This window comes from Triplophysa dalaica, chromosome 21, assembly GCF_015846415.1.
Source record: "Triplophysa dalaica isolate WHDGS20190420 chromosome 21, ASM1584641v1, whole genome shotgun sequence".
NCBI lineage: Eukaryota > Metazoa > Chordata > Actinopteri > Cypriniformes > Nemacheilidae > Triplophysa > Triplophysa dalaica.
The window spans coordinates 19470233-19758590 of NC_079562.1; the positions used below are offsets into that span (position 1 = coordinate 19470233).

The window sequence follows — 288358 nt, forward strand, 5'->3', positions numbered from 1 at the left end:
AAGTTAACTTAAATTTCTACATTTTAAACCGGTATAATATGACATAACTGTTAAGTTTATCATGTTTGCTTTAGTATACTGAGTTTATGGACAGTGTACACCAAAGTACACCAAATATTCTCTAAATTTGGTTGTAAGAAAAGCGCTATTAGTGTTTGTAAGGGAAAATAATTATTAAATGACATTTTTAGAAGGCAAATCTTTAAAAAACCTGGTTTTGATTCCATCAGTTTATCCCCATATGTTCAATTTACCCACTGACTCAACTTATCTTTATCATGCGGCAAAGTGAGCCACATTTTTAAAAGCATGTGTGACCCTGGATCACAAAAGAAGTCTTAAGTAGGTCGGAAACATTTTCAGTAAAATATAAAAATACATTGTATGGGTCAAAATTATACATTTTTCTTTAATGCCATAAATCATTAGGATATTAAGTAAAGATCATGTTCCATAAGGTTATTTTGTAAATTTCCTACCTTAAATATATAAAAACTTTATTTTTGTGAGTGGATGTCCTGCCACAGTGCCCCTCATTAACAACTTCGAAGGCAATTTTCTCAATATTTAGATTTTTTTGGACTGTCAGATTCCTGAGTTTTAAATGGTTGTATCTCAGCCAGACATTGTCCTATTCTAACAACTCAATAGAAAGCTTCATTATTCAGCCTTCATATTATGTAAAAATCTAAATTTCGAAAAATTGACTCATAAGACTGATTTTGTAGTCCTGGGTCACATATGTCATAGATGTGTTGTGATAATTTAGATCTATAGGAAACATTCTGAAATAAGATACTTAAATACTTTTATTGCTTGTGTCTCATTTTATTTTATATCTCTTTTTTTTTTTTTTTTTTTTTGTCTTACCAAAGAACCTCAGGAAACATCCCATTTTACAGACTCGCCACCAAACACTGCACCACAATTCAAGTAGTTGAAACGTGTATAATCTTGACATAGGTACAAAATGACCATAAAAAAGATCATAGTTTAACTAACTGTCGTCCGGCCACATGTTGTGCGTCCCTGAAAGTTGACTGTACAGCCAGCAAGTCAACAGTCCAGCGATCACAGAGTGCATGAATTCAGGAATGTTTGGAAAGCATTGGAGACGGACAGAACATGCTCCACTCGAACCAGAAACTCTACTTTGTTAGAGGATACCAAGAAACAACTACATATATCGTCTGTAGCAGAATTTTCCCCCATCCTGTATGCTTGAGATAGATTTTGGCATAAATGACCACGAGGAAAGAGTTCAAGTGGAGGTGATGGTGGTAGTGGAGATCAAAGGACAATCATTTTACTAGCACATCTTCATTTTATGAACTTGCTTTATATACTTTACTTGAAGAATGCCTTTTAAATTGTTTATTAAAATAGTTGTCAGAATACTTTACCAACCTTGTCAATAGTGACAGGTCTAACTTCTTATCATTATGAAGGGCTCTCAGACCATAACGCGCTTTCAATAGGTTTTGCTTCCAGACAGATGTTCGAACATGATCTCTGATTTCTTCCCAGGGGATCTGCAAGCCTCGTCCATTTTGCCGGATGAAGCTGATGCTGTGTCTGTTGAATCTGTAGTCATGGTAGAACAAGCAGCTGATGAAGTCACTGTAGCAAGTAATGAGCTGGCGGTGGCAGCCGGCACAGAAGCAGAAGTGAATGCTGTTGGTGCTCAGGAGGAGGAGCCAACAGTTGCTGCAGTCGCAGCTGAAGCTGCTGCTCCACTCATCACAGCTGAACCTGTGACAGAATTCAGTGTTTCTGAGGCTTCCACCTTAGTTTCAGCTGCCGAGGGAGATGAGGTTATAATCAATCTGAGTGCAACTCTTCTCCCAGAATCCCCCGCTGCTGCTACTGCTGCTACTGTTGCTGCCGCCGCTGTGATGGAGACCATGACACCTGTGAACGTTCTTAGCACTGATGCTGTAATGTCACTAATTCCTGCTGCAGATTTCACAGACATCATCAGCGAAGCTACCGCTGAAACCAATGAAGCGACTCAAGCCACTGACAGTAAAGCAACTTCATTTAGACCTCCAGAGCTTGATAAATGCTTGGAATGAATTAATGAACGGTGGAATACCTGACATTTTTTCATGTGTTTTAGGTCGTGTATCCGAAGCCACTGTAAGTGAGACAGTCACTGATCCCACACAGGCCGCGCTAGTCATTGCAAAGCGTCAGGCACCAGAATTCGCAGAAGACACATGTTTAATTTATCGCTACGGCTCTTTCTCCACAACTATTGATGTTGTCCGTAAGTATTTCAATCTCACTGATGCTTGAAACGTCTGAATAGGAATTACTTTTAATTTGTGTTAAAACTCTGTGATAAAGCTGAATAAATAAACACAAACTCAAATAATTCTTTCATGCATATTATATTCTTAGACACAGCCATTAATGATTTTTTGAATACAGACAGAAATTGAGCTACTCTTGAAAAAAATGGTGCTTCAAAATGATCTTTGATGCCATAGAAGAACCTTCTGGTTACATAAAGGACCTTTAACATCTGAAGAACCTTTCTGTTTAAAAAAAGGTTCTTTGTGGTGAAAAAAAGTTCTTCAGATTATAAAAAGTAAGAAAGAGATGGTTCTTTCAGAACCTTTGACTGAATGGTTCTGTTTGGAACAAAAAATGGAACGGTTATACTTTATTTTACAGTACGTGTACCTACAGTGTACATACAGTAAATGACCCAGTTCTTTCTTAGGGTAGTACATAGTGACAAGATGGGATAAGGTTTACTACCTAGTTATGACCCAGTAATAATGTTTACTATAACAGGTACACAGTATGTACATGGGAAACAGGACTGTAAAATAAAGTGCAACCAATGACTCTTCTATGGCATCGCACCTTTATTTTGAAGAGTGTACAAACCATTAGAATAACAAATATGTTATCATAAGTGAAAAACAATCTGTTTGCTCAGCTCAAACTGATTTTGCCAAGTAAGAGATGTCCCTGGGACAACATCTTGCTGACAAAACCTATACCCCCCTAACCCCACAGTTACCCGGAAATCAGAGGGAAATGAAACGTGAATAACTTTAGTGTACAAGCCCCAAAGCATAGTTGAAAGCTTAAACTTCACATGAACTGTAAACTCAAATCTGATTGGTTGATTAAAATGTTGTTCCAGAGACATCTCTCGCTTGGCAAAATCAGGAGAGTCATTGATAGTCCCTTTGCTTTGTGTAGAATACTGCCCGAGATTTCATTCATGACTATTTAACGTAACAAATGGCATATGTTTCTTTCTCTCATTCAGAGAGAATAGAGAGCGTTGAGATTGTGGAGGTGAATAATGTGGTCACCACCGAGTTGGAGCAGAATGCTGTGGATCTCACAGTCACATGTCAAGGAAGGTAAATATTCACATTCAAGAATGTGCCTGAACGTTTGCTTTATCCGACAACACCGATATCATCTTATACTGTATACAGCAGGGCTATTCAATTAAAGTTCCAAGAGGTCTGGTCTTCATAATTTCTTCCAAACAGAGGTCCGGAAAATATGTTTTTTGAAAATAAAAATGTAGTCAATTTAGTCCAGTTGGATATAGGCTACTGTATAAAAGATATGATTTTTTTATCACGCCATTTATATATATTTTGATATCAACCGTTTGTATGTATTGTAGGCTCTGTAGCTTTATGGGAATGCCCTCTTAATAGAAGTCTGATAATTCATATTTTCTAAATAAATAAAAGACTGACAACATACAAACAGCATACGTAATGTAACAATTAAAATGTTCTCATCATAAACAGAAAACAAAGTTACTTCCTAAATTAGCCTTTCCATATTAGAACTACTTCTATCTTTAAATCATTTCCCAATTAGACCGTTGTTCATCACAAAATGTGACCCTGCTTTTGAAAACCCAGCAATTTTTTTTTTTACAGTTTTCTACATAAAATCATACAGAATATTCTTTGAAAATTTAACAACAATAACTTAAAAATTAACTGCATAATGCCGGTTTAAAGATTGAAAATAATGCTTGAAATTAATAGTTGATGCTTGTTATCTAATAATTCATTAGATTATGAGTCTTTAGCCTGGGTTTTCACAGGGTCACAAATGATTACATGGTGATCAATAATGCTGAAGCTAAATGTAAATAAAAACGTCATGGTTCATAAAAGGTTGAAGACCTATAACAAACAGTAGGTAAACAGACTGACAGATACAAATAATTTAATATTGCTGCATTTTGTTTACTGTTGTGTGTCCGGGAGAAGCAGCGCGCACAGAGCGGAAAGGGTTCAAATGAAGCGTGTTTGGCATTAGTTAAAGTGATTAGTGGCAAAATATAAATTTCATAAATGTTCCTGAGAGCGCGTGTGATGTGATCCTCCATTGTGTAGACATGCGGCTCAATTTAAACAACCAAAATATTCAAATGGTTTAAATGGTTTATCAGCCTATGTCTTGTGGTCTGGATGAAACAAGCAAAGGTCCGGATCCGGTCCGCCTATTGAGGATGACTGGTATACAGCCTCTGCTTCACTTGTCAGACACAACTATGAACAAACAATCTCAGTGCAGTGGACTAAAAGGAGTTCCGTTCATTGTTTTGTAATTCGAGATTGTTTCTGTAGCACCGTTTTACAGTTTCTATTATTGTAATGGAGCTTCAATCAGACAGTTAAAATAATATATATTGTATGTATTGTATTGTATTACATGGATGTCTTGCGGAATCACACCATCTGCATTGATTCACTGTTCGAAGATGATTTAATATTATACAAAGTGTATTTTATTTCTCTGCAGTCTACCCAATCAAGTGTGCACTGTGGTGTCTGACGCCGACTGCATCAGCCCTGTACAGACAATATGTACTGCTGTGACTCCAACACCTGAGTGTCAGATGGTGTTACGGCAGTTTTTTAATGACTCTGGCACCTTCTGTATTAATGTATCTCTGACCAATGATGTCAGCCTGGCTGTAACTAGTGCAAAGGTCAGCGTAAATGTAGGTGAGTAACCCAGTTCTGAAGTATGGTGTCTCGATGTCAATTATCATAACCAAAAGATTTGTAAGATATTATTGTGACGTCTGTTGATTTATTTTTTAAATAGTGCTATCAAGTCATCCTTAATTATTTTGTGTTGTCTAGCATGCAGCCCAAAATACAAATGTAGGAAGCCTGAAATCAAACCTTTACTTCTTTTGTGACTGTAGGCACAAGCTCATCAAGACAGACTGCTGGAGCGGCCCTGGGGCTTCTGCTGTTTATTTGTGCTGTGGGGGCAGTTGCTTTCACATACAAGTAAGATAAATACCAATACACTTATACTCAACATTTGTTTATTTCTACTGAATAATTCTCAATGACCTTTAATAATATACGGTATCATAAATATATTCTACAGGCGGTCAGTGAGAGCATATTACAGGAGCGGCAACAAGAGCTCAGTGTCTTTAATGCTGTGGAATCTTGTGAGCAGACCGTCCGTCGGAGAGAGCCGTCCGCTGCTTCATGGACGAGTGGTGTAAGAATAAAATATGAGAACATGAAAAAAGTCTCACATACTGTATTACATTCTTCATATTATTTAAATGGAGTATTATTTGTGAAACATTTATTTTAGTCTTAAACTTGTCTTAAACCCTGTACGGGAAACCACCCCTGGTGTATATGTTGTGTATTTTTGTTGCTTGTTCTCTCAGTGGCTGTGATTTCTGTGAGTTGTAATATTCTGCTTATAACTGTTTAATAATACTGAATTATATTAAAATACTACTGTATGGCTTTGAGAGGTTGTATGATGGAACTGCATAAGCAACTCATTTTACCAAATGAAAATTAATAAAATCCAAACTCCTTCTATTTACTTAATGCATGTCCTTGATCTTTTTGTGAATGATAAGGGTCCGAGCAGAGCCCTATTCTCGTTGAGTTATTTCTCTCAAAAGTGGCAATCTGTACATTTTTTAAACAAAAATGAACTTAAACCAAACCAATTATTGAGGACGTACATGAATGAACAGCTTTTAAAACTTTGTCATTACCCTTGCTGGATTCACCACGGAAAGCTTGTAATAATTGTTTGTAATATTCCTTGTCGGGTAGTGTTTCTCTGGAAATCCTTATTTAGTGTCTTTCGTCTATACGTCATTTTGTTACATTCGTGAACGGAACAAAGAGGATCCATCTGCTAGCCCCCCTGTGGATGCTGCGGCTGACGGGTAGCATTGTATACAGAAATAATTTTTTGGAAACTTACTATTATTTATAGCGACGTTAACTACTTTCACTTTTAATCGGCAAGCAGTGTTGACATCTGGGGTTTCGTGAGTTGTGAAAACCAAGAAAGTACGAACTGATGAGTTTACAAAGAAAAAGGGAATGTGATAGGATTTAGAATTAGAAACAATAATTAGTATTACAAATCTAGACTAGATCATTTTAATGCACTGTTAGGTTGTTGCCCTGCTGGCTTAATACAAAAACTCCAACTGGTCCAAAACGCAGCAGCTGAAGTTCTTAGACATGCAAAAAAAATATGAGCATAAAATAGCCCGGTTCATTCAACCTTGCACTGGTTACCTATAAAGCATCGCATTACCTTTAAGATCTTGCTTATTACCTATAAAGCCCTACATGGTATTACAGTTCCTCACGTGCATTACGCTCTCAGGCATCCTGTCAGTTGGTAATACCTAGAATTTCAAAATCAAGTCCAGGTGCTAGATCCTTTTCCTATCTAGTGCCTTAAATTTGGAATAGTCTTCCCTGCACTGTCCGGGAGGCAGACACACTCTGTCAGTTTAAATCTAGACTAAAAACACATCTTTTTAATCTGATACTAAACTGATAAAATCCAACTATGAGATATGGCTTGTAGATCTTATAGATCTAAACTTTGAGTCCAGTTTCACTAGATCTCTCTCCGTCAGGAACAAATTACACCTGGAGATATCAACTCCGTTGTGAGTCAATCCTTTAACCCAAACAACAGGGAGATATAGAGCTGAAAGGAAGAACAGCAGGCAGGAGATGAAGTGATGGTAAATAGACAGACAAATGATTTATTGAATAATCTTAGTTGTGCGTTGATGCTCAGTCAAGCTCTGCCAAACTTTGTCTGACTAGAAACAGATTCAATATGTGTTTTTAACCATTCAAGATTACAGTATCAAAACATTGTCTCATGACATTATTATGAACCTTGAGATGGAGACCAACGGATACTCATATCAGCATAAGACACAATACAACTCCCAATGAGGTTAAACAACAGGAAAGTAAGGAGCAAATAATATGAATAGAAGCGAATAATAAAATAAAGGAATGAATACATATGATGAATATTGTAATAAATGGGATAAATGAAATAGAATAATAAAATGAAATAAACAAGAAACAAGTGTATGTTTCTATCCAGATATATCAATACACTACACTTCCATAATATAAATCCTCTGATGGTTTAGGCTGGATTAGTTAGATCAACCGGAACCAGAAACACTTCCAACAACAACTGATGATAAATACCATGCACTGTGCTGTGTTTTAACTTTTCTGTTTTCCTGTTTGCCCCTGTAAAGCTGCTTTGAAACAATACACATTGTGAAAAGCGCTATATAAATAAACTTGAATTTAATCGATGTACATGTTGCATCAAAGAGTGAAAAATAATTATCTTCTCTCAGCCAGTCTTGTCTCATTGTTCCAAGGTTACCACAGCGAGCAGGATTCAGTTCATGTCTAGACCTGATGGAAGAGCGGAGAATGGGAATCGGCGACCTGACACTGTCATGGCAGACATGGGGAGACTTAAGTTCGGGGCAAAAACAAGGCTTTATTGACAGGTAAACAACTCCACCACAGTCCGGTAAATAACACACCACAGACGACCCCCTGCGGGCCACGGGGAAGAATCTGTAGAGAACTGGGTCCGGGGAGGCAGCTTGACCCGGAGCTCGCTCTGCGAGAGAATCTGTAGAGAACTGTTTCCGGGGAGGAAGCTCGACCGGGAGTTCGCTAGGCGAGAGAATCTGTAGTGCCTGGTAACGGGTGGAATCCAGGAGCAATGGTGGAGCCTGGTGAAGCAGGAGATCGCAGTCCGGAACGCCAACGGGATCTGTTGTAGGTGTAGCGGGAAATGTTACATGGCAGGGCAGCAAGAAAAACAGAGAACTAGGATAGTTGTCTCAAAGAGCTAAGGCTAGGACGTGACAAGGCTAAGGCTAAGGCTAAGGACGTCTAGTACACGCTAGATCGTAGGCAGTCTGAGCTGGCAAAAACATGCAACGGTCAGACAAGGAACGAGGGAAAACAGAGGGGTTATAAAGGTAATTCTAAGGGGAGGTAATAGAAGGCAGGTGAATGTGATAATAACAAACAAGTCACCGGTGAGGGGAAAGCCCTGACGGAGAAAACGCGAGGGCGTGGTAAATGACGTAGACACCGACCGTGTGCTAGCCGCTAAACACGGATCGCACGTGCTCGACAAAACAAACATAACACCTCCCACGCCAGACAACACAAAGAGAAGAACGGGATCATGACAGACACGACTTCACTGCAAAATTATAAGTGCTATAAGATTATTAATGATAATCTTAAATCTATAATTTACTTTATTAGTAAGGTAATTAGTATTAGTAGTAAGTTTATTTTTTTTTAATAATAAATAAATTTGATTATTTGTTTATTACTTTTTGTGCAAGCACTGTCGAGCTTGTGCAGAGGCATCAGCTTTTGCCTGAGGGGAACTGGAATCCCCTGGTTGGGACTGGCTTCTCCTGATTTTTTTTCTCGATTGGAGTTTTGGGTTCCTCGCCACCATTTGCATACTGTTTTGAACTATTTGCCTGGCCAGGGGGCTGCTTTAGAATTAGAATTTTAAAGTTTTACATAATTAATATTGCATATAGGAATTTATAGTCTGTTTAATATTTGACCTGTGTTTCTCTCTCCTTTATCTTTAATGTGTGCTTTCACTTTGCCTGCATGTCGGTGTGTCCCTCCGTGTGTCTATGTCTATGTGTGTTAGTATGTGTGCATATTGTGTGTGGTATGCGGGTATGTTCTATCTTCTGTGTTTTCACCTTTTTCTTGTTTTTACAGGTCTTTAATTGATTTGCTAATAGTCAATATGTCTCATGTACATCTGCTTTGTAACAATGAAAAGAGTTGAGTAATATTGGCGAGGAATTTCAAAGGTGGTGCGAACTCCGTGATCCGAAAGGATGTAAAATGGATGCAGACATGCCTTTATTCTTTCTGAATATATCAGGTAAGACATTTCAATATTTCAATAGACAGCACAAAAAAAGTAGCGCACAGACGGGTACAGTTTAATCGGTTGTTCTTTCTCTCTTTGTAATGTTCATTATGATAAATGTAACTTAAGCCCTATTTGCACAGGATAAGTATTATCTGGGGATCTGCTGTGATCTAGAAATGACCTCCCCACATCTGTATTTCATTTGGCGCACTCGCACGGTATAAGTGAAGCCTGTGATTTTTCTTAAAATGAGTAATTCTTTTCCGAGAAATGATGAAAAGGCTTTGCGTATAATTTATGTTAATATTGAATCGTGTAAAACGACATATGACCATACCTGTCAGCATTTGGCAGGAATGAATTTGACCCAGCACCCGAAATAATATCAAAATATATTAAAAACATAAACACAGCCTCCGTTTGCTCTAATTGGGTCTGTTTATGTTCTTACAGTTGTGTTCAAAATTATTCAACCCCCACTTAAATTGATTGTTTTGGTCGGTTTGACATTGATTATGATCATTCAGTCATCCTACTTACAATTAAATCAAAGAGTCACGTGTAGGTCAGACAAATATAACATAACATTTATAATGAAATAACCACAAATGTCTTTTCTGAGCTCACATCATTATCAGTTGTATTCAACCCCCAAGGGGAGCTAGGGATGTTTTTGTAACAGTAAGGCTACTTCCTGTTTGCTGAGAGAGCGTGGTTTGAGACAGAGCTCCGTTAAACTTTTTCTAAATATATCATTAATTCCTGTTATTTCTTAATATTTATGTTCTAAATTGATAACTCACAGAGGGTTAAACCTATCCTTAAGTGTATCACATACCAAATATCGTCATATAACGCACAGATAAATTTGTTTTGTACGACCATTCGCTATTAGCACTCAGGCTGTTAGCATTCCCACTCTTTAGTCTCTGAATATTGCCTCTACTGCTTAACTCACTGTTCTCATAATGACATCACTAATGGCTAATGATTCAGATATGTGTTTAACGTTACCTTTGAGTGCAGATGATGAATCTTTCTTCGCACTTCAGTCAGAACTGGAAGCATTGGAGAAGCAGATCCACGATCTACTCGAGAGGCAAACACGTCTGCGAGAATGTAAAACAGCGCTGGAAACATCCCGGGCTGACGCTCGCAAAGCTGCGGTAAGTGTTTGACGTGATTGTAATACTCCTATCACTTCTACTCCACGTGTTTCTATGCACAGATCCCAGGCTTCAAGAGCACGACTAGCCGAAATGAACTTCACTCCTGCACCTGCACACACACTGCGAGAGGCGAAATCCAGGACCGGAGCGATGAACTCTCCCCCACCGCCGCCACCGGTCTTCGAGATTTCTACGAGAAATCGCTATGCAGCCCTCTGCGAGACGAAATCCAACGCTGTGGTCATCGGAGACTCAATCGTCCGGAACGTACGCGCCTCCTTCAATGAAGGTAAGGTGCGCACTCACTGTTTTCCTGGCGCCCGTGTTCTCGATGTCTCTTCGCAGGTAACTGCGATTCTGAAGGAGGATGCAAGAGTGGGAGCCGTAGTTCTGCACGCGGGGGCGAATGATGTGAGAATGCGGCAGTCGGAGATCCTGAAGAGGGATTTCAGGAGCCTGGTCGATACTGTTCGCAACGCATCGCCCACGGCGAGGATCATCGTATCAGGGCCGCTTCCTACTTACCGACGAGGGAACGAAAAGTTCAGTAGACTATTCACGCTTAATAATTGGTTAAAGTCATGGTGTATTGAACAGAAGCTGCTCTTTGTAAATAATTTTGATCTGTTCTGGGAGCGACCAAGGCTCTTCCGCCCCGACGGGCTGCACCCCAGGAGCATTGGAGCGGAAATTCTGTCTGACAACATCTCAAAGACGCTACGCACCATTTGATGCGTAACTGCTTTCAAATGCATAGAGACTGTGTCTGTCCCCCGAATAATACAACCAAATAATAATTTATTTAAAAGTATGAGAAAAAATCTTATCATGATTAAACCAGAAGACAATATATTTAATGACCAAAACCAACGCCTAAGGTTTGGGCTACTTAATATTAGATCACTAAATCCAAAGGCAGTTATTGTAAATGAAATGATCACAGACAACAGTTTTGATATACTATACCTTACTGAAACCTGGCTTAAGCCATTTCGGTCTAAATGAGTCTACTCCACCAAGTTACGGTTATAATTATGAGCCACGTCCGGTTGGTTGAGGTGGTGGTGTCGCAACAATCTTTAGAGACTTTCTCACCGTAAGTCAGAGAACAATGCATACATTTAAATCATTTGAAGTGCTTGCGTTGAACATAACTGTTCCAAATAAAAGTGAAAAACCATTGGTCTCTCTTACATTGGTTACTGTGTATAGACCCCCTGGGCCTTACACTAATTTTCTGATAGAGTTCGCAGACTTCTTATCGGATCTATTGGCTAACGTCGATAAAGTACTGATTGTTGGAGATTTTAATATCCACGTAGATATTGCTAACGATCCATTAGCTGTGGCGTTTAAAGAACTACTAGACTCTTGTGGTGTAACACAATACATCAATAGTCCTACTCATCGCCTTAATCATACCCTAGACTTGATTATATCTCACGGAGCCGATCTAACCAATGTCGATATTATACCTCAAAGCGACGATGTTTCCGATCACCATCTTATAACATGTACACTGCGCACTGCAGAAATCAGTTGTATATCTCGTTATCGACAGGGTAGAACAATCACCTCAACTACTAAAGATAGTTTCGTAAAGAACTTGCCAGATCTGACTCCTCTAATAACCTTTCCAACTAATATAGAATCGCTCGATGACATGATCAGCAACATGGGCACTATTTTCTCTAATACATTGGTCGCACCTATGAAGTCAAAAAGGATAAATGAAAAGATCATAGCACCATGGTATAATAACACCACTCGCGCCTTAAAAAGAGAAACGCGTAAACTGGAGCGCAAATGGAAACAAACCCAATTAGAGGTCTTTAAAATTGCATGGAAAGAGAGTGCAAGCTGTTACAAAAGGGCACTAAAAGTGGCAAAAGCCGAGCACTTACGTAACCTCATAGAAAATAACAAAAACAATCCAAGGTTTTTATTTAGTACAATTGCTAAACTAACAAACAAACAGACTCCACCTGACCTGGGTATTCCGCCGCACCTTAGTAGCAATGAATTCATGAAGTTTTTTACTGAGAAAATCGAAATAATACGAGACAACATAGCTAAAACCAAACCTCCAAGTGTGTCGGAAGAATTAGTTTCAACCGTCACCCAAAAAGAAAAGCTAGAGTGTTTTTCTCCTATAAATCAGGAAGATTTAATTAAAATAATTGCAACATCCAAACCGACGACATGCTTATTAGACCACATTCCGACTACTTTATTAAAAGAGTTACTACCTGCTGTAATTGAGCCCATTTGTAACATAATCAACTCGTCAATTAATCTAGGACATGTCCCAGGGCCCTTTAAGATGGCTGTAATCAAGCCTCTCATCAAAAAAACCAAACTTAGACCCCAATGAACTTGTAAGCTATAGACCAATTTCAAATCTACCGTACTTGTCTAAAATACTAGAAAAAGTAGTGTCAACTCAACTGTGTACCTTCCTACAAAATAATGACATGAACGAAAAGTTTCAGTCTGGCTTTAAACCGCATCACAGCACTGAAACTGCGCTCGTTAGAATTACAAATGACCTCCTTATTGCTTCAGATAAAGGTAACATCTCACTCTTAGTCCTGCTTGACCTTAGTGCTGCCTTCGATACTGTAGACCATAAAATACTACTAGATCGTTTACACAGTTATATCGGTATTCAGGGACAGGCACTACAATGGTTCAGATCTTACTTAACAGACCGATATCAATACGTCCATTTAAATGGGAAATCATCAAATCTTACGCAAGTAAATTACGGATTACCTCAGGGATCGGTTTTAGGACCCTTGCTTTTCTCCATATACATGCTGCCCCTCTGCAACATTATTAGAAAACATGGAATTAGCTTCCACTGTTATGCAGATGATACTCAGCTATATATCTCATCAAGACCAGATGATTCCTTTAAGCTATCCAAACTGGCAGAGTGCATCGAGGACATAAAACATTGGATGACTAGTAATTTCCTCCTTTTAAACTCTAGCAAAACAGAAATATTACTCCAGAACAGAATATCTCCGACTACAGCCTGCAAATTGAAAGCTGCACTGTTACTCCAACAAATACAGTTAAAGACCTAGGCGTTATATTAGACGGCAACCTGTCATTTAAAAATCACATCTCAAATATCACAAAAACAGCCTTCTTCCACCTTAGAAATGTTGCCAAATTAGGAAATGGTTTATGTGTTGCAGACGCAGAAAAGCTTATTCATGCATTTGTGACCTCACGGCTTGACTATTGTAATGCTCTACTTAGTGGTTGTCCTGTATCATCGATAATCAAACTACAGTTAGTTCAGAATGCAGCTGCCAGAGTTCTTACTAGGTCAAGAAAATACGATCACATAACCCCAGTTTTATCATCGCTTCACTAGCTACCCATTAAGTATCCTATTGATTTTAAAATTCTTTTAATTACTTACAAAGCCCTGAACGGTTTAGCACCTACTTACTTAACCAAGCTTTTATCACGTTACAACCCATCACGCTCTCTAAGATCTCAAAACTTAGGACGTTTGATAACCCCTAGAATAACAAAATCCACCAAAGGGGGGCAAGCTTTCTCATACGTAGCACCTAAACTCTGGAATAGCCTTCCTGATACTATTCGAGGGTCAGACACACTCTCCCAATTTAAATCTAGATTAAAGACACATCTTTTCAGCCAAGCCTTCACATAATGCATAGTTAATGAACAGCAGCTACGCTAATTATTCTCTTTATTCTCTTTCCGCCTCTGCCTCGGGATGCCCATCCCGAGGTAGGAAGAAGTTCCACCGTGTCCAGACGACTGACAGATGCCCATCCCCAATTTGAGATTACGCCAGATACAGCTGCAGACTGACTGACCATCCCAGCTCCATCTAAGGCAATTCCACCACCAGCCAAGAGAAATATGACCATCAGACCATCCCAGCTCAGACCACTACATCCCCAACCAAGAGCAAAGACGGACTATTTGTCTTATTAATGCTGAAGTTACAATATTTGGTATTAAATGCTAAACTTAAATCACATGTCAGCAGTTTGAGTGCAGCTATGACACGTCAGAGGGGATCTGGCCCTCCCGGTTGAGCCTGGTTTCTCCCAAGGTTTTTTCCTCCATTAATCAATCATTGGAGTTTGGGTTCCTCGCCACAGCAGGGCAGTGCTGGCCTGCTCACCGGGAGACTGCATTCATTTATTTATTTATTTATTTAGAAATTAGATATTATTTATTAGAATGATCTTACTCGTTGTATAAACACCATGCACTGTGCTGTGTTCTAACTTATCTGTTTTTTCCTGTTTGCCCCTGTAAAGCTGCTTTGAAACAATACACATTGTGAAAAGCGCTATATAAATAAACTTGAATTGAATTGAATTGAAAGTGACATTCAATCTTAGTACTTATTACAACATCCTTTTACAGTTATAACAGCTTTTAAACGTGAAGCATAGCTTGACACAAGTGTCTTGCAGCGATCTACGGGTATCTTCGCCCATTTATCATGGGCAAAAGCCTGCAGTTCAGTCACATTCTTAGGCTTGCGCACTGCAACTGCTTTCTTTAAGTCCCACCAGAGGTTCTCAATCGGATTTAAGTCAGGTGACTGCGATGGCCACTTCAAAATGTTCCAGCCTTTAATCTGCAACCATGCTCTAGTGGACTTGGAGGTATGCTTGGGATCATTGTCCTGTTGAAAGGTCCAACGTCTTCCAAGCCTCAGGTTTGTGACGGACTGCATCACATTGTCATCCAATATCTCCTGGTACTGAAGAGAATTCATGGTACCTTGCACACGCTGAAGCTTCCCAGTACCTGCAGAAGCAAAACAGCCCCAAAGCATGATTGACCCCCCGCCATGCTTCACAGTAGGCAAGGTGTTCTTTTCTTCATAGGCCTTGTTCTTCCTCCTCCAAACATAGCGTTGATCCATGGGCCCAAACAGTTCTAATTTTGTTTCATCAGTCCACAGAACACTATCCCAAAACTTCTGTGGTTTGTCCACATGACTTTTGGCATACTGCAGTCGACTCTTCTTATTCTTTGGAGACAGCAAGGGGGTGCGCCTGGGAGTTCTTGCATGGAGGCCTTCATTACGCAGGGTGCGCCGTATTGTCTGAGCAGAAACTTCAGTACCCACATCTGACAAATCTTTTCTCAGTTCCTCAGCAGTCACACGGGGACTTTTCTCCACTCTACGCTTCAGGTAGCGCACAGCAGTTGAAGTCAGCATCTTCTTTCTGCCACGACCAGGTAGCGTTTCAACAGTGCCCTTTGCCTTGAATTTGCGAATGATGCTTCCTATGGTGTCTCTTGGTATGTTTAACATCTTTGCAATCTTCTTATAGCCATTACCCTTCCTGTGAAGAGTAATCACCTGTTCTCTTGTCTTCCTGGACCATTCTCTTGACCTCACCATGTTTGTAACCACACCAGTAAATGTCTTGAAGGAGCTGAGTATCACAGTCATTTTAAAGCTGCCTAATTGGTGCTTATTAGGCTTTTTTGCTGCTCCCTGATATCCACAGGTGTTTTCAATACCTGATTGAAAACACTTCATTGAACCTCTGTTCTTCAGAGTGGTAGTCTTTAAGGGGTTGAATAATTATGTCAATGAAGAATTCACAAAAAAAACATTTACTTCTGTATTACAAAACTAATTGATGTCATTTTAGTTGCATATGGTTCCTTAAGAAGTCCTTGTAGGATTTCATTCTGAATACAATTACAAATGTACACTAAATTCCCTAAAACCATTTACAGCATTGGGGGTTGAATAATTTTGAACACAACTGTATCTGTTTCTTGTTGTATCTTCTGCCATGTTAACTGTTATGTTTATCATGCGCTACTGATGTACAGTGAAGATCCTCACCGGTGCACTGTCACAGGCCACACGTGACACACGACTCTAAAAATCAGACTCATCCGCACAGTTGAGCTGTGCCCAATCACAACTCACTTAAAGAAAATAACTCTGCACATCACTTGCAGTAGCAATTACAAAATGAGGGGGAAACAAAGATGCCATTCTTTCTAGTATTTTATTTTATTTTTAAGTGCCCTTTTTTATGTCCTCCAGCCCCTGCCCACGATTGCAAAATAACTTTATTATTTTATCTTGTATTTTCACTCACTTAACCACAGCTATTTCACTGCATTACATTCTCCTTCTCTACTTTCCTTTCCTGACACAACTGTCCTCTCGAGCACCCTCTAGCTTCACTACACAGAACACAACAACCTTTACTTTCCCTTTGCTCCTCCTCTTGAAACTTCTCTCTGTTCTACTTACCTCTACTTCCGGCTTTGCTACTGATCGGACGCATTTACTTGCGCTCCTTGTGCTTCTGCTTTTATGCTTTATCTTATTTAAACACCAGCAGTTCAGTACAGTGCTCAGACTAAACAATTAGGCACTAAAACCAAAGACTGGGAAATACTTCAAGACTTTCGCTAAGCAACCGGGATTTCTTACTGCGGACGATTGAAACTCTTCAGAATAACTCCATTGCCAACTCTCAAACTGGTGTGAAAATGCCTTATTTTGGATCAACAACCACCTGCTGCTCAAACTGCCACAAACTTCTACAAAAGATTACAGTTCTCGAAACAAAGCTACTCACAATATTGCCGTCCCTGCAAGAACACACAGCTCTTACTCGCCATGGACCCCCTCAGAATGTAGCCGGTGAATTCTGTGAACCCAGCACTTCTCATCAGATTATAGTTAGCTCAGACAAACCTGTACAGATGCAAAGGTAGCTGAGGACACAAACCTTTTGGCAGAAAAAGGGCGCAAGACCTAAAGCTTGTAATATCAGACTGTCAAGAGTTTCACAAATTGCCACATTAGCTTCATCTACCCCAGATATGACTATGACTTGACTAGACAATGTTGGTACTCTGCCACCCCCTGTACAACTTGAAAATAGATTTGAGGCACTAATGAATATGGGTGAAGAATCCCCAAACGTAGTCAGGCAAATATCAAAAGTGGACACTGCAGTTGGCAGACGCTCAGTGTCAAACAGGCACCGGCACTCTGCTCAACAAGCAGCCGAGCCAAATACTCTGATAGTGGGGGACTCTATTATCAGAAACATTCGTAGCATGGCTATACGTACAAACTATTTCCCTCAAGCAATGATTGCTGATGTAAGCAAGGAACTCTCAAACATCCTGACACAGCATAAGTCTGTAAATCGAATTGTCATACATGTGGGGAAAAATGATACTCGAAAAGAACAGTCAGAGCTCCTAAAAAGGGATTTTAATGAACTCTTTGAATTGCTTGGAAAGCTAAAAGTACAGGCATTCATCAGTGGACCTCTCCCAGCTTGGGAAACAAATATGTTCTCTCGGCTACTCAGTCTGAACATATGGCTGCAAAAAAACCTGCAACATGAGAGGACTGAACTTCATTGACAACTTTAATCTCTTTTGGAGTCAAAGACAACTTTTTACAACAGATGGCCTCCACCCAAACAAACTTGGTTCAAGAGTGCTAAAGGACAATATCCTCTTCTCTCTCTTTCACCCATCAGTAGAGTATGCCACTCCACTCCAAAATGGCACAAATACAACTGGCCATAGTGACCCACCTCAGCAGTTGGATGGACATTTGGATAACACCACTCAAGCTGTACCCGCCTAGTGACATCACATCAGTTGGACGATGACGAGGACTCGACACCCAAGGATGTTTCTGTGCTTCAGTCTTCAGAAACACCAGACTCGCATCCCCTCTCACTACACACTCTCTCCCTCTCTACTACGTCATCTCTTTTGAGCTTCTCAGAGAAAATTGAGGAACTAGTGTTTGCTGGAACAAAACTATCCCACTCTATTGTCGCGAGTCCTCACGTTTCAACTAAAAAGCGACGGGCCCCACAACCACCAAAGCCTCTGAGTCAATCTGGCCAACCTGTTCCCTCTGTAAGAGCTCTCCGGCCTCTGCCACAACGCCAGGGATCACACAAACCCCCATCTGCTGGAGATGGACTAAACAAGACTGCAAAGAGCACTGGTAACTGATATGAATTGGGTCCCTGCTATGATAACAGCAACAATCTCAAGTATTTACAGAATAAGTGGGAACCTTTCCAGTCGTATGGCACAGCTATCTAATCTAATACCTTTTAGACGTCACTCTGAGAATGACAGGGGTAAAAAACTAAAAACATTTACTATTCAATTAGCACTTTTAAACATCCGTTCACTAAAAAACAAATCCTTTTTGGTAAATGACCTCATCACCAGTAATAAACTGGACTTTTTAAAGATCACTTTGACTGCAAACAAGTTTTACTTGGTGACTACCTGTCCTTTGAATACTTGATTATTGCTTTAAAAGGTGCACCACGCATTCTCTTTACAATTATTTACAGACCTCCCAAATACTCCCCAGTCTTTGTTGATGATTTTTCAGAACTGCTATCAGCTTTAAATGAGATATCATTTCCGACACAGTAATTGATGTGAAGATAGGAAGCACGTTGGTTAAAGCATTGATCGATTCTGGTTCAAGTCTGAATGTTTGAGAAGGTTGAATATGCTTTAGTACGGCAAGTTGACAGTATGTTGCATATATGGTGATGAAAAAGAGTACCCGAAAGGTGAATGAAATTAGAGGCCAAGCCTACACTTTGATGGTCGGTGTTGTCGACAAGGCACCTTATCCGGTGATACTGGGCAGAGATGTACATGTGTTAGTGGATTTGTTACAAAATGAGAAGGATGTCGCTGAGGCGATGGTTGTAACTCGAGCAGAGGCACAGCAGGAAGAGGGCAATAAGCAATATTTGCAAAACTTACCGTGTAATGTGTCAAAAGACTGAAAGTCTAAGAGGTAAAGACGTTATGATAAAATGGTAGGTACACAAGTAATTGAAATTTTACACAAACCGGTCCCGGATGATCTCGAACGAATTCCACATGATACTGTAAAGTTGCAAAGGCAAGATTAAACCCTTAAACCACTGTTTGTGAAAGCTATTTCTCAATTTTTGTAAATCATGCCCAGAATGTCAGATGGTTAAACCATCTATAAAGAGTGACAGAGTACCCTTAGTAAGTTTACCTATTATTGACATACCCTTTTCTCACATTGTAATGAATATTGTAGGAAATGAGTAGATCTGGTAATAGGTATATTTTGGTCGTTGCTGATTATGCCATTCGTTACCCTGAAGTTTTTCCTCTCCGAAACATTAAGACAAGACGGGTTGTGAATGCATTGATTCAACTGTTCTCTAGAGTAGGTTTGCCGTGGGAAGTAATTACGGACCAAGGGACAAACTTTACAAAAAATGCAAAAGTTAAAAATGCTATCGATGCCATTGCTCCAGTAAAGGTCAAGGCGATAACTGGCAGGCGTAAAGCACCCTGGAGAAACACACCAGCAGTACAAAACATGAATAGAACATGCAGAAAAGCTGAGCGTATGTGGCGAAAAACCAAACTTGAAGTTCACTATAACATCTATAAAGACAGTCTGCATGCATTCAATGTTGACTTAGGCAAAGCTAGACAGATTTTTTTCTCGAACATTATAAACTGCAAAATAAATAACACTCGCACCCTTTTTGCAACTGTAGAGAGACTAACAAATCCCCCTAGTCAAGTTCCAAGGGAAATGCTGTCTGATGACAAATGCAATGAGTTTGAAACATTTTTCCTTCAAAAGATCAGTAATATCAGAATGGAAATCAGCAAAGCTCCATGCGGCAGTTAGGTCAGTCTGACTTCAGTGCATCAGAAATTACTAACTTTGTCTGAATTGCAGACAATTGATCTCAAAACCCTGGAGGAAACGGTACAGCATCTTAAGGCGTCAACTTGCAGCCTTGACACACTTCCCACATCCTTTTTCAAAAGAGTGTTTAACTGTTTGGGAGCAGATCTCCTAAAAATAGTTAATACCTCACTGCTCTCAGGAACTTTCCCAGAGTCCCTTAAAAATGCAGTTGTCAAACCTCTTCTAAAAAAGGGCTATCTAGACAAAATCTTTACTGTCTAACTACAGACCAATATCAAATCTTCCTTTTATAGGCAAGATCATTGAAAAGGTTGTCTTCAATCAGTTGACCAAATTTTTGAACTCAAATGGCTACCTGGACAATTATCAGTCTGGTTTACGTCAGCATCATAGCACAGAGACAGTGCTGATAAAGATAATTAATGATATTCGATTGAATTCTGATTCAGGCAAAATATCAGTTCTGGTTTTACTAGATTTCAGTGCTGCTTTTGACACGGTAGATCACACTATACTCCTACATAGGCTGGAAAACTGGGTTGGGCTTTCTGGGTTGGTACTTAAATGGTTTGGGTCATACCTTAAAGGGAGAGGTACTATGTGACCATAGGCAACCATAAATCTGACTGGACACCCATGACTTGTGGTGTTTCTCAGGGCTCAATTCTTGCTCCGCTCCTCTTCAATTTGTATATGCTCCCACTTGGCCAAATAATGAAAAAGTACCAAATTGCCTACCACAGCTATGCAGATGACACACAGATCTACCTAGCCCTCTCACCCAATGACTACAGGCCTATGTACTCTCTTTGCCAATGCATTGATGAAATTAACAGCTGGATCTGTCAAAACTTCCTTCAGTTAAATAAAACAAAAACTGAAGTCATTGTTTTGGGTGACAAGGATGAAACATTCATACATTATTTGAGGTGACACTGTTGCAGTGTAAGTTAATTGTATTATTTTTCAATTTTCTCTATGAGGATGAGCAGTTTGCACAAAACCAGGACATTTCTCCAGAGTCAAGAGCCATTTATTTGTTATTTACACAATTACCACTGAATACATGTGACAATGCTCAAAATAATATTACAGAACTATGCACAATTTAGTGTACAATACAACATTTTAAATAACACATGTTTCTGTTGAGCAGAAAACATTACTATTTTTATTTTATTTGATCATTTTTGAAAACAGGAAAGCTCTAAATCAAAAGGGTAAACAGCTTAAAACAGCTTTTTTAACACAATTTTTTAAAGTAGAATAGCCCTGGAAATCAGTTTAAAAATATTCTAAGTAAGGTGATTCTGAACCTCGATCAATTGGTAAAGCACAAGGTCAAAGGTAGGTTACTGGGTTAATGCACGTACAGTATGTATTGTTGCTTCAGTTAGAATTGTCTGAAATGTAATTATTACAAATTAACTTTAACCTTGATACATGATATAATCAACAGTATAATGTGCTTCATTACATCACTATATGCATCCGCTGCATGGTGTCCAGTGTCTCTCAGCAAAACTCTGAATTGGTCTTGGTTCACCAAACTTGATGGAATACACAGAAGCAAAATTGTGGAAAAGATGTGTAGAACCCAACAACCAGCAATTTCTTCATCAATGAGACAAAATAATACTTAATCTTCTGATATAAATCCATCTTTTTCCTTGCCCAAAACTTTATTGGTTGTTTAAAAAAAATAGTTGCTGACTTCTGATTTAATGACTATATTAACACATACTGTAAATCCAAATTATCTTGTGCTTCCTTAAGCTGTATAATGCCTCTGCTGCGTGCTGTCCTGTGTCTCACGCAGCTTTGCCTCTGTAATAATGTTCTTAAAGAGGTGGAAGAAAGGAGGCGGGGTCGGCACGACTGGGAGACAAGATTTGTATTTTATTACAACAAAACGTTCCACGGCGCTAGACAGCTTTTATGCTGGCTGGCAGCTTTTATGCTTTCTCCTCACCAATCACTGTAATGAGACACAGGTGATCTTAATCTTCAGTTGATCTACTGACTCACCGTCTTTCCGGTGTCTCTCCTCCCCGGTGCAGACGTCACTAAACCATGCCCCCCTGCAGCCTCCCCCCTACTCCGGGAGAGAAGTCGGCCGCTGCCATCTGAGACCCCGGTCTGTGGATCACCTGAAATTTGAAGGTTTGTATCCCCAGATACCACTGGATGATCCACGCGTGGGTATCTTTCATGCGGTGGAGCCACTGGTGGGGAGCGTGGTCCGAATGGACAATAATTCGCGCCTCAGGAGATAGTTAAGGAGGGTAAGGATGGCCCACCTGATCGCCAGGCACTCCTTCTCAATGGTGCTGTACCTCATCTCTCTCCTAGAGAGCTTCCGACTGAGGCACCAGCCGTTCTTCACCCTCCGTCCCCTGGGACAAAACCGCCCCCACGCCTCGATCCGACGCATCCGTCTGCAACGAAAAGGGAAGAGAAAAATCAGGGGAGTGCAATAACGGCCCGCCACAGAGAGCAGCCTTCACCTGGGTAAAAGCCTGCTGGCAAGGCTTCGTCCATTGGACGATATCCGGTACCTCCTTTCTAGTGAGGTCAGTCAGCGGGCTGATGAGGACCGAATAATTAGGTAGTATCCCGCCAGCCCCAGGAACTGCCTCACCTCCTTTTTGGTCTTGGGCCTCGGTGCGGTCGCAACTGCTGCCATCTTATCAATTTGGGGATGCACCTGCCCGTGACCCAAGTGGAAGCCCAGATACCTTACCTCCACACGCCCAATTGTACATTTTTTCGGGTTAGCCGTCAGCCCGGCCCCTCTCAGTGAACTGAGGACCGCCCTCAGATGGTGCATATGCCGCTCCCAGTCATTTGGTAATGGCATAATATCGTGCAGGTATGCCGCCGCATACCCAGCATGTGGTAGCAGCAGGCGGTCTGTGAGATGCTGAAAGGTGGCCGGAGCCAACGGAAGTGTGTTAAACTGGTGTAATCGAAACGGCGTGGTGAAGGCTGTTTTTTCTTTGGATAGTGGAGATAAGGGAATCTTCTATAGTCCACGCAGAACCGAACAGAGCTGTCGGTTTTAGGAACCAATACTATCGGGCTCGCCCAATCGCTATGGGACTCTTCTATTACCCCCATCTCTAGCGTCGCCTTTAATTCTTCCTGAACCACCTTTTTCTTGTGTTCAGGTAATCTATAGGGCCGGCTACGAACGACCACGTCCGGCTTGGTCTCAATATGGTGCCCAAAGAGGTTAGTGCCACCCGGTAGGGGCGAGAACACATCCGCAAAAGCTGCTTGCAACTTGGCTACATCGTTGAGCTGGGAGGGTGAGAGGTGATCCCCGTGGCCAGAGCGAGAGATTGTACTGGGTTGTTCGCTTCTGGCCCGAGATTCTCCTCTCTACTCACTACCGTTGCCAGCATCAACGGGTTCACCTCAATCTATTTTTTAAGGAGTTTGATGTGATACACTTGATGTGCTCCGCTCCTAACTGACCGCACTACCTCATAATTGAGATCGCTTATTCGCCGTGTGACCTCAAAGGGCCCTTGCCACTTTAGGAATTAACTTAGAGCTCGAGCTGCGGAGTAATACAAGCACTTTATCTCCGGGAGCAAATTTGCGTAACCTGGTACCCCTATTATACTGTCGGCTCTGCCTGTCCTGGGCCTGTAGCTAATTCTCCATCAAGAGCCGCCCCAGTGCATCGAGTTTTGCTCTCAGGTCCAGGACATACTGAATTAGATTTTTGCTATCTGAGGGTCCGTCCTCCCAAGTCTCCTTTAGGACGTCCAACACCCCACGGGGCTGACGTCCATAAAGTAACTCAAAGGGGGAAAACACCGTGGAGGCTTGGGGGACCTCTCGTACCTCCAATAACAGGGGTTCCAGCCATCGGTCCCAATTTTGGCGTCTTCGTGCAGAAACTTACGGATCATTGCCTTCAAAGTGCGATTAAAGCGTTCAACCAACCCGTCTGTCTGTGGGTGGTAGATACTGGTACGAACTGCTTTAATGCCCAATAACCTGTATAGTTCACGGAGAGTCCGTGACATGAACGCAGTGCAGAACCTCCTTCGGGATTCCCACGTGGGAGATGATTCGAAACAGGGTGTCCGCAACACTCTTGCCGGAAATGCTGCGGAGAGCCACTGCTTCTGGATATCGTACCGCATAGTCTACTACGACCAATGCGAAACAATGCCCTCGTGTCGACAGCTCTAATGGCCCCGATCAGGTCCATACCAATTCTCTAGAAGGGGACCTGAACCAACGGAAGGGGGCACAATGGTGCTTTTGGGGTGGCCGGGTGGGTTTACCAACTGACATTCAGAACAAGACACGCACCATCTGCGCACGTTCTCGTGAATACCCGGCCAAAAAAAACGGCCCATTAGGCGGCTTAACGTTGCCGTTTGCCCCAAGTGACCAGCCATTGGATTACAGTGATCAGGCTGGAAAAGCATTTCCCGACGGCTCCTTGGGACAACTAACTGGGTTGTATCTTTCTTTGATTGAGTGTCTTGGGTCACTCGATACCACCTGTCTTTTTAAAATGGCAAAATACGGATATACGAGCGGCTGTGCAGGGTGGAGAGGCTGTCCGTCGATGGTTCGAACCTGGTCAAACACATGTTTGAGCGAGTCATCGTGGTACTGCTCCAAGGCAAAATCATCGCACCGAGAGAGATGTTGCCTCTCTACGGCACTCTGTTCCCCTGAGTCAGTTACCCGTGGTTACGGCTCAGCTTCTCCCGCCTGCACAACTGCCCCCCTCCATCACATTTGATCCCCAAGAGAAACATTCGCATATAATTTCCCCAATAACACAGAGAACATCGGCCAATTCGTCCCCAAAATTAGCGGATGTTTGAGAGGCAGGTTGACCGCCACCTCCACTCTATGCTTTTGACCCCGAAATTGTATAGGCGCCGTCACTAAGGGATAGTTCACCACATCCCTGTGCACACACCGCACCTTGACCATGCGTTGATGGATTGAGGTCTGGTTACAACCGGAATCCACCAAGGCCTTTATACTCACAGGTATCTGATAACAGGCCGGCTGACTCGAGGGCAACCTGGGGGTCGTTGGGGATCCGGATCATTGTACCGACCTCCATCACCAGACAGCGGTCGATCGTGTGACCCAGCTCCCCGCTCCGCCAACAGGTTGGCCCAGGTTTTTACGCCGCCCTAGCTGCAGGAAGTAGGCCAACGGATTGGTGAGGAGAGGCAGGAAAAACAGGAGGGGGTGTCTGGGTCCCCTACAGAACGATCGTCCGGCTCCGGCTGCTTCCCAAGTTCACGGAGCGGGCTTGGGCCCAAAGCTCTGCTGGGACTTGGGAAAGAGTACAAGCCGAGAGAGAGAGGGTGTAGATATAGAAGGGGGCAGAGAGAGAGATGGTCGGGGTATGCCGACCCTGGGGCACGCCACCATGTACTCCTCAGCCAACTGGATGGCCTCCGTCAGCGACGTCGGTCGGTGGCACTGGATCCACGGTGCGATCTTCTGCGGAAGCTGCACCAGGAACTGTTCCAGTGTCACTCGGTCGATGATGGATCTTCATGTCGCCTCTGTCGGCCATCAGCCACTTGCGGCAGGCATCCCGGAGCTGCTGAGCCATAGCAAAGGGTTGACAAGCTTCCCCCAGCTCCAAGAAGCGGGACCGCTGCCGCTGCTGCTTAGGGCTTAGGCCGACCCTCTGGAGGATCGCTTTCTTGAGGTCTACGTAGATCAGGAGGTTCGGGACTGACAACTGCTGGGCGGCCAGCTGGGCTTCCCCCGTCAGCAGGGGGATCAACCGTGTCGACCAAACGTCCTTTAGCCAGCACGAAATCTCTGCAGAGCTCTTGAACAGCTCTAAAATGCCTACGAGTTGTCCTGAGGGCCCATCTTGTGCAGTGGCATGCAGATCGATGGGGAGCCAGCCGATGTTTCCCTGTTGATCCCCCCCTGATTAAGCCAGCTCCGGAACGACTCCTTGATGGTGCTGCCTTTGAAGACCTGCGAGCGACTGGATGATTCACGCAAATGGCGTGGTCGGGACATGGCGGCGGCACTTGCTACTTTCTCCCAGGTTTCATCACCACTGTAATAATGTTTATAAAGAGGTGGAAGAAAGGAGACGGGGTCGGCGCGACTGGGAGACAAGATTTGTATTTATTACAACAAAACGTTGCGCCACGGCGCTAGACAGCTTTCAATACTCAAATTAAATGTCTCTCGGCTTTTCCGGAACTCGGTCCGTAAGAATCCACTTTCCCGGAACTCGGTCCGTAAGAATCCACTTTCCCAGAACTCAGCCCGTAAGAATCCACTCTTCCTGTTTCCAGTCAGCTGCCACGTCTCCCAGTCGGTCTCTCTCAGCTTCTGCTTTGAGGCTGGCAGCCTTTATGCTGTCTCCTCACCAATCAGTGTAATGAGATGCAGATGATCTTTATCTGCACTTGACCTACTTACAGTAGGTCTTACTTTAGTGCAGACGTCACTAAACCACGCCCCCCTTGCCACAGCCACGTATATTAAACCCTGGACAGCTCGAAAGATGCCAACGTCATTCGTATTTGTGATATACATATTTATATGAAATGTGTTCGGTTGCACATAGAAAAGGCCAGTCTAGGATCTGCCCTAGACTGTTTACTGTAATATGGGTGTAACAATATCTCACTGGACGATAATACCTTGGTATGAAGTTCACAGTATAGTATTTAAAATGACAAAAGATGACTTGGAAACGTGCCATAAGGATTTTCTTTATCCTCTAATCTCAACTGCTGCTTAGAGTTATGAGTTATAGTTCAGTGGTAAGAGCATGGCGCTAACAACACCAAGGTCGTGGGTTCTATCCCAGGGGATTGCACATACATAATAACAAATGTATAGGATAATGCAATGTAAGTCGCTTTGAATAAAAGTGTCTGCCAGATGCTTAAATGTAATTTAGATGGAGATGGGTCAAATGACCTAAAAATCCCTTTTATAAAATAAAAGAATTACACCAGATGGACCTTTACTGTCATGTGTCCACAATGATATTGAGACAATTTTGCTATTGCAATAACACGATATCGATACTATTGTTGCCTACTGTTTAATGGGAGAAAATGAAATGTACTTTAAGAATCTGTACTGTAATAGCAGCGGAGGACTTTTATTGTGTTTGTTCACAGAACAGAGGGACATTAGACATCTCATGGTGCTCCTTGGCTGGCCAATCAGTGGAAGGGGGCATTTAATACCTCTCACATGTAGAAAAACGAGTATTCAAACTTTTAATTCTTATTTTACCTGTGAAAATGAAAAATTATATACGTACATAAAGTGATGGATATTTTAGTAATGCAAAGATTTTTTTGACTGAGGAAAGGAATTTTCACTTTAACTGTGAACAACAACATGACAAGAGTTTTTTGTCTCTTTGTCTACAATGGTCTAATTTCAAATATTTCTAGATGCAAGATCAAAACGTATTTTTTTTTGTGAAAAATAACATTTCAGTCAAGCGACCCTAAACATCTGACCAGTAGTGTATGTTTTTATTTGACATACATAATCATTTTAAAGAAAGCTACTAAGCTAAAAAAAATTGTTTGACAACTTATTATTTACAAATCAGTCTCTAAAAAAATATAGAACACACAACACATATGCAGTGCACATGTGGTGTAATAGACAAATAAATCATAACATGGAAAGACCTAACTCATCTTTGTATACTTTATTATTTAATGTTTGAGGCAGGTTGGTGCTATTTTTTGCCAAATCTTTGCGGCACAGCCATGCTCCAGATCTGACCGGGAACTGTCTCCCAGTCCCGAGACTGTATCTCTGCTGACAGACCGCTCCGAGCACCACGACCGAACCTGAGCACAAAAGGAATAACATAACAAAATCAATTGTCATTTTGTTTCATTTATCAATCTTTTCACATAATCTGTGTAAATAATCTGAATAAGCAGTGGATCATTGTCTGCAGTCTTCTGTGTATACTGGGCATCACAGAAATTGACTCTACTGGTTCCAGCAAAGGCATATTGCTTCAGGTTTTCGGCTCCTGTGAAACTAAATTGGGCCTTAAACTATGCTCTTGGTTTGTATACACACCGTTGAGGCTGGTGAAGCACTGAAGGGTTGCGTTCATATCTCTGAGAAACGTGTAGGAAAGCTTGTAGCACCTCTAACAGAAGACGATCTTCCAATAAATGTTCCAGCTGCCCTTCAGTGACCTGTTACACAGATTTTCTGTTTAACTTTATAATCCTCTGGGGTTAAAAAGGGTTGATACACTCAAACAAAACCACAACCGAAATATCAATTCATGTCGAAAAACAAACACACCATTGGCCTCAGAACCTGGTATTGGTCTCTACCGTAGCGAAACTTCTTGTAAGATCCAGAAAAAAGGCAACAATAATACTGGGTATTTCTTCTTTCTTTTACATTTTTTTTAAGAATTACAAATACCCAAAAGCAAGATGTTTCTTACCACTGGCCCCCGACTTTCTACTATGTTGTCGTCTGAGTCTTCATGTGATTCCAGAAGGTGTTTGCTGTTCTCTAGGAGTGCTTCTTTTGGGATGGAATGGCTCATATCAGTCATCACCAGCAACACACCCAGTAGCGTGAACCACACACCTGAATCCATTACTTACAAACAGTCAGAAACCAGAGTATTGGCAAGTGAAATGTCTGCTGCTGTGTCTCTTGTAGAACCTTTATATAGTCATCAGCGTATAACCCCAGAGAAAGACATGAGTGATGAACATTTATAGGGGGGATGTGTGGATGAGTCCAGTCTGTGTTGCTGGGGATTTGGTAATGGCTGATTTACGATTCCCACAGGAGCCCATGAAGGCACATTAACACAGCTATTCCTAATAACAGATGCACAAACATTATTTTAAATAGTGTACTAATGACAGGTGTGACAAATACGCACTTAACTAAAACTAATCTTTACAATGCAGAACGTACAAATTTTATGTGCAAGGCAAATACACACTTAAACTATACATACGCAGTATGTACGCTTTTAGTAGTGTTACAAAGGACAATAAAACGCATTTGAACCAATTATAATTTTACATTTGTCCGTAATAGATGCCGAGTGGAACTTGCTTGGTTTGAAGCGATTGTGTGTTAGACAGAATATTTTTCAGTTGTTGTTACAGTTGTTACAGAGTTGAAGGGATGCTTTAAAGTAGGTTTATTGTGTACATAAAATGCTAAAGTTTATTTTGCCAGCCACTACTCGGGCTACAACACACACAGTAGGATAGTGTCCGACAGAACACACGTGAACTCATGCGTTACTCTTCAGACACATCCTGTCTTTTAGAGCTCACCAGTGGATGAAAGCCAACCTCATATTTACTCAGTTTTCACTTTTACCGTTTCGCCTCAGTATATCCGTGTTTTTCCTGATACTGTGTCAGCCAATTTTACAGTTGTTTTCAAAGTCTGCTGTCTGTGTTTGGGTTTTGTCCAGAAAACATGACATTTTGCCTTTTTAATAGACCATAATAGAACACATCACACTCTAACTTTGAAACAAAACACTGTCCACAAACATATCTATACAATCTGTATCCATCTATGAGCACACAATAGACACAGACATTAAAGGAATAGTTCACCCAAAGATGGTTCAGATTGACTTGACTATAGTAACTTTATTCCTACAATGGAAAGGATATTTTTGGGGATGAGAATTCTTTACAACATAGCAATGATATTGAAATGAACCTTGGCTTTCTTTATTTTGACCTCACTTTCAAAATACTTTGGGTTTCTCTGATGATTCGTCCCTGTAATAAGATATCCTGATTTGAATAATGGTATCAAAACTACATTAAGACTTGATCTACACCATCTGATGTTGTGCCGATAATATTAAGAGTTTTGAAAATGTGTTCACTGTAATGTGAATTCCCATCACTGGGGATGATGTAAACACATGTCTATTAGTTGCCATGACAGCTAATAGGATTAAGGGCCATTCACATAATAACAACAATAACTATAACTTTAAAAATTAAGTTTAAAAAAATCGCCATTTAGAAGTAACTGGGTTTACATCTTAACTATAACGATAAAGATACAGAGAACGATATTGTTGAGGTCCCTTCCAGAACAATTTTGACGAACAATAAAACATTCAGTCAAACAGTCTCTGGTAGATCTCTAATGTTTGCATATTGTTAATCTCGACATGTGTTTTAGACGCTTTTTAGACGTGGCACTGCAGATGTAGGAGATGTGGACCGGTTGAAACCTGTTCGTCTAGTGCATGTTTACAGAGAAAATCAGTGGGAAGGTAGCACCGCAGGATGGAAAATCCCGTTGTCTATGAATGGCATGCACGCACATACTTTGTGCATGTATTAGGGTGTTCTGTACAGTAATGAAAACAGCTCACACCCCAACAAATGTGCACTCACACAAATGCTCCCAACTATATTTTGAGGTCGCACTGGTTAAATTTAGGGAGCATTTGCAACTAAAATGGTCGCAATTTCTAACCCATCACTCCATCATGACTATAAAAAGAGCTAACCATGTTTTTGGTAGTGGAACTGTGGTCATACAAATCTGCCAAAAAAACATGGTTTCTACACCTACACTATGATAAAATCATGGTTGATTTCCTTGAGGGCTTTAAAACCTACCATAGAACACTACAGTATATAATACTGTAATATATAGTATGCTGCAGTTTACTTTGCTGCAATATACTATATTATTGTTTCATTTGGTCACACTCATATCTTGCCTGTCATTTTGTCAAAGAGTTTACCTGTGGCCTAAAGCACCACCCTGTGCTCGACTGCGTGTCTGAAGCAAGACACGCCCCCTCATTACCATATGGACACAGAAATGTAAAAATAAATAAATGTAGAAATAAATAAATATGAAAATAAATAAAAATCCAAATACATATATACTAGCATAAATGCATCAAATAAATACAAAAATGTAAAAAGTAATAATAAATGTTTAAGAAAATAAATCATATATGTTGAAATATCAAAATTTTCATTATTTTTTGTTAATTTTAGAAAATCAATGTCTTTATTTATTTTAGCTTTTTTACATTTCTTCATGGATTTATTTTTGTATTTATTCATTTTTAATTTTGGCAGGATTGGGCTTCCATATTTTGAACAATGCACATTGTGAAAAGCAGTATATAAATAAAATGGAATGGAATCAATTTGAATTTCTGTTACTAAAAGTGTACACATGTTTACATCTTGCTAATTTTCTGTCTAGAAAGTACTAACAAGCACATTTTGAAGAAGAAAAACACACTGTAATCTTTAAATAATAATTATAAGGTTATAAGTTATTTTAAGGGGAAAAACAAGGACAAAATGACACAATGATGTAATATATGTTGAATTTAAATTACTATGTAAAGTTTAATAAACACTAGAGCATGTCTAGTATTGCAGATGCATGTCTTATTACATCATTAGGTTAAAGCTGGTGTCTCTTGAGAAGGCAGCTTGTTTTTCTGAGAATGTCCGATGGGTTGATCCATTATGCGTTAAGATAGACTGAAGTTTTATACAAATTTCCCTAGAGTCTTTACTAAGCTGTCCATTTACTCAACACAGAGATGAGTGGCTGCAAGTTTTCAAATTTTTCTTTATCTGTAGGGGCCATTTATTTGCCTTATTTAAAGCCTAATTTTGTCAGTCTTTGTTCTTTATGAGATCTCAGGTGATGCTTGAAGGTCTGGGTGTGGCTAATGGTCGGCAGATTGAGGCCTCCGGAAACACCAAAACAGTTGAAACAAATGTGCCAACAGTTAACATGGCAGAAGATACAACACGAAACATATAAGAACATATACAGACCCAATTAGAGCAAACGGAGGCTGTGTTTATGTTTTGATGTTTTGATATTATTTCGGGTGCTGGGTCAAATTCATGCCTGCCAAATGCTGACAGGTATGGTCATATGTCGTTATACACGATTCAATATTAACATAAATTATACGCAAAGCCTTTTCATCATCAGGGATGGGCATAAATACATGTAAAAGTATTTAAAATACAAATACAAAATACTGTGTGGAAAAGTGTATTTAAATACAAATACAAAATACTGTGTGGAAAAATTTATTTAAATACAAATACAGTATTTTGTATTTTGAAAATACACAAAATACATGTGAAATTGGTGATTCAGTGCAGGTACCCCTATTAGGCTGAAATCTATTTGGGGCTGTTCTAAATGCCAAAAAGCATGATGTGTTTAACTGCTAAGAAACTTTCGTTTTCATTTTATTTACTGCTTCCCTTGGAATTTGGCACAATTTGGCATAGAATTTGGCATTATTCACCCAAAGGTTTTTTTTCTACTAAAAGCTAAAGATTTTGTGTGGTGTATCATTCATCAGTGTCATCACAGATGCACACAATCAATACACTAAACTGATGGAAATTATTTTGTTTAATACAATCGTTAATTAAAAGAAAATAATGCATTTAAAAATGTATAAGACAGTTTTTTTCAATTTAGTGTGTTTAATGTTATCATATATTGATATGTTTTGTTGTAATGTCACAATTTGAATTTAACTGTGTTTTACTGAGGGTTTAAGAAGTGTACTCAAAACCTTTTTCACATAATGACCTAAAAATGACCCAAAACCTATAAACCTACCTAATCAATTTATACGTGAAGAAATCCATTAATCACGAGAAGAGTGTTTCAAAAATTATTCGGCAAGCAAATGACTTCCTCTCATCGCTCCTTTTTGATGACTTGAAGAAGAATTTATCAGAGTCGCCCCCTGTCGTTTCACAGACTTATACAACAGAGAGCACGTCAAGAATAAAAGCCTCGTCGGTTTAATGAGGAGTGCGCGCAGTAAACAGTTTCGCGGCGTATCTATGTGAATTGTGAAAGTATAAACAAGGCTTCAACTGCACAAAGCAACAATAGAAAGCGGCAACTGTGCGCTTATTACAACGCTTACCGCGTTACACGTGACACTCCGTCTCGGAGAGCGTGCACAAAAAAAACTGCCAACGTGCAAAGTGAGAATTTGAATTTCCTTTCGCGGCAGTTATAATAACAAATCACAATTACTCATTCACACTTGTTTCTTTTTCCACTCTCATCTCCCAATTATTCCTGCCCACTAAAAGGTGCACATATATATTTACTTACCCCAATAGCTCTATAAACTATTTAAAAAAAGTTAAATCAATTTATATAATCGCTACGAATCTACGACATGTTGATGTTGTCATAACATCACCCATACCTAACACGCAGTAGCGTTAATATTGTAAACACAAATAAAATTGACCATGAAATCCTCACATTATTCCAGAGAAGACGCAGATCCAATGCTGGGTTGTAGCTACAGCTGAAGCTCACGTGCATGAATGTTGGGGCTGAGGAAGGGCGTGTCTGGCCTGAATTATGTTGGTTGATGCACGAAAACACCCTGATAAAAAGGTTGACTGGCTCAAGTATTTTGAGTATTTTTAAAATACAAAAATACTCATCTTAAATGTATTTAAATACAAATTACATTAGATTTTTCCAAAGGCTTTAAAATACAAAATACTATTTTGTATTTCAAATACGTATTTTAAATACATGTATTTTAAATACTGCCCATCCCTGGTCATCATTTCCCGGAAAAGAATTACTCATTTAAAGTAAAATCACAGGCTTCACTTATACCGTGCGAGTGCGCCACATGAAATACAGATGTGGGGAGGTCATTTCTAGATCACAGCAGGTCCCCAGATAATACTTATCGTGTGCAAAACCTGATATGTTCAGAAAAAATAAAGGCATGTCTGCATCCATTTTACATCCTTTCGGATCACAGAGTTCGCACCACCTTTGAAATGCCTTGCCAATAATACTCAACTTAACTTTATTTATAAAGCGCTTTTTACAATTTTCATTGTTACAAAGCAGCTGTACATGAGACATATTGACTATAAGCAAATCAATTAAAGACCTGTAAAAACAAGAAAAAGGTGAAAACACAGAAGACAGACATACCCGCATACAAACGCTCAACACACACAATATGCACACGTACTAACACACATAGACATAGACACACAGAGGGACACACCGACATGCAGGCAAAGTGAAAGCACACATTAAAGATAAAGGAGAGAGAAACACAGGTCAAATATTAAACAAACTATAAATTCCTATATGCAATATTAATTATGTAAAACTTTAAAATTCTAATTCTAAAGCAGCCCCCCCGGCCAGGCAAATAGTTCAAATCAGTTTGCATACAGTGGCGAAGAACCCAATACTCCAATTGAGGGAAAAAAACTCAGGAGAAGCCAGTCCCAACCAGGGGATTCCAGTTCCCCTCAGGCAAAAGCTGATGCCTCTGCACAAACTCGACAGTGCTTGCAGAACAAAGCTAAATAAAAATGAATTTACTACTAAGTAAATTATAGATTTAAGATTATCATTAATAATATAATAGCACTTACAATTTTGTAGTGAAGTCTGTCAGGTCGCCGCTTCCCATTCTCCACTTTTCCATCAGGTCTAGACATGAACTGAATCCTGCTCGCTGTGGTAACCTTGGAACAATGAGACAAGACTGGCTGAGAGTAGACAACTGTTTTGCACTCTTTGATGCAACATGCACATCAGTTGTTGTTGGAAGTGTTTCTAGTTCCGGTTGATCTAACAAATTGAGCCTAAACCCTCAGAGGATTGATATTATAGAAGTGTAGTGTATGCGAGATTAAAAAGATATGTCTTTAGTCTAATGGGGTCCGGCCGGCTCAGCCCGAAGGAGCGACGTGGGGCCACCCTCCCGTGGACCCACCACCTACAGGAGGGACCGTAAGGGGCCGGTGCAAAGTGGATCGGGTGGTAGTCGAAGGCGGGGGCCTCGACAACCCGATGCCTGGACGAGGAATCTAGCTCTAGGGACATGGAACTGACGGGGAAGGAGCCGGAGATTGTGCGTGAGGTTCAGAGATTCCGACTAGAGATTGTCGGGATCACCTCTACGCACAGCTTGGGCTCTGGAACCACACTCCTCGAGGGAGGATGGACTCTTCACAGCCCTGGAGTTGCCCAGGGTGCGAGGCGGCGGTCTGGTGTGGGTTTGCTTATAGCCCCCCAGCTCAGCCGCCATGTGTTGGAGTTTACCCCGGTGAACGAGAGGGTCGCTTCCCTGCGCCTTCGGTCGGGGATAGGTCTCTCACTGTCGTTTGAGCCTATGGCCCAAATGGCAGTGTAGAGTACCCGGCCTTCTTGGAGACTCTGGGAGGGGTTCTGGAAAGGTCCCCGACTTGGGACTCCGTCGTTCTGCTGGGGGACTTTAACGCCAACGTGGGCAACGACAGTGACACCTGGCTGGCTTGTGGGACTCCCGAGGCTGACAGGTACCGACAGGCCAAGCGGACGGCAGTTGGAGCACCTGGCTGGCTTGTGGGACTCCCGAGGCTGACAGGTACCGACAGGCCAAGCGGACGGCAGCCCGGGTGGTTGGGGAGGCAAAAAGACTATCGGTCGGCCTCGAAGAGATTCTGGCAAACCGTCCGGCGCCTCAGGAGTGGGAAGCAGTGCCCTACCAACGCTGTTTACAGTGGAGGGAGGCAGCTGTTGACCTCTACCCGGGATATCATCGGGCGGTGAAAGGAATACTTTGAGGATCTCCTCCGTCACGTCTTCCATTGAGAAAGCAGAGACCGAGGGCTCGGAGGCGGACTCGCCCATCACCCGGGCGGAAGTCACCAAGGTAGTCAAGAAACTCCTCGGTGGCAGGGCACCGGGGATGGATGAGATCCGCCCTGAGTACCTCAAGTCTCTGGATGTTGTGGGGCTGTCTTGGCTGACACGCCTCTGCAGCATCGTGTGGCGGTGGGGGACAGTGCCCTTGGACTGGCAGACCGGGGTGGTGGTCCCTCTTTTTTAGAAGGGGGACCGTAGGGTGTGCTCCAACTATCCGGGATCACACTTCTCAGCCTCCCCGGGAAATACTATGCCAGGGTACTGGAGAGGAGAATCCGGTCGATGGTAGAACCTCGGATTCAGAAGGAACAGTGTGGTTTCCGTCCCGGTCGTGGAACACTGGAACAGCTCTATACCCTCTCCAGGGTGCTGGAGGGTTCATGGGAGTTTGCCCAACCAATCCACATGTGTTTTGTGGATTTGGAGAAGGCATTTCGACTGAGTCCCTCGCGGCATCTTGTGTAGGGTGCTCCGGGAATATGGGATTCGGGACCCTTTGCTAAGGGCTAAACGGTCCCTGTCTGACCGGACGGGAGCTTGGTTCGCATTGCCGGCAGTAAGTCAGACTTGTTGCCGGTGCATGTTGTACTCCGGCAGGGCTGCCCTTTGTCGCCGGTTGTTCATAATCTTTATGGACAGAATTTCTAGGCGCAGCCAGGGGCCGGAGGCCGTCGGGTTCGGGGACCACACGATTTCATCTCTGCTCTTTGCGGATGATGTCATCGTGCTGGCCCCATCAGACCAGGACCTTCAGCATGCACTGGGACGGTTTGCAGCCGAGTGTGAAGCGGCTGGGATGAGAATCAGCACCTCCAAATCTGAGGCCATGGTTCTCAGTCGGAAAAGGGTGGCTTGCTCACTTCAGGTAGGTGGAGAGTTCCTGCCTCAAGTGGAGGAGTTCAAGTATCTGGGGGTATTGTTCACGAGTGAGGGAAGGATGGAACGGGAGATTGACAGATGGATCGGTGCAGCTTCTGCAGTAATGCAGTCGTTGTACCGGTCTGTCGTGGTGAAGAAGGAGCTGAGCCGCAAGGCGAAGCTCTTGATTTACCGGTCAATCTACGTTCCTACTCTCACCTATGGTAATGAGCTGTGGGTCATGAACGAAAGGACAAGATCCCGGATACAGGCGGCCGAAATGAGCTTTCTCCGCAGGGTGGCCGGGCGATCCCTTAGAGATAGGGTGAGAAGCTCGGTCACTCGGGAGGAGCTCAGAGTAGATCAGCTGCTCCTCCACACCGAGAGGGGCCAGCTAAGGTGGCTCGGGCATCTTTTCCGGATGCCCCCTGTACGCCTTCCCGGGAAGGTGTTCCGGGCATGTCCCACCGGGAGAAGACCCCAGGGAAGACCTAGGGCACGCTGGAGGGACTATGTCTCCCGGCTGGCCTGGGAACGCCTCGGTGTCCCCCCGGAAGAGCTGGAGGAAGTGTCTAGGGAGAGGGAAGTCTGGGCATCCCTGCTTAGTATGCTGCCCCCGCGACCCGGCCCCGGATAAGCGGTAGAAAATGGATGGATGGATGGATGTCTTTAGTCTAGATTTAAACTGACAGAGTGTGTCTGCCTCCCGGACAGTGCAGGGAAGACTATTCCAAAGTTAAGGCACTTGATTTTGAAATTCTAGGTATTACCAACTGACAGGACACCTGAGAGCGTAGTGCACGTAAAGGACTGTAATAAAATAGAACTTTGCTCAAATGCTGCGCAGCTAAACCATGTAGGGCTTTATAATTAAAAAGCAAGATCTTAAAGTTAATGTGATGCTTTATAGGTAACCAGTGCAAGGCTGACAGAACCGAGCTAATATGCTGATACTTTTTTGTACGTGTAAGAACTCGAGCTGCCGCATTTTGGACCAGTTAGAGTTTTTGTAATAAGCCTGCAGGCCACCTAAAAGTGCATTACAGTAATCTAGTCTTGATGTCATGAATGCATGAATTAATTTCTCTGCATCTGACAGTGACAGCATATAACGTAGTTTAGATATATTCTTAAAATGGAAAAATGCAAATTTACAGGTGCAGGCGCCATGGCTCTGAAATGACAGATTACTATCGAATAGAAAAGCAAGATTCTTTGCTGACAATGAGGATTTTAAGGAATATCCATCAATAGTTAAGCAGTATTCTTGGTTGCTACATACGGCAGTTTTCCTATCAATAAGTATCACTTCTGTTTTGTCCGAGTTCAGTAATAAAAGTTGTTACTCATCGAAGTCGTTTTTATATCGACTATGCATTCCATTATTCGATGGAAATGCTTTGTTTCATGAGGCTTCAAGGAAATATAAAATTGAGGATCATCAGGATAACAGTAAAAGCTAACTCTGTGTCACTTTTAGAATATCTCCTAGAGATAGCATGTATAATGTGAAGAGGACTGAGCCCTGTGGTACACCGTACTGGACTTGCAATTTGAGTGACACCTCATTGCTACAAATTGAAAGCGGTCAGATAAATAAGATTTAAACCATTTCAATGCTATTCCCTTAATGCCGCCTTCATTTTCGAGTCTATGAAGGAATGTGCTGTGGTCAATGGTGTCGAATGCAGCACAAAGGTCTAGCAGTACCAATAACGGATACAACCTCGGTCAGATGCAAAAAGCAGATCATTTGTAACTCTGATGAAAGCAGTCTCTATACTGTGATGTGCTCTAAATCCAGATTGGAATTCTTCTTTGATGTCATTCCTTTGGAAGAAGGAACATAATTGAGTTTAAACTACTTTTTCTAGAACTTTAGATATGAAAGGTAGATTCGATATAGGTCTGTAGTTAACTAGTTTTCTAGGGTCGAGTTGGGTTTTTTTGACTACGGGCCTTATAACAGCCAGCTAGTGTCAGTGATGAGTTAATAATAGTAAGAAGAGGATCTATAATTTCTGGGAGCATCTCTTTCAGTATATTTGTAGGTATAGGGTCTAGCATGCATGTCTTATGTAACGTAAATGTAAGAGTGTGCATACATTAATTTGGTTTTATTTGTGTAATGTAGATTGTAATGTAAATAAAAATAACATTTATATGAATATATACTTGGACATTTCAGTACTGTACATATTTGTTTATGTACGTAATGCATTATATGGGCTTGTGCGGTCATCCATATCTTTGTTCTTAGTGTGTACAATTTGTGTGTAGCTAAAATTTTGTTGAATCCAGCTTAAACCTGATAATAAGATATCCTATTATCAAAATGCGATCCATTAATGTAAGCTTGTAGATAAAAACTGATACAGAGAAATTGTCAGGTAAAATGCAAATACAAAAACTATTAAATACGTCAAACAAATGCTTTTGATTTAAAAAGGTTTTCTATTGGAATATTGTAAAGTAAAATATGTGTAAAGTAAAATATTTGAATATTTAAAATGATGAAATGTGATGGTCAATATGAAATTCTCACAATACACAGTAAAAATGCTCACCTCTATTTCAAAAGATGTCCATATTCTTCTCATGTTATCCAGCTTAAACATTTCTCATATTTCTTGTGGTTAACACAACAACTTTGTCTGTGATCCTTGGAAAACTACACAACATTAAACAATAAATCTTAGCTTGTCACAGCTTTCCTTTGGTGTGTTCTGCTGCTAAACTTTGACTTCATCATCAAAAATGTTGCCCTTTCGCTGATCTCCTCTTTCATTTGATTTTGACTGGGAGCTGGGAAAATACATATAGCCTAGTAATAATAATTTGAAAATCACACTCGTAACATAACAATGGGAGGTATGTGAGAAAATAAACATTTATTAAAAAACATCAACATTTAAGTTACTGTCATCAACTTAAGGTAAATTATGTAACAATGTCCGTTTCTTTATAGCAAACCTGCATATCAGAGCCTTAGGAGAGATGTTAACAAATGTGTCTTACCAGGAAATGTGTTGTTGATATCTGGTCAGATTCATACAAATTTGTTGGTTAAAGGTATTTAAGTGCTGAAAATCGTAATACGTAATAAGTGATAAGTTGAAACGTTTCAAAACAGTAAGGAAGGAACGAAGCCTCGTTTTCTAGAAAATCCTGTGACTCAGCCAGTTTGATGCAAGAAAAACTGATTGGAAACCCTGATTTGATACAAAATATTCTATCGGGGTTCGAAGCTTCAAGAAACCTGTTTCATCACTAAAGATAGTTCCAAACATTGCACTGAAGTCCATTCATTTCAGTGTCTCCCAAATGCATTTGCTGTACAGTTGGTAAAATTACTGCATGTTCTTACATTTTAAGGAGATGGCAGTTGAAATTAAATGTTAGAATTAAACACAAAAAATGATCTTACATTCATATGTAATACACTCATATGTACACACTGGGCCTCAATAACCAATCTAACGTAGAAACGTGCGCAGATACGTGAGCAGAAATTGTTATACGACAGGCTTTACGTGTGATTCATCAAACATTCGTATGCCGCCAATCTCATCGTATGAATGATCGTACATTGATAAATGCGGCTGCTGAAATCTGTCGTAATTTACATATCAAGCCCCTATAAATTTAGGGTGTTTACGCCTCGCCCCTAGATTTTGAGACATGTAGAAACGTAATCCTGCCAAAAACAGGAACTTTTCTGATTTAGAAATTAAAGTTTAACTTTGAAAAAACGATTCAAGGGAAGTAAAAGATGGATCGGAAAGAGATTGCTATGGTCAACTGCGTTGGTGAAGTGAACCGAACTCCAGCTGAGTTTTGTATTTTTTTATTGGATATTTATGTTTTGTAAACATGAGCACAAATATTTTTTTTATTATTAGGGTTTTATGGGATAATACTCCCGCCACAAGTATTGCGGGCATATTTAAAAGTATAACTCAACTCAACTCAACTTTATATATATAGCGCTTTTTACAATTTTCATTGTTACAAAGCAGCTGTACATGAGACACATTGAATACAAGTATGAATTGTAAAGCAGCCCCCCCAGCCAGGCAGATAGTGCAAAACAATATGCAAACGGTGGTGAGGAACCCAAAACTCCCATCGAGAAAAAAAACCTCAGGGGAACCCAGGCCCAACCAGGGGATTCCCGTTCCCCTCTGGCAAAAGCTGCTGCCTCTGCACAAGCTCAACAGTGCTTGCACAACAAGGCTTAATAAAAATATAAAAATTAAGGATTAAAGATTATCATTAACAATCTAATAGCATTTGAAATGTTGTAGGAAAAACAAAGTTGTCGCGTCCTTTATCCAGCTCTATCCTCTTAGCACTTGTCAGGTCACCGCTTCCCATTCTCAGCTCTGCCATCAGGTCTGGGCATGAACTGCATCCTGCGGTAACCTTGGAACAAAGATACAAGACTGGCTGAGAGTAGAGTACTATTCTGCACTCTTTGATGCAACAAGTACATCATTTGTTGTTGGATGTGTTCCTGGTTCCGGTTGATCTAAATAATGCAGCCTAAATCCTCTGAGGATTAATATTATGGAGGTGTAGTGTATGCAAGATTAAAAAGATGAGTCTTTAGTCTAGATTTAAACTGACAGAGTGTGTCTGCCTCCCTGACCGTGCAGGGAAGAATATTCCAAAGTTTAGGCGCTAGATAAGAAAAGGATCTACCACCTGCACTTGATTTTGAAACTCTAGGTATTACCAACTGACAGGACCCCTTAGAGCGTAATGTACGTGGAGGTCTGTAATACAATAGAAGTTCATTCAAATACTGCAGCGCTAGACCATGTAGGGCTTTATAGGTAATAAGCAAGATCTTAAAGTTAATGCGATGCTTTATAGGTAACCAGTGCAAGGTTGACAGAACCGGGGTTATATGCTCATACTTTTTTGTACGTGTAAGAACTCGAGCTGCCGCGTTTTGAACCAGTTGCAGTTTTTGTAATAGGCCCGCAGGGCAACCACCTAGAAGTGCATTACAGTAATCTAGTCTTGATGTCATGAATGCATGAATTAATTTCTCTGCATCTGACAGTGACAGCATATGACGTAATTTAGATATATTCTTAAAATGGAAAAATGCAATTTTACAGGTGTTTGCGACATGGCTTTCAAATGAGAGAGTACTGTCGAATACAACGCCAAGATTCTTAGCTGATGACGAGGATTTTATGGAGTATCCGTCAATCGTTAAGCAGTATTCTTGGTTGTTACGCATAGCAGTTTTCGGTCCAGTAAGTAACACTTCTGTTTTGTCCGAGTTTAGTAGTAAAAAATTGTTACTCATCCACATTTTTAAGTCAACTATGCAATCCTTTATTCGATGAAACTGCTGGGTTTCATGAGGCTTCGAGGAAATATAAAGTTGAGTATCATCAGCATAACAGTGAAAGCTAATTCCGTGTCGCTTTATTATATCTCCTAGAGGTAGCATGTATAATGCGAAGAGCAGGGGTCCCAAGACTGAGCCCTGTGGTACACCGTACTGGACTTGTGATTTGCGGGACACCTCATTGTTTATTGCTACAAATTGAAAACGGTCGGATAAATAAGACTTAAACCATTTCAATGCTATTCCGTTAATGCCGACGTAATTTTCGAGTCTATGTAGAAGTATGCTGTGGTCAATGGTGTCAAATGCAGCACTGAGGTCTAGCAGCACCAATAACGAAATACAGCCACGGTCAGACGCTAAAAGCAGATCATTTGTAACTCTGATCAAAGCAGTCTCTGTACTGTGACATGCTCGAAATCCAGACTGGAATTCATCATTAATGTCATTCCTTTGGAGGAAGGTGCATAATTGAGTTGAAACTACTTTTTCCAGAACTTTAGATATAAAAGGTAAATTCGATATAGGCCTGTAATTCCCTAGTTCTTTAGGGTCGAGTTTGGTTTTTTTTAAAAGAGGCCTTATAACAGCCACCTTAAATGCTTTAGGCACGTGTCCTAATGTCAGAGATGAGTTAATAATACTAAGAAGAGGATCTATAACTTCGGGGAGCATTTCTTTCAGTAGTTTTGTAGGTATAGGGTCTAGCATGCATGTTGATGATTTAGATGATCTAATGATTTTAGACAGTTCATCGTGATCTACTGTAGAAAATAATTGCAATTTCTCCTTAGGGGTGCTGTAGTTAGTTTGTTCAGCGGATTTCACTACAGGTTGAATTGTTATAATTTTTTCTCTTATATCTTGGATTTTACTCGTGAAGTAGTTCATAAATTCATCACTGTTATGCTGATAATCAGAATCTGACGTCGATGACGACTTATTTTTTGTTAATTTAGCCACGGTGTTAAATAAGAACCTAGGGTTGTGATGGTTTTCCTCTATTAGTGTTGAAAAGTAGGCGGATCTAGACGTTTTTATTGCATTCCTGTAATTTCGAGTACTATCCTTCCATGCTATACGAAATACCTCTAAATTCGTTTTCTTAAAGTTGCGCTCCATTTTACGGGATGCTTTTTTTAGAGTCTGAGTGTGTTCATTATACCACGGTCTTGGGCTGCTATTTTTAATTTTCTTTAAACGCAGAGGAGCAACTGTGTCTAATATTTCCGAGAAAGTAGAGTTAAAATTTTCAATAGTAGTGTCAAAATTGTCAACGTTATTACTCATGCTAGATATTTTAGACAATTCAGGCAGATTATCGAGAAACGCATCTTTGGTAGTTGAAGTAATCGTTCTACCATATTTGTAACAAGGAGTTTGATTTGCAGCCGTAGGCCATTGAAGCAAACATAATATCAGATAATGATCCGAAATATCTTCACTCTGCTGAACGATTTTAACATCATCCACATTTATACCATAAGAAAGTATTAAATCTAAAGTATGATTACGAAGGTGAGTGGGTCCTGATACATGTTGACTAACGCCCATGGAGTTAAGAGTGTCTTTGAAAGCCAGTCCCAAGGCATCTGTATCATTGTCTACATGGATATTAAAGTCACCGACGACAAGGACTCTATCTGCGGCCAGTACTAGTTCTGATAAGAACCCACCAAAATCTTTGATAAAATCTGTGTGGTGCCCTGGAGGCCTATATACAATAGCTAGAATAAATTTTAAAAATGTTTTGTCCTTAGTATTAGGTGTCGATACGTGAAGTACCATGACTTCAAAAGAATTGTATTTAAAATTAGACTTCTGAGAGGTAATAAAAGAATTCTTGTAAAGTGCAGCGACACCTCCCCCTCTACCTTTTAGACGAGGCTCGTGTTTATAGTAATAATCTTGGGGAACGGATTCATTTAGAGTAATAAAATCATCTGGCTTTAGCCATGTTTCTGTCAAACAAAGCATGTCTATTTTATGATCGGTTATCACATCGTTAACAAAAAGTGCTTTATTTGAGAGAGATCTAATATTAAGCAATCCGAGTCGTAACAGCTGATTATCTGTATTTTGTTCATGTTTGATTTGTTTAACGTTTATTAAATTACTTTCAAGAGGTTTCCGCAATATCTTATGTTTGCTAACCCGTGGGACAGACACAGTCTCTATTTTATGTTGTTTGTAAAAAGGGATTATTACATGTTGTATATTTTGTGTATTCTGTAACGCGAGACGGCAAGCAGACAGTTGGTTAAGCCATTCTGTCTCCTTCCTGACCTGGGCCCTAGGTAGTCAGACTTTAGCATTATTAAGACTGTGTGCCAAATTTCTAGAGAGGAGGGAAACCCCATCCCAGGAGGGATGGAGACCATCTCGTTTCAACCGGTCAGGTCTGCCCTCAAAACTCTTCCAGTTATTTATAAAATCTATATTATTCTGCAGGCACCACTCAGACAACCAGCCATTTAGTGATGATAATCTGCTATAAATCTCATCACCACGGTAAGCAGTAAGGGGGCCAGAGAATATTACAGTGTCTGACATCGTGCTCGCGAGCTCACACACCTCTTTAATATTATCTTTAGTGATCTCCGATTGACGGAGTCTAACATCATTTGTGCCGACATGAATAACAATCTTACTGTATTTACGATTAGCCTTAGCCAGCACATTTAAATTTGACTTGATGTCAGGCGCTCTGGCTCCCGGTAAACATTTGACTATGGTGGCTGGTGTCTTTATATTAACGTTCCGGACAATAGAATCACCGATCACTAGGGCACTTTCAGCAGGTTTCTCAGTCGGTGCGTCACTGAGTGGGGCAAACCTGTTCGAGACTTTAATCGGAACGGTTGAGTGATGTTTTGTCCTGCGACTATGCCGTCTCACCGTCACAAAGTTTCCCAGCTGCAGGGGATTTTCAACCGGAACCGAGCTGTGTGCGCTAACATTGCTCGCATCCGAAGTGTTTTCTACGGTCCTAACACTCAAATCCATATCCTCAAATAAAGATTGGATGCGAGACTCTAATTCTAAGATCTTCTCCGTCAGCCTAACTACTTCCCTGCATTTATCACATGTAAAACCCTCGCCGCTGACAGAGAAGGCTAAGCTAAACATATGACATGAGGTGCAAGTAACAACAATAGGAATAGAAGCCATAACTCACCGGTATGAAGTGCAATCCTAACTTACCAAGGTTGCAGTAGGAGTAAAATCTTTCCGTGACGGGTGGAGCTGTCACCGTACCTGTCACTCCTGCCTCGCGACCTGCCACTGTTTTACGTGCCTGCCTCGCGACCTGCCACTGTTTTACGTGCCTGCCTCGCGACCTGCCACTGTTTTACGTGCCTGCCTCGCGACCTGACAATCTTTTAAGTGCCTGCCAATGTAATATGGTGCAGTTTAGCGACCCGTTCTCCCCGCAATGGTATGAACCACGCATCCAGTCAGCTAATAAGCGTCGCGTCTGCCTCAAATTAGCGTCACGTCTGCCACAAGATCTCTCGTGTGCCTGAAACTCAGACAGATGCGGACGAGAGGAAACAAACAAGGCAACCATGCTTTTATTTACTTGTTTGTTTACTTTATTTCGCCAGTTTTACTACTAATAGAGCACGCGTCGCGTCTGCCTCAACTTAGCGTTGCGCCTGCCTCAACTTAGCGTCACGCCCGCCACAAGATCTCTCTCTGTTAAACTGCCTGAAACTCCGACCGATGCGGACGAGAGCAAACAAACAGTGCAACCATGCTTTTATTTACTTGTTTTTTTTACTTTATTCCGCCAGTTTTACAACAAATGGAGCACGCGTCGCGTCTGCCTCAACTTAGCGTCGCGTCTGCCACAAGATCTCTCGCTGTTAAACTGCCTTAATCTCAGACAGATGCAGAGTTTTTGTACAATTTTCTTTAAGTACAGTATTAGTTTGGTGAGTTGATAGGATTTATATAGCCTCAAAAATCCCAAAATGTTTGTAATTCAACAACATTGAAACAACATTAGCTATTGTGTTTATTATTGTTATTATATGTCAACCTTCAAATAATATATCAAGAATACTTTGCTAACCATGGTCTATCCACCTTTTCTTTATCTTGTTTTTAAAAACATTCTGTAATTTATTGTCATAGTGTCAGTAGAAAAAATAAATAAAAAATTAAGGTTTATTTTGATAACAACACTCAATAAATATTGTATTTTTTTATAAAATTCTGAAAATATAATTTTCCCTCAGATAAGAAATTAAAGCCACACTGAAATTTAAGCTGATATCACAAATAGAATTAAGTGTCTGTGATACATTTCGTTGCTGTATTATTAAATCATTTATACCCTAGTACAGGGGTTTTCAAACTTTTCATGCCAAGGACCCCAAAATATGTTTAACCTTTCGCAAGGGACCCCGTTTCTAAAATAGATATCCATGTTTTCTATAAAGAAGCATTTCAACTTTTATACAAATAAGTATAACAACCCTGATAGCACACATACATCTGGCTTACGTCTATTTGACGTCTGCATTTACATCTTACAGACATTATGATTTAGAATGGATGTAAATCTGCTCTTTCTAAGATGTTTAGCAGATGTTTTTACTCAGCAAATCTCAAGATCTTTAGCAGACGTACTACAGACATTGAGACGTCTCTGAGACGTATTGCAGATGAGCAAACTACATATTGCAGATGTCTGTAAGATGTAAATGCAGACGTCAAATAGACATAAGCCAGATGGATTGTGCTATCTGGGAAATAGTAAGTGTGATATTATAAGGACAACATATTGAAAAAGTTAAAGTTCAATAATCTTCAGTATAGAGTTTTACAACTTTTGCTGACTTTGGTTTCTCAAAGAAGTTCTGGGGACCCCTTAAACCATTCTTGAGACCTCTTGGGGGTCCACGGACCCTAGTTTGATAAACCCTGGCCTAGAACATGCATAGACTAATTTACAAATGTACAAATCAGTGCCACTAAATCATTATTATTGCAGAAATTTACATATGAATAATAAATGAAGAGTTCATTTGCAAAAACACTGTTCTTAAAATCTCTCTTTTTAATCATGATTTTTAATGTTATCATGTTTTTATTGTACTTAACTGTTTTAGTGGGCTATATTTCAATTGTATAAATTAGAATACACACTAAAAAAGTAAAATCATGCATGATTTTTTAAAATGTATCAATTTGTAAAAACAAATTAAAGCATCATATTGACAAAATAATAATTATAATAATAAAAATGAATAATATAATATAATATAACAACGAGACTACACCAACAATTTGAACTTGACTGTTTTTATTTTGACACTTAAAGATGCACAGATGAGACGCGTCGCGTGCTCCATTAGTAGTAAAACTGGCTGAATAAAGTAAACAAACAAGTAAATAAAAGCATGGTTGCACTGTTTGTTTGCTCTCGTCCGCATCGGTCGGAGTTTCAGGCAGTTTAACAGAGAGAGATCTTGTGGCGGGCGTGACGCTAAGTTGAGGCAGGCGCAACGCTAAGTTGAGGCAGACGCGACGCGTGCTCTATTAGTAGTAAAACTGGCGAAATAAAGTAAACAAACAAGTAAATAAAAGCATGGTTGCACTGTTTGTTTGCTCTCGTCCGCATCGGTCGGAGTTTCAGGCAGTTTAACAGAGAGAGATCTTGTGGCGGGCGTGACGCTAAGTTGAGGCAGGCGCGACGCTAAGTTCAGGCAGGCGCGACGCTAAGTTGTGGCAGACGTGACGCGTGCTCTATTAGTAGTAAAACTGGCGAAATAAAGTAAACAAACAAGTAAATAAAAGCATGGTTGCCTTGTTTGTTTCCTCTCGTCCGCATCTGTCTGAGTTTCAGGCACACGAGAGATCTTGTGGCAGACGTGACGCTAAGTTTAGGCAGACGCAACGCTTATTAGCTGACTGGACGCGCAGTTCATACCATTGCGGGGAGAACGGGTCGCATAACTGGAAAATATAACTGTGACGGGTCGCTAAACTGCACCATTATACAGTGTCAGGTCGCGAGGCAGGCACGTAAAACAGTGGCAGGTCGCGAGGCAGGCACGTAAAACAGTGGCAGGTCGCGAGGCAGGAGTGACAGGTCCGGTGACAGCTCCACCTGTCACGGAAAGATTTTACTCCTACTGCACACGCAACTGCAGATCCATGCGCAACCGTGCAAAAAATAAGAACTGCCACTAGATGGCAGGCTTATGGAAACCATAGGTGCTGGTCCTATCATTAGAATATCATCAAAAAGTTGATGCATTTCACTATTTCCATTCAAAAAGTGAAACTTGTAAATTATATGAATTCATTGCACGCAGACTGATATATTTCAAATGTTTATTTATTTTAATTGTGATGATTATAACTGTCAACTAATGAAAATCCCAAATTGATAAGGCATTTTAATTTAAAAGACAAAGCATTTTCTCCTAAAGTAAGTAGATGCAGTTATTAAAGTTACAGTGCAGTAGATTTCTGTGCTGTGATGCTGACGGAAACCAGACTGATAATTGTCCAGATTGCCATTTGAGTTTAGGAATTTGTTCAGCTGATTGAAGACAACCTTTTCAATGATCGTGCCTACGAAGGAAGATTTGTTGGTAGACAGTAAGTTTTTGTCTAGATTGCTCTTATTTTAGTAAAGGCTTGACAACTGCAGTTTTTAAGGACTCTGGGAAAGTTCCTGAGAGAAATAACGTATTTACTATTTTTAAAAGATCTGCTTCTAAACAGTTAAACATTTTTTTGAAGAAGGATCCGGGGAGTGTGTCCAGGTTGCATGTTGAGGACTTAAGATGCGTTACTGTTTTCTCCAAAGTTTTCTGATCAATTGTCTGAAATTCAGATAATGTTGCCAATTTCTTAGATTGTTGTAATTAAGTCAGACTGACCTGAGTGCCATGTAGGGCTTTGCTGACTGCCATTCTGAAATTATTTATCTTCTCAAGGAAAAAAGTTGCAAACTTGTCATCAGAAAGCATTTAGAAGGGGACTTGACTTGGGGGTTTGTTAGTCTCTCTACAGTAGCAAAAAGCCTATGACTGTTGTTGCAGTCAATATAAATAAGTCTGTCTAGCTTTGCCTAATTCGATTTTAAAGGCATGCAGGCTGTCTTTATAGATTTTATAGTGAACTTCAAGTTTGGTTTAGTAAACTTCAAATTTTGTTTTTCGCCAAATATGTTCAGCAATATTGTTATGTGTTTTTACTTTGTTTTTGAACAGCCATTGGTCTACAGTGTTGAAAGGACTACATTAAATGTAAAACAGGTTGGCATGTGGAACTCCGTATGTGTGATTAAGCTGCTTCTGCATACAAACAACCTGTTTCTTTATTTTTTTTAATAAATCTCAACTTTGACCCTTCATCTGTGAAAGCTAAATGTTTTAAATGTGATATTTTTCTATAGATATATTTTGTAAATACGCCAATGATAGAAATATTATATATATATGGTGATCAAAATTATGTATATATTATACATTAAACTAACAAAATTTCTCAGTCACTGAACGTTTTACTAAAGGCTATTGGCACCCTTTGTAAATATGAGCAAAAGCGGCTATATATAAATAAGTCTGCATTGTTTCTCGTTTTGAACTTTTAGGAAAAAATATACAAAATTCAAACATTTCAAATAATTTAAACAATTTGAAGTGAGGCGATTGTCTCAGCACACCAAGGTGACTAGAAACATTATGTTGTCCAGTCATGACTTCTTGTTGCACAACATCAGGGCAAAAATGTTAAAGTTTTAGGGTTGGTTTTCCGGAAAGAAATTAGAATAGACTAAAATAAATAAAATAACTGTCCAAACTGAAAAAACTTATGCTGAACATATTTGGCGAAAAACAAAACTTGAAGTTTACTAAACAAAACTTGAAGTTCACTTTAAAATCTATAAAGACAGCCTGTATGCCTTTAATATTGAATTAGGCAAAGCTAGACAGACTTATTTCTATTGACTGCAACAACAGACTAACAAACCCCCAAGTCAAGTCCCCTTCTAAATGCTTTCTGATGACAAGTTTGCAACTTTTTTCCTTGAGAAGATAAATAATTTCAGAATGGCAGTCAGCAAAGCCCTACATGGCACTCAGGTCAGTCTGACTTAATTACAACAATCTAAGAAATTGGCAACATTATCTGAATTTCAGACAATTGATCAGAAAACTTTGGAGAAAACAGTAACGCATCTTAAGTCCTCAACATGCAACCTGGACACACTCCCCGCATCCTTTTTCAAAAAAATGTTTAACTGTTTAGAAGCAGATCTTTTAAAAATAGTAAATACGTTATTTCTCTCAGGAACTTTCCCAGAGTCCCTAAAAACTGCAGTTGTCAAGCCTTTACTAAAATAAGAGCAATCTAGACAAAAACTTACTGTCTACCAACAAATCTTCCTTCGTAGGCACGATCATTGAAAAGGTTGTCTTCAATCAGCTGAACAAATTCCTAAACTCAAATGGCAATCTGGACAATTATCAGTCTGGTTTCCGTCAGCATCACAGCACAGAAATCTACTGCACTGTAACTTTAATAACTGCATCTACTTACTTTAGGAGAAAATGCTTTGTCTTTTAAATTAAAATGCCTTATCAATTTGGGATTTTCATTAGTTGACAGTTATAATCATCACAATTAAAATAAATAAACATTTGAAATATATCAGTCTGCGTGCAATGAATTCATATAATTTACAAGTTTCACTTTTTGAATGGAAATAGTGAAATGCATCAACTTTTTGATGATATTCTAATAATAGGACCAGCACCTATGGTTTCCATAAGCCTGCCATCTAGTGGCAGTTCTTATTTTTTGCACGGTTGCGCATGGATCTGCAGTTGCGTGTGTGTCGATTGTCAATGCAAAACCGCGTAAAGAAAGTCTCAAAATCCACATGAACCGAACAGGATGTATGAACGCGCGTCACAGGATCCACAAACGCGCACATTCTTATTGACATGCACAAATTAAGATGAATGAATACGAGAGAGAACATCCTTATTCACAAATATACCTCTGTTTGTACAAACCCGTGCAGATTCATTTAATTACGAATTTTGCCGATACGAAATTAAAGACATTTGTATTTGGATAATAACACACGAGAGTCGGTTTATATGGAAGCATATGTGGTGCAAAATTCAATTTGCAATGCAATATTCAAAATGGCAATGTATTTCTGTATTTAAATTTACATTTTCCATTACTCCACATGTGCAAAGTTTGGTGCAGAAGGAAAATGAATGCTCTACTTAGTGGTTGTCCTGTATCATCGATAATCAAACTACAGTTAGTTCAGAATGCAGCTGCCAGAGTTCTTACCAGGTCAAGAAAATACGATCACATAACCCCAGTTTTATCATCGCTTCACTGGCTACCCAGTAAGTATCGTATTGATTTTAAAATTCTTTTAATTACTTACAAAGCCCTGAATGGTTTAGACCCTACTTACTTAACCGAGCTTTTATCACGTTACAACCCATCACGCTCTCTAAGATCTCAAAACTTAGGACTTTTGACAACACTTAGAATAACAAAATCCACCAAAGGGGGACGAGCTTTCTCATACGTAGCACCTAAACTCTGGAATAGCCTTCCTGATACTATTCGAGGGTCAGACACACTCTCCCAATTAAAAATCTAGATTAAAGACACATCTTTTCAGCCAAGCTTTCACTTAATGCATAGTTAATGAACAGCAGCTACGCTAATTATTCTCTTTATTCTCTTTCCGCCTCTGCCTCGGGATGCCCATCCCGAGGTAGGAAGAAGTTCCACCATGTCCAGACGACTGACAGATGCCCATCCCCAATTTGAGACTTCGCCAGCTACAGCTGCAGCCTGACTGACCATCCCAGCTCCATCTAAGGCAATTCCACCACCAGCCAAGAGAAATATGACCATCGGACCATCCCAGCTCAGACCACTACATCCCCAACCAAGAGCAAAGACTGATTATTTGTCTTATTAATGCTGAAGTTACAATATTTGGTATTAAATGCTAAACTAAAATCACATGTCACCAGTTTGAGTGCAGCTATGACACGTCAGAGGGGATCTGGCCCTCCCGGTTGAGCCTGGTTGCTCCCAAGGTTTTTTTCTCCATTAATCAATCATTGGAGTTTGGGTTCCTCGCCACAGCAGGGCAGTGTTGGCCTGCTCACCGGGAGACTGCATTCATTCATTTATTTATTTATTTAGAAATGAGATGTTATTTATTAGAATGAACTTACTCGTTGTATAAATACCATGCACTGTGCTGTTTTAACTTTTCTGTTTTTCCTGTTTGCCCCTGTAAAGCTGCTTTGAAACAATACACATTGTGAAAAGCGCTATATAAATAAACTTGAATTGAATTGAATATAATGAACCATCATATGCGAACCATCAGTGTGAAACTTGACACTGTATTAAACAGGCAGACTAATGCAATTATGTTATCTAAGAGGATCTTATGAAGGACAGTTTTTGAAATGGTTGAAATGGTTTTGAAAAGATTAAACTAAGAATTTATATGAGACAATTAATGATTGTTTATGAAGCTATGTATTCACAGTATCACAGACGAGGACCTCGAAAGAATAAGGAAGCCACATGACCATGAGTTCCTGAGTCAGCTTTACCAACAATCGACTTCACAATTGTCGAGTTGACACCACCAGACTGACACATGCTATGGGGAACTATTCAAATATGAAAGACAGTTGACCACTCTAATTCAGGATGAATCTTATACAGTAAATGGATACATTTCACAGTGAGTCAATTTGATCTCACTAATTATGTGATAAAGGCTTTGTTTAATATTGGGATGTCATGATTCACGTTAGGACTTTTTAATCAAATCCTAAAATAAAATATTTTTCTGACCTGATCCTATCCTTTCATAGACCTAGGATTTTATTTTTAATAATACATTCAGTAATTAATCCGAAGTCCCAGTTTTTTAGGGAGCCGTCAGCTGAGCGCTCTGAGAAATGTTTTACATTTGTGTTGAAAAAAGGGAGTGTTATTCAGTGCAGCCCAAGTGTCCAACTATTGATGAACTCATCTTTGGGCACTGGTGTGGTTCCAAACTGCTTTAAGCATGCGGCTGTTCAGCCTTTGCTGCGTTAATAACTTTGGCCTGGACCAAGTTAACTTTTCTCTCAAAATTTTTACAAAGTCATGTTGTCACAATTAACCACGTTTTAAATACAGCTTATTTATTAGAACCATTTAAAATCTGAATTCACTGCTTTTCATAGCACAGAATCCACTTTGTTGAGAGTCTTCAATGTAGTTTTGCGCAATAGAATGGGATTTGACATTGGTGGACTGCAGAGCCCATTGTCACTAAATGTTTAGGGCCGTTTGATTATTTAAACAATAAATTTAAACAATAAATAACAATAAAGAAGTTTTATACACTGTTCTTTATTTTTGTTATTGATAAACTATTGCTGTCTACAGCAAGATCAGTTTTCTTAGAAATACATGAGAATATGCAATTAGCCACTCAGTATTTCCATATGATCTATTTTGGGAGCGACCAAGGCTTTTCCGCCCCGACCGCCGGCACCACAGCAGCATTGGAGCGGAAATTCTGTCTGACAACATCTCAAAGACGCTACGCACCATTTGACTATTAAGTACAAACTTTAACGATAGTCTGTGTTCCTCTCACTCAACTGTTAAGAATGTTACTGTTAAGTATGTTACTGCTTCCAAATGCATAGAGACTGTGACTGTCCCCCGAATAATACAACCAAATAATAATTTATATAAAAGTCAGATAAAAAACCTTATTGTGATTAAACCAAAAGACAATATATTTAATGAGCAAAACCAGCACCTAAAGTTTGGGCTACTTAATATTAGATCATTAAATCCAGAGGCAGTTATTGTAAAGGAAATGATAACAGACAACAGTTTTGATATACTATACCTTACTGAAACCTGGCTTAAGACAAATGATTATTTTGGTCTAAATAAGTCAACTCCACCAAGCTACGGTTATATGCATGAGCACGTCCGGTCGGTCGAGGGGGTGGTGTCAAAACAATCTTTAGAGACTTTCTCACCGTAAGTCAGAGAACAAAGCATACATTTAAATCATTTGAAGTGCTTGCGTTGAACATAACAGTTCCAAACAAAAGTAAAAAAAATCATTGGTCTCTCTTACATTGGTTACTGTGTATAGACCCCCTGGGCCTTTCACTAATATTCTGATAGAGTTTGCAGACTTCTTATCGGACCTATTGGTTAATGTCGATAAAGTACTGATTGTCGGAGATTTTAATAATCACTTAGATAGTGCTAACGATCAATTAGCAGTGCCGTTTAAAGAGCTACTAGACTCTTTTGGTGTAACACAATACATCAATAGACCTACTCATCGACTTAATCATACAATAACTCAACTCAACTCAACTCAACTTTATTTATATAGCGCTTTTTACAATTTTCATTGTTACAAAGCAGCTGTACATGAGACACATTTAATACAAGTATGAATTCTAAAGCAGCCCCCCCGGCCAGGCAGATAGTGCAAAACAATATGCAAACGGTGGTGAGGAACCCAAAACTCCCATCGAGAAAAAAAACCTCAGGGGAACCCAGGCCCAACCAGGGGATTCCAGTTCCCCTCTGGCAAAAGCTGCTGCCTCTGCACAAGCTCATCAGTGCTTGCACAACAAGGCTTAATAAAAATATAAAAATTAAAGATTATCATTAACAATCTAATAGCATTTGAAATGTTGTAGAAAAAAACAAAGTTGTCGCGTCCTTTATCCAGCTCTATCCTCTTAGCACTTGTCAGGTCACCGCTTCCCATTCTCAGCTCTGCCATCAGGTCTGGGCATGAACTGCATCCTGCGGTAACCTTGGAACAAAGAGACAAGACTGGCTGAGAGTAGAGTACTGTTCTGCACTCTTTGATGCAACAAGTACATCATTTGTTGTTGGATGTGTTCCTGGTTCCGGTTGATCTAAATAATGCAGCCTAAATCCTCTGAGGATTAATATTATGGAGGTGTAGTGTATGCAAGATTAAAAAGATGAGTCTTTAGTCTAGATTTAAACTGACAGAGTGTGTCTGCCTCCCGGACCGTGCAGGGAAGAATATTCCAAAGTTTAGGCGCTAGATAAGAAAAGGATCTACCACCTGCACTTGATTTTGAAATTCTAGGTATTACCAACTGACAGGACCCCTTAGAACGTAATGTACGTGGTGGTCTGTAATACAATAGAAGTTCATTCAAATACTGCGGCGCTAGACCATGTAGGGCTTTATAGGTAATAAGCAAGATCTTAAAGTTAATGCGATGCTTTATAGGTAACCAGTGCAAGGTTGACAGAACCGGGGTTATATGCTCATACTTTTTTGTACGTGTAAGAACTCGAGCTGCCGCGTTTTGAACCAGTTGCAGTTTTTGTAATAGGCCCGCAGGGCAACCACCTAGAAGTGCATTACAGTAATCTAGTCTTGATGTCATGAATGCATGAATTAATTTCTCTGCATCTGACAGTGACAGCATATGACGTAATTTAGATATATTCTTAAGATGGAAAAATGCAATTTTACAGGTGTTTGCGACATGGCTTTCAAATGAGAGAGTACTGTCAAATACAACGCCAAGATTCTTAGCTGATGACGAGGATTTTATGGAGCATCCGTCAATCGTTAAGCAGTATTCTTGGTTGTTACGCATAGCAGTTTTCGGTCCAGTAAGTAACACTTCTGTTTTGTCCGAGTTTAGTAGTAAAAAATTGTTACTCATCCACATTTTTAAGTCAACTATGCAATCCTTTATTCGATGAAACTGCTGGGTTTCATGAGGCATCGAGGAAATATAAAGTTGAGTATCATCAGCATAACAGTGAAAGCTAATTCCGTGTCGCTTTATTATATCTCCTAGAGGTAGCATGTATAATGCGAAGAGCAGGGGTCCCAAGACTGAGCCCTGTGGTACACCGTACTGGACTTGTGATTTGCGGGACACCTCATTGTTTATTGCTACAAATTGAAAACGGTCGGATAAATAAGACTTAAACCATTTCAATGCTATTCCGTTAATGCCGACGTAATTTTCGAGTCTATGTAGAAGTATGCTGTGGTCAATGGTGTCAAATGCAGCACTGAGGTCTAGCAGCACCAATAACGAAATACAGCCACGGTCAGACGCTAAAAGCAGATCATTTGTAACTCTGATCAAAGCAGTCTCTGTACTGTGACATGCTCGAAATCCAGACTGGAATTCATCATTAATGTCATTCCTTTGGAGGAAGGAGCATAATTGAGTTGAAACTACTTTTTCCAGAACTTTAGATATAAAAGGTAAATTCGATATAGGCCTGTAATTCCCTAGTTCTTTGGGGTCGAGTTTGGTTTTTTTTAAAAGAGGCCTTATAACAGCCACCTTAAATGCTTTAGGCACATGTCCTAATGTCAGAGATGAGTTAATAATACTAAGAAGAGGATCTATAATTTCGGGGAGCATTTCTTTCAGTAGTTTTGTAGGTATAGGGTCTAGCATGCATGTTGATGATTTAGATGATTTAATGATTTTAGACAGTTCATCGTGATCTACTGTAGAAAATAATTGCAATTTCTCCTTAGGGGTGCTGTAGTTAGTTTGTTCAGCGGATTTCACTACAGGTTGCATTGTTATAATTTTTTCTCTTATATCTTGGATTTTACTTGTGAAGTAGTTCATAAATTCATCACTGTTATGCTGATAATCAGAATCTGACGTCGATGACGACTTATTTTTTGTTAATTTAGCCACGGTGTTAAATAAGAACCTAGGGTTGTGATGGTTTTCCTCTATTAGTGTTGAAAAGTAGGCGGATCTAGACGTTTTTATTGCATTCCTGTAATTTCGAGTACTATCCTTCCATGCTATACGAAATACCTCTAAATTCGTTTTCTTAAAGTTGCGCTCCATTTTACGGGATGCTTTTTTTAGAGTCTGAGTGTGTTCATTATACCACGGTGTTGGGCTGCTATTTTTAATTTTCTTTAAACGCAGAGGAGCAACTGTGTCTAATATTTCCGAGAAAGTAGAGTTAAAATTTTCAATAGTAGTGTCAAAATCGTCAACGTTATTACTCATGCTGGATATTTTAGACAATTCAGGCAGATTATCGAGAAACGCATCTTTGGTAGTTGAAGTGATCGTTCTACCATATTTGTAACAAGGAGTTTGATTTGCAGCCGTAGGCCATTGAAGCAAACATAATATCAGATAATGATCCGAAGTATCTTCACTCTGCTGAACGATTTTAACATCGTCCACATTTATACCATAAGAAAGTATTAAATCTAAAGTATGATTACGAAGGTGAGTGGGTCCTGACACATGTTGACTAACGCCCATGGAGTTAAGAGTGTCTTTGAAAGCCAGTCCCAAGGCATCTGTATCATTGTCTACATGGATATTAAAGTCACCGACGACAAGGACTCTATCTGCGGCCAGTACTAGTTCTGATAAGAACCCACCAAAATCTTTAATAAAATCTGTGTGGTGCCCTGGAGGCCTATATACAATAGCTAGAATAAATTTTAAAAATGTTTTGTCCTTAGTATTAGGTGTCGATACGTGAAGTACCATGACTTCGAAAGAACTGTACTTAAAATTAGACTTCTGAGAGGTAATAAAAGAATTCTTGTAAAGTGCAGCGACACCTCCCCCTCTACCTTTTAGACGAGGCTCATGTTTATAGTAATAATCATGGGGAACGGATTCATTTAGAGTAATAAAATCATCTGGCTTTAGCCATGTTTCTGTCAAACAAAGCATGTCTATTTTATGATCGGTTATCAAATCGTTAACAAAAAGTGCTTTATTTGAGAGAGATCTAATATTAAGCAATCCGAGTCGTAACAGCTGATTATCTGTATTTTGTTCATGTTTGATTTGTTTAACGTTTATTAAACTACTTTCAAGAGGTTTACGCAATATCTTATGTTTGCTAATCCGGGGGACAGACACAGTCTCTATTTTATGTTGTTTGTAAAAAGGGATTATTACATGTTGTATATTTTGTGTATTCTGTAACGCGAGACGGCAAGCAGACAGTTGGTTAAGCCATTCTGTCTCCTTCCTGACCTGGGCCCTAGGTAGTCAGACTTTAGCATTATTAAGACTGTGTGCCAAATTTCTAGAGAGGAGGGAAACCCCATCCCAGGAGGGATGGAGACCATCTCGTTTCAACAGGTCAGGTCTGCCCTCAAAACTCTTCCAGTTATTTATAAAATCTATATTATTCTGCAGGCACCACTCAGACAACCAGCCATTTAGTGATGATAATCTGCTATAAATCTCATCACCACGGTAAGCAGTAAGGGGGCCAGAGAATATTACAGTGTCTGACATCGTTTTTGCGAGCTCACACACCTCTTTAATATTATCTTTAGTGATCTCCGATTGACGGAGTCTAACATCATTTGTGCCGACATGAATAACAATCTTACTGTATTTACGATTAGCCTTAGCCAGCACATTTAAATTTGACTTGATGTCAGGCGCTCTGGCTCCCGGTAAACATTTGACTATTGTGGCTGGTGTCTCTATGTTAACGTTCCGGACAATAGAATCACCGATCACTAGGGCACTTTCAGCAGGTTTCTCAGTCGGTGCGTCACTGAGCGGGGCAAACCTGTTCGAGACTTCAATCGGAACGGTTGAGTGATGTTTTGTCCTGCGACTATGCCGTCTCACCGTCACAAAGTTTCCCAGCTGCAGGGGATTTTCAACCGGAACCGAGCTGTGTGCGCTAACATTGCTCGCATCCGAAGTGTTTTCTACGGTTCTTACACTCTTACTATCCTCAAATAAAGATTGGATGCGAGACTCTAATTCTAAGATCTTCTCCGTCAGCCTAACTACTTCCCTGCATTTATCGCATGTAAACCCTCGCCGCTGACAGAGAAGGCTAAACTAAACATATGACATGAGGTGCAAGTAACAACAATAGGAATAGAAGCCATAACTCACCGGGTATGAAGTGCAATCCTAACTTACCAAGGTTGCTTGATGAGTCTTAGTATATACACTTAAAAAGAGAAACAGTTAGCACACAAGACAAATAGGGGGAGATGATATTCCACAATGTAAACAGAAGGCAAGCTAACACGCTAATATGCTAGCGGCGTTACGTTTCAATGAATATAGGTTTAAAATATAAAGTTATAAATAATTCGGCAACGACAGTGATATGTAACGATAGTAAAATACACTAATAATAAGACCAAGAACAAATGTGAGGTGAAGCAAGTGTCAGAGGATACAAACTAGCCGCCGGCAGCGATGCAATCAGGAACCGGAAACCGTGCCCTAGTGCCACGCGCGTGCAGGTAGTGAACTGAGGGAAGTTCTCTAAACTCAATAAATTTGAATATATCTCACGGAGCCGATCTAACCAATATCGATATTATACCTCAAAGCGACGATGTTTCCGATCACCATCTTATAACATGTGCACAGCAGAAATCAGTTGTATATCTCGTTATCGACAAGGTAGAACAATCACCTCAACTACTAAAGATAGTTTCGTAAAGAACTTGCCAGATCTGACTCCTTTAATAACCTTGTCAACAAATATAGAATCGCTCGACGACATGACCAGCAACATGGGCACTGTTTTCTCTAATACATTAGAAGCGGTCGCACCTATGAAGTCAAAAAAGATAAATGAAAAGATCATAGCACCATGGTACAATAGCACCACTCGGGCCCTATAGAGAGAAACCCGTAAACTGGAGCGCAAATGGAAACAAACCAAATTAGAGGTCTTTAAAATTGCATGGAAAGAGAGTGCAAGCTGTTTCAAAAAGGCACTAAAAGCAGCAAAAGCTGAGCACTTCCGTAACCTCATAGAAAATAACAAAAACAATCCAAGGTTTTTATTAAATACAATTGCTAAACTAACAAACAAACAAACTTCACATGACCTGGCTATTCTGCCGCATCTTGGTAGCAATGAATTCATAAAGTTTTTTTACTGAGAAAATCGGAAAAATACGAGACAACATAGCTAAAACCAAACCTCCAAGTGTGTCTGTAGAATTAGTATCGTGCATCACCCAAAAAGAAAAGCTACAGTGTTTTTCTCCTACAAGTCAGGAAGATTTAAATAAAATTATTGCAACGTCCAAACCGACAACAATGCTTTTTAGACCCCTCTCCGACTATATTAAAAGAGTTACTACCTGTTCCAATTGAGCCCATTTATAACATTATCAACTCGTCAATTAATCTAGGACATGTCCCAGGACCCTTTAAGATGGCTGTAAAGAAGCCTCTTATCAAAAAAACAAACTTAGACCCCAATGAACTTGGAAGCTATAGACCGATTTCAAAACTGCCATACTTGTCTAAAATACTAGAAAATGTAGTGTCCACTTAGTTGTGTTCTTTCCTACGAAATGATGACATGCACGAAAAGTTTCAGTCTGGCTTTAGACCGCATCACAGCACTGAAACTGTGCTCGTTAGAATTACAAATGACCTCCTTATTGCATCAGATAAAGGTAACATCTCACTCTTAGTTAGTAGACCATAAAATACTATTAGATCGTTTACACAATTATACCGGTATTCATGGACAGGCACTTACAATGGTTCAGATCTTAACAGACAGATATCAATATGTCCAATTAAATGGGAAATCGTCAAATCTCAAGCAAGTAAATTATGGATTACCTCAGGGATCCGTTTTTGGACCCTTGCTTTTCTCCATATACATACTGCCCCTTGGCAACATTATTAGAAAACATGGAATTAGCTTCCACTGTTATTTTATTTTATTTATTTATTTTGTGGAGAACAAGAAACGAGGAGACAAGAGACGAAAATGCGTCGAGTCAGTTTAATATCCACTTTAATATTCCTCGCGCCGAACAGCGAGTGAGTTCAAAACAACCACACACGTAAAAACCGGAACAACACTAACTGACTACTCCCTCCCTTAAAGGTACAGTACCCTGGTGAATGTCTCATAATAAACATAATACTTGTGGTTCGCCACACAGGCCCCCCCAGAATTCACCCTTAATAAAACATAGGACTCTATACATGATAACAAAACAGGAAACAGATTTGACAGTTTTTAGGAAAGTCAACGTACAGTGGGGCGAATAAGGCGGCCATAACGGCTTCGCTTAACAGGAGAAGGGCGAAGGGCCAGGGGCAGGGCAGGGGCCGAGGCTGCCGAAGGGGGGCGCCCTCGCCGTGGAGGCTGGGCCAGCTGAAGTGGTGCACCAATATCAAGATGAGCAGGCTTGAGACGGTCTATCGCCACCCGCTCAGGCCTGCCCCCCATATCCACAACGAAGTTCTCAGACCCCCCCACCAGGACACGGAAGGGTCCATCGTAGGGGGGCTGCAGCGGGGTACGATGGCCATCGTGGCGGATGAAAACATAATTGGCCGACAGTAAATCCTAAGGCACGTAGGACTTTGGGAGGCCATGGTGAGATGTGGGAATGGGAACAAAAGCATCAGCAATGTCCCGGGCCCCAGTACGATGAGAGGCCACCGACCACCGGGCCGCGGCATCAGGAAGAAATTCCCCCGGAACGCGCAAAGGCTGTCCGCACACAAGCTCGGCCGATGAGGCTTGAAGATCTTCTTTTGGCGCAGAGCGAAGGCCAAGCATGACCCATGGGAGGCGGTCAGCCCAGTCGCAGCTCGTAAGGCTGGCCCTTAGCGCGGCCTTCATGTCGAGATGAAACCGCTCACAAAGTCGATTGCTCTGTGGGTTATAGGCCGTGGTACGGTGGACCTTCACCCCCAGGACCTCGGCGACCGCAGTCCAAAGCTCCGATGTGAACTGTGGACCTCGGTCCGAGGAGAGGTCGGATGGTGTGCCAAAACGGGCCACCCAAGCCATAATGAATGCCCGGGCCACATCAGCTGAAGTAATTGAAGACAGGGGAACCACTTCAGGCCATCTGGTGGTCCTGTCCACCATGGTGAGGAGGTAGGTGTAACCACGGGAGGGGGGAAGTGGGCCCACCAGATCCACATTCACATGATCAAAACGTCTCTCTGGCACTTTGAACGGTGCCAAAGGGGCCTTGGTATGCCGGGTCACCTTTGCTCGCTGGCACGCCACACAGGCAGCCGCCCAGGCCCTGACGTCCCTCCGCAGGCCTGGCCAGACAAACTTGGCCCCCACCAGCTTTGTAGAGGCCTTCACCCCTGGGTGGGAAAGGCTGTGGATGGCGTCAAAAACCTTACGCCTCCAGCCAGCAGGTACCATAGGGCGCGGTTGTCCAGTGGAGACATCGCAGAGGAATGTAGCGTTGGCCGTTTCAAAAACCACATCCTCCATGAGCAACGCCGTAGGGGCCGTCCTGTAGGCTTGCACCTCAGCGTCCGTGGTCTGATCCACAGCCATCGTAGCGTAGTCAAGGCCTAAATGGACGGACCCAGCAACAGCCCGGGAAAGGCAGTCTGCAACGAAATTGTCTTTACCGGCCACATGCTGAATGTCAGTGGTAAATTCGGAGATGGCAGAGAGCTGACGCTGCTGTCAACCAGACCATGGTTCTGAAGACTTCGCCATTGCTAACGTCAGCGGTTTGTGGTCAACGAAAGCAGTGAAAAGCCGGCCCTCTAACAAGAAACGGAAATGACGGGTGGCGAGGAAAAGACCCAGGAGCTCCCTGTCAAAGGTGCTGTATTTCCTCTCGTTGTCACGGAGCTTCCTGCTGAAAAAGACCAGCGGCTGCCAGGGTCCACCCACCCACTGTTCACACACAGCCCCCACGGCGTAATCAGAAGCGTCCGAAGTAAGAGCAACAGGGGCGGTCGGAGACGGGTGCGCCAGCAGAGCAGCGTTGGCCAGCGCGGTTTTGGCAGCATCAAGGCATGAGTCATCTCTGGGGACCAATCCAACACGTCCGTATAAGGGTCGCATGAGTTGAGCCGCATGGGGAAGGAAACGGTTGTAGAAGTTCACCATACCCAGAAACTCCTGCAAGGACTTCACAGTCCGTGGGCGTGGGAAACTGGCGATGGTGTCCACCTTGGCAGGGAGGGGAACGGCCCCTTGCGGGGTGACGTGGTGGCCGAGGAAAGTAATGGATGACCGGCCAAACTCACACTTAGCCGGGTTGAGGATGAGACCATGCTCATTGAGTCGGCCGAATAGCTGCCTGAGATGCGTCAGGTGGGCGTCTGCGGACGCGCTGGCCACGAGAATGTCGTCCAAGTAAACAAATAAGAATGGCATATCCCTCAACACAGAGTCCATGAGGCGCTGAAACGTCTGCGCTGCGCCCTTGAGGCCGAAAGGCATCCGAAGGAATTCAAAAAGGCCAAAGGGTGTGATGACTGCTGTCTTTGGGACATCCTGTGGATGGACAGGCACCTGGTGGTAACCGCGCACAAGGTCCACCTTGGAAAAGATGGTGGCACCAGCTAGGTGAGCGGAGAAATCCTGTATGTGCGTCCACTGGGTACCGGTCGGGAGTGGTGGCGTTGTTCAGGCGACGGAAATCACCACAGGGAAGCCAACCGCCATCAGCCTTGGTCACCATGTGTAGGGTGGAGGCCCACGGGCTGTTAGAGCGGCGCACGATGCCGAGGTGCTCCATGGTAGCGAACTCCTCCCTGGCGATCGCAAGCTTTGCTGAGTCGAGGCGCCGGGCCCGTGCATAGACTGGGGGGCCAACCGTGGTGATGTAGTGTTCCACGCCATGCTTAGCCACTGCCGATGAAAAAGTGGGCGTGGTGATATCAGGGAACTCAGATAGCAGGTGTTGATACAAGTCCCCGGTAGCAAGTGTGTTCGACAGACAAAGCGCCCCCACCCCTCCAAGCGTACAGGGGTATGAAGCAAAAGACAGGGCGTCGATTAGGCGGCAGTTTGTAACATCCACCAACAGACTGTAAGCGCAAAGGAAATCTGCCCCCAGGAGTGACGTAGACACGGCGGCCATTACAAAATCCCAGCCATCCACATACCTTGTACCATAGGTACGAATGGGTGTGCCGTTTGCAGCGTCCATCGGGGGGCCGTGCCCGCCAACCATAGTGTCCACAGCTGTCGCCGGCAGGATGCTGCGTTGAGCCCCAGAATCAACCAGCAGCCGCCGGCCAGACAAGGTGTCAGTGATGAATAACAGCTTGCAGTCACGGCCAGCGCCCATTGCTGTTAATGAGCGCCAGCCCTGGCTTTTCCCTGGGCTCTGAAACTGCAAGGTTGGCGACACTGCTTGGCCTTGGCCCCAAACCTGGAATGGTAATAACACCAACCGTCCTCACGCTGTCGGCGGGCCGTCACGGCAGCTGCAGTGTCCAGGTCATCCTCCGTGGGGCCAAACAGGGCAGCGGCGTGCTGGGGAGGCAACAGTGCATGGACAAACTGCTGCCGGTTGGTGAGAAAAATCCTGTCTGCCTCCACAGCCAGCGCCCGGTAGTCTCTCGAGGAAGGTAGGCTGGAATTGGCCAGCGCGGTGCGCACAGGTACTGGGAGCTGCCGTAGAAAAATGGGGGCAAAAAGGAAAGAAGGATCCGCGGCGCCCAGTACAGCTAGCATCCTCTCCATTAACTCGGACGGCTTGCTGTCGCCAAGGCCGTTCAGAGACAGCAGGCGGTCTGCTTTCTCCAGCTCCGACAGTTCAAAAAGTTTCAAGAGGAATGTTTTGAGTGCGTCGTATTTTCGGTCAACCGGAGGAGCCTCTAACAGCGCCATAGCCCTGGCTGTGGTCGAGGCATCCAGTGCTGCTACCACGTGGAAATATTTCGTAACGTCCTGCGTTATTCCTCTCAGCTGAAACTGAGCCTCGATATGCTGAAACCACGGCCGTGGGTTGTGCTGCCAAAAGTCCGGTAATTTTACGGTGGCGGCACAGGTAGCACCAACGTTAGCAGCGCCGCTAGCAGACGCATTTTCACTACCTTCGTGTTGTGACATAAGTCAGCCGTATCCAACACGCGTCGGGGTCACCAATTGTGGAGAACAAGAAACGAGGAGACAAGAGACGAAAATGCGTCGAGTCAGTTTAATATCCACTTTAATATTCCTCGCGCCGAACAGCGAGTGAGATCAAAACAACCAGACACGTAAAAACCGGAACAACACTAACTGACTCCTCCCTCCCTTAAAGGTACAGTACCCTGGGGAATGTCTCATAATAAACATAATACTTGTGGTTCGCCACAATTTAGTCATTTGGCAGACGCTTTTATCCAAAGCGACTTACAGTGCACTTATTACAGGGACAATCCCCCTGGAGCAACATGGAGTAAAGTGTCTAGCTCAAGGACACACTGGTGGTGTTATGCGGATGATACTCAGTTATACATCATCAAGACCAGATGATTCCTTCAAACTATCCAAACTGGTAGAGTGCATCGAGGAGATAAAACGCTGGTTGACTAGTAATTTCTGTCATGAAACACTAAGGGTGGTGAGGACATGGAGACAGAGGACCCAAGTGCAGACAGGCAAGCCTTTAATAAATAAAAAAAAAAAAAAAAAAACACCCACGAGGGGGTAACAGAACAGGAACAGGAACAGGAACAAAGACTAACTAAACTAACAGGACCAGACTAGTAACACATCACTACAAAATAAACTAGACTCACTGACAAGACAGGAACTCACCCACATGACACAAACAATGAACCAGCACAAGACAAGAGACACAAGGTCAATATATAGGGAACCAAATCAAGAGGGAACAGGTGCAAGGGATAAACTAATTAACATTAACTAGGAAACAGGAGGGCAGGAACAATGACAAGACCGGAGAGAGAGAGTATGGCAACAATTAAGTGCCAAAATAGTCTCTCTCCAACATAAAACAAGAGATCCTGTCTGATTCTGCCTCAAGACCAAGTAATACCTGACATGGTGAGGCGGAATCATGACAATTTCCTTCTTTTAAACTCTAGCAAAATGGAAAATATTAGTTATAGCACCAAAAACACGTAAACAGAATATATCAGATTACAGCCTGCAAATTGAAGGGTGCACTGTTACTCCAACAAATACAGTTAAAGACCTAGGCGTCATATTAGACGGCAACCTGTCATTTAAAAATCACATCTTAAACATAGAAATGTTGCCAAATTACGAAATATTTTATGTGTTGCTGACGCAGAAAAGCTTATTCATGCATTTGTGACATCAAGACTTGACTATTGTAATGCTCTACTTAGTGGTTGTCCTGTATCATCAATAAATAAACTACAGTTCCCCTTCAGTCGGTCTCTCGACGTTGTTGACAGACAGACTGGGATTTGATTCTGAGAACCTATCATCTCCGAGATAAAACTAAAATGCCAATGGGGATTGGCGAATGGCCCGCCCACGCCAGTCTCCGTCCCGTACATACTGGTATAAAAGGAAGATGGCGGCAGTCATTCATCATCCTTTGCTCTTCGGAACCTGATGCTGACGGCTAATAGCTCACGGAATCTTCTCTCTTCAAAACTTCAACTGCTGGATATACGACGCGGAGCAGAAGACCTCACCCCACTGAAAGCGGACTTCCCCATGGCGTTTCGGCAGAGAGCCACAAATCTAAAAGAGAAAAAAGGCGCTTTTCAGGGCCGCTTTTTCCCACAGCTGTGGGCATGTCTCGTAGCTGTGTCCTGGGTTGTGACAGACTCATCCCTGAGTCAGACGGCCATGATACCTGCCTCATGTGTTTGGGGGTCAAACACGCTGAGGCCGGTTTCTCTGAACCCTCATGTTCTGTCTGCGAGAACATGGCGATCAAGGTGTTGCGGTCATGGTTGGCGGCGTTCTTTGTGAGTGCCGCCACCACCCTGTCTGCCTCCCATGCGTCCAGCGCTACGGCCGCGTCAACGCCTTCTGCGAGCGACAAGGGGCTGATTCGGGGGTTCCTATGGATGTTGTTCTGCCAGCTCCGGCTCTGCAGACCACCCATACCACGGTATGCTCACCTGGGTCATCCCCGATGGGCGGCGGTCGACCGTCCCATAGTGGGCAAACTCGAAAAAGGGATGAGGACGAAGTGTCTGTCTATGCATCGGACAGCTACCTTCTGGCATCAGATGCAGAAAACTCCTCCGATATCCCTTCTTCGGTCGGTCGAGGTCAAGAGGAGTTGAGATGTCAGCCATGCTAAACCGAACAGCCCTGAACATTGGGCTGTCGTGCGGTACGCCGCCTTCACCCAAGCGCTCGCGGCTGGATTCTTGGTTTCTGTGGTTGGGGCGCGACCAAAGTCTGCGCTCCGCACAGGTGCATTTTTTCAAGGAGGTGCATTAGGAGTTATCAGAGTCCTGGAACGCGCCCTTCTCGATGCGTTTTAGATTTGGTAGCTCTGTAGCTGTCACTTCCCTGGAGGGCGGGGCGACTAGAGGATACGTCGACATCCCCCATGTGGAGTGTGCTGTCGCGGGACACTTGTGCCCGCAGACGGCGGCCACCTGGAGGGGCCGGCCTAGACTCCCGTCAAAGGCTTGTAAGCTCTCCTCGACACTCGTGTAGAAGGCTTACAATGCCGCTGGAAAGGCCGTTCCGCCCTTCACGCTATGGCGATTCTCCAGGTCTATCAGGCCAAAGCCCTGAGGGACCTGGGGGATGGGAAGCCTGACCCAGCTCGCATGAGCGAGCTCGGCACTGCCACGGATCTGGCGCTCAGGGCAACCAAGATCACAGCACGTGCCTTGGGTCGGTCGATGACCACCATGGTGGCCCAGGAGATACATTTGTGGCTCAACCTTGCACAAATGAGTGACGTCCAGAAGGTCTGCCTTCTAGATGCAACCATTTCGCAAGCTGGGCCGTTTTGTGATACCGTGGAGAACGTGTCACAACAGTTCTCCGCGGTACAGAAACTGATGCAATAAAGCAGATATTGCCTCGCCGCGACGTGGCCACCCATAGGTCGACACGATCGCGTGCACAGCCTGCTTCCCACCAGCCCTGTCCGCCTGCAATGACCACTCCAGTACCAGGACCCTCCCACAGGACGGCCCACCCAAGGGCGCAGAACGTCGCAGAGGAGGACTTCTGTCCCCTGTCAGCAGCCCGCAAAGAAGGCCTCTAACCTGACGGGACGAACCCAGGGAAAACAACATCGGGCCTGACTCCAGCCATTCCAGCGCCAGGTCGGAGAGGGACGCTGCCTGCTGCACATGTTTACCCTTTAAATACACAAAACACTAAGCCAGGTGTAATAAATGAGAACATGACATATAGCAGCATTTTAAGGATGGATGTATGTGCATTTCTTTTTTAATATGGATGTATGTGCATTTCTTTTTAAGCTTTTAAAAGGTTTTGCCACAGTTAAATACTGAAATATGGAGCTTCACATTTAACTGTGGTAGGTCAGAAAAGGATGGACTAACAAAAATAGTTGATGTCATGTGAAACCTGATTGGTTTAAACGGTGATAACAACGTTAGAACAATGTATAAAAGATGGAGTCAGATATGTATACGTCAGACATCTTCAGATGAACTCTGTATGTCTCTCTTTGACTTGTTCGAACAAATTAAAGATTGAAACCCGCGCAAGTGTCTCGCATCGGGCGGAACTCGATACGGAGAGCAAATGAGAACAGTGTACACATGGAGACTGAAATGACATGCTGCCATATAAATAAGATAAAGACCTGATGCTATTTAGTTTCTTTAAAAAAATAAAAAGCTACAGACATTCTGTAGGAAAAGTAATCTTGAACGCTCTTCTCTTGTGATCTGGCGGAATATAGAAAATAAAATGAACTTGACCGTCAAGGGGGTTGCCGTTGGAGTGGCTGGGCGCCCCCCTAAGGTAATGGTAGGGGAAACATTGCAGTAGGCCTATATTAAATTAACCAACCTTACAAATTCAAAACACAATATTGCACCAATAATGTTACATTAACATTTACATTTAGTCCTTTAGCAGACACTTTTATCCAATGCTACTTACAGAGAGTTCAGGGAGCAATAAGTGATATGTCATACAGGAGCAATAATACAATAGGTGCTAATACAAAGTTACTAGTTTCCACAAAAGCTAGACCACTACTGAGAAAAAGAGAGAGGGTTATTTTTTTTCATTTGTCTGTCAAGTATTCACAGAAGAGATAGATTTTAAGAAGTTTTTTAAATGTTGTGAGCAAAGTGGTTGACCGAGTTAGGAAGAATGTTCCACCAGGAAGAAGTTGTGAATCAGAATGAGTGGGAAAGCGATTTATTGCTTATGAGAAGGCAATACGAGACTCCGCTGGTTTGCTGAACACAGGGTTCTTAACAGGGTGTAGGAGTGTAGGAGGGTGTGAAAGTATGGCGGTGCAGATCCAGTGATAGTCCTGTAGTCAAGCATTAGTGTCTTGATTCTGATACGGGCTTCAACCGGTAGCCAGTGGAGAGAGATAAAATGGGGTGTCACATGAGCCATTTTGGGCTGTTTGAAGACAAGGTGTGCTGCTGCGTTCTGAACCAGCTGGAGTGATTTGATAGACCAGCATGGAGAGCGTTGCAGTAGTCCAACCTTGAGATGACCAGGGTCTGGACAAGGAGTTGTGCCGCATGCTCAGTGAAATTGGGGTCTAATCTTTCTAATGTTGAACAAGGAATATCAGATCATTGATGGACAGTTGTTCATCAAATACGACTCCGAACTTCCTGGCTGGTTTGGAAGGAAGTAACAACATCATATATAATATTAAAACACGAAATTGACCGTTTTCGTGAATTAGAAAAACTTTTACAGATTATTTAAAAATTTAATAAAAAGTTTGGTTTCAAATGCTCTCGCAGTACTTTGATGTCATCCGCCAGTCTGATCTTGCAGCGTCGCCGCATCAAGTCGAACAAGCCTAACGGCTATGGTGTATGTGATTTGGGATTTACATATCTTTGCATATCATAAATTTAGTTAATGAGCCATGCCTGGTAGTTCCATCACAGCGAGGGACCAAATCGCCAGCAAAAACCTTTACTCTTTCTGTTCCCCTGTGGTGGATTGAAATGCCAGCCTCCACCAGACCTGCAGCATAGCAGCAACTTTCAATAAACAGCTCAAAACATACCTGTTTCGCAATTATTTGACTAACCAATAACTGTTTAATCCTCCCAGTAGCATGGCCTTGTAAACTAACTGTACTGTTTAGCATGTTGACATTTTTACATGATTAAATGTATACGTGACCCAGGATCACAAAACCAGTCAACGTAGCACAGGAACATTTTTAGTAAAAGACAAAAATACATTGTGTATGTCAAAATTATCGCTTTTTTTCTTTTAGGCCATAAATCATTAGGATATTAAGTATAGATCATGTTCCATGAAGATATTTTGTAAATTTCCTACCTTAAATATATAAAAACTTTATGTTTGTGAGTGGATGGCTTGCCACAGTGCCCCTGATTAACAACTTCAAAGGCAATTTTCTCAATATTTAGATTTTTCTCAGTCAGTTTCCTGAGTTTTAAATGGTTGTATCTCAGCCAGATATTGTCCTATTCTAACATCTCATACATCAATAGAAAGCTTCATTATTCAGCTTTCATATTATGTAAAAATCCAAATTTCGAAAAATTAACCCATAAGACTGGTTTTGTTGTCCAGGGTCACTTAGCAAAAGGAGCAATAAAAACAACATCATCTTCTCTTTATTTGGAGTGATGTTTTGGATGGTGTACCCTTCCCGGAGGGTAATATATCCCGTTTGGAACACACTGTTGTTTCCTTCATTCAGCCTCTTTTGAAGGATGCATGAAGTGTATCCTTTGTCACCTCAAATCACCCACAATTCTTTGCAGTTTGCACACAAATATATTGCACTCTGCTCGTCCAATTTCGTTATGAAATATAAGACAAATATTAGACAAAAAATATAATGCTAAACTTCCCATGACTGAGAGACCACAAACGGTTGATATATGATACATATTAAGCATACTGCAGTAATTAATGTAAAGTTGCAATCCTTTTTTAAAGTGGATAAAGTTGTTAAATTATTATGCATCGCTTTAAGTTAGCGCAACATGAAGTAGAACTAGTCTATTGTGTTTCTGTTCCTGGCCGATGAGTGTCGCTGCAGCGGAATTGACGGGTGAAAACTCTTAAACCGGAAGGAAGCCCATTTGAAAACACACATCTCAAAAGAAAATGGCTGAATTCGTGGAGCTGCAAAAGCTGAAGGTAATATTCCGAGTGAAATTAAGTTTTTTTTCTATTTGCCGCTGTTTGAAACAGTGGATTATCTTGAGCTGTGTGAAGGGAATGTTGATGATGTCATATTTCTAGATTTCACTTGTCACGTGTGAAACTTTTGTGAGCTGTTCCCCTCGGCAACATGTTTCGGTATTAATCACAGCTGCTGCGCTTTATCTTATCTTAGCATGAGCAAAACTGTGTGGAAAGACGGGACGGTTTGCTTCAGAATTACGACCTGATATATTGAGAGCACTGTTGTACACAGTCGCCCATCTTTTGAAATGGTTTCTTATGGCCGACATTATTGTATAAATAGTAATAAATATGTAACAGTACTCGTGGTTTATGAAGGCGCTTAAGTTCATCTGTGTAATGTCTCGTCACGTGTTCTGTTGTTCAGTTGGCTGAACTGAAGCAGGAGTGTGTGGCTCGAGGACTGGATGCTAAAGGAAATAAAGGAGATCTAATAGCGCGGCTGCAGGCTTACCTGGATGAGCAAGGTATGTGTTCGTGCTGTGTATTTACTACTGGCGCATGGGTTTCACGCAATTTTATTTATTTTTCACCGACTTTTATTGCTTAATAGAATCTAGAGGCTCATTTGATCTTAATGCTTTGATTTTTATAATTTACATTGCATGGGGACTTAGAGCAGAGCTGATAAACGTTTATAGAATTTGGTAATCTATGTCATGCGCATTGCACTCTGGGAAGTCGTAGCCATATTTTCGGACACCCTCAGTAGTGTACTATGACGACAACAAAGACAAGTCACAGTGGCCGTTTCTCATTATGTCCTTTTCACATGACGTCACGCATCTTCCGTTCTGCCGAGAAGCAGTGTAGCGTTACTTCCTCAAGTGCCTCAAAATGGACATTACAAGACCCTTTGCACAGCTGCCACAAATAGACTAGATGATGTAAAACATCTTGCGCGCAAATTTTCGCTTATGACAAAATCAAAGCTAGATGAAGAATACAAATTCTTTGTTGAAGAGTACCTGTTTGATCATGAAGGAAAGTGTTTAGTTTTCTTTTTCTGTTCGGTGCTAGGATAAGTACTTGAATACATGTTCTGTCAGTATTTTTATCACTGTTGTTAAATTCCAAGGCGACTGCAAAATGCCACTGATTAAATAATGACATAATATTGCAAGTGGATGTCGACCAATATGTTTTTTTCGGGGCCAATACCGATTATTTCCATGTGAATTAGACTGATAACCGAAATTTTAAACCGATATATATGTATGGTGTAAAAACGTAAATTTATTAAAAAAATTAAGAACACAGGCTCTGAAACATTTGAAATCTTAATCATAACAATTATATTAATAATAACAAAAGAAAGAAGGGAGCACCCAGCAGAATTCTGTGAACATTTTGTAAACCACAAGCAACAAATAATTGTAGTATTTGTATAATTGTATAATTGTAGCAGTTTTAAATGATTATAGAATGTGTAACAATTAGTATGCTCAATTCAGCAACACCAGGTTGTGGTGCAGGAGGCAGAGCTGCAGATCAACATTGGTATATTAGACCATTGCTTTATTTATTGCACCGCACTGTAGGGGTGGGCGATATGGACAAAAAATAATATCTAGATATTTTTGGTGATTTTAACGATACGATAATTACACGATATCCATTAAAAATGTGATTTAAAAAGGCAATTTAAATAGATTTAAAAAAAAGAGTTAATTCATCACTGATGATAATAATGGGCACAATGTAAAATGAAAACATTGCTTATTTATTTTCTTTAACATGTAAGTATTGAAGTAAAAACAATTCAAAGACATACAAAATACTAATTGAACTAGTGTAAGAACATCAAACTCTGAGTAAACATTCAGTTGTACACCTCTGCTGTAATGTAAATTGTGCAGCATACAAGCAAGATGAAATAATAATAATAATGAACAAATAGCATCTGTAAATAAAGTACTCTGATCTGTAACATATTGCACACAACCATGTGTCCTTAGGGCCTTATTGCCTTACCACCTATGGCCTTATTGAACAAATACCTAACTTCAAGTACTGCCCAGTACAAAGATTGCACAAAAATAAAAAGGAAAATCTGCCCAAAAGGTGCACTTCCAAATCAGATTATCTTAAATAATATAATATACATTTGTTAACAAATGACATCAAAGTAAACAAGGTCCACAATTTACAGACAAATAAACTATAGTCACTATTATTAAAGCACACACTGGCATGGACAGATTCTGAAACTTTATAGAACATTATAGGCAACCTGCTCACTGTTCACATGTAGATTTAGTTCAAATTATGAGCCAAGACAAATCCGTCATGATAATACAGAATGTACTCGGGTCTTGTCTTTTAAATGAAAGAGCTTGTTGTGCAGTATTCAGTCGCCGCTTCTGTTTCTCCAGAAATCGGCTTCGCGCATAAGCTACACAAACACAAGAGCGCGAGGCAACATGACGTCATCGTGGAGTGGGCGGTCAGGTAAACAGTTAAGAAACTCCCCTTCCGCGCTCGCGTTCACGTGCCAGGCACGTTCTCGCGTGAATAATTACGAAACAGCTCTCTAGTCACAGATTTCGATGGGTCACAGATTTCGGCACAGCGCCGGTGTTCAACTTGCGGGCGGCCATTCGCTTACCATGCCTGTGAGAGAGATGACGACGTGTATGCGCAGAACAGCAATCACGTGACGCCCTGCTGCAGCCTTTGAATGTGTGGCGTTTTAATGCGTGTTTTTTCGGAGTAATTTAAATACTCGATAATGAGAATTTGCACATCGTTTACACAACAAACTCGATATTATCGCAGACGATATATATCGCCCACCTCTACCGCACTGTATTCTGCCACTTTCTGTGTTTTATTTGTCTTTCCTCATGTAAACCTGCTTGGAAAGAAAAATGCATTGTAAAAACGACTAAATAAAAAAATGAATTGAATGGAATAAATTATATTTATTTATGGAAAAAATATGTTCTAATGACCTAAACATTGCATACAATACTAGAACTATTCAATTACCTTCATAGGTTTATTGTGTATGTTGTTGAAAAGACCGCAAATGTTTTCATGAAGCTATAACATTAAAAGCAAATTTTAGGCACACTTAGTTAGTACGTTAGCCTATTCCTTGAGTGTGTTGTCGGCAAGACAGGCATTTAATCACACCCATGTGTGTCTCTGAACATTTATGTGTATAAATAAGTTGCGAAAAATAACTTGATCTAACGTTTATCGGGAGCAGTGTTCTAGGGTGTAAATATCTAAAATCAATTAAGCTGACACTTCCAGTCCTCAATTATAATTGGTTGATTTACGTTACAAGCTGTTATGAAGTTTTGGGTAAGCAGAGCCCTTGATGTGTTAGCTCTGGAGATGGTAGCACAATTGTATGTCATAATGTGGCTGTTTAAAATACACTTGCCCAAATGAGCAATGAAAAACAATGTCTCTTTATCTGGAATGACTTCATTTTGTGAAGTTCCCTTCAATTGAACAAAAACTGTGCAAGAAATATGTCACATGTATAAGAAAATACACCTTGAACGTGTTATATGTAACTTGACTGTCTGTAAGACCTCTCTCGAGCTCCAAATGCGGCTTTTGTTTTAATCAGTTGTGTTGCTGTTTTTGGTACCTCCGTATTTAAAGAGTAGAGCGACTTGTTCAAGTAGTCCTTTGTTTTCATATCATAGTGGGAGGATTGCGGCATTGACACCAGTTGATAACTCCTCGACTCTTTTCACCTGTCGCTGTCTGCCCTGTGTGTGCGACTGTGGGTGTGATTTTTGTGTGCGCACGAGCCCCAGTTTTGACACACAGACACAGGGCAGTGCTAACAGAGGCAGCGTTTTAAAATGTTTTTATGTATGCAATGCATGTATAAACACAATGCCGATATATTGCATCCCCAAAAACTAGTGAAGTCAAGTTTATATATCGCGCGATAAGTAGAAAAATTGACTATCGCGACAGGCCTAGCTGCATGTGGTCTAGAGCCTCAGAAACACAAACATTAATCAAAAAGTAAAACTTACCTCACATCAAACAGGCTCCTAAAATATACCTACGGTATTTTTGTAAATATAAAATATAATAGTGACATTATACTTCAAAAGTTGAAGTAAAGAAAAACGAAATGAACTAAAACTCAAACACATCATATCATCCCTAAACTGTATACACCCTATCATTGGGTGAAAACGATCGCATCATGCTGTCAATCACTCTCTCTTGAACTGTGTGAACCTTCTCATCTCACAGCAACACATACTGTCTATGACTCACGCTACGGAAAGAGAACAGAAAATGCGGATGAAAGAAATCGAATTAAATAATCCAAGCTTTCATACGCTCATAAAAGTATTTAAAATAACGTAATACAAACTCTCATTTTGTACTGTATGTAAACAGCCAGCAGTGCTGTGCACGCTGTGTCGCTATGAAAGCACATGTGGGTGCGATCTGTGCATAGGACGCTCCGTTCATCCTGTGTATATAATGGGTTGGGCAACGTCTAACATGTCTGCCACGATGCCTGTAGTGAAACATTTTGATGGACGGTGACATCGGGATAAGGGGGATGGTAGGGCTGGGCCGATAAACGATATCATATTGAATCTCAATATTATTTATTTAGATAACAATGATAAGTTATTGCCATTTTGACTCGATAGAGATTAAGCTAACATACAGCAGAAATAAACACAACAATAGTCAGTCAGCGTGCAGCTCTATGCGGACGGGATGTACGGAAGACCGCGGACCCTGCTGATGATGAAAATTACGTCATGCAAGGGAATCACTATGCCGCCCCAACATCGTGATGGTTGTCAGCCATCAGTGATGGATGATATCATCTTGGCCCAACCCTAGTATATAACAGACAAAGAAATAATTTAAAAAAAATGCCCATGCGCGAACAACATCTAACGAATGTTTAAATAAATACTTTTAGCCAAACTAAATGTTGTGCTGTAACGTATTATGAGTATCAATGAATACTTAACAAATTAAATAAAAAGAAAGTGAAACTGAACATGAACTCTGATTCATATACATTGCCAACCTAAACGATATTTAGAGCTCTTTTTTAGTGCGTACTCTTTCTTAGCTTCACGTCCAGAAGCGTCATGACGAATGTCTGCAACAGTACTGTCAGACGCAGGATTTATTACGTCAGTGTCCAAAATTGGTCACTCATTTTCATTTTGGCTATATTACTTGTTTGTCTCATGCAGCGCACAGCTTTTATGGTGGTTGCTCTTCTCATCAAGGTGTTGCTGTAATATGAAAGCTTCTTTGATTTTAAATGCAAGTGATAGTTTATTGTTAGAAATGTATGATCGCATATAGTGCAGACAATTCGGCACAAATTCAGAAATATGTGTAAATACAATGTTCTATGGAGTTACAATTACAGTACACGCACTGAACTCACTGGTAGAGGGCAAGAACAGACAAACACCCAGCACATAGAGAAAGGGTGTGTGGGAAACAACCTTTCATTAAATCATGATAAACTCGATCTGCCAGCTTTTCTGTCAATAACATCTGTGACCGTTGACATTTACGTGGAAAGGCAAGAACATGGAGGAACGCATATTCAAATCATCGCCACATTTATGTAGGAGTGTGGCACTTGCCGTCGAATGCTTCGCTGCACACACCATGAGAGAGAGAGAGAGGTGCTGAGCTACACAACTGCTGTGTGTTTAAACTGTTATCAATAGTTGAAGAAAAATATAAAGGAATCATAAACAATCTATTTGTGGCATCTGGTGGTGTTGAGTGTCGCAGGCCACAAATAATAAATGAATGCATCAGAAACACCGAATCTCCTGAGAACACAACTGCTGTATTTACCCTAAATTTTATAAGAGCTGCACCTGCTAAGAATAAATAAAGTAATATTTGAATCCCTTGTTCATTCAAAGGTGCACATGGACACAGAGGGATCACATAGAGCTATATCATAAAATGACATTTCAAAATTTTCCATTGTGTTGTTTCTAAGCTGGGAAGCAGAAAAATGTGCTTAATTTCAGATCCGTTTTCCACTCTGATATGGCAGTTCATGACACGAAGTATTCTATAGACCTTTTCACGCTTTCGGTTTTTTGACTTCCGCATCATTCGAAGCAGGGTAAACGATGTTCCGGTTACAGCAGTATCCAAATCAAACTAGATCTGGATTAAATGTAAACGAGCCCCCTTTTTAAATTTAAGATCTTAGAGTACATGGCATATGGTTTGTAAGGTCCTACTTTGGTTTATGGAGTGTCAAACAACAACTTTATGTAAATACAATGTGTTAAAACACTATAATGTCGTAATAATAGGCAGTTATTCGTGCCTTACTTCTTGACTGACTCTCAAATGATTCGTTCCGCGATTCATCCGTCTAGGCCCCTCCTACCCACTATCCTTGTGTCATGTAATAAGTCAGATGATGTAGTCTGTTGTGATTGGTCAAACGCGTTCATCGTTTGTCGCAAATGGAACGCCTACCATCATTACAGGAGAACGGTTTACATGTGGTTGGATGTCATTTATATTATATGTGTAGCTAGAGATGGCGGCGATTTTACCGTACCAATTTGATCCCAAGTCTGACGAGGAAGCATCAGAAGACGCCAATCCACAACAAACTCCACCACGACTCGAGCAGGATGTTTGTCAGTGACAAGTGACAACTCTTGTCATAAAAAATCCCAGTGTGACAACATGCATGTTGTGCTTTTGCTCATCAATGAAATAAAAATTCGTTTTTCTTAAAATACTGTTAATACGTTAGTAATACTATTATTTCGTCTTAACTGTGCGTTGTCATGGTACATAGAGCATTTCAGAAAGTCGAAGTTATGAAAAATGATTGTAGTTTCACCCAAATATATCTATATAGGTGCACGTAGAGCTGCACGATTAATGGTTCAAAGATCCTGATCTCGATTCGAACACCCACGCGATCTCATTAATGAAAATCAACGATTCTCGTGTGTCTATTAATTTAGTTAAAAAACCTTCAGTAAAGTTAAAAATGATTGTTATAAGGTATGTAACGACGTCACAAACAGTCTTTTCAAAACACACACTATCATTATTTCTGTGACATGATCACAGAAGTACTGGGATTAAAGCAGAGAGTTGCCAACTCACAAGCATATGACGCTTTTACAAGCTCCTACTCTGCCCAAATTAATCTCACACCAAAAAACAGACCAACGTATAAAGTAAATACAGCCTGACAACAAAACTGTTCTTATGAGTGTCTTTCAGGATTGTGATACATTGTTCTGATTATGCTTCACATCTTAACTGGACATGTTAGTAACGAAACTAACGATTGTAGTTTGTAGCGCGGACAAATCCGAGTGAGCGCTTATATCCGTCATTATGGTAAAACACGCCATCAGAGCGCCTATTACTCTATTAACGCTAATAGAGAAGCTGCGCTATTAGAGCTTTCGTCAAGTTGCCCATCATTTCATGTTTTCAGGTTATTTTAAACTGTTTACAGGTGAGAATTCTGCGTTATGTTTATCAGTAGTGTCTTTCTGTAAAGACCCCTTCAAACGGTCTGTATATATCAGGCAAATGTATAACATAAAAAGTGTCACCTATTGAAATTGTTTCACTGAGACATATTTCCTATACAAGTTACTTCAATGCATTTATAGTTTTAAGGGAGTTAACCTTTTGCATTTAAATTAAAAAAATGAAAAAAACCTTTAGTTTACTTAAGGAATTTGTGGTTAAATATTTCTCACCATAGTTACTGTAGGTTAACCATGAGATATGTAATAATTTTGAAGCAAAGTCCTACATATTACATACCTAAATAAACTAATTTTTCGTCAGAACCTCTAGTAAATTATGTATTACTTTTAGACATCATTCAGAATCGCAATCTCTATTTGAAACAAAAGAATCGGGATCCTCAATTTATCCAGAATCGTGCAGCTCTAGGTGCACGTGTGGCAAATGTGTCAAAATCCAAAGTTAATAGCAAGATAAACAAACTGTAACACCCCAGAAATAACTGTACATGCTAATGTTAGCGTTATAGGCATTCGCTAAACACAATTTCAAGTAATATTTTCGTACCTTATGTTTAAGACAAAAATCAAAAGTCACATGTACAGGTTGGGATTCGGTGGAGCTAACAGGACTCCATTTTTACAAGCAAATAACTTCGGATTTACAACTTGGCAGACAGCTTAATTTCAAACACGGCAACATAACAGACTGGATGAAATGTCATTTTCATGATCTCATGCTACGTACTCTTTAATTTAAAAACACCTCTCAGCTAAGAGTTGGCTCTAGCACTACTGTTTTGGTTTAATCGAAGGATTGGTCATGTATAACGTTCAAATAAACGTTACAGTAAAGGCAGCGAGTTGTGATGGAAAGACATCACCCAATCCCTTCCGTCAGACTCACACTCTCGGTTTCAGAAATTTTCTGTTCTGTTCTCGTAAGTGCTTCTGACATTTTTTCAAAAATATTTCAATCACGTAAACATATTACGCTCTGTTACAAGGGGAGTGAATACTTGTTTATGTATACAGTGTATTAAAATAAACTAAAGGCCATGATTATTCAGAATAATTTGAATCTTATGTGCAGTATTAAAACCGACCCATTAACACATTGGAGAAGGACAATACAGCTGTTTATTAGGGGTGTGTGAAAAAATCGATTCACATTTGAATTGCGATTCAGTCCTCTAGCGATTCTTATAGATTCACCGATTTTTTAAAAAAACTTTTCCAGTTAATATAACGATTGTTGATGTAATCGGGAAAAAAAGGCAGATTTTTTTCATAAAGCAATGCAGTTATTTGTGGGAAAATGTAAATAAATGTATTGGTGAAAAAAAATTCAGTCAGGGGCTACAGTGCTCCTAGTAAAAAGCGCCCTGTACACCCTGTTCCATTTTTAGCGAGGGCAAGTTTTTGGAAATACTCCATATTTTATCAACTCTATGGTAAGAAGGAGCTTGACAAGACGTATGCAATATGGAAGGTTTGTCAAGCAAGTAAACACTAAACGTAAAGACTCGCACCAAACTAGAGCTGCACGATTCTGAATAAATTGAGAATCCCGATTCTTTGGTTTCAAATAGAGATTGCGATTATTTTACGATTCTGAATGATGACTTAAAGAAATACATAATTTACTAGAGGTTCTGACGAAAAATATTTTATCTAGGTATGTAATATGTAGGACTTTGCTTCAAAATTATTAAATATTTCATGGTAAACCTAAAGTAACTATGGTCATTTGGAGACTATGGAGACATTTTTTTACCACAAATTCCATAAGTAAACTAAAGTGTTTTTTCTTTACTTTAAATGCAAAAGTTTAACTGAACTATTTCTCAGTAAAACAAATTCATAATGTGACACTTGCAATTAACTCATTCGCCGCCAGCCTACGACGGCGGTTTTTAACATTTTCACCCAACTTTAATGGCTCACAGTAAATTTTCTGTAAAGAATATATGGACAAACAATATGTCAAATGAAAGAACAGAGTCACAGTTTTTTAACACTCTGTATATGTGGATAGGTTTCTTCAAAAATGCATCACTTTGATAAAACAGCTGAGATAATTAACGTTTTTTGTCAAAGATTCCGCCCAGATTACACTCAGAACAATCATTAAAAACCGCTAAAACATATACGTTCTGGGATTCTGTAATTTTTCCCAGTGGTGTGTAATAGCGCCACCTGCTCTACAACAGTACAAACACTGATTGCCGTAAAAACTCGCCTTTGACGGGGAAGCGTTTTTTTTTTATGACGAGAACTCGTCAATGGCGGTGAAAGAGTTAAAGGTCTTTAGTAAGATTTATACATTTGCCTGATATCTACAGACTGCTTGAAGGGGTCTTTAAAGAAAGACACTACTGATAAACATAACAAAGCAGTATTCAGTTTAAAATAACTTGAAAACATGAAATGCTTTGCAACTTGATGAAGAGTTCTAATAGCGCAGCTTCTTTTTTAGCGTAAATAGAGTAATAAACGGCACACACTCATACGTGTTTTACCATAATGACAGATATAAGCGCGCACTCTGATTTGTCCGCACTACAAACTGCAATCGTTAGTTTCGTTTCAAACATGTAGAGTTGAGATGTGAAGCATAATCAGAACAATGTAAGACACTCATAAGAGCAGTTTTCTTGTCAGGCTGTATTTACTTTATATGTTGGTCTGTTATTTGTTGTGAGATTATTTGGGAGCGTAGAAGCTTGTAAACGCGTCTCGTGAGTTGACAACTCTCTGCTTTAATCCCAGTAACGTTACTTCATCATTGGACACAGAAGTAATAATAGTGTGTGGTTGAAAAGACTGTTTTGATGTCTTCACATACCTTATGATAATAATGGTTTCTCTTCGGCAGCACCAGCACATATTGAAGCATTATGATTTTAGTCCGAGGTGTAATTGAGATCGCGAACTTTTAACGATTAATCGTGCAGTTCTACATCAGACGCCGTCATTACAACAAAATTGAAAAAATCTAAACGTAAATCACATCAAATTTTGAAGAAGAATCGTTATTAAAAATCGAAAAATTTTTATTAAATTTTTTTAATTGAATCGTAACCCCAAGAATCGATTTGAATCGAATTTTCAGGTAACAAAAGATTCCTACTCCTACTGTTTATAAGTATTTTATAATAAGGTCAAATTTAATAATATTGGTTACAGCGCAAGACTTAGTATTTCTTAACCTTGGATAATTTAAAGTTCTGCATTTATAACGTTTTCACAATTTAAGTTTTGAGGAGGAGATGATTCAACTGCATGTATTACAGCAGCGGTTCTCAACCCTGGTCCTCGTGCCCCCCTGCTCTGCATGTTTTTTGTATCTCTCTTGTTTAACACACCTGATTTAAATCTGTAGCTCATTAGAAGAGCGCTCAATGAATGAACCGCGTTCCGATTGACGTGTTCCCTGACCTGTGTTCATTGCTCTCTAATCCATGCACACCGGAAATCGGCAGACGTTAATTTAAGAACACAAATTTGCGCAACACTACTGCCTGCAGCGTCTTCACACAGACAAAACCTACTACGGAAGATTGAAGAGTTATTTAACCGAATCTTGAGATTTGCCCAACATTATGCCCATTTCGAACTGGAATTATGGCAGAATATCTAGTGATGTTTACTTCGCAGGGCTCTTGTGGGCGTATTGAACAAACCTCCGAAGCGGTAGGAGAATCATACAAAATATGCAGAGCGGGGGGGGGGCGCGTGGACCAGGATTGAGAACCGCTGTATTACAGGAAATAGGATAACTGCAGAACACAGTGTAAATAAATACCAAATATATTTTCCTTCAATAGTGATTAATCATCTAATGTCAAGGTTACAATAATGTCTTCAAATCTGATCTGAGGTGAATGACACCGCTAATTGATGATGTGGTTTTACGTTTGCTGTTCTGTGTGTGTAAGTGTGCTGACGAATGATTTCATCCACTATATCATTTGCTCCGGTTAAACGTTATTAAAGTTAGAATAATGGCCAGTGCGAGTCTCTGCAGCAGTTCTTGAGTTTATAGTTTGCGTTTCTGTCTGTATGTATGCTGATCAGTGGTTATATAGAAATAAAAGCCAAATACATTTTAATTCATATAAATTTAGGCTGTTAACATTGAGCAATGAATTAGCAATATATTTGTATTGCAAAGTATTTATTGGACTCTTTAATCTCTTTATTAATCTCTCAATTTTTTATGTCAGCTCTGGTCCTTTAACTCTGACAAATACAACTTTGATTTTAAAAAGTAAATGAATAAGTAAAATTTACATTAGATTATCAATTAGTAAATAATCTAAATATATACCTCATTGTCTAGTCTTGTTCAATTTAACTTTAAATAAAATTTAAAAATGTGGGGCCTTATTGATATTGCATTTTTTCCCAAGTTCCCAATTGTATCGAATGTGGTATAGAATATTGATATGTTGTTAGGGATTGAATCGAGGTTAGAAATTCCAGTATTGTGACAACACTACAATGCTGCTAACATGTAAATGCTGAATCTCATGTATGTCCATTTGTGATTTTGTTACGGAGATATAGAATGGGAGCTGGTGTTTTTGGTAGTTTTACATCATTTTTTTTTCTTTTTCATGTGTGGAAATTATCAGGTAGGCTGTGATTTAAAAGGGAAAATTGCGTGCGGGTGTGGCCTTTTCAGCATTCTGGCAGACGTTCACTTTTAGGAAGGTTTCTACGCACAGTTGTATAAATGAGGCCCCAGAACAGGGTCTAACCCAGAAATAAATGACCCACAACCAACGTTAACTCGTTCTGAAACTTTATTCCACAAATTATCTGCTGGTATTTTGATATTCTGATTTTGAATGCGTTACATCACAGACAACTTTTTCTTTTTGCATATTATTGTATTACAAGGCTTTTTTTGCATGTTTTTGCATTATAACACATGTTTGTTTAGAACATAATAACTGGTTTTCAAAATTTTAGAAGAAGTAAATGAAGAGGAAGTTCTCGGAGAGTTTGGAGAGGTAAGTTATCTTTGATGTTCTCTTTTAAAATTCCAAGATTTTTGCATTGAGTTAATCCCTAGTGAAAATAACACCGAAATGAAAAGAACAACAGTGTCTTATAAAAGATTTTATAATGCACAGATAATGTTTTCTTGATATTTCTTATATTTTCATATTTAAGGAGTCCTTTGCTAAAGAAGAGGAAGCGGTAGCAGAAGCCGCAGTAGATGAAAAGGAAGAGTTTACTGAACCTGAAAAGTAAGTTCAGCTTTACAGTGTTGATCAAAGAATGGGGTACCTTTGGGATACCTTCCAATAAATCAAATACTCCATACATCAGGATTTTTGGTGCCATCAACGTTGTGCACTGATCATGCATACATATATATTGTTCTCCCTGACTCAAACGACTATCGCACTGACATCCATAAGCTCTGTCCAACAGGATGTCCATTCCATTTGGGAGTTTGGAAGTACATGATGAATTTTTAAAAACACCTCCTTGGGAATTTATGCGATGGCCACCAAACATTGTGAACATAATATCAAGTCACTGAAGATGCTAAATTGCAAACAGATTTTGATATCTCAAAGAGTCTTACCATGGCATTAATACATTAATGGTAAAATCAGAGAAACAAGAAGTGTCTCAAAGTGATCAAACGTGAGTCGTATTTTTAGTCACGGCAAACTGTCGGACCAAGTTCTGTATCACAATTTTTTTCATGGATTCTGGCAGTTTCACGGTTGGTCATAGTTTTTCTGCTGACTGTTTTATAGAAAAATGTCCAAAATGTAAATTAAAAAAGTATAAAGTTGTAGCCATTAGGGATGTTTGAGGAAATTTCCTCACCAATTCTTTGAACAAAAAGTATTAGCATTATTGCTAAACAAAACGAAAAGCATATCATTAATGAAAACAAAAAAATGAAAATGTATGCTTATATTAAGTGTAAACTTGAAGTATCAAATGTTCTCATGCACTTCCCTTCATCCTGTCAATGATCGTGCTGTTTAACTCTGTCACGTGACTCGCTGCTCTGTGCTTCGGAGATCATAAATAAATAAACAGGACTAAGGAGCCTATAAACTCACGCCGTGCGGAGCATACTTGTGCCTGACTGTGTCCAAGTACCCCACTCACTTTCTGGATATATCATGAGACTTTTTGCTCAGGCCTTGCGAGATGGGTTATTGTTTATTGTGATTTCAGGGAAACCGAGAAGAAAATGGTGAAGATAAGCCCTCCGGCTCCAGTAAATGAGGTGATGTTATATTTACCTTTAAAAAATTTTATTCAATCAAGCATGAAAACCTACTTTATTGCATGGCAGAAATAATGTGAAGACTCATGTTAGTTTCGGATGTTCATTACAGGTGCTTCAGAAGAGAGCCGATCGCTTCAATCTTGAGCCCACTGCAGACAGCAAGAGGGCTGCCCGTGCCGCAAGGTTATCTCATTTTTTTTTTTTTTTCGGGGGGGATAGTTACAAATGTATGATGTGGGGATTGATTGATTAGGCTTGCCACACATTAGGAGATTTTCCAGTTTTAACCGATTTTAAATCCATGAGAGATCACAGACATTAGGACCTTTTCAACTGATCTTTAGGAGTATAATCCCATTTTAGAGTGACGAGAGATCTCCGATGAACTTGCTTTATCAAACATGACATGGAAAGAGAAAGAAATATGAAGGAGGATTGACATATATCATTATATAAACACTTTTTATTTGTCTTATTGTCTTAAGCCCTGAGGGCAGTCGTGGCCTAATGTTTAGAGAGTCGGACTCGTGACCAGAAGATGGCCAGTTGGATTCTCTGGGTCTGCGGGTTACGACTGTGGTGCCCTTGAGCAAGGCACCTTACCCCTACTTGCTCCACGGCCCACTGCAGCGCGCATTGATAGCTACACACTGCTTCGGCTTTGCGTGTGTTCATGACTCATTGGATGTTTTTTTAATTTGGAAGGTAGTTCTCATAAGGCGGCGCTTTGTTTCTCTCGGTTCACAGTTGTGCTTCAGGTGTGCGATGTAAAGATATTTGAATATATATATATAACTAAACAAAATACATTGATAGTATTTTTTGTGCTTCAGAATCCCTGAACATCTTGAAATGCAGCACTTGATTGACATTTTGCATACAGACGGCAATAAGATAACCAATTTTCTCCCTGTAAATGTTGAAGATATCTTGCGTAACAATGAAAATTGTAAAAAGCGCAATATAAATAAAGTTGAGTTGCGTTCCTATGAGAAAAAATAACCATCCGAATAGGTCTTTAGTTGTACAAATCTATCTTTCTCCACTTTCATGTTTTTTTGTGGCTGCAATGACTTTGGGTGCTCTGGTTTTCCCCCCACAGAACAAAGACATGCAGTTTAGGTTAAGCATTCCAAATTGTCCCTCCCCCAACTTGTGTATAGAACAGTATTTTGTAAAGATTGACTAGTTCTTACCATGAATCTAGCCTTAAATGCTGGAATGATGTTAAGAATAAAACAATACATAAATAAATTGTTACCTTTTGCTGGGGGTGCAAATTGGCCTTAAAATCTTAAGGTGTGTGGACATGATCATGTTTCTATTGTTTGAGCAGAAATGCTGGTGGTGTTCAGAGATGCTAATTGTTGTATTATATGTTTTTTTCTGTTGTATGTTATTAGGTTTGGTTTGCCAGTCCCTGAATCTTCCAAAGGTGAGTTTGCATGTAATCTGTTTATCCAGGTTTTTAGTGGTTGATGATGTTAACCAGAGATGAAATCTGGATCCAGTGGAAACATGATGAAATCACTCTGGCTTAGGGCTGGGCGATACAGCAGAGAAATTTTTAATCAATATAATGAGTCATAGAATTCGATTTTGATAATTATTGTTAACATTTGAATAGCTTTTATGAAGACCAGTAGAAAATGAGGTTTACATTTGACCAGTGTATTATTCACATTTTTCCAATATGAACTATTACTGTTAAGTGCTTTGGTAATCAATAGACTTATTTTACTGTCACCAAGTGCTTTGGTAATCAATAGACTTATTTTACTGTCACTTTAAGAGCTAATGCTTTGTCTGATAGCCGGATACGCATCAACTGTTAACCTCACCTGTAACATTAGCCACTGTGTTTATGTGAACCTGGTTTGTTTTTGGTATAATCTTCTGCATTTTACAGCTAAATAGACGCGAAAGAGCACTTTGTTCTGTACCTGTCTGTGTGCATGCGCGTCGGATGTCACAGCGCGCTTGGATGTCAGAAGAAACAACTGAGTGAAATTGCTTGAAAGTTTAACCAGGCATAACTTTAAAATGCATGAAAATAATTATACATTTTCGTGATGATGAATAACTGCAATGTCTGTGATCGAGATATATTGACGGTATTAAAGTGACAACATAAACAAGTGTTACTGCGCATTCACGCGTTCATGGACTGCCCTTAACTTCAGGTACACATTCACAAACAATCGAGTACATGTAGATTTTTTCTGATAACATGCAAAAGAAACTGAGAAGAAGCGTTACTTGGCTAAACTTATCTCTGCAATATTTTAAATTTGGTCTGCGATACCAAGCTCAACCACTAGATTTCAATGTACCATACGCTTTCTACAAACGTGACCAAAATACAGGAAATATTTGAAGTATTATTAGACGGTGGCCAAACACAGACTTTGTAAAAGTGAAGTTAACTGCAGTCAGAAAATGAACAGAGAGATCATTTGTCATGATACAGAGTTAAGTAGAATGCAAACCTGCAGATTACAAAAAAAAATGCTCGCACAATCTAAGAAAACCTGTTAATGATCCAGTGACTATGACACACATCATTTTTGTTTTATGGCTCATCCTACTATGACTTGAAGTCTGATAATCGCACTGATTATTTGTTTGTTTTTAGGAACTTCAGCCATTCCAAAAATGAATGTAAGTATATTCGTTGCCAGTTTTGCTTTTCATCTTATGTAAAATTGCTGTTAAAAACACCATACTCTGTCAGGTGGATGTTGAGGCCTTAAAGAAGAGAGCAGAACGTTTTGGCATGAATGTCTCGTCTGTTTCTAAAAAGGTATAGTTCTGCTTTGTTACATTCTTCGACTGTTTCATTTACTTTTATTGCTGGTTAGATTGATTATTTATATATAAATATATAGTGACCAATACGACTAGGTCGTAAATTCAGCAAATAAGGAAACAAAGTATTTTCTGCATTTGAGCTGTTTGTTTGGTCATTGAAGTCTGTCGATCATTGTCATACACAAATTTGCTGCTCTTCTAGTATGTGCTTTTTAATTGCATTTGTATTTTATTTCACAGTTTGAGGATGATGAAAAGCTGAAGAAAAGGAAGGAACGGTTTGGCATTATGACTGCAGCTGCTGGAGCAGATGTAGAGGTACCAAAAGGATAAAGATTTTCAGTTTAAACACGTAAATCACTCAATTCGCTGAAGTAACAGGGTTGCTAGATCTTCATAGACAAAATAAGCAAATAAAGACAAGAAAAAAATAAACCTTAAAATGTTAATTGTTTATATATTTTATAAAAATATGCAACAGGCCGTTTATTAAGACCTAAGTGCCGAGGCTTTTTGATCTAACTCCAAACAACAAGCATAAAAGCGCTTATTCACAACAAACATGGCAACACAGCAAAAGATCTCTGTGTGATTTAGCCTTCAGAGCATAAACACATGTCGCTATGGTTACCAGTTTGTCAATCATCACAAATCCAGTAGTGTGTACTATGTGTGGCTAAAGTAATTTTCTAATCGGTGGGCGGGGCTGGAGAAGTAGTGGTTGATATTCTTCTGTGGAAGAGGTGTTCAACCTATCAATGACATCGTGGGTAGATGCAGTCCAGGACCTGCCGTTCGCTGGGCCTGGTGTCAATAACAGTTGAAATTTCAGTAACAAGGGTGTTTTCAGTTCTGACACTTGCAGGCTGTTCGCTTGCAAAAGATTGAAATGATTCCCTCTTATATAACAAAATCTTGGGTTAAAATTGAGGTCTTAATTCATCGGCCCTTTAATCCAACGTTGCCAATTTAGCAACTTCCTCATTTTGCGTCATTCAGACCCCTTTTTCGATTTTTGTTACATAAAAGGTGCATATCATCAAATCTTCCAGCTTCGTGGATAAAAATGAGCATTCATTCAGTTGAAAAATGTCTGGGTTTTCCGGCGCAGGACCACATCTATTCTGTGCAGATGAGTGATATAGAGAAGCAGTGCATTCTGTCGACTGTACTGCACAAAATGGCATTTCCAAGCATCCGCAGCTTTCCACTGCAAGTAGAGGTGATGTGGCATCTCAACAACTGAAGTCAGAGTATTCACTCGTATGAACAAATGGTTCCTAAATGCAAATGTTTTTTTCAGAAAAATGTGACTGCATTGTTTTATTCTAATTATAACAGATTTGTGAATATGAATATACAGTTGAAAGAAAAAGTATGTGAACCCCTGGATATATATATATATATGGACCCCAATCAAAGCAGTGTCCCATCCCGTCACACTGATGGAACTCTCAAAAAAAATCCAAGGTTGGCAGGTCTGCATCAAGATTGGGTGATATTAAATAATCTAAATTAAATCACTCTTTCCTACTTCTTAGTGAACCAAATTATAATGGCTTCAAGTTTCTCTTTGAAAGACTGTTAAGTTAATAAAGGTAATTATAATACACCATTTATCTTAAGTTAGGTGTTCATTAGAATTTCTGGTGCCCTGCTCCAACATCAGACCGGACCGAACCATGCTCACTATATGCTGTGGTATTGTTACATCCCTATTATTAGCATTGTTTCTTTGCCTTTGGCATAGAAGCAGATCCCATGGTAAATTGTCTTTAGGAATCAGATGTTCCAGCAAATGCCTGCTACTCTGCACTGCTTTGTGTTGATTTACTTGAAAGTACATGAAGTACAAACACATGTTTTGGTTTGGTTTGGTACTTCTTTCTGATGTTTTGACTTCATTTTGCGCATGATATCAGTGTTTTTTTGTCTAACCGAATGCAGCAAACCTGGACGTCTTTACTGTGTTGATTTGGGACAAATACGTGTACCTTTATTCCCCTAAAATGTACCCATTTGTTTAGCTGGCATTACTAATTTAGACAGGTGAAGTTAATCCTGATCTATTTCAAATCAAAATCTGCAAATGTTGTTCCGCTCTAAAAATGGTGATTCTTAATATCATTATGATGGCTTGAGCAGTCACTTAAGTGAAATATGTGAAATGTCTGCATGTTTGATATCAATTCTGTCGAGAAAATATCATCCATACACCATGCGTTGAAGTTGGACCAAATAACATCTGAACAAATTCTAGGCAAAAAGTAACCGCTGTACGCTGAATAAAACAATGAAACTGTTCACTGTAGTTTGTTTTAGGTGTATTTAGTCTCTAATACTTGTCATACACAGTTAAATGGAGTGTGGGCATTTTACACAAAATACAGTAATGAATATGAAATTTCTTATGATGCGTTTCACTCATCCTGTATGCTTTTCTCCATTACTTCTGTTTCAGGCTAAGAAGAGAAAACGTGCAGAGCGGTTTGGAAATGTGTGAAAATGGACTTGATCCTTTTTATACTTTTTTATTTAGATTTTTTTTTTTTAATGAAAGTATTTTTGAGGTTCTTGCAATATGCTGTAATTCTGAAGTTTTCCATGTTTCATTAAATATACTCTGTTTCTTTAGTTTGTCACCGCTCTCATTCCTCTGTTGAAATGATGAATTGATTCATGCTTGGAGATCCTAGGGTGGTTATTTTTTACTTACCTGGCCTTGTTTGCCAGACTTTCATTGTTATGGACCTTTTTTAACCTGTAATACCAATAAATTACCAGTTAAAGGCAACAAATTGCCCTTCTAATGACATATGCATGTGAATATATATATATATATTAACAATTAATGTTAATAACAAATAAAATTGATTAATATGTTGACAAATAAGAAAAAACTGGTCAAATATGAATGTTCATATATAACTGGGTTGCAGATGGAGTTAAGCCGGTATATTATCTGTTACTGTGGATATTTGTTTGTCAATTCACACAGCCTAAGCAACATAAAAACTTCCATAACGTATGTGTGTAATGTTATAAGGTTCCTGTAATTGATTATAATATTATAATTGAATATAATAGTAATCATTAGCATATGTTTGCAAAATGTCTAATCCATCCAATAGATCCAACCTGGATTCAACCCGCTTCTGTTCATATTAGGGTTAGGCTTCTTGGCAGGAATTAACGGATTACATTAATAAAGCTCTTCTGACCTACAAAGCAGAGACCGAATAAAATATGAGGATTTTCATGGAGTTTAGTTATTATTGTGCTTTATTGCATATTAGATTTACTGGCAATATTGAATATTAGGATTCCTGGCAATTTAATGTCAGGACATGTTGATAATGGCTCAAGGAGACAGATTGCACCACTAAGTCAAAGCCTCCATAGTCACTAACATTTTGCTTTATTTAATGCAATTTATTTTGATTTGTAATGACAAAAATGATTGTAATATGTAGATGGTGTTAAATTTATATATATATAGACACTTTTAGTAAAAGAAAGAAAACCAACATTTGCTAAAGACTGATGAAAAAGGTTTTCATGCTATTTGGGCTTAAGAAACACATAAAACAATTAGATTTGACATGCATATCTTCAGAAAAAAAATGTATGATGCAAACTAGGTTATGTTTCCTCTAAAACATTTGCAACTGCTTATCACATAGGCTAATTAGAAACATTACATTAATTAAATATTCCCTCTTGCTGAGCGTGTCATGTCTGGTTAGAAATACTACTTGCACCAAATCATGCAAAAACATCATGCAAGTGGTACATTTACATTTAGTCATTTGGCAGACGCTTTTATCCAAAGCGACTTACAGTGCACTTATTACAGGGACAATCCCCCTGGAGCAATGTGTCTTGCTCAAGGACACACTGGTGGTGGATTCTGGGCTGGGATCGAACCAGCAACCTTTGATTTACCAGTTCAGTGGTTTAACCCACTAGACCACCATCTCACTCAAGTGGTAAGCGGTCAAGTTCGAAGACCACAAGTGGGGATAGTCTTCCCAACTTCTTTCAATTTAAAGTATATACAGCTGGTCGCTAGATGATGTCATGCAGGTGAATTCACTTATGTAGATGAATTCACTGCACTGGTACTTCAGTAGGCGAGTCTCAGAATCTACATAAGGTTTGTTCAAGAAGGTACAGGAGTTGGCTTTAGATGACTCAAAAAATGTCTCAAAGGGGGAAGGTCGCCTAACGTAGAAAATTGACTTTTAAATGTTCTTTGACATAACTGTGTGTCAGGAGTGTGTGTACAGAACCACCCTAGAAAGATAAAAATCCACACTCCTTTTTTTAAATCCCCAATAAACCTCAACAGGTCTCTTGAACGAGCTGTTGGCATTCTCTCAGCAAACTGACATCACAATGATTAAGCCCTGCCCATGACTGCTGATGTACTCTCATGTCTCTGCCCTCATCGAGTGTCCACTTTCCGCCATTGTTGTCACACTGGACTACTTACAGTGAGCTACAAGAATGTTCTATACAAAGAAGATGTTATGTTGTTGGATGCAAGACTCATTTACTCTCGACATCTGTGGATTTGTTTTACTTCTCAACGGAATGAGCAGAAGACATCAGGGGTGTATACCAGAAAGCAGGGTTAATTTGCCGTCAGCTAAACCCTGATTACTGGCTTGGTTAACCCAAACCTTGCTTACTCTGGGAATGTCGGTTCCAGAACACGTTTGAAGGGTAAGTTCAATCAACCTCACAAAAGATACCCAGAGTTGACACGCTCACAGAAATAACATGAAGACATTCTCAATGGATCATAGATTTCATTATTAGAAAACATGAAATCATATTAAATTGATATGTTTATAAAAATATAAATCAATTATTTAATTAAATATAAAAATAGTTTAAATAAATTGTTTGTTTCTTAATAATAGTTCTTTAGCAGTCTTGTGTCCTAGTGTTCTCACTCTACGTCAATAACCGTTAAAGTCTGGTTCACTGTCGCTGCTGTAAGTTTTATTTAACCCATCCTTGTTCACAGAACATAAAGAATGCAAGTAACTGAATTAACGTAATTTGGCTTATATGTATTCTAAAAATGTAGATTTGTCAGCTTTACTTAACAAGTGTTTCACTGGTCAACTTACATTGTTGAGTAGAACGCAAAACCCTATACTATTGGACCTATTGTTGAGTTTACTTAATTTAAACAAGTTAATTCAACATGACTGGTTGAGGGGGATTTTCAGTTCCCAGCATTCTTTAAGTAAGAATGCGTTTATGCAGTAAATTTCCAAATTTAGTGTTATTTTAAAGGGGAAATTTCATGAAAAACAGACTTTTTCCATGTTTAAATGCTAAAATCTGGTCTGTTGTGCATCTGTCAACTCAGAAAACGTAAAAAAGACAAATCATTAACTTTTTTTATGTGAGCCTATCAAGCCTTTGAGAAAACGAGCGCTTCAGAAATCACGCTCTTACTGACATAAGTATCCGTTCTTATTATAATATTTACGCCCCTTGTTCTGAACGTGTCCAATCACGCCGCCGCCGTTGTTGTTTTCACATGTGTGAAGTTCCAAAAAGACTTGTTTGTGCTTAATGTTCATTTATCTTTGAGGTTTAAAATAATTTGTTGTATTGTTCAGTTTTAGGGTTGCCATTGTTTATAAGAGTGGAACATATGCTTTATGAGGTTTAAATGCAACCATGCATCATTCAATGTGCTGTGACTGTGCTAATGCCAGGACAGAGATGCCTCTCATCTGAATTGCTCATTGTGTCTTGACTAACATGTAGTAAGTCTGTATATAATTTATGTATGACAACAAAAAAGTACCATTGAGAAGGATACATATTGAGTTAAATTAACTTAAAATTACTGGTACAATGATTTGGATTTAATAAAAAAAAGTTTTGTCAACATTACTAATATTTATTTTCTTTATACAACTAAACTGTTATTTGTTCACATTACTTAATATTTTTGTGTGGAATCACATGACACAGCTTTTTTATGCAATTATTTGAGTGCACATTGAATACATTGTGCGCCAAGGACTGGAATTGAGAAACACTGAAGCGGTCTCTGTCCTCTGGTTTTGACTACGGTTAAAGATAACTCATCAGCAGCAGAAACAAGTTGACAAGAGAAAAATAAAAGCAAAGAGCCTGCAAACTGTATGCTTCAGGACCAAAATGAGTACCATCTACTGTGATTCCTCAAACCAGTCCTGGGTCATAGTCTGACTAACTCCTGGCTCGAGCCTCATGGCCGGCGGAAACGATTGAGGTGCCCTTAAGCAAGGCACCTTACCTCTACTTGCTCCCCGGGCACTGCAGTGATAGCTGCCCACTGTTCCGGGTGAACGTGTGTTCACCACTTGCTGTCTGTGTGTTTACTACTCACTGGATGGGTTAAAAGCAGAGGTCACATTTTCGGGTATGGTTCACCTGACAAATAGGTCACTTTCACTTCGCTTTCCAAGGAGCATCAGATGCCATGTGGCCAAATGCAAGAGAGAGGGAAGACTAGAACCCTCACTACACATTTTGTTGATGTGTTGAATTTATTTGCCTACAGTAAGTAATTATTGTATCACCCTGTATTACAGTGGAACTTTTCCCACTTTTATTCACCTCTGTACTGTAACTTTTTAAGATGAAGTGCTATTGTATATTCACAGAACAGCAGCATTTTTAGCTTTTTACATGTACATTCAAAATGAGAAAAATATGTCTGTAATGCTGCCTGTTGTTAGCTCATTTTGAGACCTATATGAAGTGTTTTGTTTGGTCTGAGTGGGTTTTGGGGATGAGATTATCTATTTGGCCAACATTTACGCATGAAGAGTTTTGAGATGTGGCTAATGCTTGTTAGCAGTTGAAGCTGTAAGTAAGCAAGCAGGAGGTGGAGCAAGAGAGTGATTTGCTCTGTGAATGCGAGTGCAATGTGAACACACACAAAGATTGTGCCGTTCGAGGAAGGCGTACGGTTCAGCTGGGAACATGATCTGAGGACGATGAGTCGCTCATTGATTCGCTATGGAAAAGGAAAGAAACATTTCCAGCTGCTCTCAGATTGATTTACCCTTCACACGGGTGTTTTTGCCAGCTGTCTATGTCACGGTTTTTATTGTCGGAGTCTTCGCTAATAGTTTTGGACTTAAGTCAGTCTGCTGCAAGTGGGGAAAGCTTGGGAATATAAACATTTTCATTCTCAACCTCGGTGTTGCGGATCTACTTTATGTCTTCACCTTGCCTTTCTTGGTTATGTATTACGCCGGGAACAGCAGGTGGATCTTTGGCCAAACCCTCTGCAAAATCACAAGGTTTTGCTTCAATATGAACCTCTACGGCAGTATAGGATTCCTCACCTGCTTGAGTGTATACAGGTACCTCGGCATCGTTCATCCCATGTGGGTGATGGGGAGAATAAACACAAAGATCTCAGTGACGATCTGTGTCCTGGTCTGGATTCTTGTTATTATTCAGATCCTGCCGGACATGTTCTTTGAGAAATCCAAGCCAAACTCCTCAGACTCATGTTACGATACCACCACGGATCAGTGGATTTCTGACTATCTGTCCTACAGTCTGGGATGGACCTTCACTGGGTTTGTTGTCCCACTTTTTATTGTGTTTTGGTGCTATGGTCACATCATCATACTCCTTGCCACCAAGACCAACATGGATACTTTACTAAAGCAGCGGTGCATCCGACTGATCTGTGTTTTAACCCTTTTGTTCACGGTTTGTTTTATCCCCTACCACATCTTCAGAAACCTGAATTTACTGACGAGAATATTAAAGAAGCAGGGCATTTGTGGTGAAAGCTTTGATAATATCTACATTGGGCATCAGGTCAGTAGGGGATTAGCCTGTCTGAACAGCGCCATGAACCCGCTGATTTATGTCATAGGAAACGACGAAGTTTCCATGCGTCTGCACAACTTGAGCAGAAGAGCCAGAAAGAGTTTTACACATCTTACTTCAGCAGTCATTGAGTGCAAACCAAAAGACTATTATTCTGTAGTAAATATTGAAATGCACTGTCAAAACACAGAATAGTATTCTTTATTTAATAAACACTGTAGAGATGTCTGCTTTTATATATTTATATGAAATGTGTGTACCTTACATTTGATGAGAAGTATTGTTTGTATTGTATTGTTAACATGAAGATAGAGTGTATTTTGCCATCAATATCTGCAGACAGGATTTTACCATCTAATTGACATTCATTATATACCATGAACTCAGCGGACGTATGTCCTCCCTCCGCTGCCTAACCCCATTATAGTTTTTTGTTGTTGCAGATGGCCTTGACTTGCTACTGAGGGTTTATCACACAAATGCCTAAATACAATATGTATGAAAAACACTGTCAATAAAAGTGACTGAAAAAAGGATGAAACTTGCACAGCTAGTAACTTTTGGAAAATTGTGAATTGTACACTCTGAACGTTTGGTCCAAAACCTGAAGCAGTATATAAGTGTATGTTATGGGGTAAATAAACTACACTAATGCACATTTGGAGGGTACTGAATCACTGCATGTTCATCCAACCACACCCCAAGTTCAAGCACTTGGCAAAGACCTTAAAGATAAGAACAGATTACAACTGAGTCTCCAGTTACAAAGTCCAATCAAGAGACTGGCTTTACATCATGAAGGACTATAAGTTACCCCAAGAAAAAAGCAATAAAGACATATAAGGTATCAAAGCGTGATGATGTTCACATTCATTTAGTTCATATACTGTAAAAAACAGCTTCATTACAATTTTTATTAAGTTGGCTTTGTGAGTCAATTATAAACAAAATATTGAACTGACTTTAAAAATTCTTTTTTAAGTTCAATTGACTCATAAAGCTAATTTGATCAAACCTAAAAATTTAAATTAATGATTTTTGTACAGTGTATGTCACATCATATTTTAATCTTTCTTTGACCTTACATTCTAATATTATTATATTATTTTCCCCCTATTACCATCATGCAGCAGACACTGTAGAAGGAGAAATTTCATGTCAGATGATCATGTAAATGTGTGCTTCTGCACTCTCAACATAAACCTCATAGCATCTGATCAGAATGCAGATGGCCAATGTGCCTGACTTACTCGTTATTAGTGTGAGCTACATGAAGCCTGATCCCCAGGGCCCAGTTTTTCACAAATTGATACGGATTTGGAAATCCCATGTTTTGCTATCCAGGATCAGCTGATACATTTTACTTTTATGCCAGTTTTTTCAGGAACATTGGATTGGATCATTGTGATCCAAATACCAAATTTCAGGATTACCAAATTATGTTTACCAGAGCCTTAAACGGAACCAACATTGTAGCCAACTGGCTTGGTAAAGAACAACAGGTAGGCAAAACAGAAATACTGTAATAAACAGAAACATTTTACATTCCTTATTTTGTTATTAGACAAAAACAATACTATCCAATAGTCAACAATCATTTACAGGACAGATCCCACCTCTTTCAAACGCTGCCTTTAGGAGATGTATCTCCGTCTGCATTTTTTTCTGTTTCAGTTGGGTAAGCATGATTTGTTCTGTACCCAGTTCAATTGGTACTTTTGCTCTTTCGGTTTCCCGTTTCAGAAGCAACTCATAGCTGTCACCATCCTGGTTTGTAGCTGAGGATCGTCATATGATGTACATATCATCAGTAAACATTGATTTTGTGATCATTCACTTAAAAATAACCTCTCTGATGTTACTTGGTTCGAAAAATCACAACTGAATCCATCCTTCTGATTTGATTTTTTATCAAATAGATCCCAAACTGAGCTTAAAGTTTTGAAAAACTCATAGGGCAGGTTTGATCTAGATCACATGTAAAATCGGATTACATGGTCTGATTTTAGTTCGGAATCCCTCTTATGTTTTTGAAAAACCCATTTCCAAGATTTGATCCAATCTGCGATCCGATATCCTGTGGATTACTTTTGAAAAACTGGGCCCTGGTGCTAATGTTTGGAACATTGCACACAAACTTGTGAAAGATCCCAGGCATTTTGAATGTTCAAGAAGCAGCTGTGTTTTTGGATGGATCAGCTTTGGAAAGAAAACAATGACTTCTTAAACTTAAAAAAGCTTTTGGAGAAATGGAAACATTTCTTTAGAAATACTGTTTTAAAATCACTTTGATTGTCAAGTATTTCAAATAGCTGTACTGGGCTCTTATAAAGTTCCTGAATGAAAGTTGACATTGCTACTGGCAATCCTCGTTAAATTTTAACCTTCTTTGGTCAATAATAAAGAGTAGTAGATAAAGTTATACTCTATAAGGTGTTGGGAAATCAGGGGCCAGGGTCAGTGGCCAGCCTTCTTTAATATTACTCAAGTAATATTAAACAAATCAAATGTTCATTTGAGTATACATACAAAAATAAAATTGTTTCAAAAGAAAAAACAAAGTTTTTGTTTATTGGGATGATAGTTTTATTTTTGTACTTTTAATTTGATATGTTCCAGTGTTGGGGATTAGGCCTACTTTTTAGACAGTGCAGCTTTTTGAGTAGGTAAACTACATTTTTCAGCGTCATGTGACCAAAAGCTACATTCTGATCTTGTGTCAGTGTTGCCAGGTTTGTGGGTTTCAAGCTAGTTTTGAATGGCCAAAGTCCGATTCTTCAACCATTAGGCCAAGACTACCCCCCACTCTGAGATAGGCCTATTCATTTTAACAACAATAACCTGTCTTTATTCTGAAAATTCTATCTTACTTATTTATTTTAGTAATGCATACAGTAGTGAGTGGCTATATGTTGGAGGCTGAGCCTCTCTTTATTGAATACCTAGAATCGCCCCTGAATGTTATTATGATTTGGTGAAGTTGTGTTTATCTTTGACTTATGTCATTTTTGTCGTAATGTTCAATTTTTTTTGCTTTTTGTTGTAAACACTTTTTCAGGTTTTTTGTTGCGTAAAGGATGTTTTTCAATAGAAAAATCACCTATTGCTGGTACATCCTGGCATAGATACAAGAACTTGATGCCTTATTCAAGAGCTCCAGGGTAGGGTTGCACCAGCCATTCGTAGTTCTTATTTAAATGTGACTGTAAGGTCCACACTAAAGGCTTAGTAACTTCTAACTAGTTTGTAACTAAATCTGTATGTTATTCACTTGCACCATTTGGTCTTATGGCAGAATGTAGCCAGAAGTTCGTAAGCTCTCCATAAAGTAATGCGTAGTCGCATAATATGACGTTTACCCTTAATAGTCCAATAGCAGCCTTTAAATTCGTAAGGAAAAGTTGTGTTAAAATGTTGTGAATTTCAAAACATTCTTGATTTAAACTTATCTTACGTCTGATAATAATGGTAGTTTTATATTAAATAGAACACATTCCTGAATAACATATTTCAAATAAGATTAATAAACTAATTCTGATTAAAAACAATACAGCCTAGTTAACGCAATAATAAATGACATGTAATAGGGGTGATTTCATTTTGCTGCAAACCGCCAATGAAATAAAAAATGATTTTATTTTGACGTGCACATCACAGGCAGATACAGTATACACACACAGAGGCGCGGGACGGTTCTTGTTGGAGCCGTCAAAAATTAAATGTCATCACATAAAGTTCTCTTTTTTAAAAGGTAAATGACTGTACATTTACAGTCACTCACCTTTTGCATTTTCATGAATGTTCATGAATGGCGAGTGAAACAAGAGCTTGTACAGCTAGTTTAGTGTGTCTGCTATTTTATTCCTATACTTACTCCTGACGGGAAAATACTTAGTTTATACGTAACATTGCGCTTCAACTAAGTTGAATGGTGCAACTCAAAAATATTAAGTGGTGCGTAATTTTTTGTAACTTAGGCACAAGCTGGTTCAACCGACCCCAGGCACGTTTCCGCCATTTTGGAACGGTCCAATGATGTCACTCACATTTTGCTAGAATGCCACAACACTGCGCACCCATGGATGTAAAAACCACGGGGATTTAAATTCCCGAAAAAAATGTGTTAACCCCCTTTAGTTGTTGTCATGTGTTACTCTAGCAAATACAATGTTTGAGTTTACTTAACCTTTAATACGTTTTCACAATCATCGCGTATAATTATGTTTGCATACGCACAGTCAGCTTGAGCGTTAACAGTTCGGCTTCCTTAGGGTTGCCAGATCCGTGAAACAAATTAATTCATCGCTAGCAAAATAGCCAAATGATCCTAGTCCACATATCAGAATTTAACATTCATAAATAAAATCGTTTTAAGATTAACCGCTAAATAAATTCTTCCACACTCCTAACCTGCAGAAAAAACAACCCGCAGCAACAGTTAAAAAGTAACCCTTTCCATAGGAAAACCAAAGACTTGGCATCACAGACCGGCTCGCACCGTTCAAATATGGCGGACGACCTTCGTATAGCGGCCCATAGAAACAGATGCTAATGCGGCATCTAGATATCTATGCATCATGGTATGTCAGTTTATGCGTATGTCGTACAGATCGAATACGTGCAGTAGATAATCAAGAACGTCATGACGCACGTAACGTCACACCATCACGTTTAGCAAACATTTCATCAAGCGCTGTGAAGGGTGGTTAAGCGTCCACACCGCGTAAGATGATTGACAGCTGTCAGCTTTAATTCACAGCAGCAAGAGTGAACATTGAGTTATTCACACAGATGAGCGGAGGAGCATTTTGTGACTTCTCGAAGAGAAAACCACGAGTCAATGCAGCCGTCAATGCTCAATGCTAACCGGTAAGTATTTGCAGCTCTTTTATGCGTTTGTAAAGGTTTGATAGCCGTCAGATTCACGCGTGCATGTGAACTTGAAGCTTATTTGCTGAGACAATGTGCGTACTTCTAGTGGTGTTATTGAAATGTAAATAGTTGTACTAACGTGTTGTTTGCAGGATCTGTTCAGAAACGCGCTGATCATGAGCTCGGAGACATATGTGAAGGACATTAAACCCGGACTCAAGAATCTCAATATCAATTTCATTGTGCTGGAAACAGGTTGGCTATCCCAACAACATATTCAATAGAACCCATAGCATACAATTCATAATTTAGTAGATGTTATAAGCAAGTATGAAGCTCAACAATTACAGTGTAGCGAAATGTGTGACTCAACTTGTGGGATCATTTAAACGTTGTTCTTCTACTTGAATTGTTGTGTAATCCTAGTTTATTGTTTTTTACTGTTTTCTTAGCATGAAGTTTGGTTATCAATTTCAAAAAGTTTCACAGAAAAGCATTAGTAATTCTGAGGTGCACTGAATGACAATTTCAATTAGGGGTGTGTCACAATATACCGGTACTGCCAATAACTCTGATATTAAGGGTACAATTGTTCCTTTTACCCATATGATAACATCATACATAATTCAGAACTTGTTAAAACTTTTGCTTTAAGAGCTAAGTGGGATACTTCATCCAAAAATGAACATTCTGTCATCATTTACTCTCCTTCGAGGTGTTCCAAATCTGTATAAATGTCTTTGTTCTGATGTACACAGAGAAAGATATTTGGAAGAATGCTTATAACCAAACAGAACAGATCTTGCCCCCCATTGACTCACGTAGTAGGAAAAATTACAATTGTATTAAAAAGTGCCAGAAGCCAGGGCCGGACTTAGGGGGATGGCTACCCCTGGGATTGAGTTGTTTTCGGGGCCCCCCTACTATTTCAAATCATGTATTTGTTAGCATTAGTAAAGGTTTTGACTAACAATGACACTTGTTCATTGGTTTACACGTTTATAATGCTTGTTTTGACAGTGGGAGCCACAAGTGGTGCGTTTATATTTCAAACACACTTAAATGAAAAATCCAATCAACAATAATATCAGCATTAAAATACAGTTAAACTTATCGATTCATATTAAGAAAACTACTAAAAAGGTACAAATGTGTGTTTTTTGCCTTTATTTGTGGAGGATCTTGAGAGATTATATCTCAGATCTAAAATGTAGGAACCCCTGCATTACATGAAACCAACAAAGAGCTATACAGTTTTTAGCATTTATTAATCTTGTTTATTGTTAGTTAATAACAAATACAATTGTTCATGTTAGTTCGTGGTGCATGTTCAATGTTTTTAAAAATATAAGTAAATACTGAAAATGAAGATTAACAAATGCTGACATGTAATCTAATGCTTAACTAATGTTAACAAATGAAACGTGGTAAAGTGTTAAAAATATGTTAGTCTTATATTGCAATTCCATCAGTTAAGCATAAGACAGATCTATGAGTTTGAAATGCACTTTAAAATTATATCCATAATAATGAGATGAAACTTGAATAGTTTCAGAATAATGGGTCCATAGTTTTGTAAAGTCTAGTTTAACGGAGGTTGTGCAGGGCGAATAGCGTTCCTGTAGCTCAGTGGTAAGAGCATTGCGTTAACAACGCGTGGGTTCGATCCCAGGGGATTGCAAATGCCTATGTAAAAAAAATGTATAGGATAAAGCAATGTAAGTCGCTTTTAAGCGTGTGCCAAATGCCTAAAAAAAAAAAAATGAAAAGGGCACTGCTCTCTTAAACAGGTGCTTGTCAGATAATTAGAATATCATCAAAAAGTTGATTCATCTCCCTAATTCCATTCAAAAAGTGAAACTTGTATAATGTATACATTCATTCCACACAGACTGATATATGTCAAGTGTTAATTTCCTTTAATTTTGATGATTATAACTGACAACTAATGAAATCCCCAAATTCAGTATCTCAGAAAATTAGAATATTACTTAAGACCAATACAAAGAAAGGATTTTTAGATATCTTGGCCAACTGAAAAGTATGAACATGAAAAGTTCAATTCAATTCAATTCAAGTTTATTTATATAGCGCTGTTCACAATGTGCATTGTTCCAAAGCAGCTTTACAGGGGCAAACAGGAAAAACAGAAAAGGTAAAACACAGCACAGTGCATGGTGTTTATAGAACATTCTAATAAATAATATCTAATTCATAAATAAATAAATAAATAAATGCAGTCTCCCGGTGAGCAAGCCAACACTGCCCTGCTGTGGTGAGGAACCCAAACTCCAATGATTGATTAATGGAGAAAAAAACCTCTGGAGAAACCAGGCTCAACTGGGAGGGCCAGATCCCCTCTGACGTGTCATAGCTGCACTCCGTGACCCCGACCAAAAACCACCGAGCAAATATCCACGAGGAAGAGGGAGAGCCCACCATCTGCAACCCAGAAAATCCCACTCACCGAAAACCGTGCAGGTTCAACCCGGTCCCACTCCACGATCGACACCAGCAAACAGAGGAACAACCAGCGAAAATAGTAATGGCATGTTGTAACTTTATTCCTTTGTTGTCCGACATCGACCACAAAACAAGGCCATATCGGACCCACACAGCCCCAGCAAATGAATCCCCACAACCAACGAGCCCCCCCCACAAACACCCACCCAACAACGTCCAACAGGGCCACTGAATGCAGCTAAACTTCTAAACTGCTGACATGTGATGTAAGTTTAGCATTAAATACCAAGTGTAACTTCAGTATTAGCATTAGCAAAAGTATGAGCATGTACAGCGCTCAATACTTATTTGGGACTCTGTGGGCACAGAGCTCTGTGAGCAGCCAGCCTCTTTTGCAATGACCTTTTGTGTCTTGCTTCCTTGTGCGAGGTGTCAATGGTCGTCTTTTGGACAACTGTCCAGTCAGCAGTCTTCCCCATGATTGTGTAGCCTACAGAACTAGACTGAGAGACCATTTTAAGGCCTTTGCAGGTGTTTTGAGTTAATCAGCGGATTCGAGTGTGGCACCAAGTGTCTTCAATATTGAACTTTCACAATATTCTAATTTTCTGAGATACTGAGTGTGGGGTTTTCATTAGTTGGCAGTTATAATCATCAAAATTAAAAGAAATAAACACTTGAAATATATCAGTCTGTGTGGAATGAATGTATACTTTATACAAGTTTCACCTTTTAAATGGAATTTAATTCTAATTATATGACCAGCACCTGTACATCGTTTTAACATAATTTTCATGTCAAAGAGATTTGTTAAATGCAGCTCACAGGGCCATGAATCCATGAATAGTATATCTGCAAGGTATCATCTTAATTTAGCATTTCAATTTTGCCAGAGATCTCTATGTCAGACATGAAATAACTTGTATATAAACGCAATTTGAAAAAGCACAAGCAGTTTTTCCCTTCGCGCGTCCTGTAGTTCGGTTGTTTTAACTTTGTTGATTAGTTAGCAGAATGTTTTTATTTACATGGATGGTTTTAACAGTGTTTGCATATTATTTACAAGAACCGCTTATGGTCACAAAACGGGAAATATTAGAAATAAACTCTATATTACCAGATTTTATTCAGAGTTGTCTGCAGAAAACAACAGTTTTCATATCACGTTTTTTGTAGAAGCAAAGAAAATGTAACAAAAAAAAACAGCTTGTAGACTGTACTTCATCTACCTGTCGATGAAACGATCTGACGGACACAGACTGTGAGGAGCGAGGGTTAAATGGATAACGCGGAGTGGAATTTGTTCAGACTTTTAGTGGGTTGACGAGAAAGTTTTTCGCGCAATCCTCACTACTACACTTTGCCTACTGTTATATTTGCCTACCAAAGGGCGCCAGCCTGTGAGGGCAAATGCCATCCCGTGAACCCGCACCGGTTCCCGTGTGTCCGGGATTTTCAAAAGAGTAGTAACTGAAATAGGGCAAAAATAACTAAACGTGAAGGGGGCGGGAGATGTGTGTGAAAACGAGAGTGTTGGCCGGTATGCTCTGGATTCTCTGCCTAAAGATCATGGTGTGGTGCCATGGGAAAATAATCATTCCATTTGACTAAATGCTTTTCTTTCGCGTTCTTGTCTCTCAGTTTTTTGTTTTCTTTTTAGCGCTGCACTGCGATAGCGATTGCAGCCATTACAACATCATCTTGGTGCAATGAAGAGACACAGGTTTCACTGAGGTAAACATGATGGATGGAATCCAAACATTTCCAATCAGGAAATGCCAACATGACTGACGGAAAGTTTAGCAAATTCAACAACATCATTCCTTACACAATGCAGTGATATTGAATCATGCTAGTCCAATGAACACAGTTTAAATGAAAAATAAAATGACTGGCATATAACTAAACAAATCAAGTGAACGAGAGCAGGCGGGGACCCTGGGATGGTGCCCAGTCAAGGCCAATGGTAAGTCCGGCCTTGCCGAGAACTGTTTGCTTGACCTAGATTCTTCAAAATGTCTTCTTTTGTGTTCAACAGAACAAAGGAAAGGTTGGGTAATCTTTCCTACTATGGTACTCAATGGGGGGCAAGATCTTTTTGGTTATAAGCATTCTTTCAAATATCTTTCTCTGTGTCAGAACAAAGACTTTTATACAGATTTGGAACAACTCCAAATTGTTCAAATTGCTGCCATTGTTTACCTCATTTGTAAGTCGCTTTGGATAAAAGCGTCTGCTAAATGTAAATGTAAACTCTGGGGGAGAGAAAATGATGACAGAATTTTTGGTCTTTAAATTGGTAGAAACTCTCTCGGTCTCAATACACACTGGTAATTTGAGTGTAACTCATTTGTAGTAAAGAGAAGAAAAAAATCAAAGATTAATATATTGTTTATTAATTATCATTTTAAAATAGATGTCATTAATTTTGCAAGAATATCGTTTTTGTGAATTATTCTGGCCATGATAACCGTATTTTGAAAATATGATATTGAGGCAGCCCTAGTTTTGATGTTGTCTTATATCATCTTAATTAAGGTCGAGTGACAAAGACTAAAGACGGTCATGAAGTGCGCACATGCAAAGTGGCTGACAAGACAGGCAGCATCAGTATATCAGTTTGGGATGAGGTTGGAGGACTTATTCAAGCTGGTGACATCATCAGACTTACCAAAGGGTGAGAGATACACAATGGAAGCATATTCTCTTAGATTATATTGACATTGTATTGTGTTGATACAGGTTTGTAACAGGTGGACAATGAGCAAAAGAGGACAAAATTTGAGCTGTTTGAACTGTTCCTATAAAGAACTGATCAAATATACGGGCCAAAATATGAAAATTCTGTCATGACTCACCCTAAAGTTGCTTACTTACACCTCTAGGAGCTTTCTTTCTCCTCCATAGACTACAGCACAACTGTAAGTTAGGAAAGATGTCGTTGAAATAGTCTATGTGAATCCAGTGGTTCAGCCTTAACTGTATAAAGTGACGAGAATATTTTTTGTGCACAAACAAAAATAATGACTTTATCCAACAATGGAGCTCCGGAGGTTGACGTCACACAATCTGAACTCGGCCATTTTGGAAGGCTATCAGGAGAGCACTAGAGCGGCTGTAGCATTGGTATTGACAGTGGTCAAACAATCATTTAAAACATGGCTGTTTAGACTTTACAAATCATACTTTTTTAACATGATGGACAGCTGCTATGCACCAGGATACCGGAACATGCAGGGGAAAACAATGGACAAATCATTTGATCAAATTCCTAAGGATCCAGAATCCCGGATAGATGATTAAATGGTTAACTACAATAAAACGTGCTAAACAACACATGTCACAGCGAACACTATCTCTTCCTCTCCGTCGTTATGCTGCCAAATCTTAAACAAGACGCATGAGAGAAGCACACGCCTAGTTCCGCTGTGCAATCGCAGTGGGGCCCTAACACAACCCTACTGTGTCTGACCACTACCTATGGCTTCAATGGAGGGTCACTTAGTTTTTTGCGAATGTTAAACTTGCAAGATCAGTGATATAGCTATGCCTGCTACAAACAAGGACAGCTAGTGTCGATTACGCTTGCTAACAACACAGTTAACAAGGCAAGCTAAAGCCGACAGACTCAGGAGTTAAATATCCATTACAAAATTCACATCCATTCTTACCACTCCAGGTTTTTAAAGATTCTCCGGCGTAGGATGATGAAAAGTTGATGTGGTAGTTGTGGATATTAGGATCCTGCAGGTCAGGAAAGCCAACAGTTTCTTTATTGATACGTGTTAAAAGCATTCCGGGAGCATTATAGGGATCTGTTATGCTTCATCTATTAAATTTTGCAATGCACAGGTCTGTGTCTTTTGAGTTAAAGTGCGCAGTGAACTCTGTTACCTTGAAACTCATGCTAGCGCCATTCATTTCATATTCGCTCCCGGATGTCACTGCCTGCCAGGATGGAGGTGTAAACAGAATAGGTCACGTGACTGCCGCAGCTCTGTTTCCTGACTACAACGTCCCGATCATATACCATAATAAAGTTGGACGGTGTGTCCTTCTATTGTAATGAACTGAGTGGTAAACATCCAACGATGGGCACTGACATGTAACGCAAAAGCATCAGTTTGGAGCCTGGGTCAGGGGAGAAGGAATCATCGGTGGAACCAGCCAACTGTTGCTTGACATTGATTAGGTGCACCTGATGTTATTGGCCGATGCAAGCCTGACTGACGTGACCTGCCACTTACTTGATTCAGTGTACAATAATCAATGCACACTGAGTGTGAGATACAATGCTACAGCTGTTCATGTTGAAATGCTTGTATTTTTTTGTTAAGTTACGCATCAGTTTTTAAAGGCTGTTTGACACTGTACACTGGAAGGGGAGGTGAGCTGCAGAAGATTGGAGAGTAAGTTAACGATGCTTTTAAATGTTATACCTTAAAAAGGTTACCACATATCTTTTGCCATTTTTCTGCAATGCTACTTTAATTTAAAAAGAATTGAAATATTGTTTTGAAAATTATTGTATTTTATTGTTGCATTTATAACTTGAAAAATATCCATATGCATGAAAATACAACATTTTTTTTCTTTAAAATGTTAAAGGTTCTGCATGGTGTACTCTGAGGTGCCAAACTTCAGTGAACCAAATTCAGAATATTTGGCCCAGATGAATAAAACAGTAAGTTTTGGTGTTTTATTTTTTGTATACAAAATTGTATTACGGTCATAGGAGTAAATTTTGTCCTTCTTACTCATCAGGGATTGAATGACCAGGGCAACATGAACAGCAGTGTTACTGCTTCTGCAGGTATTAATAGCCAACATTTCCCCATTGAAGCACTAGCATTTCATTTAAATTATAAAACAAATCTGGGTTCTAATCATTTGACAAACATGTTCACTGTAGGTTGTCGATTTGATTATTTTGTTATAACATGAGCAACATTTTTACATTTCTAAGGAAACGACACTCCAAATGGAAATGGGGTAAATTCTCAAAGCACAAACAAACCAGCTGGTGGGCGAGCAAATAGTGGAAATGGAAACAGGTCGACATCAAGTCCTGGTGTGGGAGGAAGTACCATTGTAAGCAATGGGAAGGAGACACGGCGTACAGTCAAAAGATGATTTAAATGAATAAGAATAGCAACATTATTTTCTTACGCAGTCATATTTGGCTCATGTTAAAGTAAACACACTTTGGGGTTGTTTCCCATATGAGGCTTAAGACCTTAAATCCTAGTCTAAAGAAATATTGTTCTGTCCGAACGGAAAACAGCTTGCACATCTTTAAATACATGAGTCCCATTGTTTTGTCTCAAAACACACACAGCCAATGATTTTTGTAAGGCATGTTGGTTAAAGTAGGACATTTAATCGTTTTTACAAATGCCTAGACCTGGCTTAATCTAACCTCTGTCCAGGAAACCGCCCCCATACGTATTGTTTGTATTACTCTGTACAGTCTTGAAGTTGAAGTTTACCCATCAACATACCTGTTCTAACATTTTCTATTGTAATGTTTTACAATGTAATGTCCATTTCATTTGTCAGCTAAGATTAGACTAAATAAATCTGAGCAGGTTAACAAAATGAGCAGTAACCTGTGGTTTTAACAGATAAGATAGAAAGTGCTGTTTGTATACATACACTATTTGTATGCAGCCCAGCTGCAAATGCTTTGGCAATACGAATGTACATTTTGTCATGCCAATAAAGCACACTTGCATTGAAATTGAGAAAGCGCACACATCTAATATTGTTATCAAAGTCACACTTTCTACAAGAACAATTCAAATGTATGTTATTAAACAACATACAATTATAATTAACATAACTAGCATGCTTACGTGTTAAACATGGATCTGTCTCCTAGAATATTCGCTCTTCATCAGAAATGACTGAGCCTGTACCAAAACGCTTTAGATCAAGCACAAGGCAGGTACAGTGATGAACGGAAAGAACAGCAGGCTGGAGACACCGCGTTGAAACATGAAACATGCAGAATTTATTATATAATCTTACTGTCGTTGTGCTTCAATGCTCAGTCTGACTTCATTGGACTAAAAACCGGTTTAACAGTATTGTTATACAGTGGGAGATTAGTGCTGTACAACATTGTTTCATGGCATTATTGGAAACTCTGAGCTTGAGACCATTGGATATGATCATATATGATACTTTATGGTTCTGTATGAACTGTAACTATCAACCAGTGAAACATGCAGTTTCTCTAAAATCCAGCACACACAGGTTTCTGGTGGACAGCGACTGATAGGATGTGACCATGCCGCAGAACTTCATCAGATTGAAGCTGGTGTCAGCGTAGAGCTTGGCTGAAAAAAAAACTTCATGGTGGAAACGATGAGAGCCAGGCAGTCTGCCACGTCTTTATTTGGAGCGCATGCCAAAGCCGGAGTACAACCTAAGAACACACAAACATATCCTCTACATGATTGCTGCAATATATACAGTGCATGTCTGTCGCATATTGGCCAAAAACTCACCATCCTCATCTTTTGCCAGAACTGTTGCACCTCGTGTCAGCAGCACCTCAACCACAGTGACGAGACCATTTCTTGCTGCTATATGCAGCGGCCTAGAGGTGTGGAGAAAGACAAACCTTCACTGTGAAAACAACCCAACAATCACACAAAATGAATTACGAACGCACTTGTTGACATGAGTGGTTCTCAAGCCGTCTCATGGCAATTCGATTTTTTCCAAATTTTAATACATTTGTACAATCAACATTCTGCCGTTAGCTTTGGGGATGGGGTGGGGGTTTTCCGTGATTCCCATCATACAAATTCCTGCACAGTCAATCACTATTTTCACGTTAGATAACGTCAGGAATATAAATCGAAATGTTGTTCTTCTAAATCTTCTAAATACTCAAAATGAGAGCGCACATAATTGTAATTTTTGATTGGTTCTAAGACGTTTCTTGCCATGTAAAGGCAAGGAAGCAATGGTCTACTGATCATCTGAATGCTCACGTTTGTAGTGCACCATTAGCTGTGTTGATAAGCGAGGGGCCGTCTATATCAGCCAGGAGGAGAAGAGCACACATTTCATGACCCTGTTGAATTCAACACATGAAAATGCATTAGAAATGGAAATACAGAGCACAGAACATGTCGTGAAATAGGATACGACAATGGCCACATTACTCCTCTACAGGCGAGATGCAGGGCTGTGTTCCTGTTCATGTCCAGCACCGAAAAGTCCGCTCTGGCCTGATGAAGCAACACATCTGAAAAACAGGAGATTGGAAATACTGTCTGTTGCGAATGAAGGATTTGTAAATTGATACAATACATTATCCGCAAAATGTAATGTACAGAGGCACACTGCGAGCTGTTTTCAGTTTAGACGAATGTCCAATATGGCAATGTATAGTCGTTTTTAAACTTACATCACACTGTATGTGCAACTGCATGTGAAATGTAATATTTCTATAACATGATTTAACACTTTTATTAGTTCTGCAGCCGTACATGCACATGAAATCTATTTTCAGCACATCAACTAAATGCACGTAACAGGCCTAGCTGTCTCCGCCCTTATGCAATGACCCTGTACAAGGGAGGGGCGATATAATAATAATAATAATAATACATTTTATTTATAAAGCACTTTACATTTTAAGGAAAATCTCAAAGTGCTACAAAAGTGTTGTAATAAAATATTATATATAAAAATAATATATAAAATGAAAAAGAAATCCCTAATGAAACCTGTTTAAAAAATATCATTTAAATTATCCTTTTGGTAGTGTCTGCTTGTGTTAAAATCTCAATTTAAAAGCCCCTTCTCTTTCTGAACTCACGGAGATCTTTGCTCCCCAGTGTTTCCCCTACCATTATATAAGGGGGGCGCCCCGCCCTCCTAACGGCTCGCCCCGCCACCCTTGGACGTCAAGTAAATTTGATTTGATTTTCTTTATAGCGCCAGATTACAATTTGTTATTTTGTTAAACAAACTAAATAACCCTTAAGTAATATGTTATTTATCTTATTTCCACGATGGCATGTCTTTTCTGTCTGTGTTTGCGCGTTTACAATTATCCCAATGAGTGCGCACACGCGCTCACACACAAACAAACATTAGCGGACAGAGAGCGCGCGGCGGGAAATATGTCGCTTCAATCAGATGAAAACCAAATGAAAATATTTGCGTTTTTTAAGCGCTCACAGGGAACTGAAGATGGCAAAACTCACTCCACTGCGAGTAGCAGCCGGAGTAGCTCTCCTGCTCCAAGTCTAAGTGTTGCGCATCCTGCCCCTGACAAGCATCAAAAGTCCATTCATCACCGGATGGCGGTTAAAATGTATATTAATGAATTACATGCCGCTTACTATTTACATATGTGTGTTTAAAATGTTTTTAGTCAGGACATTGTAAATCTGCTGATTAAATAAGACAAGAGATATTTAATACGCTATGCAGATGGCTCCGTGTTGTATGGGAATGTCACGTGATGACGTTCAGAACAGCGCACGTGATGACGTTCAGAACAGCGTCCGCGTCTGACAGGATTATTCTCCAATAAATGCATCATAGAAATTAAACCGTCTCACAAAAAAAGCCTATTTAAAATTAGTTTATCATATAAAGGTATTAACTAACATTAACGAACAATGAATGAGCAATATATTCGTTAGTATTTATAAATCTTTTTTTAGTTCTTTACTTTTTTAAGCTCTGGGCCATTAATATTAACAAATACTTCTATATATTTAACAAAGGTTATTTGCCAAAGTCAATTTTAAAAAGATTTAAAGACATTTATTTATATTTATATATAAAAATAAATAAATTTTACAAAGCATTACCCTCCCAGACAATCAATGTATGTGACTAGATAGATAGATAGATAGATAGATAGATAGATAGCACATAAAGAATGAAAAGGAAATGATTTCTCGTCAATTTTCCCCAACCAACCCCCCCCCCCCCAAAGCTGTAAACCTAGGGGAAACACTGCTCCCCATGATCCTAACATTTAGAACAAAAAGACCACCACACCAGCAGAGGTTCCATTGACTTAATTATGTTATCATTTAATTGGTTTGTTTCTCACATAAAGCTATCCAATGACATAAGAAAGAGTTGAAATATAGTGCATGAAAACTTTGAAGGTTCTAGTTTTAGTTCAAGTACAAGTTCAATGTTTATTTGTCACATACAAAACCATACATAGTACGACGTGCAGTGAAACGCTTTTTTGACTAGAGTAGAAAGGAGATAGGAAAGGAAGGAAGGTTAAACTATATATAAACAAAATATAAATAGTGTAAGGGAGGGGGTTAAACTATCTATATAAAGTGCTGGTACTGTGCAATATACTGTGTGTATATATATATATATCTGTATTATACAATTTGAACAATGTATGCATACACTCAAAAAAAGGGTTTTGTGGCAGTGTTCATTTTACCCAAATAATTTGAGTTACAATAACACAAACATATTTCGTTTCAAGACAAAACATAATTGTATTGTGTTATACTAAATCAAGTTGTTCTACTCTCCGTTTTACTTAACTACCATTCTTTAAACTAACGTAATTAGTTTAATTTTGCTATTCAAATCAACCGGATGTGACGTTTTCTAACGACTCTCATGAAGACGGCGCGAATCTCGAGAAGACGGCGGGTGCATGAGATCTTGCAAAGTATCCGGTAAGAAATCTTAAGATTGTTTTCTTCCTCAGTCAATCTTAAAACATGTTGTGACAATTATATGTTATGTGGTAGTCCAGGATTGTGTTTGATGATGATTATTTCACGCGGTAGCACGAGGTGCGTTAAACTTCTTTTCCGTCTGTTTAAGGAGGTATTGAACTTGTTGTTTAACTTTGTGTAATTTTTATGCCGCAGTGACGTTAGCGTTCAAATGTAAGTTTGTTTGTGTCACAATTCATCTATTGCTTTTCATGATGGAACGAGGTGGGTTTTTACTTGGGTTTTCCATCTTGTTTAATCGGCAATGAACGTGTTCTATATTTGGGTAAGTTAAGTTTTAGTGTGTTATGTGGAAGTGATGTAAAGTGTAGGATTTGTTCGTTTCAAATTCGTCACGAGGTGCATTAAGCATTTTCTTTTGTGTTTAAACCGTATTAAACTTGTTCTTCAATTTCGGATCATTTTAGTGTTTTAAGCAGCAGTGATGTAAAGTGTAGGATTTGTACGTTTCAAAATTGATGGATTTCTTCACATGTTAGCAACAGGTGCGTTTAATTTAGCTTTTTTTTAATTTACCTCCTGAACTCAGGTACACCTTTGAAGTACTGCAGAAGTTGTTTCTGGAGCTAGATGGGAAGAAACTATCTCAAAAAGTTCAGACCCTGAAGACCAAGCTATTCTCAGATCTTATTGAGTAAACAATGTAATTTTTCAGATGTAAGTGCCATGTTTCAGAAAATGGCAGTACAATTGTTTAATTAGGTTTATTAAAAGTGGTTAAAAATTGTACTTAAATGGTGCTGAGTGCATCTAATTTGTCGGTAAATGTTAAGGTTTCTAATGTTATTAAAGTAAGTTTAACTGTAACTATCCCACAGTTCCTGGAAAAAAAAAATCTGTAATGTTTTTGGTGAATTTACATTCAATTGTCCAAAGTTTGAAAAAGCTTTACAAGTGGTGTGCTATCTCCCCGAATGGTGCTGAGTGCATCTAATTTGTCGGTAAATGTTAAGGTTTCCAATGTTATTAAAGTAAGTTTAACTGTAACTATCCCACAGTTCCTGAAAAAAAATTCTGCGAATAAGTGCATCTTATTTGCAGTAAACATAAGTTTTGTAATGTTTTTAGTGAATCTACATTCAATTGTCCAAAGTTTGAAAAAGCTTTACAAGTGCTGTGCTATCTCCCCGAATGGTGCGGAGTGCATCTTGATTTGTCTGTAAACATTACAATTTTGTAATGCTATTACAATGTTCAATTGTAATTAATTGGTGTTCTTGAAATAACTTTGCAAGCCACCTGAATGGTGTTGGTGCATTTTGTTTGTTAGTAAATGTTAGACATTTGTAATGTTGTTCCATTGTAATTGTCCAACTACTTAAAAGCAAATTTGCAAGCTGCAAGTTGATCATTGCATCTCATTTGTCACTGAATATTACAATTATCCTTAAGGGTATCTGTAATTTAAGTGTAATAAACATTGCTTGATTCAAGAACTGGTGTCTGAAATTCTTTTATAAATAAGATGAATGCTATGTATAGTTTGTAACAATCTGTGCAGTAAAGCATACTTTTCTATGTGATGTAACTTGAAATAGAAACCAATGTATTAAAGTTACTTAAAGGAATTGGATGGAACCACTGTCCATAATTTAAATGAGTTGTTTGAATTAAATATTCTTACGTTGGACAAACAAAAAATATTTGATGAGTTCTTATAAAATAAACACATGTTCAGAAAACGTAACCATCTTAAGTTAAGGGGAAGCAGTTATGCTGATTTTGTTTAACATCACCATTTTAAATTAATGAAACATCATTCAATTGTGTTGCAGCAACACAAGAATTTAGCATAAATTGAAAACAACCCTTTAATGTTAATAAAAACCAATTGGGTTTTGTGGAACCACTGTCCATAATTTTATTAAGTAAGTTTAAAGTATCATTTTTTTCAGTGTATGTGTGTGCAAAAACAGTCGTGTTGTGAGTGTGTGTTTCTAGGAGAGTTCTGGTTGAGGGCCCGGAGAGCATGAGGGAAGAAGCTCCTCCTCATTCTCTATGTATTTGCCTTCAAGGAGCGGAAACGCTTTCCTCACCACAATAGAGAGAACAATCCATTGTTGGGATGATTGAGGTCTTTCACTATCTTCCTGGCCTTGCTCGAGCACCGTCTAAGTGTAGATGGTGTGCAGGTCACGAAGTTCAGTTCGGATGGAACGCTGAACCAGGCTATTCTGTTCCCTGTCAAGATACTCTCAATGGTGCCAGTGTAAAAGGTCGTGAGCACCTGAGAGGGCAGATTTAAGTCCTGAGGTGTAAAAGACGCTACTGTGACATTACAATGACAGGTTTTGTGAGATGTGAACCTCAAGATATCGGAAACTGTCCACTCTAATAGTTAGGTGGCTTCATAATAGTTAGTTCCTTTTGAAAGCTTTATGAGTAACATCTGCGGCAAACGCACAGAATCAGATCGGTCCCGTCAGTTTGATAGGGGTCCGTATCGACCCCGATCCAAAATATAGGATTGACCATCCCTAATCAAAGTTGGACAATGAAATGAAAACAAGGTTTAATGGCTATATTTACGCAGCCTGGTGCCCAATCGTCACTCATTGCACATTTCACCAGTAAGGGCAGAGTGTAAAGGTTGAATTAGCAGAGCAATAGCACAGATGTACAAAACATATTGCACATAATTGGGACATAATCAGAGTTTAAAAGAGGAGACAAGATGCTGGCACATTCAATAGAAGTGACTACCAACACATGAACTTTCCTGCTACCACCATACTGTTCTTCGGGGGTTCAACAGGGGCAATATAAATGGCCGGGCAACTATAGCTAAACCTTTGGTCATTTGCAGTATCAATGGTGCCCGCAGCGGAAATCTTGGGCTGTGGACAATGTGAAACGTATCATTCTCTGATGAGTCCACCTTCACTGTTTTTCCAACATCCAGGGTGTGGAGAAACCCCAAACAAGCTTACCACTGGGACTGTTGCATGCCCAGAGTGAATCATGGGGGTAGATCTGCTGGGCCCAATTACCTGCTGGGCATTTCCTAGGCCTAATACTAGTGCTAGATGTGCATGTCACCGCCAAGGACTGACGAACCATTCTGGAAGATCCTTTGTGCATCCAGTGATTCAAACATTGTGCCCTGAAGATGGTGACATGTATCAGGAATATAATGCTCAAATACACACAGCAAGACTGGTTACGAAACTGGTTTGATGAACATGAACGTAAAGTTGAACATCTCCCATGGCCTACAGTCGCCAGATTTGAATATTATGGAGTCACTTTGGGGTGTTTTGGAGGAGTGAGTCAGGAAATGTTTTCCTCCTCCTCCATCACATAGAGACCTGGCAACTGTTCTGCAAGAGGAATGGCTCAAAAACCTGCTGGTCCCTGTGCAGAACTTGTCTCTGTCATTCCCAAGACAAACTGATGCTGCATTGGCCCTAAACCATACTAATAAAGGATTGTGGTCTAAAACCAGGTGTTTCATTGTCCACTTTAATTTCCAATTTGCACATCATGTTGCACAGATGATATTGAAAGTGTACATTTCCTGTAGCTCAGTGGTATGAACATTGTGTTTACAACGCAAGGTTGTGGGTTCGTATATATGTAGTATATATGTATAGGATAATTCAATGTAAAACGCTTTGGATAAAAGCGTCTGCCAAATGCATACATTTAAATGTATATTTAAATACAGAAATACATTTGCCATTTTATAAACTGCACTGCCAAATTACATATTCGTTCTAAACTAAACAATTGCTTCCAATATGCTTACATGCATGTAGTAATGCATACTGCTTTGTCTTATACGATAACAGAGTGTGATGTCAAACTACAAACCAACAGCAGAAGTATGCCCATTTTTAGCAGCCACCATTAATGGAGAGCGTCCTTCGTGATCAACTGAGTTTACATCTGCACCGCAGGTCAATGCAAACTGCAGCGCTGCAACACCTCCTGCATGAGCTGCTGCATGCAGTGGAGTCCTGTGGACAAAAACACGTCAACGAAATAAAACCTGAATGGAACAAAGATATGGAAAGATATTTTTCTCTGTTTTGTGCTCTGATCTTTATTTAATTGCGGTAAAAACTCACCTTCCTTTGTAATCTCTTAGTTTCATAATCTGGGTTCCCAATGTTTCAACCAGGAGTTCAGCCGCACCATCATGGCCATTTATTCTGTAGATAAAGACACAGGAGATGGTTCATGAAAGATGAAGAAGGAAGAGTATGTGTTCTGAAGTGAAGCAGGCGGGCTTCACTCACAATGCGCAGTGTAACGGTGTAAAGGGATTTCCTTCCAGGATACTTGATGCTTTATGTTCAAGTACAACTTCCAAACAATCCTTGTTTCCTAAAAATCAAAAAGTCTTCATTTTTACTTGGATTGTCACGTGTGGTGTGTTAAGGTGTTAGCATGAAACATTTAACAAGCTTATCGAGCAAACCTATTCATGGCACTCATGTAATTGGTAACACTCGCTATTTGTAAACAATAAGTTAATGCATTAGCTACATGAACTAAAAATGAAAAATACTTCTGTTCTAAAGCATGACAGTTCACCCGAAAAATATAATCATTTACTTAACAAAATCTCATTTTGTGTTTAACATAATAATAATTATATTTCTACTTTGGTAGTGGATGATGTCCCAGAACTGAAAATTGCGAACATTCTTACAAATATCTTTCTCTGCGTTTATTAAAACAAAGAAACCAGTGGCGGCTGCTGATCTTTTAAAGAGAGGAAGCTAATTTTCGGCCTAAATCATAGAAATTGTCCATTTATTTATATGTAAATTCTGCCCTACGTTCCTTTTCAAGAAAATGCTCTGTAACCCTGTCGTACCAACTGGCGTCTTTTCCAGTGACTTGACCAGTGTCCTCTCAATGGCAAGCAGAGCTAGGCTGCTTAAACGGCCTTGGCTGAGGCATTGCACTGTCCAACTCCATGTCTTTAAGGAACACCAAGTAATCACACAGCTTTCCCCTGTTACTCTGCAAGTCCTGATCTGAATATAGGACTTATAGTTCAGACCTCAGTCTCCCTGAATCAAAGTGATGGCTATAACTTTTCAGGACACTTTGGAAGGCCTCCTCTGGAAATGCTTGTCTCATGTCATCAAATTTCCCTGGATTGACTAATTCTAAGAAAAGCATACGTTCCAAATTTGAAAAACGTCGAGGAATCTGCTCCAAGATGTTATCAAGGATGTACGGATTTCTGTAGCGCTCTTGGGGATCCTGCAATTGGGTCAGACGGCGCTTTCTCATGGGCTCATCTCTTGGGTCTGATGTGAGATCTGCTGCTTTGGCATAAACAGCTTGGAAAGCCCCCTCTGACCTCTTCTCTTTGACAAATGCAAGAAGAGACTCAATTCTTTTCTTGCAGTAAAGAACATCCATCGCTCTCTGCTGGACAATATCAAAGACCACATCAGTCTGAGAGAAGATTTGTTCATATGTGTACAACATGAACACAAACTCAAAATCCTCCAGTTTCCTCACGAAGCCTTTGGCACAATCCAGTGTATCATCATCCATTGTCGTATCTGCAATGATGTTATCAAATGTCTGCAGGAGGCCATCATAATTGTGATGTGAAATTCCATCGAGTAGGAGCGTTTCTGGGCAACCTTGAGCAGCCTGCAGACTCCAGAAAAGACGTCCTCTTTGTGGATTTTGAGAAAAATGTGGCAAACCCAGAGAGTGATGCAAAAATAATTCTGCACTCAGGCAAGCATTTTGCCCCTGTGACAGCACCAGATTCAGTCTGTCTGCATAGCGATGCACAAACATTGCACTGGGGGCTATTGCTTTCACTTTGGCCTGCAGACCATTGAGACCTGAAGCCCTGACAGCAGCCCCATCATAGGTCTGTGCCACAAGCTTATCCTTAAAATTGTAGCCCTGCATGTTCTCATTTAAAACATCAAAAACGGACTGAGCATCTCGCCCCCCAGAAACATCAAAAAATCCAATGAAGCTCTCCTGAAATTTACCTGCACTATCCACATAGCGAAGAATGACAGAGAGTTGGGCACGGCAGGATATATCAGTGGTTTCATCCACCTGCCATCCAAAAAAGACAGCATCCTGAATTTCATCTCTGATCTCAGAAATGGTGGCTGCAAGAGCAGAGATCAAGTCATTTTGAATAGTGTGTGACATACCAGAAAACACAGTTGAGGACTCGAATTGTGTGGACAGGACAGAGTCATATTTAGCTAATGTTTCTGTGAACTCTCTGTAATTCCCCTTGTTGGATGATTCACTACTCTCATCATGTCCCCTAAATGACAGCTCCTGCCGGCCAAGCAAGGATGTCACATCAATAAGGCGGTTTAGGAAGGCCCTGTTTTGTTTAACAGTTTCATTATGTTTAGCCACTTGAATGCGAGCACCTTCATTGATTGCATGCTCAACCCTGATCCTGCCCATGCAACTTAATCTTGCACATGCACTCACATGTTCATTGCTATTTTCATGCCTTTTATATGCCCTGTCAAAGTTTGACAGATCTCCAAACCCCAATTTTGACCAAACAACACATCCATGAGATGGTTTCATCAAGAGACATGGCCAGCAGTACATTTTCTTTTTCACAGCACATCCAGTCAGCCAGCTAACATTGTCATACCAGGAGAGCTGAAAAGACCTGTTACTTTTCCCTATGTTTTGCACTAAATCAATCTTAGGTGTTGATCTGCCCTGCTGTTTAATTCTAAGTTTCTCCTCGTAAGGAAGACTTTCTAATGGCTTTGCCAAAATCAGGTCGACAATATTAGCACTGTCTGCCATCATGTGCAGTTTGCTAGCTGGCTAGTTCAGACTATATGAATTAATGAACAAACGATCTAATATATATATATATATACATATTTAACTCAACGGGACGAAATGTGGGAATTATGTTAAACTGAAACAATGAATGTGGTGTGAAATTGTGTGAAATATACGATGAAGGTTGCAGCAGTTTGTCTTTCGACTACACATGCAAAATCCGCGATGGGACTGAGTTGGAAATGGAGACACAGAGTGATACGCGTCATAATCTGAAGACCACGCCCACACCAACCGTCTCTTTGCATTGCGAGAAGCTGCCGCCTCCTTGTCATTTATGATTTATAACAAAAAAAAAAAAAATGTCTAAAAGCTGATATGTGACAATGTGTATAGCAAACAAGCTAAAAAAAACAAGAAATACGTTTTTATAAACTGTCGACCCCAAAAAACGAGCGTTTTAGGACATAAAAGTGGATAAAAAGAGATGACAGACCCTCCAATCATCACGGCAGACGCTCAGAGTCCGGGCCAGCCCACTCCTCCATTCATCACAGAGACGCTGAGCGTCCGTGGGCGGGACATAATCGCAGTATTATCCAATGACCGTCTTGTTTCTAAGCACTGAAAAAAACTGTTTAAAGCAGCCCCATTGAAGTCAATGGACGCTGGGCTTCGACAGAGTAATGCACTGTACGCTACGGGAATGAATGAGAAGGAAATCGAGTCAGCCGACCTAAGTAGCTGATTCTGAACGAAATTGTTTTCGTTCGAGATGAACATGTTTAGCGCATTTTTAGTCAATAAAATGTTAACATAATAGTACATATATTTGACCGTTCATTTTTTGACAATTATAGGGGAAGCTGAGCTTCCCTTGCAGTCTTAAAGAAATCGCATCTGAAAGAAACGTAAACAGGTTTGAAACAACCCGAGGGTGATTAAATGATGACAAATGGTTGATTTTCAGAATCAGAATCATTTATTGTCATGTATACACAAAAGTACAATTAGAATGATGTGCAATCCTCTAAAGTGCAGAAAAAGAAACAAATGCATCCTCTAAGACATTTATTCTATGTGCACAAGCAAGAGAAACACATTTCCCTGTTTCCAGGTTACCCAAGATAAATAATAAAACAGCCCTGCGTATATGTACATAACCGTCTGTGTACAAATAATAAATATCCTTTAACACAGTGGTTCGCGTAGTGGGGGGCGGGGGGTCGCGAGATGATTTACAGAAACTTAATTAAAAAAAAAAATTGTATATGTTAAAAAAGGTAGTAATGATGCGAGTATAAATTTAGGATAATTAAAATAAACTGGAAATAAAACTTCCCGACCAATATGACTAGATAAGGTCACCATTTAATGTAACCACGGAAAATAATCTGCCGTCAGATATGGAAGATGCGCTGATAGAACTTTCATCCGATCGAATCCTGAGGACGACATTTGACAGCAAGTCGCTGGATGAGTTCTGGGTTTCTGTCGCGCTGGAATATCCACAGTTGTCGAAAGCCGCGTTGGATGTACTCATGCAATTTGGCTCAACATATTTATGCGAAAAAACATTATCCGCGCTGACTTACATTAAGAATAAACACAGTTCACGGCTTAACGTGGAATATGATCTGCGGGTGGCGATCTGCTTTGCTCTGCGCACAGCGCCCATCCATCACATTAGGCGTTTTTTTCTGAATACAAAGTTATTGTTGTATGCGTGTTACAGGCAGCTTGTTAGTATTCTGTCTTTAAGCATTTCGCAGTTATGGGATGTATTTGTTTTTGTCCATAATTTGTTAATAAAATAGCCTGATTGTGTTCTTTTTCGTTTTAGCTCTGTCACTATGTAACCAAACCGCAAATCCTTACAAGCTGTCGGAGGAAAAACACAAAGAGGAGAAAGGAGGGGGAGGATGGGGGGGGTCGCGGGTCGTCAGCAGTCTAATATTGGGGGTCGTGGTCTGAAAAGTTTGGGAACCCCTGCTTTAACACTACACTTCACATGCCCTACACATCACAGTTGAGGTAATTATACACACCCCAGTGCAGAGATAGCAAAGTTTAACTCAGACTAGGTGGACTATTGCACAGAAAGAGGCATGCCATGCTTCATTTATTAATGCAGCAGCACTGGGATTTGTCTGTTTGTTATAGCTTTGATTTTCCTGTACCGCCTTTCAGAGGGTTCCAACAGATAATGTGCTGAATGAGATGGGTGGGGGTGCAGTTGTATGTGTGGAGATTATACAGTAAGTGACTCACCACATATCCCTGAGGGGAGCTGGTGTTAAGGCTGAGGAAAGAAGGGGCCCTACTTTGACTCTCTGTAAGCAATTACTGAGGAAATCCTTTATCCAGAGGCAGGTAAGGTGTGGAAGCCACAGATCATATAGTGTAATTTTGTCACCAGTCTGGTTGGAATGATTGTGGTAAATCTAGAGCTCAAATCTATGAGAAGAAGCCTGGCATAACTGTCCTTCTGTTCCAAATGGAGGGCCAAGGCTATAGGATCCTATGTATAACACCCGCAAGACCGGCCTCGGCCACGCCCCCGGCACCAGCTTCTCCTCATATATATCCTCACACTTTATCCCCGGACTTTCAGGTACACTACACTTCCCAGGACTCTGTGCAGTCACTCATCTACACTGATCAGTCAAACCTGTATCCCATCAGTCACACCTGCACTGAATTACCCACATGGCATTTAACCCCCACTTGCACCACCAGTCATTGTCAGGTCTAGTTGTATTCTACCCTGTTTTACTTCCACTGACCTCCTAGTTTATGTGCTATGGATGTTTTGTGTACTCCAGGATATTATCTGTTTCCTGTGGATGTTTGTCTTTACCCCGTGTCTAAAGTAAATCAGCTTCACTATACACTGGTGTTGGATCATGTTTGTCTTCAGTTTATGTGGATTGTTACACTATGTAGGCCGGTTGACCCTTTATGCAAATTGATATGGGTTGAGTGAAGGTGGGGGTCACGTGACTTAATGTCCGATCTGTATTGGGAAAAAAAACGATCTGAAAACTGAACTGAATAAAAATGAACTGAACATGAACTGAACATGTGGTTCATGGTCTAATATCATCTGTGTTACAACAATGCATATTCAGTCCTTACTAAACTTTCCTTGTCTAATTTAATTCAGGAGGTGTTCCCTCATCACAGTGTCGCATACTTAAACAGTTTGTAGTTGGATAAGAAAGTGTAGAATTTGTCTGCTCCTGCTTGATTACTGAATGCATTTGTTTATTTTTATTTATGTATTTATTTTAACACACACTAGCGTGTTTTAAAAATTCATCAGTTGTAGATCATTCTGCAAAATATTGTGATTTAATGTACTTTACGAGATATTACTAGCAAACAAATGGTCACATCTAGTAAATACAGTATGAGTAAAAAAAATTGAACATGAACAACAAAACTATAACAATGTGTTCAATATGATAGATGATACAAAACAAAAAATACATCTCCACTAAATAACTTTACAATGAACCTTTTTGTCTTTATAAATATATAGTTACTTAAATGATACTGCTGCTGTTTGGCAGTTTCTTCAACACACATATATATTCTGTGCCAGAACAACACAGTGTTGCCTACTTAAACAGTTTAGTTGAATAAGAAAGTTAAGAATTGTTCTTTTCCTGCTTGATTACATTTACATTTTTACATTTACATTTTGTCATTTAGCAGACGCTTTTATCCAAAGCGACTTACAGTGCACTTATTACAGGGACAATCCCCCTGGAGCAACATGGAGTAAAGTGTCTTGCTCAAGGACACACTGGTGGTGGCTGCTGGGATCGAACCAGCAACCATTTGATTTACAAGTTCAGTGGTTTAACCCACTAGACCACCATCTCCATGATTACTGCGTGTATTTGTTGATTTATTTCTATTGATCTATTTTGTTTGTTTATTTACTTATTAATATGTATTTGATGTCTGTTTCTTGTAAATTTACAAAAATGCAAGTAACTTAATGTGATGGAAATAAAGATTTTTTTTTTTTAAGAAAAAAAGAAAATAGACATTTTTTCCAAGACAATCCCTTTCTGTCGGTCTTTGTTGACGTTGTGTCGAACCGACAGATGGGGTTCCTATTGAAAAACGCCACAACGCTGTGCCTTATCACAATCTCTAGGGAAGCGACGGTGACTGCCCTGGGCGTGTCAGACGTGAGCGCTTTCTTGAAATTGTAATCTTCTAGTGCAGTGGTTCTCAACTCCAGTCCTCAGGCCCCCCTGACAGTATACTTTGGATGTCTCCCTATTGAACACATGAACGAGTTAATGAGATAATGAAGTGATGATTGAGTCATTAATGATGAACAGGTGAAGTTAACAAACACAATCACTACTGAAAACATCAACAATAAGAATAAAAACCATAATAGTGTTGAGTGTTTCCTTTAGTGTGGCTCTTACCCTTGATTTATTATGTTACATTTTTTGCTAGCTGAAATAGTTTGTTTCAGAAGCATATTTATTAGAGTCTGTACAAATGTTGGTTGATTTTGGTGTGTCACGATATTTGTCAGACTTAAACAGTTTAAGAAAGTTTCATTCCAACAATTTTGTCTTTTGTCTGGCTGTTCAGAAACACACTATAACAGCTGATATAAAAAATAAATCAAGGGTAAGAGACCCACTAAAGGAAACATTATGTTTCTTAGTTCTTACTGATGATGTTTTTCTTACCAGCAGGTGTTCATCATTATTGATCAATCATCACGTCATTATCTCATTAACTCGTTCATGTGTTCAATAGGGACACATCTAAAATAATCTGTAAGGGGGGCCTGAAGACTGGAGTTGAGAACCACTGTTCTAGTGGATAGGTAGGCAGAGGGTCACAGAGCTTTTAGAATAGGTGGGAAGCCTCTGCTTTCGGTCATCACGGTGCCGTGAGGCCACTGGGTAAGTGCACTACTCGAATGGGGAACACACTACAGAGACCCCTTCCTATCATCGGGAGGAGTTCTAGTGGAGACACCCGCATGGTCTCACTGTCATGGGAAAAAATATGCGGACTGAAGTAGGTAACCGCGAGTTGGAGGTCCAACTAGGGAAGGTAATGGGTTACCAAGGTTGGAACCAATCATGAGGCTACATCAGACGGAACCGCCCGAGTGGGGGAATTACAGCGTCCGGTAGCACTATGTCCGGTTAGAGCTATATGTTGATAACTCAGAAGGTGCCCGGCCTAAGGGGCAGGGCTGCTCTGCTCAGCCCGCCTGCAGGGGGTCCTTGCTTAGTGATGGATGGAATGCCTGTTCTTCGCCCCCGTGGGGGAAGAATGGAGGCTAAGTAGCACAATGACCCACCTATGGAAAGGGGAGGAAGGTGCTTTCGCAGGCATATGCCCTACCGGCTGCCGGTCCTACATGTTCTTATGCTAGACGCAGGCTGATACCGATTCTACATGGAGGTTGTAAAACCCTGCAAAGGTTTTGGGTGTAGCCCAACCCGCAGCTCTGTAGATGTCTGCCAGAGAGGCGCCCTACCCCAGTGCCCACAAGGAGCCTGGTCCACCCCAGGTGTAGTGAGCTTTCACTGATAGTGGGTATGGGCGATTCTGGGATTTGTACGGCGTCCACAATCCAGTGCGCTACTCTCTGTTTGGAGACAGCCCTCCCCTTCTGCTGACCTTCAAAACAGACAAAGAGCTGATCAGAGCTCCTGAAGCTCTGCGTGCGGTTGAAGTAGAGGCGCAGTGCGCGTACTGGACACAACATAGATGGGGTTGGGTCTTCCTCCCCAGTGGGGAGTGCCTGCAAGTTCACCACCTGGTCCCGAAAGGGAGTGGTGGGAACTTTGGGCATGTAGCCAGGCCGAGGTCTCAGGATCACGTGAGAAACGCCAGGCCCAATTTCTAGGCAATCAGGAGACACAGAGAATGCTTGTAGGTCCCCTACATTTACATTTAGTCATTTAGAAGACGCTTTTATCCAAAGCGACTTACAGGTGGGTAACCAATGGAAGCAATTGGGACAGCACAAGTACAACAAAAGCATAAGTGTAATCAAAAAAGAAGACTGGTCTCATATAACCTAACACAGTATACAGAGCTAAGTTAGAGTTTTTTATTTTTTATAAGAGTAAAGAAGAAATAGAAGTCAGAACTGAACAGTCAGGTGTTGACGGAAGAGATGCGTTTTCAGATGTTCTTAAAGATGGCTACAGACTCTGAAGATCTTGCAGCAGCGGGCAGATCATTCCACATAGGTGGAACCGACCTCTTGATGGAAGCGAGCGGTCTTCAACCTTAATTAAGGAATAGAGTGGCGTCTCTGAGGGGCTCAAAGGGGGGCCTCTTAAGGCCCGCAAGGACCACGTCAAGGTCCCAAGAGGGTATGGAGCGCAGATGAGGCGGATTCCATGAGGCGGGTATGGTGCGCGGATGAGGTTGTGGTCCCAGAGACTTTTCAGCAACGAGCTGTGATGACGAAACGTCGTCCTTCTAACGAAAGTAAACACAAATTCCCTGACTCTCTAGGTTGTGTATAGCACTATTCAGAAGTAGGAGAGGCAACTCAATTTAGGCTCCGTCGTCACCTCCCAGTCACTACGTGTATAAAGTTTGCTTCCTGATATCACATGCGCAAAAAAATATAAGTAAAGGAATAATGAACAGGCAGCCAGTTACTGCAAAAATACCCTGACAGTTTGATCAGCACCCAACGGAAATCAAAGGTTCAACAAGCTGCCTTTCATACTATAGATGCCATATGTACATTTATTTATACATGCACATAACAATACATCTGCACACAACATTATCCATTTCCACAAGTGTAAATATCATCTGTTAATATGTGAATTCAACAATTTACTACCCTGTACAATGTCTCTTACAGTATTGCTATGAGACATTGCAAGGGGGATGAACAGTAGATTCAAGGAATTAGTGATTGTAATTATGGCCCTATATGTAGGAACATTAAATCAGATATAGACAGGTGGACGCAACTGCCACTGGAGATGCACAATAGGATAGGATAGGATCAAAATGAATATTCTCCCCCGACTCATATATCTACTTCAATCATTACCAGTTAAGGTTATGCCAAAGCAATTTAGTGAATGGGATAAATGGATCTCAAGATTGATTTGGGTAGGTAAAAGACCAAGATTCAATTCAAAATACTACAGCTCTCAATAGAGAAAGGGGGTAGACCATTGCCATGTCTATTAGACTATTTCAAACCAGCCCAGTTAAGATCAGTGGCATGTTATTGTAACCCAGAATATACAACGAAGTGCAAGGACTTGGAGATTTCATAGCAGGATATTCCTTTACAGTCAATACTGGGTAGTAAAACCCTATATGTATAGGTACAGTATAGTGTGGGATTAAATCAATGGACTTAAATTCCCTTTAAAATCTCTGTGTATCCCTCTGTGATGTGTTTTTCCTATTTCTGTTTAGAAGATAACTGAGCCTTTAACTCTCATTTGTAAATACTTTACAAGGCATACATAGTCCTCACTTTAGATGAGCTCACAAAAATAGTTCTCTAACCACTATTAAATGTTTTATAACTACCTTAATTAATCATGTATTACAGCAGGAATGTGTGTTAAAAAAGCATTTATTAACAAATTAAGTAACTGTTACTATATGTTAGAATAATAAGATGTATAAATGTGCATTCAAAGAGTTTATTAATCATTTACATACACATTCTAAATGATCTCATGAACTACTGACAACTCCTAACTAACTGGTTTGTAAGTAATGTAATCCTTAATTTAGAAATGATGAATTCATTCTTAATAAAGTATGAAAATTTGATTATTAAGCATATTATATACATGTTTATAAATCAAGAACAAAACATTTATAGCTGTATTTATAAACTGCTTACTAATGTCTATTAATGTGGGGCCAATGCTTCATAAATGATTAATTAACTATGTACTGATGCTTAACTAATGATTCATAGCGTGCAGTTATTATAAAGTGTTATGTCAATTTTGGTCAATTCATGCTTACTTTATAATGTTGAAAAAAGTAGTAGGCTAGTATGTGTTCTTACCATGGTAAGCTGCCCAGTGAGCAGGTGTGTATCCACTGTAGTCTAACAGAGAGTCAAGTGGGTCAGATAGAGCTGCTGCCTCCAGTAAGAGTAGCAGTATTCTTGCATGACCACAAGAGGCCGCCAAGTGCAGAGGGCTTCTGCCATGAAAATCTCTGCACAAAATGAAGGCTCCATGAACCAGCAGCGCTGAAGCACACTGTTCACTACCAACTATTGCCTGAAATAAGAGAGAAAAACACTGCATTTAAACTTAGGAGTTTGCATTAGTGGCAAGGGTGTCCTAAGTGGGGGAAAAAGGGGTGACTGAGTACTTAGGCCCGTGGTTTACTTATTTTGTAATATAAAGAAAGTATACAGCCGAACGCACAGCCTTGCAAAGTATACTTCTCTCAAATCATAGGAGTACACACAGGTTTTGATGAATGGTTATAACGACATATTGCAATACCTCTCCTAGCCTACAGTGGTCAGGTTTTCTTCTACTACCTTAAATCCATGCTCCCAGGACATGTTTGCTACATTGTGGTTAAATGAATTACTGCTAGAAATGGAATGGGCGACCCGTGTATACTTTGTACACGAGGTAACAAAATTCTGCCCGTGTGTGTACAATAAATGCGTACTATTCTAATGATGAAATGTGACAAAATTTGCGACATGAATTTTGCTGAATGAAATACATCATAAGATCCCTATGGTTTTGACAAAGACACAAGTACATATACTTACTGCATAGTGAAGTGCAGTGTGAGTTCTTCTCTCGCTAGTGTCTGGTTTGCTTCCTCTCTCAAGTAGCATGTTAACACAGTCACTATTACTGCCCCGTGTAGCCAGCATCAATGGAGTCCTACAGACACCACAACTCTATGTTTACAAGAATAATCATTCAAAATTGTAAAAGAGAAAGAGAAGGTAACACTTTATTTTGTTTGTCGACTTTAGATATCTTAAAAATTGTAAGTAAATTTGCAATTTATTGTCAACTACCAGTCAGCGTATTAGTAGTCTGTCTCACTAATAGTCTGTAGAATGTCTTCTGAGGGATAATCATAATAAAGTATTAGCAGATACAAGTAACTTTGCAACTACATCTCAAATTATTCTCATAAAGGGCAACTTCTATATATCCGTCCTTTTAATATTTATTACCCTCCTATTCTGATCTGATCTTAAGTGCTTCTGTTAAGGTTATATCGAAAATTTGTCTAAAACCTCATCACACAGGCTTGAGAGATTCAGAGATACTGTTGAATTGGCAAAGATGAAGACACATTGTATTGCATGAAGACATTGAAATACTTCTAAAGTAAAACATACCGTCCCTGTTTGTCCTTGAGGTTGATGACATCAGTCTTTTCAGCTTGTTTCAGCAGCATGAGCAGGCAGTCAGCTTGGCCTTTTGCAGCTAGTAGGACCAATCTTACATTAAGTCAACAATGTGATCTATAGTCTCTTGTATCATCTCTTGGTTTGAGACCTCAACATGTTTGTTAAGTTATATAGCACATTCATTTCAGTTGTACAACATTTCCCAAAATTAGAAACGGCTTGAAATAAACCTAATTCCTCTTTATCTAAAAATCTGTACTATCATCAGGAGGGCACATCGTAACCGATGGGCAGGTGCATGTTCACGATCAAAACTAAAAGTAGCAACAGTTTATATTTCGTTGGCATTCTGTCAGTGTTGGGGCCATTTAAATTAAATGTTTGTTGGATGTTGTATTTAATTTAAACTAATAATTGTTGATAGTTTTTTTTTTTAGGGGGGTCGGATTGTTTTTAAAGGAGGCATGGATTACATTACCAAATTTGGCAACACCTTATAATAACTGCACGCTATGAATCATTAGTTAAGCATCAGTACATAGTTAATTAATCATTTATGAAGCATTGGCCCACATTAATAGACATTAGTAAGCAGTTTATAAATACAGCTATAGATGCTTTGTTCTTGATCTATAAGCATGTATAATAATATGCTTAATAATCAAATTTTCATACTTTATTTGTCACGTGTAGACAGTAGAAGTGTCCAAACAAAGGGTTTTCCAAAACAGGTATTTTAATATAAAACAAATGCCAAACAGGAACCAGGAACAGAGACAAACGTAGCATAAATACACGCAGCATAAACAATACTAGACAAAGAACAGAGGGAGACACAGGGCTCAAATACAATGGAAGACACTCAGGGAAAACAGAATCAGGTGTGGGAGTAATTATCAATGATGAAACACAAGTGAAAAGTAATAAACTAATAATGAAACAAGTGAAAACTAATGAACTATTAATGAAACGAACAATGGGAGGAAAAAACCCAACAAAACATAACACAACTGTGACATTGTTAAGGATGAATTCATCATTTCTAAATTAAGGATTACATTACTTACAAACCAGTTAGTTAGGAGTTGTCAGTGGTTCATGAGATCATTTAGAATGTGTATGTAAATGATTAATAAACTCTTTGAATGCACATTTATACATCTTATTATTCTAACATATAGTAACAGTTACTTAATTTGTTAATAAATGCTTTTTTAACACACATTCCTGCTGTAATACATGATTAATTAAGGTAGTTATAAAACATTTAATAGTGGTTAGAGAACTATTTTTGTGAGCTCATCTAAAGTGAGGACTATGTATGCCTTGTAAAGTATTTACAAATGAGAGTTAAAGGCTCAGTTATCTTCTAAACAGAAATAGGAAAAACACAACACAGAGGGATACAGAACATAGAAATATTTATTTCAAGATGCAAAAGAAATTAAACTGTACAACTGTACATATTAATGAATAAAAAACGATTTAATATAAAATAAAAAATAAAACTCTGCAAAATGAAAATTTTACAACCGAACATATAAATTAACATTAAATGAATTGATATAAAATGAAAAATAAACTTCTGAAAAAAATGTAATTCCTGCACACCTCCAGAAAAAATATAACTGTGAAGTGATATGCAACTCTAATTTGTAAATGCTTTACAAGGCATACATAGTCCTCACTTTAGATGAGCTCACAAAAAAATAGTTCTCTAACCACTATTAAATGTTTTATAACTACCTTAATTAATCATGTATTACAGCAGGAATGTGTGTTAAAAAAGCATTTATTAATAAATTAAGTAACTGTTACTATATGTTAGAATAATAAGATGTATAAATGTGCATTCAAAGAGTTTATTAATCATTTACATACACATTCTAAATGATCTCATGAACCACTGACAACTCCTAACTAACTGGTTTGTAAGTAATGTAATCCTTAATTTTGAAATGATGAATTCATTCTTAATAAAGTATGAACATTTGATTATTAAGCATATTATATACATGCTTATAAATCAAGAACAAAGCATTTATAGCTGTATTTATAAACTGCTTACTAATGTCTATTAATGTGGGGCCAATGCTTCATAAATGATTAATTAACTATGTACTGATGCTTAACTAATGATTCATAGCGTGCAGTTATTATAAAGTGTTACCAAAACTTTAACCTAAGCTTTTGTTTTATAAGAGGGAATCATATTCACACGAACATCATGTAAGTGTTAGTACTGAAAACATCCTTTTTACTGAGATTACATCTGTTATTGACACCAGGCCCAACGAACGCCAGGTTCTGGAATGCACCTATCTATGACCACATTAGGTAGAACACCACCTCCACAGAAAAATATCAACAAGTACTTCTATAGCCCCGCCCACTGGTTCGCGCATGACAGAACCAGTGGCACGGAACCAGATAGATCGAGGCAAGCAATAAGCAAACATGCCATTAAAGATAGCTAATTATTGTGCCATCCCTGGATGTGGAAGAATACAGTCACTGCATAACCTTCCTTCGGTTTCCGATATTAGATATATATATTTTTAAAGACGTTCCAGCTCATGTGGGAAAAACATGGAGCGTTTGTTCGTTTCATTTCTCAGAGGATTCCTTCATGAACAAGGTAGAGATCGACACTGGATTTGTGGAATGACTAAAATGAAAAAGCAGCTAGTGCTGTGCCTTTAATATTGGATCCAATAGGAATGGCGCAGCAATCTTATGCGAGTAAAACATTTCTGTACTTTGCGTCACTATTGCTTTGTTGGAGATCGCTTGATGTGCCCTGAGCACTATTTGTAAAAGATTAGTATTACTTGAGGACCTCTAGTCATTTGTATTAATTGCAGAGGTTGTCTGTGATCATAAGCCCGTGCGAATCGGCATCTCTGTGATTTGGTGGGCTTATATATCATTTTTCAATGTTTTGGTATTATTTCGGGTGCTGGGTGATATCCATTAACTAATGAATATCACCGGGAGCCGTTTGTTTATTTATCATGGAAACTATCGTAACCTTTGAGACCCGTGGTGATCTTTTGTCCGGTTCCCAAATGCTGACAGGTACGGTCATATATTATTAAACGCAATACAAGTATAGCCTATATAAACTATACGCAAAGCCTTGCCATCACATCCGGGAAATAAGTCAGTAAATTTGAGTAAAATCATCCCGCGCAAATGCATCACATGAAAAACTGATGTGGGGAGATTATAAATCACAGGAGGTCTCCAGATAATATTAATACCCTGCGAAAACTGTGAATGATGCTTATGTGTAACCTAACGTTGCGTCTCGAACCAAATTCACAGAAGGCTCCAACTACGCCATCTGTTATCCAATCAAAGCGGTGGGTGTTTACTTCCAAGTGTCTTCAATGCGGCACGCCCATTAAAACCAATCTTTGAAGAGCTGGCCTCAAAACCAGTGTAGAAAATAGTCTTTACTTCACGAGTTCACCTACACATATAACAGTGATGTTGATAGGGATAATGATAGAGCTTGGTTATGAAGGTTATGCGTATTTGGCGTGCTGTCCGGGAAGCGGGCTCCGAGCTCGCCAGATCTATCCGAGCCCGAAACACTCTACCTTGGTACGGGTGAGTGCGCCGAGCTCGGAACCGGTCTGAGCCCAGAGCACACCCCCCGGGGTTCCTGCGGGATATTTAGCTTGGAGAGGAGCAGGGGTGGAGGAGGGATGCTTAATCTAAGGAGATCGAGCAGGTAAGATGGTTTCCCTATTTATTAGCGAGCTTGCTAGGGCTAAATGTGTACAGCTGTGATTGCTGATTATAGACCAGCCGGCTGATTATATGCTCCGTCTCCTCCCGAACTTTGTTAATTAAACATCATTTATTGATTTTGATGTTTTAGAATGTAAAAACCGCGCAAACGTCATAAGTAGACATCGTATAACAGTATAAAAGAATAAACAAGCCCAGTTCATCATACCTTTAAAGGATATGACTGGCAGATTGGGTATTGACAGATGTGAAGGTTGGGAGAGCACACAGCTTTCAATCACACATTATTTAATTGACCAACATTATCTTTGTTGTTTTCTCTTCAAAATAAGTAATAAGATTTAGCATTAACATTGTGTATGGTGGGGTGGGGAAATTTTTGATTCTAGGATGCATCCCAATGTAGATGCGGATGATTCTGAATCGGTTTACAAATGTCAAAGATTTTTTTTTTTTAAGTTTATAACATGATGTTATCTGAACCAAAATGCGGAGGTCAATCGTGGGAACAGTGTAGTACACTGGCAGTTTAGAGAGCACACACTACACGCTCACCTACACAAGAAGTAGAAAACCAAATACAGCTATCCTCGTTGTACTAAGCTGCAAGATAAACAAAACACATTTTGGGATGGCCTTTTTCTGCCTCTTCTCTGTTCAGAGAATGTGAGGGAGAAGCAGTGCCTTTAATTCATTGTACCGCATCTGACTCGTTAATAAACAACGGCAGACGGCAAACATCATTTCCCAAAACCTATATAACTGTTTAGACGTAAGAACATTAAGATACTTTAAATATGCATGTGGTTTGTTACCCAAACTAAGGTGCTGGATGTGCTGCATTAGATAAATACAGTGACACTGCCCAAACCACTGCTCCTTAATGGGCAGGTGTATAAAGAATTTGTCAGACGATGTGGCAGTTCGTGGAAGTTACTGCTAGTTAACATACGTGTTCATTTGCAAAAACAGATAACTAGTTTTTTACTATTATTATGCATATCAAACTACATTTTTTTTATTAAGTAATAACTCAACTTACTAAAACTTTGAGACTTCGATTTAAATCTGATCACTCAAATCACATGCCAGGAGGTGGTCTGTGACACATTACAGACAAAACTGGACAAGTGTAAATACTTCTGGTTGCTGAAGCCACATAAATCGTACGTTGTGAATGTAACTTTGAATCTGTGAGACCGAAGGATGAGCACTACGGTCCAAAAAGCATAAAAACCTTCAATCCGCCTTCTCTCCAGACCTAATTTAAAAAAAGTCATGCCCATGATCCCAGAGGCGGAACTTCATTTTATTATCACATTATTCATAATATTTTATTTTGTGTTCTGCGGATGAAAGAAAGTCATACAGGTTTGAAATGACAAAAGGGTGAGCAAATAATGACATATTTTTCATTTTGAAGGTGAGGGATAAATCCTATTAGAATAATGCCCAAAACACAATACAAAAATTATTTTTGTACTGGTTAACCAAAAGGATGCGCGCATTTTGGTTTTGTTTATCGATTCCTGACATTTTCAGTCCCTCGCGAACGGCAGTAAGCATTTTACAGTTGTATTTGTCTTCCCGGACCTTACGCACATGCTCATTACATCGACACTGTGACTGAATGCAGCAAAGTTCAAAACTTTGGTTAAACTTTGTGAAAAAAGATGATAGTATTGCCACATGCAATACATGTGGTCCAGATATTTTGTGCAAGGGAGGAAGTACCTCTTATATGATGAAACACAACATAAATCTGAAGGAATGCACCGTGTTTAAGTCTCTCAGCTTTGGGTCCTCCTGGTACAATGCACCTGATACAGCTAATATTAGAAGCAATAGCGGTGTCTCACACTTTATGTTTTTAAACAGTGATCACAATTAAATACATTTAGGAAGCTACAGGACAACATGTTCAAGTTTATTTTAAATTGTATTAATATTAATTATTAATTAAATCACTTTTTAAAAATGTTAAAGTTTTTTATTCACAAATCATTGTTTAGATAATGGACGATGTAGCAACTAGTTTTATATAGTTATAGTTATATATATATTTTATATAGTTGCCCATGCATGTATTACACATGTAAAAATGCAAAAATTTAAGTGTCGGAACAAAAGATGTATTTTAACTAGAAGCGAATGCTCACCAAGAACTGCCTGAAACACCTCGTGTAACCACACCCCGACGAATCTACGTCAGGGCGTAATACGATTTTGAATAAGTCCTCCCAAATCTAAATGCAAGTAAGGTGGGTGATCTTTTAAATTGCATTGTACAGCCTGATGTTCCGAATATGGTAAGAGGCGTTACATTTCCCTGCAGATTCGACCAATCACCACGCACAGATGAACTGGCCAATCGTAGCACACCTCGCTTTTCAGAGCGATGAGCTTTGTACAATATAAAGCATTTCAGAGAGGCAGAGCAAAGAGGAGATACAAACATGCACGGTATGTGGAGTTTTTCAACCTTAAATCGCGTTTACATATTGATTTACATCTAAAGCAAACAATATTATTCGTTTTAGCTGCATCAAATAACTACTTTGAAAATCGAGGCGTTTCAGAAAAGCGGGGTACAGAGGAGCAAAGACAATGCACGGTATATGAAAATGTATGTGTTTTTTTATCGTAAATGCGTTAGCCATCCAATATGACCACTTTAAAATCAGGCTTGCCACAGCTCGAGTTTTTTTTTTTAACAACAGGTGATTCCCAGATGTAATCAGAGTACGCATTTTAAATGCAGCTATTGCAATGAAGTATTTAAATAATAACCTATTTAAATTCTAATTGAGAACAAGCAACATTTACATATGTGACATATTAGCCAATCCTCTGCTTTCTGTTTATGATGTAACGTAATGACACAAAGAGGAACTGCAGCTAACCTAAATTTCCAATAACCCACATATTCCTTTTAATGTTTATAGTCATTGGAAATATTCTTATATTGTATAATATATAATAAAAAAGACAGACCAGCAATATGTAGTGGTGTCCACCTATAGTTGTCCTCCCTGATACTGCATGAGGCCTCATGAAGCAGCAGTACCTCCACACAGCTGCAGTGACCCTTTAGACATGCCAGATATAGTGCTGTACGTCCTCCAGAATCCTGCACATCTACATGAACCATCGTCTCTAACAGCACCTGAATGGCTTCACTGTGATCGTTATAAGCCTGACAAAGACAATTCACATAAAATTATTCAATTCATTACAGAGAGAGAGAGACAGAGAGAGCGAAATATTTAATATTTATTTACAATTTTACAGATTACCTGGCACAAAAGGGTGTCTTGTTCACTCACCAGTTTAATATTTTATATATATAATTGTCATTCAGTACCCTGGAATCGTGCAAAAAAAAACTCAAAAATACTGAAGTAAATAGCCAGCAGCTATTTACCTCACAGTTGACTGCCGGCATTTTACTTCAGTGTTTTTGTTTGTTTATTTTATAAAAACTTTATTTGAATGTTCGCCGGTTCCCGTCTCCTTCCTTCCTTTTAATTGAACCTTGTTACAGTATGCATCTTGAAGGGGTGATTCGCCGGAAATACATGTTTTTCTTTGTCCTTGCTGTGTTATGAGTTGCCCATGCATGTATTACACACATAAAATTAAAAATAAATTAAGTGTCGGAACAAAAGATGTATTTTATCTATGAGCGAATGCTCACCCAGACCTGCCTGAAACGCCACACCCCCGCGAATCTACGTAAGTAAGTAACACAATTTGACTAAGACCGCCAAAATGTATGTGTAAGTAAGGTGGGTGTACCTGTCAGTACAATTGCTTTGGAACCTGATGTTCCAAATATGGTAAGAGGCGTTACATTTCCGTGCAGAATTCAACCAATCACTACGCACTAGTGAACTGTCCAATCAGAGCACACCTCGCTTTTCAGAGCGATGAGCTTTGTAAAATATCAGAGTGTTTCAGACAGTCGGAGCAAAGAGGACATACAAACATGCACGGTATGTGGAAATACAGAGTTTTTCAACCTTAAATCGTGTATACACATTGTATTACATCAAAAGCAAACAATAATATTCGTATAATATACGTTTTAGCTGCGTCAAATGACCCCTTTAAGCTTTTTTAAAATGTAACTTTAAATTTCCAAAATGGTAATCTGTGTTGGTTTAATGTTCTATTTGCCTAAAGGTGCAATGTGGAGAACAAAAGAAGGATGACATTACATAAAGACATTACATAATGAAGCCTTCTGTTTTTATTACCCTAGAATGAGCTATTTTTACCTACATACACAGCCTACCCTTATATGGAATCATGTTGTGCTGCCATGTTTCCACAGTAGCCTTAAACGGAAAGACTGCTCTACAGAACTGCAGAAACATCATTTGAATTTGTGTGCATATAATCTTTGCTCTTTTACCTCCCGGAATACTTACAGCTAAGTGTAAAGGGCTTATGGGAACAGAACTCTTCACATCCTCCACACACTTGAAAGACAATTCTAAGAGCTGTAAAAGATAATTGCACAGACAATTCACTCTGAATACATCATAGGGATAAAGGTAATGTAGTAGAATTTAATGATTCGAATTGTATGTGGATTAAAGAATAGTAATATATGACCCTGGACCACAAAATCAGTCATAAGTAGCACAGGAATATGTGTGGCAAAAGCCAAAAACACATTGTATTGGTCAAAAATGTAAGCTTCAGCACAAGATCTGCCGGGAAGACTCAATCTCACGTCACTTACTACATATAGACCAATAACCAATCATCACCTAACACTTGGAGTATATAAGATCGCCTTTGTTTGAATTCGCAGTTGAAGCTGCCGATATTCACCCCCATCCTACCCACCACTACCTATGAACGGTCCCCATCCATTAACCCCAGGGGGGTTGGCTGCGCCCCTGCCATCATCATCAGGCACGAAGTGCAAGAATTCTTGTCCCCCCGGATGCGAGCTTTGGATGGGGCTTACGCCAAAGAACTATATAATTTGACCATATTTGCACCTTGTCGCTGATCAGTTGTCTAATAAACGTTTATTGTCAAGTATTCTCACCTCTTGAGTCTTTCTTGTAGAACTTTATTTTTGTGAGTGGATGCCGCAAAATCGCTAACACAAATGGCCAGACACACGCCTACAAACTTCACTCGCTGCTGCTCGCTCTTTGGGAATTTCCCACTCAAGCATGGTCTCTATGTCAAGCTTAGAATTTTTACAGTTAGAACAGTTTTCGGGTTATACTGTAATCCACAACAGTAAACCAAAAGAGAGCATTAAAACAAACCTGTTTCTTCTTATCAACTGCCTGCTACAGCACCTCTGATTAAAGATCTAGCCAAAAACTCCAATTTGCCGTTTATTTACTAACCCTCAGGCCTTCCAAGATGTAGGTGACATTTTTTCTTGAGTAGAACCATAAAGAAGATTGTTTGGTAAATCCGCAGCCCTCTCTGCTTCATATAATGGTAGTACGCCGTTCTAAGAGTTCCCCTCAAAAACATAATTCCAAAAAGCGGCTCATGGAAACATGTTGAAGTTTCGTGAAGCGACTCTATTCATATTTTCATAAGTTTGAACGTCATTTTTAATACTATTAGCCATACTGTACAGCCTCAACACTCCTTTTCTGCAGTTGGCGCTAAACGTACCAGACATTGGTATGCCTTCCGCCACCAAAAACTACAAGAAGAAGATTGCGATTTTGTGCAGAGGCTGCACATTATGGCCAATATTATAAAAAATGACCTTCAGTTTTATGAAAATATCAAACGATTCGCTTCACGAAACATCAATATGTCGCCAGGAGCAGGTTTTTGGAATGATGTGCTTTAGGAACTCTTAGGCAGGTGTACCCCATAGACTCCTATTATATGAAGCAGAAAGGGCTGCAGATTTACCAAACAATCTTCTTTATGATTCTACTCAAGAAAGAATGTCACCTACATCTCGTATTGCCTGGGGGTGAGTAAATACATTTACATTTAATCATTTAACGAACGCTTTTATCCAACGTGACTTACAAGTTGGGTAAACAATGGAAGCAATTGGGTCAAACATAAGGACAACAAAAAGCATAAAACAAGCTTTCCTGTAGCTCAGTAGTAAGAGCATTGTGTTAACAACGCAAGGTTGTGGGTTCGATCCCAGGGGATTGCAAATACCTATGTAAAATGTATAGGATAAAGCAATGTAAGTCGCTTTGGATAAAAGCGTCTGCCAAATGCCTAAATGTAAATGTAAGCATAAGAGCAATAAAAACATGTCTCACAAAGCCTACTACAGAGTACAGAGACAAGTTTATTTTATCTAAGCATGCTTTTTTAAATCAGATATTGTACAAAAAATATAGATATCAGAAATGATCAGTCAGTTACAGACGGAAGAGATGTTTTTTCAGCCAATTCTTAAAGATGGCGAAAGAATCTGCTGATCTTGTAAATGTGGAACCGATCCAAAGAAGGTTCGTTAGAGCGATTTTTAACCTTTTTCGGATGGCACCACAAGACATTGTTCGTTTGCAGAGCGTAAGGATCTGGTGGGTACATAAGTCTGCATAAGTGAATGAAGATAAGGGGGTGCCAAACCAGTGGTGGTCTTGTAGGCCAGGAGCAGAGTCTTGAATTTGATGCGAGCGACGATAGGAAGCCAATGTAACCTAATGAATAGAGGAGTGATGTGTGCTCTCTTCAGTTCATTGAAGACCACTCTTGCTGCTGCATTCTGGATCATCTGTAGAGGTTTGGTCGTGTAAGCAGGAAGTCCAGCTTGTAGCGCATTGCAATAGTCCAGTCTGGACAGAACAAGAGCCTGGACTAGGACCTGCGTAGCATGCTCGGTTAGATATAAGATATAATTTTCTTGATATTGTAGAGGATGCATCTACAGGACCGAGTGGTGCTGGCAACCTGATCTGTGAAGTTTAGCTAATCATTGATCACCACTCCCAGGTTTCTGGGCGTTCTGGAAGATGTGATGGTTGATGAGCCCAGTTGAATGGAGAAGTTGTGATGGAGTTTAGGGTCGGACCCGATTAGAAGCAATTCTGTTTTTGCAAGGTTCAGCTGCAGGTGATGGTCCTTCATCCAGAGCGAAATGTCACTCAAGCATGCTGAAATGCGTGCAGAAACAGTCAGATCGTGAGGATGAAATTCAAAATTCAAGTTTATTTATATAGCGCTTTTCACAATGTGCATTGTTCCAAAGCAGCTTTACAGGAGCAAACAGGAAAAACGGAAAAGTTAAAACACAGCACAGTGCATGGTGTTCATAGAACAAGCAAGATCATTCTAATAAATAATATCTAATTAATAAATAAATTAATGCAGTCTCCCGGTGAGCAAGCCAACACTGCCCTGCTGTGGCGAGGAACCCAAACTCCAATGATTGATTAATGGAGAAAAAAAACTTTGGGGGAAACCAGGCTTAGCCGGGAGGGCCAGATCCCCTCTGATGTGTCATAGCTGCACTCAGTGACCCTAACCAAAAGCCACCGAGGAAATATCCACGAGGAAGAGGTAGACCCCACCATCCACGACCCAGGAAGTCCCACTCACCGAAAACCGTACAGGTCCAACCCGGTCCCACTCCACGATCAACACCAGAAAACAGAGGAACAACCAGGGAAAGTGTTAATGACATGTTGTAACTTTATTCCTCTGTTGTCCTAAATCGTCCACTAAGCAAGACCAAACCAGACCCACACAGCCCTAACAATTAAAATCCCCCCCAACCACAACCAACGAGCTCCCCCACTCCACACAAACACCCACCCAGCAACCTCCAATCAGGGCCAATGAATGCAGCTATAACTTCAAACTGCTGAGATGTGATGTAAGTTTAGCATTAAATACCAAGTATTGTAACTTCAGCATTAATGTGACAAGAAGTCCGCCTTTGCTCTTGGTTTAGGATGGAATGGTTTGAGCTGGGATGGTCAGATGTTCTTATTTCTCTAGGATGGTGGTGGAATTGCCTTAGATGGAGCTGGGATGGTCAGTCAGTCCGCAGCTGTAGCTGGCGTAATCTCAAGTTGGGGACGGGCATTGTCGATCATCTGGACCTGGCGGAATTTCTACCTACCTCGGGATGGGCATCCCGAGGCGGAGGCAGAAAGAGAATAATAAACATAGCTGCTGTTCATTAACTATGCATTAAGTGAAAGCTTGGCTGAAAAGATGTGTCTTTAATCTAGATTTATGACAGGTGAAGTTGTGTATCATCCGCAGAGCGTTGGCAGGAAAAGCCGTGTTTCCGAATGACAGAGCCAAGGGATGTCATGTATACAGAAAAGAGCAACAGCCCAAGCACTGAGCCCTGAGGCACCCCTGTATCAAGATGTTGGGACTCCGAGACCTCACCTCTTCAGGATACTCTAAATGACCTACCTGAAATGTAAGACCTGAACCACTGAAAAACCATTCCAGAGACACCCATAGCCTTGAAGGTCGACAGGAGGATGTGGTGGTAAACGGTGTCAAAGGTAGCAGATAGATCCAGTAGGATGAGTACAGATGAGTTCGAAGCAGCTCTTGCCAGTCTCTGGGCTTCAATGACAGAGAGCAGTGCAGTCTCAGTGGAATGACCGCTCTTGAATCCTGACTGTTGCTATCCAGTAAGTTGTTCTACGTGAGAAAGGAGGAGAGCTGATTACATACAACACGCTCAAGAGATTTAGCAATGAAGGAGAGGAGCGATAACGGTCTGTAGTAATCTAAAAGTGCAGAATAAAGAGTGGGTTTCTTTCATTAGTGGGGTGATGTAGGCTTCTTTGAAGACTGCAGGAAATGTACCAGTGATGAGAGATGAGATGATAATGTGGGTCAGAGAGGGAAAACTCGATGGGGATGCACGAGATGGCCTAGATGTAAGGGGGCATAAGCTGTCTAAGCTGGAGGTAACCCGTTGTAGAGCAGAAAGTGTCAGTTGCGGTGTTAGTTTCCAAGAGAGAGAGCTGTTCAGAGGGTGGGAGCATGGCAGAGACCGTAGAGGATAAGCGGGAGAGAGAGTGTATGCAGGTTGCGTCAGAATATGACCAGTGGGGAGGCATGTGTTGTGTGGGGGGGTTAGGTCGAGATCAAGAGTGATTAGGAAATGATCCGATGTGTGCAGCAGGATGACCTGTGAGTGATGAGTGGAGCAGTAGCGTGTGTAGATAAGATCAAGTGATTACCAGACTTATGAGTTGCTGATGTGGGAACTCGCTTGAGGTCTGTAGCAAGGTTCAATAAAAGGAAGGAAGGAGACGGGAACCGGCAAACATTTAAACATTTAATCAAAATAACAACAAAGCGAATATAACAATCCCTACGTGATACGAGACCGGTGCGCGCACAGCTGGCGCTCAATAACAATTACTCACCGGTCTCGCCCCGCCTACTCTACTACATACCCCCATTGCCCTCACAGGCCGGGGGGTACCCCCGAGACTGTGCTTGCTCCCCCTCTCCCACGGGGAGTACCTTTCCCCTGGGGGCATGCAGCGACGAGACGAGACAACGGAGACGGTAGCCCTCAGAGCAACCGGAAAGAGAGAGGGGAGAGAGGAAAAAAAAAATTATAGTCCGGTTCCCCGATATGCTGCCGCTCGGAACAACGCCACTTCACACGTGACTTGGTGGTCGGAAAAAAAAGCAACAACACAGCGGATTAACTCTATAAGACAATATTAATCAATAACACTTACACTCTTCTGTTTCCTAAAGCTGTACAATGCTTCTCCGACTGCATTAACCAAGAGCACAGTTTAAATACCCTACATGACGTTGGACATGCCTTCACACTCTCACAATAACAAGCGAAACCAGCTCGAGAACAACGAAACTTCACACGAGACAGGTACGCGCTACTGTTGCCTACTGCTGCACAATGCTTCTCCACTGTTGCTTCTGCTGCACAAATATACAGCAAATTGGAGTTTTTGGCTGAACCTTCCCTTTAACAACTTTTAAAGCTGATTTTCTAAATATTTCAATTCTTTTGCAACCTCAGATTCCAGAGTTTTAAATAGTTGTATCTTGGCCAAACATTGTTATATTCGAACAAACCATACATCAATGGAAAGCTTATTTATTCAATTTTCAGGAGATGTACTTTTAAAATTGAGAGTGGTTTTGTTTTTCATGGTTACATAGAGTATTTGTTGGGGATAGATTTAAAATGCTCAGAAAAGTTATGGTGTGATAAAAACTCTACAATAATTCCTACATTTTGGAAAATCTATGTACTGCACCAGCAGCAGTTGTCTCAGCAGTTGATTGCTTCTGTCCTGGGGAATTCATGCTGGGCGTTTGCTTTAACCTTATAAAGGTACGCTTCTTGAGTAAACATTTCTAATGGACTTACATTTTGTGAATTTTTCTTTGAGAAATGTTCCATATCATGATGCTGTGACATCGGCAATAAACTGTAGCAGCGCAGATGGATTTTTGTGTAGTCTATCTATTTATATCCTCAAATAACTGGGAGGTGTACTGTAACTAGCTACTGATCACGTCGCACTGCTGGTCCAACACACATGAAATTGGCAGCATTTCAAAGCTCTGTTTTTTATTTCAGCCTTTATTTTATGAGTTCTAAAGGTTTTTATGAGCAGTTTATTTTTTTGCGAAATGGAAATACACTTGAATGCTTTTGTTATAATTTATGCAAATATAGTTTATGTTGCAAACGTCAGCTGCGAATCAAACACACAACCCTTTTGCACTCTTGCAATGCTCTACCGTTTGAGTCTAATTTTTTCTATTTTCCGTCTTGCAAAAGTACACAATATATTATACATTGTAGGGTGGCTTTAACAAGCACTTAAATGATAGGTAGTGTTTACCCTTTGTAAAAAGTAGGAACCATGAGCATAACACACATCACATTTGGTGTGGCATGAAAATCAACTTGAGTTTGGGGTAAATACCTGTTTGAGATTGTGTTTCTTGCCGTGGGCAGCTGCATAGTGAACTGGACTGAATCCTGCACTGTCAAGCAAGAGTGGATCAGCACCATAATTCAACAGAAACTTTAAACACCTGCAAAATCGCACAACACATTAACGGTTAGGTTGAATTGAACATAGAGGTTAATATTTTTGTTTCAAATATGAATTTCATCTTTACCATAGAGTCTCCTCATCACAATCATTGCTGCATTGTTGATCAGGACAGATCTGCTCAAGTCTATGGGACAAAGCATACATACTCAACTCAACTTTATTTATATGGCGCTTTTTACAATTTTCATTGTTACAAAGCAGCTGTACATGAGACACATTGACTATAAGGAAAACAACTAAGGTCATGTACCTGTAAAACAAGAAAAAGGTGAAAACACCAGAGACAGACATACAAATTCTCCACAGACACAATATGCATACATACTTACACACATTGACATAGACGCACACATGCAAACACACTCGCACACTCGCACAGTAAAAGCACACATTTGAGATAAAGGAGATAGAACCACAGGTCAAATATTAAACGGACTATAAATGCCTATATGCAATATTAATTATGTAAAACTTCTGAATTCTAAAGCAGCCCCCCCCGGCCAGGCAAATAGTGCAAAACAGTATTCAAACGTTGGCGAGGAACCCAAAACTACAATCGAGAAAAAAAACCTCAGGAGAACCCAGGCCCAACCAGGGGATTCCAGTTCCCCTCTGGCAAAAGCTGCCGCCTATGCACAAGCTCAACAGTGCTTGAACAATAAGGCTAAATAAAAAATAAATAAACTTAGTAATAAGGTCAATAATAGATTTAAGATTATCATTAACAATCTAAAAGCATTTGAAATTTTGTAGTGAAATCGTGTCAAGTCGCCGCGTCCTTTATCCAGCTCTATCATCTCAGCTCTTGTCAGGTCACCGCTTCCCATTCTCAGCTCTGCCATCAGGTCTGGGAATGAACTGCATCCTGTGGTAACCTTGGAACAAAGAGACAAGACTGGCTGAGAGTAGAGTACTGTTCTTCACTCTTTGATGCAACAAGTACATCATTTGTTGTTGGATGTGTTCCTGGTTCCGGTTGATCTAAATAATCCAGCCTAAATCCTTTGAGGATTAATAATATGGAAGTGTAGTGTATGCAGGATTAAAAAGATGCGTCTTTAGTCTAGATTTAAACTGACAGAGTATGTCTGCTTCCCGGACCGTGCAGGGAAGAATATTCCAAAGTTTAGGCGCTAGATAAGAAAAGGATCTACCACCTGCACTTGATTTTGAAAGGTATTACCAACTGACAGGACGCCTGAGAGTGTAATGCACATGGAGGACTGTAATACAATAGAAGTTCACTCAAATACTGCGGCGCTAGACCATGTAGGGCTTCATAGGTAATAAGCAAGTTAATGCGATGCTTTATAGGTTACCAGTGCAAGGTTGACAAAACCGGGGTTATATGCTCATACTTTTTTGTACATGTAAGAACTCGAGCTGCCGAGTTTTGAACCCTTTGGAGTTTTTTAATAGGCCTGCAGGGCAACCACCTAGAAGTGCATTACAGTAATCTAGTCTTGGTGTCATGAATGCATGAATTAATTTCCCTGCATCTGACAGTGACAGCATATGACGTAGTTTAGATATATTCTTAAAATGGAAAAATAAATTTTACAGGTGTTGGCGACATGGCTCTCAAATGACAGAGTACTATCGAATACCACGGCAAGATTCTTAGCTGACGACGAGGATTTTATGGAGCATCCGTCAATAGTTAAGCAGTATTCTTGGTTGTTACGTATGCCGGTTTTTGGTCCAGTAAGTAACACTTCTGTTTTGTCCGAGTTCAGTAGTAAAAAATTGTTACTCATCCAGTTTTTTAAATCGACTATGCATTCCTTTATTCGATGGAACTGCTGGGTTTCATGAGGCTTCAAGGAAATATAAAGTTAAGTATCATCAGCATAACAGTGAAAGCTAATTCCGTGTTGCTTTATTATTTCTCCTAGAGGTAGCATGCATAATGCGAAGAGCAGCACCAATAACGAAATACAGCCACGGTCAGACACAAAAAGCAGATCATTTATAACTCTGAACAAAGCAGTCTCTGTACTGTGACATGCTCGAAATCCAGACTGGAATTCTTCATTAATGTCATTCCTTTGGAGGAAGGAGCATAATTGAGTTGAAACTACTTTTTCATGAACCTTAGACGTAAAAGGTAAATTCGATATAGGCCTGTAATTCCCTAGTACTCTAGGGTCGAGTTTTGGTCTTTTGACAAGGGGCCTTATAACAGCCACCTTAAATGCTTTAGGTACATATTCAATGTCAGAGATGGGTTAATAATACTAAGAAGAGGATCTTTAAGTTCTGGGAGCATTTCTTTGATTAGTTTTGTAGGTATAGGGTCTAGCATGCATGTTGTTGATTTAGATGATCTAATGATTTTAGACAGTTCATCGTGATCTACAGTAGAAAATAATTGCAATTTCTCCTTAGGGGTGTTGTAGTTAGTTTGTTCAGTGGGTTTCACTTCTGGTTGCATTGTTATAATTTTTTCTCTAATATCTTGGATTTTACTAATGAAGTTCATAAATTCATCACTGTTATGCTGATAATAAGAATCTGAAGTCGCTGACCAGTTATTTCTTTGTTAATTTAGCCACGGTGTTAAATAAAAACCTAGGGTTGTGATGGTGTTCCTCTATTAGTGATGAAAAGTAGGCGGATCTAGACGTTTTAATGGCATTCCTGTATTTTCGAATACTATCCTTCCTTGCTATACGAAATACCTCTAAATTAGTTTTCTTAAAGTCCCGCTCCATTTTCCGTGTCGCTTTCTTTATAGCCTGAGTGTGTTCATTATACCACGGTGTAGGTATGCCATTTTCAATCTTCTTTAAACGCAGAGGAGCAACTGTGTCTAATGTTTCCGAGATGGTGGAGTTAAAATTTTCAATAGTAATGTCAAGATCTTCAACGTTTTTACTCATGCTAGAGAATTGAGACAATTCAGGCAGATTATCGAGAAACTAATCTTTGGTAGTTGAAGTAATCGTTCCACCATATTTGTAACAAGGAGTTTGATTTGCAGCCGTAGGCCAGTGAAGCAAACATAATATCAGATATTGATCCGAAATGTCTTCACTCTGCTAAAGGATTTTAACATCGTCCACATTTATACCGTAAGATAGTATTAAATCTAAAGTATAATTACGAAGGTGAGTGGGTCCTGACACATGTTGACTAACGCCCATGGAGGTATGAGTGTCTTTAAAAGCCATTCCCAAGGCATCTGTATCATTATCTTGGATATTAAAGTCACCAAGGACAAGGACTCTAACGTGAACAGCTTGGAGATCTTGAAAGGCTTGGAGAACTAGGAGATCTTGGAAACTTGGAGAACTTAGAATGCTTGGAATCCTCGGAAGGCTTGGAAAATCACAAGGAGAATCTTGTAAGTCAATCGGGTACATATACATACTGTATAAGTTTCAAAGCGAGACCAGGCGCTGACTGTGTTCATGGGTGAGTCTTTTGTAGTTGCTTCGATGACAGGGCTTATGAGGTGCAGGTGCTGATGATTAGAACTCTGATGAGCGTGAGCAGGGCGTGGAAATGATGAGAGCTCCTAGTGTACCCGTGACCTTACCCCCCCTCCATGGTCCGCACCTGAGGACCAAAAACTTTGTGGTCATGGTGGCTGACTGGGGTGGTCCCGGTGGAAGGTGGTGAGAATTTAATGCATTTAATGGGTGTTAGTCCTGTGGCAGGTTGACGTAGGTAGTTCTGGGTGTACTCGGCCCAACTGAGGTACCGTTCCCAGGTCTCCTGGCGGTCATGGCAGAACGTGCGGAGGAATCTACCCACTTCCTGGATTTGCCCATTTGATTGCAGATGGTACGCAGATGAGAAAATGACGGTGAAACCTAGGAGATTAAAGAAAGCCTTCCAAACTCTGGAGACAAATTTGGGCCCCAACAGGAGTTCAGCCATTACCATGGCAGTGGGCAGACCATCCATGGGAATCAGACCATGGTGTGACCATGGGCGGTTGGGCATGGGGAGCTGTGGAAGCTTTCCTGTGGGTAGATGAAGAGAACTCGAAAATATTGTACATTCTCTACAACCTTGGATGAAGCTCCTCATAACCCGGTGCCATACCAGACCACCAGCAGCATTGCTGACTGAGTGAAAGGGAGAGGGTTGTGTTGGTCCCCGGGTTGCCAGTGCCCAGCGAACTGTGAACATATCCTTATGTAGAGGGAGAGGTACATACATACGTGAAGGGGGCACTTCGGCAGATGGTTGGTTGGAGTGTTGGCTGTTGTGAGAGCCTCCATTGGATGGGACAGACGAAGAGAGAACCTGATGGGTTCTTCTGAGGGTTCTTCCCCTGGAGGACTAAGCATGCGGGACAGAGCATCCACGAGAGTTCTTGGATCAAGGGCGGTTAGCTATTTGAAAGTTGAATGAGAGAAGAACATTGCCAATCGAGCCTGACGAGGATTTAGGCGTTACGGAGGTTTTGGAGATTTTCATGGTCTGTGTAGATGAGAAACAGGTGTGCTGTGCCCTCCAACCAGTGTCTCCATTCTTCAAGGGCGAGTTTTATAGCCAACAACTCTGTATCACTGATGTTGTAGTTTCGTTCAACCAGGATGAGTTTGTGGGAATAGATGGCGCATGAATGGAGTACAGGAGGCGTCCCCTGCCGCTGTGATTGCAATCGGGATGGCAAAGGCGCGGTGAAGATTAGAACTTATTTTCAATAGATCGAATGCTTCGGTGGCCAAGGGGGACCAGGACAGGGATTTAGGCTTGCCCTTTTACAGATTGGTAAGTGTTGTAACAGTGGTGCCGAAGTCCTTGATGAACCTACGGTTGAAGTTTGCAAACCCAAGGAAGCGTTGGAGTTCTTTGATGGATTTTGGGATGGGACAGGTTCTTACAGCAGCCACCTTCCCCTCATACATGGTGATTCCCTCGCAAAAGATGTACCCGAGGAAGTGTATCGAGGTTTGGTGAAAACTGCTTTTTTCTGGCTTTAGAAAGCGTTGGAGGACCTCCACAACGTGCTGATGATGTTGCTAGGGATATTCAGAGTAGATAAGGATATCATCTATGCAGACGAGAACAAACTTGTGGCGGAGATCCCGGAGAGCATTACCCTGACAGGGTATTAACTGGTCCTTAAAGCATGACCAGGTATTCGTAATAACCAGTAGGGGTGACAAAAGCTGATCCAAATTAGGTTGTAGGCGCTGCGGAGGTTCAGTTTCATCAAGATTGTGGCTCTTATCAGCTGTTCAAGTGCGGATGGGATGAGAGCAAGTGGGTAGCGAAACTTCAACGTGATAAGGTTGAGAATTTGGTTATCTATGCAAGGCCTTAAACCCCTATCCTTCTTGGCAACGAAGAAGAAGTTAGAGTCGGCAGGGGAACAAGACGGTTGGATGTAGCCTTCCTTCAGGGATTCATTGATATACTCTCCCATTGGCCTCTTAGTACGTGAGGGTCGAATGGGGCATGCAGTTCGCAAATGCCCCGATGCTCCACAATACAGGCACAGACCCTAGGACAGCCTCCTCTGCTTTTTTTTGCGGCTGCCAACGTACAGAATCTGATGATGGCATAGTCATGGAGATACATACTATTTACTTTGCGTAAAAAGTATAATTGTGTACTTGCTGAGCGATCTCCATTGCACTGTCAATAACCTTTTGGAAGTTCTGCAGAAACTGTGAGACTGAAAGGGGAAGGGAGCACTCATCGTGAAGCGGTCTGGTCTTCTGTAACAGAACCACTAAGATGGCGAGAGGAAGGAAGCCTCGGAAGGCTTGGAAAATCACTCAGGTTAGTCAATCGGGTAATTATATATGTAATGAGTCCGTTTCATAGAGAGACCAATTGCTTACTGTGTGTATGAGGGAGTATTTGATGAGGCGTTGATGACGGCTAATGACGTGCAGGTGCTGATGTTTTGAACACTGGCGGCTGTAAAGGGGCGTCGAAGTGGTAAGAGAGACTGGTGTATCCATGACACATATGTCATATGTGTGTGTTTTCTAACAGCCTTGCTACTCATCACAGAAATTTTACTGGTTTCTGTTTAAACAAGTCTATGCTACAATAATGAGCGCATCCACCATCGCGCCAAACCGTTCTAGTTGCTTAATCGTTACACTCTGTGCAGATTGTTTCATTTTCCACCGCTAGCTGATAACAGAAGTTTTAAGAATGTAAACACAAACGCGTCACTTGCTACCTTGGTAACGCATGAGACCGAGCTATGACTTGTAAATGTTTTTATTTCTCTTGGCACTCCCCTAGCTTCAGCTGCTAACCAGCTAAGTTAATTTATTTCCTTCTTTAATAACGTGCTTTAATCAGTCGCTACCTGCTGGCCCTGAGAATCGAGTCCTACGAGTCCAACTCTTTAATCGCTAGGCCACAACTGCCCCCTATGTAACATAAGCGTAACCATTTCAGAGCGTGCTTAGAATGGTTCAGCAAAATGGTGGAAAAGCACTTATAGTTAGCTTCGTCGGAACTGAACACTCACACTTCCATCATACTATGTGCCTTCCTTCCTCTTTTAGAAGCGACCTCTAAGCTAATATCAGTTTGGTCGCTCTTTCATGTCTTATCCTCAGGGTCCCAAAGAGCACCAGAGTCTGTCAGACACAGTACTAGATCTGGCTCTTAATCTGACTGAACAGCACTCAGCAATGCATTCCAGGGCCACAGCTTTATGGGAGGATCTCTCTCTAACTGCCCTGACAGAGAATGGTTAAAATAACCAAGACGTTGCGAAACCCAGAGATTTGGACTCAGAGAGGCATGCCATGAACCAATAGCGCTTCAGTGTGAATCCCATCAGAGTGTTTCATTGGTTGATTGTACTTAATGAATACGCTCTACTGAACAAGTCAGGTTTAATTTCATTCTAAGGTCTAGTAAATTATTTAAAAACAGTTAAATCTTTGTTTGGAACATTTAATTACATATCATGCGATTCATTACATCATTATTGTGCATAAAATGTATTTTGACTTTGCAACGGTAAATGTGGCTCAAAGAACTAGTAAAAAGCAGAAAACACGGGCTATCAAACCAGAATCAGCACTGGTTCGAAGCACTGGTTAATTAGTTGTAATATTTCAAAACTGATTAACATTAAAATTTTTATGCATTTGGCAGATGCTTTTATCCAAAGCGAATTACATTGCATCATCCTATGCATTTGTTTCTAAGTATGTGAACTCCCCTGGGATTAAACCCACAAACTTGATGTTGTTAGCGCCATGCTCTTACGACTGAACTACAGAAAAGCCAGGAAAGTATGATTTAGCTTCATAAACTGTGAATTACAATAACTGTCTTTGAGAACTATTGTGAGAAGTAGTTTGTTGCAGCTTGAGAATCAACTGAAACTCGTAAGTGTAAATGATAAATCGTGTCTTATTGAGTCTAACGCAGTTTCGTTGCTTGTTTACGACCGCTGGGTCACGTGTTGTTAGTTGCATTTGTTTCGCGTGTTATTGGGAGATATTGGAAGGCGTGTCCTGCTGAATTCAATGCGTGATTTAAACGGGTATATAAGTGCGATCAACCACCGAGTGCAGCAGTTGCGTGCAGCCCTCATCGCGTGAACACCGAAGAGAGTAAAGACCATCGACTCTACCTGTTTGACTCTACCGAGCAAGGACACCGACAAGGCACTTGAGTGTTTGTATTACTGTTTTGCACTTCAACTATTGCACTTTATTTATTATCTTCTCTCTATTTGTCTTGTACATTCCTTATTCAGTTTTTCACAATGTGTTTTCAAATCCCTACTGTCATTACAACTCGTAAATCACTGGTATCACTTAGAAGGCCACGCATTGGCTAATGCTAACAATCTGCACACTCTTTCAGCATCCAAAACTACCTCTATGAAATTTCCCATTGGTTTATGGAATCTGTTGAAATCAGATTTCAATCTGTTGAAAACAAAGCAGATTTCATCACAGCTATTGCCAAAAATTCTGGTCTTTCTCTTTTAGCACTGACTGAAACCTGGATCAAACCAGAGGACACTGCCACACCGGCTGCCTTCTCCAATAACTACACTTTCTACCACAGCCCACGCATATCAGGGAGGGGTGGAGGAACCAGTCTACTTATTCCTAACGACTGGAAATTCAAACAGCTGGCACCCTCATGAAACAACACCGTCTTTGAGTCTCATGCTGTTACTGTCATCCACCCTGTTAAAACACATGTTGTAGTTATCTATCGTCCCCCAGGGCACCTTGGACTTTTCGTGGAGGAGTTGGATGTGCTTCTATCATCCTTCCCCAAGGATGGTACTCCTCTGATGGTACTTGGAGACTTCAACATCCACCTGAAAAAACCACAGGCTACCGACTTCAACAACCTGACTGCGTCTGCGTCGTTTGACCTCAAGCGCGTCCCCACTTCAGCAAACCATAAACCTTGTAATCAATTCCGACGCAACCTACGATCACTCTCTCCCTTCCTCTTATCCTCTGCAGTCACTGCCACTCTCCCTCCCCCTAAACAGCTCTCTCTCCTTGATGCTAACATGGCCACCCACACCCTTTGCTTCACACTGAACACAGGGGCCCCCCAAGGATGTGTGCTGCGCCCCCTCCTCTTCACTCTGCTGACCCACGACTGCACACCGTCACACAACTCTAACCTTTTCATCAAGTTTGCGGATGACACGACTGTGGTAGGTCTCATTAGCAACCGAGATGAGACAAACTACAGGAGTGAGGTGAGCCGCCTGGCTGGGTGGTGCAGGGTCAACAATCTCTCTCTGAATGTGGAGAAGACGAAGGAGATTGTTGTTGACTTCAGGAGAGCGCACACTCAGCATGCTCCTCTGACCATCAACGGTGCTACTGTGGAGAGAGCGAGCAGCACTAAGTTTCTGGGTGTGCACATCACAGAGGACCTCTCCTGGACTAACAACACTGCAGCACTGGCCAAGAAAGCACAGCAACGTCTCTACTTCCTCCGCAAACTCAGAAGAGCCAGAGCCCCGACCCCCATCATGTACACTTTCTACAGAGGCACCATCGAGAGCATCCTGACTAGCTGCATCACTGTGTGGTATGGCGCCTGCAATGTGTCCTGCCGCAAGTCCCTTCAACGGATAGTGAGAGAAGCTGAGAAGATCGTTGGTGTCTCTCTCCCCCCCCTCCAGGACATCTACAGCACCCGTCTCACCCGCAAAACCCTCAGCATTGCAGGCGATCCCACCCACCCGACACATAGCTTCTTCAGTCTGCTGCCATCAGGGAGGAGACTGCGGAGTCTCCAGGCGAGGACCAGCAGACTGAAGGACAGCTTCATCCATCAGGCTGTCAGGAAGCTGAACTCCCTCCCGTCCTTGCCCCCCCTCCCCTTTTTAACCCCAAGCAACACTGAACTCTGACACTACGATCCCCCCCCCCCTTTACAACTGTGACCCGCACCAGTCACTTTGTGCGTCACTGCAGCAATGATCTCTACCTCATCCAGCATTGTCTGAAATCTACCTCTTCTGACAGTCTGATAAAAAGACTGTTCTTTTTTTCTTGCACTACTCTCATCAGCACAGTATTATTTTTATTAAACTGGTTTGCACTTTATCTGCCATGTGCCAATTGTCACTTTATCTCTCTTTATTTTTATTTTTTTATTGTTCTACAATGTTCTCATTTGTATATCCATATAGTTTATATGTACATATGGTTAAATCGTATTTATCTTTATTTCAACGTCTACTGTCAGTGTTTAATGTTATTTGTATGCACCAAGGGTCTGAGAGTAACGCAATTTCGATTCTCTGTATGTATGTACTGTACATGTGGAAGAATTGACAATAAAGCACACTTGAACACTTGAACACTTGAACTAACATCCTGCTTAGACATCTTATGCCCTCTTATATCTATGCCATCTTGTGTATCTCCTTCTGCCCTCTGGTTATCTGATGTTCTCCGTGAGCATTGTGCCACTCTCAGGTCTGCTGAGAGAAAGTGGCGCAAATCAAAAGAACCTACTGACCTCTCTCTATATCAGTCTATTCACTCTTCCTTCTCTGCAGATGTTTCTTCTGCGAAAACCAAGTACTACCACGCTAAAATCAACAAATCTCCTGACCCTCGTACTCTCTTTAAAACCTTTTCTGCCCTTCTTTGCCCGCCTAGCCCCTCACATCCATCGGACTTAACAGCTGACGTTCGTAAAGAAAACGACCGTCATCAGCAATCAATTCTCTGCGCCACAGTCTCTTGACACGCCCAATCCCCAGACACATGCTTTCTACCCTTGTTCTATCTCCTTTCTGAAGAGGACGTTTCCAAGGTCATTTCTTTTTACCACCCGACTACCTGCCCCCTAGAGCCCATCCCCACTCATCTCCTCCAGGCCATCTCTCCATCGGTTGTTCCCTCTCTGACACACATAATCAACTCGTCTCTCATCACTGGTACATTTCCTCGACTCTTCTAAGAGGCCCTCATTTCCCCACTACTGAAGAAACCCACTCTTAATCCTGCACTGTTGGAAAAATACAGACCGGTATCCCTCCTGCCTATAGTTGCTCACAACTAATTCAAGACTCTCCTCCTGGCCTTCAAGACCACCACTGGTTCGGCACCCCCTTATCTTCACTCGCTAATGCAGTCTTAAATACCCGCCAGATCCCTACGCTCTGCAAACAAACAACGTCTTATGGTGCCATCCCAAAAAGGTAAAAAAATCTCTCTACCGTACGTTCTCCGGATCGGTTCCACCTATGTGGAATGATCTGGCCGCTGCTACAAGATCTGCAGATTCTGTAGCCATCTTTAAGAATCGTCTGAAAACACATTTCTTCCGTCAACACCTGACTGATCAGTTCTGACTTCTATTTAATCTCTACTCTTTATTATAAAAAATAAATTCTAACTTGGCTCTGTATACTGTGTTAGGTTATTCGAGACCAGTCTTCTTTTTAGATTACACTTATGCTTTTTGTTGTCGTTATGCTGTCCCAAGTAATTCCATTGCTTACCCCACCTGTAAGTCGCTTTGGATAAAAGCGTCTGCTAAATGACTAAATGTAAATGATGCAAATGTATTGCTAAAAACAGAACAGAGACTTGAGATGTGACTTGGACTCCACCTCAGAGACTTAAGGACTTGGACGCCACTTCAAAGACTTGAGACTTGACTTGGACCTCCGAGACTTGTGAACATTTCTGGTGGTACCATGGTCTGGTAAGACAGCTGGAGAAAAGGGTTCGTGGAGAGGAGACAATGGCCAAACAGGTCCTCGCCACAACAAGCTTTTAGATATTGAATATTACATTTTAGACAAAAATAAGTTCTACTTACTCTAAAATTTGAGGCAATTGATTGCCTCCACGTTTGTGATTTTCGAAGTGCTGAGATTCAATTAAATATAAGTATTTGTAAGCTGTTTGCATAAGAAGATATAAATTGGCAAGGGACACGAAACAAGAGGCCAGCAATTAAGGAACACCAGGTGGCAGAGTGAACAAATAATTTAGCAATAAGCAAGGAAACAAGGTAATAGGGTAAAGACCTCACAGTCCTACTCATTGAATTCATTTATCCCTAACCTTGTCCCTTAAAAAGCACAGAAAACAACTCCGGTACTGTTTCTGGTTTCATCACACTGATAATTATGAACAGGCGGTGTTAACTTTTTGTGCACAACTTTAAATGTAGCCGTAATTTTTTTAATAATGCATTGAATACTGCACGTCAATTGTTTCATCCAAGGTAAAAATTCAAACCAATTGCAGTGTAGCTGCACGAATTGGCGATGGAGCCCACCAAACTGGGCGGGGCTTATGGCTATATTAGCAGGCACATTGCCGTTGGGTCCTCAGGTTACTTAGATTGAAGAGACGATCAGCTTGAGCTTGGTAACACGGCCAGGAATACAGTACTCGTTCCAGTATCTCAGGGAACCAAGGTTACGTCAGTAACCGAGTATGTTACTTATCGATACTGCACTACTTCACTCGTACTGCGTAGCAGGACTCTATGGGGAACCAGTAGAATCCCGCCGTGCTATAAGAGGAACGACTAACACCAACCTACCCCGGGGCTCGGGGGTCAAGCATGGAGCAGGGGAGCCCTGCGGGAGTGGAAAGGGCTAAGCTAAGAGGTGGTCCAGTCCGATTAATTGTCCATAATTGAAGTTTTGCTTGGTGCCAGTGCTGTTTGAAGGCAACCGCCAGGCTGGCGACATAAGTGAGTCCGTTAAGCAGAAAGGACACAAGTCTGTAAGGCCGGGACATCCAGAGTATAGAATCAACATTTCCACATCATGGTAAATGTGGAAGGCGAGGCCCAGCAGGCTACCGCACAAATTTCCGCTATGGACACCCCGCTAGACCATGCCCAGGAAGAGGCAACACCTCTAGTAGAGTGAGCTCTAACTACCATGGTGCATTGAAGGCCCAGGAAAGAATATGCTTGCGCAATAGCATCAACTATCCATTTAGAAAGTCTCTGCTTTGTGACAGGGGACCCTTTGGTGCAGCCACCGAACCAAACAAAGAGCTATCCGACTGCCTCAATGGGGCAGAGAGCTTGACGTTAACCTTTAGTGCTCTGACGGGGCAAAGCAGGTTCAGCTCCCTATAGAGCTTGGAGGAGGGGAGCGCAGAAAACGTTCCTACCGGTACTGTAAACGGGGTAGAGAGCATCTTAGATATATAGCCATGCCTTGGTTTCAGGACTACCCTAGAGTCATCAGGTCAAGACAGGAGTGACTCACAGAGAGCGCTTGTAAATCACCCATATGTTAACGGATGCTAGAGTTAGAAGAAGAGCGGTTTTAAGCGTAAAGGGACGGAGGTCCACATTCTGCAGAGGCTCAAAAGGAGAGCTCTTCAGAGCTCTAAACACAGTGGGCAGATCCCATGTGGGAACAGTGAGGGGGCAAGGAGGGCAGAGGTGCCTGGATCCTTTCGAAAAGTAAACAAAGTTTTTTATACCCACCGTTTCGGTAAGTTTAACACACTTTCGAGGTTGTGGGAAGCCGATATGGCTGCCACGTAGACCTTGAGCGTGGAGGGGGAAAGACCCTTGTCCAACAGCTTGGGCTGGGGGTGCCAAATCGTGTTGCCTGCCCCAGAGAAGAGGTCCTTTCTCAGGGGAATAGGCCACGGGGCTGCTACAAACTGCCCAGACTGACTGATTGATCGTGTATTGATATGCCACCCCCTTGCAGGCGAATCTCAAATATCAGGAGAAGAACCAGTTCCCTTAGCATATTTGCGAGAGGATCTACTTCAGGGTACTCATTCTGAACGGCCGTTTCATAAGGGCGCGGTTCTGGTATCTGAGATCGAGGATGGGACGGAGAACGACATCTTTTTTAAGGACTTGGAAAAAGCCGCTGTAAAGGCCAGCCTCGGCTCCACTTTTCCCAGTAAATTTCTGGGTGGGAATCATCCCGCGAAAACTCAGGGCCGGCGAGTGAACTAAAGCATATAACCTTGTGATATTATCCCTTGAACCCAATCTGACACCCGGGGAGGCCTGCCAGGGCTTGGCCCGTGTGGTAAGGGGTTGAATACGTTGGGGAGCCTTCAGATCACTGCCTTCAGATCAGGTGATGCACAGGCCTATAGTACTTCCAGTGCAAATCTGAAGAGGGGCATCAAAAAGGCCAAGCACTGCTACAAATTGAAGCTAGAGGAGCATTTTTCCAATTCTGACCCTCGACGCATGTGGCAGGGCATCCAGGCCATTAGTGACTACAAACCCAACCACTCCACCCCCATAGCCACAGATGCCGCCTTCCTGAGCGAGCTTAATGACTTTTATGCACGCTTTGAGAGAGACAATAAGGAACCTGCCACCAAGCTCCCTCTACTGACCATCCAATCATCACACTAAACTCCACATATGTTTACACTGCAATTAGCCGGATAAACGCGCGCAAGGCTGCTGGCCCAGATGGCATCCCTGGTCGCGTACTCAGGGCATGTGCGGAGCAGCTCGCTGGGGTCTTCACGGATATCTTCAACCTGTCCCTCGCCCAAGCAGGTGCCTCCGGACAAGAACCAGCAGAATAGGAAACAGCTTTTTACCCAGAGCTGTTTCATTATTGAACTCTGCCCCCCACTGATTCCACTACCCCTCATAACTTTAACTTCAATGCTGCTATCACATTGTTTACATTGCACTACAGGGCTGCCATGCATGACTGAGTCCACCGGTCCACCGGACTGTTTACACACACATAGCATCATTTGCACTAATGCTCTTTTGTACTAATGGACTACTTTCATAACTGCATTAACTCATCTACTGCACTGTAACTTCAATAACTGCATCTACTCATCTATTGCACTATAACTTCAATAACTGCATTAACTCATCTACTGCACTGTAACCTTAATAACCGCATTAACTCATCTACTGCACTGTAACTTCAATAACTGCACTAACTTATCTACTGCACTGTAGCTCTATTAACTGCATCTACTCATCTATTGCACTATAACTTCAATAACTGCATTAACTCATCTACTGCACTGTAACCTTAATAACCGCATTAACTCATTTACTGCACTCTAACTTCAATAACTGCACTAACTTATCTACTGCACTGTAACTCTATTAACTGCATCTACTCATCTATTGCACTTTAACTTCAATAATTGCATTAACTCATCTATTGCACTATAACTTCAATAACTGCATTAACTCATCTACTGGACTGTAACTTCAATAACTGCACTAATTTATCTACTGCACTGTAACTTCAATAACTGCATTAACTCATCTACTGCACTGTAACCTTAATAACCACATTAACTCATATACTGCACCGTACCTTTAATAACTGCATTAACTCATCTATTGCACTGCAACTTTAATAGCTAATGTCTGTAACTAATGCACACTCAAATCACTTGCACTTCTGTATAGTCTAATTGTTATCTGTTCATAACCGCCTGTACATTAATGTTCACAGTATTTAGCCTTCTGAATATATTGTTCATAGTACATACCGACTGTCATATTTTCATAGAACATTCCTTCTGTAAAGTATTTTCATAGTACATGCCCATTGTATAGTATTTTCCTAATATTGTATTCTGTATTTATTCACACTGTATATCCTGCACTTGCTAATTGCACTTCTGGTTAGACCTAAACTACATTTCGTTACACTGTACTTGTAAATGTGTTGTTTTTCTAAAATAATCTTCCTTTTATAGCCGTATGTACGGGGCGGAGACTGGCATGCCATGCCATTCGGCAAGTTTGTTGGCCTTTTAAAAAGTACAATCAGAGATGATAGGTACTCAAGATCAAACCCCATTCTGTCATTTCGACACAACATCTCGTTTTCTCTATCAGGGAACTGAGGTTACATACGTAACCATGATGTTATATCATGCAAATCTGTTGAAACCATGCTATGAGAAGTTAACTCAAACAGTGAAAGCTCCCTTTGTCCAGTACAGTAAATTTGGTGTAGGAGAGAAGGGTTGGAGAAAGGGGATTTTGAACCTATTTTAGGAAAAGCTGTATGTTACTTTGATGCATTTATTACCCTCACAGTCTGTAGAACTGATTTCTTTGTTACAAAGTTTTCAAAAAATTGTTTGGAGACACACCAACGTGAACCGAATTATCAAGCGTCACCAGAGATATTAAAGCTCAGGAAATTCCCTTGTTATTCCATCAGGACAATATTCGTACAGGGTTATGAGTTTTGGGTCATGAAACCTTTCACCTTTCACCTTCCAGCGGGTAATGAACTGAGTAGGCTCAGGCCTTGAGGTGTGTACGTGTATTTAGATGACCTTGTAGTGTTCAGTGATAATTGCGATTTAAACTTAAAATGCTTGTGTGCTGTTTTAAGGCTGTTGTCATAGGCCAAATTGACGGTGAAACTGAAAAAACAATTTTTTGCTCAGGCAACTATAACTTATCTGGGCAAAGTGGTGGGGTACGGAGAGGTTAAGCCATTAAGTGCAAAAGTTTAGGCTATTTGTGATTAACAAGACATTTAATAATAAAAAAAAAACAGGATCAAAAACCCACGAGGGGGTAAAACCGCAGAACAACCACAGAAGTCTTAATATGACAATATTGAATTCATTCATAAATATCCTCCTACGTCCCTCCGCCCAGGGATTCCCCAGGGTCGTAGAACACGTAGGCTCAAGCATACTATTTTAAAAACAGCTCTTTTATTTTCTTGACAAACTAGAAGATGTAAAATATTTGTATATATTTGTAAATATAGCCCTTGTTACTGAGATTACATCTGTTATTGACACCAGGCTCAGCGATCGCCAGGTCCTGGAATTCACTTTTCACTATTCCTCTATGACAGGTTGAACACCGCCTTGTGATTCGTGCGAGTTGAAAAATCTGAATTTTGGTGAAGATTTGTGCCGCATTAACCAATCAGGAGCTTGCTCTAGTAGTGAGGTGATAACAAAGTAGCGAGCGGAGGAAGATATCCGAAATAGGAGGACAAAATGGAGGACAAAATAATATTAACTGTTTGTGGACACTCAGAGCTGTACGATTAATTTTCGTACTTCTACAGAAACAAGAATAAAATGGATCTTGCTTGGAAGAAACTAAGTGAGGAGGTCAGAGAATCTGGTAAATTGTAAAAACACTCTTTACTCAATTTATGTAATTTATATACATATTGAGACCACAAGGTAGCTAAAGCCGGCAAATTTAGCTTATTCGCCGTATGATACAACTTCTTTCCCACTGATGAGTTGATGTGTTTATTCAGCGGAAATGTGCAGAAAGAAGTGGAAGAGTTTGAGGGACACATATTTAAAGGAGACGAGAAAGGAGACAGAGAACAGGAGTGGGTCAGCAGCAGGGTCTGGGAAAAAGTGGAAGTACTCTGCGGTCCTGCCTTTCCTGGACTGCTTTATCTCCCATCGGGAGACAAGCAGGAATATAAAGTCGGGGGATGAGGAGAATCAGGCCACAGTGTACCAACCATCCCGAGGACCAGGGCGAGGCAGCAGTAGCACTAGCAGGACACTCAGGAGGTGTTTATAAATGAAGCTACACAGGGAAGATACAGTATGTTGTTGTTTTTGATGATGAAAAGTCTAAATTAATTTCTTTGTGACAGGTGAAATGTGCAATGCATGTAATGTTTTAAAATGTAATATTGTCATGACAGAGCCGACTGGTTCTTTTGATGGCAGTGAGCCTGTGTCCCTTCTGAAAGAACCTACTGCATGCTTCTGCTTCCCCTGCCAGCCCTTCAACATCTGCTGCTGTACCCAGAGGTGTGTACATGCAATAATGACAATGTTTACATGCATAGTATATTTACAGTAAGCACTTATATCCTCACAACACTGACGGTTTGTGAATGAGTTTAATCCTTTTCTGCCTTCTCATTGTACGAAATGTGTTATCATTTGATACAAATATAATTTGGCCTCTCTGGCAGAATTATTGGCTGCAACCCGACCGAAACTCTGCCGCGACTCCTCTGCACCTTGCACGGCCCCCCTCACAGCAGGTGCCTCTGCAGATCTCCTCATAAAGTTGTGGAGGACACACGTCGCCTTCACACACCTCTCCACAACATCAGCCTGAACCTCTATGAGGTGGCGATAGATCCTCCACTGCGAGGACAGGATCCTGAAGGCGTTCTCTACCACCAGCCGGGCTCTGGAGAGACGGTAATTAAAGACCCTCTCTCTCTCTCGGGGAAGGGTGCGCCCACGGAGTGCCTGGTCAAAGGCTGAGTTGGCGAGAGTCCCAACATTGCTCGTCCGCCAATATCCCCCGACATCATGCACCCGGAAGCAATACCTTGCATCCACAACAGCAAAGAGAACCAAGGTAAAGCTTCCTTTGTAGTTGTGGAACTGGGATCAGGTGTTGCCGGATGCCTTTATCTGTACGTGCTTGCCGTCCAGTGCTGAACAGCAGAGCGGGAAGTTCCATCTCTCCTAGAAACCCTCTGCAATCGATCTTCATCTTATAAAGTTATAAATGCAGATTTAGATTTTAATAGATTTATTATAAAAACTTTTTCATTTTTTCCCCAAATGTAGTAAATCCATGACAATTTTTCATATTGAAACTGTTGAAAATACACAACAAAGTTAGTTGATCCACATATGACAGCCTCTGAACTCAATAGAAACATGACAGAGTAACACGGCGGATATCGCATTTTGCGTAAAATGAAAAAGTGACTTTTTAATACCGACCTGATACAATACTAATTTTGGCGGAAACTCTTTTTTTTAAATGCCGTTTATTGCGTTTTGGAACCAAACTCTTCATATGTCTGTGGAGGTTCTCAGTCATTAATTACTTGTAAACACACAGAATATTAAATGATTCACTGATCGGAGACAGATGGATAGGTGCTCTGCAGGTGGAATACAGCGCCTGTAGTTGGTGTCCTGTAGCGAAATCCTCGCACCGACACAGGACAACAGGTCATCAAATTGAGACCGGCTCAGTCGGAAGTACCGCTGAAAGTGGCTGTCATCCAGACGCAGCTCCTGGAGGAGTTGGTGAAACTCACCAAGCTGGGTACGCCTCCGAAGGATTTGATGGACCCAGACACGGCAGCGATCAAGTCTACGCCGTTTTTCAGCTTTCCATAACACATAAAGTGCAGCTACCCTCTCAACAAAATCCATTTCAGCCATTTTGTAACGTCTGGCAGGAGCCCCACCCATTATGCGAATTTCAAACGCGAGTACTCAAAATGTTCAAGCTTCCAACTACGTGCGAATAGCGCGATATATTTGCGCAAAGCAAGTCTGGTGTGAACAGTTAGAGTTCGCTTGACATGCCCTGAACCCAGATTTGGATGGGATTAGTGTTACCTGGGGACCTCTAGTCATTTGTAATACTTGCAGAGGTTGTCTGTGATCTTAATCCCGCACGAATCGGCTATGTAATTTGTAAAGTAAAAATTCCCCCACAAATTACCTACCATATTTTGACGAAAACACAGAAGTCCTGTGATAATATTAGTCCGGTGCAAATCGGCATCTCTGTGATTTGGCGGGCTCATATATCATTTTTCAAGGTTTTATCCACCGTTTGCAAATAATGGATGCTGTTTTGAAGTGTTTTGGTATTATTTTGGGTGTGATATCCATAAGTCTCCTGTTTGTTTATTTATCATGGAAACTCTCGTAACAGTTGACATTCGCGTTAGCAGTGATCTTATGTCCGGTTCGCGCCCACGGGGCTCAAATGCTGAAAGGTAGGGATATCATTAAACACCATACAACTTTAGGCTATAAAAACTATACGCAAAGCCTTGCCATCACGTCTGGGAAATAAGTCAGTAAATTTGAGTAAAATCACAGAGTTCATTTATCCCTTGTGAATGCGTCCCATGAAATACAGATAAGTGGAGGTAATTTATAAATCACACAAGGTTCCCAGATAATACTAATCCTGTGTGAATAGGGCGAATGTGTAACCTAACGTTAAGTCTCTAACCAAATTCATTGAAGCCTCCAACTAAGTTTACTACGCAAACTGCTATCCAATCATAGCAGTGGGCATTTACTTCCAAGTCTTCATGGCGGAACGCCCATTCAAACCAATCGTTTGTCAAGCTGGCCTTAAAACCTGAGTAGAACATAGCCTATTACTTATTGATTTAGATGTTTTTGAATGTAAAAACCATACGAACATCATAGGTAGACCTCATACAACAGTATAAAACAATAAACCAAGCCCAGTTCATCACACCTTTAAGAACAATGGATATAGAATGCAACACACGTTGCTTGATTACTTCGCTGAAAAGCATGATGAATGTAAGTCTACACGTCATAATAATAAGGAACTAGGCTTCTAGCAACCGCTCTAGACCTGTAGTTCCAACTACCCAACTTTGCGATGCTGCTTGCAATTGATCATTGGAACAAAGGATTTGGAAAACACGTGATCGTTGAACTCAGCTGGAACGACAGAACTTGCGACCATATTTGGCAAATTATGCGTTTGTGAAACGCACCTCAGGCTTGGAAATTAGCCAGCCTGGTCAAGCTGGTTTGCTGGTCTTAGCTGGTTTAAACTGGTCCAACCAGCTTGGCAAAGATGGCCAAGTTGTACAAGCAGATCTTTAAGCCTGTTCCAGCTGAAACCCTAGCTTGACCAGCCAAAACCAGTCTAGGATGGCAGCTTAGGCTGGTTTTAGCTGTTTTTGTCTGCAGGGCTGAATATGGCGATATTCTACCCACTGCCCAGGACACTTTTATGTTTCTTTTTCATCTATGTTTTTATTTGCTGACATGTGTAAATCACAATAAAATATTGTTAACATTTACAAATCTTTTATTCTCTATATCATTGTTTCCAATTTCAGTACTCGGAGCAGCCCTCCCAGTATTTTTGGGATGTCTCCCTAATTCAACATTCCGGGGGGAGGCTGATGATTTCAATCAGGTATTTTATATAGTGTGACATCTAAAATATCTGAAATACACACATAATGTGTCTACAAAACTGATAAAGAAGTTATTTACTAATGGCATTCAATTCCAGCACATCTCTGTATGCCGGAAAAGCAGATTTGAATCTTGCAGCACAAGTCACTGTACGTTTTGAAATCGCACATTTGGACAATACACAGCAATTATCTTTCTTGTGTTGTTCTAACTGATAAGGTAAGGGGTAAATATAAATACCTGTGTGAAGTTTTGGCAGCAGCCAGATAATGCAGTGAACTGCATCCATTTATATCCAGGTTATTAACATCAGCGCCGGCTGTTACAAGAGCTACTGTACATAGATACAGGCCATTCATTGATGTATAGTGAATAGGAGACCTGTAAAACAAAAACACACAAAAAAAATGAATAAATGGTCTGTGGCAGGTCCACAAATATGAGACCATCTTAAAGTTACCAGCACCCATATATAAAGCGGTATATAAATGCCTCATTCATTCAAATGTAAAATACTATTTTTGTGTTGGTTTTTAAAAGGTCTAAAATTTATGGACCCTTTGGAATTTTTTGGATTGCTTAGTAATAAACATGTTTAAGTCTCTCAAGTAACTCCAATGTATTTTCACATCTGCATTTGCCATAGCCCCCTTTGAGTGCTTTGGGAAATTGTTACATTATGTCAACAACAAGTCTATTTTCCGTATTTTAAGCACAATGTTTGTAACATACTTTATGCATCACAAAATACCCTGCAGTACACCAGTTAAGGATCCAAATGCAGATTTGAATAGGAGAATTCAGAATAATAATCTGTATAACAATACAATACACAAAACTAGCACCAGGGCAGAAACCAAGACAACACAGTAATCCAATAAACAGGAACAAGATCAAAAACATGTTTATTTTTTTAAATACTGGTTAATGTAAATTCTGAAAACACTTTAATTATCCTGTTACATATACGTGCACAAACTTCTGTTGATTATTTAATTTTTAAATTTTTTAAGTTTATTGAGTTTGCTTATGTGATTTTGGTTGGACGGCTTCAAAAATGTTGTGTGATTTCCAGTAAGGGAACATAGTGAGCATCGATGCTCCCAGGATTTTATGTTGCATTGTGGGAATTTTTAGGGAACAAACGTTTCAGTGTCTGAAATGTTACAGAAAGGGTTGCCAGGTCAGTGTAACAAAACTAGTCTTTAAGATATCCACAGACACCACAGTCTTGGTACAGGTTTATCAAAAGGCAAAATGAAATGTAACCTTTGATAACACTTTTTTTGCAAAAAAAAGTATCGAAACTACTTGGGAGGGGGCTCACCTCTTCCCCGATAGAAGTCTCTGATCAGAGAATGGTTCAGCATGTCCCGAGATAACACCCAACTTCTCTCCTCTACGCCATAGTCCTCCCAGTCCATGTCATAACCCATGGAGCAATAGGAGACATCCCTGATACGCCCTACGGACTGGACTTGTGGGCATTCTTAACCCACGAGAACTGATAGCACCAAAAGTTTGGGTTACTGGATGTTAGACAGCGGAGCATACTACCAACATCCTGGTTGGCCTGCTCGCATTGCCTGTTGGTCTGGGAGTGAAAACCTGATGACAGACTCGCGGAGGCGAGAAAAGTGCCCAGCGGGCCTGGCACAAGCTCAGTCTTTTGGCTGAAAGTATATAATCCAGGTTATTGTGATCCGTCTAGACCAAGAGGGGCTGTGCTGCTCCCTCCATCCTTTCACGCCACTCACCCAAGGTGTTCTGCAGGGCTGAGGAGGTGAGAGAAAAAGACGCACGGATGCATCTTCCCATCATGAGGGGACTGCTGAGATAATACTGTGCCGACCCCGATATCTCAACTCAACTCAACTCAACTCAACTTTATTTATATAGCGCTTTTTACAATTTTCATTGTTACAAAGCAGCTGTACATGAGACACATTTAATACAAGTATGAATTCTAAAGCAGCCCCCCCGGCCAGGCAGATAGTGCAAAACAATATGCAAACGGTGGTGAGGAACCCAAAACTCCCATCGAGAAAAAAAACCTCAGGGGAACCCAGGCCCAACCAAGGGATATCTGATGTGTCAAACTCGACAACAAATTGGAGTGCAGGATCTGGAATAAGCAGAAAAGTCACAGAGACAAAATGGGACTTAAGTGTGTCAAAGGATACCTGAGCGTCTTGATTCCACCTGAAGGAAACTTTATTGGAGGTCAACGCGGTGAGAGGCACGGCGATCTGGCCGAAGTTCCTGATGAGTCGCCAGTAAAAATTGGCGAAACCCAGGAAATCCTGCAAGCTGGACTCCGCCCCCAGACATCCGGGTATAATAGGGAGACGGCGTGCTGCATTCATTCACCTTTGGGCTGAGGAGTCTGAGAGCCTCTCACGATTGCTGCAGCGGTTGGCACGCTTTTGTGTCATGAGGGACACAACGTCCCGATCCCTCCATCAAGGAACTGAGGTTACATCCGTAGCCAAGACGTTCCCTTTCTGTCAGTTTCTTGACGTTGTGTGGAACCGACAGATGGGGTTCCTATGGAAAACGCCACAGTGCTGTGCCACATCACAATCTCTAGCAAAGCCACTGTGACTGACGTGAGCGCTAGCGCAAAATTGTAACCTTCCAGTCGATAGGAAGGCTTTCCGAGAGCTTTTGGAAAGGTGGGAAGCCCCTGCCTTTGGTACTGTAAGGCCACTGGGAAAGCTCTATTTCCTCATTGAGGATTTTAGTGAAGATACCAACATGGTCTCGCCATTTAGAGGAGAACTCATGGGAGGAATGTGCGGACTGAAGGAGTTTACCACAAGATGGAGGTCCAACCAGGGAAGGTCATGAGTTGCCATTGTGGGAACAAATCATTAGGATACATCAGATGGAACCACCCTGCTGGGGGGCTAGTCTGGAGCACTAGGTCCGGTTAGAGCTATGCGGTAGAAAACTCAGCTGGTCTGGCATAAAGGGGCAGGGCTGCTCTGCCCCGCCTACCCGCAGGAGGTGCTTAGTGATGGATGGAATGCCTGTTCTTCGCCCACTGGGGGAAGAAGGGAGGCGAGAATAGCACACTGACCCACCTAGGAGGGAGGAAGGTGCTTTCGTAGGCGTACGCCCTAACAGCCGCCGGTCTTGCCGGTTGCCATGTAAGACTCGTGCTGATACCAGTTCTACATGGAGGCTGTAAAACCTCACGAAGGTGTTGGACATAGCTTAACCCGCAGCTCTGTAGATGTCTGCCAGAGAGGTGCTAGTGTGAGGGAGGTAAAGTAGCAGGAAGAAGCAGTAGAAACCGTACTGTCTGGTCCTTGAAGTGCCCATTCAAGGCTTGTGTGAATAGCTGTTCGCCTGCCCTAAGAACCAACTCTCATTCGCTCTTTTGCGGTGATCAAGTGTGTGCAATCTGCGCCAATCTGTATTGAAGCCACGGGGTAGGATTGTTTGGCTAGAGCTAGTTGGCCTGCTCTATAGGCATCTTTAATGAGGTGGCACTCTTTTGGATGTGCTAGTGGGGCTACATGGAAAGAGACAGACTCAACCGGAAAAAATACGGGCGACATATTGACGGATAGTACGTAGAGTGAGGGTCTATGCTTCACCTTTGAGGCCTAGACCTTGGGCAGCAGCTGGTAGTATTATTGTTCGTTCAGCCCCGTCGTCCAGAATGGCGTAGGTCTTCAGTGACTTGCGGCCGTGACTTATTGTAATGGGCACCACCTTGAGATACACCTTTTTTCCTTGCTTGGAGTTGCTGACTGTGGCTTGATCACGTGGAGTGATGAGGTAGACACATGAGTCCGACTTGGTAACATCGTGTAGAATGCTCAGATGAATCTCTTGACATTCGCTGCATGGTTTCTTTAAGGTGCAGGGTTCGGGCTGGTGCCTGGTCCGACCACAGTTACGACAGCGCTTACTACGTTCGAGCCATTTCCTGACGTCGACTCTTGTTGAGACGGCCTTGTGTTTGGAGATGCTCTACAAAACTGTCTCTCATGTGCTTGAGCAGCTTACTAAGCAATCTGTTGACATGGCCTGTTGACAATATTTCTGTCCCATTGGGCCCCTCTAATGAAGTGAGCATTCCTTCCAGTAGGTCAACACTGAGAGCAAACTCTGGAAGCGTTTGGTGTCTCTGGATCTAACATCAGGGGCATTTAAGATTGGAGCAATCTCACTTTGTGCGAGCTGATATGGTTGTCCATACTGGTGCTGTAATGCTTACATAGCAGCCGTGTAGGGTTGGGCATAATGTCTGCAAGACTGAGCAATCAGCTTGGCTTCATCCAGGACTAGGTGTTCCATGAGTACACGGTACTTGTAGTGCTCTGACAGCTCCATGTGAGGGCCAAGCAGCTGGTCTAGTGCCATCATGAGGTCAGTGAATTCCATCTCACTGTCACGGACCAGCTTGGGCAATTCAGGTACAGGAACAGGCTGCTTCAGCGGCTGGAAACTGTATATAGACTGCGGCATGGTGTACTGTGGTGGGAGACTATTGTACGCCTGAAGAGAAAGACCTGGCATCATGGGCACTGGCTGGTAGACAGACTGCACCGCAAAGGGAGGCTGAGGCAGGAGAACAGGTTGTAGCAACAGACCTGGCTGGTAGCTTTGCGATTGGATCATCTTCTGCGCAGTAATAGCAGGTTGCGGCTGGTATACAGGGTGTGCAGTGAGAGCAGACGGAGTTGTGTGTTGAAGCACAAGGTGTGGTGCTGGTGGAGCCAGGGGTTTGCATGTTGCCGTTATCACAGTTGGAGATGGCTGGTATACTGGGTAGGCTGGAGCTGTAGATCTGGGCTGGCATAGATGTAGCTGAACGTTTATAGATGTAGTCACTGAATGCATTATGTGATAGGCCGGTTGGTATAGCGTGGATGTTGTTGGCTGGACCGTGGCAAACTGTGATATAGATGTTAATCTTGCTTGGAGGGACTGGGCTAGAATGTCCTCTTGGACATAGCTGTGGTTGGGTCTAGTGGTTATAACTTTGGACAGCAATGCTGTGCTCGTGGCACTGGCAGTAAGTACAGATGGCCGTATGCTGACTGCTTGTGTGCTTACCCAGGTTGTAACATCTGGCAGTAACCTTGGGTTAGCTTGTACTAATCGCTGTGAGTCTGGAGAACCTGGCACACTGAGGCAGTAGTCTTTCAAGGTGTGGCTTTGCCGGCTACACTCACTTAGGGCAGAAGATGGTGGCTGCCACACACCGTTGGTAAGCTGGGATTTGCACTAACTTGTGGTGCTGTGTTCCACTGGCTCAATTTATCGCCTGCTGCTGCTTCGGAATGCCAGGATGGGAGCCCGAGTGCTGAGAGTAGCTGGCCATCTTACGAAGCAGACCCAGTTTGCAGGCTAAGTGACTGCAGCTGCTGTGCACTGGCACATGAGATGTCATCCTGATTAGGAGCATTATAAGGCATGAGGGACTGAGGAAAGTTGACCTGGTAGCCCTGAAGGTAAGCCGGTAGCTGCCGTGGCCGTCCTGTTGCTTCAGTTGCCATAATTGATGCTCGCATTGCGTCCATTTTTGCTAATATGTGTGAAGTAATCCGGCTCGAAGGACCAATGTTGGGGATAGCTTGGAATGTATGTTGTTCAGGTGGATTCGCTGGAACACCACATCCACACAGACACTCCGATTAGAGAGCAAGACCGGACACAGTAGAACAGTTGACGTGGCTTTAATGATGAATTACCATTCCAAATTACACACAGCACGGTATTTACTGCTTACAGTTTGAATCTTTACATTGATCTGATTGACTTCTGTACTGTACTGGTAGCCGGATTGAACAAATATAAATTTATATATGAGAAGGTGTGCTAGCTTAATGGGCACGGATCGTTATAACCCACCTTCATCCCAAACTCAGACAGGCATCAATGTAAAAACAGCTCAATATTATGTTTCCAAGGACACCTTAGCTGCCCAACGAGGTGCCTGATGTAAAACACTAAATTCAGCACTGAACAGTCCTTCACAACATAAGTCCTTCACAATAAAACGGTTATAGTAATAGGGAATTTACAACAGGCGCAATGTGCGTACTGGACACAACACGGATGGGGCTGGGTCTTCCTCCCTGTTGGGAAAAGCCTGCAAGTTCACCACCTGATCCCGAAAGGGAGTGGTCGGAACTTTGGGCACTTAGCCATGAGAATCACCGGGCCCGAATTCTAGGCAATCTGATTGATTCAGGTCGCCTGAGATATGTGTGGCTTGCAGGGGAGAGTCATGTTAACTGCCGTGAGCTAATGCCAGCCTGGTGGTAAATATATGCTACGGCAGTTGTGCTGTGCGACTGGACCAGCACGTGCTTGTCCTGCACGAGAGGATGTAGCCTCTTTAGTGCAAGTAGCACAGCCAGTAAGTCTAGGCAGTTGATATCCCATCGTATGCCGGGGCCCGTCCATCACCTAGACACTGCGTGCCTGTAGCATACGGCACCCCAACTCTGCAGGGAGGCAACTGTCATCACCACGACGTGCCTCGTAACCTGCCAGAGAGGAATCCCTGTCCATAAAAAGTCATTGAAGATCAGGGGGTTAGGGTGCGCCTGCTGCCGGTGTGCCACGCACTCCAGGGACCTTAACTCTGCAGCCAGTGTTGGAGCGGACTCATGTGCATCAACCCGAGTGGTATCACCCCTTCCAAGGATGCCATGTGTCCCAGGAGTCTCTAAAAATTGTTTCAGGGGGACCGCTGGCTGCTTCAAAAGGTTCAACACGGTTCAAGCAGTTCAACACTGACCGTGCGCGCTGGGTAGTCAGCCCCGCTATTATGGAGAGTCGAGTTCCTTATCGGGAAAAAAGATGCTATGCACAGGGACATGCTTACTCTTTTCCGATGACCTAAAGTCCCAAGCGATGTGGGTGCCGGAGCATCAGGTCCCTGTGTGTAAACAACAGATCTCGCGAGTGTTCCAAGATAAGCCAGTCGTCAAGATAGTTTAGTACCCGCACACCCTTCTCCCTGGGAGGAGCGAGGGCGGCTTTCACAGCCTTCGTGAGGACTCATGGGGACAGGGATAGACAGAAAGGGAGGACTCTATACTGATATGCCCGCCCCTCGAAAGCATACCGTAGGAACAGGCGATGATGAGGGAGAAATGAGACATGAAAGTACGAATCCTTCAGGCGTTTGCCATGAACCAATCCTGAAATCTGATAGACGATCGCTTCCTTCACCAGAAGGGTGGAGACCTCGGCCAGAAGCAAGGGAGCATCCCTGCCTCTGACTGAGGTTGTGAGCAGGACTTATCCACAAAGGCTGCCCCAGCGTGCTGGAAACCCAAACACTTGAGGCAAACATTGTGTTCGTTCCCCTCCTCGATGAGTGTGTTGCACCCACGAGAACAGCAGAACATGCCACGATGGAGAAATTAGCTCTTTTAGAGAAAAAACTCAAACAATTCTGGAACTGCCGAGACGGCCTTATCTAAGTCTAGTCGAAGTTGATAGGTTCTCGAGGCAAACCCCATCTGTCGGTTCGACTCAACGTCGAGAGACTGACAGAAAGGGAAGTTTAGTTAAGTTAGTAGCATATATTGAAGTTAACTACTCCCCAACACTGCATGTAGTTCATTACAGACTGTCACATCGGCACTCCAACATATTATAAATAAATATGAAAAGCCAAATCACCTCTTGACATCTGCTTAAAGCGATGTTGTCAAAAGTAAAGTAAGTACTTATTTGCACTCCATGTAAATTGTAAACCATTGAAATCGGTTAAAGGATGATAACCCAGTATGATGGCAACATACAAATTACGGCCAATGCAACGTCAATCTATGTCTATTCATGTACAGGTGTTTTTGCATGCAAAGTCTTGTCACATCTGCAGTTTTAATTTGTCTATGTGGATTATCTGTTTAAAACCCTTGCAGTGTTTTCTTGTTTTATGCCTTTGATTTGTGCCTGTCTGACCTACGCTAATGATTGTATCCCATTAATCTCATGGTTCCTAACATGGTCCTCTCTATTTCATGCCAGGATGAGTACTTCTGTCATCAAAAGTTAGACATACTGAACTAGAAAAAAAACTCTAAATCCGATTCAAAATTATTGACTGCTAAATATTTTACCTTCCAAATATGTCCTTTTTATTCATATCAGCACCACAGCTCAACAGCAATTTAAGACATTCAACATTTCTGGCAATGAACAAAAGAAGACAGAATGAATGACAATTTTTTTAGAAAAGAATGTAAACACATAATGCAAAGATGTTCAACATACCCCCGTAAAGCAGCTATATGCAAACACGTTCTGCCCAGGCTGTCCTGCGTGTTTATGTCAAGCCCTGTTGACAGTGCAAGTATATAAGTGCAAGTATATAATACAAACACACAATATTAGATGGTGGTTATAATGCTAATGCAACATTTTTTAACAATTAGGGTCATCAACAAAATGTATAAAATACTTTTGCAGTGTAAAAATTTTAGCAGTTTATACTACTTGCTGTATAGTACTTGCAGTTTAAATTCTTAATAGATGCAGGTTTATGATTTTTACCTGATGATAGTAACTTTTGGCAACAGCCAGAAAAGCCATGAAGTAAAGCCAAGTGCTGTGGATACATCTTATTAATATGTCGTCTGTGAGGGGATTGAGTAGAGCAAATTATAATTAAGCATTTTTCAACATCAAATTTGCATTAATCTGAAGGTACAGGGTGACATATTTTTGCTGTAGTCAATATCATTTAAACAGAGAATGACCAATAAAACTACATGCCAATGTGTCAATCATGCAAATCCAAATATGATCCCAAACATTTCACTACGCCAAGGTATTGCGACCAATTTGGTAAATCAATTTTTTGATTCAATTTGATTTCAATTTTAAGAATTGATTTGATTAAATTATTATAAATAATCGATTATTTATCAACATTTATTAGGAATGTTTATGTGTTTTACACATATGGAATCCATATTTAAATATAAATGGTGATAACTAAACCCTCTTACTTACTTACCAATATTACTAAAAGACACATCAACATTGAACTTTTAATTTCAGCAGTGGCACAAACTGCACAACGCACATTATCTAAAAAAATAAAACCTTGTAAATGTGCCTACTCGTTTTTTGATTAAAGCTGATCCACATGGTCTAAGTAGGACATAAGGCAGCTCATTTTGCTGTAATTATATCATTTTAGATGGAACAAATCAAAAGCTGGCGACTTCTTCAGGATGAGAGGTGTAGTATAGATATTCAAATTGTCTGAAGGATGTGCATGAGCATTAAGAATTGTTTCTTGGAATTTCTTAATAGATACTGTTTCATGAAATTGAAAATCGGTTAAAATCAGAGAATCTATTCAAAGTATACCCAGAATCTGGGGTGTGTGCAGTTTAGGGTTTGCATAGACACACCTGGCCATGTTTGTGCCACTCTTTATAAGTGTGCTAATGAACAGCTCATGACCAAGTTTGGCAGCAGTGTGAAGAGGAGTATTGCCATATTTATCGGAGCATTCCACATCTGCACCTAGAAGAGAAAATGTTACAAAAATCTTCTAAAAAAGACTTCTTAGAGATACATGATTGCAAAAATCTCAAAGTGGGCTCCGCGGACGCCTAGTTGTAGATGTGTGTTCATGAATTGAAAGACATTTGCAGGGCAGGAATAAACACGGCTGCAGTGAAAGTTTGTGAAGGCAACTACTGACTTTATATCAATACAGAATCAACAGAATTTAAATTATTTATATAGGTTTTCAATAAGATCAAAAGATAATATGTTTGCTTCATTACTTTAAAATGTATCTTAATATATTCAAGTTTATTTTTATACGAATATAGTTATAATAATTTAAATGCTACGTTTAATATTAATGAATCTCTAAGATTTTACTGAAGTTGTTTTGGAATTAGTAACTTGAAACTTGTAATGGAGAATTTTTCACTTCAAGATATCTGTACTTTTACTTAGGTATGGTTTTCAGGTACTGCAGAGGTGAGACTGACAGTAACTCCGAGAAGATTGAAGAATGCTTTCCATTTCCATTTAGTAATTTAGCAGATGCTTTTATACAAAGCGGCTTACCAATGAGGCACAACAATGAAAGTGATCAGTGCAACAAAAGGGCACCAAATGCGTAAGTGCAATAGAACTGGCCTCAGTTTTCCTAACATAGCAGCTTGTGGTGAGTCTCCCATAGCGCAATCAGCGTCACCATGGGAACAGAGGGTAAGAAGGAGGCACAGCCGATCATCAAGAATCAACCTTTGCCGGCATAAACACCGGCCACAACAGAAGCATGGTGAGCCACGACTCTGAGGTAGGAATTTGCTAATGGTTGTTTCCCCTTTGTTGAAACAGGCTCACCTCGCCAACCGGCAGCCACCACGGAAGCACGGGACATTCCACATGTTCAAGGTCATCGCCACTGGGAGGGCTGGGCCAAACCAGATTGGGCGAAAATACTCGCCCCATTCCTCTCAGGAGAGGCCCAACGGGCCTATTATGCTCTACCTGCTCCAACCAATGTTGACTACGACGCCGTCAAGGCGGAAATTCTAGTGAGAACCGGTCAGCGCTGCCCAGAAATTCTGCCAATGGGCATATGACGAGCACATCCCTGTGAGAGCCAAGGCTGCCCAGCTTTCAAGAATCGCCCACCTCTGGCTCCTGGGCAACAACCCCACTGCCGCCCAGGTGGCAGAGAAAATCGTGGTGGACCGCCTTCAGCACAACCTGAACGTCTACGCCATAGAGTCGGAATGCGAGGACCCGCCTCTTTGAGGGAATTGGTGGAGTCGGTAGAGCTCACGTAGGCATCCGCGGCATGTGAGGTAGGAGAGAGGGTGGGACCACCACCACCAGCGGCCCCCACCCCCGAGCCCATGCCCATGGACCCCATCCCCCCGAGCGCCTGGTCCTGGATGACAGGACCCCTCTTACTAGGGCCCCCCGTAGGACCATCCACATCAACGGACAACCAGAGACCGCCACCTTGGACTCTGGCAGTTCGGTGACGCTGGCCCAGTCCGAGGTTGTTCCGACCCAGGTGAAGAGGATGACCATGATCCCCATCACCTGCGTCCATGGCGATACCAGGCAAGTCCCCGCTCGCCGGATTACTGTGACCATACGACAGGGAGACTAGGATATGGAAGTGGGGATCATAGACGACCTACCGGTGCCAATGCTGCTCGGCCGGGACTGTCCTGGGTTTGACCAACTAATGGCTGCGTCCTTTCCGGTCAACCGATCGTGGGGGCCGCCGCCACCGTCGCCAACAACTGAAGCCTCGGGAGCATAATCCGGTGCTCCTAGCGATGGAAAGCCAAAGCTAGGTTAAATGTGTTCAGACCCTAACCTTTTCTCAGAACTTTTCCAACAGGTAACCGGGGAAGGGTCCTTTGGAAAAGAACAGAGAGAGGATGATCGACTCCAGAACTGTTTGAACCAGATACGGAAGGTAGAGGAGGAGGTCCAAATACCTGGTCCACACCCCCTCCCGTACTTCATCATACGGAACGGTCTGTTGTACTGCGTCGCTAGAGACGGGGGGAGGAAAAACAACTGCTGGTGGTGCCGTAGGGGAAGACGGACACCATCCTGGAACTGGCACACACCCACCCCATGGCAGGGCCCATCTAGGGCCCGCCATCTAGGGCCCGCCAACATGGCCCAACTCATATGGGCCATTTTCATTGGCCCGGCCTGGAGGCAGAATTCAAGAGATACTGCCAGCCATGTCAAGTGTGCCAGAAAACATCCCCCTCATTCCTTTACCCATCATAGAACTGCCTTTCGAGTGCGTGGGATTGGACCTGACAGGGCCGCTGCCCAAGTCTGCCCGGGAACATGAGCATATTCTGGTCATCGTCGACTACACCACCCGGTACCCCGAAGCCTTACCGTTGAGGAAGACCACCTCCAAGGCCATAGCGAAGGAGCTCTTCCTATTCCTGATGGCGGACCTCTGCCACCTCCTCCAGGTGAAACCACTTCGAACCTCGGTATATCATCTGTAGACAGATGGTCTCGTGGAGAGACCCTGAAGAGGATGGTGCGGCGAGTGGTGGCAGAGGAAGGGCGCGACTGGGACCTCATGCTGCCGTACTTGCTCTTCCGAGTTCGAGAAGTACCCCAAACCCCGACAGGATTCACCCCCTTCGCACTACTCTTCGGTCGGCAACCCCGGGGACTACTGGATGTTGCCAAAGAGGCCTTGGAACAGCAACCAGCCCCGCACCAAAGTCTCATTGAGCACGTATGGCAGATGAAGATCCGGATCGATCGGTAATGCCACTCATTCAGGAACATCTTGCCGAAGCCCAGTGCACCCAACACAGGTCGCATGACCGACCCGCCCAACCCCCAGAGTTCCAGCCCGGTGACCGAGTGCTGGTATTACTCTCGAGGGCAATATCAAAGTTCCTGGCATCCTGGAGTGGACCCTACACAATCATTGAGAAGGTCAGGCGAGTCAACTCCCGCGTCCGTCAGCCGAGACGCCGGAAGGAAGAGAATCTCAACTCAACTCAACTTTATTTATATAGCGCTTTTTACAATTTTCATTGTTACAAAGCAGCTGTACATGAGACACATTTAATACAAGTATGAATTCTAAAGCAGCCCCCCCGGCCAGGCAGATAGTGCAAAACAATATGCAAACGGTGGTGAGGAACCCAAAACTCCCATCGAGAAAAAAAACCTCAGGGGAACCCAGGCCCAACCAGGGGATTCCAGTTCCCCTCTGGCAAAAGCTGCTGCCTCTGCACAAGCTCAACAGTGCTTGCACAACAAGGCTTAGTAAAAATATAAAAATTAAGGATTAAAGATTATCATTAACAATCTAATAGCATTTGAAATGTTGTAGAAAAAACAAAGTTGTCGCGTCCTTTATCCAGCTCTATCCTCTTAGCACTTGTCAGGTCACCGCTTTCCATTCTCAGCTCTGCCATCAGGTCTGGGCATGAACTGCATCCTGCGGTAACCTTGGAACAAAGAGACAAGACTGGCTGAGAGTAGAGTACTGTTCTGCACTCTTTGATGCAACAAGTGCATCATTTGTTGTTGGATGTGTTCCTGGTTCCGGTTGATCTAGATAATGCAGCCTAAATCCTCTGAGGATTAATATTATGGAGGTGTAGTGTATGCAAGATTAAAAAGATGAGTCTTTAGTCTAGATTTAAACTGACAGAGTGTGTCTGCCTCCCGGACCGTGCAGGGAAGAATATTCCAAAGTTTAGGCGCTAGATAAGAAAACGATCTACCACCTGCACTTGATTTTGAAATTCTAGGTATTACCAACTGACAGGACCCCTTAGAGCGTAATGTACGTGGAGGTCTGTAATACAATAGAAGTTCATTCAAATACTGCGGCGCTAGACCATGTAGGGCTTTATAGGTAATAAGCAAGATCTTAAAGTTAATGCGATGCTTTATAGGTAACCAGTGCAAGGTTGACAGAACCGGGGTTATATGCTCATACTTTTTTGTACGTGTAAGAACTCGAGCTGCCGCGTTTTGAACCAGTTGCAGTTTTTGTAATAGGCCCGCAGGGCAACCACCTAGAAGTGCATTACAGTAATCTAGTCTTGATGTCATGAATGCATGAATTAATTTCTCTGCATCTGAAAGTGACAGTATATGACGTAATTTAGATATATTCTTAAGATGGAAAAATGCAATTTTACAGGTGTTTGCGACATGGCTTTCAAATGAGAGAGTACTGTCGAATACAACGCCAAGATTCTTAGCTGATGACGAGGATTTTATGGAGCATCCGTCAATCGTTAAGCAGTATTCTTGGTTGTTACGCATAGCAGTTTTCGGTCCAGTAAGTAACACTTCTGTTTTGTCCGAGTTTAGTAGTAAAAAATTGTTACTCATCCACATTTTTAAGTCAACTATGCAATCCTTTATTCGATGAAACTGCTGGGTTTCATGAGGCATCGAGGAAATATAAAGTTGAGTATCATCAGCATAACAGTGAAAGCTAATTCCGTGTCGCTTTATTATATCTCCTAGAGGTAGCATGTATAATGCGAAGAGCAGGGGTCCCAAGACTGAGCCCTGTGGTACACCGTACTGGACTTGTGATTTGCGGGACACCTCATTGTTTATTGCTACAAATTGAAAACGGTCGGATAAATAAGACTTAAACCATTTCAATGCTATTCCGTTAATGCCAACGTAATTTTCGAGTCTATGTAGAAGTATGCTGTGGTCAATGGTGTCAAATGCAGCACTGAGGTCTAGCAGCACCAATAACGAAATACAGCCACGGTCAGACGCTAAAAGCAGATTATTTGTAACTCTGATCAAAGCAGTCTCTGTACTGTGACATGCTCGAAATCCAGACTGGAATTCATCATTAATGTCATTCCTTTGGAGGAAGGAGCATAATTGAGTTGAAACTACTTTTTCCAGAACTTTAGATATAAAAGGTAAATTCGATATAGGCCTGTAATGATGATTTAGATGATCTAATGATTTTAGACAGTTCATCGTGATCTACTGTAGAAAATAATTGCAATTTCTCCTTAGGGGTGCTGTAGTTAGTTTGTTCAGCGGATTTCACTACAGGTTGCATTGTTATAATTTTTTCTCTTATATCTTGGATTTTACTCGTGAAGTAGTTCATAAATTCATCACTGTTATGCTGATAATCAGAATCTGACGTCGATGACAACTTATTTTTTGTTAATTTAGCCACGGTGTTAAATAAGAACCTAGGGTTGTGATGGTTTTCCTCTATTAGTGTTGAAAAGTAGGCGGATCTAGACGTTTTTATTGCATTCCTGTAATTTCGAGTACTATCCTTCCATGCTATACGAAATACCTCTAAATTCGTTTTCTTAAAGTTGCGCTCCATTTTACGGGATGCCTTTTTTAGAGTCTGAGTGTGTTCATTATACCACGGTGTTGGGCTGCTATTTTTACGCAGAGGAGCAACTATGTCTAATATTTCCGAGAAAGTAGAGTTAAAATTTTCAATAGTAGTGTCAAAATCGTCAACGTTATTACTCATGCTAGATATTTTAGACAATTCAGGCAGATTATCGAGAAACGCATCTTTGGTAGTTGAAGTAATCGTTCTACCATATTTGTAACAAGGAGTTTGATTTGCAGCCGTAGGCCATTGAAGCAAACATAATATCAGATGATGATCCGAAATATCTTCACTCTGCTGAACGATTTTAACATCGTCCACATTTATACCATAAGAAAGTATTAAATCTAAAGTATGATTACGAAGGTGAGTGGGTCCTGACACATGTTGACTAACGCCCATAGAGTTAAGAGTGTCTTTGAAAGCCAGTCCCAAGGCATCTGTATCATTGTCTACATGGATATTAAAGTCACCGACGACAAGGACTCTATCTGCGGCCAGTACTAGTTCTGATAAGAACCCACCAAAATCTTTAATAAAATCTGTGTGGTGCCCTGGAGGCCTATATACAATAGCTAGAATAAATTTTAAAAATGTTTTGTCCTTAGTATTAGGTGTCGATACGTGAAGTACCATGACTTCAAAAGAATTGTATTTAAAATTAGACTTCTGAGAGGTAATAAAAGAATTCTTGTAAAGTGCAGCGACACCTCCCCCTCTACCTTTTAGACGAGGCTCGTGTTTATAGTAATAATCATGGGGAACGGATTCATTTAGAGTAATAAAATCATCTGGCTTTAGCCATGTTTCTGTCAAACAAAGCATGTCTATTTTATGATCGGTTATCAAATCGTTAACAAAAAGTGCTTTATTTGAGAGAGATCTAATATTAAGCAATCCGAGTCGTAACAGCTGATTATCTGTATTTTGTTCATGTTTGATTTGTTTAACGTTTATTAAATTACTTTCAAGAGGTTTACGCAATATCTTATGTTTGCTAATCCGGGGGACAGACACAGTCTCTATTTTATGTTGTTTGTAAGAAGGGATTATTACATGTTGTATATTTTGTGTATTCTGTAACGCGAGACGGCAAGCAGACAGTTTGTTAAGCCATTCTGTCTCCTTCCTGACCTGGGCCCTACCACATAAACTTGCTGAAGAAGTGGATAGCCCCACCAACCCAGAAGGCAGCTATCGCGGAGATCTATCGGGTATCGGCTGTCTAGAAACAGGACCCCCATTCCCTGGTCAGTCAGTTCCAGGACATCTTCTCCGAGAGGCCTGAGCAGACAAGAATCATACAGCATGACATTCGGACTCCACTCGGCCTCATCGTTAGGCAGCGGCCCTACCGGGTCCCAGAGGCTTGCCGGCTGGCTATAGAGGAGGAAATCACCCAGATGAAGCAGTTAGGGGTCAGGTGTTGACGAAAGAGATGTGTCTTTAGCCAATTCTTAAAGAGGGTAAAGATTCCTCTGTTCCTACAGAAAAAGGCAGATCATTCCACCATTGTGGAAAAGTTCCATAAAAGGTGTGTGAAAGTGATTTTGTGCCATTTAGGGATGGCACTACAAGACGTTGTTCGCTTGCATCTTGGAGGGTACATATATCTGAATCAGTAAGTGTGGGTATGGGTGTGCAGAACCAGTGGTAGTCTTGTAAGGCAAGAAGCAGAGCTTTGAATTTGATGCAAGCATCAATCGGTAGCCAATGCAACCTATAAGCTTTCCATTCTTTGAATTGAAGGCCCCTGTCTGACACAATGTCTGTCATACTGCCATATTGGTTGGAACTGCACCCACGTTTTTCACCTACTGTTGCACCTGTGTATATGGTTAAGTGACAATAAAGGGATTAGTAAGCGATTTTTGGTAAGCGACAGGGAACTTTGGACATGGTGCAGACTAAGCATCCTTTAACAAAGCGGGAGGCATCCTGAGCCATTCCGGGCCACCAGTAGCAGTTGGAGAGGAGCGAGAGGGTCAACTGGTTGCCTTTGGTGACCTGAATCCAGAACAGAGTGTGCTGACTCCGTGAAGGAAATGCGAGAAGCCGACAAGCAGGTGAGTGAGAAGATGATTTATTACAAAGAGGGGGAACACACAGGCAAGGAATCCAACACAAATAGACATCCACAGGTATAAATCTAAACACAGGTAATAATCCACAGGTATAAAAACAAACAGGGAAACACACAAAAATACATCCACTTATGATCAGCACTAGAGATATGGCAACATACAACAACTAGATCTGACGAGACTAGACATATGAGGTGGGTATATACGGAGTCTGCGTAATGAGGAACAGATGAGGGCAATCAATAGTCCGGGGAGAGTGAGTGTGAGAAATTTGAGATTGAGAAATTCATGACAGAATTTTCATGTCTTTGGTGAAGTGTCCCTTTAATAATTCTTATTAAAATCAAAGTGAATTATATTTGCATTATTTACGGACCAGACTTATATTAAATGTTTGTTTTGCATTTAATTGACAGTCCACAACAATTTATTCAATGAAGACGTTTGTCTGTTTCACAGATGACAACTTTAACCTGCTTAACCTGCTTTAGTAGAAATAATCCTGTTGGGTCAAAAGCTCACTAGCTTTTTCTTTTGCCCAGTCAATAACGTGGATATGCATATTCTGCAGTTAGATCACCACCAAACCAGCACTTACCAGCCTGGACCAACACTGAAATTCACATTGCCTTATTTATTTTTATTTTGTATGTGTTAAGTACATACCATTTTTAATAAGTATTTCTGAACAGGTGCAGCATCCACGAATAGCAGCCATGTGCAAAGGGCTCTTCCCTTCTTTATTCTGAAAACACAAAAAGATTACATAATAAGCTTTCCTGTATCTCAGCGGTAAGAGCATTGCGTTAAGAACGCAAGGTTGTGGGTTCGATCCCAGGGGATTGCAAATACCTATGTATAAATGTATAGGATAATGAAATGTAAGTCGCTTTGGATAAAAGCGTCTGCCAAATTCATAAATGTAAATGTCCATCCATCCATTTTCTTCCGCTTTATCCGGGGCCGGGTCGCGGGGGCAGCAGTCTAAGTAGGGATGCCCAGACTTCCCTCTCCCTAGACACTTCCTCCAGCTCTTCCGGGGGGACACCGAGGCGTTCCCAGGCCAGCCGGGAGACATAGTCCCTCCAGTGTGTCCTAGGTCTTCCCCGGGGTCTCCTCCCGGTGGGACATGCCCGAACAAGGCGTCCAGGGGGCATCCGGAAAAGATATCCGAGCCACCTCAGCTGGCCCCTCTCGATGTGGAGGAGCAGCGGATCTACTCTGAGCTCCTCCCGAGTGACCGAGCTTCTCACCCTATCTCTAAGGGATCGCCCAGCCACCCTGCGGAGGAAGCTCATTTCGGCCGCCTGTATCCGGGATCTTGTCCTTTCGGTCATGACCCACAGCTCACGACCATAGGTGAGAGTAGGAACGTAGATTGACCGGTAAATCGGAGCTTCGCCTTGAGGCTCAGCTCCTTCTTCAACCCGACAGACCGGTACAGCGACCGCATTACTGCAGAGGCTGCACCGATCCGTCTGTCAATCTCCCGATCCATCCTTCCCTCACTCGTGAACACGACCCCAAGATACTTGAACTCCTCCACTTGAGGCAGGAACTCTCCACCTACCTGAAGTGAGCAAGCCACCCTTTTCCGACTTAGAACCATGGCCTTGGATTTGGAGGTGATTCTCATCCCAGCCGCTTCACACTCTGCTGAAAACCGTCCCAGTTCTTGCTGAAGGTCATGGTCTGATGGGGCCAGCACGACAACATCATCCGCAAAGAGCAGAGATGAAATCGTAAATGTAAAAAAATATAACTGCAAGCAGCAATTATGGGATCAAGGCCTTTAAAAGCAAAAAGAGCCTCAAAGAGACTCAAATGGTGACTTTGGGAAAGGAGTTAAAACTTAAAATTTTCACAAGTTTGCACCAGTGGCATTGTGATGAAACTGCATGTTCTCTCAGATAATGACAGTTATGAAATATTGATAGCAACGGAGACAAAGACACTGTTATTGAGGTCAATCAGACAAACAGTAATGTAGTTAGAGCCAATTTAATTTGTTCAAAGTGGCGCAGTTCCACTACCTAATATGAGTAATATCAAACTGTGCCCACACCATTTGAAATATGGTAAAAATATCTCATTTTGTTTAGAAGTTCTAAACATTTGAACGCTAAATCATCAAAGCATCAAAGAGGCATACCTCGATAGCAGTCCAACATCATTAACGAGATCAATCACTGTTTTTGGTATAAATTATTTTTCTACATGGCAAATAATTTACTAGTAGGTATAGTAGAGTAATAGAAAACCAACACACCCAACAGTCATGACATGCATGCTGCTGATTCTGTGTAATTAATTCACAAATTGAAAGGGGCGTGTTCAAAATAATAGCAGTGTAGAGTTCAATTTGAGAGGTAATTCAGGTTTGTTCCAAACCTGTAAAAGTGCAACATTGTCTAACATAGTAAAAAAATGTTGTATTGATTTTTTAACGAAGATATATAAAAAAAATAGGAAAGTGAACAGTTCAGGGGAATCTTTTACTACCATTATACATTTTTACTAATTTTGTTAGTCAATGTTGCCCCAGAACTGCCATCAATTTGCCAACAATCTTACAAATATCTTTCTTTGTGTTAAACATAATGTAATAAATCTCCATAAAAGGGAAGGAAGGAGTCGGGAACCGGCAGACATTTGACAAGTTTTAATATAAATAATAACAGCCAGCAGCCCCTCACGGACGACCGCCGGCGAACAAAACATAAATACAAAACACAAAAACATAAATATAAACTTAACATAAGTTCGGGCCTGGTCCTCTCTCCTCGATGGTCCGGTCGCTCATTCCTTTTATATGCTCCCTATCTCCTACGTGATTCGAGCCCGGTGTGCGCACAGCTGGCGCTAATTCACAATTACTCACCGGACTTGAACCACGGTCTCGCCCCGCCTACTCTACTACATACCCCCATCACCCCTCACAGGCCGGGGGGTACCCCCGCGACTGTGCAAGCTCCCTCCCCCTCCCTCGGGGGGGGGTGGGGGGTATGCAGCGACGAGACGAGACAACGGAGACGGGAGCCCTCGGAGCGACCGGAAAGAGAGAGGGGAGAGAGGAAAAAAAAATTATAGTCCGGTTCCCTGACATGCTGCCGCTCGTTCCTCAACCAGCCGGAGTAGTCTCTTTCGTGGTGCTATGCGGTGGCCCTGGGGCTTCGGTGGACGGCACGACCGTCCGCCCCCTGGCGGCCGGCGGTGGCTCCTCCTCTATCTGGGAGTCGGGGCGGGTTCCCCGTCCCCTGCTCCTCCCCCTTGGGCGGACGGACGCAGGCTCCGTCCTCTGGCAGGCGGTGGCCACACTCGGCACTTCCGCCCCCTGCTCCTCCCCCTCGGGCGAAGGACGCAGGCTCCGGCCTCTGGCGGACGGCGGCAACCCCCCGCTCCCGCTTGGACGAAAGCCACCCCACCTTGACCCAGGGGCGCGGCAGCAAAGGTCGCCGTTCCACTGAAGTTTTGACGGTAGCCGCACTGTGCACTTCCGCTTCGGGCAGCCAGAACTCTCCGGCACCGCGAGGCCACTCGGCGGCGTGGGCTCTCCGACAGCATGTCTCTCCTTCCTCCCGGGTTTCGGCACCAATGTAATAAATCTCCATAAAAGGGAAGGAAGGAGTCGGGAACCGGCAGACATTTAACAAGTTTTAATATAAATAATAACAGCCGGCGGCCCCTCATGGACGACCGCCGGAGAACAAAACATAAATACAAAACACAAGAACATAAATATAAACTTAACATAAATTCGGGCCCGGTCCTCTCTCCAAGACGGTCCGGTCGCTCGTTCCTTTTATATGCTCCCTATCTCCTACGTGATTCGAGCCCGGTGTGCGCACAGCTGGCGCTAATTCACAATTACTCACCGGACTCGAGCCACAGTCTCGCCCCGCCTACTCTACTGCACAGAACAATATCACAAAAACAGCCTTCTTCCACCTTAGAAATGTTGCCAAATTATAAAATATTTTATGTGTTGCTAACGTAGAAAAGCTTATTCATGCATTTGTGACCTCAAGCCTTGACTATTGTAATGCTCTACTTAGTGGTTGTCCTGTATCATCATTAAACAAACTACAGTTAGTTCAGAATGCTGCTGCCAGAGTCTTACCAGGTCAAGAAAATACGATCACATAACCCCAGTTTTATCATTGCTTTACTGGCTACCTATTAAGTATCGTATTGATTTTAAAATTATTTTAATTACTTACAAAGCTTTAAATGGTTTAGACCCTACTTACTTAACTGAGCTTTTATCAAATTACAACCCATCACGCTCTCTTAAGATCTCAAAACTCAGGACATTTGATGACACCTAGGATAACTAAATCCACTAAAGGGGGTCAAGCTTTCTCATACGTAGCACCTAAACTCTGGAATAGCCTTCCTGATACTATTCGAGGGTCAGACACACTCTCCCAATTCAAATCCAGATTAAAGACACATCTTTTCAGCCAGACTTTCACTTAATGCATAGTTAATGAACAGCGGCTACGCTAATTATTCTCTTTCTGCCTTCAACTCGGGATGCCCATCCCGAGGTAGGAAGAAATTCCGCCAGGTCCAGATGATCGACATATGGCCCATCCACATCTAGAGATTACGCCAGCTACAGCTGCAGACTAACTGACCATCCCAGCTCCATCTAAGGCAATTCCACCACCAAACAAGAGAAATACGACCATCTGAACATCCCAGCTCAGACCACTACATCCCCAACCAAGAGCAAAATGGACTACTTGTCACATTAATGCTGAAGTTACAATACTTGGTATTTAATGCTAAACCTACATCACATGTCAGCAATTTTAAATAATAGCTGCATTCAGTAGCCCTGATTGAGGTTCCTTGGTGGGTGTTTGTGGGGAGTAGGGGGCTCGTTGGTTGTGGGGATTCATCTGCTGAGGCTGTGTGGGTTCGGTTTGTGGTCGATGTCGGACAACATAGGAATAAAGTTACAACATGCCATTACTATTTTCACTTAATAGTGTGAAGTTGTTCCTCTGTTTTCTGATGTCGATCGTGGAGTGGGACCGGGTTGAACCTGCACGGTTTTCGGCGAGTGGGATTTTCTGGGTTGCAGATGGTGGGCTCTCCCTCTTCCTCGTGGATCTTTGCTCGGTGACTTTTGGTCGGGGTCACTGAGTGCAGCTATGACACGTCAGAGGGGATCTGGCCGTCCCAGCTGAGCCTGGATTCTCCCAAGTTTTTTTTTTCTAAATTAGTCAATCATTGGAGTTTGGGTTCCTCGCCACAGCAGGGCAGTGTTGGCCTGCTCACCGGGAGACTGCCTTTATTTATTTAATTATTTATTTATTAATTAGATATTATTTATTAGAATGATCTTGCTCGTTGTATAAATACCATGCACTGTGCTGTGTTTTACCTTTTCTGTTTTTCCTGTTTGCCCCTGTACAGCTGCTTTGGAACAATGCACATTGCGAAAAGCGCTATATAAATAAACTTGAATTAAATTGAACAAATAATTGTATACAGGTTTGGAACAATTTGAGGATGACTAATTCATGACAGAATATTCACAATTTTCAAATCACATTTGTAGTTTATGTATAGCTGGAACAACGCATCAACATTTTCAGTCGATTTTCTTTGTTATTTAGAGTTTGTTTTTTAGAGTTTTGCTGAAAAAACAACATGTGCCAAAAAGTTTACAATTCAACAAAGCAAATATTGACTGGGCTAAAGCAAAAAAGCTCTGATTCACAAATGCACAAGAAGCAGATTCGTGTCCTCAATGGTGATGTCAACTGCAATATTGCATCCTCCTCAAGAGGGCGTCAACCAGCCTTATAGACTATACAGTTAGACTATATAAATTACTACCAAAGGCCTGCATTTATATTTCAGGAAGTTATCTGTTCTGGATCATTTCTATTAAACGGTGGTTTTGTCGTTGCATTGCACAGCATCAGTGTGGACATCTTATTTTATACAAAATAAAATGGATCAGCATATCATTCACTTGAAATTTTACATTTAGCTTCAACTCATGTAATATACAAATAATGATATAAGGTTTTCTTGTGAGGTACTGTAGTACCCGAGACCGATCAGACACGCAATAACTTATTCCATTCCATTTTCTACCGCTTATCCGAACTACCTCGGGTCACGGGGAGCCTGCGCCTATCTCAGGAGTCATCAGGCATCAAGGCAGGATACACCCTGGATGGAGTGCCAACCCATCGCAGGGCACACACACTGCAATAACTTATAAAATTTCTAAAATATTACAACAACACCCCTCACCCCACCAGCAAGCTAGTCGCTTGGGGGTCTAACCCCAATCTGCAAATTACACCAAGGCAGGACCATATCTCCGGTGACCATAGCAACTCACACCAAACCATCAAAATAAGAGTATTTTACGACCGCATGGAATGTAGGGAGCTGAACTCTCTCTACTCTCTTTGGGGACAGACATACAATCTTAAATGCATTTACAGTTGAAAGAAAAAGTATTTGAACCCTTTGGGCTTACTTGGATTTTTTTTCATAAATTGGTCATAAAATGTGTTCTGATCTTCATCTAAGTCACAACAATAGAGAAACACAGTCTGCTTAAACTAATACCACACAAACATTATACGTTTTCATGTTTTTATTGAACACAACATGTAAACATTCATAGTGCAGGGTGGAAAAAGAATGTGAACCTTTGGGTTTAATAACTGGTTGACCCTCCTTTGGCAGCAATAACCTCAACCAAACGTTTCCTATAGTTGCAGATCAGACCTGCACAACGGTCAGGAGAAATTTTGGACCATTCCTCTTTACAAAAGTGTTTCAGTTCAGCAATATTCTTGGGATGTCTGGTGTGAATCGCTCTCTTGAGGTCATGCCACAGCATCTCAATCGGGTTGAGGTCAGGACTCTGACTGGGCCACTCCAGAAGGCGTATTTTCTTCTGTTGAAGCCATTCTGTTGTTGATTTACTTCTATGCTTTGGGTCGTTGTCCTGTTGCATCGTCCATCCTCTGTTAAGCCCTCAGTTGGCGGACAGATGGTCTTAAGTTTTCCTGCAAAATGTCTTGATAAACTTTGGAATTCATTTTTCCATCGAATACAGTAATCCGTCCAGGGCCTGAGGCAGCAACGCAGCCCCAAACCATGATGCCCCCTCCACCATATTTCACAGTTGGGATGAGGTTTTCATGTTGGTGTGCTGTGCCTTTTGTTCTCCACACATAGCGTTGTGTGTTCTTTCCAAACAACTCAATTTTGGTGCGTATATACTAAGACTCATCAAGCAACCTTGGTAAGTTAGGATTGCACTTCATACCCGGTGAGTTATGGCTTCTATTCCTATTGTTGTTACTTGCACCTCATGTCATATGTTTAGTTTAGCCTTCTCTGTCAGCGGCGAGGGTTTTACATGTGATAAATGCAGGGAAGTAGTTAGGCTGACGGAGAAGATTTTAGAATTAGAGTCTCGCATCCAATCTTTATTTGAGGATAGTAAGAGTGTAAGAACCGTAGAAAACACTTCGGATGCGAGCAATGTTAGCGCACACAGCTCGGTTCCGGTTGAAAATCCCCTGCAGCTGGGAAACTTTGTGACGGTGAGACGGCATAGTCGCAGGACAAAACATCACTCAACCGTTCCGATTAAAGTCTCGAACAGGTTTGCCCCGCTCAGTGACGCACCGACTGAGAAACCTGCTGAAAGTGCCCTAGTGATCGGTGATTCTATTGTCCGGAACGTTAACATAGAGACACCAGCCACAATAGTCAAATGTTTACCGGGAGCCAGAGCGCCTGACATCAAGTCAAACTTAAATGTGCTGGCTAAGGCTAATCGTAAATACAGTAAGATTGTTATTCATGTCGGCACAAATGATGTTAGACTCCGTCAATCGGAGATCACTAAAGATAATATTAAAGAGGTGTGTGAGCTCGCAAAAACGATGTCAGACACTGTAATATTCTCTGGCCCCCTTACTGCTTACCGTGGTGATGAGATTTATAGCAGATTATCATCACTAAATGGCTGGTTGTCTGAGTGGTGCCTGCAGAATAATATAGATTTTATAAATAACTGGAAGAGTTTTGAGGGCAGACCTGACCTGTTGAAACGAGATGGTCTCCATCCCTCCTGGGATGGGGTTTCCCTCCTCTCTAGAAATTTGGCACACAGTCTTAATAATGCTAAAGTCTGACTACCTAGGGCCCAGGTCAGGAAGGAGACAGAATGGCTTAACCAACTGTCTGCTTGCCGTCTCGCGTTACAGAATACACAAAATATACAACATGTAATAATCCCTTCTTACAAACAACATAAAATAGAGACTGTGTCTGTCCCCCGGATTAGCAAACATAAGATATTGCGTAAACCTCTTGAAAGTAATTTAATAAACGTTAAACAAATCAAACATGAACAAAATACAGATAATCAGCTGTTACGACTCGGATTGCTTAATATTAGATCTCTCTCAAATAAAGCACTTTTTGTTAACGATTTGATAACCGATCATAAAATAGACATGCTTTGTTTGACAGAAACATGGCTAAAGCCAGATGATTTTATTACTCTAAATGAATCCGTTCCCCATGATTATTACTATAAACACGAGCCTCGTCTAAAAGGTAGAGGGGGAGGTGTCGCTGCACTTTACAAGAATTCTTTTATTACCTCTCAGAAGTCTAATTTTAAGTACAGTTCTTTCGAAGTCATGGTACTTCACGTATCGACACCTAATACTAAGGACAAAACATTTTTAAAATTTATTCTAGCTATTGTATATAGGCCTCCAGGGCACCACACAGATTTTATTAAAGATTTTGGTGGGTTCTTATCAGAACTAGTACTGGCCGCAGATAGAGTCCTTGTCGTCGGTGACTTTAATATCCATGTAGACAATGATACAGATGCCTTGGGACTGGCTTTCAAAGACACTCTTAACTCCATGGGCGTTAGTCAACATGTGTCAGGACCCACTCACCTTCGTAATCATACTTTAGATTTAATACTTTCTTATGGTATAAATGTGGACGATGTTAAAATCGTTCAGCAGAGTGAAGATATTTCGGATCATTATCTGATATTATGTTTGCTTCAATGGCCTACGGCTGCAAATCAAACTCCTTGTTACAAATATGGTAGAACGATTACTTCAACTACCAAAGATGCGTTTCTCGATAATCTGCCTGAATTGTCTAAAATATCCAGCATGAGTAATAACGTTGACGATTTTGACACTACTATTGAAAATTTTAACTCTACTTTCTCGGAAATATTAGACACAGTTGCTCCTCTGCGTTTAAAGAAAATTAAAAATAGCAGCCCAACACCGTGGTATAATGAACACACTCAGACTCTAAAAAAAGCATCCCGTAAAATGGAGCGCAACTTTAAGAAAACGAATTTAGAGGTATTTCGTATAGCATGGAAGGATAGTACTCGAAATTACAGGAATGCAATAAAAACGTCTAGATCCGCCTACTTTTCAACACTAATAGAGGAAAACCATCACAACCCTAGGTTCTTATTTAACACCGTGGCTAAATTAACAAAAAATAAGTCGTCATCGACGTCAGATTCTGATTATCAGCATAACAGTGATGAATTTATGAACTACTTCACAAGTAAAATCCAAGATATAAGAGAAAAAATTATAACAATGCAACCTGTAGTGAAATCCGCTGAACAAACTAACTACAGCACCCCTAAGGAGAAATTGCAATTATTTTCTACAGTAGATCACGATGAACTGTCTAAAATCATTAAATCATCTAAATCATCAACATGCATGCTAGACCCTATACCTACAAAACTACTGAAAGAAATGCTCCCCGAAATTATAGATCCTCTTCTTAGTATTATTAACTCATCTCTGACATTAGGACATGTGCCTAAAGCATTTAAGGTGGCTGTTATAAGGCCTCTTTTAAAAAAAACCAAACTCGACCCCAAAGAACTAGGGAATTACAGGCCTATATCGAATTTACCTTTTATATCTAAAGTTCTGGAAAAAGTAGTTTCAACTCAATTATGCTCCTTCCTCCAAAGGAATGACATTAATGATGAATTCCAGTCTGGATTTCGAGCATGTCACAGTACAGAGACTGCTTTGATCAGAGTTACAAATGATCTGCTTTTAGCGTCTGACCGTGGCTGTATTTCGTTATTGGTGCTGCTAGACCTCAGTGCTGCATTTGACACCATTGACCACAGCATACTTCTACATAGACTCGAAAATTACGTCGGCATTAACGGAATAGCATTGAAATGGTTTAAGTCTTATTTATCCGACCGTTTTCAATTTGTAGCAATAAACAATGAGGTGTCCCGCAAATCACAAGTCCAGTACGGTGTACCACAGGGCTCAGTCTTGGGACCCCTGCTCTTCGCATTATACATGCTACCTCTAGGAGATATAATAAAGCGACACGGAATTAGCTTTCACTGTTATGCTGATGATACTCAACTTTATATTTCCTCGATGCCTCATGAAACCCAGCAGTTTCATCGAATGAAGGATTGCATAGTTGACTTAAAAATGTGGATGAGTAACAATTTTTTACTACTAAACTCGGACAAAACAGAAGTGTTACTTACTGGACCGAAAACTGCTATGCGTAACAACCAAGAATACTGCTTAACGATTGACGGATGCTCCATAAAATCCTCGTCATCAGCTAAGAATCTTGGCGTTGTATTTGACAGTACTCTCTCATTTGAAAGCCATGTCGCAAACACCTGTAAAATTGCATTTTTCCATCTTAAGAATATATCTAAATTACGTCATATGCTGTCACTGTCAGATGCAGAGAAATTAATTCATGCATCCATGACATCAAGACTAGATTACTGTAATGCACTTCTAGGTGGTTGCCCTGCGGGCCTATTACAAAAACTGCAACTGGTTCAAAACGCGGCAGCTCGAGTTCTTACACGTACAAAAAAGTATGAGCATATAACCCCGGTTCTGTCAACCTTGCACTGGTTACCTATAAAGCATCGCATTAACTTTAAGATCTTGCTTATTACCTATAAAGCCCTACATGGTCTAGCGCCGCAGTATTTGAATGAACTTCTATTGTATTACAGACCACCACGTACATTACGTTCTAAGGGGTCCTGTCAGTTGGTAATACCTAGAATTTCAAAATCAAGTGCAGGTGGTAGATCCTTTTCTTATCTAGCGCCTAAACTTTGGAATATTCTTCCCTGCACGGTCCGGGAGGCAGACACACTCTGTCAGTTTAAATCTAGACTAAAGACTCATCTTTTTAATCTTGCATACACTACACCTCCATAATATTAATCCTCAGAGGATTTAGGCTGCATTATTTAGATCAACCGGAACCAGGAACACATCCAACAACAAATGATGTACTTGTTGCATCAAAGAGTGCAGAACACTACTCTACTCTCAGCCAGTCTTGTCTCTTTGTTCCAAGGTTACCGCAGGATGCAGTTCATGCCCAGACCTGATGGCAGAGCTGAGAATGGGAAGCGGTGACCTGACAAGTGCTAAGAGGATAGAGCTGGATAAAGGACGCGACAACTTTGTTTTTTTCTACAACATTTCAAATGCTATTAGATTGTTAATGATAATCTTTAATTTTTATATTTTTATTAAGCCTTGTTGTGCAAGCACTGATGAGCTTGTGCAGAGGCAGCAGCTTTTGCCAGAGGGGAACTGGAATCCCCTGGTTGGGCCTGGGTTCCCCTGAGGTTTTTTTTCTCGATGGGAGTTTTGGGTTCCTCACCACCGTTTGCATATTGTTTTGCACTATCTGCCTGGCCGGGGGGGCTGCTTTAGAATTCATACTTGTATTAAATGTGTCTCATGTACAGCTGCTTTGTAACAATGAAAATTGTAAAAAGCGCTATATAAATAAAGTTGAGTTGAGTTGAGTTGGTTTCATCTGTCCACAGAATGTTTTGCCAGTAGTGCTGTGGAACATCCAGGTGCTCTTTTGCAAACTTCAAACATGCTGCAATCTTATTTTTGGACAGCAGTGGCTTCCTCCGTGGTGTCCTCCCATGAAGTCCATTCTTGTTTAATGTTTTCCTTATTGTAGATTTGTCAACAAAAATGTTAGCATGTGCCAGAGATTTCTGTAAGTGTTTAGCTGACACTCTAGGATTCTTCTTCACCTCATTGAGCATTCTGCGCTGTGCTCTTGCAGTCATCTTTACAGGACGACCACGCCTAGGGAGTGTAGCAACAGTGCTGAACTTTCTCCATTTGTAGACAATCTGTCTTACCGTGGACAATGTAAGTCAAGAATTCTTGATCGTAGGTCTTCTGAGAGCTCTTTTGTGCGAGGCATGGTTCACATCAGACAACGCTTCTTCAGGACAGCAAACTCAAAACTGGTGTGTGTTTTTATTGGACAGGCCAGCTTTAATCAACACATCCAATCTCATCACATTGGTTGGACCCCAGGTTGGCTGACTCCTGGCTCCAATTAGCTCTTGGAGAAGACATTAGCCTAGTGTTTCACATACTTTTTCCACCCTGCACTATGAATGTTTACATGTTGTGTTCAATAAAAACATGAAAACGTATAATGTTTGTGCGGTATTAGTTTAAGTAGACTGTGTTTCTCTATTGTTGTGACTTAGATGAAGATGAGAACACATTTTATGACCAATTTATGAAGAAATCCAAGTAAGCCCAAAGGGTTCACATACTTTTTCTTTCAACTGTACATGGAAATGTACATACATTCATTTATAACATTTCCATGTATTGATGTTCTTGTTGTTATGTCTGTTTTAAACATTAATCCAAAGTATCCATGAATGTTTGTTTAACTAATGGAATTATTAGATTTGTAGTAATTTATCTAACCAAGATTGTCATGAAACACTAAATGGAAGACGTTTGGGATGACCAGAACCTTTCCTAGAGCTGGCCGTCCGGCCAAATTGAGCAATCGGGCAAGAAGAGCCTTGGTGAGAGAGGTAAAGAAGAACCCAAAGATCACTGTGGCTGAGCTCCAGAGATGCATTCGGGAGAATGGAGAAAGTTGTAGAAAGTCCACCATCCATGCAGCCCTCCACCAGTCGGGGCTTTATGGCAGAGTGGCCCGACGGAAGCCTCTCCTCAGTGCAAGACACATGAAATCCTGCATGGAGTTTGCTAAAAAACACCTGAAGGACTCCAAGATGGTGACAAATACGATTCTCTGGTCTGATGAGACCAAGATAGAACTTTTTGGCCTTAATTCTAAGCGGTAGTTGTGGAGAAAACCAGGCACTTCTCATCACCTGTCCAATACAGTCCCAACAGTGAATCATGGTGGTTCAATTCAATTCAAGTTCATTTATATAGCGCTTTTCACAATGTGCATTGTTCCAAACCAGCTTTACGGGAGAAAACAGGAAAAACGGAAAAGGTAAAACACAGCACAGTGCATGGTGTTCATAGTTCAAGCAAGATCATTCTAATAAAGAATATCTGATTAATAAATAAATGTAGACTCCCGGTGAGCAAGCCAACACTGGTCTAATGTGGCGAGGAACCCAAACTCCAATGATTGATTAATGGAGAAAAAAAAACTTGTGAGAAACCAGGCTCAGCCGGGTGGGCCAGATCCCCTCTGACGTGTCATAGTTGCACTCAGTGACCCCCGACCAAAAGCCACCGAGCAAAAATCCACGAGGGAACAGGGAGAGCCCACCATCTGCAACCCCACTCGCCCAAAACCGTGCAGGTCCAACCCGGTCCCACTCCACGATTGACACCAGAAAACAAAGTGCTTTACATAGAAGAAATTAAAATAATAAAAAGAAATAAGAGTAATTAAAACAGTTTATAAAAGTAAAATACAGTACAGTACAGACAGTCGGACGAACATTGGCACAGTGCTCATTCATTAAATGCATAGCTAAACAGATGCGTTTTGAGTCTGGATTTGAAAGTGACTATTGTAGGAGCACATCTGATCTCCTCTGGAAGCTGGTTCCAGCTGCGGCTGGCATAATAGCTAAAAGCAGATTCGCCATGCTTTGAGTGAACCCTTGGTATTTCTAGCTGATATGATCCTAGTGATCTGAGTGATCTGTTGGGTTTATATTCATTGAGCATATCTGCAATGTATTGAGGTCCTAGGCCATTGAATGATTTATATACCAGTAATAATACTTTAAAATCAATCCTAAATTTAACTGGGAGCCAGTGTAAAGACCTGAGGACTGGTGTGATATGTTCATATTTTCTAGTTCTGCTCAGAATCCTGGCGGCAGCGTTCTGTATGAGCTGCAACTGTCTAATGGTCTTTTTGGGAAGGCCAGTGAGGAGTCCGTTACAGTAATTGACCCTGCTGGTGATGAAAGCATGAACAAGTTTCTCTAAGTCTTGTCTGGAAACAAAGCATCTAATTCTTGCAATATTTTTCAGATGGTAGTATGCTGATTTGGTTATTGCTTTGACATGACTACTGAAACTAAGGTCTGACTCTAGTGTCACACCAAGATTCCTGACTTGATTTTTAATTGTTTGACCCCTAGAGTGAAGGTATGTGTTCACCTTGAGAACTTCATCTTTGTTTCCAAATGCAATTGCTTCAGTTTTGTCTTTGTTTAATTGAAGAAAGTTTTGACACATCCAATTGTTGACTTCATCGATGCATTGGCACAGGGAGTCAATGGGGCTGTAATCGTTAGGCGATAGAGCTAAGTAGATCTGTGTGTCGTCTGCATAGCTGTGGTAAGCAATTTTGTTCTTTCTCATTATTTGGCTCATTGGGAGCATATACAGGTTGAACAGGATTGGCGCAAGAATTGAGCCTTGAGGGACTCCGCATGTCATGGATGTCCACTCAGACTTATGATCTCCTATACTCACATAATAACCTCTCCTATCTAAGTATGACCTGAACCATTTTAGGACTATCCCAGAAAGCCCCACCCAGTTTTCCAGCCTGTCAAGAAGTATGTTATGATCGACAGTGTCAAATGCAGCACTGAGGTCGAGTAGTATCAGCACTGATAATTTGCCTGAATCAGTATTTAAGCGAATATCGTTTATTATCTTTATGAGCGCTGTCTCTGTGCTGTGATGTGGTCGGAAACCAGATTGAAAATTGTCAAAGTATCCATTCGCGCATAAGAATTTATTCAGCTGATTGAAGACAACTTTTTCAATGATCTTGCCTATGAAAGGAAGATTTGAGATCGGTCTATAGCTGCTTAATATGGTCTTATCCAGATTGTTCTTTTTCAGGAGGGGCTTTACAACTGCAGTTTTCAGGGAGTTTGGAAAACTCCCAGAGAGAAGTGAGGCATTTACCACTTCTAGAAGATCTGCTTCTAAGCTGTTTAACACACTTTTGAAAAATGATGTGGGAAGTGTGTCAAGAGAACAGGTTGATGTTTTAAGGTGTTGTACGGTTTCTTCCAAAATTGTGCCATCAATTTCTTTGAAGTCAGACATAGTAACAACTTTCTCAGGTGGTTTGATTATCTGTCTAACCCCAGGGCAACTCAAGGATGTGCTGATCACCTTTCTGATATTATTGATTTTCTCACAGAAGAAAGAAGCAAACTCACTGCACTTGTTGTCTGAGAGCATTTCACTGGGAATCTGGTTTGGCGGGTTTGTCAGTCTCTCTACAGTAGCAAAAAGAGTGCGTGTGTTGTTTAAATTACTGTTTATAATATTTGAGAAGAAAGTCTGTCTAGCTTTGCCTAGTTCCATATTAAAAGCATGTAGGCTCTCTTTGTAGATGTTATAATGGACTACAAGTTTTGTCTTCCGCCATATGCGTTCTGCTTTTCTGCATTGTCTTTTCATATTTTGCACTGCTGTTGAGTTTCTCCAAGGTGCTTTTTGTCTGCCACTCTTCTTCCTGACTTTCACAGGAGCAATATCATCAATTACAGTTTTAACTTTTGAGTTAAAGGAATCAAGGAGAAAATCAACAGAGTCTGCAGATATGCTTGGTGTTGAGGATATAGCCTTCATAAATAGTACACTAGTGTTCTCATTTAAGCATCTCTTCTTGACAGACACAGACCTAGTTTCAGTGGCAGGAGAGATCAATATATCAAAGAAAATACAGAAATGATCAGACAGTGCTGAATCCTTGATAACAATCGATGAAATGTTTAGACCCTTACTGATAAGTAAATCTAGAGTGTGCCCACGATTGTGTGTGGGTGCATGTACATGCTGAGTAAGATCAAAAGTTTTTAAAACAGTATTGATTTCTTTTGCCATATTGGTTTCTGCATTATCTATGTGGATGTTAAAATCTCCAGCAATGGCAAAACAGTTAAACTCTGAGGTAATTGTCGATAACAGTTCTGTAAAGTCCTCAGCAAAGGCTGGAGAGTATTTTGGAGGCCTGTAAATAATGATAAGTAAAATGCGTGGAGCACCTTTTAACACAATACCCAGATATTCGAAAGACAAATAATTCCCAAATGATTTTTGCTTACATTGATATATATCTTTAAAAAGAGCAGCTAGACCCCCACCACTCTTAACAGCTCTGCAAACACTCATAAAAGTAAAGTTAGGGGGGGCTGCTTCATTTAGGATTGTTGCACTGCAGCTGTCTTCTTAGCCAGGTTTCATTCAGAAGCATAAAATCCAGATTGTTTGTGGTTATTAAGTCGTTAACTAGAAGTGATTTATTTTTAAGTGAGCGGATGTTAAGGAGTGCTAACTTAACAGTCTTACTTATCCCCCCAGCAATATTAGTTCGACGTGTAATAGGCACCAGATTAGTTAGGTTTGCAGTACGGCTATTGAAGGCCTTAGACTTTCTATCTTGTAATAGAACAGCAATAGAGGAAGATGCAGGCACACTGGGTTCCCGCTTGTTCTGTAAACATTTGAGAAAGTTACTGTTATCAAAACGGGGACCCGACACACATCACTGAGAGCTGGGATCAGTTGTTTTCGGTTCACCTCGAGCAGATGAAGGAAGGTGTGGGGCCTGGCGTTGTGGCAGAGACCGAAGAATTCTCACAGGAGCGGTAGGGCGAGCTGGGCCCGCAAGCTTTGCTACTGGCTTCGAAGTCGGTGGTAATGGAGCCTGTCTTTTTTTGGTTGTTATCTGGGGGCTTGCAGCAAAAGAGTGGGATAGTCTGGTTCCAGCATACACCAGTTCTTCCATTTTCTGTGAGAAGCACAGAAGGGGCGAGGCTGGTGAGAGGGAAAAGGTGTCTGGTGAAAGGTCCCGTTGCTCTGCTGTTATCGGAGGTTGTGATATGCTGTCCTGGCTTCCCTGGCTGTTTTCCAGGAAGTCGTCCTTGGGTGCTGAATCTTCAAGCAGTTCTGATATGTCTGTCTGTGATGAGCTCTGTGGGCAGGGCTCAGCTGAGATTGTGTCCGTGAGCAGAGGTTGTTGTGGTGGAGTGGTGTTATCATGTCCATTTTGCTGCTGAAGTGAAGTCCCATGGTCATTCATACTGTGTCCAGATGTGTGTGTGCCGTTCAGATTGAGTGGATTGGCACAAACTGCAGAAGGATGATTGAGGGAGAAGTAAATATTATCCTTTAACACTATTGAACCAAGTTTGATTGAAATTGTCAATGAAGTTCACTCCTTTTATATTGGAGGTTTTTTGCAGCCACGTATTTAGCCCAAGTAACCGTGAAAACCTGTTTGTTCCTCTTGCTGGGAGAGGTCCACTGATGAATGTTTGAACTTTCAGTCTTTCAAGTGTTTCAAAAAGTTCATTGAAATCCTTCTTAAGGAGTTCTGACTGCTATTTATGAATATCATTCTTCCCCACATGAATGATGAGTTGATTTGCAGTCTTATGTAATGGCATGTAATGGCAGTAATGGCATGTCCATCCATCAATCCATTTTCTACCGCTTATCCGGGGCCGGGTCGCGGGGGCAGCAGTCTAAGCAGGGAAGCCCAGACTTCCCTCTCCCTAGACACTTCCTCAAGCACTTACGGGGGGACACCGAGGTTTTCCCAGGCCAGCCGGGAGACATAGTCCCTCCAGCGTGTCCTAGTTCTTCCCCGGGGTCTCCTCCCGGTGGGACATGCCCGGAACACCTTCCGGGAAGACGTCCAGGGGGCATCCGAAAAAGATGCCAGAGCCACCTCAGCTGACCCCTCTCGATGAGGAGGAGCAGCGGATCTACTCTGAGCTCCTCTTGAGTGACCGAGCTTCTCACCCTATCTCTAAGGGATCGCCCAGCCACCCTGCGGAGAAAGCTCATTTCGGCCGCCTGTATCCGGGATCTTGCCCTTTCGGTAATGACCCACAGCTCATGACCATAGGTGAGAGTAGGAACGTAGATTGACCGGTAAATCGAGAGCTTCGCCTTGCAGCTCAGCTCCTTCTTCACCACGACAGACCGGTACAGCGACCGCATGATTGCAGAAGCTGCACCGATCCGTCTGTCAATCTCCCGTTCCATCCTTCCCTCACTCATGAACAAGACCCCCAGATACTTGAGCTCCTCCACTTGAGGCAGGAACTCTCCACCCACCTGAAGTGGGCAAGCCACCCTTTTCGGACTGAGTACCAGTAATGGCATGTTGTAACTTTATTCCTCTGTTGTCCAACATCAACCACAAAACAAGGCCAAACCGGACCCATATAGCCCCAGCAGATGAATCCCAAAAACCAACGAGCCCCCTCACTCCCCACAAACACCCACAGTTTGTAGAAATCACGTTAGAGGGCGCACGATCAAAACAACAAAAATCGCGTAACTTGATGACACTGTGTAGAAGCGTTGAATGATGGGATATATTGTCTTCAACTCCACCGCTGATGGTACCACTGATACATCAAATCAGACGGGAACAAGAAATCATGTTAGCGGAAGAGGTAAAGTTTAAAACCAAATTGTTAGTCATAGATGTTACAGTAATTGTCAAATTGTATGGTGTGATAACACTGCACAGTTTTAAGTGTTCAAATCAATCATAGGAAAAGTCATTTTGAATGTACCCACATCATTTGCAATAATGCTAGACTGACCGACGGTACAAACTACTTCCGCATCTGACTACGACAGTATCACGCGGTTGCTACGTCAGTAAAGGCGGTGACAAAGGGTAACGCAGATATGACACCATTGACAGGCGACCAAACGGCCCGGTCCATTTATTAGAATGGCAATTTTCTCAGGATTTAAAAGCAGTTGTAAACATTTGAGATATTGTAAGTACTATATACTATAAAAATATATAACATTTGCCTGGTGGTTTTTTCTTTTTGTTTTATTACAAACTCTACCTTTTATTAATTTGTGATTTAATCTGTGCGTTAAAGATTCAATTTTATGCACAATTGGAGTAATTCTTATTCAAATATGTCTAAAGCACAGTTTTATAAAACTCAACACAGCACTGTAACATTACATCACATTCAGATTTTTTGTTTATACTGTAGTACATGACATAAATAATCAAAGACTTCAACACAATATAGAGGATTTAAAGCAGATATTTATTGACTTTATTTGAGGACATGGCTCGGACGTTTCTGGAAATTAAGCAAAAATGACCAGAGTCCAGGTTATCTGATGACCAGTACATCACGTCTCTACTACGTTCTCGATGGGATTAATTAACAACGTTATTTAAGGACGTTTCTGGTCAGTTAGCAAAAATGAAACCTGTTATCATGGTTCCGAATAGGTAGATTTCTTCAATGTCCTCCACAGAAAGACCTGCCAGTCACACGATCCGCCATCTGTCCCACGCGTCCATTGTGTAGTCAGCAGCGAACGTTCCGTCAGGGCAGTTAGGTTCCCCCGAACCCAAGCTTCTCGTCGAGAAAATGGTGTCAATTGAGTTGAGAGACCAGTTGATCAGATCCATAATTTTCCAAGTTTGGAGAGCAGTGCAGAGAAAGTCTCTCAATAGATGAGACGAGACGAGACAGGAGACAAAGCAGGGAAAATAAGGGCAAGGACGGGGAGTGAAAAATGCGACCGCCTCCGTTGAGAGCCAAACGAGAAATTTTGCCAAGACGCCCTCAGAACATGGTCACAAAGTAATGTCACGGTGACCAAATGAAGACAAACTGGAAACGGTGTCAGAACGTACTGTGTTAGCTGGGAATGTATTTATTTGAATAAAACACATGTAAAAGCTGATAGCTTTGGTAATCACTTTGGATTCGAGCGAGAGTGATTGTATTTGCATGTTCCTAATGCAATCAGTGCGATATATGAATGGTAATATGCTTTTTCCTGATATAGTCTGTTTGCAAGCACCAGAAAGCTGTCTGTGTGCAACGTGCATACAGTAATCCCAAATTTCGTTGACTTTCTGTTCATTATAACACCAAATGAATAAAAAACTAAATATTGACCTGTGTTCTGTTTTCTATTATGCGCCTTGCACTTTTGTGGTTCGGTACAGTATGATAAAATGTTAACGTACCAGGATTTGATAGAGTGTGAAACCAAACCAACACTGTGGGGGAAACCTGTTTTTGACAAAAAATGTACATTCAATCTATTTTTGATATGCCTGAAAACATTCCAGATCCCACCATGACATCTGACTTGTTTTCCCAGATTGCATCATAAATTAGTATCAATATGTATTCTTATTGTTATATAAAATATCTTCTATTGTGACAGAAGATTTTGGTTATATCCCCCACCCCTAATTCAGAGGACGATTCAAAAGATAAAAGATGCAGGTGAGAAAAAATGCAAACAATCATGATCTCTTTCCCTTACTTACCTGCACATTGATGTCTGCCCCATTATTAAGCAGCAGCTCCAAACACTCAGCTCCATCTGTAGCCATGGCAGACATGTGCAACGGTGTGCACCCGCGCACATTTGTCTGGTTAACCCCGGCACCGTAGTAAATCAGCTCACTGGCTAGTTTACGTTGACAGGTGTAACAAACCATGTGAAGAGCCGTGTTCCCTAAGATATCCACTTCATCAATCTATGAGAAGTAGAAGAGAGAGATAGACTAAATAAAAACACTTAGGCCGATATCCTCAAAGATTGATTCACAATATAAAAACCTACATTTATCCAACAGGATGCTTTCCTCACCTCTGCTCCATGTATTAACAGGCACTTGACCACTTCGATGTGTCCACTAAGAGCAGCAACATGCATTGGGGTAAATCCCTGCTTATCCCTGCATGATATATCAGCACTGCATGAAAGTAAAAGCTTCACAACCTCCAGATGCCCTGACCATCAGACAAAATACAAATGCAGGACATGCACAATGAAAAACTGTATATTCTGAATAAAATCCCCGCAGCATACATGCTATCTGAAGTAGCAAATCAAAGCACCGAGTACCTAGATGAGCTGCCAAATGAATAGACTGTCTTTCCCTGATGTCTCTGGCATTCAGGTTGACCCTGTTATTCAGGAGCATGGTCACTGTCTGAATACATTTGGAATGTGTTAATGGAAACCTTTATATAATTTGACATTCTGTTTTACACAACCACAACATTTAAAGGAATAGCGTTATAATAAAAATCATCTTGGTTACGGCTGTAACCTCAGTTCCGTGATGGAAGGAACGAGACGTTGTGTCTAACCGACAGATGGGGAAATTTATATGCCGGACTCCACTCCCTGATATCCGAGTAGAAAAGGGAGACGGTGTGCTGGATTCATTCACCTTTAGTTCTGAGGAGCCTCTCACGACAGCTGCAGCGGCGGCACGCATTGTGGGTAGAAGAACACAACGTCTCTTTCCCTCCATCAGGGAACTGAGGTTACATCCGTAACCAAGACATTCCCTTTCAGTCGGTCTCTCAACATTGTGTCGAACCGACAGATGGGGTTCCAATTGAATACGCCACTGCGGTGTGCCGTATCACAATCTCTAGCGAAGCGACGGTGACTGGGCTGGGCATATCAGGCGTGAGCACTTTCGCAAAATTGCAATCTTCCAGTGGATAAGTAGGTAGGGCATTATGAAATGCCCCAGAGCATTATGAAAATGTGGGAAGCCTCAGCCTTCGGTCCTCACAGGCAGCGGTCTTGTTTCTCTAACAGCAAGAAGCCGTAAGGCCACTGGGTAGGCGCTTCTTCCTCAAATGGGAATGCACTATAGAGACCACTTCCTACCATAGGGAGGAGTTCAAGGAGATACCAGCATGGTCTCGCCATCATGGGAGAGCTCATAGGAAAATGTGCGAACTGAAGTAGTTTATCGCAAGGTGGAGGTCCACCTAGAGGAGGTCATGGGTTACAAACGTGGGAACCAATCATGAGGATACATCAGACGGAACCACCCGATTGGGGGAGTTACAACATCCAGTAGCACTAGGTAGAAGGGAGGGAGGCTAAAGAAACACATTGGCCTACCTATGGTAAGGGGGAAAGGTGCTTTCGCAGGCATACGCCCTACCAGCTGCCGGTCCTACATGTTGGCATGCAGGACGCGGGCTGATACCGGTTCTACGCTGAGGTTGTAGAACCTCACAAAGGTGTTGTGCATGGCCCAACCCGTGGCTCTGCAGATGTCTGCCAGAGAGGTGCCCTGAGCCAGTGCCCACGATGAGGTAATCCCCCCGGGTGGAGGGGGGACTCACTGCTAGTGGGCACGGCGATCTTGGGATCGGTACACTGTCATAACGGCGTCCACAATCTAGTGCGCTACTCTCTGTTTGGAGACAGCCCTACCCTTCAGCTGACCTCCAAAGCAGACAAAGAGCTGATCAGAGCTCCTGAAGCTCTGCGTGCAGGCCACGTAGAGGCACAGTGCACGTACTGGACACAACACGGATGGGGTTGCATCTTCCTCCCCAGTGGGGAGTGCCTGCAAGTTCATCACCTGGTCCGGAAGGGAAGTGGTTGTAACCTTTGTGCATGTAACCAGGCCGGGGTCTAAGGAAAAACGTTTGAATCAACGGGCACGAATTCTAGGCAATCAGGGGACACCTTGAATGCTTGCGGTTCTCCTACCCTCTTGGTGAAAGTGAGCGCCATCAGGAATTCATCGTGGGACCCTTCAAGCCCGCCTGGACCACATCAAGGTCCAAAGAGGGTACGGAGTGCAGAAGAGGAAGATTCCTCCTTCTCGCGCCCCTTAGGAACCTGATGACCAGGTCGTGCTGTCCAGAAACTTTCCAGCAACTGGGTCGTGATGAGCGGCAATGACGGCTACATACACTTACAGTGTGGAAGACGAGAGGTTAGTTTCAAGTCTCTCTTGTAGAATGGACACCACATTCCCAATCGAACAACTCCACGGGTTTTCTCTGCGAGAAGAGCACCTGGACGAGAAGAGGCGCCACTTATAGACGTATAGCCGCCTAGTGGCCGGGACCCTAGCCTGAGTGATGGTCTCAACCACAGCAGGGGTTAGGAACTCAGGATCTCCTCTTCCCGTCCAGGGGCCAGACATGGAGGCTCCAGAGGTATGGTCTAGCATGCCATAACGTGGCCTTCCCCTGAGAAAGCAGGTTTTTGTCTGGGGAATCGGCAAGGGGGGAGTTGTCGTGATGAGCATTAGCTCTGAGAACGAAGGCAGGTTGGGCCGTTACACCACAGGGCCTGCACCCAATGTGTGCTGGTGAGCTGGACTGCGCGGGTGGAGTCGCCACTGTCTGCGAGGCGTCGACTGACGAGTGTGTGCGTCGGCTGTCTGGTTCAGGTTGCCTGTGATATGTGAGGAAAGGGAGCGGATCACCTGCTGAAAGGTCTTGTCAGGCTCCCAGGGACTGAAAAAGAGGGGGCTAGGGGTAAGATCTGCTTCATCGACCTCCTGTGGGGTGGTTCGAAGGCTGGCAGCGCGGATCTCTCACCGTTAGGAAGCCCCTGAGGAGGAGATTGGCTCTGCTGACATACCTGCCTGGCGATGATGTAGCACAACGCACCGTCGACTGAGAGTGCAGAGAGCTGCTAATTATTGCCGTCATTGTGTATCGCCGTAACGCAACGTCGAGTTGCCGAACACCGACATGTAGATGGTGAGAGCGGCTGTGATAAACACCTAGAGAGAGAGGAAACTCTCTGAAGTGGGCTGTTGGGATGGGGCAGGACCCGTCCCGGATCGACCAACCAGCGATGGGATGGCTGGGGTCGGGCCCGAAGGTATTCTCAATCTCCCTGGGATCTTCCCATAAGGTCCGCTTGTGCTTCCGCCGCGGCTGCTAGGGTGGTGGTCTCCTCTTTGACGTCTTCTTCCATGGGGCCGTCTGAGTAGGGGGCACCGAATCCGGAGGATGGCCGAGACCGAGGATGGCCGAGTCGCGGTGGGGAAGGATATGCTTGAAAGTTTTGTCTGCTTCTTTACTGTCGAGACCTGCTGCTCGACAGTATCACCAAACAGCCCCCCTTGCGAGATGGGTGCGTCGAGAAGGAGGATCTTCTCGACGTCACTCATCTGTGCAAGGTTCGGCCAGAGGTGTTCTCTCCTGGACCATAAGTGTGGAAATCGTTTGACCTAGGGCCTGCGCGGTAACCTTGGTCGCCCGTGAGCAAGGTCGTTGGCGGTGCGGCGTTCCAGCATTAGTGCTGGTTCGGTCTTACCCTCGTGGAGCTCTCTCAACACCCTGGCCTGATGGACCAGCAGGATGGCCATAGAGAGGGGGAAGCTTGGCCCACAGCAGTACAAGCACTCGACACCAGAGATGCCGAAAACCTGTATGCTTTCGACAGGAGTCTAGTTCGACTCCCCCAGGTGGAACAGCGGGACATGCCACGCTGGAGAAATTTGCTCTTTCAGTGAAAAAACTCGAACACTTCTGAAACTGCCGAGACGCCCAGGAGAAGACGCCGCAGGAAGGGACAGTCCTTTTCCCCCACCCGTAAGATTCCAGCAGTAACTCGGCATTGAGTTTGAAGTCTCGAAGTCGATCATGTGTGAAGGACAAAAGGTGAATACAGCACACCGTCTCCCTTTTATAGCCCGATATCCTGAGGTGGAGTCCGGCATGCAAATTTAATTCGCCAATTTCATTGACCTTTTCATAACTAGTCGAAGTTGATAGGTTCTCAAGGGCGAACCCCATCTGTCGGTTCGACACAACGTTGAGAGACCAACAGAAAGGGAAATGTCATAATTGACTCACTTTTGTTGTTCCAAATCCACATGACTTTCTCATGCGGAACTCAAAAGGAGAGTAAGCAGCATATTGTCATGAATATAAAGACGTGCTCAAATTTGTTGGTACCCTTAAAGCTTTTTGAAGTAATGGTAAATTCCTCCTGAAGAGTGATGAAATTAAAAAGCTATTGTATCATGTTTACTTGCATGCTTTTGGAATGTCATAAAATAAAGCAAAGAAGCTGTGGAAAGAGATTCATTATAGCTTGCTCTACAAAGATATTCTAAAATGACCTGGACACATTTGTTGGGACCCTTTAGAAAAGATAACACATAACTGGATTATTGTGATATTTCCTTTTTTTAAATTAGTATCACACGTGTATCCAATCTTGTAATCAGTCATTTAGCCTATTAAAACCGGGTAAAGAAGTCACTGTGCTGTTTGGTATCATTGTGTGCACAACACTGAACATGGACCACAGATGGCAAAGGACAGAGTTGTCAGAGGAGCTCAGGAAGAAAATAATAGACAAGCATGGTAAAGGCTTCAAGACCATCTCCAAGGAGCTCGATGTTCTTGTGACAACAGTTGAAAATATTATGAAGAAGTTTAAGGTTCATGGAATTGTACCCAACCTCCCTAGGCATGGCAGCGAGAGGAAAATCCACCCCAGATTGAACAGAAGGAGCGAATGGTACAAAAAGAACCAAGTATAGCTGCCAAAGAGATACAAGCTTAACTCCAAGGTGAAAGTACGTCAGTTTCTAATCGCACCATCCATCGCTTTTTGAGCAAGAAGACCCAGGAGGACTCCACTTTTTATAGAAAAACATAAATAACAGACTGGTATTTACAAAAATTCATGTTGACAAGCCACAATCCTTCTGGGACAATGTCCTTTGGAGAGATGAGTCAAAACTGGAGCTTTTTGGCAAGTCACATCAGCTCTATGTTCACGGACGAAAAAATCAAGATTTCAAAGAAATGAAAATGATACCTGCAGTGAAACATGGAGGAGGTTTGGTAATGTTTTGGGGCTGCTTTTATGTGTCTGGCACAGGATGCCTTAAATCTGTGCAGGGCACAATGAAATATCAAAACTATCAAGGCATTCTTGAGGGAAGCGTACTGCCCACTGTCAGAATGCTCTGTCTCAGTCGCATGTCATGGGTCCTCCAACAGGATAATGACCCAAAACACACAGCTAAAATCCCCAAAGAATGGATAAGAACAAAACATTGGACTATTCTGAAGTGGCCTCCTATGAGTCCTGATCTGAATCTAGGGCTGAACGATTAATTGCATTTGCATTTAAATTGCGATATGGTCTAACACGTTTTTCTAATTATGGGGATCCACAGTGTGATGCTACCCTGCTCGGAGCTGATCAGCACACTCACACCTGCACTCACACACATCATCAACACCTCTCTATTTACCGGCACTTTTCCATCCACATTCAAACAGGCCCAGATCACGCCCCTACTTAAGAGACCCACATTGGCCCCACTACTACCAACAGTAACTGTCTCTCTCCTACCATTAATTCCAAAAACATTTGAAAGTTTTCAACCAGGTATCTTCCTACCTATCCAAGAATAAACTACTGGATGACAAGCAGTCTGGCTTCAAAACAAACCACTCCACTGTGACTGCACTGCTATCGGTCACAGAAGCATAGAAAGTGACCTATTTGTCAGGTACAGTGACCCATACCTCTGCATTTAACCCATCCAGGGAGTAGTAAACACACACTGCAAGTCATAAAGACACAAAAACCTGGAGCAGTTGGCAGCTATCACTGCAGCCTTCTGGTCACGAGTCCGACTCTCTAACCTAAACTACCTCTCCGGCAAATCCTTCAGAGTGTCATAGAGTGGCTCGCTGTCCACTGGTCACCACATGATCACCAGGGTCCCTCAGGGATCAGTGCTTAGACCGCTGCTTTTTTCCATCTACACTACTGTGGCAAGGGGGGTGTCGTTTAGCGAGGTCCGCTCAAGAGGGACGAAGCGGGAGAAGAATGGTGGTTAAGTAGGTCAAGTGCACATTAGAAACACCTGTTTTTCGTTCCAGTGATTGGTGAGGAGATGCTTATAAACCACCTCGAGGCGGCAGGAGCTGGAGAGAGAACAGCTGAGGATTCGAGGACAATGCACGGATCAAGAGACCAAAGCATACGGAGTTCATTCTGTTGAATTCAATGAGTGAAATTGTTGAATGTTAGTGCAGTGGCACAGTTTTTTTGTTAAAATAAAGAATCTCTAAAGAATCCCAGCCACAGCCGACCCAGTCTCCTTCCTTCCGTACATTTGAACCTTGTTACAACGACATCCTTGGGAACCATCATACGGGCACATGGTTGCACGTATCACTGTTATGCTGATGACACCCAGATCTACATCTCGTTTCAGAAGACATCTCAGCTTGGAAGAAAGAGCATCACCTCCAGCTGAACCCTGCCGAGATAGAACTACTAGTGTATCCGGTACACCCCATGGTGCAACTCGATCTCAACATCCAACTTGGCAATACCACAATCACTCCTTCCAAAACAGCCAGGAACCTCTGAGTCATATTTGATGAGCACCTCACATTGCAAAGACAAACGTGGTCATGCCGATATGCCTTATTCAACATTAGAATGGTTAGACCCTATCTCACTGAGCATGCGGCACAACTCCTTATCCAGGCCCTGGTAATCTCAAGGTTGGACTACTGCAATGCTCTCCTTGCTGGTCTTCCTGCAAAGGCTATCAAACCACTCCAGCTGGTTCAGAACGCAGCAGCACGCCTCTTCTTCCAACAGCCCAAAAGGGCTCATGTGACACCCCTTTTCATCTCTCTCCACTGGCTACCGGCTGAAGCCCGTATCAGATTCAAGTCACTAATGCTTGCCTACAGGACTATCACCGGATCTGCACCGGCATACTTTCACACCCTCCTACACTCCATCAAGAACCAGCAACATCTTGTATTGCCTTCTCATTAGGGCAGTCAATTTTCCCTCTCATTCTCCTTCACAACTCCTTCCTGGTGGAACATTCTTCTCAGTCAGGTCAACCACATCTATACAACATTCAAAAAACAACTTAAAACCCATCTCTACTGTGAATACTTGACAGACAAATGAGAAAAAAAGAAATAAAACCTAGCACTCTCTCTTTCTCTCAACAGGTAGTGGTCTAGCTTTTGTTGAAACTAGTAACTTTGTATTATTGCTCCCTGCACTTACTGTAAGTCGCTTTGGATAAAAGCGTCTGCAAAATGTAAATGTAAAAGCATCAAAAAATCACAGAAAATGCACTGCAATCCCGAGCTTCTGCATTTAAAATCATGAATTTGTACATTGACCTGTTGTACAATGGCCTGGGCTCGACAGGACGTGGGTCTGTGGAATCTTAGTGTAAAAGAGTAACAGCGCGTCAGGAGTGTGGGACTATTTTGCCTGTTTAGTGTGTCAGGTGTTGTGTGCGCTAACATTAATGCTGCCTGAACAGTTTTGTTTCATATGCATGTAATCTGCACTTTTGATTTTCTGTCTTCTGTGATTAATGACTTTCATGTTACACTAAGTTTATTTGTCAGTGCTTTGTGTCATGATAATTATTACATGGCTGGGAATTTAACAAATCATTCAATATATTAGTATGATTGGGGTAGTTCTATAAAAATGTCAATCAATTCATGCATCAAAGAGGTTCAGAGCTGCAGAAAACCTTTCCTTGCAGTGATTGCCTCTAAAGGTTGTTCAACAAAATATAAGGTTAGGGGTCCCATCAGTTTTGTCCATGACATTTTCATTTTTTTTATTATTTACAATTTAACGTTGAATAAAAAATAAAAAGCAAAGTTTGGTTTCTATTAAATATGGAATAAACAATGGTGGGTGCCAATTACTTTAGTCAGTTCTATAACTTTAGTCAAGTTCTATAACTCTGCATTATTCTTTTTTTTTTTGAGGGTTACCAACAAATTTGAGCACGTCTGTACTGAAAATTACATGGTTTTGGCCAAAAGTGATGTCTGGCAGATACTCCTCTCTTGTTTTTGACCACAGCAGTAACTCTTATGGCTCGTGACTCAATAGGCTTTGCCCACGTGTAACTGTTGGCCAAACCTACTCAAGTTATTCTGAGAGAACGGGCTTCAGACGGATCTGTAGTGTTGTGTGTGATCCGGACATTTATGTGATGTTGCCTCATGGGAAGTGACTTTGGCCATGTTCTGATGCTTTACCCCCTCCCATCCTCATGCACTTTCCTGTCAACTCTTCTACCAACAATAAAAGCAAAGAGCCTCTAAATAGCCAAAGAATGTAAATAAACACATGTACAAGGTCTTGAATACTTTGCCTTTTATTATACTGTCTAGCAGTTTTCCCAATTTTAACATCATTTATAGACATGTGTGTTGTGGTCCATATGATGACTATTCTACAGTACACAAGAGAGGATGTTTGCCATGAATCACATCAATGTGATGGATGAAAACTAATGTGAGGTCTAAACAACAGGTGGGTGAGTAAATGGCGATACACTGATTAAATCATTCATATTTGATTTCATACCTCTACGTATCCACTGTGGGCTGCGTGATGCAAAGCTGTTCTACCAAAACAATCGGCTACATTTACATCGTTTAGATGAGGAAACAGAACCTTAACACAATCTATTGCATTGTTAGCTGCAGCCACGTGAAGCGGCGTCTGCCTGATCCTATCCTGAGCGTTCACTTCTGCCCCCTTCTTCACTAGCAACCAAACAGCTCTCTGCAATGAAACGCCATACACAATGAAAAAAAATACAACAACAGAAAAATACAAAACAAAAATAAAGTGCTCTTCTGCACTTACTTCATTGTGTGAGGCAGCTGCTCGGTGAAGGGGAGTCAGCCACTCCTGATCTTTAGCGTTCACATTCGCACCTGACAACACAAAATCCCCATCTACTAATACATCCAATAAAAGAGCAGTTATGATCAAGCCTGACATCATTTGCTTATACCATTCCAGAGCCCCATGTTGTGTGTTTGTTTTTATATGGATTTACAATGGCAGGGTGATTTATAGCTAGGTGTGTTCAGAAAATACATTTATTTGTTGATGTTATTTACATGCAGATTTGTATTTTCTTATTTACATTTTATTTAAGCCTAAAAATTAAATGAGACATTTCAGATATTTGCACTACTTTTAATTGCCTGTTTGAAAACCTGAATGTGACTCTCTACTGCGGAAGACTAAAGAAGATATTTTCAGACATGTAGAAGCAGACTTTACTGTGACTCTGACTGTGCAAAACAAAGTCATACAGGTTTGAAATAAAGGTGACATAAAGGTGAATAAAGTAGGTGAGCAAAATAATTATCATTATTCTCTCTCTTTGAAGATTCAATTTTATTTTATTTATACAGCACTTTTCACTAGTTTCATTGCTGCAAAGCAGCTTTACATACATTACATTACAATTTTTTACAAAACTAATTTCATCAAACTACATCTGTGGCTGCAATGACTAAATTAAGAAATAAATCACATTATAAAAGAGATATTTCTTGTCCTTGATTGCTATTGGTTCACGCAGATCTTAGGAGCTCTTATCAGCTCTTTGTCTGTTTCGGAGGGCAGCAGGGAGGACTGTCTCCAAACAGAGACTGCAGCACCAGATCGATGAATGCCGTAGTTGCCCATGCCCACAGGGGCCCCGTCCAGGGACATCTCTCTGGCAGAGGTTGGGCTATGCCCAAACACCCTCGCGACTCCGCGTAAACCGGTATCAGCCCGCATCCTGCATGGCCACGTGTAGGACCGGCAGCCGGCTGGGCGTACGCCTGCGAAAGCACCTTCCCACCCTTCACGTAGGTTGGATCAGTGTGCTACATAGCACCCCTCTTTTGTAAAGAACAGGCATTCCATCCATCACTGAGCAAGCACCCCCTGCATGTGGGCGGGCTGGGTAGAGCAGCCCTGCCCCTTAGGCCAGGATCCCATACGAGTTAGCATATAACTCTAACCGGACCTAGTGCTACCGGACAACTGTAGCACAGTTTGCAGGGCTTGGGCTGTTCCGTCCGACGTACCCTCATGAACGGTTCCCATCTCTGGTAACCCATGACCTCCCAAGGCGGACCTCCACCTTGCGGTTAACTGCCCCAGTCCGCACTTCTTTCATGAGATCTCCACTAAATGGCGAGACCATGTTGGTATCCCACTAAACTCCTCCCGACGGAAGTGGCCTTCCTCTAATTAAGAAAGCAGCGCTTACCCAGTGAACCCTGACCGGACGGCTTCTCGGGTGGTCGGGGCTTCCAACTTTCACCTGAGAAAGCTCTGGGACCCCCAACCCATCACACTGGAAGGTTACAATTTCGCGAAAGCTCTCATGTATGACACGCCCAGGCCTGTCACCGTCACTCCGCTGGAGATTGTGACACGATACAGCGTAGTGGCGTTTTCCATGGGAACCCCATCTGTCGGTTCGACACAACGCCGGGAGACCGACAGGGGACCGTCTGGGTTACATCTATAAACTCAGTTCCCTGATGGAGGGAACGAGATGTTGTATCCATTATGCCACAACGCGTATCGCCCTCTGCAACAGTCGTGAGCAGCTCTCAGGCTCCTCAGAACACAAGGTGAATGAATGAAGCACGCCGGCTTTCTTTTATACCGGACATCTGAAGGCGGAGCCCGGCATGCAAATTTTATTCGCCAATTTCATTGGCCTTTCTAGAAGTGCAAGTAAATGGCATACTGTGATTTCACCTGAGGCAATGAGAAGGTCCATTATATGAACATCCCCTACGCAGGCGGCGGCATGCAGGACACTGCGCTGTTCTTCATCCTAAACAACAAATGACTGTACAGTGAAGCATTCACAGCTAAAAATCCAATCTTTGTCTTTTAGGTTGCTATTAAGCAGGAAGGTTTCAACTCATTATTGATGTACAAAGTGGGATTAGTAAAAACACGTAACCTTAGAGCTTATAATAACATTAAAAGAACAGTTGACTCCAGAAATTAAATTAGCCTATATTTTACTCACCCTCAAGCCGTCCCAATGTCACGGAACTGAGCAGGGAAGGCGGGGTGAAAACGCAAGCAAAGTATATTAATTATCCAAAGCTAGACAGACAAGTGACAGTTTGGAGACAGGCGAGCACAACAGGTGAGTAGGTCTAACATACAAAGGTAAACAATCCTATTACGGTGGTGAGCTGCCACAGTCGGTAGTGCACATCACTGTGACAAATTCAAGTGTAATAAAAATGTCAGTTGCGATAACGATTGCTATTTGTAGTCTTTGAGTTGTGGATGGTTTTATTTAAAAGATTTTACATTAACACAGAAATTATTGGCATACGTTTCCATTGGTGTGTTCAAGCACGGGCCTGCATGGAAAAAGATGGTTTTTCTGCAGAGAGACATCTCTTCATTTGCGCTCCTGTGCACATCCTACGAACACAGATTTAGTGCAGCTGTACACATCTTTATTTGGACAATGTATTTAGTTTAACATCAACGAGTAGGAAAAAGCTTTTTTATGGCAATCTGAATAGAAAAGCCAAGGAAGGTTTAAACACTTTGTTTCAATTGGAACTGTTATGGACTGCAGTGTTGGGGAAGCTACTATGAAACTGTAGTTAGATAAGCTACAAGCTACTCATCAATAAAAGTAGTTAAGTTACAGCTAAGTTACCCATTTGAAAAAGCAGTTAGCTACACTACAAGTTACTATAAAACAGTAGCTAGCTACATTGAAACTACTTTTAGAGTTTCATTGTATATAAAGAATAACTGATTCATTGATAATGAAAAATATTTGAAGAAAACAATGTAATACAACACAGTTATGATTTCAATGTTATTTTGCGCAGATATTGAGTGGTTTACCGTAAATTCCAGGAACGCTGCTTTTAAAGCTTTATTTAAATGTAGAGGATCCGTGTCTCTTTCAATAACCTATTTTTAATAAGTAGAAAAAACAGATGGTGGGTTTCAGTTGGGGCTGTCCCGCAATATATGCACACCATATGGATTTTTTTACTGTAGCATTTTGGAGAAATACACAGTTTTCCACTTTAAAAGGCTATAGAAACATTATACATCTTCCGATTATGAATCTGAAATTCAGTCGCCATGACTTGCTCCATCCTGGATGGATGTGTGTGTGTCGAGTTAACTTCGGCACATTCACGTAATCATCAGACGCATCTGAATACTGTGCGTAAGCCGCGAGATGCGTCACAGGACAATAGCGGGCAGTAATGCAAACATTTTCAGTAGTAAGTAAGGTGACGACGCACGTGCTCAGTGCGCTGCACTACTTATTGCTTTAAAGTTCGTCGCAATGGAATGTAGCGAGTAGCGTTTGGGCACACTACACTGCTACTTGCTTGTAAAAGTATTTAACTACCGGAAAAGCTACACTGTTTTAAAAGTAACTTAACTACCGTCAAGCTACAGAAAAATGTAGTTAAGTTAGTAGCGTCGCTACATGTAGTTAGCTACTCCCCAACACTGATGGACTGTAAGGGTTAATACACCACTGACTGAAGATGTCACTGCAACAATAGCTTTTTCATTTCATATTTAACTTTCTAATATTATTTAAGTTTTCATCATTTAGGCCTGCTGATGTTTATTTAAATGTTCATGTGGTTGCTACACACAAATATAATAATATGAACATCATTTATATTTTATTTAAATAAATAATAAATTTAAATGGATGCTTTCACGGTGCGAGTGTATGTGTCTCTGCGTGCTTGTCTGTTTGTGTGTGCGCGTGAATGTCTGTGTGTGTGTGTGTGTCTGTGTGTGTGCTTGTCTGTGTATTAGTGTGCATATTGTGTGTGTGGAGTGTTTGTATGTGTGTGTCTGTCTTCTGTGTTTTCACTTTTTTCTTGTTTTTACAGGTATATGCCTTTAGTTGTTTATCTTATAGTCAATGTGTCTCATGTACAGCTGCTTTGTAACAAAAAAATTGTAAAAAGCGCTATATAAATAAAGTTGACTTGAGTTGAGACGCAAGATATATAACGTCACTGTCTGAAATTGTTCACTCATTTTCATTCACTTCTTTCCCATACAGTGGACTATTTAGCATTCGCTGTATAGGGAATAGTGAATGAGTGGACGAGTGTGCCAATTCAGACGCAGCTTATGGCTTCTGGAGAGAGTCGAGCTCCAGCTGAAGACTGACCTCTGAGTCGACGTATGACGTCTCTTATATTGATAGCCTATGTGCGTTTTTAAGAACTTCTCATTTTCAAGCTACATTTAGTATTGCTCTATCCCCTGCGCTTCCTCGTTCATCTATTCTCAACTGAGCTTAAGCTAGGAATGCAGCTTACATCATAATTCAAACTTCGGGTCAAAGTTCAGTTATCGATCTGCTTCAGAGGACATGTGTTAACCACCGGTGACATATGTCATAGTTTCATGATGTTTTTTTTAGCTTCAAAATAATGGCCACCATCCACCAACCCTGTAACAAAGCTGGGAAGAACGAGGATATTATTTAACATAACTGTGGTCCACTTAAAGCAGACAGTCATATCCTAGTGGGATGTCTTGAGGGTAGGGATGTAAACAATGTCAAAATCAAGCATCCTCTTTTCTTTATCCTCTAATCATAACTGTTGCTTAGAGGTACAAGTAACAGTACGAGATGAGTCAAATGATCTAAAAATCAAACCGAATAATTGCACCAGCTGGACATTGACAAAGGTAACATCTATTCTTTTTTCTAACATTCTCTATGTTAGGCTCGGAAGACCTATCCTTTCATACAGTCATGTGACCACCATAATATTGAGACAATTTTGCGATGACACGATATCAATACTAATGTTACATTCCTACTTGAGGGTGAGTAAAAAAAGGCTTATTTAATTTCTGAAGTGAACTGTTCCTATAAAAGAATCATTCTATAATGAAAACGTCAATAGCCATAATCATTTCAGTTGCAGTTTGCTGCATCACATTGAAATGTCTGTATACTCTGTGATAGGTCAAACGCACCAATTCATTGACATCTTCCTTTTGTTGCAATAAAAATGTCACCATTTCTTCATTCTGGCTGAAAATTGCCTGGACCAAGAGTGACTGAAAAAGAGACAAAAACACATACATTATAAAAATGTTTTAATAATTTGTCTATTCACTAACATCCTTTGAAAACATTAAAGGGGTCATATGACAGAATTTCATGATTTGATTTTGATTTAGTGTGTTGAATAACCGTTTGTAAATGTATAAGACCTCCAAAGTAACAAAACTCAATGTTTTGCACAAAATTATAAGAGAAGTTTGATCCAGATCTCTCTAAAACTCCTGGATCAGTCACGCCCCCAAATTTTGACGTCACAATGTGGCAATGTTTGCATGAAGCCGCACAAATGTACAAGCAAAGAAGGCGGCGTAGCTTCAGTTATTCCAGCAGTGGTGCTTCAGCCCCCATATCACAGTGGAAATGCTTAAGACAAAATAAAAACACCTCTGTAAAGTGTCCTACTCTCCTACTTAGGTTTAAAGGCAAAACCGATGCTGGTTTTAGGCTTTATGCACTTATGTACTTGTTCTCATGCATCTGAACATTGTCTGTCATGAATCCTATTTTACTGGGTGGCGATGCGAACGTACGACCGTTCCGGCATGAGAGCCATGCTTGCATATGCGCTTTTGATCCGCTCTTTTTAATTATTTAATCTGACACTGCTGTTATTAGAATACTCTTTTTGCATATGTTACGACGCGAAACGCCTCAGAGTGAGAGGAGAGATAACCTGACAATTGCCCTCGTTCTGGATTTATGGTTATGGTAAGAGCCGAAACATTTCTGCCACACGCTTGAACACACTGCTCAACTGGCCAATCAGAGCACACTGTTCTTTCAAAGGCGATGAGTTTTGTAATAATCGTTTAAGAAAGGCATAGTGGAGCTACAATTATTAATGGTATGTGAAAGATCATGGGTATTTTTCAACCTTTAAACGTATAAACACATTGTATTACACTGAAAACACAAGTTAATAATGTCATATGACCCCTTTAAAGAATTTACTGTAAAAGGTAATCCACGGTGAAACTGTCTCGTGAAGTCATAGCATTCGGTAATGAAGGTCACTCGATTCACGAGCAGTCTTGTTGTCTAATTGGCACTAAAATGAAGTTCAGCCATTTTTTACTAACACTTTGGATATCAATGTCCTCATGCAGGACTTTATCATCAACACAGAAAGAAAGGCCTCTTTTTCTGTTTTGCATGCAGGCCAGCAGCAATGAAAAGACAATAATTTCTTTATTAGAGATTGAAGCTGATGAGGTTTACACTCAGAATGTGTAAGGGCTGATTTTTTTTAGCATGCAGTTATATTTAATCGTGTGACTGGTTTGCCCACGGTTTATAATAGGTGATGTTTAGGTGGTTAAACTGCCACCGTGCATCTTGTAGTGTCGAACAACATATTGTGCTTTGGCTACAGACATCCATTTAATATGTGTTTATTTTTAAGCTGTATCTTATAATCACACTGGCATCCTTCTTTATTCTCGGCAGAAACTAATTTTTGCTTACGGTATTTATGAACATTAAACTTAAGTGACTTGTCCATGGTACTGTGACCTCAAGACTCGACTCTGGAGCAAAAATGGGAGCATACGTGTGGTCTGGACCAGTCTTGTTTGAGGGCATTTGTTTGGTTGCCCTGCTGAAAAATTCTAGAACCCTGCCCAAAACACAATACATGAAGATGGGAATCAAATTAATGGGCATCAACACCCGTTTTTTTATGTGTGGTTCACAATGGTGTTTAAATGGAACCACTAGAATTTATGTAATGTTTTCTATTATTTAGCAGGGTGCGTTTATTTAGAAGTAGTATATCACAAATAATGACTTTATAGCTGGGTTTACACATGGATCACAAATGTACATTGAACATTTCCACCTGATCAAAGCAGTGCTTTAGGGATTGTATAAATATACCATCTGGGCTAAATGTTACTCTTAACTTGCTGAGTGCTCTCTGTATTTGATACTGTAGGCTACTGTAGGCTATTGAAATGTTAGTCCGTGTCAGTTCCTCTAACTTGGTTAAAAATAAACATTCACGCACACGCATAAAATGGAGATCTTTTGTCTTAATTTATCAGGTCATGATAACTAACGTTCTGGTGTTCATCTTCTGTGATCATGTGCGCTTCTGTGAAGCTGATAGCTATCTTTAAATAGTGATTTTTTTCTCTAGTTCTGGTCAAATATAACCGGTTTGAGTATAATACAAATCTAACTAAAGCAGTTGCAGAGCACATGACATGACATGGAGTTCCTACTGCTGCCCTTACAATCATACTGAAATATAAAGGGGAAACGCATTTCACTCACCTGATCCCTGATGTTTGAGATGTTCATCTCCTAAAATCAGCCAGTTCGATGTTTAATGATTAGAACCATTACAAAGAGTTTGAGGAAAAGTTTTAAAACATGGACGGTAAACACAACAGACAGTGGATCCACGCGCGCAGCTGCGCTGTAATATGAACCTGATGCTTCACAGCGACATCTACTTTCACAAAGACACAAAGACACACAGCCCAAAATAACTGAAAAAAGACCGAAAATAAAAACTTATACAGCCGCCGAAAAATCTAAGAGACTATTCCAATATTTCATATAATCGGCATTTCTAGATGTAGTTTGGCTATTACAGTCAAGCATCAGTTGTATTTCAAATAAAATCAAACCTGAGTGATATAAACAGCAATGTGAAAGTCTGACAGAATGACAGACACATGACAGACACATGAAAACTGTGCCAATAATTATAATACAAATAATCGTTTCTCTTGTTTTCACCTGTAGCATGTTCTGACTTAAAGGGATAGTTCACCAAAAAATAAAAAGTCTGTCATCATACGAGTTGTTTCAGGGGCGTGTCCCATGAAGCCGGTTTAGGTGCATAGTGATGGACTTTATATGGTCCTGCGTGGTCAAAAATTGAAGAGAAAGGCAGCTGAAATAACTCTAACAAATGTTGAAGTTTATTGATCAGAAACAGCGCGCTGGGTCGTCTCGACAAAGAAAACACACAGTGTGTCATTCTAACAACATATTAATAGTATGTATGTGAGAGGGTGTATCTTCTTTCTTCAGGCGGTGCCTCCCTCTCTTGATTCAATCAGCTCTCTTGATTCAATCAGCTTCGTTCTCCTTTGTCTGCAAAACAACATATGACACCCCACAACACCCAAATTCTGCATAGCTTGGTACTCAGATGTGTGTGCATGCACTTCGTTGTTCCACCTTTGGTCTTTGACCCTTTAATTTATTGTCTGCACTCACATTCCTAGAGGCACCAATCTGCATTATCTGCTTTCCCCAAGCATTTGTACACAAGGCTACACACACACACACATATACCACATCTTGTAGCAAACACATTCCAATCAGCCCTTAACTCCGCAGAGTTTTCTGCCTAAACATTCTCATTAAAACACCATATTATGTTAATCAAAACTGTAATAAAGAATAAACATTTAAACGTAATAAAACTTATTAAAAAACTCCTTCAATCCCTCTCTTGACCTCTGAAAGAGGTCACACAACTTCATCATTGTCATCACCCTTAAATGGTAAAAAACAGACAAATTATACTTAACATGTAAATTGTAAATGACATTAAATTGTAATTGATATCCTCATACATTGTCTTTGTCCTCCTCCTCACTGTCATCATAGAAGTGGTCTGTGGTCAACAATGGCATAACATATGGTGGGGGCTCTCGTTTTTCAATTGCAGTAACAATTAGGCGGTTACATAATGATCTAATACATGGCACACAACAGCATCCACAAGTTACCAATATGCCCACAAATACTGCAAGGGAGACCACTATAGACATGATCAGTGCCTTCCACTTGCCCAACGCTCTCTCTAGCCATTGATTGATAGGGTTGTCTATGCCTGAGGCCTCTTTCATTTCGACTGATAGTACTCTCAGTCCTTCCAGAGCTTTGTTAACTGACCCATCTGGGGCAGTGTTATTTGGAATAAATGTACAACACAGATCTCCAAACATGTGGCACACACCTCCCTTTTCTGCCAGCAGCATGTCTAATGCTAGTCTATTTTGTATCGCCATCAGCGAGGTTGGAGCCAGCTGCTCAGACAGCCCCTTTACAGCGTCTTGTGTCAGATTAACTAAGCGCATGACATTGTAATGAACATAATTAATCCTGTCCACATTTTTGTTGGGTGTGACTGGAAACAATGCAGATATAATTGGGATATTTTCAAATCCAGCAGCTACCTGGTCTGCCAATTTGTACTCATTAGGAACTCCCCTAGGGATTCCTATGGCATCTATGTACGTGGGGCTATTTAGAGATAAATCAATTATAGCAGCTCTTTTCCTAATCACATGTCTCCTCCTACGGCGGGTGAGGGTCGCTGTTGTGGAAGATGGTCCTTCTGACCATTGCACACAACCCTTTTGTGTGCTTCGGTACCCTTACAAATAGACGTCTGTCACCACAGTAATAATACAGTCCTGCTCTAGCCCATGGGCCAATTAATGTACCATTGTCAGGTATAATCACACTACACCATTCTACATTGATCATGCCATAGTTAAGTTGGGGTTTAGCTGCGGTTAAATTAAAACATGTATAGTTGTCCTGTCTGGGATTAAATGGGCCTGTTCGTGATTCATCGGCTATAGGAGGAAATATAGCTGCCAAAGTAGTACAATTAGCAGGTTCTGCAGTCCTAGTTAAAGATAACATACAGTTATATCCCCATGTGTCATTAGGGTACAATGGGGCTGGTTCAATGTGTAGCCTCGGTCTGGCTCCTGCACAAGCTACACAATCATCTAATTTTTGTTCTTTTGCTGTGTTTATTAGCCATTCCAACCATAAATTTGCTTCTCCATATCCCGTAGCTTTTTCAATTATATCTTCAGGGGTCAGGTTAGTATAATCTACACCTATCTGTGTGTTTTTCATTGTTGTAACTGATACATTGTGTGATGTTGTTTCATTAGATGATGGTTTCTCCATCATGTTGATCTTTATCAATCCCATTGGATCCTTTCCTGTTATATCTACACCCAGTAATACATAGAAGTGTGCTTTATCATTTTTCCAACACTGCCCTGGTACCCCTGTGGGTTTTTGACTATATGGGTCCTGTTTAAGATCTGTTATGGACATAGTGATAGGGTTATTGTTCACACTGAAATCTCTTTGTATGGTAAAATGACCTGACACCTTTAGCTTTCTGTCTCGGGTCGTTTTTTCATTGCTTCCTTTAAAATTTGGTTGTGTGGACTGCCATACATGGTTCCATGTTGGACACCATGCCTGGTTCCCAGGCCACCCTAATCCACACAAATATATGTCATATCCTCTCCATGATGAGTTATGCCCATTACATGGTATGACTGAACACAGGTCAAATGTGAATGAAGTTGTGTTGCCTTTTTCGTAATTTAGTTCAATTCCGCCATATTTTTTCAAACATTTATCAATCACCTGATCAGTTTCCCTCTTATGCCTACGGGTTGTGTTGTTACTACTGCCCTGTCGCCATTTCTCAATCCCAAATGTTAGACTTACTATGGCTATGGAGATGACGGTAAGGAAGGCCAGACATTTCCAATTTTCCCACAACCTCATATTGACCTTGTCTTTTCACACAATAAATGAAATATGTTAAAACTTACACTGTGGTTTTAAGAACCCAAACTTATCACATTTATTAATTTCAGTATAAAAGGATAGAAAAATTGATTTATGATAATATAATGAAAAATTCATATGATTGAAAAAATGATTAAAAATGATTATTGGTAACAAATAATTATAATGAATAAAACTGATTATAATGAATATATGGTTATGGTTATGCTCACACCTGCAAACACTTCACTTAAGATATTCTGGACTCTTTGGAAATCCAATTTGTCCAGACCACACCCCAGCCGGGGTACAGAAACACTTCTCATTCTATGTTCTACACACCAGTCTCTCATGTGTGTCAGGCTTTTAGTGAAATTTTCATAAGTGGGGAGGTCAGTATACTTTACTTTTGTGATTAAGTGGAAGATGGTTCTGCCGTCTTCCTCATGAGTCACTACACAATCACCTGTTCTTTTGTTTTGTTGTCTTACTTTCTCCACCCCATACCTGTTTTTAAATGTCACTGCAATACCTGCTCCATATGCACAGTCTTCACTTACACAATGTGCTAATGGTTCACTCTGTGGGCTTGAAAAAATGTCATCTTTTTTGTGCTTAATTTTCAATTTTCCTGTTGTTGTCTCTGGTCTCTCAATACCCTCCCTCTCTTGGACCTGATTCCTCAGGTCCCCAGATGTTTCAGCGAGTGACCTGTTTGGTGGATCACAGTTAACACAAGAGGACAAATGATACCAGGTGTCGCCTTTTCCTGCAAGGCGGACGCAGTGTGAAGTTCTGTCAGTTACTCTCAAAGGTTCGCTCCACCTTGCTTCATTCCATTTCCTGCGAAATTGCTTCAGACGGACCCACTGTGAAAGGGGAGGAAGCGGTTCAGGCTCACTGAGAGGTGGTGCCTGCTGAGAGAAATGTTTGATCATTGCAGTTAATTTGTCAAAGTACATGCCCTGTGAACTTTGTAGACAGCAGTCAGGCTGCAATGGCGTCGTTGGTCCTGGAAAAGGTCTACCTGTAAACAGTTCAAAAGGGGTAAAGCCAGAAATTCTGTTAACAGATGCACGGACAGACATTAATGCAAGTGGAAGAGCTGATAACCATGTCAATTTGGTCTGTGCACAGATTTTAGCCAATTTAAGTTTCAACGTTAGGTTCATACGTTCGACCTTCCCTTGAGATTTTGCATGATAAACTGAACCAAATGCATGTGTCAACCCAAGTGATTTTTCAACAGCACGTAGATGTTCGTTTTTGAAATGTGATCCGTTATCTGATCGGACCCGTCGTGGAAAACCATAATGAGGAATGTAATGATTCACCAGACATTTAATGACTGCGGTACTATCTTCCCGACTTGTAGGGTATGCTTCAGGCCAGCCAGTGAACTGGTCAACCATCACTAACAGATACCTTTTGCCTTGCACCCTCTCTATCATGTCCGTGAAATCAATAACAATTTCTTCCCCTGGGCCGCGTAGCGGCCAGAATGCTCCTTGCAATTGTCTTAATGTTGGCTTGACATTATGTGTCTGACAGATTGTGCATGAAAACACAAAGTTTGACACCATGGCTGACAGAAAGGGGTGCCACCAGTGTTTTAGGGTCTTCATCATTTGCTTCGTGCCCACATGCGAGTGTGTGTGTGCCTCGGTCATGATGGAAGATGATAGATTTACAGGCATGGCCGGGCGTCCATCAGGGGCCTGCCATAAACCGTCTGGAGCACAAAGTGCTCCATATTCTTGCCATACTGATTGTTCTTCCGGTGAACTTTTCATTTGCTCTTCTACCAAAAGAGATCTGCTAAAACATGGTAACAGGTCGTCTGAATTACAGACAGTCTGTGTCATCATGGTTGCATGGTAGCCTGCTACGGTTTTTGCTGCCAGGTCAGCGGCTTCATTACCCTTTGCAATAGAGGTGTCAGTTTTGCTGTGGCCTTGGCATTTTATGACAGCTACCGCTTGCGGAATAAGCAGTGCTTCCAGCAGGTCCCTGGCCTCAGCTTCATGAATAATGGGCCTACCTGAGGTGGTGACAAACCCACATCTTTGCCAGACCGGTAATTCGACATGTACTACCCCAACGACATATGCTGAGTCGCTGTAAATGTTGACCTTCCCTGTCCCTGTTATTCTTAAGGCCTTTGTTACTGCTATCAATTCTGCCCTTTGTGCTGACTGTTTTCCTTCTAATTTTTCTGCGTATCTAGTGATAAACCCTTCGTTTGTTTGTTCAACCACTGAAAAAGCTGACACCAGAGAGCCGTCAGGCGACCTGAAACAACAGCCATCTGTGTACAAGGTGATCACGTCAGGTGATGGCGGTAAAGGTGAGGCACTGAGGTTTTGTCGGACCCTACATGCCAGTTCTGTAAGTGGAGCGCAATCATGAGGTTCACCTGTGGTGAACAAATCAGCCATATTCACACCTTCATGTGTGTATGTGATGTGCGGTGCTGTCAGACATTTTGCTAATTTTCTTTGCCTGAGAGGGGAGAATGTGAATGATGCAGAGTTCACAAAGGAGATCACTGAATGTGTGGTTAGGATTGTCAGCTTGTGGCCCATAACTACATGTGCTATTTTGTCAATAACTTTTGCAAGACCTGCTGAAAATCTGGCGCAGGCTGGTTGACGTTGTTCAATGGGATCCATGAGGGTGCTGATGTACATGAGTACTCGTCTGGTGCCTGCATGTTTCTGAAATAGTACTCCATGTGCACTGTTTGTGGTCTCAGCTACGTCTAAGAAAAAGCCTAAACTGTAATCAGCACTGTGTAAATGCGCTGCATGAGACATTTGTGCTTTCAGGTTGATAAATGCTAACTCTGCCTCAGGTGTCCAGATAAGTTTCCCCTGCAGATTTCTCATGCCCTGTTCCCTGACCATATTTCTCAATGGGGTAGTGACAGCAACATACATAGGGATATAGTTTCTGCTAAACCCTGTCAGTCCTAAGAAGGAAAGCATGTCCTTAACTGTGTGGGGTTTGGGGTGTGACAGAATTCCATCACGTTGGCGATGAGACAAAGTTGAGCCTTGACCTGTAATTGAACGGCCCATAAAGGCAACTGATGGCCTGCAAACCTGCAATTTCTCTTTACTGACCTTGAAACCTGACACATATAGCTGTCTTAAAATGGCGTCTGTGGCTGTCAGACAGTCTTCTGTTGTTGTAGCTGCTAGCAAAAGGTCATCAACATACATTATTAAGATACAGTCTACGGGCAGCTCCCAATTTTGTAGTTGGGTCTTTAAAACTTGGTTAAAAATACCTGGTGATAGGATAAAGCCTTGTGGCAATCTGTTGTAAGAATATTGATGTCCCCTGTAGGTAAAGGCCAGACATGATTTACATTCCTCTGCAATTGGTATGCAGAAAAATGCGTTGGCCAGATCAATGCATGTAAACCACTGATGAGCTGGGGTCAAACTTGAGATGGCGGTGTATGGATTTGGCACAGATAATGTTGGAGTGGTCACGAGGCTATTTATGCGACGGAGATCATGGACTAGCCTATATTTGTCAGTGCCTGGTTTTTGAACGGGGAAAATGGGGGTGTTCCACGGGGAATGCAACTTGGTTATGACACCCTTCTCCAACAGGCCCTGCATTGTTGATGTAATGCCTTCTTCAGCCTCTAGTTTGTTACGATATTGTGGAACCCACTGGGGTTCTGTGTGTGTAATTTCAAAGGTCACTGGAGTGATGTCACACAAGCCAACATCCGTTGGGCCTTGTGACCAGAGGTCAGCAGGTTGTTGTGCAATCAACTGCTCGGCCCCTGGGCCGTCTGTTAATTCACGACCATGACTTCTCGAAATTTGGCGATGAGTTAACACTCCCATATCATCTGTTTTTTGTGATACCCAATATGAATCGGTGGCGCAGGAATACAGAACACCCTCAATGTCGCTGGGCTCCCAATCAGTGACAGACCGTAGTCTTTTTGTCATACCCCCTAATTCTCGTGCCTCATGTCCTGGATGTAATGCCATGGAAATATGTGGTGCTGCACTATCACTCATTTCATACCATATCTGTTGTTGGGGTGTTAATGCAATGGGGGCTACCACGCCTTCTTTTCCTACATATAATCCCTCTCCCATGAGGCGCCACATGTGTCCCTCAATGTCTTGAAACATTTCTTGGTAGGGAACGCTGTCATTTCTGTCATAAAATAATGTACAATGCAAGGGGTCAATAGGAGGGAGGAAAACTGCCAAATCTTTAATCCACGGCAAATGGTCCATGTACAGTGAAACCACACCTAATCTGGATGGGGAAGTGTCTAATTCCACCCAGTAAATATCAGCCATCTCTGGCAGAGGTCCCCCTAGCAAAACACTTTGGGTATGGCCCCTTGTTTGTTCCTGAGAACAGTCAACTACAGTGCTGTCCGGGAATGTAACAATGACCCCTTGTGGTGAACATAAAATGCTTGCTCCCAATTTAATTAACAAGTCTCTTCCCAATAGGGGAACAGGTGCGTTAGATGAGTACAGGAATGAATGTGGAAGACTCTGATTTGCCACTTGTGTGGTAAGAGGTGTTGTCATTGGCCAGTGTTCTAATCCGCCAGAGAAACCCATAACTTTTTTATCACTTATGTCTTTGTCAGTGATTGTGCCCCTTGTCACAGTGGAGTATGTTGCCCCGGTATCAACCAGAGCTTTTAGTGGTCTGTTGTTAACCACTATTTCCATGAGGGGCTCAGCCATTCCCCTCATGGTTTGTTCCTGGCGGCCCCTTCAACAATCCCCTGCGTCTCCCCCAGGGCCCCATGTTGTGTGCATAGGCGCCTGAAGACTGAGTGCTGTTGCCCCGGGTATCGTGAGGTTTGAGATCTACCGCGACCTCTGGCTCCACCCTGCTGAGGACCCCATCCCCCTCGAGGTGGCCCTGTAACCTGACCTTCCCCTGCCATGGGACATTCATTTCTCCAATGATCAGTCTCTCCACACTCAAAACAAGCACCCCTCGGTCGCCCTCCTCCCCTATTGCCTCTTCCCTTAGCCCATTCATTATTTCCCCTCTGTCTATACCCTCCCCAGGGTTCCATTTGTTGCGGGCCTGCTTGGAAATTTCCTCTCTGTTCATACCTGAAATAAGGGGGTATGACTGACGGAGCTGGTGGGGTTTGGATCCCGGGCGGCATGGCAGAGCCATCCATAGGTTGTTGCGACATTTGTTTAGGTTTCTTACCTCCTTTGGCCGCCTCCAATTGTAGTTTTAATAATTGGTGTTTGGCAGTTTCAATGTCATCTAAGTCTTTACTCTGCTTGTCCACTGATCTATCTATGTGAAATACTAAATGCCTCTCCCACACTTCGTTAGAGGCCACTGGTATGTCAGGGTTTCCCTCCATTGCTTGTTTCACACCATTGGGGGCCCCAGACATCACGGCTGTTCTGAAAATGTCTCGAGTTATAGGGTTATTCAAACTATTTTCCTCAACCATTTGTTCCCATTCTGCCGCACATCTGAAATAATACCCTGATCCAGTCTCACCGGGCTTAATGCGAAATTTAATGTTTTGGTACACTGTGGGGGGCATCGGGAATTGGGCTCTAAGGGCTTTACTCATTTCTGTACTTACTGCTGTGTATACCTGTTCATTAAGTACATCTTCTATGTGTGTGTTTTGTTCAAAAGCTGTCATCTGAGAAACAGTAAAAATTTGGCCTAACAGGCATCTCAAATCTCCCACCGCCAAAGTGGTTCCATGGCATAATGCATGTAATTTAGTCAGCCACCTACCTCCTCCCGAGGTGATGGGGGGTAATTTAGCTAATACAGCTGTCATGTCACTATGACTCCATGGCTGATATTTAGATTGGCCATTCCTTCCCTGCAATAATGGTGCTTGTAAGCCACTTCTTAACTGATGGTAAACTCCTCCATCTAGTGGCTGGTCTTCTTCCTCCCTATTTTCTTTTTCTCGGGGATAATTAATGTTCCCCTGGTCTCGTGACGTTGGCGTGAATGCCAGTGTGCGTTTGTATGGCTCCTTGTGCCATGTGCCACTGGGCTAGATGTCATGATCCCTTTAATGACTATCCTCTGACAATCTTGTGTTTGTAACCCCCTGCGGTCTTTTCCAAATGCTCCCTGTTGTTCACTTTGGTCTTCTTCCTCAGACTGGATAGACTCTTCCTCATTTTCTTTTACTAAACCTCCCTTTTCAGTGACTACACTTTGTTCCTCACAATCTTCTTGTTGTCTCTGTGTCACTTCCTCTATCTGTGCGGTTAACACCTTTAATTACTTGCTTAACTTCTCTAAGTCGGGTATGTCTACTTCTACCACTGAGTCTTTCACATTGACTTTAGATTAGATTAGATTCAACTTTATTGTCATTACACATATACAGGTACAGTGTAACGAAATGTAGTTTAGGTCTAACCAGAAGTGCAATTAGCAAGTGCAGATATACAGTGTGAATAAATACAGAATACAATATTAGGAAAATAATTTACGTTGGGCATGTACTATGAAAATATGACAATCGGTATGTACTATGAACAATATATACAGAAGGCTATATACTGTGACTTGCACTTGCTGTTGCGCTGATGCATAGGGCGGTGGCTTCAACATACTCAAATCAGGATACAAGTGGGTGGATCCTATATGAGATGAGCTACTGGGTCTTGCACTTCCTGTTTTACCCTTCATTTCTCTTCCTGTCTTCTCAGCCTGCACATCTTCTGCGCCCTCTTTCTTAGCTGGACTACATGTCCATAGTCTTAATTCTTCCTTCATTTTAACTTCTTTATTTTTATGTTTATTCTTTTCTAACCACTTTATATTTTTTCCTTCTTCAACATGTCTTTTCAGTCTTACATGTGCTCTTTTCTCCATGTCCCTAACTTTTGGTGCCAACTTAATCAACATACTCTCGGGATTCTCCCAACCATTTTCAATACACATCTGACTCCATTTCCCTTCCCAAATTTTCTTCTCCTTTTTATGACACTTGGGCTCCGCCTGAGCTAGTAACATATCCACTATACTTTGCCACTGGTCTAAAATCAGCATACCTCCATAGTTTTCACATTCCCTTTCATATTCTGCCATTATTTCTCTATTTTATACACTCACACTCACAAAGTCTCACAGACTGAGGTTTTTTCTCTCTCTCCCTCTCTCCTGGATTTTTCTCTCGTTACAATACAATATACAACAACATAATGAAAAAAATATGTTGAAATATGTGATATAAAAAAATATATCACAACGCATTCATACCCCCCACGTGACCTGTTTCCTAACAGGATTTTAATTCGCTCATACAAACACGATTTAATACAAAAAAAAGAAAAAAATACCACTGAAATCACAGAAAATCTTACTTTACAATTGTACAAATTTATGTTTTCCAGAACCAAGGGACTCCAACCCACATTTATTTCTATAGGACTTTAACCTATACTTCTTTATACAGGACTTTAACCTATATTTTCTCATTACAATTTCCTATACTAATGTGCCGTAGGACTTCAACCCACGGTCTTACTACTGCTGTAGGCCTCTCACCCAAAGTCTTCTATTTAATCTGCCGTAGCCCTTCAATCTACGCTCTTACCTGCTGTAGGCCTCTCACCCACAGTCTTAATTTACTTTGCCGTAGGCCTTTAACCTACGGTCTTAACTACTGCTGTGGGCCTTTAATCCACAGTCTTCTAAATTTAATGTGCCGTAAGACTATAACCTACGGTCAGCTGTGGGCCTTTCATCCACAGTCTTCTAAATTTAATGTGCCGTACTTCTAAACAACGGTCAGCTGTGGGCCTTTCATCCACAGTCTTTTAAATTTAATGTGCCGTACTTCTAAACTACGGTCAGCTGTGGGCCTTTCATCCACAGTCTTTTATTTATTCTGATCAACAGATATCAACACTATCTATTAAATGGAACGGAATACATATCAAGTTCAACACATGAAATTTAGAGTGTCCAATATGCAGAAGTTAGTTTAAACAGGTTTCTGCTTACCTTTTTATTTTGGTCGACCAAATGTTGAACCCAAAATCGTTCCGTGCCGAATTTTCGGTCCTTGCCGAATTCTACGAATATCCTTACTGCCTTTTTTTCTCCAATCACGTCGGGGTCACCATTTGATGGATTTTATATGGTCCTGCGTGGTCAAAAATTGAAGAGAAAGGCAGCTCAAATAACTCTAACAAATGTTGAAGTTTATTGATCAGAAACAGCGCGCTGGGTCGTCTCGACAAAGAAAACACACAGTGTGTCATTCTAACAACATATTAATAGTATGTATGTGAGAGAGTGTATCTTCTTTCTTCAGGCGGTGCCTCCCTCTCTTGATTCAATCAGCTCTCTTGATTCAATCAGCTTCGTTCTCCTTTGTCTGCAAAACATCATATGACACCCCACAACACCCAAATTCTGCATAGCTTGGTACTCAGATGTGTGTGCATGCACTTCGTTGTTCCACCTTTGGTCTTTGACCCTTTAATTTATTGTCTGCACTCACATTCCTAGAGGCACCAATCTGCATTATCTGCTTTCCCCAATCATTTGTACCCAAGGCTACACACACACACACATATACCACATCTTGTAGCAAACACATTCCAATCAGCCCTTAACTCCGCAGAGTTTTCTGCCTAAACATTCTCATTAAAACACCATATTATGTTAATCAAAACTGTAATAAAGAATAAACATTTAAACGTAATAAAACTTATTAAAAAACTCCTTCAATAGCCAGGTAAGCATAGGATTGCTTTGCGCCAGCCCTGGGTTTTCGGTACCATGAAAGTAACTCAGCTTTAATCGGTGTTCATCGCCATTGTAACTTGCGCTACAGTGCACGGATAACTTGCTCCGGAGCAAGTTGTCAGAGCCACTGAGAGAGAGAGAGTCTCGTCTTCTCCGTTGACTCCGATGGGACAGTTTTTTCACAGTTTCAATAGTTCCCGGAAGTTACTAGTAACGCATCAAGCTAACCAAAATGTCCTTAAACACAATAATGGATCAAACATGTTCAATACCAACGGCAAATAGAAGCATTAAGTTAACATTAATTTGTATCCATACTTATATAGTTATCCATGTTTCCAGTAAGACCACAATAAACACAAAATAAACCAATAATAACTTTGATAATTGTAGTAAAATCGCAGTAAATCCAAAAATAACCACGGTCTTACTTGCACAGCATTATAGACTGTTCCCATGGTTTTCACAAACTATAGGCTACCACAGCACTCCTCCATTACTATAATATTACTATTGTAGAACCTTTATATCAAAACTTTAGTTTGATGACTTTAACATGATTTGATGGCAACATGACATGATGGTTTTACCACAGGAAATCTCAGGTTAACTGTCTTAACGGTTAAGTCATTTTTGTAAACAATTCAATTCTTTGTTTAAAGAATTCAATTCTTTAAACAAAGAAGCTTTACAGAAAATGCAATGTTACAATCAATCAGAAGTTAATCAGCCAGAAGGGGCTATGACTCACTGAGAAACATCTTACGGCAACAGATAAAGTTCATATCAACATAGGTCTAAGATAATACAAGTCATGTATTTAAAGTCATGTTCTATTAAAAATAACATATTATTATAGGGTAAATTTGCAGATTTTCAACCCACTTCGTACTGGTACAATATTAGATTAGATTCAACTTTATTGTCATTACACATATACATGTACAGTGTACCGAAATGTAGTTTAGGTCTAACCAGAAGTGCAATTAGCAAGTGCAGGATATACAGTGTGAATAAATACGGAAAATACTATACAGTCGGCATGTACTATGAAAAAAACTTTACAGAAGGAATGTTCTATGAAAATATGACAGTCGGTATGTACTATGAACAATATATACAGAAGGCTATGGTGGTTATGAACAGATAACAATTAGACTATACAATAGTGCAAGTGACTTTAGTGTGCATTAATTATAGACATAGCTATTAAAGTTGCAGTGCAATAGATGAGTTAATGCAGTTATTAAAGGTACGGTGCAGTAGATGAGTTAATGCATTTATTGAAGTTATAGTGCAGTAGATGAGTTAATGCATTTATTGAAGTTATGGTGCAATCGAGTAGATGAGTAGATGCAGTTATAGAATATCTAAAATATATGTAAATTAACAATATGTGAATGATGCAAAACATTATCCAGCAGTTCTGTGGACAAATAAATGGGAATATCTCAATACGAGTAACTCTGAAAAGAGTAAACATTGTTCGTTCAACATCCATCCATCCATCCATCCATCCATTTTCTACCGCTTATCCGGGGCCGGGTCGCGGGGGCAGCAGTCTAAGCAGGGATGCCCAGACTTCCCTCTCCCTAGACACTTCCTCCAGCTCTTCCGGGGGGACACCGAGGCGTTCCCAGGCCAGCCGGGAGACATAGTCCCTCCAGCGTGTCCTAGGTCTTCCCCGGGGTCTTCTCCCGGTGGGACATGCCCGGAACACCTTACCGGGAAGGCGTCCAGGGGGCATCCGGAAAAGATGCCCGAGCCACCTCAGCTGGCCCCTCTCGATGTGGGGGAGCAGCGGATCTACTCTGAGCTCCTCCCGAGTGACCGAGCTTCTCACCCTATCTCTAAGGGATCGCCCGGCCACCCTGCGGAGAAAGCTCATTTCGGCCGCCTGTATCCAGGATCTTGTCCTTTCGGTCATGACCCACAGCTCATGACCACAGGTGAGAGTAGGAACGTAGATTGACCGGTTAATCAAGAGCTTCGCCTTGCGGCTCAGCTCCTTCTTCACCACGACAGACCGGTACAGCGACTGCATTGCTGCAGAAGCTGTACCGATCCGTCTGTCAATCTCCCGCTCCATCCTTCCCTCACTCGTGAACAAGACCCCCAGATACTTGAACTCCTCCACTTGAGGCAGGAACTCTCCACCTACCTGAAGTGAGCAAGCCACCCTTTTCCGGCTGAGAACCATGGCCTCAGATTTGGAGGTGCTGATTCTCATCCCAGCCGCTCAACCGTTCAATATATATTGCCAATATTGTAATTACTGCGTACTTGGCGCGTAGGATGGCGGCGCGTGAACATCGCGAGGCTCAGCGTCTCTCCAGTTTTAGCAATTATATAGTGTTTTTCTTGCTCATCTCGGGCCTGTTCGTTCAGAACAGTTGTGCATTCACATCGTACACCCGGCATGAGCTTTTGGATATCAGTTTGCGCATTCCCGGAAGTTATATCAGCAACATTCAACTCGTTCCTGAGATCGCTAAAACACCCGACGCTGCGCACCCCACACGGCCGGGCGGAAGTGCGAGATCGAGATCGTAAACAAAGGCGAGGAAAACGCGGAGGGCTAAGAGCTAGGCTAAAGCTAACACCACACCGGCTCTCTTTACCCAGCATTTTCCTTGCTAATGTACGATCATTAGTGAACAAAATGGATGAGATTCGACTTCGCATCATCAACAATAAAAGACTTTTGAACTGCAATGTCATAATCTTCACGGAAACATGGCTACACAGCGGCATACCGGAGAACGCTATTGAGTTAGCGGGCTACAACACACACCGGGCGGATAGAACGGCAGAGGAATCCGGTAAGACAAGAGGAGGTTGATTGTGCATTTATGTCAATAAAGCTTGGTGCACGAACTCTGTTATTGTCGGGAGACACTGCTCGGCTAACCTTGAGTTTCTCATGGTTAAATGTAGACCGTTTTATCTGCCACGGGAATTCACTTCAACCATTATAACGGCAGCTTATATTCCACCGGATGCTGATGCCAAGCTCGCTATGAAAGAACTTCATGCAGCCATCAGTAAACAACAGACTGCTCACCCGGAGGCTGCATTTATTGTTGCGGGAGATTTTAATCACTCTAACTTAAAGACAGTGCTCCCTAAATTTCACCAGCATGTTTCCTGCCACACAAGAGGAAACAAAACTTTAGATCATGTCTATACAAACATGGCTGAAGCTTACACCGCGACCCCCCTCCCCCACCTGGGTCAATCTGATCACCTTTCTTTGTTCCTCACCCCCAAGTATTCACCTCTCATTAATCGTGTGAATCCATCAGTGAAGACCATCAAGGTGTGGCCTGCGGGGGCAGACTTAACACTCCAGGAAAGGTTTCTACACACAGACTGGAGTATGTTTGCTTCTCAGGCCACCAGTGGCTCTCACACGGACATAGACACCTACACCTCCTCTGTATTGGACTACATCAATACCACCATTGATAGTGTCACAGATCAAAAGCAGATCACCATATACCCGAATCAGAAGCCATGGATGAACAAGGAAGTGTTCAGATCAGGTGATGCACAGGCCTATAGTACTTCCAGGGCAAATCTGAAGAGGGGCATCAAAAAGGCCAAGCACTGCTACAAGTTGAAGTTAGAGGAGCATTTTACCAATTCTGACCCTCGACGCATGTGGCAGGGCATCCAGGCCATTAGTGACTACAAACCCAACCACTCCATCCCCATAGCCACAGATGCTGCCTTTCTGAACGAGCTTAATGACTTTTATGCACGCTTTGAGAGAGACAATAATGAACCCGCCACCAGGCTCACACCTTCTATTGGCCTCCCAATCTTCACACTAAACTCCACAGATGTTTATACTGCACTAAGCCGGATAAACGCACGCAAGGCTGCTGGTCCTGATGGCATCCCTGGCCGCGTACTCAGGGCATGTGCGGAGCAGCTCGCTGGGGTCTTCACGGATATCTTCAACCTGTCCCTCGCCCAAGCAGTGGTTCCAGCATGTTTCAAATCCACCTCCATTGTGCCCATTCCAAAACATTCCAGCCCGACATGCCTGAATGACTACCGCCCTGTAGCACTCACACCCATTGTTATGAAGTGCTTTGAGCGGCTGGTCCTGTCACAACTAAAAGACTCTTTACCATCCACACTGGACCCATACCAATTTGCCTACCGTAGCAACAGGAGCACAGATGATGCGGTGTCCATGGCGCTGCACTCCGTGCTCACACATCTGGATAATAAGGACACTTATGCACGCATGCTGTTCGTAGACTTCAGCTCTGCATTCAATACCGTCATCCCTTCCAAGCTAATCAGCAAACTTGGAAACCTAGGCATTAACAATTCAACCTGCAACTGGATTATGGACTTCCTGACGAACAGGCCTCAGCTTGTTAGGTTAGGCCACATCTGCTCCACCACCATCACCCTCAACACTGGTGTACCACAGGGCTGCGTACTGAGCCCCTTTCTATACTCCCTTTTCACACTCGACTGCAGACCTGTGAATGGATCTAACTCCTTCATCAAGTTCGCAGACGATACAACAGTGATTGGTCTCATCAGCAACAACGATGAGACTGCTTACAGGGAGGAAGTACGGCACCTGGCCACATGGTGCTCTAACAACAACCTGCTCCTTAACACCTCCAAGACAAAGGAGATCATAGTGGACTTCAGGAAGGCGAAAGGAGGCACACACGACCCCATCCACATTAACGGGATGGCTGTTGAACGTGTTTCCAGTTTTAAGTTCCTGGGGACCCATATTTCGGAGGACCTGTCCTGGACCACCAACACCTCATGCCTGGTCAAGAAGGCTCACCAGCGTCTCTTCTTTCTGAGGACACTGAAGAAGAACCAACTGTCTTCAACTATCCTGGTGAACTTCTATCGCTGCACGATAGAGAGCATCCTGACCAACTGTGTCACAGTCTGGTACGGGAACTGTTCTGTTGCTGAGCGCAAGGCACTGCAGCGGGTGGTGAAAACAGCCCAGCGCATCACAGGGACTACACTCTCTTCCATTGAGGACATCCAAAAGAAACGCTGTCTGCGTCAAGCTCGCAGCATTCTCAAGGACTCCTCTCACCCCGCTCATAGACTATTTACTCTCCTGCCTTCCGGCAGGCGCTTCAGGTGCCTCCGGACAAGAACCAGCAGACTAGGAAACAGCTTTTTTCCCAGAGCTGTTTCATTATTGAACTCTGCTCCCCGCTGATTCCACTACCCCTCATAACTTTAACTTTAATGCTGCTATTACATTGTTTACATTGCACTACAGGGCTGCCATTCATGACTGAACTGTACACACCAGTACTTCATGTATCTGCTCTTTCGGACTGTTTATACACACAGCATCATTTGCACTCTATACTGCTCACTTGCACACCAGGAATACTACACTGAATGCTCATTTGCACTAATGGACTACTCTCATAACTAGATTACCTCATCTAGTGCACTGTAACTTTCATAACTGCATTACCTCATCTACTGCACTGTAACTTTCATAACTGCATTACCTCATCTACTGCACTGTAACTTCAATAACTGCACCAACTTCTCTACTGCACTGTAAATGTATAACTGCATCTACTCATGTATTGCACTATAACTTCAATAACTCATGTACTGCACTGTACCTTTAATAACCGCACCAACTCATCTACTGCACTGTAACTTTAATAGCTAATGTCTGTAACTAATGCACACTCAAGTCACTTGCACTATTGTATAGTCTATATTGTTATCTGTTCATAACCACCTGTACATTAATGTTCACAGTATATAGCCTTCTGTTTATATTGTTCATAGAACATGCCCATTGTATAGTATTTTCCTAATATTGTATTCTGTATTTATTCACACTGTATATCCTGCACTTGCTAATTGCACTTCTGGTTAGACCTAAACTACATTTCGTTACACTGTACTTGTATATGTGTAATGACAATAAAGTTGAATCTAATCTAATCTACTGGAGAACAAGGATACAAGATGTGTTATGTGAATGCTTGACAAAAAAGATGTGTTTAAATCTAGATTCAAACTGGGAGAGTCTAGGAGTAAAATGCTTTCAGTGTGATGGACTACCAATAGTCCAGAGTTTTGTGACCTTACTTAGCTTATTTATCATTCTAATACGCTGATTTGCTGCTCAAGAAAAATCATGTGACAGTGAATAATTGACTAATGATGCTGAACATTCAGCCTAATATCACAGAAATAAATAACACTTTACTATATATTCCCATAAAAAAACATCTTATTTAAATAGTGATAATATTTAACAGTATTTCAGCTTATACTGTATTTTTTGTCCAACTAAACTAAAATCATAACCTCAAACATTTAAACAGTAGTGTATATGTGTGTAGTTTTACTTACTAGTCATATGGTTTACAGCGGTTTAGCCTGTTTTCTGACAGGAGGTCTGCTCCACCTCTGCTGCTCGCCCATCAGCGAGGACGAATCTACAAACATAACATGCAGTTATTCACAGAGTCAAGAAAATGCAGTGCCAGATTCATTAAAAGAAAACAAACAAGAGTAAAGGCAAAACACTGAAAACAAAAAGTATAGTATTCAGAAAATATACTGTTGTGCAGAGAACACAGAAAGTGAGTACCAAGCATTGTTGAGTAGAAGTGTTATTAGACATGAAACCTCTGCACCATACTCTCCACATCAAACAGCACTGGTGAACGAAACTGGAGAACCTTATTCGACATGGCTAGATGCATGTTAATAGTAAGTAGGTTACCAAAAATAACAAAACAGGAAACAGGTAAAACAAATACAAATGTGAGCATAATATTTATACATCTTAACATCCCCACTTGCTCTCACATTTCTATTTTATCATTTTGACATAAGTATACAAAGTTCATACACCAAACGTAAAGGAGTTAAATTTCATTAACTTAATGAACTTAACTGAATGTTGCTGGATTTGTTAGCACATCTTCTACCATCTCATCTGTTGGACAGTACTTCAGACTAATTCTGCCCTCCTCTATCTCAGACCACACAAAATGGTACTTAATGTCTAAATGTTTACAACGTTGTCTATACACTGGATTTTTTGCTAAAGCTATGGCACCCTGATTGTCTTCATAGAATTTAGATTCATACCTCAGACCATCAATGTTTTCTAGCAATTGCTGTAGGTATAAACACTCCTGTACAGTCGCAGCCAATGCCATATACTCAGCCTCACAGGTGGACAGTGCAACTGTAGGTTGCCTTTTGGTCTTGCATGAGACCAATGGACCATCTTTGTTTAGGTAATGCAGTACATTTACATTTACATTTAGTCATTTAGCAGATGCTTTTATCCAAAGCGACTTACAAGTGGGGTAGATAATGGAAGCAATTAGGACAGCATAAGTACAACAAAAGCATAAGTGCAATCAAAAAGAAGACTAGTCTCATATAGCCTAACACAGTATACGGAACCATTCATACATTTTTTTTTTTTTTTTTTAAGAGTAGAGAAGAAAAGAGTCAGAACAGATCAGTCAGATGTTGGCGGAAGAGATGTGTTTTCAGGCGTTTCTTAAAGATGGCTACAGAATCTGCAGATCTTGTAGCAGTGGGCAGATCATTCCACATAGGTGGAACAGATCCGGAGAAGGTGCGCGAGAGAGATTTTCTACCTTTATGGGATGGCACCACAAGACGTCGTTCGTTTGCAGAGCGTAGGGATCTGGCAGTAACCCGTAGTACTTCGTCTATCAGTTACATCAGCTGCCCAATTCGCATCGCTGTATGCATGCATCAAGTTCTCATTTGCACCTTTTCTGTAGCACAGGTCTTTAGTTTGCGTCCCTTTCAAATATCTCAAAACATGTTTCACAGTTTTCCACTGTTCTGTGGTTGGGCTCGAAAAATACTGTGACAATTTACTTACTACAAAACTCAGGTCTGGCCTTGTACATGTTGCCAGGTAGATCAAGCTACCTACTGGCTCCCTGTATTTCCTGATATCACCCATTTCCTCAGTATCAGTGTAACTTAGTTTTTGTTCGCAGGGAGTAGCTCTGGACTTACAATTTTTCAAGTCAAATCTTTCAAGTATTTTCTCAATATACTTGTGTTGTGACATTTTAATACAATTGAAATCTTGCTCATAATCAATGCCAAGAAAATGTCATGACTCTCAAGGTGAGACATGGCGTGAGAACCCAAGTGCAGGCAGACACAGACGGTATAGAAGGAACAAGGATTTATTAAACATAAACACTGACAAAACAAGCAAAACAAAAACCCACGATGGGGTAAAACAATACAGGGAAATATAAACTTTAACAACGAACAAGGACACTGACTTACTCAACTAAAACTAAGAAAACAAACACTTGGAACAAACACTAAACTAACACTTACTAGACAAGGGAGACAGGAACAAGGCACGAGGTCTGACAACAGGTACAGCGTCAGGAACATATACAAGAACACGATCATCAAACAGGTATCAAACAGCAACAGCAAGTAATGCACGAGCAACGAGACAAAGAAACATGAGGACTCTTTATAGGCAAGGTAATTAACAGAAACTAGGAAACAGGTGGGTAGGAATGATCACGCGACTCGGGGAGAGTATGGAAGACCGTCATTGTCAAAAACATCTCTCCCCACACAAAACCATCAGGCAATGCCATGGCTCCACTTGAGACAAGAATAAAACATGACATGATAGTGGAACCATGACATAAGCCCCCCCTTTAATGAACACCTCCAGGTGTTCACCAAGGGGTAACTAACAAGACAAGACTAACTTAGACAAGGACAAAAACCAGACAGACAAGGCAAACATGACAAGAGGCAAACACGACAAGATAATGCATGGGTTGGGGTGGGATAATAAAAATAACAAACAAGGGAGGGGGGGTGGGGGCAGACAAGAAAACATGGGTAGTCCAGAAGGGGGAGGGCTGGGTGGGGAAGTTCCAGCCCTTGGGGACGCGCCAGGGCGCGGAGCCCCAGGAGGCTTGACAGGAGTAGTCCTGGGGGGAACTGTCCTAGTCCCCTGCAGGACTGTAGGGCTGGACCACGGCTGGAATGCCGGGCTGGACCAGGGTTGGAAGATCGGCTGGGCAGCCGGACTTGACGGCGGCTGGGCAGCCGGACTTGACGGCGGCTGGGCAGCCGGACTTGACGGCGGCTGGGCAGCCGGACTTGACGGCGGCTGGGCAGCCGGACTTGACGGCGGCTGGGCAGCCGGACTTGACGGCGGCTGGGCAGCCGGACTTGACGGCGGCTGGGCAGCGCTCTCTGACGGCGGCTGGGCAGCGCTCTCTGACGGCGGCTGGGCAGCGCTCTCTGACGGCGGCTGGGCAGCGCTCTCTGACGGCGGCTGGGCAGCGCTCTCTGACGGCGGCTGGGCAGCGCTCTCTGACGGCGGCTGGGCAGCGCTCTCTGACGGCGGCTGGGCAGCGCTCTCTGACGGCGGCTGGGCAGCGCTCTCTGACGGCGGCTGGGCAGCGCTCTCTGGCGACTGGGCAGCGACCTCCGGCGGCTGCTGGGCCGGGCTCGGTGCCGGACGGACCGTCACCTTCCCACAGCGCCCCCCCAAAAAATACTTGGGGTTTGACACCACCGGACTCGGGACCACAGGACTCGGGGAACCCGGAACTGTTGCCGGTTGCTGAACTGGGCGACAGGACAGCAATTTCGGCCTGGGACGTCCTCCACGTGGCCTTCTCCTCCCACTACGGTCAGTCTGGCCCACGGCTGACTCAGCCGGGCCAGTGGGGAACCGAGGGAGTACCGGGAAGGAGGACTCCCGCGACGTCGTCCTCGAGTCTCTAGCCACCCACTCATCTTGGACTCCACCAGAAGGGCTGGCGACCGTGGAGCTCGAGCCAGAGGGTACTGACTCCCCAAGGGCAGCGGCGGCCAGGACGATACCCTCCGCAGCGCTCGACCGTGGGGTGAAAGTCCCATGTGGAACCTCACCCCCGGGATCGCTACGGTTGGCCACGTACCTGACCATGTCCGCAAACCCCAAGGGAGCCAGCAGCCTCTTCTCTGACGGTGTGAGGCGCCGGGTGAGGCAGCAGTTGAAGATCGTCTTCAACTCCTCCTCACCAAACTCGGTCACCTCCGCCACCGCCGAGAATGCCCTGGCGAACTCCTGGTCACCATAATTCCCCTGGCGGAATCCAAGCATCAAGTGGGCCTGGCGAGACCGCAAGGACAACGTCGTACCGTCCATGCTGCCTACTGGGTTCTGTGTTGGCTCGTGCATTCTGTCATGACTCTCAAGGTGAGACATGGCGTGAGAACCCAAGTGCAGGCAGACACAGACGGTATAGAAGGAACAAGGATTTATTAAACATAAACACTGACAAAACAAGCAAAACAAAAACCCACGATGGGGTAAAACAATACAGGGAAATATAAACTTTAACAACGAACAAGGACACTGACTTACTCAACTACAAAACAAACACTTGATACAAACACTAAACTAACACTTACTAGACAAGGGAGACAGGAACAAGGCACGAGGTCTGACAACATGTACAGCGACAGGAACATATACAAGAACACGATCATCAAACAGGTATCAAACAGCAACAGCAAGTAATGCACGAGCAACGAGACAAAGAAACATGAGGACTCTTTATAGGCAAGGTAATTAACAGAAACTAGGAAACAGGAGGGTAGGAATGATCACGCGACTCGGGGAGAGTATGGAAGACCGTCATTGTCAAAAACATCTCTCCCCACACAAAACCATCAGGCAATGCCATGACTCCACTTGAGACAAGAATAAAACATGACATGATAGTGGAACCATGACAGAAAATGTGTAAATTTCCCCAAGTCCTTCATTTTAAATTTCGCGCTGAGGATCTCTTTAACTCCATCAGGCACATTCATACTGTTTACAGCAATAATCAAGTCATCAACCCATATGACTATGAAAACTTTCTCAGTTTCTCTAACCTTTGTGTAAACACAATGATCAGCTGGATTTTGAACAAACTTGATTTCACATAAAAACTCATGCAACATTGGGTTCCAGTTCCTGCCTGACTGTTTAAGTCCATACAGTGATTTTTCCAGTTTATACACCAGTTTTGCATTACCTTGAGATTTTACTTCATAACCCTCTGGCTGTTTCATATAGATGTCACACTCTATTGGTGCATGTAAATATGCAGTCTTTACATCCATCTGATGAACAATCAAATCTTCCTGTACTGCTTTTTGTATCAACACTCGGATACTTGTCATACTGGCAGTTGGAGAAAAAGTCTCATCATAGTTCACACCTCTCTCCTGACTGTAACCTTTGGCAACATATCTTGGCTTGTACTTGTCTGTTCCATCATTATTCTTCTTGATTGCATAGACCCATTTACCCCCCACTAATTCTTTACCTTCGGGTAGATTGCTCAGGGTAAAAGTTACACTTTCCTCTAATGATTTCATCTCTTCATCCATAGCCTTAACCCACTCATCTGCATTCACTGAATTTACGGCTTCTTTGTATGTTTGGGGCACATTGCATAGAAGTCTGTAACAATAATCAATGTCAGCTACATCACCTTCAAAACCACAAACATAATCACTTAAATAACATGGCCTTTTCCTCTCTCTGAGAGTTCTAGTTCCTGAGAACTTTGCAGATTAACTTCGGGTCTTTTCTTGATTCTCTAAGATTATTCATGACCCCTAAATCATCATTATCGTCATCAATTGTTATCATGTCTGCCTCAGTTCTCATTTCGGGTATAAACTCAACTAGTCTACGTTTCTGTATTTTCTTGCTATCTGGATAGTAGATCATGTATGCTGGACTATTCCTGTCATATCCCACAAAAATGCCTTTTTCACACCTTTAGTCCAGCTCCCCTTTGTCATGTTGGTAAGCGTAACATGCTTATCCAAACTTCTGCATCCTTGAAATGTTTGGTTGCCTGCCTGTTAACATGAAGTATGCTGTCTGTTTAGTTAAGTTGTTGAAACATCTGTTTCTGTGCAAATCTCACAACGTGGGATAGGTTTCTCTCCCCTACTCTTTATTTCCATACCATCAACAACATTCTACATCTTAATTATATCCCCATAATTGCAATGACCTAATATTTCATGCCATGTCTGCAAGTCATAATATTTTTTACATTGGTCAACACATTCATTGTCTATTGTGTGCAAATAGTACAGTTGGTTGTGCACATGTATGGGGAATTCGGTACCGTCTTTATGTAACAGAACGTTCTTCCCTTCTCTGAAGATCACCGTTGCTCCGTTCGAGGTGGCCGCCTTCACAGAGAAGATGTCCTGTGGATATGTCGGGATGTACAGCGCGTTTCTTAGTGTTGTTTTGAAACGTCGTCCTCTGCTGTCCCCCAAACATACTACTGCGTCACCTCTGTTCTTTGCGACTCCGTTGCACCTCTTTCCATTAGCCAATTCCATGCAGTGTGTGTCAGCCTGGAAACTGCTGTCAAACCTCTGGAACTTTGCGATGTCCGTGATGATGTGTGAAGTTGCACCTGCATCCACCATTAGGCCTTTTCTCTTATCCGGCTGACTCCACATTTCAGCGTCGCTTGCCCGAAAAACATACTCCTTGTCCCCTGTCTCCTCGGACACTTTCCTTGCGTTATCCCGCTGCTTTCTCCGCCTGCAAGTTGCATCGCAGTGAGTGGTACTTTTGCATAGATTGGACCACTTTTTACGCTGACATGTTCTTGCTTTATGGCCTTTTATGCCACACCTGTAACAAACAATGTCTGGACTTACAGCATAGTCAGCAAAAGTGGATTTCGTTCCAAGCTGCGCTCTTGCTTTCATTACATTGTCCCCGGAATCAGTTGTCCGCATATTTTCAATGTCCTGATAACTTCGAAGCTTTGTTTTAAATTCGGGAAAAGTAATTTTGTCATCGCTCTGAGTGACATGGATAGTAAATGGCTTAAATGATTCTGGAAGTCCTTTCAAAACCATTGCTGTTAAAAGTTCATCACTCAGATTCTCACCTGCATTTCTCAAAGCAGTGATTGCAGTTTCAGCTCTGATGACATATTCCGTAACACTCTCACTGGCCGTCTTTTGCAGTGAAGTTAGCTCTGTGTACAGGCTTATTACCCAGGGCTTCCCCTTGCCAGCATAATATCCACGCAAAATCTCCAGCGCCGCACGTCCGTCATCTGCTGCTTCTCTCATGACCAGCGACAGACTCTTGTCATCCAGGAACTGTATCAGCTCCGCATAGGCTTCGGCGTTTTTCGCCATGTCATCCTCATCATCAGAAGGCTCATTTAAAATAGTCTCTTTCAGTCCCTGCAGACAAAGGTGACCCAAAAATTTAGTCTCCCATAACTCATAATTCTTCTCATCTCCGTTGAAGACTAGTCTTGACCAGCGGCTCGCTGTTACCGCTGCATTTGTCCTTCTACTCATGTCAGTAGGTCACTTTTCTCTTAAACTTAAACTCGGGTACACGCAGTACACGTTGCGACTTTCACCCGGTGCCTCAATACCCAAACTGTACGTTATCTGGGCCCATAACCTGAAGTTGATGGTATGGAAATTAAGAGTAGGGGAAAGAAACCTATCCCACGTTGTGAGATTTGCACGCAGGGGAAGTTTATTGAAACTAGAAATAGAATGCCAGATGCGAGAGCCAAAGCAGCTCTAGAAATGGTACACACAGATTTAGCGGGACCTATAGACCCAGCGTCCAGAGTCGGCCATAGATATGCATTATCTTTCACAGATGACTACTCTAGTGCGCTGTTTGTATATTTTTGGAGAAACAAGAGCGACACAACGACCGCCACAGAAAAATTCCTGGCAGATATGGCTCCATATGGGAAAGTTAAGTGTATCAGGTCTGACAATGGGACAGAGTTCACAGGAAGTGAGGACCAAGCATTGTTGAGTAGAAGTGTTATTAGACATGAAACCTCTGCACCATACTCTCCACATCAAACAGCACTGGTGAACGAAACTGGAGAACCTTATTCGACATGGCTAGATGCATGTTAATAGAAAGTAGGTTACCAAAAATACTGTGGACCTATGCAGTCCAGACAGCTGCTGTAGTAAGAAACAGAACTGCAAGTGTTGTCTGTGTACTCTGCACAACATATACAAAAATATATTTGCTAAAATAACAGAATTCATGCTGGTTTATGTTTAGGTTTACCATTCATTTAATAATGCTAATTCAATGCCACTCATGTTTGGATTTCAAACCGTTAAATAACGATAAAAACAAATTCAAAAGAAAAAAACGTGTGGTAAATGGATGCATGGTCATATGTTGTAAAAAAAAGTACATGAGGTGATTTAATGATTTTAAGTTTCTCAACTCACCTAAATTCTACCTCTCTGTAACCCCCTTCAGAAATGTTGAAATCTCGAAGTTCTCCTAAATGTGTTATTTTGTCACTCATGAAATCAAAGAACAACTTTTTGACCATATCTGTTTACGATAAAACATCAAAACACGCTTGAATTAGTTGCAGCACATTTCTGTGCTCCATGTAAGTTGCAGAAGGTAACATAAACACATCCAATAATACATTGACAACATGTACAAAGCTATCAAAACCTCTCGTCTAAAAAATAAGGACGTTATTAGAAACCCAAACTTTAATAAACAAGCACTAGAGCTATAGAGTTAATGTTAGCCTCTTCTGAAAACGGTTGAGACTTTTTTCCTGAAGACATAAAACCCTTTCTAAGTAAAAAAATAAGTAAATATTCAAAAGAATCGTGTCAATTACAAGTAAGAAAAGTGTCAACAATAGTTGTGTGTATTATTTGTGTGATTTGAGTGACTAAACTTACCTGAAAACACATTAATCAAGCAACACTTAACTTATGGGATTAATATACTACATGAACTATTAAATCTCACTAAATTATCATTAATGTGCAAATTAATAGCCTATTGAACGTGGTTGGTTTTGAGATGCTGACACACTCGTTTATCTGCACGAGCGCACAAACTAATCTTAGCTTCAGGATCAAAGCTTGAGTTGACAAAGAAACTCCATGAGCTGCTTCATGGTACCAACAAAGCTTGATCACGTTGATTTGGTTTTGTCAACCCAGGGGCCGTTTCAGAAAGGAGGTTTAGTGAAAACTCTGAGTATGTTAACCTTGAAATAAGGGAAAACTCTGGTTTTTACGTTTCAGAATGTGATGCATGTCAAACCCGAGAAAGCCGGGTAACTCAAGACTGTTTCTAAAGGACGGGTAACTTATACTCAGAGTCAGTTACCATAGTAACTTACTCTGTGAACCTAACCTGGTCGGGAGCAGGTTTTCTTTTGTAAACCCAGAGTTTATTTCAATCTCCTCCCCATTTTAAAGCACAAGTGGTGTTACTCATTCATTAATACAGTCATTCATGGGACACATTATGATCACCATCTCAGTGACTTATATGTCATATGTAATTTTATAGAGGTAAAGTACGAAGAGGCTGCATTAATTTATTGGGATGTACTTTGATTTCAGGAGAGCAATGTAGGACCCAAGAGGAATTTTGTCATTTCTCTGTGCATTTTTATTAAAACTGTACAGTTTTTCTTTACAGTGAATTAGATCTGTCAAAATATATCTCATCCATCCTTACATCAGCCACCGTATACCACCGTGTATTACATCAGAGCACAATTTTCTATGGACGATGAGAAATGAGTTAATAAAGTGTATAAATAAAGTGCATGAATAAAGAAATGAATAAATACAGACATACATGCAGAAATGAAGCGTAAAGATAATAAACAATTCATTTTGCAGCCATTCCAACTCAAATCTGCTCAGAGCAGGGTTCGAACTGGCGATCAGTCCAACTTTGGACGAGAGTCTGAAGTCCTACAGGTGTCCTTTACACAATGACGACTGCCTAGTGAGAACATATCATTTTTTAATTACTTCTGTCTTATTTCTGTTGTTTCATTCATTTAAGGATTAATTTATTTGGTTATTGGTTCCTATATCTATTTAAACTCAAGTCATTTTCATGATTTTTGTGACCGCAAACTAAACTTCCGGTACACATTCACAAACAATAGAGTGCCTGTAGATTATATTTCATAGCAATCAAAAGAAACCGAGAAGAACTGTTACTTGGCTAAACTTTTGTCTCCAATATTTGGAATTTAGACTGCGATACAAAACTCAACCGCTTGATGTCAATAAACCATACAGTTTGTTGAAATGACACCTAATACAGAACGCATTCAACAAATTGTTTATTTAATAAAGTGAACATACAACAAAATTCTACAAATAATTTATAAAATACAATTAATATACAATATAATAACAATATAGATTAATATGAACATAAATTAAACAAAATAAAAATATATATATTATTAGTAGTGGTGGGCCGTTAACGGCGAGACTATCATCGCGCGATAAAAAAATGTTGCCGTTAATCTATTCTTAAAGTTGGGTTGGGAGCTGGGTCTATACTACGCAAGCTATGATGACTTTCACCTTGATATTTTAGCGCGGATGTATACCTAGCTGAATTGCACTGTACCGGGTGAGAACGAGATTTTTCAACTCGCGTGATTCGCGCAATTCGCGCCGCCTCATCATCTCATGACCTGGGCTTCAGTCGCGCCGCAAGTAGGTCTATCGCGTCTTTGCATTGACTTAACATGTAAATCACTCGCGCTTGACGCGCCATTCGCGTTTGGTCTGAACACAACATAACGTTACTGTGAAATTACCGCATCAAACGTGACGTGCTAACATGGATGCAGCTTTGAAGCCGCCGGGTTGCTTCAGGGAAAATTTATTTTTAAGAAGCTTCCCAATAGAAACATCGACAAGACTAAGGTTGTTTGCACCTTGTGCAATGCAGAATTGGTTTAAAAAAAACTTTCTCTCAACAGGTAGTGGTCTAGCTTTAGTTGAAACCAGTAAATTTGGCTCCTGTATGACATATCGCTTGTTGCTCCCTAACTCTTTGTAAATTGCTTTGGATAAAAGCGTCTGCTAAATGACTTAATGTAAATGTACTGTAGGAGACACCCGTTCTCAAAGACTTACTTTTAGTCATTATTTGGGTAGCACACATATTCTGAATGCCTTCGGCAGAATTCAAATGAGCCATTTTAATCTAGATTAATTCCAAGATTAATCTAGAATAATCTTGATTAAAAAAATTAATCTATGCCCACCACTAATTATTAGCCAATCCCAAACCCGAATTTAACTGGGGTCAGGCGGTCTGTAAACAGTACTGGAAGTGGGCCAGTAAGCACTTTAGAGAGGAAAGATTAGAGAACTTTTTCTTGCACATGCCTGCCCCTCCGATTCAAAGCGTTATTGTATGGGTGATTAATAGTGACATCCCGGCACTACATGGAGGGAGCGCTTATGCTACGTTCCAGACAAATGGGATATCGGATATTTCCACCTCAAACACAGAAATACATGTCTTGAACAGTTTTCGAAGTTAGACATGGGACCTCCGAAACCTCAGATCGATGAACCCTGGCCTCAGGGAGACGCGTCATTCTAAGTGATGCCCAAGATGCAGTGGGATTAGCCCAGACAGAGATATACTCTTATTATAGGGAGATAGAACGGGTCTATAATAATTCAATTCAATTTTATTTATAAAGCGCTTTTCACAATGTGTATTGTTCCAACAGCAGCTTTACAGGAGAAAATAAGAAAAACACAGAAAATGTATAAACACAGCGCATGGTGTTTATAGAACAAGCAAGATCATTCTAATAAATAATATCTAATAAAAGCAGTCTCCTGTAGAGCAAGCCAACACGGCCCTGTGGCGAGGAACCCTAACTTCAATAATAAATTAAAGCTGCAAGCAGCATTTAGCAGGTTCGAGCGATTTAAGGCATCTAAGGTACATCTGCCATCGCCGACCAGGCTTGGGAATCACACCATAATAGATCCACGACAGACGACACTCTATTACACCAAGTAAAATGTCAGAAACGTTCAATACAGTTCAATACAGATATAGATCTTGCCAAAGGTTGCTAAGCTTATCCGTTTGGTTGCTATGGGCGTGGAATGGCACCTGCTAATTAATAACACATCAAACCACAAGTCATGCGAAACAACTCCAGTGTCTCTATGATGCTCTATTGCAGAGATAGAGGTCTAGCTTAATGGTTGCTAAGTTAACAGTTTACTTGCTATGGGTGTGGTATGGCACCTGCCAATTGATAACATATTAAGCCACAAGTGAAATTAACCGAACCCCTGTGTCCTTACAATATTCAATTAGAGAGATATAGGTCTGTGTAAATGATTGTTAAGATAATCTGTTTAGTTGCTATGGCCATAGCTTGTCTCCTGTCATATTATAATACACTTTTCCATGAGTAGAACGAAGCAACTTCTTTGTCTCTATGACATTCGATTGCAGAGATATAGGTCTTTTTTGTTAATTTAATGCATATTTTTCAAAATAGCCTCTTTTGTGTGATTTAAAATGCATTGAGTTGCTGCCATGTGACTGGCTGAGTAGCAATTTGGGTTAACATGCAATTAAACTGGTTTTATCTAATAAAGGTGTGTTGAATATATATATATATATATATATATATATATATCTCAACACAGCATCATAAAAGCAGCAAGACATGTGCTATATTTATAGATGTGTAAATATGCAGCAAATTTTAAGGTGTAATACATTATATTTTTTAACACTGTCTTCCTGTGAGACACATTTCATTCCACACACATGCACAGTCTCGATCACGCAAGACACACAGAACTATACAGTACATTCACACTCTTATGATACAGAGGGAAATGATACCCATAAACATACACACATGCACACTACACACCTTTATCCTGCACACATTTATCTTTCCTTAAGCAAAGCTACATGCATTGTGATCTGGTGACTCTATAAGAAAGCCATTGAAATGAATGATATTTCACCTTTTTGACTCTTATGAAGATATGCCTCTTCCTATGAGCATCACATTTTGCATGCTTGTTAAGTGTCACAATATGTATAATAGTACTAAATGGCAAGTCAGTTGGATTATTTATTAAGGAGTAGCGACATATAACATACTCATTTCACGCTAATATAATAATGGACCCTGTTATGGTCACAAAACAAAAAAAAACTCAACATATTTTTGATCATTATTGACCTAGAGAGTCCAAAGAAATTAACTGAGGTGGAAATTTTGAAATTGCTTGAAAATCCTTGAACAAGTTTGCAAAAGTAGGTTTTTTCCTTCATCACCAATAACTCACAAACCATTTGATAGACATCAATGGTTCAAGAGGCAAAGTTGTAATGAATAAGGAGATCTATCGTTTGATATCAATAGTTTGTGTATTAGTCAAATGTCACGTGACACACAGTTGTCTAGGCCACCAAAAGACATGTACATTTTGCAATTTTTACTATTATAGCGCCACCTAGTGTCCAAATGCCACATTCTTTTATAAGTGACGTGGTAGTGATGGTCTCCACATATTTCCCGAGCCCCTTGCTGAAATGATAAACCGTTCTGGATTTATGGCCATTTAAATGTGATAGGCTTTGACCATTTTTTTTATTTTGGCGCCCCTAATCGACCATGAAAGGAAATTTCTACTTTTTTTATAATTGTTAACAATCACTTTCTACAGAAGTCATCTGCAAAGACCAACGACTAGTTTGCGAAAGTAGGTTTTTGACATCATCAGCGATAACTCACGAACTGTTCGATCGACAGAAGTGGTTCTAGAGGCAAAGTTGCTCAGAATGAAGAGAGCTATCATATGATATAAATAGTTTGGGTATATGTCTAATGTCACGTGATACACAGTTGTTTATTCACTCCAAACGCGTTATTTTGCCCCCTGGTGGCCGAATAAGTTCATGTTTCTTACAGACCTTCAGGACCATGAGACAAATAAGGCCAGTGAGTGGCGTTTTGATCAGCCTTTGTTAACCCGGTGTAATGAGGGCTCAAAGTTCATCGGCCGATGGCGGCCAAGTTTTTTGAGATACGCCAATGTCCTTTTTGAAAGTCATGGGACATGACACAAAGACACACCATACCAAATAATAAGTCAATCGGGCAAACGGTTGCCTATTTATAGCCATTTTTGAGTTAATTCCTATTATAGCGCCACCTAGTGGCAGATCGCCGCCTATTTTTTAATGTGACCTGGGACTGAGAGTCTACGTATAAGTACCAAGCCCCATGAAGATATCAAACGGTTCAGGAGTTATGGCCGTTTTAATGAAATATGCCACTTCCAGTTTGGACGTTTCAGCGCCACCTAGCGACCGTGAATAGAAAATTCTACTTTTTTTCGATAATTATTTACATTCACACTCAACAGAATACATCAGCGTTGGTTTGGTTCCGATAGGGCAAAAATCCAGGTACAAGTTCATTTTTTTTTTCATAAAATGCTAATTAGCGAAAAATCTATAATGACGGAAATGAAATTGGAGATATACGAGAAATAGAGAAAAAAGCCTCGGGAGAAACCAGACTCAGCTGGGAGGGCCAGGTCTCCTCTGGCGTGTCACAGCTGTACCAGTGACTTTGAATAAAAGTTACTGAGTAAATGTTTTTGAAAAATCAACTCATTTGAAACAACTCATCAAGAACCCTGCGTTTAGCAAACGAGTGACGTCTTGTATTGCCTTCTCATAAGGGCAGTAAACAGCTTTACCTCTCATTCTCCTTCACAACTTCTTCCTGGGGTAACATTCTTTCTAACTCAGTCCGGTCAACCACATCAATCGCAACATTAAAAAAACTACTTCTCTTCTGTGAATACTTGACAGACAAATGAAGAATAAAACTAAAACTCTCTCTTTCTCTCAACAAGTATTGTTCTGGCTTTTGTGGAAACTAGTAACTTTGTATTAGCACCTATTGTATTATTGCTCCTGTATGACATATCATTTATTGCTCCCTGAACTCTCTGTAAGTCACATTGGATAAAATCGTCTGCTAAATGTAAATGTAGTTGTGATTAAGAAAATTTCATTTGTTGAAAATGTGAAGGTCTAATTTTGTGATCGATATCAGACAACAGAGAAATGTCATAAGCAGGGAAAATTGTAATGGCATAATGTAAGTGAGTGCAGTTGTAACTATAAACTGTTGGCATGTTATGTAAGTTTAGCATTAAGTACCGAGTATTGTAAATTTAGCATTAAAGGGCCGCAATCCCAGAAAATTCACTTTTAAATGGTTTTCTACCTGAAATTGGGTCCCCAGCATCTGTGCAGAAACAACCTGTAATTAAACAAATCCATCTATTCTTCTTGTGCAAACTCCTTAAACAACAACAGTTACACAAAACAGGCTGTTGGGGATTCCCTAACAATCTGAAGTCACATTGATTTACACCTGCACATGCCTCACAGACATGCCGTCCGCCATTTTCAGGCAAGAGCAGATGTAGCCACTAACTAGCGACAAAAATGTCTAAGAAACAACAAATGTGGGCCGTTGTTGGATGTAAATTAGAAAATTAAAGGAGGCCTGGAGGAGACTTTTCCGACGTGCCTGGATTCGTCCCACTTTGATGGCCGGAGATATAAACTATCGAAAGTCCATGGTGGGACACCGAGAACTCTGTGTCCAGAGAAAAAGTAACCTAACACTTTCATTTATTAATCTGTGAACTAGTTTTGATTTAAAACTCATGTTTAAACGCTTCATATTGCAATGCAATTTAGTCATGATATAGCAATGCTCTCCCACATATATAGCTATAATCACTGCAATTATTTCCGTCATTGGTATAAGTTGCAGAAGGGTGGATAATATTGACAAGAAAAAACATCTTGCTGTTAACGTTTCTATAGCCATTTCGGCATCCCTATAGCTTCAACCACTATACCAGATCCACCCTTACAACGTGAAAACTGCGTCGAACTGAAACTAGCATAAACCACTTGCCAGGTTGTCACGGTGGTGGTCACCTCCAAACATTTGGTTGAATATAAATTAATTTCAACTTCTAAACTGCACCAGATCTATGATATGTGATCTATTGATCTGTGATCTAATGATCTATGATCTATTATAACTTAAAATATCAAGCTAGACTATTGAGGAGACAAACTTTAGCTGTTTAGATTCAGCTTTAATGAATAACATTGAACATTATTGATGGTAACCATTATTACGTGTAAACAGGACAACCGGTAACCCATGGGGTCATCAGTCAAGTAGATCACTGAACATTTAACATCCAATTACAGCAAGTAACAAATAAGAGAATCAATCTGAGGGCACAGACTGATTGTCATGATGTGCCTCATAATTCATCATTAGCTATCTGCAGGGCATGGTCACAGAGATCTGTTGGAAGAATAAAAATGCATTACATACGCATAAAGTTTTGTGATACAGTTGATGTGCTTTAAAAGACATCACGAATCAGGTGATGTAATAATGCTTTGAACAGGAATAAACCAAAGAATTACAAGGCTTTTAATTCATCAAGTCATCTATAAATGGAATTAAAGGTACTTTGGGGAAAGAAATATCTCATGATGAGCTGTATTACCTGTCCTTTCACTACACAGCTTGTCCTTAACATTGTGTGTTTCATGAGCAAAGAATTCAATAAGTTCATCCTCATGTTGCTCAACGATCGATTCACACTGTAAGAAATCATCAATTACTATTCACACAAATGACACATTAGGAAATGACTGTGTTAATAACAATCCTAAGTAGTGTAATATTCATGAATTTGCCTGAAGTATTACAAAACTGATGTAATTATTTCCTAAAATGGACATCAGTGAAGTCAGCCTAAATTTGAACGGCACTTTAGATTTGTTTTGACCTTATCAACTGAACAGCAAACTTACCGCAAACTTTAACCTGGAGCTTACGCTGGAGTCAAAGGCCACATCAGAAAGGTCCATTGCTTTGCCGTCACGGGGTGTATGTCTTACGTATGTCTTTCCATTGGTGGTGGGGTCAACACCTTCACCGTAATCCTTCATCTGCTCACAAACTTCTTCCATCAGTTCAAGCAGATGGCTCTCTGAGCGAGCGAAAGGAGTCTGTGTATATGAAACAACTATGAGTGATACAAGAGTTGATGGCTGCGGTTTCCAAACAAAAAGACAAAAGAAATCACCTCTTTGACTGACTGAGAACCATCAGGATTGATCCGAAATGACCCTGTCTGGATCATTATCTTGGGATCTATCTGTGATATTGCCCATTCCATTTCATCCACTAATGCCCTACATGCTTAACAAACACACACACAAACGTAAACACACATACATCAGGTTTAGGAATTACAGCTCTGTAGTATGTAGCTCTCCTCTTTTTTAAGGGACCAAAAATAATTGGACAATCAAATCAAAAGCCGTTTTATCGACAGGTATGGTCTTTTCCTTGAATGCTTTCCTCATAAATTAAGCAAAATTTGTCCCGGTCTTCTCTTTATTGTTTATTCATTGACTTCTTTACCTCTTGGAGAGTGTAACTTGCTTGTCTGGACGTTGTGAAGGGGTTTTTCTTTATCATGGAGAGGATAATGCCATCGTCCACAACTGTTTTCTTATATGGACGTCCAGGATATTTTGTTGCTGAGCTCACCAGTGGGTACCAAATTGCTGATTTGGCCACTCTTAATGTTTCTGGTATCTTTCTGATGGATTCACTTGCATGTAGATCTCCCTGAACCACATGATGTAGGTTCACTCACAGTAACAGCTCCCAAATGCAAACAGCACACTTAGAATCAACTACAGACGTTTAACATGTTTAATTTATGAGGATATGATAAAAGGAAATGCTCATACCTGTCAATGAAACGGCTTTAAATTCGACTGTCCAATAATTTTTGGTCCCTTGAAAAAGGGGGGAACTACATGTCACACTGTACACACAAGATCCCAGTTAAAAGTCATGTCACTGTCGAATTTTAGTTGTCATAATGTACAACAATAAAGACTTCTTAAAACAGACTCATTCAAGAACACTTGTCTGGAGATTCACCTCATAGACTGTCATGTGATCCACGCTGAAGGACTGCTCATCAACACTGACAGAAATTTGATCTTTGTGGTCATAATAACAGCTTTACCTGTTGCCTTAACGTGTCAGACACCAATAACTCTAACCACACGTTATGTTGTTACAGCAAGCACACTATAGGCAGTAGTTAACTAAACTTGACTCACTGAATGTGACATTATAAATACATACTGATTTAAATGTTTCACTTTCACATCCTGAATTTAAACAACAAATGTATATTGTAGACCATCTTATTGCTTTTGGCAGAAAGTACACGCCGTTTTATCCGAGAAATGATAAATATTTCACGATAAATATTCTTTAGTGCATTGCGCTATGGCTGATGTCTGACATCGGGCAAGAGGGGGCAGGCTTTGCGAAGGGTCAATTCCTTAACCCTTCAGCCAATTTGATTGTGATTGTTTGAGTGTGCACTTTAAGACAATATTCATTATATAACTATAACTCCAATAAATTTGAGTAAAAAGTTAAAATAACAAAATAAAAATGTGCCTTTGTCCAAATATGTATGTATCTAACTAGAATACTATGCTCATCAGGTCAGCAGAGAAGAAAATATAGATTTTAACTGCAAAACTATTCATAATTATGCACACCTGAATATAAAGCATTTTCACTTCTAGCTTCTGTTTACCCTTACATGTCACTTTTGAATGATTACATTTAAAATGAATACTATACTATATTATTAAACTAATAATATACTATTAATAGTATACTTAAATAAATGTGGTTTGTAATTAGTAAAATGTGCTCAAAAAAGCCATCAGAATATCAATTTAATAATAATGCACGCACTGTATTTATTAACATTTATGTGTGTGTTTGTGTAATATTCACAATGATCACATACACGTTTGATCATGTACTTCGCCAATCAAAAACCCAAACATTTAATAAATTAGTTTCAATGGACATTTGTTTAGTTAAAACAGCATAAGGCATTAACATGTTTTAGCCTATGACATCCAACCCGCAAGTATAAATCCTTAAGTAAGAACTTTCGTCAACGAGTTGTGAGAGGTTTGACAAAGTTGAAATACCACCGCATTTGAGGTTTTGTCTGGAGCCTTGAATTAACAATGGGAGCAAAGCCATCAATGCACAAAGAAGAACAATCCGCAAAATGTTGTCCATCACCACCTACAAACACAATAAAAAACGTCATTCAAAATAATAATACAAAAGTTTTATCAACGAACGTTATTACAGGCAATATTATTTTCAGCAGCAACTGTAATATAGATCGGAATAACACCCCAAATTCCAGCTAAACAAAAGTTTACAACCTTTACAACAACCAAAAAGAAAAGCAAAATCTTACAATCAAACGCATGCATTTTGTCTGGATATGAAAAGATCGCACTATATCACTTTCATGTATGTTGTAACGCGAAAGACGCAAACCTTCGGGTTTAAATCTGCCACACGAGCTGATGACGTCCTCACACACGTGATAAACGGGGCTGACCAGAGATTTGCCTGAATCATACGAAACATCCACATCCACGTGCTGTAATAAGGAATGAATGATCAAATACATTTATTTTGAATTAATTATGCCTAAAATACCATTTAAATGGGCCCGTTTACATAGATTATTAGTCATCGATAATAATGATTATAAGTCATTGATAACGTCAACATAAAAACATTATGCAGTAACTCCGCCATTTCATTTTTACAGTGGAAATTTTGATTTAAAAATAGATAAATGTATGGTTTGATTATTGCTGCTGTTCGAAAATACTTTTCCTTATCAAATCGATTTTGTATAGTTATTTTATTTTCAATTCATATAGGCCTAGCATCTTCTTTTTCCGCTACCTACGGCGACTTTAGCAAAGGCAGCACAGAAGCCAAATTTGAATCGGTATAGAACAATTAAAATGTGTTTTTGAACACAGGGTAAGGTGGTGCGAGCACATGTCAGAGGCCCTGGAGGAGGTTTTTGCGTAGGTTTATGAAGATTCTAGAATAAAATAAACAGTCTGTTGCTGTAGTAACGAACGCAACTTTCACATGCATCTGATAAACCGCGCTTTTTGTTGTTAATGTTGTGGATATTGTTTAAAGAAGGAAAAACGTTACATGTCTATTTCAGATGCTTATTATTTCGCCATAAAGGCAGTCTCGAATGACCGTGGGTTTGCTTCTCACGTAGGCTAATATCTATGGTTTGGCCAATTGACACACAGAGTCAAGCTTTTAAAATTGGTGCAAATTTAGCATTATTTAACATTTTATTGGTATGCAGCAATTCCAATGTAATCATACAAAATCTTCAAATATCCAAATATCCTAATATTACATTTGTATAGCATACCAACTAAAACTATTTAAAAAAAAAATGTACCATCTAAAATGCAAATCGTTCCAAACAAACAGTGGAACGAGAATGCAAGCTGCAGTTTCTCCGACCGAATCAGACACGCTGGAGCTCCCTGTTCCTCGCTGTTCCCCTGAGGTTTTTTTTCTCGATGGGAGTTTTGGGTTCCTCACCACCGTTTGCATATTGTTTTGCACTATCTGCCTGGCCGGGGGGGCTGCTTTAGAATTCATACTTGTATTAAATGTGTCTCATGTACAGCTGCTTTGTAACAATGAAAATTGTAAAAAGCGCTATATAAATAAAGTTGAGTTGAGTTGAGTTGAGAAAGGATTGTGCGCATTCTCCGAGAGCAAGGAGAACAAGCAATTCGCAATGTTTGCACAGCATTAAAGATAAAGATGTAAGTTGATGAGCTTTATATTTTGTTTTTAAAGAATAATAAAAAAAGCCTTGCTGATTAATGGGGGAATCCAAGCAAGATTTCTTTGCATGGTGGTGTAACAATTGTGTATGACTTGAATTAATGTAATTTATTGTATTTTTACTTATTTGTGTATTTAACATGTACAATGCATAATAAGGACATTGTACCAGAAATAGCTATAAGTAATCTTTTTTTATTGTTACATATTTTATAGGTTCAATCCAGCTGAAATGGGTTTTTTTGTCGAGTATGCTGCTGTGATGAAGCCTGCTGCCATGGCCCTTAATATCCTCCAAGGGGAATCATCTGCGCATATGGGCCTCCTGCTGCCAACACTTTACCAGTTGCGGGACAAGCTGAAGAGGTTGGAGTCATCTTGTAAAATGTGTACATCTCTTGTTCACACCCTGCAGCAAGGGATCCAGAAACGTTTTGGAGACGTCATGAAAGAGCCTGAGCTGATTGCAGCAGCAATACTCCTAACAAGATTCAGAACATCCTGGACCACAGAGGAGATCATCTTAAATGCTGGTAAATATATTTGTTTTTAATTCAAATGTGAACCAGTAGACATTGACCTTTATATATCTGTATAATGTTACTGTCATTTAAGATTATAGTGTGTCAGTGACAAACAACAGGGTGACAATATAGTTAGAAACTCAGGTAGCTTTTAATGTCAAACACCAGCAGCTTGACAGCCTATACAGTAGAAGGGTAAGAATAATGTGCAGACCTAATTATTTTGAAAAACGATTTCTCTTGCCATAGGCCTTGATTACATCAGAAATCACCTCGACACCGACTTGGATGATATCACCAGCACAAACAGCAGCCTCTCTGATGAAGACGACTTCTTTGCATCCATGGAGTTGGAAAAATCACAAGTAGGAGAGCTGGAGAGGTACCTTTCATGTATGTCCCCTGCAGGTATGGATCTACTCCACTCCTTTCCTCACATCAAGAAGCTGTCACTCAAACTCAACACAGGTCTTCCTGCATCTGCAGCCTGTGAGAGACTTTTCAGTCATGCAGGACTCCTGTTCACTGCTAAACGATCACAGCTTCACAGCAAGAACCTTGAGAGCCAACTACTGTTGAAGCTTAATAGTGACATCACCGAGTAATTCTTTTGTGAGGTTGTTTGTTTCTGCATGTTTTGTCACAAACACACACACACACTCTCTCTCACACACACACTCTCTCTCTCTCTCTCTCTCTCTCTCTCTCTCGCACGCACGCACGCACGCACGCACGCACGCACACACACACACACACACACACTCTCTCTCACACACACACATACTCTATCTCTCTCTCACACACACAGTTTATGAGAGTTTATGGGCTGCCTTGTTCTAGTTCTGTCTGCAAAGCCTGGTAAAAAGTATAAAGGTTTGGAAATTTGTGTTTACTTGTGTTTATTTATTTTTTATTATTTTATTTATTTTATTTTTTAAGTACTTGAATAACCTGGATTATTTTAATTTAAGCTATTTTGTAATTCATTTATTTATTTTATTTTAATTTATTTTATTGATTTGATGAACTATAATTTGCTTAAACATTATTATTTTGTATTTTTGTCTGTCTGATTGAATGCTTGTTAAAAAATAAATCAGACGTTACTCAACAGTTACTCAGTACTTGAGTAGTTTTTTTAACCAAGCACTTTTTTACTCTTACTCAAGTAATTATTTGGATGACTACTTTTTAATTTTACTTGAGTCATATTATTCTGAAGTAACAGTACTTTTACTTGAGTACAATTTTTGGCTACTCTACCCACCTCTGAACATAACTATATAACAAATGTAAAGTGTTAACTTTATAGGCTACAAATAAAATTAGGCTACAACAGGCCTATGCAAAACAGCAGCATACAGTTGTATCAAGGACAGACTGGCATTGAGAAAAAACTATGCTGTCAATGTGAACACCCAAATGCTTTTCGTTTGCGAGTCTTAATCATCTTGTTTTCAGACCAGAAATCTATAAAGCGATCTCCATGCCTCAACTGTTGCGTAGGCCTATATGTGCACCATGGGAGGAACGGGAGAATGTCATACAGACACACGCACATAAAAACATTATTTAATTGGTTAATTGGAGTTTTCGTGCGAAAATAATTGTATTTTCTTCTGTTATATAGGTATATTCTTTGTTGTGTGCAATAAAAAAAAGTAAAAGAAAAATTAGACGTCGGTTCTTAAAGGAGCCGGCTCAGACCCATGACTACCGACCGGCATGAGGCACACCGTTCGCACAGCCCTTGCGACGGCACTGTTTACAAATATAATCAATAGATGTAAATACACTTACATGGACCGCGTATTGGCTGCTTTGGTCAGCTTTGTAAACATGTAAACAGATGCAAGTAAACGGGGGAGCGGCACTTTATCTGAATTCAATTTTGTTTGATTAACGCCCGTCCCTACCTATTCAGAATTGATCTTCAATTAACCCACCCTCTAAAAGCCATCCTTGAAGCCTCTCTCAACTCTATCTTTCAAGCTGTCTCACCCAGGACCCAACTTTCTTACCTTACAGCATGGAGGAATTTCCAAGCTTTTCACAGCACATTCAACCCCCCTTTCTTAAATCTCTCTCTCCTCTCCATCATGTCATTTATTTTTTTCCTCAACACAACAAAAAATTTCCAAGCCAAATACACAGTTATCCCAGAGTATTTAATCCCTAGTGTTTCCTTTGTTTGGTGTCGGTCTTTGTTTCAGGCTTTGTTTATGTGCCTCCTATGTTAAAAAAAGTAGTTTCAACTCAATTATGCTCCTTCCTCCAAAGGAATGACATTAATGATGAATTCCAGTCTGGATTTCGAGCATGTCACTGTACAGAGACTGCTTTGATCAGAGTTACAAATGATCTTATTTTAGCGTCTGACCGTGGCTGTATTTCGTTATTGGTGCTGCTAGACCTCAGTGCTGCATTTGACACCATTGACCATAGCATTCTTCTACATAGACTCGAAAATTACGTCGGCATTAACGGAATAGCATTGAAATGGTTTAAGTCTTATTTATCCGACCGTTTTCAATTTGTAGCAATAAACAATGAGGTGTGCCGCAAATAACAAGTCCAGTACGGTGTACCACAGGGCTCAGTCTTGGGGCCTCTGCTCTTCGCTTTATACATGCTACCTCTAGGAGATATAATAAAGCGACACGGAATTAGCTTTCACTGTTATGCTGATGATACTCAACTTTATATTTCCGCGAAGCCTAATGAAACTCAGCAGTTTCATCGAATAAAGGATTGCATAGCTGACTTAAAAATGTGGATGAGTAACAATTTTTTACTACTGAACTCAGACAAAACAGAAGTGTTACTTACTGGACCGAAAACTGCAATGTGTAACAACCAAGAATACTGCTTAACGATTGACGGATGCTCCATAAAATCCTCGTCATCAGCTAAGAATCTTGGTGTTGTGTTCGATAGTACTCTGTCATTTAAAAAAGCCATGTTGCCAACACCTGTAAAATTGCATTTTTCCAATTTAAGAATATATCTAAATTACGTCATATGCTGTCACTGTCAGATGCAGAGAAATTAATTCATGCATTCATGAACTCAAGACTAGATTACTGTAATGCACTTTTAGGTGGTTGCCCTGCGGGCCTATTACAAAAACTGCAACTGGTTCAAAACGCGGCAGCTCGAGTTCTTACGCGTACAAAAAAGTATGAGCATATAACCCCGGTTCTGTCAACCTTGCACTGGTTACCTATAAAGCATCGCATTAACTTTAAGATCATGCTTATTACCTATAAAGCCCTACATGGTCTAGCGCCGCAGTATTTGAATGAACTTCTATTGTATTACAGACCTCCACGTACATTACGCTCAGGCGTCCTGTCAGTTGGTAATACCTAGAATTTCAAAATCGAGTGCAGGTGGTAGATCCTTTTCTTATCTAGCGCCTAAACTTTGGAATATTCTTCCCTGCACGGTCCGGGAGGCAGACACACTCTGTCAATTTAAATCTAGACTAAAGACTCATCTTTTTAATCTTGCATACACTACACCTCCATAATATTAATCCTCAGAGGATTTAGGCTGCATTATTTAGATCAACCGGAACCAGGAACACATCCAACAACAAATGATGTACTTGTTGCATCAAAGAGTGCAGAACAGTACTCTACTCTCAGCCAGTCTTGTCTCTTTGTTCCAAGGTTACCGCAGGATGCAGTTCATGCCCAGACCTGATGGCAGAGCTGAGAATGGGAAGCGGTGACCTGACAAGAGCTAAGAGGATAGAGCTGGATAAAGGACGCAACAACTTTGTTTTTCCTACAACATTTCAAATGCTATTAGATTGTTAATGATAATCTTAAATCCTTAATTTTTATATTTTATTAAGCCTTGTTGTGCAAGCACTGTTGAGCTTGTGCAGAGGCAGCAGCTTTTGCCAGAGGGGAACTGGAATCCCCTGGTTGTGCCTGGGTTCCCCTGATGTTTTTTTTCTCGATGGGAGTTTTGGGTTCCTCACCACCGTTTGCATATTGTTTTGCACTATCTGCCTGGCCGGGGGGGCTGCTTTCGAATTCATACTTGTATTCAATGTATCTCATGTACAGCTGCTTTGTAACAATGAAAATTGTAAAAAGCGCTATATAAATAAAGTTGAGTTGAGTTCGGTTCTGTGGATTACCTTGGTTTGTGTTTTGTCTTGTTTTATTTCATTAAATGTTTTTCTGCACATGGATTCGCTTCTTGCCTGAACTCTCATTGTAACAGAAAGACCGCCCAAACAATGGATACAGCTGTATCCCTTGTCAGCATTAGGCAAGGTAACCGTACCCTCGAGGACCATATTCAAGACTGTCTGGACATTTCATTTCACTCTGATCTCCCAGACTTCGCACTCATAGACTTGTTCTGTTATGGATTAAACCAACCTCTTCAAGAACACCTCATCCGTAATGGTCCTAGAGGGTCACTAGCTGAATTTATGGATTACACTCTTCTGAGCTCTTGTTCCACTCTCACCATGGGTGAGGTTCATGAGAAGATCGCCTCTAATATTATTTTGGGAGGAGGCAGTGGCCCAGAGTTTGCAGCGGACAGTCCGCTCGCAAGATGGCCGCCAGTCCAGAGCCCGCTCGCAAAATGGCCGCCAGTCCAGAGCCCGCTCGCACAATGGCCGCCAGTCCAGGGCAAACTGGCAAGACGGCGATCGGTCCAGAGTCTGCTCGCTAGATGGCCACTGAGCCAGAGTCTGCAGCCGTGATGGCCGCCAAGCCAGAGTATCTAGCCATGATGGCCGCCAAGCCAGAGTCTCCAGCCATGATGCCCGCCAAGTCAGTCTCCAGCCGCCAAGCCAGAGTTTCCAGCCTTCATGGCCACCAAGCCAGATACTCCAGCCGTCATGGCAGCCAATCCAGTCTCTCCAGCCGTCATGGTCCTAGGTTCAGTGGCGTCCAATCCTGGGGAGTTGTCCTTGGAATCGGTGCCAGAGTTTGGAACTCCAGACAGGACCGGCCTGCCATAGTTCTCCGAGCCGGTCCCATCCGGCCTGCCATAGTTCCCAGAGCCGGTCTCCTCCGGCGTGCCAAAGCTCCCAGAGCCGTTCCTGTCTGGCGTGCTAGAGTTCCCCGTGCCGTCCCGTACAGTGTGCCAGACTTCCCTGAGCCAGGTCCCGCCCAGGTCCGCCTGGAGAATAATAAGCGTAGCTGCGGTTAATTAACTACGAATTAAGTGAAAGTTTATACGAAAAGATGTGTCTTTTCGTGTGTATATTTCGTGTGGAAGAGTGTGTATCGGGAAGGCTATTCCAGAGTTTAGGTGCAACATTTGAGAAAGCTCGACCCACTTTGTTGGATTTAGTTAATCTAGGTGTTATCAAGAGTAACAAGAGAGTTTTGAGATCTTAGAGAGCGTGATGGGTTGTAATGTGATAGAAGCTCTGTTAAGTAGGTAGGGGCTAAACCATTTAAGACATTGTAAGTAATTAAAAGAATTTTAAAATCAATACGATACTTAATGCGTAGGCAGTGAAGCGATGACAAAACGTCTTGGTTACGGATGTACCCTCAGTTCTCTGATGGAGGGAACGAGACGTTGTGTCCAACCGACATATGGGGTTCGCCCTTGAGAACCTATCACTTCGACTGTTTTTAAAACAGGCCAATGAAATTGGCAAATGAAATTTGCTTGCTGGACTCCGCCCCCGGATATAAAAGGGAGACAACGTACTGTATTCATTCACCTTAGTTCTGAGGAGCCTGAGAGCCTCTCACGACTACTGCAGCTGTCGGCACGTGTTGTGCAAGAAGGACACATCCGTAACCAAGACGTTCCATTTCTGTCGGTTTCTCGACGTTGTGTCGAACCGACAGATGGGGTTCCAATTAAAACCCGCCACAACGCTGTGCCGTATCACAATCTCAGCAAAGCGACGTTGACTGGCCTGGGCGTGTCAGACATGAGCGCTTTCGTTAAATGTGTAATATTCCAGTGGATAGGTAGGCAGAGGGTCCCAGAGCTTTTAGAAAAGGTGGGAAGCCTCTATCTTCAGTCCTCATGGGCGGCGGCCTTAGTTTCTCTAACAGCAAGAAGCCACCTGGTGCCGTATGGCCACTAGGTAAGTGCACTCCTCAAATGGGGAACGCATTACAGAGACCACTTCCTACCATCGGGAGGAGTTATAGTGGAGACACCCGCATGGTCTCACCGTCAGGGGGGAGCACATGGGAAAAAATAAGTAGTTAGCCAGACAGAAGTAGTTAGCCGCGAGGTGGAGGTCCACCTAGGGAGGTCATGGGTTACCAAAATGGGAACCAATCATGAGGATAAATCAGACGGAACTGGGGGGAGTTACAACGTCCGGTGGCACTAGGTCCCGTTAGAGCTATGTGTGGATAACTCCGAAGGTACCCGGCCTAGAGGGCAGGGCTGCTCTGCCCAGCCCGCTCACATGGGGTGCTTTCTTAGTTCTTGCTTTTCCGCAACGTGGGGGAAAGAATGGAGGCTAAGTAGCACACTGACCCATCTATGGGGGGGAAGGTGCTTTCACAGGCATACGCCCTACCGGCTGCCGGTGCTACATGTTGCCATCCAAGACGCGGGCTGACTGGTGGGAACTTTGGGCACATAGCCAGGCCGGTGTCTCAGGATCACGTGAGAGTTGCCGGGCCCAAATTCTAGGCAATCAGGGGACATGGAGAATGCCTGTAAGTCCCCTAACCTCTTGATGGAAGCGAGCGCTATCAGGAGAATGGTCTTCATCGTTAGATGAGGAAGAGTGGCATCTCTTAGGTGCTCGAATCAATGTTCCAAGAGGGTATGGAGCGCGGGCGAGGCGGATTCCACCTTCTCGCGCCCCTTAGGAACCTGATGATCAGGTCGTGCTGTCCAAGAGACATTCCAGCAACTGAGTCATGAGAGGCAATCGCGGCTACATACACTTTCAGTGTGGAAGGGGAGAGGTTTAGTCTCAAGTCTCTTTTATAGAAATGGCAAAACTTTCCCAATCGAGCAACTCTGCGAGAAGAGCACCAGGGCAAGAAGAGGTGAAGAGGTGCTAGGGCCAGGGCCCTAGCCAGAGAAATGGTCTCAGTCCACTCAGGATCTCCTCGTCCCGTCCAGGGGCCAGACATGCAGGTTCCAGATGTCTGGCCTGGGATGCCACAACGTGCCTTTCCCCTGAGAAAGCAGGCCCTTCGTCAGGGGAATCAGCAAGGGGGGCGTTGTCGTCAGAAGCATTAACTCTGAGAACCAAGTATTGTTGGGCCAGTGTGGCGTGTTACCAGGTGGGTGTTATTTTGCACAATTTAAAAACACAACACATGACAGCCCAGAGGAGGTCTGGCTATGAAGCAACGCTGCAGCCACAGAAAATTTACCATTAAGACCATTCGGTTTCTAGCCCAGCAATTCAGTCACTTTTTGGCTTATCCACATTGATAACTAAAACTGTACCTCATGATTGCATGAATGATATTGAGTGCTTCGGCCAGGGTCGATCTAAAAGATACGCCCCTGGATGGGGGGGAACATTTATATATAGATGGCTCATGTTCAAGACCATCTGATGGAGTTTATCTGTGTGGATATGCCATTGTGACACAGGAGGGTGAGAGGGTGGAGGCATACCGCCTGAAACATAACTCAGCACAGGCTGCAGAAATAATTGCATTATCAAGAGCCTGCAAGTTAACAAAAGGCAAAAGAGCTACCATTTATACGGATAGCAAATATGCGTACAGGGTAGTTCAAGACTCCGGCTAGTCCCCAGACTTGGGCTAGACAAAATTTTCAGACATCCGAGGACAAACCAGTATCACATGCAGAGTTGGTGGGAGATCTATTACAAGCTGTAAAGTTGCCATCTGAACTAGCTGTAGTAAAGGTCAAGGTACATGTTTCAGGAGATAAACCAGACGCTGTTGGCAACAGAAATGTTGATGAAATGGCCAAATGGGCCGTGGAACATGCAGAGTTTTCCCCATATCAGAGAGCCAGAGTAGGGACCTAGAAACAATGATTTTTGCACATGTATCATGCATTCCTGAGATAGTTTTTAAAATTTTGCAAAGTCAACCTACACAGGGAAACGTGAAACATTGGGCAGAAAATGGATGCGCAACACATGCTAACGGTTTGATAAGAGATAAAAATGGAAGAATCGCATTTCCAAAGCTATCCTTGGTAAGACATGATTAGACATTACGGCACAACATTATTTCACACAACAGCGTGTCAAATGTTACACAGATGATTAATCGCCTGTATTGTATACTGGATACAGCGAAAATGATCAAACTAATTGTATACTCATGTTTGATATATGTGGCAAAACAAACCCTCACAGAAAAACGCCACACGACGCGTTACCGTTTCCAGAAGCACGGAACGCACCGAACAATCAACGATAAGATCACAAAAGCCTGTATAGAAACAAGCAGGAAATGGCCAGATGTGCTACCAGCCGTGTTGGCAGAAAAGAGAATGACCCCAGCCTCAACGACAAAATACTCAACATTTTAAATTTTAATGGGTAGACCTTTCCCGACCCCTTGGGTCAAAGGTCGTGCAGGCATTTCTACATGGAGGTGATCCTGGATGACCACGTGATTTCCCTTATTGATAAACTTTATTTCTTTGTGTGCTGATGTTTCTCTTTCTCTCCCTATTCCGTCAGATAAGCCCACCCATAATTTCGTTCCAGGCCAACATGTTCTGATTCGGAGTCTGAAACCAGTTGCCATTGGGGAACCGAGATATCTGGGGCCGGCTTTAATTATCGCGGCAACAAGAACTGGAGTGCTAATGGATCATCAACCGCAGTGGATTCACGCATCCAGGCTGAAGCATCTGCCAACATCCGCATCACCAATTGACACTGTAGGGCCTTAGAAGCCTGCCCAAACTGTGTGACAGGGCACTGGTGAGAGGGCTTGCGCCAGACAGAAGATCCTTGCTCTAGTAGTGGGCGAGGGGACCATCTGTCGGCTGAACATAGGACCTGGGTAAATTTTGCCCCATTTATAGCTTCCTGATCACCTCTGAAGGTTCCCCTGTTACACATTTGGGTCTAAATTGTCCAATATGTCAGTCCTATGTCTGGTATTTGTCCTGGTCTATGCACAAGCAATTCAATTAATAGATGAATGTGATTCATGGTTAGACCATGACGTCCACCACATTCATATGCCACAAACATGTGGTGGAGATTGGCTAATTACACCGTAAAGACAAGAGACACGTAAGTTTTTGTACATGGGTTCAGAAAAAACTTAAAGAGGCCAGCTGTTAGATATTATTTTCCCCATAGGTGAATAAGCCCACATAAATGAATGTATAAGTCTAGCCTATGTGTGGTTTTACTGCTCACAGAGTGGATAGCTGCTCGCTGAGCGGACAGCAGGCTAAATGTGGTGGAAGGGGATTTATTCTAAGATAAACATTCTTTGTCTGACTTGCTATGTTTTCTATACTGTAATAATGTTCGTAAGGAGGTGGAAGAAAGGAGGCGGGGTCGTCGCGACAGGGAGACAACAATCGTATTTATTGTAACAGAAATGTGACACCACTGCGCCAGACAGATTTTAATACTTAAATTAGATGTCTCTCGGCTTTTCCGGAACTCGGTCCGTAAGAATCCACTTTCCCGGAACTCGGTCCGTAAGAATCCACTTTCCCGGAACTCGGTCCGTAAGAATCCACTTTAACCCTCTGGGTCCGTAAGAATCCACTTTCCCGGACCACGGTCCATAAGAATCCACTTTATCACTAAGTCAGCTGCCACGTCTCCCAGTCGGTCTCTCTCAGCTTCTGCTTTGAGGCTGGCAGCTTTTATGCTGTCTCCTATCCAATCACTGTAATGAGACGCAGGTGATCTTAATCTGCACTTGACCTACTTACTCACCATCTTTCCCGTGTCTCTCCTCCCCGATGCAGACGTCACTAAACCACGTCCCCCTTGCCACATATACCTTATTTGGTATAACAGGTGTCTTATTGTGCACTATATAAGGATTTATCTTGCCTGAAATAAATGAGTTCAAAAGCTGGATGCCTCTGTGTCTAGTTCTTGTGCTCCCAGATCTGCAGAAGAATTCTCTCACAACATCCAACCTATTTCTGATTTGATTTTAAGAGTAATCCAAAACACAGAAAGAAACTTAGTGTTCGAAACGAACCTGAAATTTAACACCTATAAACTATTATAACTTTTGATTTGTGTCCGCCAGGTTCACTAGTGTGCCAAAGGATGTCAATGACCTTTTGGAGTTAACCTTGAGTTTATGCGACCATGCAGCTGTTTTGCCCTTGTTCAATTCCCGCAGAGCTCCGCGTCGCTTGGCAGTCCGTGTTGGCGATTTTTGCGGTTCATGAACGGCTGCCGATTGGCTACTTCGTATTATTTTTGTTTTCCTTTATGTTCTTGCCTCATGTTGCTTGGTGTTATTCTCATGCCCAGCTTGGGTTATAGTGTGTAGCTGTGCTTTTTTTGTTTCGTCCCGTTGGTGCAGGGATAGCCAAATGTAACATAGCATCGTGAGGTAAGATTTTTGTTTCCATCTCTTCAAATGCGGTAACTTTCATATTTGAACTAGAACAGTTAAACTACCATTTTGTTAAAAATAAATACTCTTACACATTTAGTGGTTTCTGTAAAACCGATGTAATAAGCATAGATTGTATAAAACAGACAATGACAAATAAAAAAAAACATCTACACGACATCCTTGGGACTCATTATACTGGCACACAGCTTCTCGTATCACTGTTACGCTGACAACACCCATATCTACATTTGTTTCAACCAGACGATACCACTGTAGCAGCTCGCATTACAGCCTGCGTAGAAGACATCTCAGCTTGGATGAAAGAGCTTCACCTCCAGCTGAACCCTGCCAAGACAGAACTAGTGTTTCTGGGACACCCCACGGTGCAACACGATCTCACCATCCAATTTGGCAATACCGCAATCACTCCTTCCAATACAGCCAAGAACCTCAGAGTCACATTTGATGAACAGCTGTCCCTCAATGATCACATTACAATATGCCTTATTTAACATTAGAAAGTTTAGACCCTATCTCACTGAGCATGTGGTACAACTCATGTTACAGCCTTTTTATCTCTCTCCACTGGCTGACGGTTGAAGCCCGTGTCAGATTCAAGTCACTAATGCTTGCCTACAGGACTATGACTGGATCTGCAGCGGCATACTTTCACACACTCCTACACTCCATCAAGATCCCTGCATTCAGCAAACCAGCGGCTTTGTATTGCCTTCTCATAAGCAGTAAAATCGCTTTCCCACTCATTCTCATTCACAACTTCTTCCTGGTGGAACATTCTTCCTAACTCGGTCTGGTCGCTTCCAACCACATCTCTCATAACATTCAAAAAACCACTTAAAACTCATCTCTTCTGTGAATACTTGACAGGCAAATGAAAAAAAAACCTTTCTCTCAACAGGTAGTGGTCTAGGTTTTGTTGAAACTAGTAACTTTCTATAGGCTCCTGTATGACATATCGTTTTCATGTAAATATGGAATTGGATCACTTTCTCTAGTGCCCTTCCCCATCGCATTCTCTTCTACTAAATAGCTGCATGGGCAAATGGATTTATTTGTAATTGTCTAATTCTTCACAGTGCTTTTCAGCTGGCTACCCTTATATGAACGTCATTCAGAGGAGATCCTAAAAGGTTTTGAAGAAATACAAAGGCATATGTCAATACCCTAACAATTTTGGATTTCGAATATACTCGCATGTATTCACATATATATTTCAATTCCATATACGTAGATATGAATCTGAACAAAGACCGACCTTTTCTATCCACTGTGATGCTGTAGCAATTGCCAACATCTCTACCGCATATGCTGACAAATGATCAGATGTTCTCCTATTAACAGAAATGTTGAAGGATGGAACACTTAAACCAAAACATGTTCTCCCTATATTTGGTATATTTAGATCCATACTGGAGCAAATGACTGGTATATAGTTATGGATAACGTTGGCCTGCAGAAGTGTGGTTCTGGTTTGACTGCTGATAAATCCAGGCTTGGAGAATATCCTTTCTGGTGGTGTGGAGGTAGATGGGACGCCGATGCTCTGGATCCTTTCTTCGTTTCTTTATCTCGCCTTGTTTTTGTGCCACCATTCCGTCAGTCATCTATTGCTTTTTGTGGTGTACTTTAAGCTCTCATCTCTCTGTCCTCTGGCTGTTGGTCCTCTTCATCACCAGTCCTTGTCTTTTTGTTTTAAAATGTCCGGCTGGGTACGTTCCTTTGCCAAGTTACTGTCCTCACCTACCTGTTGTACAGGCCTGTCAGCTAGACTCTCAGCTACATTTTTTATTGCAGTATGCTCCTCATTCCTTTGGCTATCAGTGTACAGCCTTGTGTTTGTGCAGAATCTTATTGGAGAAACTTCCAGTTTGACACAAGAAGTCGCTTTAGCTGTTCACATGATTTTTTTTTTGCTAACAGGTGTAATTAATTGGAAGTTGTAATGTTGTTGTCTTAATTGTGTTTTATGCTTAAATAGGCTAGAATTCCAGCTATACATATTTCGAGCTTAATGTAGCAACCACAATCCCATGGGTTCTCAAAAAAGATAACAATTTAGTGTTACATAACATTTTGTGTTTGTGACGGATGTTATGCCATCGAAAACTAACTGTATGTCAATATAGTGTTAAAAAATGTTTTAAACTGGTAATTTGAATAAAAATAGAGTAAGATAAGAAACACTTAAATGTTACAACTGATTTATGGTTGTGATTTATTATCTCTTCATTGTTTTAAAGCACAATTGGTACTAAGTGCATATTGTTGAGTCAGATTGCAGTGCATTTTTCTTAAGCAAACACAGTTTGTTTCACTAGATCTCAGCAGGCTTCAGAAATTCAGAAACACCTACTGTCGTACAGAATGATTCATTCTTGAACAAAAGACTAAAGAGCTACACAATTAAATAGACTTATTTGTGTAATCTGTTGTTAAAAAAACATCTTAAACAAGATTTCAACAAACATACATTATAATACAGTAATGTAGTCCAATTAATCATAAATATGGAGTGGAAAAACTACATTTTGTAAAGCTTTATCCAATGAAAGATGCTGTATCCTGCACTCTCTTCTTGGATATGTTGTTGGGACTTGCATGAATAATGAATAAAGGTCACGCTTTGAGACTTTGGATCCATTACATCAATATAACAAAATATACGTTTTCAGCCGTAATTTTTGCATTGGTTTACATATATGAATGAAGTGGCAGACTCCCAGGAACTTTTTTACACAGCCCAGTTCTGGCCTCAAGCCTTCTTTCCTTCATTTTGCTGGAGGCTCCCAAGCATTCTCCTGGCTCTCTGGAACAGAGAGGAGCAGTTCTGTCCTGGTCAACTTGGAACTTCACCTCAGCGCTCTGTGAAACGAAGGTTGATCTCTTTTTCTGGAACCAGCAGAGTTCTGGTCATTGGATGAACTATATTGTTATCTTCTGGAGGCTCCACATTGAAGTGCATTAAAATCTATAAAAAAAAGTTAAATATTAAAAAGTCATATTAATAGACTATACTCAGGGGTGTCCAAAGTTGGTCCTGGAGGGCCACTGTCCTGCAGAGTTTAGTTCCAGGCTGTCTGGAAGTTTATAGTCTGCCCAGTGAGACCTTGATTAACTCCTTAGTTTGATTAGGGTTGAAACTAATGCTGCATCACAATTCGTCTACTTATACTTTGCATTTAAAGTATGTAGGCTAGTGTTTTGTTATGGAAAAAAAGATAAATTTTAGCGCTTAGCAAAACAGTATACGCACTGAGACATGCTAACGCTAAACCAAAGTGGCTGTCGATAACTGTCACGAACATCAAATACATCTCATCTTTGAATTAAAGTATTTATATATTTATAATTGGTATTTTGTATTTATAAACGAATCATTCCGCAATTCGGACCTAAAATGATTTTGCATCGATGCACAGAACGAAATAAGGGATTTTAAGTGAAATTTACTTCCGTTTGTACGTAGCCAATAGGTGGAAGGGAGAGTAGGACCCGACGGTAATAAATGTAACTAATGCCATAAAACCCCAAATGTAACCAAATGTTAGCTTTTATGATGAAAAGGGAGCGCATGAAACACAGGCTCTGTGTGATTCAGGACTACGTTTTCTCTACTGCCGGCGACCCTGATTATGGTGCCCGTTTTAAAGCCGACCTCAAACCATCGTATGAAACACAACAGTCTCCATAGGGAATTCACTATCACATACTCTAAATACCTATGATTTACATCGTTTTTGATTGTTCAAATTGATTAAACCCAGATACTTGGGCTTACCTGGTCGTTGTTCAGGTCGTTTAACATAAGTATTTTTAGTCTGTCACAGTGAATTCCTCTGAAGAAAATCACTTGCTGCCATCCACGTGATTGAAAATAACCTTTCAGTGAGCTATTTTTAGAGTGTGCACGTGACACCGGGATCAACACAGGCAGACTGCTCGGTCCTACTTCTCCGTGGCGACAACTGAGTACGGTTAAAGATCATAACAAACTAATTTGGGGGGACAAAAACAGGATTTCGAAAAGTGGGGGGGAATGTCCCTTGTCCCAGTGGAAATTACGTCCCTGCATCTGCCCGTCATCAGACTCATCACCCAGACACTTTTTATACTCGGACTGTTCCTTAGTTCTCTGTTTTGTCTAAAATTTTACTCCTGTGTGTTTACTCCGAAGAAGAGCATTTGTTACTTGGCTTTTTCCCTGCTTCTGGGATTTAAAGCATCTCGTCTGGGAGTGATCCGTTACACATGGTGAGTTGTGGCTGTCTGAGTGTCCATGGATCTGCACTCTGCATTTTTCAGCAGAAACAGTACATCATCTGGGTACTTTAAGAATACTGATTTTAACAGAATGTGATATGTGACGTACTAAATATATTCCAAATACTATACTATTTAGAACAGAAAGTACCATGCGCAGGATTGGACATCACTGATAAAAGTAGGCAATAAGGTACAAGTGGTTGTGCATTAGCGTGAAAAAATCAAAGCTGAACGTCGTTGTTAGGCACGACACCACATGCACAGCACAAATGAAAACAGTCGCAGTCAAATTCAAGATACAGAATGTTGTATACCCTAGAAAGTGCAAGGTAGACCTCCAGTTCAGCAATGCGTCGACCGATACAGCTGCGTTTGCCCACTCCAAAAGGTATAGAGGCATAAGGGTGGCTTGCCTCGCCGCGGTTCAACCAGCGCTGAGGGATGAAATCATCCGGCTCAGGGAAATGTTTAGAGTCATGAGATGTTGCATAGTGGCAGAGAGTGATCAGAGTCTGTGAAGGATGAATCACACAACTGTTAAGTGAAAATCAGGGATTTATATAGCTAACTAATGCTTTGTTATGATTTAAAACATACATTTCTAGGGATAAGGTATCCTCCAACTTCAATATCTTTGTCTGTGATGACTCTAGCATTTCCTGGAATTACAGGATACAGCCTGGAAAATGTTTAGTATGACGTAATGAACGAAATTATTTGAAAAAGAAAAAGTAATCTCGTTCTGCAATAAAGAATTGTCCACATAGCCGAAAGCTTGAATGAGGGCAGTGAATTCACCTGAGGATTTCCTTCATGACAGCCTTCATAAGAGGCATGGCAGCAACATCAGATGCCTTTGGGAGGGTACGGCCCTGCAGTACATTGAGGACTTCAGCCCGCAGCGCATTCTGGATCTCTGGATGCCGTGACAGCTCGTATAATGACCACGACAATGTGCTGGAGATCTGAATGAAAAATAAAGACGAAACATTAAAAAGAATACTCTATGTACCAGTGGTTCTCAACTCTGGGCCACGAGATCCATTTTCCTGCCGAGTTTAGCCCCAACTCTGATATAAAACACCTGAACAAGCTAATCAGCGTCTTAAGAACAATAGACCGGTTTCTTGTATGTATAAATTCATGGGGGTACCATGGTGTTGTGGTTAGGACAACAATTGGATTATATGTACTTTTATATGTACAGCCCAGAGATTGTCCAAACACATCCTGATATCACAATGTGTTCATTATTTTTTCTAAACTGCCACCCTTACAGAACAGGGTGAACACTTTTCACATGTGAACAACATATGTTTTACATGTGCAAATGTGTGCTTTTGGGGAAAAAAATGTGTGTTCCCCTATATGTGATGACATGTGGAGAGATACTGTATAACCACATGTTATCCCATGTGTTTTTCCTGAGATTCACACAAAATTGTTCCAAAAACACACATTTCACGTCTGATCTTTTGTGCTTTTTTCACATTGGAATGTCACGTGTCTTTTTTGCAAAGGCATGGTTTAATACCAGCTTTTCAAATGTAAGTGCTTTTATCACAGAAGCCAATGGATCCTGCCAAGTAACTGATTTATGATTTGATCAGATTATTGTGATCGCTGTGATGTTGATGACATTTGTGAACTCAACCTTACACATGTAGATATTATCACTGAATCTAACACATTTGTTTCTCAGTATGTGTAACCCCTGGGGTCGGACTCGTCACCTCTGACATGGCTACTGCCATTACCACGGAGCTACAGCAAATCTTTTGTGAAATCTCATCGCCGGTGTCAAGTGTGATTTACCGTGTCGACACCAGCAAGCAGCAGCTCGGTCACATTACTGTACACAGATTTCATGGGCATTCCAGCCTGAGACAGAATGTAGGTGAGGTAGCGTCCCTCCAATTTCTCTCCTCGTGCCATTTTCTCGGTATCCTCCTCAAGGCGCTTGTCAATTTGCAGTTTTGCTATTAAAACAACAAATATTCTAGGTCACTATCACTAGACGTATTATCACACACAAATGGCTGTCAGACTATAGATGAGTGTTCGTTGGAATCATGAAGATTATACTCAAAGACATTCTCCCCTAGATTAAGATGTTTATTTTTATCGCTGTTTATTATGTTTCATCCATTTGCAGCATTGTTTCAAGTGCGTGATTCACACTGAACAGCGAGTAGCGAATGGACGAGTTGTATTTCACTCACCGAACTGAAAGAGATAGTCCCAGGAGCGGCAGAAGGTGTCCCAGGGTTTAGGAAAGAGCCGGTGCAGCCATGCAGGCATAGCCATAGTGAGAAGAGTCATGACAAACATGCTGTTGATAGACTGAATGAAACGCTCTGTTTCCATGGGAATGACTGGCTCCAGACAACCAATTCTGGACTCAAACAGCACAGATGAGATTCCTTGTAGAAAAGAGCAATGGAATGAGTACAATCTTATATCTGAGACCATATTATGAGGTCACAATTGTTTTTAATCCACTTAGATTGTTTCTCTCGTTGAAGCTCGAAAAGAAAAAAAATCTTTTTCAATGTTGCAAAATTTTTAATTCTGTCATCATTTATTCACCGTCCTGTGGTTCAAAATCTGAACATGACTATTTGAGAAATGTGTGCATTCAATGGAAGTCAATTCGGGGTTCAATGTGTCGATCTATCCATGCAGCATAATCTCAGGGCGAGATGTCTTCCTCAAATAAATTCTCTTTCTCAACTGTGTCTTCTGGAATAGAATAATGCGTTGTGCAGTCGTTTGTGATTTACCTTCCAGACCGAAGCGGTAGAATTCAGCTGAGATGTCCGTGATAAGGTCGCTAGAGTTTTCTTGTCTGCGTAGCTTTAATTTCTCTATGAGATCATCCACCACACAGTTCAGTGTGCTGTCATACGCCTCCACAGATTTAGGCCGTAACATGTGTTTGGCCAACAGACTTCGCACATTCTGCCACTCTTCCGTCTCACTGTAAAATGAAAAAAGTCACAAGAATGATTGGTAAAATGAAAATACTAGGAATTTTTCGATGTGTAGTTCAAAGAGTGGTAAGAGGACGAAATACTCTATAAACTTGAATGCAATCATTCTTACGAAGTAAAAAATTGCCTTGTGGTTGTAAAATATATATCTATACTTTGGACTGCCGGTGGCGCTAGAGGATTAAAGATCCCACTTGTCTGTCATATAAAGGCTGATTGTTCTCCAGAACTGTTTGGGTGTCAATTCATAGGTCAGTGACATTGCTAGTGTTGAGTTATGAATCACTATATGTGTTCACATACAGACATGAGGAAGAATGCTATGTACTGTACATTATTTTACTCTTTTACATTTTGAAATGCTTGACCGAGGGCTTAGAGAACTCAACAACAAATGTGTGTGATTTTGAAATCTCAATTTCGATTTACATTTCATGAGATTTACGTTTGAACAGAGATCTGATCTCACCATCAGTTTGGGATTACATGATAAGGTTAGAAAACAACACACACAGCCGAAATCTAGTGAGCTACAAAAACATCTCAGACAGTTAGCAGTCCAGCCAAAGAGAAGAATGTTTAGTACCAAACTACTATTAACTAAACCAAATTGACAGACTGGGATCTGGTACTTACACAGACAGATCTGTAGGTAAATTCTCTACAGGGTTTTTTGATATATTTCCATAATCCATTATGGATTTTGGCTCTTCATTTCCCCCCTCTCTTCATGTTATTTCAGACTGTCTTATTATTATGTCTACACTCTATATGTAAATATATTGATATTTTCATCTGACATATTGAATCAAAAGAAGTACCTTAAACAGATAAAGCCCTTAGAAACAACCTTCATTGGTGAAGCATCTACTGCTAAATTTATTGTGACCTTCCCTGAAAGCACACATACATCTGGGAGACATCTACTTGATTTCTACATCTGCAAGATATCTTTTTTTTATTGTTTACTCATCTGCAATACGTCTCTAAGACGTCTGCTGTCATATGTCATATAGACATCTAGTAAATGTTAAATGTTCATGATTTAGAATGAATGTAAAACGGCTCTTTCGAAGATATTCACCATATTTACATATCTAAGACGTACATGTGCTGTCTGGGTATGCTCAGCTCTGTACATGCTTAAGTTCTGTGTGCCGTTTTGGCTTTACAAATAACATGAATGAAATGTGAAGGGCTCACAGATGTAAAAGGATTAATAGATCAGATAACGTTCACAAGCTTATATCATTCAGCAGTTGTACCCACGCGGTCAGAAGTCCATATCCATGTCCTCTGAGCTGCCGATAGTCCTTCCAGGATGAGAGGTCCGAGCGCATGGGATGCTGACCCTCCTGTCTCAGCACCTGCTCTATTAGTTCTGCTTCTGCCACATGAACCGTCAGGATGGGTCCAAAACTCGCTTTCCACATAGGCCCGTACTTCCTCTTGCCCTCCAGCTTTAAACACCACTCACAACATCAGTCAACATGAATAAATCTAAACTGGGATCAATCACAACGTGATCTCTTCGCCGTCTATGTTATTTGGCAGTTATGTCTTTGACTAGAATTCATATTCTGACCTCTATCTTCTATCCCTCCCGAAAAGTGTTCTTAATTTTAGTTTTGCATACTGGCGATTTTTGTTTAAAAAGTTCAATGTAAACAACATTTTAAAAACGTTAAATTTATGTCCATATATATAAATCAAATAAATATAGTAAAATAATAACTATAATTTGGAAAAATTGATAAACAAAAATCTGAAACTTAACCCATTTTATTTTTAGATTAACTTTTTTTGATTGTCCATTGTGAGTAGGTTGAAACTCCGCTGACACTCCGTAAAGATTATATGAAGACTTTGGTTCCCAAATGAGATAAATCATGTTTTTTATTATGTCAATTTGCTGTATTTCTTCAATGATGATGTCTTAAATCAAATCAAACCAACTGCAGTTTGATTTATATCAATTGGAATGCACAATAAAAACATCATTTTTGATTTTTTTTAAATGGAGTAGTCTCATTTTGGAATCAAACTCATACTTCATATGTAGTCTAATATATATCACACCTGCAGCTGATGGAGGCGCGCGAATCCGCGTCTGAAGAACAGATCCCAGATAAAGCCTGAGGTGGAAGGTCCCGGCATATCATCCAGTGTCTTCACCTGCTCGTGAAGAATGACGTCAGGCCATCTGTCCACACACCTAAGCAGAGAAGACATGCACCTGCCTGACATCCTTAAAGCCTGAGGCAGCATCTCTCTGATGAAACTCATCTCTGTATATCATCACCACAACCACACGTGTGCGATCACCCTGTTTATACTGCACTTTTACTGCAAGAGAGCTTCACTTCTCACCTTCAACCAATCGCGTGAATGCCCCGCCCACCGCCCGGGGCCCGACTGCAAGGTGAGTTCGATCGTTTCCATGTCGTGATGCACAGAAATTTCCCGGAGATCAGCGAAAGATACACTTCACAATAGAGCTGTGTAAGAGCTTAAATATTTGACTGGACTAAATCAATACATTGACGAGTGCTGATGGAACTCTGTTCCTATGTTAAGACTTCAGACTAAACGAGTACTGACATGCCTGTGGGTTTCAATTCATACTGTAATTCTTCCGGTAAAGCTTGATACAGTTTTGCATTGTTGTAAAGCAGAAAGCGTGTTGTAGAACAAGCAATAGAGATGTAAAAAAAGTGTATGAAATCGTGAAAGATAAGTTACGAAAATAAGAAAGTACTTGCTAAAAATTGTTAAAGCAATTATCTAAAGAACTGCAATCAGACAGTTACATTTTTCTGTTTAAATATGTGGTCACATATGGAATGCTAAACAGGCAAATCCATGTGTAAGAAGAGTTAAAAAAAGCCATGATTCTTGCTGGTTCAGGGATTTTTGAATGGAAAGACAACAAATTGAATCCTGCTTATGCAACTCATGTCGATTGGTAAAGCAGAACAGTTTGATTTGGCTGTAGTCTTCTGTGATGAGATTGTGACCTGATTCCTGTGAATGTGGCCGTCGGCCAGCAAGCCATGTGTGAGCAGAGAAGTTAAACAAACAGTACTGAGAATCTCCACTCTTTCTCATCTGTCTAATGTGAATCTCTCTTTCATAGAAGTGTGCAATTTGAACTGTGTCATGTGGACTAAAAACCCAGAATAAAATGGAGAAAAAAAACTGTGGCCTTATTCAAATCATGTGATCAGTTTTAAAGTGCTTTAATGAGCACACAAGCATAGCTATCTTAAGTACTCATCATTTTTAAAGAAACAGACCAGACATCAGCACTGTCAACTAAAAAAAATCATTCCACTTGAGTTTATAGCCATTTATTGACGAAGAACATTTGCGCATTTGGCAGATACTTTCATCCAAAACATCCTAGAGCATATTGAAGCTATACCGGACATATTATCAGTGTGTGTATTGACCCCACAACCTTTGCTCTGCCAGCATCTGCATTGTGTGAATACGGGAATGAAGAATACAGTTGTCACTTGCAAATTATCGTTTTTTACACAACAACACAACTCATAGTGATATAAAGTGCTACATAATGCCACAAAATAACCATTTTTGGCTGTAATGGTTCCATAGAGAACCGTTAACATACATAGAATACTTCTGTTCCACAAAAGGTTTATTTGGACAGGATTCCATTATTGGCATAAATTTGTATCTTAAATGCAGTCCCATTCTCAAATGATCTTGAGCGAGGTGAAAGATCAAGTATGGATCTCTCTGTCCATTTGCTGTGTTTCATCTGTCATTGCTCTAGTAAATAAGAACATACACATCTGTGTGTTAGTGGGAATAAGAAAGCTTTTGGCTGATTAAGCAACAGCTAGACAAGCATTCTTCAAATCACGAAAACTTTTTTTATACTTTCAATAGGCCTAAAATGATTAAAAAATAATTTTGGGTGTAAAACCACGGATCCGTATTTTGGTATCACGTCTGTAACTGTCTTGTTTTCGTGAATTAATTTGACCTAAACACTGGCTATCACTTGTGTTGCAGTATCTTATCAGTGGAGCCCCAGGATGTTTTCTACGGGGTGTCCAAATGGGGCCAGTATAAAAATCAAGGGAGGCACAATACAAAATGTGTACTATGCCTAAATCTAATGGTAGACAGCAGTTTTGGTTTTGCCATTAATACTGATAGCATACAGTTATTACTATTTATTATATAGATCCAAATAGAAAACTCACTAAACTAATTCAGTTAAAATAAGAGCGCACAAATAAGATTACATGTTGCCGTACATTTCAAGAAAAGTGCAAGTCTTGCAAGTCTGATCCAAAAGAAAATTACAACTCCTGGATGCCTTTTGCAGTCATGCAAATTGACAGCAAACAAAGACAAGCAAAAAATTAAACCTTAAATATCCAAATTCTCTATATTTTATTAGACCAAAAAACTCTCATATATCCGTAACTGATAATTTTTATGCCAAGCTTTGTGATCTAAGACGAAAAATAAGCAGAGAAGAACATAAAAATAAGTGAACATGGCAACACTGCGAAATAGTGCTCCGTGAAGCAACTTTCCGAGCAAACAGAACACAGCATATCTGTCAGTGGAAAAACCTCTTTTCTTTAGCCGAAAAGACGACATACGTCACTATGGTTTCCAGTGTTTCAATCATCACTTCACATTGTCACAGACACCAGGCTTCCTCACCACTTCCAAGCTCAAGCTCACCAGTTTTATTCATTACCACCTGCACATCATTCGCCCCGTCATCAACTCCACTACAAAAGACTCACCCATTCACACAGTCAGCATCTAGTCTCACCTGAAACAGACTTACCGAATGTTCACTTACTGTTGGACTTACCAACATCTTCCAAGATCTTCTCATCCTCACATGGCACCTTCTCACCTGCAGCTTTCCAGATTCCTCTGCCCACCGCCCATGATCTCCTGAAATACAAGGACAGTAATAATACCTGTATACTCTCATCAGTAAATATCTCATGCCAATAACTTATCTGTTGTTCTCCTTTGTGCTTATTAAACATTGTTGAAGTCTTACCATTCTCCGTCTTAGTGGTTCTATTACAGAAGACCAGACCACTTCACGATGAGTGCTCCCGACACCTTTCAGGAGATCGTGGATTCGCCAAAAGAGCTTAAACAGCGGCACCCAGCACAAACTCGCGGACATTCAACATCCATACTTCACCTTCTGTTTCTGCCGGTCCCATGGTCACTTCCCAGCTCCTTTCTCTGGTCTGGCGGGGGATTGCCACAGGTCTGTTCTCCAGTGCATCTTATACAAACTCTCATTTTTTCCTCACAAAAGCTGCAAAAACCTCATTTGTCATCTCATTACTCACTAGGAAAGCTGTACAAAGGGCGGATGTCATCTGGACTCAAGCCGCCCCCCTGTGCAATAAGTATCACAGTTCCTGCAGTACTTCCGGGAAGGTTTCGGAAGTTGCACTGATGACCCCCCATTAAGTTACCCCAAGGAAATATGTCTGTCCATAACTTTGCCATCAGGTACCGCACTTTGGCCATCACGAGTGGATTGAATGAACCGGCTTTACTCGCCACCTACTACCATGGACTTCAATCACAGCTACAACTTCATCCACAGCAAGTTGTGAATATTCCATTGGAGAAATTCATAAAGCTTTCCATCCAGCTTGCGGACCATCTACAAATGTGCCATTCCCTCTGCCAGAACTAACCCCGCCAGCCAGAGTTCCCTCCCCTGCCTGCGCCAAAGACTTTCGGTGAACTGATGGAAGTTGCTGGTGCTCGTTTACAATCAGCTAAATAGCAGAGGAGGATGACCCAGGGTCTATGACTGTATCGTGGTGCATCGGGGCACTTGCTGGCAGCATGCCAAATTCACCCCCCGACATTGGCTTAGTAGCATCCAAAATGATTCTGTCTCACAGAAAAAAATCTTGTTGAAGTTATTCTGTCCGCGTCTTATTCTGTGGTTATTCTCACAGCCCTTCAACGAGAGTCAACACTCTGGGTAAGCAGGAAACTTCATCTCCTGCACCCTCTGGCGCCAGGTCAAGCTCCAGAAGAAAAACATCTTCGTCTACTACCAAGTACAGTCCATTCTAGGAAGACCACTGAGCAAACGGACAGTACCAAGCGGGCTCTGGTGAGTTACAGATCATTGCATGTCAAGAAGAGTCTACTGGTCCTGGAGCTGGTTACATCATCTTGGGACACTTGTTTTCTAACCTTATCATGTAATCCCAAACTGATGGTGAGATCAGATCTCTGTTCAAACGTAAAAGCCCCCAGGAGAAATTGTCAGTCAAAATTCCTTTAGAGTATTCCCGATTCCGAGATGTCTTTCGTCCTACCTCGGCGACCCAGCTACCCCCTCACCGACCATGGGACACTGCCATCTATCTAAAGGAGGGTAAGCCAGTGCCCCATGGAAAGATCTATTCACTTTAACTTCCCGTAAAGAAGGCCATGGAGGAGTATACTGCTCTCTGGGATTTCATCCATAAGTTTGTGCTCGTCTACATTGACGATATTCTCATCTGCTCTGAAGATCCCAAGAAACATCATCAGCACGATGCAGAGGTCCTCAACGACTACGTGAACATCAGCTCTTCCTCATAGCAAAAAAATGCAGTTTTCACTAAACCTGGATACACTCCCTTGGGTACAACCTCTCTCACTAGGGAATCACCATGGACGAGGCCCAGCCCAAACCCTAACTCCAGCGCTTCCTTGGGTTTGCAAACTTCTACTGTAGATTCATCAAGGACTTCAGCACCACTGTAAACCCACTTACCAATTTGTTAAAAGGCAAGCCTAAATCCCTGTCCTGCTCCACCTTGCCCACCAAAGCGCTTAACCTACTGAAGAAGTTCTCGTCAGCACTGCTACTCCGCCATCCCAACAAACCCTTCATCTTGGAAGAGGACTCCTCCTCCATTGAAGCGGGAGCGGAGCTGTCACAGCGGCAGGGGACGCACCCAGTTATCCATCCATCTGCATTCTATTCTCACAGACTCATCAAGGCGAAACGAAATTTCAACATCGGTGACAGAGAGTTGTTGCAAACTTGCACTTGAAGAATGGAGAACCTGGTTGGACGGCGCTGCACACTACACAGACTATAAAAACAGACACAGACACAGACTTCAAAACCTCTGTGAAGCAAAACGATCAAATCCTTGCCAGGTTCGATGGGCAATGTTCTTCTCCCGATTTCACTTTCAAATATCCTGCCACTCTGGATCCAAGGACTCTTGTGCTGACACTCTGTCACTAACAACTAAGAACCCTTGGAAGAAAGTGATGTGATATGAGGCCAAGTATGGTGTTCCATACTCAAAATGTGTGCTCTGCATTTAAACCATCCAAGTGCACACACACAGCTGTGAGTAACACACACACCGTGAACACACATCCAGAGCAGTAAGCAGCCATTGCTGCGGCGCCCAGGGAGCAGTTGGGGGGAACGGTGCCTGCCTCAAGGATCTTACCTCAGCTTACATTTACATTACATTTAGGCATTTGACAGACGCTTTTATCCAAAGCGACATACATTGATTTATCCTATACATTTTACATATGTATTTGCAATCCCTTGGGATCGAACCCACAACACAATGCTCTTACCACTGAGCTACTTGAAAGCTGTGGTACTGAAGGTGTAGGAGAGCGCTGATCATTCCCTCCCCCCACCTACAAACCCTGCTTGTGTGAGGCTCAAACCGGCAACATTTGGGTTACAAGTCCGAGTCCCCATCCTACGTCACGGCCAACACTCCTGCCATCCGACCACCGGGGTTTCCCTTTCACGTACTGTATGTACAGTTTGTTTCTCTCCCTCTACGTGATGATGTCATCCAATCTGTTCACAGTTTGCTGGGCATTGGCTAACCAGGGGCTAACACATCCCTCTCGCCATTCAACCGCTCTTCTGGTTCCGGCATGGCAGCAGAGGAGACTGTTAATCCAAGGTTGCAGAGAGTGTGCCATATCCAAGAATTCTCATCATCTACAAGCAGGAAAACTTCTACCACTTCCCGTGCCCAACCGCCCATGGTCACACCTTGAAGTGGACTTTATAACAAATCTTCCCCATCGTCCAGTAACACATTAATTCTAGTCGTCATTGACCGGTTTTCTTGTTGCCTGATTCCCTTGAAAGGTCTGCCCACTGCCATAGTAACAGCTGAACTCCTGTTCCAGGCATTTTGGCCTCCCAGAGGACATCGTATCGGGGGCTCAAATTCATCTCCAGAGTTTGGAAGGCTTTCTTTAATCTCCTAGGTGTGACCGTCAGTTTGTCATACGGGTACCATCTGCAATCAAATGGGCAAATCCAGGTAGTTGGTAGATTCCTTCGTACTTTTTGCCATGACGGCCAGGAGACCTGGGACCAGTACCTCAGTTTGGTTGAGTACGCCCAGAACTACCTACGCCAACCTTCCACGGGACTAACCCCCTTTCAATCCGTACTCAGGTACCAACCACCTTTGTTTCCCTGGTCAGGGGAGCCGTCTGAGGTACCCTCCCTCAATCACTGGTTCCAGGGGAGCGAGAGGGTCTGAGTCGCAACACATCACCATCTCCAGAGAGCCATCTGCCGACACAAGATTCAAGCGGACACAGTACCAGCCAGGTAAGAGGGTGTGGCTCTCTACTATGGACATCCAGATGAAACTCCCATCGAAAAAGCTTTCCACAATGTGCATTGTTCCAAAGCAGCTTTACAGTAGCAAATAAGAAATACAGAAAACACAGAAAGGTAAAACACAGCACAGTGCATGGTGTTTATAGACCAAGCAAGATCATTCTAATAAATAATATCTAATAAATAAATGCAGTCTCCCGGTGAGCAAGCCAACACTGCCCTGCTGTGGCGAGGAACTCAAACTCCAATGATGAATAAATGGAGAGATAAAAACCTCGGGAGAAACCAGGCTCAGCCAGGAGGGCCAGATCTCCTCTCACGTGTCATAGCTGCTCTCACTGACCCCGACCAAAAGCCACCGATCAAACGTCAACAAAGAACATGGAGAGCCCACCAGCTACGACCCAGGAAGCCCCAACCGCCGAAACCGTGCAGGTCCGTCCCCATCCCATTCGGCAATCGATACACGACAACAAAGGAACAACCAGAGAAAAATAGTAATGGCATATTGTAACTTTATTCCTCTGTTGTCCGACATTGACCACAAAACATGACCAAACCAGACCCACACAGCCCCAACAAATGAAACCCCTCAAACCAAAACCAACAACCCAAACCCCCACTCCCCACAAACACCAACTCAGCAACCTCCAATCAAAGACACTGAGTGCAGCTATAACTTCAAACTGCTGTCATGTGTTGTGAGTTTAGCATTAAATACGAAGTATTGTAAATTTAGCATTAATGTGACAAGTAATATGTCTTTGCTCATAGGCAACCATAAATCTGACTGGACACCCATGACTTGTGGTGTTCCACAGGGCTCAATTCTTGCTCCGCTCCTCTTCAATTTGTATATGCTCCCACTTGGCCAAATAATGAAAAAGTACCAAATTGCCTACCACAGCTATGCAGATGACACACAGATCTACCTAGCCCTCTCACCCAATGACTACAGGCCTATTTACTCTCTTTGCCAATGCATTGATGAAATTAACAGCTGGATGTGTCAAAACTTCCTTCAGTTAAATAAAAACAAAAACTGAAGTCATTGTTTTTGGCAACAAGTGTTGCATGAAAAGTATGTGTTAATCAGGATTAAAATGTGTTAATCTATTGACAACCCTAAATCAAATTCATAAAAACTGCATTTAAACTAGTGGTGGGCCATTAACGCCGTTAACGTGCTGCATTAACGTGAGACTCTTATCGCGCGATAAAAAAAATGTTGCCGTTAATCTATTCTCAAAGTTGGGTTGGGAGCTGGGTCTATACTACGCAAGCTATGATGACTTTCACCTTGATATTTTAGCGCGGATGTATACTTAGCTGAATTGCACTGTACCGGGTGAGAACGAGATTTTTCAACTCGCGTGATTCGCGCAATTCGCGTCATTCGCGCCGCCTCATCATCTCATGACCAGTGCTTCATTTGCGCTGCAAGTAGGTCTATCGATCGAGTCTTTGCATTGACTTAACATGAAAATCACTCGCGCTTGACGCGCCATTCGCGTTTGGTCTGAACACAACATAACGTTACTGTGAAATTACCGCATCAAACGTGACGTGCTAACATGGATGCAGCTATGAAGCCGCCGGGTTGCTTCAGGGAAAATTTATTTTTAAGAAGCTTCCCAATAGAAACATCGACAAGACTAAGGTTGTTTGCACCTTGTGCAATGCGGAATTGGATTAAAAAAAACTTTCTCTCAACAGGTAGTTGTCTAGCTTTTGTTGAAACCAGTAACTTTGTATTGAGATCTAATGTATTATGGCTCCTGTATGACATATCGCTTGTTGCTCCCTAACTCTATGTAAGTCACTTTGGATAAAAGCGTCGGCTAAATGACTAAATGTAAATGTACTGTAGGAGCTCTTCCAGTCTCAAGTACCACCTAAACGCAAATCATCCCTTAGCTAATGCGGAAGTAAACACAAGTACATCTTCCATCCATCCATTTTCTACCGCTTATCCGAACTACCTCGGGTCACGGGGAGCCTGCGCCTATCTCAGGAGTCATCGGGCATCAAGGCAGGATACACCCTGGATGGAGTGCCAACCCATCGCAGGGCACACACACTCACTCATTCACTCACGCACTCACACCCTACGGACAATTTTTCCAGAGATGCCAATCAACCTACCATGCATGTCTTTGGACCAGGGGAGGAAACCGGAGTACCCGGAGGAAACCCCCGAGGCACGCGGAGAACATGCAAACTCCACACACACAAGTCGGAAGCGGGAATCAAACCCCCAACCCTGGAGGTGTGAGGCGAACGTGCTAACCACTAAGCCACCGTGCCCCCCCAAGTACATCTTATTGAACATAATTTATTTTCATCACCAATTATCATAGTAGAACAGCCTTCTCAAGCAGTTTGTGATGCATTTTGGAAACAGGAGATGAGCCCCTGGACTAATGCGCAACCTGGCTTGAGACACATTATTTGGGTAGCACACATATTCTGAATGCCTTCGGCAGAATTCAAATGAGCCATTTTAATCTAGATTAAAAAAAAAAAATCTATGCCCACCACTAATTTAAACCCACGCAAGAAATCATTCAAAAACCATACATACAAAACGAACAAACACAAGGTATATTGACAGTCTGTGATATATGGTTATCTTGCTTATTTTGTTTTTCATCTTCTTAATAAGAAAAAAAGCATTAGTTGGCCTAATATATAAGGAAAGAACAACCGCTCCAAACAAGTTATGATAAATAAATCATTCATCTAATCATTTAATATAACATTGGTGTTTTTATACCAATTTATATACAATTAAGAGATAATGTACAGGCAGCCGGTCGTTATGGCAGAAATAAGACCAGACAGTGTGATCAGGACGCCAAGCGGAGGGTCTTGTGTCAGGGAAACTCATGGTAGAACCCAAATGCAGGTAGACACAGGCAGGATGTTAGGGGTGAACAGGGGAATTTATTATACAATAAACAAGATAAAGGACAAAACAAAAACCCACGAGGGGGGAAAACAATACAGGATAAATAATAAAGTTAACAAAGAGACTTACTGACTAAACTGTAAAACAAACACTTGAAACAAACACTAAACTACACTTACTAAGATACGGGGCAACAGGAACAAGGCACAGCAAACAATGAACAACAGGAACAAGTCAAGACTGCAACATCAACAGGGTATACATCTACAATGACCAGGAATCATATACAATGAACGCGCACAGGACAATGAAACATGAGGACTATAAATAGGGAGACAAAACACAGGATAATTGATTAGGGGCCAGGTGAAACAGATCAAACACTACGGGGAAGCTAATGAGACGGAAAGGGCGGGAACACAGACGAGACTCGGGGAGAGTATGGAAGGCCAAAAGGTCAACAAACGTCTCTCCCCACATGAAACAGAGGATTCTGTTTCGGTTCTGCCCCAAGACCAGAAATTAATCAACCAAGAAAGGCAGAACCCTGACAGTCTTGTATGACACTGAAGGGGTTTATTTGGCGATAACAGCTGACTGCTTGTACATTATCCTGCTTATTACACGGCTACTTGCCACATGAGAAAAAACAACTGGACATGAAATGTGAATTTGAAATATTCTATTAGCTTCATTTTAACTGAATGCAGACGTTTTATGCAGCCATTTGGTTTCGGTTTTAAAGTAAGAAACGGCATTCAAACCTCACGAACAGGCAAATTGGTTTAATCATTTGCAAATATAATGTCATATATGTTATTAAAAGACATATTTATAATTCATTTTTGTGTAATTTTAAACTGAGTCTCTTGAAATGATTTGCAGCATCCTGGTTTAAAGGGTGTTATTTGTGTGGAGCAGTTGCTATTTGAAAATAACCCTTGGAATGTCGCGACTGGCCAATCAGAATCAAGCATTCAAATTAGGCGTGTAATAAGTAATGTTAACGAATTCTGTGGCTCAAGTTTTTAAATCATTTAAATATGGTGATGTGAGCTGAGCATAACAGGCGAATCCGCCAGGCCGACAT

General features: G+C 41.3%; 13 protein-coding genes across 17 annotated transcripts in view; 6 read left to right on the forward strand and 7 right to left on the reverse strand.

Annotated features, from left to right (window-relative positions):
- Positions 1–10426, forward strand: part of pmela (premelanosome protein a) — an 18459-nt gene extending 8033 nt beyond the window's left edge. Inside the window, exons 7-15 of the mRNA XM_056735627.1 lie at positions 1528–2025; positions 2120–2269; positions 3290–3386; positions 4801–5006; positions 5213–5300; positions 5404–5523; positions 7712–7846; positions 9108–9276; positions 10320–10426. Of these exons, the coding sequence (XP_056591605.1) occupies positions 1528–2025; positions 2120–2269; positions 3290–3386; positions 4801–5006; positions 5213–5300; positions 5404–5523; positions 7712–7846; positions 9108–9177 (1364 nt within the window). The 3' untranslated portion in view covers positions 9178–9276; positions 10320–10426. The remainder of the gene's footprint in view (positions 1–1527; positions 2026–2119; positions 2270–3289; positions 3387–4800; positions 5007–5212; positions 5301–5403; positions 5524–7711; positions 7847–9107; positions 9277–10319) is intronic.
- Positions 10427–27889: 17463 nt separating this feature from the next.
- On the reverse strand, positions 27890–33619 carry npffl (neuropeptide FF-amide peptide precursor like). 2 transcript variants are annotated; one of them, XM_056735169.1, is made up of 4 exons: positions 32860–33619; positions 28673–28833; positions 28291–28412; positions 27890–28049 (listed from the first exon to the last, which is right to left on the reverse strand). In XM_056735169.1, exons 2-4 carry the CDS (start codon positions 28829–28831, stop codon positions 27935–27937), a joined length of 396 nt encoding a protein of 131 aa, XP_056591147.1. In that variant the 5' UTR covers positions 28832–28833; positions 32860–33619; the 3' UTR covers positions 27890–27934. The 2 variants fall into 2 exon arrangements, with proteins under 2 accessions (XP_056591147.1, XP_056591146.1); XM_056735168.1 differs by having other exon boundaries at positions 33526–33569.
- Positions 33620–44328: 10709 nt separating this feature from the next.
- Positions 44329–45812, reverse strand: LOC130410372 (uncharacterized). Its single transcript, XM_056734998.1, has 2 exons — positions 45474–45812; positions 44329–45442 (listed from the first exon to the last, which is right to left on the reverse strand). Exon 2 carries the CDS (start codon positions 45332–45334, stop codon positions 44465–44467), a length of 870 nt encoding a protein of 289 aa, XP_056590976.1. The 5' UTR covers positions 45335–45442; positions 45474–45812; the 3' UTR covers positions 44329–44464.
- A 12296-nt stretch (positions 45813–58108) lies between these two features.
- LOC130409925 (uncharacterized) lies at positions 58109–59073 on the reverse strand (the record flags this gene model as incomplete). Its single annotated transcript, XM_056734140.1, has 1 exon — positions 58109–59073. A coding segment is annotated over one exon (786 nt), but the record flags the coding sequence as incomplete, so codon positions are not given.
- Positions 59074–71209: 12136 nt separating this feature from the next.
- Positions 71210–90565, forward strand: sarnp (SAP domain containing ribonucleoprotein). The gene is made up of 11 exons (XM_056734805.1): positions 71210–71293; positions 71709–71808; positions 83830–83870; positions 84034–84110; positions 85066–85117; positions 85230–85303; positions 86524–86555; positions 87756–87781; positions 87855–87923; positions 88172–88249; positions 90393–90565. Exons 1-11 carry the CDS (start codon positions 71261–71263, stop codon positions 90432–90434), a joined length of 624 nt encoding a protein of 207 aa, XP_056590783.1. The 5' UTR covers positions 71210–71260; the 3' UTR covers positions 90435–90565.
- A 4330-nt stretch (positions 90566–94895) lies between these two features.
- LOC130410467 (P2Y purinoceptor 1-like) lies at positions 94896–96311 on the forward strand. Its single transcript, XM_056735156.1, has one exon. It carries the CDS (start codon positions 94970–94972, stop codon positions 95993–95995), a length of 1026 nt encoding a protein of 341 aa, XP_056591134.1. The 5' UTR covers positions 94896–94969; the 3' UTR covers positions 95996–96311.
- A 4057-nt stretch (positions 96312–100368) lies between these two features.
- nabp2 (nucleic acid binding protein 2) lies at positions 100369–108883 on the forward strand. Of its 2 annotated transcripts, XM_056735363.1 has the most exons (7): positions 100369–100669; positions 100825–100927; positions 105674–105812; positions 107473–107544; positions 107744–107819; positions 107900–107948; positions 108102–108883. In XM_056735363.1, the coding sequence occupies exons 2-7, from the start codon at positions 100849–100851 to the stop codon at positions 108266–108268; spliced, it is 582 nt and encodes a 193-aa protein (XP_056591341.1). In that variant the 5' UTR covers positions 100369–100669; positions 100825–100848; the 3' UTR covers positions 108269–108883. The 2 variants fall into 2 exon arrangements, with proteins under 2 accessions (XP_056591341.1, XP_056591342.1); XM_056735364.1 differs by lacking the exon at positions 107473–107544 and having other exon boundaries at positions 100379–100669.
- Positions 108884–108970: 87 nt separating this feature from the next.
- On the reverse strand, positions 108971–218879 carry LOC130410597 (serine/threonine-protein phosphatase 6 regulatory ankyrin repeat subunit C-like). Its single transcript, XM_056735361.1, has 28 exons — positions 218538–218879; positions 216173–216256; positions 212912–212990; positions 211001–211071; positions 210716–210916; positions 202433–202520; positions 202175–202317; positions 201849–202061; positions 181848–181926; positions 173621–173735; positions 172752–172834; positions 172473–172536; positions 172319–172387; positions 164457–164597; positions 143924–143983; positions 143725–143836; positions 137242–137313; positions 135803–136004; positions 129038–129125; positions 128450–128567; positions 127718–127937; positions 117132–117219; positions 116961–117044; positions 116704–116849; positions 110314–110396; positions 110140–110222; positions 109648–109739; positions 108971–109565 (listed from the first exon to the last, which is right to left on the reverse strand). The coding sequence occupies exons 1-28, from the start codon at positions 218562–218564 to the stop codon at positions 109444–109446; spliced, it is 3027 nt and encodes a 1008-aa protein (XP_056591339.1). The 5' UTR covers positions 218565–218879; the 3' UTR covers positions 108971–109443.
- On the forward strand, positions 188465–189633 carry LOC130410598 (uncharacterized). The gene has a single exon (XM_056735362.1). The coding sequence runs from the start codon at positions 188504–188506 to the stop codon at positions 189368–189370; it is 867 nt and encodes a 288-aa protein (XP_056591340.1). The 5' UTR covers positions 188465–188503; the 3' UTR covers positions 189371–189633.
- Positions 218880–219344: 465 nt separating the features above from the next.
- Positions 219345–228013, reverse strand: LOC130410714 (uncharacterized). The gene is made up of 5 exons (XM_056735540.1): positions 227975–228013; positions 226955–227883; positions 222070–225665; positions 219495–219550; positions 219345–219368 (listed from the first exon to the last, which is right to left on the reverse strand). Exons 1-5 carry the CDS (start codon positions 228011–228013, stop codon positions 219345–219347), a joined length of 4644 nt encoding a protein of 1547 aa, XP_056591518.1.
- A 24670-nt stretch (positions 228014–252683) lies between these two features.
- On the reverse strand, positions 252684–256107 carry cnpy2 (canopy FGF signaling regulator 2). Of its 3 annotated transcripts, none has more exons than XM_056735129.1 (6): positions 256037–256107; positions 255673–255772; positions 253716–253831; positions 253441–253638; positions 253131–253227; positions 252684–252922 (listed from the first exon to the last, which is right to left on the reverse strand). In XM_056735129.1, exons 2-6 carry the CDS (start codon positions 255764–255766, stop codon positions 252879–252881), a joined length of 549 nt encoding a protein of 182 aa, XP_056591107.1. In that variant the 5' UTR covers positions 255767–255772; positions 256037–256107; the 3' UTR covers positions 252684–252878. The 3 variants fall into 3 exon arrangements, with proteins under 3 accessions (XP_056591107.1, XP_056591106.1, XP_056591105.1); XM_056735128.1 differs by having other exon boundaries at positions 253716–253824; positions 255954–256054; XM_056735127.1 differs by having other exon boundaries at positions 255954–256048.
- Positions 256108–256448: 341 nt separating this feature from the next.
- Positions 256449–258512, forward strand: LOC130410715 (uncharacterized). The gene is made up of 3 exons (XM_056735541.1): positions 256449–257361; positions 257600–257916; positions 258157–258512. Coding segments are annotated over exons 1-3 (675 nt in total). The 5' UTR covers positions 256449–257359.
- A 12128-nt stretch (positions 258513–270640) lies between these two features.
- On the reverse strand, positions 270641–278042 carry LOC130410704 (25-hydroxyvitamin D-1 alpha hydroxylase, mitochondrial). The gene is made up of 9 exons (XM_056735529.1): positions 277778–278042; positions 276968–277158; positions 275489–275685; positions 274928–275128; positions 274521–274684; positions 273504–273670; positions 273303–273384; positions 273020–273217; positions 270641–271410 (listed from the first exon to the last, which is right to left on the reverse strand). Exons 1-9 carry the CDS (start codon positions 277982–277984, stop codon positions 271297–271299), a joined length of 1521 nt encoding a protein of 506 aa, XP_056591507.1. The 5' UTR covers positions 277985–278042; the 3' UTR covers positions 270641–271296.
- Positions 278043–288358: the final 10316 nt, after the last annotated feature.

Excerpts from the sequence above, each read along its gene's own strand:
- npffl (XM_056735169.1), bottom strand. The coding sequence starts at position 28,831 with ATGGATTCAGGTGTGTGGTTCACGCTACTGGGTGTGTTGCTGGTGATG. Across the intron at positions 28,413-28,672 it reads TAGAAAGTCGGGGGCCAGTG|GTCACTGAAGGGCAGCTGGA; the intron begins GTAAGAAACATC and ends TCTGTGTAACAG. Across the intron at positions 28,050-28,290 it reads GTGCTTCACCAGCCTCAACG|GTTCGGTCGTGGTGCTCGGA; the intron begins GTGTGTATACAA and ends TTTTGTGCTCAG.
- LOC130410372 (XM_056734998.1), bottom strand. The coding sequence starts at position 45,334 with ATGGCTTCTATTCCTATTGTTGTTACTTGCACCTCATGTCATATGTTT.
- sarnp (XM_056734805.1), top strand. The coding sequence starts at position 71,261 with ATGGCTGAATTCGTGGAGCTGCAAAAGCTGAAG. Across the intron at positions 85,304-86,523 it reads AGGGCTGCCCGTGCCGCAAG|GTTTGGTTTGCCAGTCCCTG; the intron begins GTTATCTCATTT and ends GTATGTTATTAG. Across the intron at positions 88,250-90,392 it reads CTGCTGGAGCAGATGTAGAG|GCTAAGAAGAGAAAACGTGC; the intron begins GTACCAAAAGGA and ends CTTCTGTTTCAG.
- LOC130410467 (XM_056735156.1), top strand. The coding sequence starts at position 94,970 with ATGGAAAAGGAAAGAAACATTTCCAGCTGCTCTCAGATTGATTTACCC.
- nabp2 (XM_056735363.1), top strand. The coding sequence starts at position 100,849 with ATGAGCTCGGAGACATATGTGAAGGACATTAAACCCGGACTCAAGAAT. Across the intron at positions 107,545-107,743 it reads GAGCTGCAGAAGATTGGAGA|GTTCTGCATGGTGTACTCTG; the intron begins GTAAGTTAACGA and ends AAAATGTTAAAG. Across the intron at positions 107,820-107,899 it reads TGGCCCAGATGAATAAAACA|GGATTGAATGACCAGGGCAA; the intron begins GTAAGTTTTGGT and ends CTTACTCATCAG.
- LOC130410598 (XM_056735362.1), top strand. The coding sequence starts at position 188,504 with ATGGCTTCTATTCCTATTGTTGTTACTTGCACCTCATGTCATATGTTT.
- LOC130410597 (XM_056735361.1), bottom strand. The coding sequence starts at position 218,564 with ATGAACATCTCAAACATCAGGGATCAG. Across the intron at positions 202,318-202,432 it reads TCATTTGGCAGCTCATCTAG|GGCATCTGGAGGTTGTGAAG; the intron begins GTACTCGGTGCT and ends TCTGATGGTCAG. Across the intron at positions 143,837-143,923 it reads TGTGATGAGGAGACTCTATG|GTGTTTAAAGTTTCTGTTGA; the intron begins GTAAAGATGAAA and ends GCGATTTTGCAG.
- LOC130410714 (XM_056735540.1), bottom strand. The coding sequence starts at position 228,013 with ATGAGGAAGAGTCTATCCAGTCTGAGGAAGAAGACCAAA. Across the intron at positions 225,666-226,954 it reads GTCATACCCCCTTATTTCAG|TCATGGTCGTGAATTAACAG; the intron begins GTATGAACAGAG and ends AATTTCGAGAAG. Across the intron at positions 219,369-219,494 it reads AGATTGGTGCCTCTAGGAAT|ACAAAGGAGAACGAAGCTGA; the intron begins GTGAGTGCAGAC and ends GTTGTTTTGCAG.
- cnpy2 (XM_056735127.1), bottom strand. Across the intron at positions 253,228-253,440 it reads GCTCCAGGTTAAAGTTTGCG|TGTGAATCGATCGTTGAGCA; the intron begins GTAAGTTTGCTG and ends GATTTCTTACAG. Across the intron at positions 252,923-253,130 it reads GCTGTGTAGTGAAAGGACAG|ATCTCTGTGACCATGCCCTG; the intron begins GTAATACAGCTC and ends TTCTTCCAACAG.
- LOC130410715 (XM_056735541.1), top strand. Across the intron at positions 257,917-258,156 it reads GGAGATCATCTTAAATGCTG|GCCTTGATTACATCAGAAAT; the intron begins GTAAATATATTT and ends CTCTTGCCATAG.
- LOC130410704 (XM_056735529.1), bottom strand. The coding sequence starts at position 277,984 with ATGAGTTTCATCAGAGAGATGCTGCCTCAGGCTTTAAGGATGTCAGGC. Across the intron at positions 275,686-276,967 it reads GGATATGGACTTCTGACCGC|TGAGACGGAAGAGTGGCAGA; the intron begins GTGGGTACAACT and ends TTCATTTTACAG. Across the intron at positions 275,129-275,488 it reads CTACCGCTTCGGTCTGGAAG|GAATCTCATCTGTGCTGTTT; the intron begins GTAAATCACAAA and ends CTTTTCTACAAG.